Source organism: Adiantum capillus-veneris, chromosome 26 (genome assembly GCF_014529385.1).
Source record: "Adiantum capillus-veneris isolate H3 chromosome 26, ASM1452938v2, whole genome shotgun sequence".
NCBI classification, from domain to species: domain Eukaryota; kingdom Viridiplantae; phylum Streptophyta; class Polypodiopsida; order Polypodiales; family Pteridaceae; genus Adiantum; species Adiantum capillus-veneris.
This window is the reverse complement of record NC_140956.1, coordinates 136,497,595-136,785,952: the sequence shown is the minus strand read 5'-3', so window position 1 is coordinate 136,785,952 and position 288,358 is coordinate 136,497,595. Positions and strand designations below refer to the sequence as shown.

Genomic DNA, 288,358 nt, shown 5'->3' with positions numbered 1-288,358 from the left:
GAGGACGTGTGCCAAATTAGGAAGGGGGGAGTGTTAGCAGTGGCTAACAGTTGCACCAATTATGCACCAAGTTGTGGATGTGCTATAGTGCACAATATTTTCTATTCACATTGTATAAGGTCTTGGGCTCATTTGGGAGTTCGAAAGTTGTATATGCTAGCCAGAAAGCTCAACTTAATCCCATAGTAGGAGGGTTTGTGGTGCATGCCTTTATAGGGAACCCTTTTATGCAAAGAGGTCATTCTGGAGTGGTCCTTTTGAGAACTCTCTCCCTAGAGTAGGTCTTGATGGTCTAGTCTTTGAGCTTAATGCCCATGCTTAGAAGGCTAGTGCTAATCACATGTAATTAGTGTAATACTCTCTTAAGTAATCTAGTTTTCATTATGTTATCAATCATGTTTCTCTACTTTCCGTCGTTTTGAAGTGTTGATCTTTCCTAATCTAACTCTTACTTATGCTAAGCTACTTCGATTAGTGGAGTCTTTATCTAACTCTCTCGATTAAGTGGAGTGGGCATACTCGTGATTGAGAGATTAGAGTTTTCCTCTAATGGTGTGCTTGTGTGTGTGTAGGTTTAAGAAGCCTTGAGCTTAATTTGATTATGTGTGACTTGATTTGGACACCATGATTGGCATGGTTGGGGTGGTCGACTTGAATGCGATCTTGTGTGCTTAATCGTCAATGCATGTAATTATATTTGTGCTTGAGAGACTCCAAGATTAGTGTGTTTCACTTCGTTGCTTGATGTGTGTAGATGATTGCTTGTATTGATGCTTGATGTGTGATTAGCATTAGTTGATTTGGGATGATTTCTATTTACATTGGAGGATGCACGCTCTTGAATCCTCTCAATCTTTGCATTCGATGACGCTCTCGCACATTCTTTGTGTGATGCCTCCAAGCCCTAGCCAGGTCATGCTCTCTCTCTCCGGATTGATAGATTTTCTGGGAGATTGCCTATGCTATGGCGAGCCTCCAACACCTGTATATCCTATAATATAAATTTTTTTTGCATATCTTCTATACAAAAAGCCCTTGAATGTCTCTTATGTACGAGTATTTTCTATGGTGATATGCACACCATCTTGTACATAGTCCATCCTTTTCAAGCCAGCAAAGATTGAGAATACCAAGATGGTGCATGTTTGTGTGTGTGTGTGTGTGTGTGTGTGTGTGTGTGTGTGTGTGTGTGTGTGTGTGAGAGAGAGAGAGAGAGAGAGAGAGAGAGAGAGAGAGAGAGAGAGAGAGAGAGAGATACTAACTTAGGGTGGATTCAGACCAGGCGGCGGAAGAAAATTGCAAAGAGGTGTCAATGCTCCATGGCGAAAGTTGATTGGTTGAAGTTGAGGCACTCTTCCGTCGGGCCCTCCATTTTTCTTCCGATCCCCCCCCCCCCCCCCCCCCCCGGAAGAGTTGATGGCCTCCCTCAGACCCCTTTGATCTTTCGTTGTTCCGCCTCCACATTGTTCACACTAGCTGGCGACAGATTTGCGAAGACTTCTTTCTTTCGCCGGCTCAGTCTGAACCCAGCCTAAGTGTTACAAAAGAAAAAACATGAAAGTGATTTAGGTAATATGAGTGTAAGGAAAAAGCGAGAGAGGCTAAGGGCTATTGAGAGGCAGTGAAGCGTGCAGCAAGCTACAGACCCCCAAGGATTCATCAACTTTTGATAGTGGGGTAATGGTTAGTTTCCTGCAAAAGAGAAGAGCCAACACCAGAGACACGAATGAATGCATTAGCAACCTAGACTACTGTGGTGTGATTTCAAATATCTTGAAAGTCAGCTTCAGGTGGTTTGAGATTTTTTTGTTGGATGTGAAGTGGTTCATGGTGATTATGGCCGGTTGCAATGTAATGGTATGTAGAGACATCAACGTGCTTGTGCAGGTAGACTCCACAAAGGTTTGGATCGATGTGAGCAACATGTTTGTGCTTTTGAACATTGCGAGCAAGTTGTCTTTGTACCGAACCCTCAAGAGCCACAATGGTGGTTTGTGGTTCAGGTTGCTCCAAGAAACATGCAAGTATTTGAAGGGCAAGAACTCCTCTCAGCTCAAAGGATGCGGATGAAGATTTGGATGATGTGGATATGAGGATTTGGATGATGCGGAGATGAGGATGATGTGGCGGTCGAGGAAGATTTGGTAGTTGTGGATGAAGATGACCTTGACATGGAAGAAGACAATTCGCCACAATGAGTCCGGATAGAGTTATGCCTTTAGCCTGGAGATAGACAATAATACAGTGCAAGAATATCTTACGATGATGCATCAGTAGTCGATACTTGTATGTGTTAATCTCAATATGTTGATTTTTATCTAGCATATGTAATTAAATGTGTTCTAATGCTTTCTTTCGATTTCTTTGTGCAGGACTTCAGTATGGGTGACTCTTCACCAGATCCTACTTCTATGAGCACGGATGCATTTATGGGCTTTGTCACACGGATGACCCCCGATCACCCCCGGTCAGATGGCAGCAGCTTCGTAGTATTGAATAGCACGCGGTACTAGCACAACACCACCAGGTTGGACACGAGAGGGTTCGATGCCTGTGGGTACATCTCCAGCCACGGTTTCTTTGACACCTGTGGATGCTAGTCATCCACTCATGGCCGCTTTGACACCCAAGTTGACTGGCTCAACGGGTCCGTCAACAATGCCCCTTTCTACTCCAGGCGCATATCCAGTTTTACACGCTCTTGACATTCTCGGAGATCGTCAAGTGGAGGTGGGGGTTGTTGTGGGGGAGGGTCTATAGATGCTTCGATCCCTCCTTGCTCACGGACCACTTTTGACGTAGACACGCCGCTAAGCACATCTCAGACACCTTGGGGGGCACACGAGCACACTGCCTCCAAGGTCTATCATGTACGGGAGGATGGGCAGCCCGACATGGTTGCAATCGGGACTGAGATGAGACAACGGATTTACTAGCTCATAGAACTATGGTTCACTAACACCGTCATGGATCCTTGGCCATAGTAGGACCACGACAAGATCAATTACATAGTGGAAAGAATTCTTTGAGAGTATCAACTTGCTCCGCATTCACAGGAGGTGGATCACGGGTGTTGCACGGGACACCGTGGAACACCGTCGAGATCACACTTGTCTATGTTTCAGGCTAGTCCAAGAGAAGCCTAGTGGCATCCCACACAAGGCGTTGCAGCAGACCAGAGAGGAGGAGGAGTCGACAAACACAAGGTTCAGGTAGCAGAGAGATGCTGTGCAGAGTCACCTCACTTCCAAGGGACGTACATCTCAGGCGAATTTGACACCTTTCGTTATGATTTTCTGAGTATCCTATGACGTTTTCACTGCTGCATATTGGAAAGGATTGATCTTGAGGCCAGGGAAGAGACAGTCCACTGGCAAGACTTAAACCTTCGTCGATAATTCAGGTGAGACAATTGAGAAAATTTCTTTGCTCAATACGAGCATGTAAGATGAGCTACTATGGGCCAGATCTTCACTTGCTCATGGACTACCCAGCTATAAAAGGAATCGCAGGGAAAGTATGCAAGTGGGTCCAGAGAACATGGAAAATTAGATTTTTCAAGACTGACCTATGCTTTGGAGGTAAAAACTCAAGTAATCCTGCACTCCTCGTCAGCACTCAGATTGTCAGATACTTCTTCTTTCATAATGTATGGCAAACAAGGAACTGCCGTGTGTTTGAAGGAGGATTTGAGGTGGCAAGCTTCGCAAAAATTATACAGGAAAGCAAAGTGCTAATATGGGCACTCAGGTGCAAGCATCACTCGGAGGACTGGTCTAGGACTACTTATGCCTTGTTGTAAGCAGACGGAATACCGGGGGCAAACCTTGGCCATCGGTGGGAGTGGCTGCCCTTATAGCCGTTGTAATTATGATTCCTGAATGTTGTCATGGCTTAACATGAGCATGACAAAACCTTGTAATTTTTTCGGCTACTCAATATAATTCACTCACAATTGTGAGTTTTGCTATTAAAAAAATATTGATTTGTCCCTCTGTTTGCAGGTGTTTGCAGGTGTTGATTCTCATCGCGGCAACACGTACAATATCTTTTTCCTGTATTCAGCTAGTATGACATTGTACTTTTCACACGTTTATGGTTATGGTGCGGTTATGATTGTGGTTATGGACATACACTTGCTACATGGTTATTGTGATTGTTTGTTATGATTGTTATGGTGGACAGCTAGGCTAGTGATTGTTTTAGACAAGTGATTACCATGTTAAGGTTATGGTTATGGTCAGGTGCCCAACCGATTATGGTTATGGTTATGGTAAAGTGTTTATGGCTATGATTATCATCAAGTGTTTATGGTTATGGTTATCTTCAAGTGTTTATGGTTATGGTTATGTATATGGTTGTAGTGATGGACATGCATGGTTATGTTTTTGTACAAGTTGTTGCAATCTCTCTTGATGGTGTCAAAGTTTTTGCTTTCTATTACAATATCTCATCTTAAATCTCCTGCAAGATCCTACATGGTTGTCTTGTAGTTTTTTTTATAAATGGTAACGGTAAAGCAAAGGAGACTATGCCGAAATTTTGCGGGAGAATAGCTTTTGGTGATGCTCGCTTTCTTGGGCAGAGGGCATGCAACTTGACACATGCATGTATCCCCTCTTTGACAGGGCACAACCATGCGCTAGGTTGCATGCCCTTTGCCCAAGAAAAAAGAAATTTGTACAGAGTCAAAATGTGCATCTCTATAGATGTCAAAATAAACGTCGATAAGCTACAATTGGTATCGCGACGCGCCTTTTGACGAATATATCGATGGTTTTATAGCGACGCCCACTTAGACGGATATATCGACGTAGTGCATCACAATATACATCAAAGTGACCCTGTTTTCTTGTAGTGATAATTTTTTATAAATAGCCCAGAACTTTTGGTACACAAATTTTCCATGGTTAAATAAGCATCAAAACACCTCTAGAACTACCAAGGCCAACAATGTAGCACCCTAGATCTCCCCAAGATGGTTGTTCAGGTGGTCTAATGCTATTCTTTTGAAAATTAGCCAAAAATAACACTCATTTTTTGGAACCACTTAGCTTGAAAAATGCTTTTCAAACACAACTTTACAAGTGGAATTAATCCCGCAAAAATTTTCCTTTTTTTTGTCAAGTCACAATATAGCTTTGTGGATATCAAGTCCTTTACAACCTAGTTCGCATCTCTTGTAATAATTCTAGGAAGTTGCTTGGTTAAGAGGACATAAAAGTTTCCAAGGACATAAAAGTGTCATGTTACTAATGATCAATATAAAGTAGCTGCCAAGCTTGGACTAATGATTTTTTTAAGTACTAATTCTTCCAACATCGAGTCATACATGATAGCATTCTCCTTCACCATGAGCAATGTTTAAACTCATTGCTCCTTCACCATAAGAAATGTTTAAAGTCATTGCTACCCCACAAATTATGGTTTCATGCTAAGTGTTAAGGGAGTCAATATCTCCTACACTTGTTTGCGATGTCTCATACACCACCCAAATATGAAATGTTCACAAACCCTTCATCGAGTGTGGCTATGACATGGAAGGTGACAATGTGTTATTTTTTTACCACACATCATGGTGAATGTTGCACAAAGTCTCTGTGTTCTTCCCTACACATTCTCTACAACTCTCTACCTTAGATTTTTCAAATGGGTAGCCACAATAAAGGGCAAGGCCAAGGGGCTATCAAGGCATTGTTGATTCATCTATGGTATAGGGAGAGGTTTAAAGCTTATGCAAATCATGTTGCACTTTGCCAAAAACTTGGGCCCAACTACCCCAATAATGACTTAGAGGATTTTCTCCAAAAGACAACCTTACCGTCTTAGAAGTCGAATTAATGATGCTCATGGTGGTAAAAGAGCTAGAGGTGAAGCTGACAAAGGAAGAGGGAGACACAACTCTCCTAATGCTTGATTCCTCACCAAACCACCAACTTGCCCAACCCTCTTGGACCACAATAACTTCCCAAGTTGAATCATTTCCCAACTCCTCTGTAGTTAGCAAAACCCCACGTGATTCTCACATGTCTAGGACTCCCCCCCAAGATATAGATTGGTTTTCAACACAACTTGCAAGAGTAGTGCTAAGAAGGTCCTCTACAACTAGCCTGTGGAAGGAGAAGATTATGAAAGGTGAAGCTTGTCGATCTGTGACGCAACCCAAACCTTGGCAAAAAGGAATCTGCTACTACCCTATTGAGTAACACAACCAACTTATGGACATCCTTGTTAAAAACATCATAATTATATTCCCTTTTATGTTATAGAATGTACAGCTCACTTTTTTGTCTAAGTGCCTTTTTGATTCAAGCTTTCACCACCCTTTGAATTTGATCCTCTGTATTGCAAGAGCAAATTTTACATCATTGGAAACTATAAGTTGTATATGTAATGCTTCTATGCTAGGCTTTAACAATGATCATGGTCTTTAAAGACCATTCATTAAAGGCTAACAAAAGGAAGGGTCTCAATTACATCATGCCTCAACTTGTTGACATGGAACAAGATGCAATTGAACCTAAGAAAGTAGGACCTATGGTGATGGTGATAGCCGTTTTTCGGCTCTCCATAATTGCCATAGTAAGTTACTCCACCCTACCAAATTCACCCAAACTCTATGGCTATCCCTACCATTTCACTGTAAATAGGCGTGTGTGAGTTAGGGGACTTTTCCCATATTTTCTTAAAAACCCTAAATTAGCTAGTCACTGGGCTAGTTGAGTAAAAAAATAAATAAAATCAAAAAAATAAAATATATTATGGCCCATTTATGTGTAAATATTGCATTATATATATAGCCTAAATATAGGAATTTTTATAATTATTCTGGTATTTTATTTAAATAGCTATACTTAGGTGTGTGTTTTATTAAACCTGTGTATGCCTTCTTTCATCCTCTTACACCATAAGTATATTTTGCCAATGTGTACATACTCTAACCTCATATTTTTCTTTTATACGAATCACCCCCACATTTTCACCCTCACCCTCGTGAAAACAAAAAAATTGATTTCTACTCATTGGTCACGTTTATTATATTATTTACCTGCATACCTTTTCCTCTTTCACCCAAAATAATACAAAGAGGGACCATATCATATGATTCCAATATCTTTCCATATCCATAATTCCTCCATATTTTTATTATTATTTTTACTCATTATTCTAACACCATGTGCTCATTGAGCTAAAGTCCATGAATAGTCCATACACTAGTCCCACCATGTATATATTTCTTTATTCACCAATAATCCTCCTCCATGCATGGGTCAAGGGCAACTTGGATGCTTTGTATTATGATATGACAAAGGAGGGACTCACTCTTGGATGCATTGTACAAATTCAACAAAGGAGGGGGCCACTAAAAGACTTTTGCAGGCATAAAAAACAGACTTTTTGGTGAGATTTTTGGCACCTATCTCCACTCCGAATTTGGAGCGGTGGTCAAAAGAGAAAATGTAGCCCACTCTCTAAATAATCACCTCAAATGTTTTCATGATTTTTGGAGCAACCACCGGTGAGCTATGATTTTTTGAGTGGACCCCAGTAGCCCATAGTCTTCTCTCACCTCTTTCCACACTTCTACACACACACACACACATTCCTCTCAATTCCTCACTCAAACCTGCACCTACAATGGTTTCTCTCACCTTCTTCACCATTAACCTCCCCACTTACTTCCATAGCTCTCATATGAGCTCTCCATGTACATACACCATCTCTATGCCTCTCTCTATTATCTTCAAAGTACAATTCCATCTTAACCCTTATATATATACATAAATTCAGCATGTGTACCATGCTTAACCTCTGCAAATCAAGAGATCTCATCAATGGAATTACCATTTTCATCGTGATAATCAACCTTGGCGGCGGTGGCGTAAAGAAGAGAAGACGAAGAAGAAGATCGATAGTCATTTTGATAACCTACACAAGTAAGTTAAAAACTTCTTCAAGCTTCACCATCACAAGGATTGCCTCACTTCATTCAACCATCTTACTTCAACCATCCACCTCATTCTACCCATTGTAAATTCATCATTAACTTTCTAGTGATTACTAACACTAACCACCACTAACATACTAACACAAAATAGTCATTGACCTAACCATAAAAGACACCTCACCTCAAGACATGTGCATAGTAACTCTCTCTCTCTCTCTCTCTCTCTCTCTCTCTCTCTCTCTCTCTCTCTCTCTCTCTCTCTCTCTCTCTCGCCCTAAGACCCGCACAACCTGTGTCCCTCCCAGGATCAAGGGCGGCCTGTGGAGGGGCGTTAAGCCTCCAAGCTCGCCTGCAACAAAATCAAAGCCTTCTCAGAGTCTCAGAACTGTAGCGCCCTCGCTCTTTTGACCTAGAGCAGCTACGACCTGCTCGGAGCTCAGAGTTTCGATCTGCTCTCCCGCTCTCCCAACCTGCAGCTCCCCGACCTGGAGCTCTCCTGCCCTCCCAACTTGCTTCGAGCTACGGGTCCCTCTCTCTCTCTCTCTCTCTCTCTCTCTCTCTCTCTCTCTCTCTCTCGCCCTCCCAACCTGCTTCGACCTGCGAGCCTAAACTAAGCAGGGACTGCCACAAAACTTCAGTTTGGTGGGTGCACTCAATAACAAGAAGATTAGCATCGTAAGAATGACGACCAAAACCAACACTCCGAAGAGCTTTGCGAAAACACGACCAAGCTTTGCTGCTGTCCTAGCAACGCCAAGCAAATTTGACCGAATCGAACGCCTTCAAGCAGATCTCGATCGCGTCATGGAAGAAAATCGCGACCTCAAAGCTCGCCTTTGCAAGCTTGAGGCGCGATTTGATTCCATGGTCGATCTCGCCACCAATAAAGTGAAAGAAGTCGAAGCCAAGGCCATCGAAACCCACTCAGCAACCGTTGCGAACGTGAAGACATGTGTGTGTTGGAATTAGGGTTGCAGAGAAACACACACAGCTTGGAGAAGACGAAGGGATCACAAGGCACACAATAGAAAGTGTGTTACTTAGTGTGCAATGTAAAGATAGTTAGCCCTAGAGTGATGGGCGTATATACAATGCACGGGGGAAAAAACCTCCTAAAGAGGGAAAAAATGCCCCGGCGGTCCTAGTGTGTTCACACACATCACTACCACATGTATATGGTAACAAATCCCCCCTGGAGTGATGCGGTGAACGAGAGCTGGCACATGAGTAAAGGGAAGTGCCATGCCCTGAGGACAGGATTAGTCCACAAAGGGGAGTAAGCCCAAAGCTTTGCGGAAAGCTTCAAGCTTCTCACGAGACAATGCCTTTGTGAAAAGATCTGCAAGGTTGTCCTGTGTTGGCACATAAGCCAAGCTGATCTCTCCTGCTGAGAGCCTCTCCCTGACATAGTGGTAATGCACCTCAATGTGCTTTGTGCGAGCATGAAAAACTGGGTTCCTCGCAACTGCCAATGCGCTCTGACTGTCAGTGTAGATAGTGTTGGCAGTGTCCTCTCCAACACCCAAGTCAGCCATAAGGCGTCTGAGCCATACACACTCAATCGTAGCTGTGAAGACTGCCCTGTACTCAGCCTCACAACTCAAAGTGGCCACAGTAGGTTGCTTCTTGCTCAACCATGATATACATGAACTGCCAAGCATGAAACAAAAACCACTTGTGGACACTCGCGTGTCAAAACAACCAGCCCAATCTGAGTCCGAAAAAGCATGTAAGTCTGGCGGCAATGATCCCCCCTTGGGATAAAACAATCCAAGATGTAAAGAGCCACTAAGGTAGCGGAAAATCCTCTTGACAGCCTGCCAATGCTTAGACCCTGGCCTATGCATAAATCTGCTGACCTGCGAGACTGCAAACTGAATATCTGGCCTCGTGTTGCATACATAAATGAGGCAGCCAACAGCAGTTTGGTAAAGAGTGACATCAGCAGGATCGCCAGCATCATGTAGACTCAACTTCAAACCTGTTTCCATGGGAGTGGCAATAGGTTTGCAATCCACAAGTCCAAACTTACATAGCAATGTCTCTATGTAACTTTTCTGACACAAGGCAATACCACCATCACACTGCTTAAACTGTATACCCAAGTAATGATGCAACAACCCCAAATCTTTCATCTTGAAAGTAGCATTCAAATCAGCCTTAAATTCAGCAATATGTCTCTCATTTGGTCCAATGATCAGCAAATCATCAACATAAAGAACCACAATGAGAAATACATCATCCTCACGCTTTACATACAATGTGCTTTCTGTTGGACTGTTACGAAAGCCTCGTTTAACCAAATGAGTGTCAGCTTTCTCATACCAAGCACGAGGAGATTGCTTCAACCCATACAAAGCCTTCTTACATTTGCACACTTTGTCCTCTTGTCCTTTTATGACAAAACCGCGAGGCTGCGTTACATAAACTTCCTCAAATATGTCACCATTCAAGAAAGCAGTAACAATGCCTGATTGATGTACATCCCAACCAAAATGAGCTGCCAATGCACATAGAAAACGCACAGTAGTCATACGACAAGTGGGAGAAAAAGTCTCTTCATAATCTATGCCTTTTTGTTGTGCATAACCCTTTGCAACAAGTCGAGCCTTATGGCGATCGATCTCACCATCCGGCTTGCGTTTCAACTTGTAAACCCACTTCGTACCAATGGCCTTTTTGCCAGGAGGCAAATCACATAAAGTCCATGTGTCATTCTCTATAAGTGCATCATATTCTAATTTCATGGCAGCAATCCAATTTTCTGAATTCTGTGCTTCATCAAAAGACACAGGCTCCTCAACATCATGTAAACTAGACACAGCCAAAGCATAACAATCTGATGCATAAGATGCATGGCGAGAGCCTGAACGAGTACGACTAGATAAAGGTGCATCCAATTTACTGTCACGCAAAGTGTGCACCAGCCATTTTGGCATACCTCTAGCCTGCTCATTTTCAGCCCTTTCCTCATCAAGTACATCATGTACATCTACATCAGTAATAGGCTGTTCTAAAACATTTTCAGAAACCCCCATAGGCTGTACATTTGCCTCATTGGAACTTACATTCTTATTTCCACCACTGAAAAGAGGCAACAAAGTGTCATAAATGTCATGTGAGCTTACATTACTGTCTCTAGTACATGACAGCAAGGGCTGAACAGAATCTTCCACAAACACTACATCCCGTGAAACCAGAATACGTTTTGTTTGCGGATGATACAACCTGTAACCTTTGCTTTCATCACTATAACCAACAAAAATACATTTGACAGCCTTATCATCCAATTTTCTGCGCTGCACTTGTGGCACCAAAGCATATGCCAAACAGCCAAAAACACGCATGTGCTCAATAGAAGGTTTTCTATCATGCCATGCTTCATATGGAGTAATAGACTGCAAAGCTTTCGTAGGACACCTGTTAAGTACATAAGTGGCACACATGATGGCCTCAAGCCAAAAAGAATGCGGCAAAGCTTGACTTTTGACCATACATCGTGCCATTTCCGTTAGTGACCTGTTTTTCCTCTCATCAACACCATTTTGCTGAGGTGTATAAGGCACTGTACATTGGTTTTTTATCCCATGACTAGCCAGAAATGCATTAAATTCATGAGACATATACTCCCCCCCTCGATCGGAACGGAGGGTGCCCATAGTACATTTTGAGACATTTTCAGCCATGGCCAAAAATTGTTTGAAGCACATAAAAACTTCGGACTTCGCTTTAAGCGGAAATACCCATGCATGCCTTGAGTAATCATCAATGAAAGTCACGAAGTACAGGTAATTGCCCAAGGACGGAATTTGCATGGGCCCACAAACATCACTATGCACAAGCTGCAACCTGCATGTGGCCCTAACTGAACCATCCTTTGGAAACTTAGAACGCTGCATTTTACCTAGAATACAGCCTTCACAAACATGTTTGACAGGTGCTTCAAGAGGCGGCAAAGAAGCAACCATATCAGATTTCTGCAAACGCAGCAAACTGGCAAAATTCAGATGACCAAAACGTGCATGCCAAAGTTTTGCATCTGAAATAGCCCTTGAATCTGCAACAGCATTTGCAAAATTTTGTCCACACTTGTCATATAAAGTGAGCTTATACAGCCCACGGCACAAAAGCCCAGATGCAACAATTTCATCACCAAAACTGAGATCATGAACTGTACATCTGTCATCCACAAATTTGACTACAAGTCCAAGTCTAGCAAGTGCGGATACAGACAAGAGATTCTTCTTGATCCCAGGTACATAAAGTGCATCAACAAGTGTGAAGGAACTGCCATTAGCAGCAGTGAGCACAATCTTTCCAACTCCCTGAACTGGATAAGAGGCGTTGTTGGCACAAGTGACTGAATTCCCATGAGGGACAGACTCGAGAGAGGTAAACAATTCACGATGTGAGGTAATGTGCTTTGTAGCACCACTGTCAAAATACCACACATGTGAATCTGCAGCAACTGACAAGCATGCATCATGGACAGCAGGATTGTAAGTGCACTCTGCGCTAAAAGCCCATTCTGCATCAACATCAGCATCACAATCTCCTTTCACAGAAGACTCAACAATGGCTGCATTTGTAGTGGAACCAGCATTTGCAGTGGAACCACCCTCTTTCTTCTTAGCCTCTTTGGCCTTCAACTTAGGACACGACTTGATCAAGTGATCATTGGCTTTACAATAATGGCAACGCATCTTCTTTTTGCCCTTATCAGCAGAATTGCCAGACGAAGTGCTGCCAGCAGAAGCATTAGGAACAGAATTTTTGCCACTCGCAGCAGAACCATAAGAAGTGGCTGCATTACTGTTACCACCCTTTCTTTGAGAAGCAATAAAAGCCTGTTCAACTGCACGCTGCCTAGTCCTATTTTTTCTAGAAAGTGACTCTTGCAACAGCAATGTGCATAATGCATCAAACTTGACAACTTCATGATTTCCTTGGGTCATGAGTCTCCAAGTACTAGCAAAAGTCTGGTAGGAATCTGGTAAGGCATCAAGAACAGTCTGCACAAGGGAACTGTCCGAAATGACTTCACCTGCAGAAATGAGTTGCTCATTGATATCCTTGACACTAGCAAGGAAAGTGTCCATATCATCTTCCTCATGCATAATCTTCGACTCTAGCTCTTTACGCAGCAAAGCAATTTTAGCCTCATTGCGGCTTGCATAAAGACCTGCTAAAATACCCAAGCCTGTTTTGCAGATTTTGTTGAACGGATGTGAGGAATAATGGTGCGCTTCACAGACAACGCAATCAATGCGTGAGCCTGTGCATCCTTAACATCCCAACGAGCTTGTTCTGCCGTAGGCAAACAACTCTAACAGCTGCAATGCTTGCAGCAAGACCTGCAACATCCTCAACATCGCCTACATCTTCAGAACCAGGACGTATATCAATGCCCTGCACAATGTTCCAGACACCTTTTGACACAAGAACATGTTGCATCATATAAGCCCACATAGGGTAGTTGTCCCCATCCAACCTGTCCTCAGCAGCAAACATCTTGAACACATCTGTGTTGTTGTTGTCAGCCATGGTAAATGTTGCACCTGATGTGAAAACTGCCCGAAAATAGGAGAAATGGAGCGGGAACAACTTGTGCTATATAGCACAAACCGTAGAAGACTATAAGGCACCTGTTATGCAGAGAACGGCACTGACAGAAAATCTGCACAAAATGACGAAATAGCCTGTGCAGTACTGCCCGTAGTGGAAACGGAGGCCGAAATGAGCCGAAATCAAAATATTTGTCGACCTGCGAATGCTCGCCAAAGCTCACTGAAATCGGAGAAAGTGAGCAGGCGTGTGCTGGAGCAGCTGGCGACTAAGCCCGGGAGGACGTGACCTGCTCTGATACCAATTGTTGGAATTAGGGTTGCAGAGAAACACACATAGCTTGGAGAAGACGAAGGGAGCTCAAGGCACACAATAGAGAGTGTGTTACTTAGTGTGCAATGTAAAGATAGTTAGCCCTAGAGTGATGGGTGTATATACAATGCACGGGGGAAAAAACCTCCTAAAGAGGGAAAAAATGCCCCGGCGGTCCTAGTGTGTTCACACACATCACTACCACATGTATATGGTAACAGTGTGACAGTAGAGCTTCGAGAACAACGACTCCAAGCAGAAAATACCCTCAAGATCCGCATCGGTGGGCTACCTCAAGCATGGGAAACAACCGAGCTCGACTTCTCGGAACGCATCAACTTCCTCAACGAAACTCTCAAGCCGATCAAGGTCGACCACAATGCAATAAGTCGTATCACTTGGAGAGGCCCTGACCTACCTATACCAAGTGGACATGCCATCCTTGAATTCGAAAGTAGGGAATTTTGGCTCAAGCTTCTCCAACAATCACGTCTTCTCAAGGACACGAAGTTTTGGATCGCAGAAGAACTCACCCCGCTACAACTCAAACGCAAAAGTGAAGAGCTCAAGAAGGTACATGAAGCCCGCAAACAAGGCAAATGGGCAGTCTACCGAGGTGGTAAAGCCATCATCCAGGAGTTTCGAAAACCCAAATCAGCTCTCCCCACAGCTGATCCCTCTTAGGTTTTTGTCCTTTTCATTTTTCATCTTTCCAATGGACCCTCAGTCCTTAACTGATATGTATTCAGTGCGATCTGCTACAAACGTCACCGTTGTAATGTTTGTTTTTGGTCCCATGGGTCATATCTATCTATCTATCTATCTCTCTCTCCCCTTCCTAAAAACTTACTTTCACCTTATCTACCATCAATAATGCTCTCTTTTGAGCCCACACCCATGACTCAAGCAGACAAACAAGGCCCGCAATGTTTTGATATTCAAAAAAATCATAATCCTGATTTGTTAGCTTGTAAATTAGGATTTCCAATAATCTTAATGAGGGGTCTCCAACCTATAAATAGGCCCCTCTCCTTCTTGTAAAACAACCTCCAACATCTCACATAGCACCCCAACACTCTATGCGTGAGCAGAGACTTAGGTGTAGCAACCACTTGTGAGCTTCACTCTAAGTGTGAGAGAAGCCTTCAAGCTACACATTGCAAGTGAGAGAGCGTGAGTTCCACAAATCTCAAAACCACTATTGTATATGCTCCTTCATCATCAATAAATTGAAGTTTGGTGCATCAAAGGCGTGATTCGACGTTCAAATCTTCGTCCTTCCATTTGTGAAATACAGTTTGGTGAATTCAAGGTGACTTGTGTATTTTGAGTTCTATCGTTTGATCTTGCTTTGGAAAGTGTTTTAAGTGTGTTTTAATTGCAAATTTTGTGTCCATTGTAAGAGGATATTGTGGTGAGAGGTCTCCCACACCCTAAGACAGTGTGTGTGTGTGTGTTGGCAATATTTACCAATCACTAAGCATAGAGTGATTTTTTGTACAAGTTCTACTGAGTAGCGTTAAATGGTAACCTTGCATTTGCACTACATTTCTACTTAAATGTATATCTTTTTTATCAAAGTTTTAACCTAGTATTCATTCTCTCTTTCCGTAATAGCCTTTTTCCATACAAACACCTTACCCTTCTTAGATCTTTATGCATTTACATCATATTTCTCTCTTCATGCTAAATGTAAATAGTAAACTTAATTCTACTCTCCTAGTTTTTTACTGTATATTCTTTTAACTAATTAACTTTACTAATTTAAATAGCTATCTACATCCCATAATTTGTAAATAAATAATTTATGGGCACTTATCTTACCCATCTTCTCTCAAGGGTAGGGTTAACCTTGTAGGCCTTCCCTTCCCCACCACAATGTGACCTAAGTCTTGGATCATTTACTTGTGTTGGTCAAAAAATCTTAAATATAATGTATATCCCCAGTAAATCAAACTCTATTGGAGCCTACCTCATTTGTTTAAGGTGGATTCCCTTTTGAAAAAAGCATGCTACACCTTGGATGCATGCTAAAGGGCCCCCTACAAGGAGACTTGGTTCAAAAGGTGTTTTGGATGCATCTTGAACGCCTTAGCTCATGGGTATACTTGAGGAACACTCCAAAATCAGCTTAAACACTTTGAGGAAGTCAACTTTGCCTTTTACAGCACCCAATTCTGAGTTACAGGCTGAAAGTTATGGTGAAAACAAAGTGCTGCGGACACTGTTACTGCAGGTCAAAGTTACAATCAGGTAAACCACAAAGGTGAAAAGTTTTCTTGACTTCTCCAACATTCTAAAATACCAATGGGGAGTTAGAAACCACTTGCATGTGGAGGGGTCGGCTCAAGATGCTTCCAGAGACACAACAAACAGGATGGGGACACTCTGTAGGAGCCATTGGAGGGACATCATGGTGGGGCCCACATACATTATCAACCCTTATGGAGCCTCCACGACCTAAAAGGCTATTTTTAATGAAAAATAAGTCCCTTATTTTCATAATTGAAGTAATGGTCAAAAGGGAACCTAACTATGGTTAATTACCTACCCTAGTCAAGTTTAACCTAACCCAAGGTCTTGTACAGCTATAAAAAGGCCCTTTGGTAAGCACAAAAATACACACACCTACTCCATTGCTGTAAATAATCTCCTCTAAGGTTAGGGAAGCCCTAATCTCTCTCTCCTCTTGTCTCCCTATCCATTTCCTAAGCTCGCTATCATAAGCGGCACCATAGAGAGAGCATCAATATGCTATTGCTACCATTCTCTTGCAAATATTTCTCTTACCATACTCATCCCTAAATAAGGATTGTAGATTCTATATGAGAGCAAGGATATCAAGTTCAATGATCTATCTCATGGTTTGATCAACAAATCGTTGCAATTGGGGTGTCGTCGTTACACTTTTGCTCTAAACGCATGCAAAATTGGTAAGCATATCTTGGCAGCTTCTCATATTTTGTGCTCATTGGGTTGCTTGTTTGTTGAGAAAGTTTTTTATGCACCATGGTGTCTATTTGCTTGGCTTCTCTCCTTATGTTGTGTGTAAGTAAGTTTTGGGGCTGCATAGATGGAGAAGAGCTCTCTATGCATGCCGCCTTATGTGTGTAAGTAGTCTCTTCTTTTGGGAAAGGAAAGGAGTTGTCAAGTATTTGTGCATTATGGTGTTTTGAGTTTTGAGGTTTTGTGCTTGCTTTTCTTAGAAGTATATGAGCACTAATATGGTGAAGGTCAATCTTTGCATGTGAGTTTGTGCAGTATTCAAAGGGATTGCTTAAGGAGTGTGTGTTGAATGGTTGAAGGGCATTTTGTGTTGAAGCACATAAGGAAGGTGTTAGTGTGTGTGTGTGTGTGTGTGTGTGTTGTATATGGTTTGTTTTGGTTTCCTTCTTTCTCCATAAAAGAGGGTGGTGCCCCTAAGAAATATGCGTGTGTAGGATCTCACGGAGTGGTTGTCTGGTGGGAGCCTTGAGTTGAGCCCCATCTCAAAAACTCCGCTCTCATAAAAGTGGTGCCCCCACTGAGGAACTTTCGTAATTGCCTTCTATTCTCCTCATGAACAATAGAGTTTCACCATATGCTTTCATTTTTCACAACACATCAGAATTAACATTTGTGTAGATCGCAAATTTTTTACTAACAACGCATTGTTTTTATGTTTGGAGCAGAAAGACTTGGTGAAATCTTGGCATCTCCAAATCCCATCATTCTTCCATTCATTAATTATGATGATTCATTTGATGTCCATGTTTTTATTTTGTTTTGAGGCAGGGACAAGAGGCGCTTAGATAGCGATCCACTCAAAGGAAACTTTCTTCAAGAGAAAGAAAAGGAGAACACATTGTCACATGAACCAACCTGGAGCTGCTTCTCCTTTTACACCCATAGCTCGTCAATCTGTGCACTTCATAATTGCTACAAAATTTAGATTTCAAGCAACCATTAGGAGAATTTTTGGACCCACTCACCTTAATGAAATTAATGCCTCAATCAACCCTTTTATTTTGCCTATGATAAATTATGAACTAACACTTGATGTATATATTTTCATTTTGATGTGATCACTCATCGTAGTCAAAACTTTGTGGTACACAAGTCTCCTTGTATGGTAAAAATGTCAAGCACTTTTCCTACCTTTCATTCTAAAAATGGTGAGGATGCACAAGAATTTTTGGATAATTTGGAGATGGCACACCTCATCTCTGGGAGAGATCCAGAAGAGGTAAAGCTGCGTGTTTTTCCACTCGTTCTCAAAGGGAAGGCTAAGGCATGGTACGAGGCCTTGCAACCTCAAAACAAAACCAATTGGGAGAGGCTACGTGCAATTTTTCTTGCCAAATTTGGGCAAGGAGATACTCCAGAGGGTCTTTGGAAGTGTCTACTTCAACATAAACAGGCATTCCTTGAAGACTACCCATCTTATGAGGCCGTTTTCCTTAACCTATGGGATAGATGGGAGGCTACCTTACAAAACCAAGGTGGTGCACCAAACTTTCTAAAGAAAGATAGGTTCATGGCTGGCTTGTATCCAATTTTGAAGACCAAGGTAGAGTTAAAATTCCCATCAACATTTGAGGAAGCACGTGAGGTGGCCATGGTCAAATTCAAGAAGTTAAATTTTCAAGCACATAGAACAAGGGACCTAAATGAAGTCATTGAGAGGGATTCTTCACCAAGCATGGGAGCACAAGTTAGGGGCTCTCTTGCCCAAACTTCACAAATAGGGGAAGGATCACAACAAGAGATCTTGCAAAGATTAACTCAACAACTAGAGAGTCTCACCTTGAATCTAGTGCAGGGCCTATCCCAACAACGACAACCAAGAGAAGGGAATCGCAATCAACGACGTCAAGCACAAGAGTTGAGATGTTGGAATTGCAATGAAGTTGGTCATGGCATGTATAATTACCCTCACCCTCGAAGGCTTCCAGGGGACATATACCCTCCTAGACCCCCTCCGCTCATGGTGCAGCAAGAGCATGCTCAAGCCCCGCAAATTCTTCGTCGACCACCACCACCTCCAGTGGCAAACATCCCTCCTGTCCCACCAGTGAAGGAAGAGAGGGGAGTAAATGTCATAAAGCTGGAAGAGGAGATAGAGGTGAGCCCTATACATTTTGATGTTATGCTAGCAGAAAAGCGCACAAGAGCACACAACAAGGATGAGACACAAGGAATGAAGAGTTAGAACCTGCAAGGAAGGAGAGGAAGAAAAGGTCAAAGAAGGAGGAAGGAGGCAAGAAGCAGAGGTCAAGGCGAAGGGAGATCGGCATCAACGATTTTCCATTAGGAAAGAATATGGAACCCTACAACATCTTAGAAGATTTGCAAACTCAAAAGCCCAATATTTCTTGGCCTCAACTCCTACATCTATCACCCAAGGTGAGAAAGCACCAATCCAAACTTGTAAGCACAAGACTCCCAAGAAAGAAAGAAAAGGTGACAGTAAAGGCATTGACTTCAAAGCCACAACAAGATGTGGAACCTATTGTAGATGCTTATGTAAGGGGTAGGAAGGTATCCAATGTGTATGTTGATGGTGGAGCACAAATGTGTGTGATAACGGAAAGAGCCATGAATAGACTAGGGCTTGAAATCACTAAATCCTCTAATTGTCAAGCTAGGCTATCCAACAATGCAAGTGTGAAGTGCCTAGGGATCATCGAGAATGTAAAAGTTTCTGTATGTAATATAGATGCACGTGTGGACATGTATGTTATGCCAGCCAAGGGGGAGGGCTATCCCATCATCCTAGGGAGGCCTTGGCTCATTGCTGTGAATGCAGATCAAAAATGGGGATGAGGACAATTGATTCTCAAAAAGGGGCAACATGTAGTATACGATTGGCATGAAGGAAAGCAGCTCGACATCAACTATGAGACCACAGCTGATGAAGAAAGTGAAGAGAGTTTTGGCTCAAGCGACGAGGAAAGTTCAACCACTACATCCAATAGCGAAGAAGAATCATCTTTGGAGGTAATGGGAATCATCTTCAGCACATCAAAAACTCCATCAATAGAGGTTCACCCAACAAAGGAGCAAACAAAGGATGACAAAGGTGACCACAAGCACTTTGAAGACTTTGAGAGGATGCTTGCAAAAGATCTTACCCCTGAGGAGAAGCGGTCCTACATCGATATGCTCAAGAGGTATCCCAATTTGTTTATCACTGATTACTCACAAATTAGAGGTGTGGATGTTATAGCGCATGGCATAGAATTAAAACCAGGTACTAAACCTGTGGCTCAAAAGCTAAGGCGCCTAGGAAAAATACAACAAGAGGCACTTTTGACAGAGGTTAACCCACTCCTCAAAGCTGGTTTCATTTACCCTGTGTCTAACTCTGAGTGGGTGTCCCCAATTGTAGTAACCCCTAAAAAGAACGGAAAATGGAGGGTCTGTGTTGACTACAAACCGCTCAATGCTGCAACAAAGAGGGATCATTTTCCTCTTCCTTTCCAAGATGAAATCTTAAACGAAGTAGCCGGCTATGAATGTTACACAGTGTGTGATGGGTATTCATGGTATTTTCAAATCAGAATAGCAGAAGAAGATCAGTTAAAAACAACTTTCATCACACCTTGGGGTTGCTTTGCCTATAGAGTGATGCCATTTGGGCTCACAAATGCTCCTAGTACCTTTATAAGGTTTACAACTCTTGTCTTTCAGCCCTTCTTTGGAAAGTCAATTAGGGTTTTTATGGATGACTTCTGTATCTATAGTAGCCAAAGACTTCATTGCCAAAAAGTTGAGGAGGGGCTTAGGAGACTTCATCAATTTGGGGGACAGCTTAACCCTGAGAAGTGTCACATTGCAGAGTCACAAGTGGTATTGCTAGGTCATGTGGTTTCTTTGCAAGGAATTCAAGTGGATCCATCAAAAGTAAATGCTCTCTTGTCACTACAACCACCAACGAAAACCAACGAGCTCATGACTTTCAACCACAAAGTAAGGTACATGTCTCGTTTCATTCACCTTCTAGCGGAAGCTATTGCACCTTTGCACAAGCTAGCAAACAAACCCACATTTGAATGGAGAGAGGAACACGAATTATGCTTTACTGAAGTAAAGGGTATTCTCAACTCTCTTCCAACAATAATGCCACCAAATCCAAGGGATATGGAAGTGCAAGAACCCTACTCTAGTGTAGTGGCTTAGACAGGTGAAGTCTTTGATAAAGAACTTTGAAGCTACACAGGTACAGCATGTTGTGAGAACCCTCAACAAGGAAGCAGATTATCTCGCCAATGAGAAACTTCAGATCATGGTGGGAGGTGTGAAGCTTTACGAACCAAAGTACCAAGGCCAAGAGGAATTGAAGGACATCATATTTTTCCTCCAAACTGGTGAGTGCCCTAAACACTTGGATAAAGTGCAAAGGCATAGGTTGGTAAAAAAGGCAACTCCTTACCAACTCATAGGAGATGATCTGTATCATAAAGGGAAAGATTTGGTGCTAAGAAGGGTGCCCTCTGTTCAAGAAATAGAGAGAATCCTCTTTTCATGCCATGATGATGTCTGTGGGGGTCATTTTTCTCATGATATTACAAACAGGAAGATTTTACAAGCAGGGTTTGTTTGGCCAAGTCTACACCGTGATGTCCAGCATTGGTGTAAGTCATGCAAAGGTTGTCAGATTGCTGGAAATCGACGACTCACTTACGAACCTCGAGTTCCAATAATTTCATATGGTCCTTTTGAGAAGTGGGGTGTGGATGCAATAGGCCCCTTACCTCGCACATCTACAGGGAAGGTCTTCATCATTGTGGGAGTAGATTACATGACACGATGGGCGGAGGCAACAAGTACAACACGAATTACAGCCGAGGAGGTATCAAAATTTATCTTTGATCACATATGCAGTAGATTCGGCACACCATTAGAGATTTTGTCAGATCGTGGTCCAGGGTTTAGAGCAGAGCTCCTAGATAATCTTTTGGCAAAGTTAAAAGTCAAACATTTGCATTCTACACCTTACTACCCTCAGTGCAATGGGTTGGTTGAAAAGGTGAATGGAATGATATGTAAGATCATTTCTAATCAGGTTGCAGATCGACCAAACGACTGGGATCGTCATTTGACCGCAGCTCTATGGGCATACAGAACATCTTTCAAGGTATCCACTCAATTCACTCCTTTTCATTTGGTATATGGACAGGAGGCACTCCTTCCTATTGAGGTGGAGATTGCAAGCCTACGCATTCTCTCACGAGGAGCAAAGAGGCCAAAAGAAGCTTTGCAGGAAAGAATTTTAGATCTTCAACGACTTGATCTTGATAGAGAAGAGTCCATCAACTATTACATTGCTCAAGCCACAAGCCAAAGGGACAAAATCAACAAGAAGCTCAAGGGGAAAGGATTGAAGGAAGGTATGTTGGTTCTTCGCTATGATAACCGACTTGATACTCGCCTTGACAAAAAGTTTTTGCAAAGATGGGAGGGACCTTTCATGATAAAGACAAAGTTTGGGAATGGTAGTTACAGATTAGCAGATTTATCAGGAAAACTCCACAAGACCAGAGTCAATGGATGGAGATTAAAGCCCTACTTTCAACGTGACCCAACACAATGTGACCCAAGTCTTGGATCATTTACTTGTGTTGGTCAACAAATTTTAAATATAATGTATATCCCCAATAAATCAAACTCTATTGGAGCCTACCTCATTTGTTTAAGGTGGATTCCCTTTTGAAAAAAGCATGCTACACCTTGGATGCATGCTAAAGGGCCCCCTACAAGGAGACTTGGTTCAAAAGGTGTTTTGGATGCATCTTGAACGCCTTAGCTCGTGGGTATACTTGAGGAACACTCCAAAATCAGCTTAAACACTTTGAGGAGGTCAGCTTTGCCTTTTACAGCACCCAATTCTGAGTTACAGGCTGAAAGTTATGGTGAAAACAAAGTGCTGCGGACACTGTTACTGCAGGTCAAAGTTACAATCAGGTAAACCACAAAGGTGAAAAGTTTTCTTGACTTCTCCAACATTCTAAAATACCAATGGGGAGTTAGAAACCACTTGCATGTGGAGGGGTCGGCTCAAGATGCTTCCAGAGACACAACAAACAGGATGGGGACACTCTGCAGGAGCCACTGGAGGGACATCATGGTGGGGCCCACATACATTATCAACCCTTATGGAGCCTCCACGACCTAAAAAGCTATTTTTAATGAAAAATAAGTCCCTTATTTTCATAATTGAAAGAATGGTCAAAAGGGAACCTAACTATGGTTAATTACCTACCCTAGTCAAGTTTAACCTAACCCAAGGTCTTGTACAGCTATAAAAAGGCCCTTTGGTAAGCACAAAAATACACACACCTACTCCATTGCTGCAAATAATCTCCTCTAAGGTTAGGGAAGCCCTAATCTCTCTCTCCTCTTGTCTCCCTATCCATTTCCTAAGCTCGCTATCATAAGCGGCACCATAGAGAGAGCATCAATATGCTATTGCTACCATTCTCTTGCAAATATTTCTCTTACCATACTCATCCCTAAATAAGGATTGTAGATTCTATATGAGAGCAAGGATATCAAGTTCAATGATCTATCTCATGGTTTGATCAACAAATCGTTGCAATTGGGGTGTCGTCGTTACACTTTTGCTCTAAACGCATGCAAAATTGGTAAGCATATCTTGGCAGCTTCTCATATTTTGTGCTCATTGGGTTGCTTGTTTGTTGAGAAAGTTTTTTGTGCACCATGGTGTCTATTTGCTTGGCTTCTCTCCTTATGTTGTGTGTAAGTAAGTTTTGGGGCTGCATAGATGGAGAAGAGCTCTCTATGCATGCCGCCTTATGTGTGTAAGTAGTCTCTTCTTTTGGGAAAGGAAAGGAGTTGTCAAGTATTTGTGCATTATGGTGTTTTGAGTTTTGAGGTTTTGTGCTTGCTTTTCTTAGAAGTATATGAGCACTAATATGGTGAAGGTCAATCTTTGCATGTGAGTTTGTGCAGTATTCAAAGGGATTGCTTAAGGAGTGTGTGTTGAATGGTTGAAGGGCATTTTGTGTTGAAGCACATAAGGAAGGTGTTAGTGTGTGTGTGTGTGTGTGTGTGTGTGTGTGTGTGTGTTGTATATGGTTTGTTTTGGTTTCCTTCTTTCTCCATAAAAGAGGGTGGTGCCCCTAAGAAATATGCGTGTGTAGGGTCTCACGGAGTGGTTGTCTGGTGGGAGCCTTTAGTTGAGCCCCATCTCAAAAAATCCGCTCTCACTATGATAGCATCATAACGAACCATCTCCATTTGCAAGTCACAAATAAGGTATTACGCAAGATCCTTTTCTCTCTCTCTTCCCTTTGGTCTAGCTCTCTCTGGTCCATTTTGTGTGTGTCTTGGTGTGAGGTTGCTTGTGTGTGTTGTGTGGTGCATCTTCTTGGTTGTACCAAAATCTCTCTTGCGTCCTAGTTCGCATACCATAACTAGGTGGTGCCCCTATCTTGTTTGGGTTTGGCTGTGGGTTTGTTGTTTTGTTGTGCTTGTGGTTGCCCCAGCCCCAATTGAGCAGCACGGGAGCCTTGAGGGGTGTTTAGAGGTCGCCTTTCTTGTTTCCCGCCCCAGACCGCCTCAATGGCTTACAAAATGGTCACACCACCACCAAAGGAAGTAACATTAGACAGTGTAAAAGAGCACTTTTTTCAGTATTGCATTCTGCACCTCCCCAAAAATAAGCTTATAAAGGAGGTAGATCAAGTGGAGGTAGACATACAAACCTTAAAAGACATGTACTATGAGTCTAGCATAGACAAAGAAGCAATTAATCTAGTATTACTATAGGGCTTGAGTGTCTTAGGAAGCAACCAAAAGGGTTAATGGACATGCTTTTTAAATAACCCATGACCCACATGTCACAACCAACCTAGAGATTGCTTTGATTGCCTTTGGTTGTTGTAATTCCTCCCCCTACCATACCTAATAGAAACTGATAAGGCTCACAAAAAATTGATGCATCACGTGTGGGTCAACTTTTGTTTCTCCAAAGCTTCAACAATTATGGATTGTACCTAAACAACGTGCCTACCTCTAATAAGAAAGAGAGCTCACATAGGTAAGCACAAGGACTTACAATGTCAACACGTAAAATACCAGTGCTAGTGGATAGTAGATTCACTATATACAAAGTCATTCTTTAAACACTAGGTTGGTAATGGGACACTTTTATGTCCTATCTAGTGACCAGCTTCCTTGAATTATTTGAGGAGTTTCAACATATAATTTTTAGTGCTATATATAAAAAAGTTGGATTATGAGCTAAAAGAATCTTGACATTTTTGTGGGATACCAATTTCACCTTTTACCTTATCTCTACACATCATTTCTCAACCTCAACCATGCCAAACAATGTGTGTTGTTTTTGGCCATTCTTCAGAGTTTTCCAAGCACACACTCTAGAGGATTAGCCTTAGTAGCTCTCAACATTCTGTATTGCTTCTATTGAGAATCAAATGCTCAAATTGAAAGTTATGATCAAATTACAAAAAAATTCTTAATCTTGTTTTTTTCCAAAATTTACACATTTTTATTTTTTTGGTCAATTCACTAAAATCCTAAGGCAATTTCTATTGTGTAGGTGGATTCCATAACATCAATATACTCTTCCTTGAGTTTTGGGGCACCTAATACCCCCCCCTCTAGGTAAGTATAGAATGGGGGTTGAGTTTTTCAAATCAACAAGAATTAGATCCCTTCTAGAAGCTAGTGACTATAGTCTTCTGAAGAATTTTTATTTCAAAGGCCAAGTACGTAACTTTGTAGCTTATAATACTACATAGTCATAAACTTTAAAGTTTCCTATATATTAAGCATTTTCTAAGAGATTTTAAAGGCCATGATGCAAAACCTTGTTTTTTTGTTGCATACTATTCGCGTACTGCATTATCGTGCCCAACATTGTTCTAAGTGGGAGCTTTATGATGCTATGGACATGCTCCTTAGCTACTTATTAATGTAAAGGCCCAAGAGGGACCTAAGAAACACATAATTAGTGGTGTGCAGTAATGAGTATGGCTCTCTAAATTTTTATGATAGGTCAGCATATTGAAGAAAACATGACTTTTTTATACCTAAGTCGGAAAAATATAATTGTGAGGCTAAAACAACCACATGGTGTGACTGCTAGCCCACAAAAGTTTGTGGGAAAAGTTGTCTCATAATCTCCCTAGCCTTCTTAGTGTGCAATCAACCGCAAGAAATTGTTGTTTTGAGAAATATGCAGTAGTACATCAACTTTGGAGGCTTAACATGACCAAATGGTGAGAAATTTTTAGGGTCACTCATTTTTCCCATAAATAAAGCTTTTGAACTTTAACCTCTAAAAAAGATTCTCCAAAAATAATTGGTCTCTTACAAGATTGGAGGTTTATTTCAAATCCTTAAAGGACACTTCTATGTCCAGTTAGGTTACCAACCTAGTGTTAACCTTCCCAATAAGTTGGAATCCTTATACACGGTAGATAGCAAAACATGCTATGAAAACATTCTTCATCAAGAGAACCAAGGGTTAGTTGGCCTCACCAATAATCTCATCTCCTTTGCCTATAAACAAATGAAGGAACCCTAGATGTTCTTCAAAACCCCACCCAGATCTTGTAGCACAGGGTGATGGTCAACAGATGTGTACAAAAATGGGCTTTCATCTTGGTTGATGTTTATACAACTCTAGGACAAATGTTATAAACATATCAATCGTATACATATGGGTCTATCATGTTTACCAATGTTTGCAACCTATACTTTCATGCACTTAAGTACAAGTTTTGTGTTGACAATATAGCTAAGCCTAATATAAGGCCATGGTTGGATAATTTCAAACATGTATCTAGGTAATTTAATGACATTCTATGGTTTGAGGCACCACACCCACAATACATCATCAAGAATCACTTATCATCAATTCCTCATCATTGATAATAGTGGCATTACCTATAATTCTAGTTTGATACCAAAACAAGACCCTAAGTGTTCTTTTTTGATGTTTTTTAAAAAATATTTTGTGCATTAGAAAATTCATCTTAGAAAACATTATTGATAATTTTAATAATGTAAATAAGTTTGGAAATGTAAATTAAAGTGTCTTTAAACAATATAAGCTTGCAAATTTGATGCAATATAGAATCACACTCAGAGGGAGCTCCCATGCAAAACTATAGTTGATGATTTCAAAAACCTAGCCTCATGAACATGGAAAAAAAATGACTTAGACCTTATAAAAAATTTCAAGCCAAAAGGAAACAAGAGGTGTCGTTTAGAGCTGTGCTACTTTTGCTGCCTTGTCTCTTTTGCCTCTACAACTGAAACCCATACCCTCTTCCAATTTGCACAAATGAGTGATGCCCAATGCCCACCAACAAACGATAGTTCATCACCACTCCTTGGCAGTCTTTACCTTGCCTCAACATCGTTTTGATGGATTGCAAATTGGAGCACTCCTTGCTGCTCCCCGTTTATTTATCTCGTGATGCAATGGAATATCAATATTAGTATCTATGTTATTTATAATTACGATTGTCATTTTAGAATATAATGATCTTTTAGAGATACCTTAAAAGGTTTCATATGCAACTAACATATTTTACTACTTGAGAGTGAACATATATGGAAAAATATGCCTATATGTCTAAATCTATAGTGGTTTTGCAGTGGTATAACCAACCCAATAACAATCTTACTCGACATATGATACTAGCACCTGGAGAGATGTACCATGTCTTGTCATGGATATTTGTGCTATTCAAATTTGTCTTGTCTTCATCATCATGGATACCAATTTACACACCAACCTTGGCAGCCACCACTCAAAATAGTTTGTAAGTTATGCTAGCCCTCCATGAACCTATGCTCCCTATACCTCCTCTTTGTTTCTGTGCAGATAAACACGATGAAGTATAGACAAGGATAAGTCCTTTCCTTTTAAATTTTTTGAACAACAAACAGTTTATTCTTGATAACAAATCTTGAAAAGTAGTATTTATAATTTTATAATAGTAACACTGACCCTATGAAACAAGAAAATTTTGATGGTATGACACCTTGAAGGCAATGATAAGTATCTCGCTTTAGATTACATGAATTCCAAGTGTTTTTTATTTCTATATTTCAAGAATATTGTTCTATTTCTAACATGAGTCTACAAGGATGCTAGTTTCTATTTTATTTGGACTAGCAAGATGCCTCTAGACATAGCCTTATGGTGCAATCTATACTATATATAATGCAGCTTAAAAATTTCAAGGAAGGAGAGGCTATCCACATGTCACTCAGTGGCACTTGACAGAAAGCCTATAAAACATATGCTCTAAAATGCAAACGTAAAGGGTAAGATTGAAAATGCAAAAGTGCAGGGTAACATTGTAAAAAATGACAAGCTTTAGCTTTTCAGAGGGGAAAGTCAAATGACTTTGTACCCTACATAGAATAAATGTTTTAGTTTAAATGCACATAACAAAAAAGGAATACTTTTAGTAGAGATTTTGTTATTTAATGAGAATTTAAATTTGAAAGATATATTTGGCATTTATTTTTCAAAGTTTGTTTTTCAAGATCAATATTGATTATTTTATTTAAATTTTTTTGAAAGGCTGTATTTTTTTAAATAGTTTGAGAAAAAGAAAGCAACACCGCCTGAGTCGCAACAACACAATGATATTAATGATAAGTATATGCTAGTCATCATGGAATTTTGTTTATGAAAGCTTATATGTTTGTAAAATACAATAAAGTTTTGTGTTACTTTGATAACATCCATGAGATTCAGAAGGCTTAATTTTCTATTTGTTTATACAAACACAATAGTTTGGATCGCTTTATGTTTTAAAACACATAAACTACAGTTATCACCTCAATATGTGATGCAAGTATATGTGATCTATTGATGTGTAAAGATGCATCTTGTGCTTCCTTGTGATGAGCATAATAGTATACTTATTTTGCATGTCAAATTATTTTCTTATGCCTTGTTTCATCCATTGGTCACATGTACATAGATTCGCCATTTGACGCAATCTATGGCTAAGGTTTTAGCGTAGATCAATGACATAGGAAACATGGTTATTCCTTTTGTGCAGATCGCCCCAATAGGCAACATGATTATTTTATTTAGATCACCGATGTAGGCAACATGGTTATATCTTTATAGCTGATCGTCAATGTAGGCAGCTTGGTTATATGTTTAAGGTGGATCGCCAATGTAGGTAGCATGCTTAATTACTTTTGTGTAGTCTACCGACATTTTGTAGATCACCGATAAGGCAACACAGGCTTTTAGATATGCACATGTGGAATAATCACCCAACATAATTTTTCATTTGTTTATTATTTGAGAACGAGTGCTTCTCAGTCCCGGAAATGGTTTGAAAGTTGGCCATGATTGGGATAATGATTGATGGAGGCATGGTTTGGAAGCTGGACATGTTTGGAATGATAGTGGGTAGATATCAAAAACATGAAGGCATTGTTGTCACCAATAAGACCCTTTTCTTTCATACATACATGATGCATCTGTAATATAGAATACAAGGCATCCACATACTATTTCTTATTGTGTTATTACCCTAAACTCTAAACCATGTCATAATACTACAAGATTCTAATATTTTTTCTTTTTAGTCTTTTGTTTACATCTTTGTATCTTGTAAACTGAGGACAATTGATTTCTAAGACAAGGAGTATATTATGGATAGCGAGATGATTCTCACATGCTATGATCTATGTGATTTGATCATGGTTCACAGGTGGAAGACTAAGGCTTGAGGAGGAATCAATCTCCACCATCAGATCATTTTATAGATCGGATGACTCACCTTTGATGCACAATAGATTAGGGTTTAGTTATTTTAAGAGAGACACTCTCTCTAGCTCTCTATTGTAAGAGAGGGCTCTCTATTTTTGTAACTCTCTGTAAATCTATCCAATCCCACCCAATAGATCTTGGCAGTTGATTCCCCTAAAGCCCTCTTCCCAATAATCCCCCAAAAAATGGCCAAGAGAAAAAGAACCCTTTCATCTTGATAAAAAAACTCCTCTTATAAGAGGTGCCAATCCAATAAAAGAGAAAAACATTCCTTCTCCTGCCCGTGCCATTCTCTATGAGTTTTCTTTTTCTAAGCATTTCCATGGACTACACACATTTGGCACCTCAATTTGGATATTGCCTTGCATGGTGGACACCTCCTCTCACTCCTCTGCCCTTGTATGCATAGTGCCGCAAGACGGCATGATATTGCTAGTGGTGGCTTCCCCTTTCTCTTCAACAAGCTTGGGCGCCTGTAAGGGCCGTGAGACAGGCCGCCTGCCATGTCATTACGAGAGCACCGCCAAGGACATCTCCAACGTACAAAAACCATCATAGATGACGGCATCAACCCCACGCAATAGGTCACGGTGCCGTCAAATAGTAGAGCCATTCCCCAATAGAACCAAGAGATGCCCGCCATCGCTGAGCTCGAGAGCTCTTTCTCTTGCTCGTGTTGACAAAGAAGAGTGTGTGCTCCAAGAAATATAGCCCATGCATGGCTTTGTTTACAGCGCATGTGGGACTTTGATGGTCCATGTGGCAGTTGCTCCTTCTACCTTCCTCCACAAGCCTTCAAAACTTCAAAAAAAATCACTTGAAAACCAAGTTTCTACCCCAACTTCAGGACTTCACCATCTGATGCTTAAAGGTTGGGACACCGAGCCGCAACTTTCCCTCAAAAATCTCCATTCCCAACTTCAAGCCGACCACTCCCCACTGCACATTAACTCCCTCATGGCCTTGAACCGAGTGCCCCAAAATGGAAAAAAACACCGGGACGCTCTTTCCCGACACCGACTGTCATGTTTGACCCGCTCTATCTTGATGCCCTAGAGTCGGATTGACAAGCCGTCACTTCCTACCAGCTCCATACCATGCATACCACCTCTGTAAATCCTATCAAGCTTCAAAAATGTTGGAATTAGGGTTGCAAGGAAACACACACATCTTGGAGAAGACGAAGGAAGCTCAAGGCACACAATAGAGAGTGTATTACTTACTATGAAATGGAAAGATAGATATCCCTAGAATGATGGGCGTATATACAATGCACGGGTGCAAAACCTCCTAGTGAAGTAAAAAATGCCCCGGCGGTCTTAAGTGTGTTCACACACATCACTACCACATGTATATGGTAAAAAATCCTCCCTAGAGTGATGCGGTGAACGAGAGCTAGCACATATAGTAAAGGGAAGTGCCATGCCCTGAGGACATGATCAGTCCACAAAGGGGAGTAAGCCCAAAGCTTTTTGAAAAGCTTCAAACTTCTCACAAGACAATGCCTTTGTGAAAAGATATGCAAGGTTGTCCTGTGTTGGCACATAAGCCAAGCTGAGCTCTCCTGTTGAGAGCCTCTCCTTGACATAGTGGCAGTGCACCTCAATGTGCTTTGTGTGAGCATGAAAAAATGGGTTCCTCGCAACTGCCAATGCGCTCTGACTTTTAGTGTACATAGTGTTGGTAGTGTCCTCTCCAACACCAAAATTAGCCATAAGGTGTCTGAGCCATACACATGCCAGATGTGAAGACTATCCTGTACTCAACCTCACAACTAGAAGTGGCCACAATAGATTGCTTCTTGCTCAACCATGATATACATGAACTACCAAGCATGAAACAAAAACCAGTTATGGACACTTGTGTGTTAAAACAACCAGCCCAATGTGAGTCCGAAAAAGCATGTAAGTCAGGCGGCAATGATCCCCCCTTGGGATAAAACAAGCCAAGATGTAAAGTTCCACTCAAGTAGCAGAAAATCCTCTTGAAAGCCTGTCAATGCTTAGACCCTAGTCTATGCATAAATCTGCTAACCTGTGAGACTGCAAACTAAATATCTGGTCTTGTGTTGCATACATAAATGAGGCAAAGAACAACAATTTGGTAAAGAGTGACATCAACAGGATCACCAGCATCATGAAGACTCTGCTTCAAACATGTTTCCATGGGAGTTGCAATAGGTTTGAAATCCTCAAGTCCAAACTTACATAGCAATGTCTCTATGTAACTTTTCTAATAGAGGGCAATACCACCATCACGTTGCTTAAACTGTATATCCAAGTTATGATGCAACAGTCCCAAATCTTTCATCTTGAAAATAGCATTCAAATCAGCCTTACATCCAGCAATATGTCTTTCATTTGGTCCAATGATTAACAAATCATCCACATAAAGAACCACAATGAGAAGTATATCACCCTCACACTTTACATACAATGTGCTTTCTGTTGGACTGTTATGAAAGCCTCGTTCGACCAAATGAGTGTCAACCTTCTCATACCAAGCACGAGGAGATTGTTTCAACCCATACAAAGCTTTCTTACATATGCACACTTTATCCTCTAGTCCTTTCTTGACAAAACCGCGAGGTTGCGTTACATAAACGTCCTCAAATATGTCACCATTCAAGAAAGCAGTAACAATGTCGGATTGATGTACATCCCAACCAAAATGAGCTGCCAATGCACATAGAACTGTCACCATTCAAGAAAGCAATAACAATGTCGGATTGATGTACATCCCAACCAAAATAAGCTGCCAATGCACATAGAAAATGCATAGTAGTCATACAACAGGTGGGAGCAAAAGTCTCTTCATAATCTATGCCTTTTTTTGTGCATAATCGTTAACCCTCAGGCACATTCCTATCATCTAAGATAGACGCCGTATTATTTATTTGGTAGACTCAGGTACCGGGCTTGTCGGTCCAATAGAAAAAGGGTAAGAGTGATCTCCGATGAGAGGTAAACTCTAACAGGAACATTCAAGGGTTAGTTGGCTAAGTATGGGCGCCCAAGTGTGAATGGGGCGAGTTCATATAAAAGTCACCTAAAACTAAAAATCTCTTATTCTCTCATTTGTACAATTGAAGAGTGCTCTTGCTCCATCTTCTTCTTCTTCATCTCCTTGTGTGTGTGTGTGTGTGTGTGTGTGTGTGTGTGTGTGTGTGTGTGTGTGTGTGTGTGTGTGAGAGAGAGAGAGAGAGAGAGAGTGTATGCGATCAAGCATTGCGAGGACAGCACGGTGGCGGTGAAGCGGTTGAGCGTGGCGCAACGGCGGCTCCTTCTTCTTCGTGGCGAGGAATCCTCCACAAAGGCGAGGGTAGGGCGGTGAGTGACACACCCTTGTCTCTGGAGCTTGCTAGATTAGTCTAGTTGTGTGCTTGAAACCATTTGTGGCTCGCACACAGTGTATCGGCAATTCCCTTGCATTGACACGTGCGACAGACGTGCACATTTTGGCGCCGTTGCCGGGGAATGCCTTGCATTAAGCTCGAGTAGCACTCTATGCTACTTTGTGGTGCATTTTGAAATATAGGAAAGGTAGAGAAGGAAGGTGTGTGTGTTGAGAAGGAGTTTGTTTTGCTATTGTGTATTTTTTTGTTAATAAGGTATTGAAAGGTATTGTGTTTTTTCTATTCATAAGGTGTATTCTCTATGATAAGGTGTTAGGATTAAGGTAGTAGATCCATAATGTTAGTTCTGTGTAAAGTACAGTAAGTAGTTCTGCTAGCTAATGAGTTGTTGTAGTAGTGTGTAAGTGTGTAACAGTAGCTGTATTAGTGGTAAGTAGGTAGGTTAGGTGTGTGTGTGTGCTCGCGTGCACAGCGCAACCGCGGCGACCTTATCCAAAAAAAAGGCTCGGACCAAAATAAAAAATACTTCCGAGACCCAAGCCCAAGCTCATGCTCACGCTCAAGCCTGAGTCCCCCTTTAAAATTACGTATTTTAGTCGCACGCGTAGGTAAAAATTGACCTTTTTGAGGAACAATGGATCTTCGAGTAACTGAACACTGTGCTGTAAAGCACACCACGACCCTTTGAGCGATACGCTCATTTTGAACTATCACACGCTCTAATCCAAAACCCGATCATTAAAAAACATTACAAAACATCAAAAAACGAGTGAAAACGGACGCCTAAAAAAGTAAGTGGTCAATCTTCGAGGTTATTCGCTGACGCTTGTAGGGTGCCAAAGGCACATGCATCTGCGCTTTGGTCATGTGCTAGAGACCGAGCAACTAGCGAGCATTTTGACTTATGTGAGTTCTCAATAACCACCTACTTTAGGTTCCGAGCCCTCGGCGGGGACCGAAGGTAGTACAAACCAAGACCCAAACATAGCGGCTAGTGACTCTTCCTCTGACTACAATGTCATGGAGAGTTTCCCAATGCCTAATCCCGATAGCTCAAGCCAAGACATGCATGCCATGGGTCCACGATCCGGGTTGAGCATGCTTCGCCGCTTGAAGGAAACCTTTAGTAGAGCCACTTGCTCCGAACATGGAGCTAACGATGTAAATGAGGGAGGTGGGGAAGTAAATTCGCCATTCATGACCAATGTAGACCCTATTCTCTTAGAGAGTTTGCACGTGAATACTCCATTCACTGCACCCCCTGACGCTTCATAGCTATTTTCCTCCGAGGTTATATTACCTGATGGTAGAAGCCTTGCCGAAGTGCAAGAGGTTGAGCGATATATCATTGCGGCTGGGGAAAAGGAAATTGAGAGCTTACGCAAGGTGGAGCAACGAAGAGAGTTAAAAACGAAAGCTTACTCAAAGGACATCCCTAGCACCTCAATCCTAGATGGAGTGTTCTTAAATGAGAACTGGCAGTACGAAGTACAAACTCAACCTCTAACCAAACTATATACATGTCACACCTATCACGTGGGTTGGTTAGATGTCCTACAATCCACAATGGGTGCTACTAGTGTGAAGGATCAACAACAAAGAGTTTGTGAGATCATCCATAGGGTTATTGAGCTAGAGAGATAGAACAAGGGGATCCACATGCCTTCAACGGGTCTCATGATATTCTTGGATACAAGGAAGGCTAAACAACCAACCTTATCGCAAATGGAGACTCACTTGGTAAGTCCGATGGATCCCCTATATGTTGTTTCTCCAGCGGTCTCGGTGCAATCTGAGCCTACAAGTGATAGCTTTGCTTTTCCAAGTCTAGCTCATCTTTCCCTTGATGACACCACGGCTACCATGCCTACCCCAATGATGGGAATACGCCATGGACCTCATTTGTTAGTAAAGCACCACTACATGGTAGCTCAATACCGACAACGGCCCCTACAAGTGTGTACCAATCGTATGCACCCATGGGTCCTCATACTCATGTAGTCCCTGTTGATATATATATAGAGATACTATATATAGTATCTCTATATATAGATCAACAGTCCTTACCCCTCCCATTGTTTCAACAACCTATGCTCCACAACCACAACACCCAAGCTCTTATTTCCATGGGACCATACTGGCTAGAATTAGCATGTCACATCCGACGTTTGCTATGCCTAGGACCACACATATGAATTTTGGACTGCCACATGGCACAACCACCGTACCAAACGTGGAATCCAAGGGCTTCCTATGCACCAAGCCCAATTCCAATACCTACTCCATATGTAGTCTCAGGAGCACCTCCACCCACGGTTCGTGCTCACTTAGGTGACTTGGCAACATTTGCTCAAGCTATCGGTCAAAATTTAGTAGAGACGGGGATGTGAGAAAGCATATCGAAGTGTTTGAACAAATATGCGATTCTCTAGGAGAACACAATGACTTGCATAAGAGTAATGATTTAAGACTAATCTTAAGTGGAAAGGCTGGGGATTGGTATAGAACCCTAAAGGTGGAAGAAAAATAAAATTACCCTACTCTTAGGAGACTGTTCTTAAAAGAATACATACGAGAGGGAGTGCTTTGGGGTGTAGCCTCTCAGCTCTAGAAAGCCCAACGAGAGGAAGGAGAGTCGGTGAGAGACTTTATTAGCTGCTTGAAGCATTTGAATTCTCGCTGTAATCCAAATGAGTGCTTCAATAATAATCAATTGCTTGATAGATTCATTAGGGGATTACGACATGAGGATATCTACAATGGCCTAGTCATTAGAGGTATCACCACTTGGGAAGTAGTCACCACCAATGCGATCCAATTGGAGGATAATTTAATGATTCAAGGAGAAAGAGTGTCTCTTGAGCCTAAATCTATTAGCTTGCAAGCATTGGGGCATCAACCAATGACCCTAAAGCCTATTGCTAAGGAGCCAAAGATATCTCAGATGACTTTAGCAGATCTCACCAAGGCCATTCAAGAGAGTCTTAGAGACAATCGTGCTCCGCAAAACAATCATATGTATCTAAGAAGGGAGCAACAATGGTGCTCAGTATGCTATGGACCGCATAATTTCAGTGAATGCCCTACTTTTAGAGTAAAACTCAATGGGAACTACAATGCATGTGGGAGGTATGGTCATCAAGCTAAGGATTGCATAGTATTTAAGCGGGAGATGGCCAATAGACCAACCTTAGCATGGACAGACACACCTCAAGTGCCTGCATTGATGCCGATCCCACCTCTTGAAGAAACGTCACAACACATGGTCCCTAGGGCCCAAAATTTTGTTCAAACAACACCCTTACCACCTCCAGTGCTAGGATTGCAACCACCACATCCAAGAATCACTTCTGTGAATCAAGTGGGTTGTGAATCATCCATTACTTGTTTGGAAGGCTGTGAGGAAGATATAGACCCTAATAATTCCTATGGGATGGATGCGCTTGAAGAAAGTCCACAATACTACATGGAGGACTATTGGGGACAAGTCAAACCCGACTATCAAGTAGCTGCTCTTGCTGCAAGAGGCCAAAATATCAATTGCACTGCTAAGAGGCCACCTCTTCAATGCTATGAGTGTGGAGGTCCACATCGTGTGGCTGAGTGTCCTATTAGGCTACAAAAGAACACCACACTAATGCAAACTAATCTAGAGAGCACGTCTACAATGCCGATACTCATGTGTAATCGATGTGGCATAGATCATTTGATTGCCGAATGTCCAAATAATCCAAATGCACCGAAGATCATGCCATTAAACTTGATTGAGGTTACCGAGGATCCACCACAAAGTACACTTGTGGTACTAGTAAACGTACTCACATGATCGATGCTTCAAAAACAAAAATATATTCTTGAGAAAAGAGACACGACATCAATTGCCCAATCTCAAAAAAAGAAGAAAACACGAAGGAAGAGATCAAAAAGCAGCAAAGTCAGACCCAGTTAAAAGACCAACATAGGGACTGGTGACGACCTCGTATATATGAACAACGTTGAAGAGGGTTCTGATTCAGGTGAAACCATGGAGACCAAAATGACCACTAAGATAGAAACCAACAAGGAAGATCTTCATGAGCCACAATGGCCAAGATCCAAGAAGAAGATAGGAACTTATCCAAACCCTACAGAGGAGATCGAGCGAGTCAAGCAATTAAAGAGTTTGGTAGAAGGTACCCAAAGGGATCTAGAACCAGCACCTAGGTAGATCCAGATGACAGACACCGTGTTCCCTACGCAACAACAACCTCACCAAGTCCATAGACCCTTAGACATACCTAGTGTCATCCAAGGAGAAAGTGACTTAAAGTCATAGGAAAGTGGGCGTACTCACTTCTTGATGGAAAGAATGTTTACAGAGGGACCACTTGATCCTATCGAAGAAATGGACATCCCATCTTCCCCACGTCAAGGTACTGAAGCCCAAAAGGTGCTGTTAAAAATTACCAAATTGATGGATTTCATGTCTTCAGAAGTTAGAACCACCATCATGTCCAAACTATATAAAGACCCTGAGCTAGTCTCAGCTCTTTGAGCCTTCCTCAATGGATAACTGAAGTTTGGGCTACCACAATTTGCACAGATGTATGGAGCTGGGGAGATGCCAATAGAGGAAGAAAACTTAGATCCACAACCGAACCTAGATGAGAACCTTGTTATAGAAAGACCTATTAACAAGTTAAGAAAATACTTTGAGGGTGATGAGTCCAATGCAACCATACCAATCACTACTAAGGGATTATCTGTGAAGGGAATCCTTGATGGTGGCGCTAGCTAGGGTTAGCATTGTGACTAGAAATTGCTGGGAAACTATGGGAAGACCTTACCTTGCGACCACAACCATAGTATGAAGATGGTCAATGGGTCTATTGTTAAACCTATTGGGATGCTAGGAGATCTCAAGATCAAGGTCTTTGGACATAAAATAAGAGTTACCTTCATTGTTATGGATTTCTCCAAGCACACTATGGCATCTGAGATGATCTTATGACGTCCTTTCATGAGGGAAGCAAAAATGGTGCATGACTGGTCTAAAAACCATGTCTACCTGCAGTTCCAAGATTCTATCATTTGAGTGGATCTTGTAACTGGTCGAGCATATCCCCTAGGAAACAGGTTTATAATTGATCGTAGATCTGACACCACAGTTCACTCGGCAGTATTGTTACACGTGTAAAGCGGACACTGATGTTGGGGAAGATTCTCCTTATATGGATGTACTACCTGGAATGACTAAGTCGGATAATGTGGATTGGGTCCACCTGGCAGCAACCATAGACACTTGGGGAAATAGGGAGACGACCTGGGTAACACCTGAGGGGGATGAAATGCATGTACTTAAATATGCTACAAGCAATGCATATAGCTTATGACAAGACTCATCCTAATATAGCAAAGAAAACATGCAAGTGGGTCCCTAAAGATTCTTTAGAGACCATAGCTAGTGCCAAAAAATAGAAGCCTTTTAAGAAACGTCCCACTGGCCCCAAAAAAGTAAGGAAACGTGGCGGTGGATTCCTAAACGACTATTGGAAGCCCAATGCTACTATCAAGGAAATGATCAAATCTGGGTGCCAAAACGTAGATTGTGTTCTTTCCTGTCACATGACCCATGTGCGCCCAATCCTGTAAACAAATTGACGATCGTGGAAAGAAAAAACTCATAGAATGCTACACGCCCGCTCTAGAGCTAGTTTGGGTACCGAAGAAAGAACGATTTGTTCCACCTAGCTCAGGAAGGGGGAGTCCCATGAAGCTTCTAGCTCCTCATGTAATGCATCCATAGAGTTAAAAGCTTCTCTACAGCCTCCACCTACAATAGTGGACCTCCAGAAAGCTACAAAGGAATCCACACCTCCCAGTGTTCAAGAATCACCTGATGAACCACTTCAATTTTGATCCTGGGAGAGTACCTTACCACCCTTGCAACTCAATGAGGCCCCTAAGGTAATAGAAAACTACTGACAATAATCATCACCTATTACCAACTGGAACAATTGGTTTCAAAAGGTGACGAGCACATTTCAAACAGTATGACCTACCCAAGGAAGGGGGGAAGTCTTCATTCACGTCAGCCTATTGAATTATTTCCCTCTTACCCTTCTTTCCCTGACCTCTCAATCACCAATCTTAGGGAATGTATATATAAAGCCTTATACTCACAAAAAACAAAAATAGTAAAGATCAAGAGCAATTAGCGAACGAGTATGCACAATAAAAGTCAAAACATTGACCCAGACCTACACATTCACATCTGGTACACTGAAACAGAAACCTATGTCATCAAACACCTTTGATTCTTATCACTCGAGTGATGGAGGGTAGGTAGGATTAGTAGTAAGTACGATAGGAGTGTTTCTGTTTTAGAGTTTAGTGATTAGCAAAGTTCTTTCTTCCCACTGATGTGCCTCCTAGAGGTATTGTTTGTGTTTCATAGTGTGTACAAGAACAATTGCTGTTGTTAGGATTTGTACCTTCATGGAATCTTTCTCTCATTCACACTTCAAATTAAGCGCGATCATCAACACAAACAGGTGTTTCTTGTCCATTTACCATTGCTTCTTATCTCTTTTACAACCATGTTTGTCTGCTTTAATCGTGATTGGTAATATGCAACGCATTTGCTTAGTATTAAACATTAAATTCAATGTAATTTTTTGTCATAATCACTTGTTTAGGTTTAAAAATCAAGCAGTTCGACTAAGCTAGTTTAACCAAGCTAGGTGTTAGAGTTCTTCTATTAATACCATGGGGAATGCTTTCCTAATATTCTATGGTTACTTAGGTTCTTAATCCGATTTAGGCACAATTGTGTGCAATGTACTAGGGCTTTCTAGTGGGCTTAGTCCCTATTGACCTTTAGCTTAAGTATTATAAAGGGAGTTTACTAGTGTGATGAGCCTGGGGAGGGTAACAATGTTATATGACCCCCCAAAGTTACAAAATTAAAATGCTGAAAACGAACAAACAAAAAAATCAAAGTGCCACAATGTAAAATCTTAAGCTGAAAGAGAAATCTCAGCCTGATTTGGTACTCCACTCGCATGTATCGCCTATGGTAATAGAGCGCTAGAGGTTCCCAGTGTGGGCGCTTTTCCTTGAAAAGCAAAAAACCCAAGGCATACAAAATAAGCACGCACATTAAAATTGAATCACTGTGAAAAGACTTTGAGGGGGTCAAAGAAAAGTAAATAAGTCAGGCGATGATTTTATTAGAATTCCTTTTATTGTAGCTTAACTACGAGGTCTTCTAGGTATAGCCTCTAATCAGCCTTCGAACATGAAATACTTGGCTCTCGCGATTAAACAACTTAATTGACTAGAGAAAATTGAGAAGCTTACCCATGGTATTGATAGTCAATCTTTAGTGCCTTTCGACCATTAAATTAGCGACCCCGAACTTGTTTAGTTTTTTATCTTTACAACTATTTATGCGTTTGATTATATTACAATTTAATGTTTATTTGCTGACAAATGATTTAAAATTCTGTTACCAATCAATTTGTCTGACTACAACTGCATATGCTTTTTAATTGTATATGAGAATGCAATTACTGTGCCAATGTTGTTTGATTTTGTAGTGATTGAACAATGCTAAGGACATTCATCTCAAATGCTCTTCCACCTCGACGAACGAGCTTCAACTCAATAGCTTCTGAGGACGGAATCTACATCAGGAAGGGGGGCATGTTAATCCTCACACACATTTCTATCACCTACAATGGACGCTGTATTATTTATTTGGTATATTCAAGTACCGGGCTTGTTGGTCCAATAGGAAAAGGGTAAGAGTGATCGCCGACGAGAGGCGCACTCTAACAGGAACATTCAAGGGTTAGTTGGCTCAGTATGGACATCCAAGTGGGAATGAGGCGAGTTCATATAAAAATCACCTAAACCTAAAATCTCTTATTCTCTCATTTGTGCAATTGAAGAGTGCTCTTGCTCCATCTCCATCTTCTTCTTCTTCATCTCCTTATGTGTGTGTGTATGCGTGAGAGAGAGAGAGAGAGAGAGAGAGAGAGAGAGAGAGAGAGAGAGAGAGAGAGAGAGAGAGAGAGAGAGAGAGAGCATTGCGACAATGGCGGTGAAGCGGTTGAGCGCGGTGCAACGACGTCTCCTTCTTCTTCTCGGCGAGGAATCCTCCACAAAGGCAAGTGTAAGGAGGTGAGTGACACACCCTTGCTCTCTTGAGCTTGCTAGATTAGTCTAGTTGTGTGCTTGGAGCCATTTGTGGCTCGCACACAGTGTATCGGCAAGTCCCTTGTATTGACACGTGCGACGGACGTGCACAATAACCTTTTGCAACAAGTCGAGCTTTGTGGGGATCAATCTCACCATCTAGCTTGTGTTTCAACTTGTAAACCCACTTAGTACGGCCTTTTTGCCAGAAGGAAAATCACATAAAGTCCATGTGTCATTTTCTATAAGTGCATCATATTTTGATTGCATGGCAGCCATCCAATTTTTTTATTTCTGTTTCATCAAAAGATAGAGGTTCCTCAACATCATGTAAGTTAGACACAGCCAAGCATAACAATCTGATGCATGACAAAAGAACCTAAACAAGTACGACTAGTCAAAGGTGAATCCAATTTACTGTCATGCAAAGTATGCACCAGCCATTTAGGCATACGTATAGCCTGCTCATTCTCAGCCCTTTCCTCGTCAAGTAGATCAGGTACATCTACATCAGTAATAGGTTGATATGTAACATTTTAAGAAACCCACATAGGTTGTACATTTGCCTCATTGGAATTTACATTTGAACTTCCACTACTAAAAAGAGGCAACAAACTATCATAAATGTCCTATGAGCTGACATTATTGTCTCTAGTACATGAAATCAAGGGCTGATTAGAATCTTCCACAAACACAACATCCCGTGAGTCCAAGATACACTTTGTTTGCAGACGATACAACCTGTAACCTTTGCTTTCAGCACTATAACAAAAAAAAATACACTTGATAGCCTTATCATCCAATTTTTTGCGATGTGTTTGTGACACCAAAGCATATACCAAAAAACTAAAAACACGCATGTGCTCCATAGGAGGCTTTCTATCATGCCATGCTTCATATGGAGTAATAGACTGCAAAGATTTTGTAGGACACCTGTTAAGGACATAAGTGGCACACATGATGGCCTCAAGCCAAAACGAATGGCAAAGCTTGATAGTTGACCATACATCATGCCATTTCCATAATTGACCAGTTTTTCCTCTCAGCAACACCATTTTGTTGAGGCGTATAAGGAAGTGTACATTGGTGTTTTATCCCACAACTAGCTAGAAATGCATTAAATTCATGAGATATATACTCCCCCCCTCGATCGAAACGGAGGGTGCCCAAAGTACATTTCGAGACATTTTCAACCATAGCAAGAAATTTTTTGAAGCACAAAAATACTTCGGACTTAACTTTAAGCGGAAATACGATGCATGTGTGGAGTAATCATCACTAAAAGTAGGAAAGTGAAGGTAATTGCCCAAGGACAGAGTATGGGTCCACAAACATCACAATGCACAAGTTGCAACCTGCATGTGGCCCTAACTGAACCATCCTTTGAAAACTTTGAACGCTGCATCTTACCCAAAATAAAGCCTTCCCAAACATGTTTGATAGGTGCTTCAAGAGGCGAAAAAGAAGAAACCACATCAAATGTCCAAAATGTGCATGCCAAAGTTTTGCATGTGAAATAGCCTTAGAATCCACAATTTCATTTGCAAAATTCTTCCCACACTTGTCATACAAAGTGAGCTTATATGGCCCACAATATAAAATGCCAGATGCAATAATTTCATCACCGAAACTGAGATCATGTATTGTAGATTTTTCATCCACAAATTTGACTACAAGACCAAATCTAGCAAGTGCAAATACAGACAAAAAATTCTTCTTGATCCTCGGTAGATTAAGTGCATCAACAAGTGTGAAAGAACTACCATTTGCAGCAATAAGCACAATCTCTCTAACTCCCTAAACCGGATAAGAGGCATTGTTGGCACAAGTATTTGAATTCACATGAGGGACAGATTCAAGCGAGGTGAACAAATAACGATGTGACATAATGTGCTTTGTAACACCATTGTCAAAATACCACACATGTGAATCTGCAGCAATTGACATGCATGCATCATGGACAACAAGATTATAAGTGCACTTTGCACTAAAAGCCTATTCTGCATCAACATCAGCATCACAGTCTCCTTTTACAAAAGACTCAACAATGGATGCATTTGTAGTGGAACCAGCCTCTTTGGCCTTCAACTTAGGACACTGCTTGATCAAGTGATCATTAGCTTTACAATAATGGCAACGCATCTTCTTTTTTTCCTTACCACTAGAATTTCCAGACAAATTGCTGCTAGCAAAAGCACGTGATTTTCCACTTGCTGAAGAACCATAAGAAGTGGCTGCATTGTTGTTACCACCTTTTCTTTGAGCAGCAATAAAGCCATGTTCAGCTGCACGCTTTCTAGTCCTGTTTTTTTTAGAAAGTGACTCTTGCAACAACAATATGCATAATGCATCAAACTTGACAACTTCAGGATTTCCATAGGGTCTCCAAGTACTAGCAAAAGTCTGGTAAGAATTTGGCAAGGCATTAAGAACAATCTGCACAAGGGAACTGTCTGAAATGACTTCTCCTACCAAAATAAGTTGCTCATTGATATCTTTGACACCATCAAGGAAAGTGTCCATGTCATCTTCCTTATGCATAATCTTTGACTCCAGCTCTTTACGCAACAATGCAATTGTTGCCTCATTACAACTTGCATAAAGACCAACCAGAATATCCCAAGCTTGTTTTCAGATTTCGTTGAACGAATGTCAGAAGTACTAGTGCGCTTCACAGAAAACACAATCAATGCATGAGCTTGCGCATCTTTTACATCCCAACGAGCTTGTTCTATCGTAGGGAAAACAACTCTAACAACAACAATCCTTACACCAAGACCAACAACATCCTCAACATCGTCTGTATTCTCAGAACTAGGACGTACATCAATGCCCTACATAATATTCCAAATGTCCTTCAACACAAGAACATGTTGCATCATATAAGCCCACATAGGGTAATTGTCCCTATCCAATCTTTCCTCAATAGCAAACATCTTGAACACACCTGTGTTGTTGTTAGCCATGGTAAATGTTGCACTTGATGTGAAAACTGCTCGAAAAGAGGAGAAGGAAAGCGGGAACATCACGTGCTATATAGCACAAACCCTAGAAGATCGTAAGGGACCTGTTATGCAGAAAACGACACTGACACAATTTCGGCACAAGATGACAAAAGAGCTTGCACAGTACTGCTTGTAGTGGAAATGGAGACCACAAAATATCTTCTAGATGGCACGCCTACCAACAAACTCCCACTTAAAGGCGATGTGCCAAGTGAGACCTACTAGCTAAACTACTGGTATGTACAAGAAATTGAGTGAGAGACTCTCTCAACCTATGCCCACTTGCTCACTCTGGCGATCTACATGCAGTTGAATCGGCTTTGGTGGAAGATGAGCGTGTGTAACCACACTAGAGCTTGCATGTAAATCTCGCAGATGACTCTGTATGGTCTGCAAAGCTCCACGAAGCGTCATGCTAGTGTCAGTCATCATACGATTGACAATCCCTGTTGCAAATGCTCCCACTACAGCTGCTAGATCAGGCCTTGACACTACTAAGTCGAACATGAGACACCCAACTGGCGAAATCTACGCAAACCTGGCTGTACTTGCCTCCCATGGACTATGTGTACTCTTCATCATCAAGACTAGCTATCACAAATGGATGTGTCGACTCTGACAACTAGAGGACCACCTCCCCCTCATCCATAGGGACTTTGATGCATGTGTCTTGACATCACCACATCAGTCTTTAGCATGAGCATATAAAAAAACTCTATATCTGTCATCCCTACTTGTGTCTCTAGGGAGCAAACCTACTCTACCTCTACTTGCACAAACTCTGAGAATACCTGTTGTGTCTCATTAGAGCACTGTCGCTCTACCTTTGTTTCTATAGAGTCTACTCGCACGCCCTGCACATCTAAATGCTTTGACTCGTGAGCATGGTGGAGCTCAATCGTGAAGGAGACACGTCTCGTTTCTTGCTCAAAGCATGACAACAACATAACCAAGACCACGCCATCTCGAACCTCAAACACATGCATATGATATACCAAACCACTATGGACTCCTTGGACAATCACTAATGAACCGCAAATGCATCTGGAAAGACTCCCCTCTAAGAAGTGTCTGGCAACATTTGCTAATTGTCTCACTGAGACCAAGCTCTGTCTCAGCTGAGGAACGTAGCCTACATGTTGTAGCGTGTATGACACACCATTGGGAAATGACAAACAAACATCTCTTACACCCTCTATGTCACACGCCGCACACATCCAAAGCTCCCAATAGAAAAGGTGCTAAACCAGTCACGATGCAGTGTGACGTGGAAAGCAACATTGCTATCTAGTAACCACTGTGGAGAAAATGTGCTATCCACAAACATATCTGAAGAGGTACACTCGAGGCAAGCATGACATCCCATCACTGGCATAGACTCCCACTGGAACTGCCTCTCTAACATGTGTCAAAGTCGTATCCGCATCTCGCATACATCTCCGTTGCTGTCTCATACGTCCGAACAACGACGCCTAATGTGTCCTGTGCGACCACAATGCAAAAAACGCAAGTATCGGAAAGAACGAGACCACCGTCTATCACTGTCACACATGTCTGTTGCCATAAGTGAATGCAAAAATGGCAGCAAAAGTGGGAGATCACTCGACCACTACACAATCATGAAAACCATGACCAATCACATCAAAATCGATTCTCCGCATATGCATAAAACAACTCCATAATGTGCTACCTGCAAGCATAAACTAAGACAAATAGCTCAATCGAGCGTAAAGCGCATAACCATATACGCAAGTAGAGAGAAAACTAACTCAAAACGCATCCCACAAGAGAAACTACCTGCAAAAAACTCCAAAACCCTGTGAAACGTGTGACTGTCTATCTGTAGCCACACAAGCATATGCAATCACTTCTCCGAGAGTGGGTAGAAGAACGAACTGTGTCCAAGCTGTCAAAACCGGTCAAAGTGGGAGTCCAACTCGACCACTAAAGTCTCCGAAAGAGGACTCTAAACCATAAACCATAACACTACTCAATGCCAATGATTAGAAATACCAAAATGGCTCCACAATCTTACATACAATGGCAATCCACACATAACGTACATCCACGGAGTAACTGTGCATAAACAAGCATCAAAAGAGTTGCACTCCGGAAACTTGATCAATGCAAAAACAATTCTCTCAAGAGAGCTCACCGACACTTGAAAGTGCTCACCAAAATGCATGTATAATGGGCATCAACCATGTGCCATCACCATATGCAAATCCATCCACAAAGACCATGAATCCAAGCACAACATCACCGCCAAAGTATCCTGTGAAAACTTGTGAAAGAAGCTCCACATGTGTGCTCGAAAAACCATGTCTCTCAATAGACCGCTTCGATGGTGAGTAAACGCCTCCGTACTTCGTTGCCCAAATCTACCAAAAATCCTCAAACCACTCAAGCTCTGCACAAGCTGAAATTGCATCTTCAACTCAAAATTTATGCACCTAACTTTGAGCACCTGTCGTGCTTCCAAAAGTACATCAAACTCGCACACTATGCGAAAACAGAAAACCTGCAATTTTTGTATATAATTAGTTTAAGCTAAATATTAGCAAAACGGTGAAGAATTTGTAAACAGTTTCTTGTACAAAGTTGTAGACCACATCTACAAGGAGAAAAACGAAATCTGAAAACAATGCTATTGTGCACACAGTTTTAAAGGAAGCGCCTTCACTTAAAAACAAACTTTCACACTCTCTTCTGAGCTTCCACAAGAGTATACATCACTCTCAGCTGAAGAGCTCACAAGCTCCCATTGCATTCTCACAAAGCTTTCAATCTTTCTTGATCTCTGCACTGCCGCCAAGCTCAAGCCGCCATAGCCGAACTCCGTCGCTTCCATCTCGTCGTCAGGAAGCCGTCGCGCATGCCGTTCGTCGTCGTAGCTCTGATACCATTTGTGAGTGCGCGTGGACGAATGCGTGCGTGCGTGCGGGAAAGAGGAGGAGCACGAGATGGTGTGGGTGGAGCAACCCCTGGAAGTAATGTGAGGAGCTCCTTATTCATATGTATATAATGAATAAGGGGATGTACACGTGGGCGGACAGCCAGACACCGGACGTCCGGCCCGAGACAGAGACGCAACGCCTTTACCCCAACACAGAGGTGTAGGAGGGCGCACACAATTCACTTGCCGCTCTACAAATCATGTTCTCTCTCTCTCTCTCTCTCTCTCTCTCTCGGCCTTTCCCACCGTAATAGCCTCAGAGCTCTCTCTGTGTTGCCAGAGAATGTGTCTAGGGGGTGGTGGAGGGGGCATGACAAGGGTGTGAGCTGCAGGAGGGCACTTTAGCAGTAGTGCACAACAAGCTACAAAGCGTAGAGGGCAGAGCACGTAGCAAGGAGGAAGGGGGCGAGGGGCGAGGGTGTGGTGCCATGCTTTGGTAGGGAGAGGAACAAGGGTGTGGTGCCATGCTTTGTTAGGGAGAGGAACGAGGCCATAAAAATTATGGAGGCCGGCCCAGTGTGGGAACTACTGGATTTTGACTGACCAATGCGTGGCGTATTAGAACCAAGCCACGTACTCGTACATTCGCGATTTTGGTACACTATCTGCATGGGCGGTGGCCACCTTACTCCCCTGTTCGGATGTTTGCTGATCATTACAAGCAGGCTTCTTGCTTATTGCTGCTTCTTCACGCTTGCTGGCGCTGACAATATCAAGCCATTACTCTGAGCTGCTCTTTTGGAATTGGAGTAGGCCGTGTCATCACTTCGAAGAGGCTGTCGTAAGGTACGTTGTCCCTGTTGATCTAACTCTACAACCCACATTGCCTGTTTGATTCTTGATGTTGGGGTTGTGGGCAGGCATGAATTCCTCTATAGCAGGAAGTTGTATCCCTCCCCTTGTAGAAGCCGATTATAGACATACGAAGAAGAGGAGTTGTTGCAAGTGCATCATCAGCAGCTTCCAAATCACTAATCTCTCTAGAAGGGCTTTGTTTCGGCTGTATTCTAGCACAGGGAGCTCATTTGCATACGGAAAGAGGGGATTTCTTGGTGTTAAAGCTATCTCTAACACTGCAGAGACCATCCAACAGACGGAGCTGTTGACAAAGAAGGATTTGGTCGATTACCTTGCTTCTGGTTGTGTACCTAAGGAAAAGTGGAGGTTTGAGCTTTTTTTCTCTAGCATCTCGCGTTGCAGATTGTATGTGGGGCGCTCTAGTGGGTGCTTATGAATCTCAAAGCAGAAAAGACTGTGAAAATATCGTGTAGGCATTATTCAATGCATGAAAGAAACTTCAAAAATCTGCAAATTCCTTGGGGGAGGGGACAGTAGACTATGCACATTCCTGGTGTAAGGATGTTTTCTAGACTGGCACAGGCTCCTCTTAAGTATAGCAGACATACGAGGAGCTTTATTGAGACAAAGTAAATCAGCCAAGTCGCAAGATGTTAAGAGTTGGTCTTCTCTGCCTGATGAAACAGGGAAAGCAGTTGCATGTGCTCGTCTTGTTCATGAAACATCATGTTACGGTCATGTTTGTGGATGTGCCTATCTTTTTCTATAAATGTGAGCTCAGCTTCAAGCTCCATCTCATTATTTCTTTCAATGAATTGCTTTCAGGATAGGAACAGAGCATGAAAAGTTCGGCTTTGACCTAAAAACTTTGAGACCAATAAGTTATGGACAGATTAAAAACCTACTTGAGGGCGTTGCAGGGCGCTACAATTGGGATAAAATTATCGAGGATGGCCACATATTTGGATTGAAAAAGGTAAATGAAGCTGCTCCTTTTGACATTTATTTAAATGCGCTTTAGTTTTCCTTTTCTTTTAAAAGACATTGGCTTCTCTCAAGAGAACAGGATGGCAAGAGTGTTACTTTGGAGGGTGGTGGACAGGTGGAACTTAGTGGTGCTCCCCTTGAAAATATATATGAGACAAGTGCAGAAATCAGTTCACATCTTTCTGAGGTATATGAAGATCATTATCATGTTCTTGATACCAAGTAACTAAGTGACACTGATAACATCAAAGAGGCTTGTATGTAGGTACGTGATGTAGCAAAAGAATTGGGAATTGGATTTTTAGGGTGTGGTTTTCAACCAAAATGGCAGTGTGGTGATATGCCGATGATGCCTCAGGTCCATGCTCTTAACAACACCTTGATTCTTGGCCCTCAGTCTTAGAAACTAGAGTAGGAAGGTACTCATTCAACTTAGCTCATCCACGGTTTTACAGAACAAAATCAAAGTCATGCGGAACTGCTTTGATATATCAGGTGAAACTGGTTATAATGTGATGGTGCGGACATGCACGGTCCAGGTACCTGCTCGCGATAAGAGTTTTTCTTGTGTTTTTGAATGACATTTTACGTGTCATCAGTTTTGTTACAGGAAATAGTTATCCAGCTGAAAGCTCATGATTTTGATTTCAGAAAATATCACATTTGAGAATGCTACGAGACGGTAGCTATTCTGTCGGTTAGGCCTTTAGAAAACTGTGAATTTTCAATTACAGGTGAACTTGGATTTCGAATCTGAGGAAGATATGATAAACAAGTACCGAGTTGGCCTAGCTCTGCAGCCTGTGCGTCATATTTGCTCCTGCCTCTGCAAAAAGCTTTACAAAATATGCAAGTACATTTACACACCAGTCTCTTTTCTTGTACTTTTTGACAGATTTCAACAGCTCTCTTCTCAAACTCCCCTTTCACAGAAGGGAAGCCTAATGGTTTCTTAAGCTACAGAAGGTTAGTTGCAGTGTTTTATGTGTTAAGGAGGGTTGATAATGTGTGAAAACTGGATTATTCAGGAATTGTCAAGCATTTTTGTTGCAAGATACATAATCTATGCGGTAAGGAGGGTTGATAATGTGTGAAAACTGGATTATCCAGGAATTGTCAAGCATTTTTTTTGCATGATACAGAAGGGAAGCCTAATGGTTTCTCAAGCTACAGAAGGTTAGTTGCAGTGTTTTATGTCTTAAGGAGGTTGGTAATGTGTGGAAACTGGATTTTCCAGGAATTGTCGAGAATTTTTGTTGCATGATACAATACCATTAGGATTGAGAAGAATGGGTAAAGGAAACTTTTGGTTTTAGGGAGTAAGAAAGTCACATCTGTCGTATCACCAAGGGTCCCCCTTTGCCATTTGGTTAAATTTCGAGTCCTCGGTGCCATGTGGCACAAGTGAATACCCTCCGATTCCTCTGATCCAAAACTTTGAAGGGTGTTTGCTAGCACCACGTGGGCACTAGCGCTCGAAATCTATCGTTGCCTGCCTCTTTGTGTTATGCTTTTCAATTTTGTAGAAAAAAGAGGCAGTATTTTGAGAGAGAGAATTGGAAATATATATGTGATGCTCCTGCACGAGAAAATCCGTGGCCTTGAATTGGGACTTCTTGGTGTTATCTCTGCCTCATAGGAGAGGGGCATTGGTTGAATAGGTATTGAGTGAGTGGATGTCGTCATGGCCAGCCACCTGTAAAATGAGGTAAAAAGTCTCATTTGTGACGACCACCAACACTAATAGAGCGTTTGTGGAGAGCTTGTGAGACTAGGCCTGTACAAGGTCGCCCGATTGAGTGAGGCCATGTAATATGGGATGCATGGTGTTACAAGTGCATGCATATATTCTCGAATGCGGCCCCCCGGGGGCCTGGGGGTTTCACAAGAAATCACTCGTAACACGTGTGTTCAAAGGGTATTATAAAAACTCCTATACTTACGTCCTTTGAGATGAAAAAGTTGATCGGTGTTGCATGAATGCCCCTATGCCGAACAAAGGAGGAGTGTAACACTCTGTCAACACCTTTTGCGTAACAAAGTGTCACATACAACATGGTCTTATCACTTTTTTTTTTTTGAGAAAAAGATCCTTCTATTAGTTACTGAAACTGCCCATAGGGCTACAACCACCTCTACAAGAGAGGGCTACAACAATCATGACGGGGAGTCTCTCCCAATGGAAAACCAGCATATGTACAATGAGACTAAATCAAGAGATGGGAGGAGGGAAAAGCCACACAGGTGGTCGATAGTGCCATTTGAGCACACCCTGGAACATGGTGAAGAAAGGCCCAGGGCGCCAGAGTCGAAGGAAAGCCTCTCTGCACTCCCGCATGCGGTCGGAGCTGCCCTAGAGTCTCTCGAACTCTCCTCTAAGAGTATGGATCAGCTCTAGCCAAAGATCCCGAGGAGTCTCTGCCGGTGGTACAGGGCGAGTCTCGAAGATGTGGAAGCAGCTGTCACGGGGACATGGCAACTGTTAACTATGTCACGAGGACGTGGCAACTGCTAACTTTAGTTGTTGGTTTCTTTCCAATGGGGTTTGTTTTATTTTTGAGACCCTCTTCTTGAAGTAGTAAACGGTCGGACATTGTATGGCTAATGTGAACGGTAGTTTCACCCGTAGATGGGAAGTGGTCGGCACTGGAATTCGTATAGTAAGAGGATGTCTAGGCTTAGAGCAAGATCATATAGGTCCCCCCATCGCACTTAGCAAGTTGGTGGATACTAGGGAGTGACCTCAATAAAGGCCTAAAGTCAAGGTGTGACTACCAACCAAAAGTATCCGACAGTTGGGCCACGTTGCACTTTTGGATGTGGTCCCAATGAGGATAGATGGTCAGATGACCAGTGGGAGCCCAACGGAATCATCTCCTTAAATTTGGAACTGCTATTTTGGGCCGTGAAATGTGTTCGCGTCATTACCTCCGGTATGACTAGGGGAACATTTTACATCTCTGCCGAGATCACAGGTTATATTCCCTTTCTTAAAGAATAAAGAAATACCGAAAGGGGCGCCAATTTTGGGGCCTACAGATTGTCGGCGTCTGCTCGGAGCATTCTAGCTTCCGAGCCATGTGTACTTAGGTGTTAATCCCTGTTACAGGTTACCTTTGCAAAGTACTCTGTGTGTCTAAAGTAAAGAATTTCAGGTGAAAGCCAACGCCTACCGCCCTAAGGGCCGGTTTCATGGTTCCGTTGCCGGGACATCAATCACTTTTTCCTCAAAGAGTGAGCCTCGGTTGTTTTGGGCAGGAACGTGGGATTACACTATGGCCGACAAGGGGAAGGGCATTATGGAAGAGGGTTGCTCTTCAAAGAACAGGCAAGAGATACCTATGGTTTTCGAGATTGGTGAGAGCTCACGGCCACGTTAGTCTGTACCTCCTGTCAATGTGAATGTCCCTCCAGTAGTACAGGGCTTTATGACTGGGCAACTTGAGGATGATGCGTTCAAGACTCAGTTAGTTGCCGTAGTGAATGTCTTTTCGCAGCTGGTGCAGAATCCAAGGTTTATGGAGTTCTTGCAAGCGCCACCAGTGCAACAACAAAATAGGCAACCTACGCCGCGTACGGGGCTTGCTGAGGCTCAAGCCCAGGTACTTCATGCGGCTCAAGAGGATAGGGAACACTCGCATGTTGCGGAGTCAGGGGCTCCAAAACAGGTTCCTCCCGTCCTTGGACAGGTGGCTAGAACGCCTATTCCACAGGTTATGCTAGTTTAGCCCGCCACCTTTCAGAGCCAGCATGCTGTCTTGAATGGACAGGGAACTGGATACCAGGCTATGCACCCAGTTTTTCCACCACCCACGATACATCCTGGGTATTTCGGGGGTGGATCAATGTTCCAAAGTATGGCTGGTTATGCGCCTGGAAGTCAGCCGTACATGCCAGGAACAGTGTTCGGGGGTATGCAAGGCATCATGCCAAACCCCATGTATGGTAGTATTGGCATGCAGCAAGGTTTTCACTGCAACTAGGGCCAGTTTGGGGTGCCACAGGGTCATTTTGGCCTGGCTAGTTTTTCTAGAAAACAGCTAGATATCGCACCTCTGACGCAAAATGTCAATGGCCAAGATGTGCCGATCATGCCTACTACAGTGCCCATGTTGCAAACCATACCTTATGACAACTTGGGTGCACTAGAGAAGCCGAAGGCTTACAAAGAAGGTGGTGCAACTGTAAAGTTCAGTACCTTCAGTGGTTTCGAGGATAAGACAAAGGCTCTTACCTTCCTCGAGCAGTTTGATACAGCATGTGCAGGAGGAAACTTTACAGAGGCCTCGAAAGTCACGAAAGCTGCCACTTTCTTAAATGACAATGCGCTCACATGGTGGATGACATTGTTAATGCAAGGACAAACACCCGCCACTTGGGTTTACTTACAGCAAATGTTTGCATCTTCTTGGCTGTCAAATGAATTTGAAGCCGACGTCATGACAGATTGGCACCAGCTTATTTTAGCTTCGTGCAAGAGCTTGTTGGAGTACAATAGGAGGTTTTGTGAAGCGTTACTCTCAGTGACCTCCTACAGATTTGTGCCATTGACAGAGCAGATAGAGAAGTACTGTTGTGGGTTGCCTAAAGGGCTTCGAGATTACTGTACAAAGAACATTAGCTTATGGAAGTTGCGAACACTGGTCTTGCCCTGTTGAAAGGAGAGGACAATGGATTTCCGAGCAACGACAAAGGAGGGCAGCAAAAGAAAGATTCAACGAAGAAACCCTTTGTGAAAACGGCTCCTGATGCGTCACAGCGGTCAGAAAAGGCCACCAAAGACAAGGATTCAGCCAGGACTTCTGGAGCGCAGGCAAAGAAACAGAAAAGGAAGCCTTTTGTGCGCAAGTCGCTCGAGAAAAAGAAGGTCCTAATGGCTGAGAACAAATGCTTTATATGCGAGCAGCCTGGTCACTTTGCTATCAATTGTTCACAAAGGAAAAGACCAGCTGACTCAGAGGATAAAGAAGACCAGAAAGGCAAGAAGCCTAAACCCACGACAGGTTTAGTGCCAGACATGGTGGGTGATAGCCACAACACAGATGCCAGTGAGTTATGCAGGGCATGGCGTAAAGCTAGGGATCAGACGGCACTCATCTTCTTTGATCCAGGTGCCAAAGCCAACTTTATCTCACCAGAGTTAGCTATGAAGCTGGGCATCAGAGCTGAAGAGATGGGGTACACAGCAGAGGCAAGGTCGGCATGTCCTGGCCACTCAGAGTGTGTTACTCCCATCATTGGAAAACTGCGTCTGCATATTCAGTCGTATGTGGACACAAAAGAGTTCTACATCATGCCGCTGGAAGGTTGTGACGCATTGTTGGGGATCCCGTGGATGTTCTGAGTGCATGGAGTCTTGGATGCCTACAACAAAAAGATCACTGTACAGCATAGGGGCAAAACTCACATCTTGGATGTAAAGCTTAAAGGAGAGTCAGTCCCTATTGTATCTGCTTCTGCTATCACTTCTGTAATAAAGAACCATCTTTTTGTGTACTTGATTTTTGCACGTGATGTCTCAGATAGTGATAGTCAAATTTATCTGTGTTAAATAAAGAAAGGTCAGCATTTTTGCAAAGTTTAGTGACTGTATTTTTGATTCATTACCACCGCAATTGCCGCCAGAGAGACCTGAGGACCATTGGATAGATTTGGTGCTAGGGTGTAGCCCACCAAATAAACCTCCCTACAAGGTTAGTACGGCGCAGCAGAAAGAGATTATGGGCCAGGTTGAGGAGTTATTAGAGTAGGGGCTGATTCAGCCTAGGTCTTCACCCTTTTGCTCCCCAGTGCTCCTAGTGCAGAAGAAGGATGGCTCATGGCACATGTGTATTGATTACCGTGCGTTGAATAAAAATACCATCAAGAATAGGTTTCCTATTTTTAGAATTGATGATATTCTCGATTGTTTAGAGGGTGCTACAATTTTCAGCAGTATAGACCTTAAGAGTGGGTACCATCAGATTTGTATAAGGCCAGAAGATGTGCACAAGATTACGTTTAGAACGACATTTGGTCTTTATGAGTTTCTAGTGATGCCGTTTGGGCTAACAAATGCTCCTGCCACGTTCAACAGAATGATGGACCGGATTTTCTGCTCGCATCAATAGTTTGTTGGGACGTTCTTTGATGACATGATAGTGTATTCGAAGAATGAAGAGGAGCATAGGCGTCACTTGACCATTGTGTTCGAAGAGCTGCGCAGTCACAGGTTACTTGTCAATCTTGAGAAAAGTGAATTCTTCCTCGAAGAGATCCACTTTCTTGGCCACATAGTCTCAAAGGATAGTGTTAGAATGGATCCTACAAAGGTCGAAGCTATCAAGACATGGCCAGACTTGAAGACTGTGCATGATGTCAGAAGCTTTTTGGGATTGTGTTCCTACTATAGAAGGTTTATCAGAAATTTTGCAGAGATAGCATCGCCTCTTCACGCTTTGCAAAAGAAAGAGGTTACTTTCAGATGGACCCAAAAAGAGATCAGCTTTTAGTCTCTTAAAAGGAAAAGTTGACTTCAGATCTAGTTATTGTTTTGCCAGATCTCAGGAAGTCATTTGTGGTCCGGTGTGACGCGTGTGGCAGTAGCATCGTAGCAGTGCTAATGCAAGATGGACGGGTAGTAGCTTATGAAAGCCGAATTTTGCAAGGGCTAGAGAGGACTATGCAAGTCTATGAAAAAGAGCTCTTGGCTGTGATTCATGCGCTTTCTAGCTGGAAGCACTACCTCTTAGGTGCTGATTTTGTTGTCCAAACAGATCATCAGACCTTGCGATACTTCAAAGTTATCCGAAAAGCATATGCGATGGGCAAACATTCTTTCTATGGTCCACTTTCAGATTATGCATGTGGAAGGCAAGAAGAATGTTGTGGCTGATGCGTATCAAGAAAGCCACAAATTTCAGCTGTGTCAATTCCTTATCATCATGAGCTAGATGACATGAAGGAAGAGTATACTGCTAATGAAGATTTTGCAAGGATCTTTGAACAGTTACAAGGGGGCAACATCACGAGCACTACCTCCTTAGAGATGGTTTTATGATGATGCATGGCAGACTTTCTGTCACTAGGCCACTGCGACATAAGGTCATGCAAGAGACTCATGTCGCACCGTATGCAGGGCATCGTGGCATTGATGCAACAGTTAAAGCGGTAGAGACATTCTTCTATTGGCCTACCTTGAGGAGAGATGTAGATGCCTTTGTGCGAGCATGCATAGTTTGCCAAAAGGTCAAGTTTGACAGGCAAAAGGCACCAGGGTTGTTACAACCACTACCGATTCCGGATAAGCCATGGGAAAGCATTGCTATGGACTTTATCTTTAATCTTCCAAGAACGCCAACAGGGAATGATGGTATATGAACCATTATCTGCGGGTTCAGCAAGCAGGCCCATTTTATCCCTGTCAGGAAGAAGATAAAATCTGATCAGATGGCACGCTTGTTCATGTACAATGTGTTTAAGTACCATGGTATTCCACAATCGATTATCAGTGATCGTGATCCTCGCATGACCAATTTGTTTTGGAGAGGATTGTTTGAGAATATAGGCACTACGCTCATGTTCTCGTCTTCATTTCATCCACAAACTGATGGACAGCTAGAAGAGGCTAATTCTACTGTCTTAGATCTATTGAAATGTTATGTGTCAGATAATAAGGGCAAGTGGGAACAGTATTTGCCTATGCTTGAGTATGCGTACAACAATATGATACATTTGTCCACAGGCAAGGCACCTTTTGAGATTGTTGAGGCGGCAAAAAGGTTCCTCCCATTTTGCATACAAAGGACAAGATCTTTGAGGCAGATCGATATGTTGAGAACATGGATGAGATGTGTAAGAAAATTAAAGTTGCCTTAAAGAAGACTCAGGCAAAGCAGAAAAAGGCTGCTGATTGTCACCGTCGTGAATTGCTGTTATCACCTAGTGATTGGGTTCTGTTAAGGTTCGAAAAGGCAAGGTTAAAGAAGATAAAGGGTAAGGAACGGCTGTTTCCTAAGCTCAACATGCGTTACTATGGGCCTTTCCAAGTGCTTGACAAGATCAGCGATGTGGCTTATAGGCTGAAATTGCCTGATGCATGGAAGATTCATAATGCGTTTCACGTGAGTCTTCTAAGACCCTTCGTGGGTGATATGCCAGATGAGGATCAGCCAGAAGTTGAGGAACTTGATGAGATCCTGCTCCCTGAGCAAGTTTTGGCACATAAGGAAAGAAAAATTAAAGGACAAGTTGCAAGACGCTATTTGGTGAAGTTCAAGAACTATCCGCCTATGGATGCAAAGTGGATGGAAGAGCATGAGCTGTCAGAGTCACCAAATGTATTGCAGCTTTACCTTGAAGCCTTTGGGTTACAGCCTACTTATGCCCCAACCCAACGTGTGCAAAGGAGGGGTAATGATAGAGCTAGTACATCAAATGTACATATGAATTCAGTGTAATAGATGGAAATGGCAAAATTATGAAGGTCTCATTAAGTCATTTGTATCTATGTGTTATGACCTTTCTTGCGGATACATGCGATGATAAAAGAGTCTTCATAGCACAAGATCATCAGTGGGGTGTATTTATGGTATGCAATCGAGGACGTTTGGGATTTCAAGAGGGGGGTATGTCACGGGGACGTGGCAGCTGTTAATTATGTCACGAGGACGTGGCAACTGCTAACTTTAGTTGTTGGTTTCTTTCCAATGGGTTTTGTTTTATTTTTGAGACCCTCTTCTTGAAGTAGCAAATGGTCGGACATTGTATGGCCAATGTGAACGGTAGTTTCACCCGCAGATGGGAAGTGGTCGGCACTGGAATTCGTATAGTAAGAGGATGTCTAGGTTCATAGCAAGATCATATAGGTCCCCCCGTCGCACTTAGCAAGTTGGTGGATGCTAGGGAGTGAACTCAATAAAGGCCTAAAGTCAAGGTGTGACTATCAACGGAAAGTATCCGACAGTTGGGCCACATTGTACTTTTGGATGTGGTCCCAATGAGGATAGATGGTCAGATGACCAGTGGGAGCCCAACGGAATCATTTCCTAAAATTTAGGGAACTGCTATTTTGGGCCGTGAAATGTGTTTGCGTCATACCTCCGGTATGACTAGGGGAACATTTTACAACTCTGCCGCGAAGTCAACTGAGCAACCAGTCGGGGGATTTTTAAGCGGCAGACCCGAAACGGGAAACGGGAAACGATCTGTAAAGGCACATTCCTGTGCACTTTCCTCATGCAAGAAGAAGTGGCGCTGAATTTTATGCTGGGAGAGACCTCATTTGCAAACGGTCACAGGTTAAGAGCTATGGAGTGCTTCCTTTCCCCCTTATGTACAGTGCGGTGCAAGGAGTGATGCCCTGCACGCTACGCACTGCTCTCTCTCTCCCCTATGAGCAGTATGTTATGCCCCTCTAGTGGGCTTTTCATTTGACCAATGTACAGTTATGTGGGTTCATGCGCGATTGCCGAGGCAAGAGCCTCTTGCACAGGTACTGGATTAGCTAGCGGCTAATCTCCCGCAGATACAGGTGAATTCGGAGAGCTTTCATGTGAGAAATCTCGTCCGATTCAAAGGGCAAGTAGCTCTACAGGTGCGGGATCTCGAGGTCTTGGTACAGATGCGACCGGCACGCGAAACGGAGCCCAAAACAGGGAATTACAGCCTGCTGTGTATTTTTGCAGGTTTAGGGTTTCGGCTCTAAACCGACCCTAATACCCCCAGGAGGTTCGGGGACGCGAGGGGACCACTAGACAGGTGATCTGACGTGTTTTCGGGGCAGAAACAAGAGAATTCAGCGTTCTGCAGATTCTCGCCAGGTTTTGCAAAGTGTCCGTATGCGTCGGGATATTCATCTATTGCGTGGGGATACTGACTGTGAAGCATCCTAGTACAATTATGTTGCCGAAATCGGGCCAGAACAGGTGTTTCTTAGCGTAGATTGTGCGGAGCATCTTGTAGGAGATGAGAGGTTTTATTCCCTCTGTTAAAGAATAAAGAAATACTGAAAGGGGCGCCAATTTTGGGGCCTACAGGTTGTCGGCGTCTGCTCGGAGCATTCTAGCTTCCGAGCCGTGTACGTAGTTAGCTGTTAATCCCCGTTACAGGTTACCTTTGCAAAGTACTCTGTGTGTGTCTAAAGTAAAGAATTTCGGGTGAAAGCCAACGCCTACCGCCCTATGGGCCGGTTTCAGCAGCAAGCCCGCCAGATGAACTAGAGTGTCAGGACGCAGAAGATGACCTCCCAACACTCCTCTCTCACTGCACCACTCTTGTGGCGTAAGCTCTGTAGCAGGCTGGAGTGTAGGTCACCCTCCCTGCATCACTATCGTCCTGTTGGTGGAGGATAGCTCAAACTGAAGTGCCTGGCCCGTTAGAGTGGACCAAGCAGCTGCCCCCCAAGTGTACTGCCGAGTAGTAAAAAGAGCTGGCATCAACCGAAGAACACGAAAGCCAAACTTGCTGAAACCCGGCCTGTACTTTCAAAAAGGGCGGTAGACCTTAGACTTAATCCTTATTTGCTTTCACCCATTTAATTTGTCGCCCACTTTACCTGTACTTTCAAGACACAACAAAAGGGGAAAGGGATACAGGCTGCTAGATTGCACCTGTATGAGAAGATCGACACTAGACTGGCCCCTAAATGAGGCGCCCCTTTCGGTATTTCTTTATTCTTTAACAGAGGGAATAAAAGCTGTGGTTCCCTACAAGCTGCCCCGCACAATCTTGGCTGAATTTCAACTGTTCTGGCACGATTTCGGCAGCATAACTGTACTAGGACCCTTCACAGTCAGTATTCCCACGCATTAGATGACTTTCCCGACGCATACAGACACTTTACAAAACCTGGCGAGAATCTGCAGCACGCTGAATTCTCTGTTTTCAGCCCCGAAAATGCGCCAGATCACTTGTACAGCGGTCCCCTCGTGTCCCCGAACCTCCTGGGGGTATTAGGGTCCGTTTAGGGCCAAAACCCTAAACCTGCAAAAATACACAGCAGGCTGTAATTCACTGTTTCGGGCTCCGTTTTGCGTGCCGGTCGCATCCGTAGCAAGTCCTCGAGCTCCCGCACCTGTAGGGCTACTTGCCCTTTGAATCGGACGAGATTTCTGACGTGAAACCTCTCCGAATTCACCTGTACCTGCGGGGGATTAGCCGCTAGCTAATCCAGTACCTGTGCAAGAGGCTCTTGCCTCGGCAATCGCGCATGAACCCACATAACTGTACATTGGTCAATTGAAAAGCCCACTAGAGGGGCATAACATACTGCCATAGGGGAGAGAGAGGGCAGTGTGTAGCGTGCAGGGCATCACTCCTGGCACCGCACTGTACATAAGAGGGAAAGGAAGCACTCCATAGCGCTCAACCTGTGACAGAAGCTGCAAATGAGCCCTCCCTTCTTCAAATTCAGCGTCACTTCTTCTTGCATGAGGAAAGTGCACAGAAATGTGCCACTTGGCACATTTACAGGCTATTTCCCGTGTCGGGATTGCCGCCTAAAAATCTCCCGACTGGTTGCCCAGTTGACTTGACGGCAGAGTAATAAAATGTTCCCCTTGTCATTCCGGAGATAATGACGCGAACACATTTTCAGGTGCCACAATAGCAGTTCCCTAAATTTTAGGAGATGCTGCCATTGTATCTTTCTAGGTTATCTGACCCCCTTTGTACACTGCAGCCACACCCAAAACTGAAATGTAGCCTCTATAGCAAAGGATTCCACTTTGGCTAGTCAATGATCCCACTTTTGGCTAACCATAGTCCTCGTCCAACCTTAGTGCTCTCTTGCCCTCAGGCCTGGACTCTCTGAACAGTTCCACACTAGCTATGCAATGCAGGGCAGTTAGATTTCCCGAGGGGTGTTTCCAAAAAGTGAAAATGAATAAGTAATAAGAAAGAAATCAACAAAAAGGATAGATAGTAGTCACACGCTGGTGACATACCCCCCTCTTGAAATCTCAAATGTCCTTGTTTGCATCTATGTCGTAGATGCTCACAGTCAACACTGATGTATTCAACACTTGTCGACACATGTACGACACATACATGCTCATTGTCAACCTGGTGTATTCAACACCTTGTCGACACATGTATTGCCTACGTGTGAACCCTGTCCCAATGACATAGTGGTCGCTTCGCACTGTGCCATTGCTTTGAGTCATTAACTTTGCAATGACAAAATGGTAGCTACGCATTTTGCCACTGTCTTTTAGTACATGTTGGATCTAGTAACACTTTCGAGCATACGCAGACCGACAGTTTAAGAATGCAGTTACACATGTACCCTTTAATAGAAGCAATTACTGTATCCTTGACAAACTGACAAGAAATACTCACTTCTATAGCACTAACCAAACTTTTGGACATTCCATAAGAGCAATTGCCAAATTGACAATCTGTACAACTCTTAACATTCATGTACCATGTACATCATTTCTTTCAGAAGCCATTGTAACACTGACAATCCATGTAGCTTTGAAACTCAAGGGGTCAAGGTAGGTTGCAAATCGAAGGCTTCAAGGTAAAGTGATAACACAGTTAGTGACTCCTTCTTCCATCCACTTAGCATCCATTGGTGGATAGTTTCTGAACTTCACCAAGTAACGCCTAGCAACCTTGCCTTTCATTTTTCTTTCTTTATGTGCCAAAATCTGTTCCGGGACCAAGATCTCGTCAAGTTCCTCGACTTCCGGCTGATCTTTAGCTGGTATATCTTCTGGCACATCACCCACATAGGGTCTGAGAAGACTCACATGAAACGCATTGTGAATCTTCCAACTCTCAGGCAATTTCAGCCTATATGCAACATCATTGATTATGTCGCATACTTGAAAAGGCCCATAGTAACGCATGCTGAGCTTTGGAAACAGTCTTTCCTTGCCCTTCATCTTCTTTAACCTTGCCTTTTCAAAGCGTAGAAGCACCCAATCACCAAGTGAAAATACCACTTCACGATGGTGACGAGCAGGTGCTTTCTTTTGCTTTGCTCGAGTCTTTTCTAAGGCCACTTTGACCTTCTTGTACATTTCATCCATGTCCTGAACATACTTATCTGCTTCAAATATCTTGTCCTTTGTATGCAGTATGGGAGGAACTTTCTTGCCACCTTCAACTATCTCAAAAGGTGCCTTGCCAGTTGATGAATGCACTGTATTATTGTATGCATACTCCACCAATGGCAAATACTGCTCCCACTTTCCTTTATGCTCTGACACGTAGCACTTCAGCAGATCTAGGATAGTAGAATTTGCTTCTTCTGACTGCCCATCTGTTTGAGGATGAAATGACGAAGAGAATTTGAGCATTGTGCCCATATTCTCAAACAAGCCTCTCCAGAATAAACTTGTCATGCGTGGATCACGGTTGCTAACAATAGACTGTGGCATGCCATGATACTTGAAAATATTTCTCATAAACAAGCGTGCCATCTGATATGGCTTTATCTTCTTCCTGACAGGAATAAAATGAGCCTGCTTGCTGAATCTGCAAATGATGGTCCAAATACCATCGTTTCCTGTTTGCGTTCTCGGAAGATCAAAGATAAAATCCATAGCAATACTTTCCCATGGTTTATCTGGAATAGGTAGTGGTTGCAATAACCCTGGTGCCTTTTGCCTGTCAAACTTGACCTTCTAGCATATTAGGCATTCTCGCACAAAGGCATCCACATCTCTTCTCAATGTAGGCCAGTAGAAGAATGTCTCAACCGCTTTAACTGTAGCATCGATACCACGATGCCCGCATACGGTGGGACATGACTCTCTTCCATAACTTTGCGTCGCAATGGCTTTGTGACACACAATCTGCCATGCATCATCATGAACCCGTCTTTAAGAAGATAGTGTTCATGACGTTGTCCTTGCATTAGTTGCTCGAAGACCCTTGCAAAATCTTCATCATTTTCATACTGTTCTCTCATATCATCAAGTTCATGATGATAAGGAATCGACACAGCTAAAATTTGTGGCTTCCTTGACAAGGCATCAGCCACAACTTTCTTCTTGACTTCCACATGCACAATCTGAAAATGGAACATGGAAAAGATATTTGCCCATTGCATATGCTTCTCAGATAAATTTGCCTGTGTTAAGAAGTATCGCAAGGTCTGATGATCCGTTTGGACAACGAAACTTGCACCTAGCAGGTAGTGTTTCCAACTTAAGAGCGCATGAATGACGGCCTGTAGTTCTTTTTCATAGACTTGCATAGTCTTTTCTGCCCTTGCAAGATTCTACTCTCATAGGCTACTACCCTGCCATCTTGCATTAGCACAGCACCAATGCTACTACCGCAGGTGTCACACTGGACCACAAATGACTTCCTAAGATCTGGCAACACAATGACTGGATCTGAAGTCATCTTTTCCTTTAAGAGATTAAAAGCTGAAATCTCTTTCTGTGTCCATCTGAAGGTGACTGCCTTCTTTTGAAGAGCATGTAAAGGTGAAGCAATCTCAGCGAAATTTCGGATGAACCTTCTGTAATAGGAGCATAGTCCCAAGAAGCTTCGGACATCATGCACCGTCTTCAAATCTGGCCACGACTTGATCGCTTCAACTTTAGCAAGATCCATTCTGACACCATCCTTTGAGACAATGTGTCCGAGAAAATGAATCTCTTCCAGAAAAAATTCACTTTTCTTTGCATTGATGAGTAACCTATGGATGCGTAGCTCTTTGAACACAATGTCCAAGTGATGCCTATGCTCCTCTTCATTCTTTGAGTAGACTATCATGTCGTCAAAAGAATGTACCAACAAACTGTTGGTGTGGACGGAAAATTCTGTTCATCATCCTGTGAAACGTAGCAGGAGCATTTGTGAGACCAAAGGGCATCACTAAAAATTCGTAAAGGCCAAACGTCGTTCTAAAAGCAGTTTCGTGCACATCCTCTGATCTAATGCGGATATGATGGTAGCCACTCTTTACATCTATCCTGCTAAACATAGCTGCTCCTTCTAATTTGTCTAGAATATCATCAATTCTAGGTATAGGGAACCTATTCTTGATGGTATTCTTGTTCAGTGCACGGTAGTCGATGCACATACGCTATGAGCCATCCTTTTTCTACACCAACAACACTGGAGAACAGAATGGGGATGAACTGGGCTGAATCAGTCTCTTTTCTAACAACTCCTATACTTGGCTCATTATCTCTTTCTGCTGAGCCGCACTAACCCTGTACGGAGGCTTATTTGGTGGGCTACTGCCTGGCACCAAATCTATCGCATGGTCCTCGGGTCTCTCTGGCGGTATTTGAGACGGTAATGACTCGGAAAAACAGTCACTATACTGCTGTAAAAACATTGACCTTTCTTTATTTAGCATAGATAAATTTGATTCATCACAATGTGACACTTCACGTGCAAAAACCAAGTACGCAGAAAGATACTTTTTCATTACAGAATTAATAGCAGAAGCTGATACAGTGGGAATAGACTCCCCTTTAAGCTTTACATCCAGAATGTGAGTCTTTCCCCTGCTCTGTACAGTGATCTTTTTGTTGTAGGCATCCATGATTCCCTATACACAAAACAACCAAGGAATACCTAGCAACACATCACATCCGTCCAGTGGCATGATGTAAAATTCTTCAGCATCTACATAGGCTTGGATATGTAAGCGCAACTTTCCGATGATGGGTGTCACAGCCTCTGTATGGCCAGGACATGCCAAACCTGCCTCTGCTGTATACCCCATCTCTTCAAGTCTGATTCCCAACTTTGAAGCCAATTCTGGGGAAATGAAGTTGGCTTTGGCACCTGGATCAAAGAAGATAAGCATTGTTTGATCCCTGACCTTTCCCCATGCTCTGCAGAACTCACTTGCATCTGAATTTGGCTCGTCGCCCACCATATCTGGCACTAGACCAGCCATGGGCTTCTTTCCTTTCTTGTCTTCCTTGTCTTCAGAATCAGCTGGCCTTTTCTTTTGAGGACAATTGTAAGCAATGTGGCCAGGCTGCTCACAGATAAAGCATTTGTTCTCTGACCTCAGGACCTTTTTTTGCTCTTCCGACTTGCGGGGGAAAGGTCTTTTCCATTTCTTTGCTGGTCCCTTTTCTGATTTAGCCGTAGCTTTGCCTTTCTTTGCGTTGGCTGGCTCCTGAGTCCCTTTAGGAATCTCATTGGGAACGTGCTTCTTCGCTGAATTTTTCTTGGTTGATCCTTCCTTGACGCCAGTATTAAATTCACAATCTTCTTCCTTGAGCAAACCATTGCCAGTGTTTGCTACCTCGATGAGCTACGTCAAAGTAGTGACTTTGGTCTTCGTGCAGTACTTTTTCAATCCTTTGGGTAGCCCACAACAGTATTTTTCAATCTGTTCTGTCAATGGCACAAACCTATAGGAAGTTACTGGAAGTAGAGCTTTCCAAAACTTCCGATTGTAGTCATCCAGATTCTTGCAAGTAGCAGCATTAAGTCGGTGCCATTTTGTCATGACATCAGCTTCAAAGTCATCAGATAACTGTGCTGTTGCAAAAATCTGCTTGAAGTAAATCCATGTGGACGGAGCTTGCCCTTGCAGCAATAAGGTTGTCCACCATTGTCCCGCATTCCCTATCAAGAAAGTGGCTGCCTTGCGAACCTTTGAAGCCTCTGTAAAGTTTCCCTCTGCATAGGCCTTGTCAAACTGCTGGAGGAATGAGAGAGCCTTCTTCTTGTCATCAAACCCTGTAAAGGTTGTGAACGTCACACCTTTACGACCTTCTTTGTACGGAGTTGGCCTCTCTAGCGGCGTTAAGTTGTCATATGGAAGTGACTGAAACATGGGAACACTGTTAGGGTTCATCTGTGTTCCTTGACCGCAATTAAGTTTAACTTGGAAATGCCATATTTGACTGTTGATTTGTAATTGCAGCCATATCAAATTTTGCCTGTAGCATCCCAAATTGGCCCTGAGTGCTTTGAAACCCTGGTAGCATGCCCGTGACACCATACATGGGGTTAGGCATCATTGTTTGAGCACCCCCGAATACTGTTCCTGTCGTGTAAAACTGATTTCCAGGTGCATGACCAGCCATGGTGTGGAATACCAATCCACCTCCAAAATAGCCAAGGTGTACTGAAGGTGGTGGGAAGACTTGTTGCATAGCCTGTAGGTTGCTTCCTTGCCCATTAGAACTAGCTATAGGCTACTGAAAAGTGGCTGGCTGAACTGGTACGGCTTGAAAGACTGTGATCTAAGCCACCTATTCTTGCACCTTAGGCACAGGTTGTGGAGACTGCATGTTCTCCGTCAATTGTATAGGTGTTTCCATTGACTCTGCAGTATGAATCAACTGTGCTCGAGGCTTAACAGGCTTTTGAATATGATCCAGTGACCCAACTTGCTGAGATGGAAGAGAAGGTTGCAGAAAGGCTAAAAACCTCGGGTTCTACATTACTTGTGTGAACATAGCCACAACAGTAGCCAACTGGGTCCTGAATATATCATCATCCGTCTGTGGTGGTCTTGAAGACTCACCCACTTCATGTGTCTCTTGACCCTACGAAGAAGAAACCTCTTCAGTCACTCATCTGGTCTGTCAACCATAATTGCAGTTCCCTGTGTCTCGTCTATGATCCCCTGTGTCTTCAAGCCCAAATTGACCAAGGCTCACTTCTATGGGAAAAAGTGATTTAATCCCGGGGATGGAACCATGAAACCGGCCTGTACTTTCAAAAAGGGCGGTAGACCTTAGACTTAATCCTTATTTGCTTTCACCCATTTAATTTGTCGCCCACTTACCTGTACTTTCAAGACACAACGAAAGGGGAAAGGGATACAGGCTGCTAGATTGCACCTGTATGAGAAGACCGACACCAGAGTGGCCCCTAAATTAGGCGTCCCTTTCGGTATTTCTTTATTCTTTAACAGAGGGAATAAAAGCTGTGGTTCCCTACAAGCTGCCCCGCACAATCTTGGCTGAATTTCAACTGTTCTGGCTCGATATCGGCAGCATAACTGTACTAGGACCCTTCACAGTCAATATTCCCACGCATTAGATGACTTTTCCGACGCATACGGACACTTTAAAAAACTTGGCGAGAATCTGTAGCACGTTGAATTCTCTGTTTTCAGCCCTGAAAATACGCCAGATCACCTATAGAGCGGTCCCCTCGCGTCCCCGAACCTCCTGGGGGTATTAGGTCCGTTTAGGGTCAAAACCCTAAACCTGCAAAAATACACAGCAGGTTGTAATTAATTGTTTCAGGCTCCGTTTTGCATGCCGGTCGCATCCGTAGCAAGTCCTCGAGCTCCCTAGGGCACCTGCAGGGCTACTTGCCCTCATGATTGTGCCCAAAGTTTCTCAGGACCCTCCCATTGATGATTCTCTCATTAAATGTTATGGTCGTATGTTGGGGCACCGTTTTGTCATATTGTTTGACCCAGGTAGTATGCATGATGTGATCAGTTCCTCTCTTGTTGAGAGAGCCCGCCTCGAAGTTAGTCCGAGATCTCCTATCGAGGTCTCTGGCTTTCGTCCCGGTATGGACGCTCTCATCACGGAGGAGTGCCTTGATGTGTTGTTTGCAATTCAACGGACTGCCTTCACTAAAGATTTGTTGTTTCTTCTCTCTCTGGATGTGATATGATTTTAGGCATTAAGTGGTTTCGTGAAACTGATGCTTTTATAAATTTTTCGGCTAACACTATAACTCTCAATGCCGACAATGATTCTCCTAGTGTCTTTCATGGAGTGGACACTGCTCCTCCATCTCTCATTGCTAATATGCAGGACAAGGTTGAAAGGATTCGAGACAAGGAGAGTCTCTCAGTCTCTTTTTCTCCACAGCATGACACACAGAACTTGCATGATTATGAGAAGCATAATGATTTGAATGATAATGATTTACATGATGATTTGGATGACAAAGACAACCATGATGACTTGCATGAAGAAGATGTGATTGTTCACCAGGATGAGGTGTTAGTAGATGCTTTTCCTAGCGAAGCTAACCTCATTGTAGATTTGATCAATCACGAAGATCCGATCTTGGCTTTCGAGTCGAGGTCCAAAGAACCCCCACAGGGCGATTCGATCATTCAGGACGAACCGATCTTGGCTCTCGAGCCTTGGTCCAAAGAACCATCACAGGAAGTATTGTGTGTTCGCATGATTGATACGCACGCATTGTTCGAGTGTTTCATTCGTGAAGGTTTCCTATATTTTAGTCATCATCGTTATGTGATCCCTTTTCCTAGGCATGACATATTGTATGTTGAGCACATTTCTATCATGGATGAGCACGAATGTATGTGGATTGTTCATGAAAAGCTGAAAAGTTTGTATGTCAGGAAATCACATTCCATGTCTCTTCCTTGGCATGACACAGTACCCAAAAGAGCACATGATAGTATGAGCACCAAGCATGGGCATTTCCATTGTGATTTGCCACAGTTGATTGATTTCGATCAAACAGAAAAGATTCGACCTCATTATTTGCATATGTTTGATGAATGGTTTGTCATTCTGTCTATATGTTCATCTACATTGCATACACAATCTTTAGAGAAGACAAGATTTTTTTCCTTCACTTTACATGGAATGGGTATGTTCATGGTTTTGCATTGGAGATGGTTTCATGAATTTTTAGCCATGGAGATTCTTGAAGACGAAAGAAGCAGATCTCTAGACAAAGTTGACGCAAGAAAGGAGATTTAAACGACTTTGTGTCGCTTTCGGCGTGGCCCAAAGAAGCAAGCGTTGCAGACCTTTATGAAGTTCAAGTACCGCTCGACCCACACAGCAGAGTGGGCCGGCGAAGAGTCCCTTCCAGGATTCCGGATGCTGTTTCTCCCTCGACGCCATACAGTTCGGTACCAGTACCTCACTTTGAAAAGGAGGGGATGTCACGTGACACATCCCAACCCTATGTGTCTGTGGATAAGCTACACCACAGCAGGGTTCAGTCAGTTCAGTCAAGTCTAGATTAGCAATGATCTGGCACTTTTGTGAGTCTATTCGTAGACCGTGCATGCCCAGTCACTTAGCATAGATGCATATCCTCCGGTTGCACACAGCATGATCATCGAAATTCCCATCAGAATCCATTAGCATCAGTTAGGGGAATTTTCCAGTGCATTTAGCCTATTTTCCTATTTTTGGTTATTTTCACTTATTATTTTTAAGTGCCTTTCCAACAAAAGTAGGTAGGGCAATTTTGCTAAGTTAATATATAAGCAAACCCAAGTTAGCACTTTTTGGCAGAAGAGGCAGCAGGAGCTTCCCGCTCAACAGGCAACTTCTCAGCAGTACCCCCCCCCTCATGACATCTTAGCGTTTCCAAGCAGATTCCCATCCTCTCCTAGCACTTGGCGTTTCAGCAAATGCTTCTTCGCCATCAACACAGCAGCCCTGGCGTTTCACCTATGCATCATCGCCATGCACTCCAGACCAACAGTAACCACTAACGCTAGGAAGAGGTATTAGCGTTTTTGATTTTCAGCTTTACCGTATCAGAACCACCGTGTTTTCAGCCCCTCTGTAGCAGAAGCATCAGCGTTTTGGTATTCAGCCACCAATAGCAGAAGATCAGCAGTAGCGTTTTTGCTAAGCAACAGGCACATCAGCGTTTTTGATATTCAGCCCAAATCTGCAGCAGATTCTCGCAGTTTTCAGCCTATGACACAGTAGCAGATCAGCCCCAGATTGGTTGCTGATGTTCCCCCATTTTCAGTCATAAAAACGCAGCCAAAACAGTCATTTTCATCCACCGAACAGTCCCGAAATTCAGCGATTAGAAGATCTCAGATTTCAGCCATCCAGTCGTCGTTGTCACCACTGTCGTCGTCATCGGCATAGTCCAAGTTGCATCAATCCATTGCATTCGCATTGTACACCTTTGTGCAATCAAAGTAGACCACTCTTGCCGACGAGAGTGGGGCCTTCGGAGGAGGATTTTACAACCTTTCGGGTGTCGTATCTACTCTCTCTCCTTCTCTCAGTCTCATTCACTTGCACGCACAATATCCCATAAGATGCAAAACTCTCTCTTTCCCTAAGAACTAAAAGGAACCTTGAGCAATAAAGATCACTAATCTTGAGAAAAAACAACATTCATTCCGCTGCACCTTACAAGTGGGGCGAGCCTCTCTTGTCGGCGGCGGCCAGGCACCTGCTGCCAACCGTCAGCTGTCTGATCACTGGTCTCTGTCGATGTACCAGCGTGCGCGTCTTGTGTATCTGGCTGCTTGGTATGTTGAGCCTTAGGAGGTTGCGCATGCGCTGTGGGTCGATGTCTCCTGCGAGGACAGGTCTTTGCAAATTGCCCATCTGTTTGCAAATGAAACATTGGTTCGGGAGACCCCTATACTTTACACTCTGTCTGATCCATCCCCCACTCACCCTAGGTAGCAGTACCACCTCGAGGAGGGAGTTCGTGTCACGAACGAGAACCTGCACAGTAGGTAAACCTACGGCCTTGGCCACAACTGAAGCTGCAGTGCGTGGAGACTTTAGAACTGTCCCTAACATGGAACCAATGTTGGATAGGAGGGGGAGGTACTCTCGCCTCAAGCTTGGGAGAGACCGAAATCGGCAAGTCTGTCTCCTCCTCGAGCACATCTGTAGTAGGGTCAAAACCGTGATGCCAACGTCGGAAGTAAGCTCGAGCTGCTCGGATACCGAGTGGGCTCATCGAAATCACCTTGGCAGTATATCTGCAGACTCGAACTCTACCTGGTAGTACCCTCTCCCGAGGATCTGGACATCGGTGATCTTGCCCACATCGGAGAGAAGATGGGCCTGTAGCAAATCCCGAACCTCGCCCCGACTTTCGGAGACACCATTTTGGGATTCGCACATTAAGCACCCTTCCTTGAGAGAAGCTTAAAATGGTGTCTCCGCTCTGTACTCTGTCGAAGATCTGACCAAAGTAGCATAGTGTTCTCTTATCTCATCAAAGTATTGATGATGCACTGAGTAGTAGATATTTACGGCTTGCGAGACAAGGCGACTGCAAGTAATTCGTCTTTCCCTCAAGTGCACTATTTGAAAGTGAAACTGAGATAGGATGTTTGCCCATCTCGTCTCTTTTTTTGACAACTTTTTTTGGGACAAAAAATATCTCAAAACTCTGATGATCACTGTACACTATAAAGTTTGCACCTATTAAGTAATGCTTCTTTTGACTGAAAAGCATGTATTACTACTAAGAGCTCTTTTTTATGAATCTGTGGCGTTCTCTTTGTGTCACGTGCACATCTAACCCTATGTGTACGTGGACAAGTTACTTCATGACATGTGTTTAGTTCAGTCATCTTAGGAAGTGATCTGGCACTTTTATGAGTCTGTTCGCAGATCGTGCATGTCCACACTCAGAGTAGATGCATGTCCTCTGGTTGCACACAGCATGACCATTAGATTTCCATTAGAACCCATCAGGAGCGTTTTTATAGTGCATAGACATATTTTCCCCATTTTGACATTTTTCACTTATTATTTTTAAGTGACTTTTGTTGGAAACTAGGTAGGACAATTTTGCAAGGAAGCATAAAAGAACACTTGGCACTAGCACTTTCTGGCAGAAGAGGCAGCAAGAGCACTTGTTCAACAAGGACCTTCTCAGCAAGACCCCCAACAGATGAACCCTAGCGTTTTGCAACAAGCAAGGCCTAGCGTTTTTGCATGACAAACCAACCCTGGCATTTTTGCACAACAAATCAGCCCTGGCGACAGCAACACAGCAGTTTCCCTAGCGTTAGTAGATTTCCACCGCAGCCGACAATTTTCAGCCCTTGCGTTTTGCATTATCATAACACTTAAGCGTTTTGCAGATTCACAGCGTCAAGACCTCAAGAACGACCAGCGTTTTCAGTTTTCAGCAGTCAGACTCCGCAGTAGAACCCCCGAACCTCGCACATCTCACCTTCCCGCAATAGTTCCTCGCCGCCCAGTCAGATCCAGCGTAGTTTGCAGATTCAGCCCGGAAAATGCTGATTTCAACATCTGTTCGGTTGGGGAGTTGACTCCATTGATAGAGAACTATGATTCACCACCAGATCCATTCCCCCTTCAAGGCGGATAGGTTTCATTGGATAGCTTGGGCTATGTATCCACATTGAATCAGTTCCCCAATCATGTAATGCCTTTGTGTGTCAGAGCCATGGTCTTCCAATGAGTAATGGAAATTCGCCCTCTATCTGAGGGAGGCGAACTACAACAAAATCTAGGTTGAATGTGAAGTCCTATACCTGCAGAGGAACCTTGTCTACTATTCCCACAGGGTAGACAGTTCTCTGGTCTGCCAAAGTCCCTGTAAAGGTAGCGGGCAGGGTAGACTGGAGACCCAATGCCATCATAGTGAATTCGAGCATCAAGTTGATACCCGACCCACCATCCACTATGACACCGGAGAAGTCGCTCCCTAGAATAGATGCGGTAAGACGAGTACTCCTGTAATCAGTGAGCAGAGCAGCGGGGAATGAAATCATGTAGGACTCTAAGGGCTGCACTGGTAGGTGCCTAGACCCTGCATCAGGATATAGAGATTGAATGATGGAAAGGGTGTTACTTCAAAAATTTGCATCAAGTCGAAGCATGTCGTACAATAACACTTGCTGAAGGGTGTTTTTCAAGATAGTCTCTGCTGTAGGCTTCTCTCTTTTGATCAGTGCTTGCTCTGGTATCTTGAGCTTCTGCAAGTCTTCTATTGCTTCCATGAAGGCACCATCAATATTTGAGAGAAGAGACGTAGGTTGGCTCTTGGCACTACCTGCTGGTTTGTCAGCTACTAGGGGAGTTTGACTCAGTTGTGTGACTAGAGATGAAAAATTTGGACCGTTAGGGAGGCTGAAACCAAGAGAAGCTCTCTGTGCCTGTGTGAGCACACCAGCAGGCTCTTCTACCTGTTTCAACCCATTTTGAGAGGCAACTATAAGAGTGGAAGGCGGGGCATATGGAATGGTGCTTACTGTGATTAGGTTAATCTTTGGGAATGTAAACAACTCCTGCTAGTTATGGCTTGTGCTTGCAGATGTGGATGCGTGTTGTTCTGGGCAGTCCTTACTATAGTGATCCTTAGTTTAAGGGCAGTGTCGGCAAGGAGGGAACCCTTCTGGCAATGGACATTTGCTCTGATAATGTCCATACTCCCCGCACCTGTAGCACAAAATTGACCTATTGGAGGGGCAGGTGGTCTTGGCCCTTGCAGCATGGGGACGGATGCTGATGTGTAGAAGCTTTGGGGAACAGAAGGAGCATTAGCATGATAAAATCTGGGAGATGCAAAGTTGTTGTCCATACCTTCCATAGGAGGTGTTGTCAGCGGCATAGGGTTTTGATGGCCATAGGGTGAAACAAAGCTGGATGCACGTGTTAACCCTTGTTGAAGGTTTGGGGCGAGGCTCTATTTTAGTTGCCGTATTCCCTTCAAATAATAGCACTCTTTGTCATCATGGACAAGTTCCTCGCAGAAATGGCAGTAAGCTCGAAGTGGGTAGTCCTGAGGAGGATGCCCTGGAGAGCGACAAGAGGAACACCACACCATCGGCGGCTTAGTGTCTTGCTGTGCCTGTAGCTCTTCTAGCTCCCGCTTGATTTTTTCTAAAGCCTCTTGCTGTGGAGATTGTGGAGATTTTTCCGGTCTAAGAGAGAAGGACCTCTCCTCTTGAAGAGCTCTTTGTAACTTCAGTGCTTCTAACTCCGTGCGTAAAGAAAGCAAGGGGTCAGAGGGATTGTCTGTGAGTGCTAAGGCAGTCTCCACCTGAAGGGGGTCCTTGAATAGCCTCCTTGCTCCTTCTATCCTGGCAGCGGCCGCTATAAACTCCTCCAGAGATGCTTTAGGTCGAAAACTTTTGCGTAGTTTCTCCTGAGACGTCTTTGGAAGAGCTTTATCTACCCACTTCTTGACCATAAATTTCCTTGGTTGCTGAGCAAGCTTGGCAACCAGAGACTTGGTTTTAGTAATGAGTTTTGCAAAAGTCTCCTCTGGCTGGAGCACCATGTTGGCCAACTCATCCAAAACCTTTTCCTGGAAGTCACCTGGCTTGAATGCTGCACAAAACTGTTGTCTTAAAGCTGCCCAAGTTGGAAAGTGATTCTCTGGAGACTAACTGTACCACTTGTCTGCTAAACCATCTAAGGTTGATGGAAACATCACCAAATAAGAATCTTCTCTATTAAGACCATGATCTTTACAGAGAGATACAAACCTCCTTGCATGGTCGTCTGCATCTTTTGAGGAGAGTCCCTTGAAAGTAGGAAACTTGATGTTTACCTTGGGCAAAACATTGGTCAACTCCTCCATGGCCTCTTGCTGAGGAGCCTGTGGCTCAATAGCTTGCTGTAACAAAATGGGAGAGGGCTTAACTGGGGAAGGTGACTTGGAAGATGTAGAACCGGATGGAGGAATGCATGATGCCGTATGTGGAGGTATGGGTGATGGGGTTGGTGGACTTCTACTAGTTACCAAGGGTTGAGGTCTTCTGTGGTAGTACTTCAGAGGACTTAGTAGTGCGCTTTGACGCTCTAATGACCGCCTTATATGTGTCATGCAGTAACCACAAACCCAACCAAGCTTTGGACAAGAAGACCTTTAACTGGCTGAACGTTGGTCTAGAATCTACTAGACCAGGGCGAGTGACCAGATCACCTGGTTGGACCAGGGACGAGGAAGGACTAGACCAAGACGAGAGCTTGGTTCGACCAGGGTGAGAGAGGACCAGACCAGCAGGGCGAGAGACTAGGTGAACTAGACTAAGCTGACTAGGGTGAAACTCGAATAGACCAGCAGGCTACACTAGGCAAGGCGAAGTAGGCGAGGCTAGGTAAACCAGCTAGCTCCTCGATTTGTATCTCAACAGAGAGTGAGACTTTAGTTGAGGTCCCACCGGGCGTGCCAAAAATGAGCACCTATAGCGCGGATAGTGTGTCGTGCTCTCTACAGTGGGTGCTCCTCAGTGCAATGTGCGTGACATCTCACTCAAAACAGAATGAAAACATAGGAAACAATAGATAACAACAAATCAACACAGACACAGCAGCAGACCAGAACATATAGACTCGCCTATCTCAAAGGAACGGATACAGACTCTGGCGTGGCAGCACACTCAGCTCTAGCCCAGAACTCACCGGTACAATGGGGATGTTGAGGCTCATATGTGCCGGGATGGTGCAGACGTGCTATGTATATACTCACTACTCTAGATGACGACGCTAGACCATATATGAAGAAGATGATTGTGATAACCCAACAACTACTACTCATACGTACAACCATAAAGAGCCACCAATGGCTCATAAATGTCAGCCATCTAAGTCTATCTTCAAATTGAGTGGTGGTGGTGACCTGGCCACGATGTTCACTAAACCACCATCTGCATCCTTGCCACGTGTCCTACCCAGCCCAGAGAGTCCGTCCAGTGTCTGTAGCAGGGCTACAATGTCACTTTCACAGGACACAGTTAGTACAGTGGGTCTGGTCTACACTGTCACTTTCAAAGGACACACAGTTAGTACAGTTGGACGGACTCTCTCCGTTGGCAGTGACACGTGGCAGGGATACAGACGATGGTCTAGTGGACATCGTGGCCAGGTCACCACCACCACACAGTTTGGAGAAAGACTTAAGATAGACTTAGATGGCTGACATTTATGAGCCGTTGGTGGCTCTTTATGATGGGACATATGAGTAGTAGCTGTTGGTTCATCACTATCATCTTCTTCATCTATGGTCCAGCGTCGTCGTCTAGAGTGAAGAGTCTATATACACAGCACGTCTGCACCATCCTTGCACATGTGAGCCTCGACACCCCCATTGTACCCGTGAGTTCTGGGATGGAGCTAAGTGGGCTGCCATGCCAGAGTCTGTATCGGTTCCTTTGAGATAGTCGAGTCCATATGTTCTGGTCTGCTGCTGTGTCTTCGTGTTGATTTGTTGTTATCTATTGTTTTCTGTGTTTTCATTTTGTTTTTAGTTAGATGTCACGCACATTGCATTGAGGAGCACCCACTGTAGAGAGCACGACACACTATCCGCGCTATAGGTGCTCATTTTTGGCACGCCCGGTGGGACCTCAACTGAAAGTCTCACTCTCTGTTGAGATACAAATCGAGGAGCTAGCTGGTTTACCTAGCCTCGCCTACTTGGCCTTGCCCAGTGCAGCCTGCTGGTCTGGTCCAATTTCACCCTAGACAACTTAGTCTAGCTGACCTAGTCTCTCGCCTTGCTGATCTGGTCCTCTCTCGCCCTGGTTCAACCAAGCTCTCGTCCTGGTCTAGTCCTTTCTCGTCCCTGGTCCAGCCAAGTGGTCTAGTCACTCACCCTGGTCTAGATTGGTGTTCAGCGAGTTAAAGGTCTTCTTGCCCAAAGCTTGGTTGGGTTTGTGGTTACTGCATGACACATACAAGGCGGTCATTAGAGCGTCAAAGCGCACTACTGAGTCCTCTGAAGTACTACCACAAAAGGCCTCAAACGTTGGTACATAGTAGAAGTCCACCAACCCCATCACCCATACCTCCACATACGGCATCATCCATTCCTCCATCCAGTTCTACATCTTCCAGGTCACCTTCCCCAGTAAAGCTCTCGCCCATTTTGTTACAGCAAGCTATTGAGCAATAGGCTCCTGAGCTAGAGGCCATGGAGGTGTTGACCAGTGTTTTGGCCAAGGTAAACATCAAGTTTCCTACTTTCAAGGGACTCTTCTCAGAAGATGCAGACGACCATGCAAGGAGGTTTGTATCTTTCTATAGAGGTCGTGGTCTTAATAGAGAAGATGCTTATTTGGTGACGTTTCCATTAACCTTGGATGCTTTAGCAGACAAGTGGTACAGTCAGTTTGCAGAGAACCACTTTGCAACTCGGGCCACTTTACGACAACAGTTTTGTGAAGCTTTCAGACCAGGAGACTTTCAGGAGAAGGTTCTGGATGAGTTGGCAAACCCGATGCTCCAACCAAATGAGACTCTTGCAGAGTTCATGACCAGAACAAAGTCTCTGGTGGCCAAGATTTCTTAGCAACCGGGTGAATTTATGGCTAAGAAGTGGGTGGAGAAGGCTCTTCCCAAAACTTCCCAGCAAAAACTCCGAAAGAGTCTGCGACCCGACGCTACTCTAGAGAAGTTTGTTCCGGCTCCTACTAGGATAGAGGGAGCTAGGAAGCTGTTCACTAACTCCCCTCAGGTAGAGATCTCCTCAGTGTTTTCACAAAGTCCTTCTGATACGTTAACTTCTTTACGCAGGGAACTGGAAGCCCTAAGGTTATAGGGAGCTCTTCAAGAGGAGAGGTCCTTCTCTCTTAAACAGTAGAAGCCTCCACATCGCGAGGCATTGGAACAAATCAAGCCCGAGGTAGAAGAGCTCAAGTCTTAGCAGGAGACTAAGGCTATGGTTTGGTGTAGCTCATGCCGCTCTCCAAGGCACCCTCGACAGGAATGCTCCCTTCGGGTTTACTGCCACTTCTATGAAAAGTCTGGGCATGAGGACAAGGACTACTGCTACCTCAAGGGATTGCGACAAATACAACAAAGTTTTGGTCCTACTCTTCAATAAGGGCCAGCACTTGCATCCAACATGGTTTCTCCCTGTGGCCATCCACACCATATGCTACCTTTGCTGACAGCCCCTCCTATGCAAGGTATGGAGAGCACTTTTCCCTCTCAGAGCTTTTATTATACCCATGCTCCCTCATCACCTCAAAGCTTCTATGACTCCACCTCGAACTCCGTGCACTAGGAGCAAGGACCGCCTCGCCCTTCGACTCGCCCATTGAATCCGTCCATTTTGTGCTACAGATGCGGGGAATATGGTTATTACCAAAGCAAATGCCCCCTGCCCGAAGGGTCCCCTCCCTGGCGTCATTGCCCTGAAATGAAGGATCACTATAGTAAGGATTGCTCTAAACTTCGTGCATCAACGACTTCGGTCCTAAGTCAAAGCTAGAATGAGTTTACCTTTTCCAAGCTCAATCTGATAGCAGTTAGCACCATTCCTCAGCCTCCTTCTTCTACCCACGTGGTTACCCCTCAAAATAAGCCGCTGCAGTTGGTAGAGGAGCCATCGGGTGTCCTCACTCGGGCCCAGAGAGCTGCTCTCGGTCTTAGCATTCCATCAAGTTCAACTCCCCACACATTCTCACAACCGTGGATATCGTGCCTTCAACTGTTGACAAGCCAATCCCCCAGTGCCAAGAAAGAGTCCAAATCTTTGCTCTCCAATATTGATGAAGCTTTCTTGGAAGTAGTTTTTGATCTACAGAAGATAAAGGAACCAGAGAAACCACTCGTAGAATAAGAAAAGCTTACAGCAGAGACAGTGTTGAAGAACACCTGCCAACAAGTGTTCCTCTATGACATGCTGCGGCTAGATGCGAGTTTCAGAAGTGACACCCTTGCAGTTATTCAATCCCTTTACCCCGGAGCAGGTCCTAGTGGCGGGCACCTCCCAATGCGACCATCAGAGTCCTATATGATATCCAATCTCGCTACTCCCCTCACTAATTATAGAAGCCCTCTATTGACAGTGTCCGTTTTTGGTCGGCAATTCTTAGGAGTGATAGTGGATGGTGGATCTGACATCAACCTGATGCCCGAGTCACTATGTTAGCGGTAGGTCTACAGCCTACTCGCTCTGCTCCCTTCACAGTTACATTGGCCGATCGGCGGACAGTCTACCCAGCGGGCATAGTGGACAATGTGTCTCCGCAGGTACAAGACTTTACTTTTAACTTGGATTTTGTTGTGGTTCGTCTTCCCAGGTTGAGGGTGGATGTCCTTTGCTCATCGGCAGACCATGGCTGCGACACACTAAAGCACTTCATGATTGGGGAAACAATGCCATGTGGATACATACTTCTGGCTCCCCGATGCAACCCATTCGCCTAGGAGGAGGCATGGATCCCGTCGTGCAACATAGTTCTTTGTCCCTAGCAACCAGCCTTGAATTGGAACAACCTACTCTACCTGACGGGTCGGACGAGGATCTGTTGGAGTGGTTGGATGCTACCAAATCTATGCCATGTTATGGAGTCTCTATTCACTCTTTGCTTGAAGGTACATCCTCTTCCAATTTTTCTTCAGTAAATAAAACTAATGAGCCACCTGAGCCAGCTCAAAGGTTGAAGGTCATAAAAGCTACTCCTGATGCGCCCTTGGTGGAAGCCTTTGAATTTGGTGAGCCTATGAAGAATCATAGAAGCGGGAAGAAATCTCCTCTACAGGAGTTCACCCCCCCCTCAAACATCAGCCCCATTGGTGTCTGCTTCTCGGACTAGAACAAAGCTATCCTCTGTGTCTAGCGAACTCACTTCAGAGAGCCCGTCCTGCTTGATGAATTCCCTGCTCATGATAGCTGTCTGCTACCTCCTCGTCCCTATCTACCCCTATCCCCTCGTCCCTACTTTCCTCACACTCGCCCTAGCCACTCACCTTCGTTCCCCTACCCTCGCCTCGCCCCCTGCCTACTCACCCTCGCCTCTCTGCCTATACAACTCTCGCCCCCCTACTCAACCCTCGCCCCCCCTACTTCCTCTCTACTCACCCCTACCCACCCCTCGTCCCCCCTACTCACCCTCGCCCCCCACTCTCTCCCTCCTCCCCCTACCCACTTGGCCTCGCCCCCCCCCCCCCCCCCCCCCCTTATCCACCCAGCGTGCCATGAAGCCGCAAGCTGCTTGTAACTATGTCAGACTTTGTAAATAATTAATGTATTTACGAGAAAAGAGTTATCTAATTAGTTGTGTGTACATCAGAACAGATCTAGCAGTTCTGGGGCCTTAGGTGCACCCAAGTTTGGGCTAGAGCCCCTCAAGGAGACCCTAGCAGAAAATACCCTGAAGTCCTGTTGGGGTATAAAGCCCAATGTGGTCGCCCAGGTAAGTGGGCGGGCCGCCAGGTATGTACACATATTCTTTTGTAAAAACCTAATAATAACTCACTATGCTCTACACATTACAGTAGAGGGAGTTCACCATATCGTTGTGCTCTTCTCGCACTCTCTCTCGCGTCGCACTTCCGCTCGTACTCCTTCAACTGGTATCAGAGCTCAGATCGAGGCTCAGGGGCAGCATTTGCAGGTAGCGAGAGTCACCTGCTCAGATTCGAGTGATATTCGACAGGCGAAGATACGGCCCCAAATGCTGTGGGTGAGCCTGAAGGGCTCGGTGTTCTCAGAATTTCATTCTGAGGTCATCTCGGCCACCGTTCGGCTTTGAAAAGGTTCTGCGCAGGCCATTTTCGACTACGTGGTCTCGGCGGGTGCAGATCCGACTCTACAAATTTGGGGTTTCGGCCTACGACTGCAGGTGCTGAGGATATCGGCACTCCCAGAGTGCTGATTTGTGGCTATCTACACATCGAAGGACGGCTCACAGTTCTTGGAGGCGTGTCACATACAACACGGGCGCATCTACACACAGATTGTAGGCGACATCCACTAGTTCATCAGGTAGCTTGTGTTTGCTGCTTGATATTCTAGATTTCATCCTGACATTGCAGGTACTTCCACATGGGATGTATTGTCAGAGATGATGTATGTCTGTTGAGGGTTTGCTGGCTGTGAGTCAAGCAGCAAACAACCGCCGCAGCGGTTACAGCATACAGTGGAAAATTTGTGGATGTATGACTTTTTGGGAAGTCTATGTATTGTCAGATTTACTGTAGCCTTTGTTGAGGGTCGAGTGAGGTTTTATTGAGCTGGGGGATTTTCGAATGTTGAGATCCTTTCGGTGATACAGGTCTTGGAGCGATCCCTCGAGCACCCTTAGATAGGCAGCTAGGATGTATTGACTGTGAGTTAGACAGTTGGGATTGCATCTTTGCTTTACTGCCGTTGAGGCATTGTCGCAGTCTATGCTTACAGGACAGTCAGAGACAGTATAGGTGCAGGACAGATTTACCCACTGCTTACAGTGTTAGAGAGACAGTGGTTTTTTGAGCTGTTTTTGGTCTGTTTTTTAGTACACCAGAGCTATTTTACAAAGGAGACTTTGCCGAAATTTATGCAGAATTTAAAGCTTTCTTGGTTCATTTGACAGGTTGATATTGGTTCAGAGGTCAGTCTACAGGGGAAACTTTGCCGAATTTTTCCCAAGAAGGTAAACTACTGTGAAGCGTAGCTATGGCTGGATCACAGGACACTGCTCTTTACAATATCAAGAAGCTGGATGGAACCAATTTCCCATTGCGGAAGAAACTGATAAAACCTATAAAGCTCAAGGGGATAAAACCAGAAGATATGGACGAAGATGAATGGAGCGAAATGGATGAATTGGCACTTTCTACCATTATGTTGACTTTGACAGAAAGCGTTTACTTCAATGTAGCAGACGAGATGTTGGCTTATCAAGCATGGTTAAAGCTGAGTGATCTTTATGAGAAGCAGAGTGTAGCTTCACAGGTATATTGGCTTAAGAAGCTTGTTGACTTGAAGATGAAAGAAGGGACACCTATGTCCAATCATCTGAATGAATTCAACACCATCTACAGTCAGTTGTCAGCTCAAGGTGTCAAGTTTGATGAACCTGTTAGAGCTATGTTCCTGTTGATCACATTGCCGGAAAGTTGGGACACTTTTCGCACAGCTTTGAGTAACTCTGCACCTCCAGATGGTTTGACCATAGCAGGTGTAGAAGGTAGTCTGCTTACTGAAGAAACCAATAGAAAGACAATGGACAAAGGCAAAGGAACAACCTTAGTGGTCAGGGGAAGGACCAAAGAAAAGTACAAAGGTGGAAAGAGGAATCAGTCTCGTAGCAAATCTCGCAGTGCTAAAGGCAAGAGTGACATAGAATGCTACCATTGTGGCAAGAAGGGTCACATGAAAAGAGACTGCAGAGAATGGAAAGCAGAAAAAGGCAAAGAGAAAGCTGAAGACCATGGTGAGAAGAACAAGTCCCCAATGAAGATTCAAGAAATAAATGTGACAAACACTGTTGCAGAGGATGACAGTCTAGTGTCAGGAGATATCTACTTCTTGAAGAATACAATGGACTCAGCTCTTCTTACAGCATCTGATGGAAATGCACTGAGTGATTGGATTATAGACTCAGGGGCATCACTTTATGTGTCTCCAAACAAGGAGTGGTTTACCTCTTATGTGACCACTAAAGATCATGTTCGGCTAGGCAATGGGCAGACATGTGAGATCTTAGGTGTTGGAGATGTTCAATTGAAGTTTCAGAATGGCTCTTCTTTCACGCTGAAGAATGTGAGACATGTTCTCGCAATTACAAAGAGCTTGATCAGCACAGGTGCTGGCTACGTCACCACTTTTGGACAGAACATGTGGAAGATATCCAAGGGTTCTATGACAGTAGCACATGGAGTAAAGTCTGGAGGACTTTACATGATTTATGTATCAAATGTCTCGAAAAATGTAATCAATGTAACCGAGCAGCCGAACGTTTCTTTGTGGCATAGCCAGTTAGGACATATGTCCAAGAAGGGAATGGAAATCTTGTCTCGTTCTGGTTATTTGCCTGGCTTGTCATTTAATGATTTTGAATTCTGTGAACATTGTCTGTATGGTAAGCAAACACAGCAGCCACATAAGCATAGAAACAGTAGAAGAGATACACAGTTGGCACTTGTTCATAGCGATTTGTGTAGACCTATGCCTAACCTATCTCTAGGGGGAGCTTCTTACTTTATGACATTTATAGATGATTACTCGAGGAAAGTGTGGGTTTACTTTCTCAAGCATAAGGATGAAGCGTTTAGTGTTTTCAAAACGTTTGTGACACTTGTGGAGAATCAGAGTGGCAAGAAGCTTAAATGCTTACGTACTGACAATGGTGGAGAGTATGTTTCAAAGGCCTTTCAGGACTTTTGTGAGTCAAAAGGTATAAAACGTGAACTTACTGCTCCTTACAATCCTCCTCAAACTGGTGTTGCTGAGAGGATGAATAGGACCATACAAGAGAAGGTCAGAAGTATGTTGTCTAATGCACAGTTGCCAAATGGGTTTTGGGTTGAAGCTGTATCAACAGCTGTTCATCTTATAAATAGATCTCCTAGCAAGGTTTTGCAGAAGGATTTAGTGGCAGAGATGGTGTGGTCAGGCAAGGTGCCCTCATACAAGCATCTCAGAGTCTTTGGCTGTGAGGCATATACTCACGTTGCAAAGGAATTTAGGAACAAACTTGAGCCAAAGAGTAGAAAGTGCATCTTTCTAGGCTATGGTAATTCTGGTGAGATGGGGTACAGACTTTGGGATCCCGAATCCAGAAAGGTTATCCGCAGCAATGATGTTCACTTTAATGAAGCCAAATATCATTCTAAACCAGAGAGGGTTGAGGAGATTAGAAGAGTTGTCTTCCAAGAAGATGGACCTGCATGTGCAAGACAAAATGTTAGGGCTCAAGAGGAGCAAGGACAGGATAGAGTGGAACCACAAGTTGTGGCTGAGCCTGAGCCACCTATTGTGCGTAGATCTGGACGTATCACGCGACCTCCTGATAGATTTGTTCCATCTATGAACTATGTCATGTTGACTGATTGCAATGAGCCTTCATGTTACAAGGAAGCAGTGCAAATGAAGGACTCCGGGAATTGGCAATTGGCCATGCAGTCAGAGATGACAGCTCTGCATAAAAACCAGACATGGAAGCTAGTTAAATTACCACAGGGAAAAAAGGCTCTACCTTGTAAATGGGTTTACAGGTATAAGATCACCGCTCATGATAGTCAGCCAAAGTACAAAGCAAGGCTTGTTGCCAAGGGCTTTAAGCAAGAACAAGGAATTGACTTTGATGAAGTCTTCTCTCCGGTGGTCAAGATGACTACATTGAGATGCTTTCTTGCATTGGTTGCCATATTAGATTCGGTGTTTCACGAAATGGATGTGAAGACAGCGTTCTTGCATGGTGATTTAGATGTGGAAATTTACATGCAGCAGCCAGAAGGGTTTGTTGAGAAAGGCAAGGAAGATTTGGTATGCCAGTTGTTAAAGAGTCTTTATGGCTTAAAACAATCACCGAGGGCATGGTACCATAAATTCCACAAGTTTATGCTTTCTCAAGGCTACAAACGTAGTGAGTTCGATCACTGTCTATATACAAAGAAGACTAAGGATGGTAGTTGGCTGATCCTTATTTTGTATGTGGATGACATGTTGATTGTTGGCAAGCACTTGGAAGAAATTTCAGCTTTGAAGTCAAAGATGGCAAAATCGTTTGACATGAAAGACATGGGTGAAGCAAGTCATATACTTGGTATGCGCATTGAGAGGGACAGATCAAAGAAGTTGATTTGGTTATCTCAAACAGAGTATATTGACAAGGTTTTGCAACGTTTCAATATGGAGAAGGGAAAGGCATTGATTGTTTCATTGCCACCATATGTGAAACTTAGCAAACAAGATTGTCCTGTGTCTGAGGAAGAACAGGCTGAAATGGATGAGATTCCATATGCTTCTGCAGTGGGTAGTTTGATGTATGCAATGATTGCTACTCGCCCAGACATTGCATTTGCAGTGGGAGTAGTAAGTCGATACATGTCAAACCCAGCCAAGAAACATTGGGAGGCAATGAAAGGAATATTGAGATACCTGAAAGCTACAAAGAGTGTGCGTATATGCTATGGGAGTTAGGTAAAGGGTTTCACAGACTCAGATTATGCACGTGACTTAGACAACCGAAGGTCTACGTCAGGGTATGTCTTTACATTGGCTGGTGGAGCAGTATCATGGCGTTCTAGATTACAAGATTGTGTTACTCGGTCTACTACAGAGGCTGAATATGTTGCAGCATCAGAGGCATGCAAAGAATCAATTTGGCTTAATCGACTAGTAACAGATTTGGGAATCAAAGAAGAGATGCCTGTGTTATATTGTGATAGTCAAAGTGCTATACAATTGGCTCGCAATCCAATTTATCACTCAAAGACAAAGCATGTGGATGTGAAGTATCATTTCATCAGGAAAATGCTCGAGGATAAGAAACTTTAGCTTGTCAAAGTTCACACCATAGAAAATCCTGCTGATCTACTTACAAAAGGACTTCCCTCAGAGAGCTTTGCGCATTTTCGCAAGCAGTTAGGTGTAGGGTAGTACATCACTTCTCTACATCTCTTGTATATTAGCTTGTATAGTAGCTTCTCTCACACTTAAAGTACCACATTGGACTTTAAGTGGGAGGTTGTTGGGGTATAAAGCCCAATGTGGTCGCCCAGGTAAGTGGGCGGGCGGCTAGGTATGTACACATATTCTTTGTAAAAACCTAATAAGAACTCACTATGCTCTACACATTATAGTAGAGCGAGTTCACCATATCGTCGTGCTCTTCTTCTCGCACTCTCTCTCGCGTCGCACTTCCGCTCGTACTCCTTCAAGCCCTAGTGATTGGGAAATCGGGTCTTCAATGAAGGAGTAAATAGTGGCCTCAGTTTTCATGCTCAGAAAATTACGCGCGCTAGTGCAAGCACAGGAATGAGATGGGGTCCTTAAAACAACAGTAATCCTAAGGCCTGGATTATTTTAACGGCCTTAGGATAAGTCAATTAAATTATTGTAAATTGTCTATGCTGGACCAAATGGCCATACAAGTGCGAACAAGTAATGCCAAAGCAATGCTGGTATGGCATTGCGCTGCAGCTAACATTTTCATTGGTTGCATCTATGTGTGCAGTTGTGCACTTAATTGCACATTTCATTAAGTAGCATAGGACTTTTAAATTCAAAAGTTGAATGGTTTTAAATTATTAAGTGTGCCACTTTGCACACTTACCCATACAATCTCTGAAACCGGCCTGTTCAATCCAAAAAGGGCGGTAGACTTTACTTTAAACCTTGATTTAGCTTTCACCCATTATTAGTCGTCTATTTTACCTGTATTTTCAAGACACATCAAAGGGGAGAGGGATACAGGCTGCTAGATTGCACCTGTATGAGTAGACGGACACCAGATTGGCCCCTAACTTAGGCGCCCCTTTCGGTATTTCTTTTATTGTTCAAAAGAGGGAATAAACGCTGTGGTTCCTACAAGCTGCCCCGCACAAACTCGGCTGAATTTCCACTGTTCCGCCCGATTTCGGCAGCATAACTGTACTAGAACCCTTCACGGTCAGTATTCCCACGCATTGACTGACTTTCCCGACGCATACGGGCACTTTGCAAAACCTGGCGAGAATCTGCAGCACGCTGAATTCTCTGTTTTCAGCCCTGAAAATGCGCCAGATCGCCTGTACAGCGGTCCCCTTGCGTCCCCGAACCTCCTGGGGGTATTAGGGTCCGTTTAGGGCCAAAACCCTAAACCTGCAAAAATACACAGCAGGCTGTAATTCACTGTTTCGGGCTCCGTTTCGCGTGCCGGTCGCATCCGTAGCAAGTCCTCGAGCTCCCGCACCTGTAGGGCTACTTGCCCTTTGAATCGGACGAGATTTCTGGCGTGAAACCTCTCCGAATTCACCTGTACCTGCGGGGGGATTAGCCGCTAGCTAATCCAGTACCTGTGCAAGAGGCTCTTGCCTCGGCAATCGCGCATGAACCCACACAACTGTACATTGGTCAAATGAAGAGCCCACTAGAGGGGCATAACATACTGCCAAAGGGGGGAGAGAGGGCAGTGCGTAGCGTGCAGGGCATCACTCCTGGCACCGCACTGTGCATAAGAGGGAAAGCAAGCACTCCATAGCTCTTAACCTGTGACAAAATCAGCAAATGAGCCTTCTTCCCTTCAAATTCAGCGCCAACTCCTTCTTGCATTGGAAACTGCACCAGAATGTGCCACTTGGCACATTTACAAGCATTTTCCCGTTTCGGGGTTGCCGCCTAAAAATATCCCAACCGGTTGCCCAGTTGACTTCACGGCAGAGTAAGAAAATGTTTCCTTTGTCATTCCGGAGGTAATGACGCCAACACATTTTCAGGTCCCAAAATAGCAGTTCCCTAAATTTTAGGAGATGCTGCCATTATATCTTTCTAGGTCATCCGACCCTCTTTGTACACTGCGGCCACATCCAAAACTGAAATGTAGCCTCTGTAGCAAAGGATTCCACTTTGGCTAGTCAATGACCCCACTTGGCTAACCATAGTCCTTGTCCAACCTTAGTGCTCTCTTGCCCTCAGGCCTGGACTCCCTTTGGACAGTTCCACACTAGCTATGCAATGCAGGGCAGTTAGATTTCCCGAGGGGTGTTTCCAAAAAATGAAAGTAAATAGATAATAAGAAAGAAATCAACAAAAAGGATAGATAGTAGTCACACGCTGGTGACATACCCCCCTCTTGAAATCTCAAACGTCCTCATTTGCATCTATGTCGTCCATGCTTACTGTCAACACTGATGTATTCAACACCTGTCGACACATATACGACACATACATGCTCATTGTCAACCCTGGTGTATTCAACACCTCGTCGACTCATGTATTGCCTGCGTGTGAACCCTGTCCCAATGACATAGTGGTAGCTTCGCACTCTGCCATTGTTTTGAGTCACTAACTTTCCAATGACAAAATGGTAGCTGCACATTTTGCCACTGTCTTATAGTACACGTTGGATCCCGTAACACTTTCGAGCATACCCAAACCGACAGTTTAAGAATGCAGTTACACATGTACTCTTTAATAGAAGCAATCACTGTATCCTTGACAAACTGACAAGAAATACTCACTTCTATAGCACTAACCAAACTTTTGGACATTCCATAAGAGCAATTGCCAAACTGACAATCTGTACAGCTCTAACATTCATGTAACAGGTATTTGATTTGAGCTCACTTTAAATACCATGTACATCATTTGTTTCAAAAGCCATTGTCACACTGACAATCCATGTAGCTTTGAAACTCAAGGGGTCAAGGTAGGTTGCAAATCGAAGGCTTCCAGGTAAAGTGATAACACAGTTGGTGACTCTGCAAGTTCACCTTCTTCCATCCACTTAGCATCCATTGGTGGATAGTTTCTGAACTTTACCAAGTAACGCCTAGCAACCTTGCCTTTCACTTTCCTTTCTGTGTGTGCCAAAATCTGTTCAGGGAGCAAGATCTCGTCAAGTTCCTCGACTTCCGGCTGATCTTCAGCTGGCATATCTTCTGGCACATCACCCACATAGGGTCTGAGAAGACTCACATGAAACGCATTGTGAATCTTCCAACTGTCAGGCAATTTCAGCCTATATGCAACATCACTGATTATGTCGCACACTTGAAAAGGCCCATAGTAACGCATGCTGAGCTTTGGAAATAGTCTTTCCTTGCCCTTTATCTTCTTTAACCTTGCCTTTTCAAAGCGTAAAAGCACCCAATCACCAAGTGAATATACCACTTCACGACGGTGACGATCAGCTGCTTTCTTTTGCTTTGCCTGAGTCCTTTCTAAGGCCACTTTGACCTTCTTGTACATTTCATCCATGTCTTGAACATACTTATCTGCTTCAAATATCTTGTCCTTTGTATGCAGTATGGGAGGAACTTTCTTGCCACCTTCAACTATCTCAAAAGGTGCCTTGCCAGTTGATGAATGCACTGTATTATTGTATGCATACTCCACCAATGGCAAATACTGCTCCCACTTTCCTTTATGCTCTGACACATAGCACTTCAGCAGATCTAGGACAGTAGAATTTGCCTCTTCTGACTGCCCATCTGTTTGAGGATGAAATGACGAAGAGAATTTGAGCGTGGTACCCATATTCTCAAACAAGCCTTTCCAGAACAAACTAGTCATGCGTGGATCACGGTCGCTAATAATCGACTGTGGCATGCCATGATACTTGAAAATATTGCTCATAAACAAGCGTGCCATCTGATCTGGCTTTATCTTCTTCCTGACAGGAATAAAATGAGCCTGTTTGCTGAATCTGCAAATAATGGTCCAAATACCATCATTTCCTGTCTGCGTTCTTGGAAGATGAAAGATAAAATCCATAGCAATACTTTCCCATGGTTTATCTGGAATAGGTAGTGGTTGCAATAACCCTGGTGCCTTTTGCCTGTCAAACTTGACCTTTTGGCATATTAGGCATTCTCGCACAAAGGCATCCACATCCCTTCTCAATGTAGGCCAGTAGAAGAATGTCTCAACCGCTTTAACTGTAGCATCGATACCACGATGCCCTGCATACGGTGGGACATGACTCTCTTCCATAACTTTGCGTCGCAATGGCTTTGTGACACACAATCTGCCATGCATCATCATGAACCCGTCTTTAAGAAGATAGTGTTCATGACGTTGTCCATCCATTAGTTGCTCGAAGACCCTTGCAAAATCTTCATCATTTGCATACTGTTCTCTCATATCATCAAGTTCATGATGATAAGGAATCGACACAGCTGAAATTTGTGGCTTTCTTGACAAGGCATCAGCCACAACGTTCTTCTTGCCTTCCACATGCACAATCTGAAAATGGAACATGGACATGATATTTGCCCATCGCATATGCTTCTCAGATAACTTTGTCTGTGTCAAGAAGTATCGCAAGGTCTGATGATCTGTTTGGACAACGAAATCTGCACCTAGCAGGTAGTGTTTCCAACTTAAGAGCGCATGAATCACAGCCAGTAACTCTTTCTCATAGACCTGCATGGTCATCTCTGGCCCTTGCAAAATTCTGCTCTCATAGGCTACTACCCTGCCATCTTGCATTAGCACAGCACCAATGCTACTACCGCAGGCGTCACACTGGACCACAAATGACTTCCTAAGATCTGGCAACACAATGACTGGATCTGAAGTCATCTTTTCCTTTAAGAGATTAAAAGCTGAAATCTCTTTTTGTGTCCATCTAAAGGTGACTGCCTTCTTTTGAAGAGCATGTAAAGGTGAAGCAATCTCAGCGAAATTTCGGATAAACCTTCTGTAATAGGAGCATAGTCCCAAGAAGCTTCGGACATCATGCACCGTCTTCAAATTTGGCCATGTCTTGATCGCTTCAACTTTTGCAGGATCCATTCTGACACCATCCTTTGAGACAATGTGTCCCAGAAAGTGAATCTCTTCCAGAAAAAACTCACTTTTCTTTGCATTGATGAGCAACCTATGACTGCGTAGCTCTTTGAACACAATGGCCAAGTGATGCCTATGCTCCTCTTCATTCTTTGAGTAGACTATCATGTCATCAAAGAATGTACCAACAAACTGCTGGTGTGGATGGAAAATTCTGTCCATCATCCTATTGAACGTAGCAGGAGCATTTGTGAGACCAAAGGGCATCACTAAAAATTCGTAAAGGCCAAACGTCGTTCTAAAAGCAGTCTTGTGCACATCCTCTGATCTAATGCGGATCTGATGGTACCCACTCTTTAGATCTATCCTGCTAAACATAGCTGCTCCTTCTAATTTGTCCATAATATCATCAATTCTAGGTATAGGGAACCTATTCTTGATGGTATTCTTGTTCAGTGCACGGTAGTCGATGCACATACGCCACGAGCCATCCTTTTTCTGCACCAACAACACTGGAGAACAGAATGGAGATGAACTAGGCTGAATCAGCCCCTTTTCTAACAACTCCTGTACTTGGCCCATTATCTCTTTCTGCTGAGCCGCACTAACCCTGTACGGAGGCTTATTTGGTGGGCTACTGCCTGGCACCAAATCTATCGCATGGTCCTCGGGTCTCTCTGGCGGTAATTGAGACGGTAATGAATCGGAAAAACAGTCACTATACTGTTGTAAAAACATTGACCTTTCTTTATCTAGCACAGATAAATTTGATTCATCACAATCTGACACTTCACGTGCAAAAACCAAGTACGCAGAAAGATGCTTTTTCATTACAAAAGTAATAGCAGAAGCTGATACAGTAGGAATAGACTCCCCTTTAAGCTTTACATCCAGAATGTGAGTCTTTCCCCTGCTCTGTACAGTGATCTTTTTGTTGTAGGCATCCATGATTCCCTGTACACGAAATAACCAAGGAATACCTAACAACACATCACATCCGTCCAGTGGCACGATGTAAAATTCTTCAGCATCTACATAGGACTGGATATGTAGACGCAACTTTCCAATGATGGGTGTCACAGCCTCTGTATGGCCAGGACATGCCAAACCTGCCTCTGCTGTATACCCCATCTCTTCAGGTCTGATTCCCAACTTTGAAGCCAATTCTGGAGAAATAAAGTTGGCTTTGGCACCTGGATCAAAGAAGATAAGCACTGTTTGATCCCTAACCTTTCCCCATGCTCTGCAAAGCTCACTTGCATCTGAATTTGGCTTGTCGCCCACCATATCTGGCACTAGACCAGCCATGGGCTTCTTTCCCTTCCTGTCCTCCTTGTCTTCAGAATCAGCTGGCCTTTTCTTTGTAGGACAGTTGTAAGCAATGTGGCCAGGCTGCTCACATATAAAGCATTTGTTCTCTGTCCTCAGGACCTTCTTTTGCTCTTCTGACTTGTGAGGAAAACGTCTTTTCCATTTCTTTGCGGGTCCTTTTTCTGATTCAGCCGTAGCTTTGTCTTTCCCTGCGTTGGCCGACTCCTGAGTCCCTTTAGGAGCCTCATTGGGAACGTGCTTGTTGGCTGAATTTTTCTTGCCTGATCCTGCCTTGACGCCAGTGTTAAATTCACAATCTTCTCCCTTGAGCAAACCATTGCCAGTGTTTGCTACCTCGATGAGCTGCGTCAAAGTAGTGACTTTGGTCTTTGTGCAGTATTTTCTCAATCCTTTAGGTAGGCCACAACAGTATTTTTCAATCTGTTCTGTCAATGGCACAAACCTATAGGAAGTTACTGGAAGTAGAGCTTTCCAAAACTTCCGATCGTAATCATCCAGATTTCTGCAAGTGGCAGCATTAAGCTGGTGCCATTCTGTCATGACATCTGCTTCGAAATCATCAGATAACCATGCTGCTGCAAAAATCTGCTTGAAGTAAATCCATGTGGACGGAGCTTGCCCTTGAAGCAATAAAGTTGTCCACCATTGTCCTGCATTCCCTGTCAAGAAAGTGGCTGCCTTGCGGACCTTTGAAGCCTCTGTAAAGTTTCCCCCTGCATAGGCCTTGTCAAACTGCTGGAGGAATGAAAGAGCCTTCTTCCTGTCATCAAACCCTGTAAAGGTCGTGAATGACACTCCTTTGCCACCTTCTTTGTACGGAGTTGGCCTCTCCGGCGGCGTTAAATTGTCATATGGAAGTGACTGAAACATGGGAACACTATTAAGGTTCATCTGTGTTCCTTGGCCGCTATTAACTTGACCTGGAAATGCCATATTTGGCTGCTGATTTGTAATTCCAGCCATACCAAAATTTGCTTGTGGCATCCCAAATTGTCCCTGAGTGCTTTGAAACCCTGGTTGCATACCCATGACACTGTACATGGGGTTAGGCATCATCGTTTGAGCACCCCCAAACACTGTTCCTGGCGTATAAAATTGATTTCCAGGTGCATGACCAGCCATGCTCTGGAATACGGATCCACCTCCAAAATAGCCAGGGTGTACTGAAGGTGGTGGGAAGACCTGTTGCATAGCCTGTAGGTTGCTTCCCTGCCCATTAGAACCAGCTATAGGCTGCTGAAAGGTGGCGGGCTGAATTGGTACAGCTTGAAAAACTGGCATCTCAGCCACCTCTTCTTGCACCTTAGGCACACGTTGTGGAGACTGCATGTTCTCCGTCAAGTGTACAGGTGTTTCCATTGACTGTGCGGTATGAATCACCTGTGCTCGAGCCTTAACAGGCTTTTGAATATGATCCAGTGACCCAACTTGCTGAGACGGAACCGGAGGTTGCAGAAAGGCTAAAAACCTCGGATTCTGCATTACTTGTGTGAACATAGCCACAGCAGTAGCCAACTGGGTCCTGAATATATCATCATCAGTCTGTGGTGGTCTTGAGGACTCACCCACTTCATGTGTCTGTTGACCCTGTGAAGAGGAAACCTCTTCAGTCACATCATCTGGTCTGTCAGCCATAATTACAATTCCCTGTGTCTCGTCTATGATCCCCTGTGTCTTCAAGCCCAAAACTGACCAAGGCTCACTTCTATGGGAAAAAGTGATTTAATCCCGGCAATGGAACCATGAAACCGGCCTGTTCAATCCAAAAAGGGCGGTAGACTTTACTTTAAACCTTGATTTAGCTTTCACCCATTATTAGTCGTCTATTTTACCTGTATTTTCAAGACACATCAAAGGGGAGAGGGATACAGGCTGCTAGATTGCACCTGTATGAGTAGACGGACACCAGATTGGCCCCTAACTTAGGCGCCCCTTTCGGTATTTCTTTTATTGTTCAAAAGAGGGAATAAACGCTGTGGTTCCTACAAGCTGCCCCGCACAAACTCGGCTGAATTTCCACTGTTCCAGCCCGATTTCGGCAGCATAACTGTACTAGAACCCTTCACGGTCAGTATTCCCACGCATTGACTGACTTTCCCGACGCATACGGGCACTTTGCAAAACCTGGCGAGAATCTGCAGCACGCTGAATTCTCTGTTTTCAGCCCTGAAAATGCGCCAGATCGCCTGTACAGCGGTCCCCTTGCGTCCCCGAACCTCCTGGGGGTATTAGGGTCCGTTTAGGGCCAAAACCCTAAACCTGCAAAAATACACAGCAGGCTGTAATTCACTGTTTCGGGCTCCGTTTCGCGTGCCGGTCGCATCCGTAGCAAGTCCTCGAGCTCCCGCACCTGTAGGGCTACTTGCCCTTTGAATCGGACGAGATTTCTGGCGTGAAACCTCTCCGAATTCACCTGTACCTGCGGGGGGATTAGCCGCTAGCTAATCCAGTACCTGTGCAAGAGGCTCTTGCCTCGGCAATCGCGCATGAACCCACACAACTGTACATTGGTCAAATGAAGAGCCCACTAGAGGGGCATAACATACTGCCAAAGGGGGGAGAGAGGGCAGTGCGTAGCGTGCAGGGCATCACTCCTGGCACCGCACTGTGCATAAGAGGGAAAGCAAGCACTCCATAGCTCTTAACCTGTGACAAAATCAGCAAATGAGCCCTTCTTCCCTTCAAATTCAGCGCCAACTCCTTCTTGCATTGGAAACTGCACCAGAATGTGCCACTTGGCACATTTACAAGCATTTTCCCGTTTCGGGGTTGCCGCCTAAAAATATCCCAACCGGTTGCCCAGTTGACTTCACGGCAGAGTAAGAAAATGTTTCCTTTGTCATTCCGGAGGTAATGACGCCAACACATTTTCAGGTCCCAAAATAGCAGTTCCCTAAATTTTAGGAGATGCTGCCATTATATCTTTCTAGGTCATCCGACCCTCTTTGTACACTGCGGCCACATCCAAAACTGAAATGTAGCCTCTGTAGCAAAGGATTCCACTTTGGCTAGTCAATGACCCCACTTGGCTAACCATAGTCCTTGTCCAACCTTAGTGCTCTCTTGCCCTCAGGCCTGGACTCCCTTTGGACAGTTCCACACTAGCTATGCAATGCAGGGCAGTTAGATTTCCCGAGGGGTGTTTCCAAAAAGTGAAAGTAAATAGATAATAAGAAAGAAATCAACAAAAAGGATAGATAGTAGTCACACGCTGGTGACAATCTCTCTCTCTCTCTCTCTCTCTCTCTCTCTCTCTCTCTCTCTCTCTCTCTTCATGCTAGCGTCCCCTCTTCTGGCTAGCTATATGAGAGCAGCCCCTCCCCCCCTCTTGCTGGGGTGGCAGTGCACTACCCCCCTAAGTTGAACGTCCTCTACGCAGTGAACCTCTCCGTTGAAGCTTGAGAGCAGCCTCTGAGCACCCATCACTTAGAACAAGGCCTCTCATGGTTGTAGGCAGCTGTGGGAGAAGTTTCATCGCGTAAAGTAGTGGAAAAGTCTCTTTTTCCCTCGTCTAGCTGCTGCAAATTCTCTGTTTTTAGCCCCTAATCACCTGTATTAGGGTGAATTTCAGCAAAGCCTTAATAGAATCTTATTCCTCTCTACCTACTCTACACATATACAAAGTTTGGGGTGTTTCCATCGTGAAAAGGACCTCCATTTCGGCATTGGAACGCGCTCAGGTAACAATTTCTGGTTATGTGCAGAAAATTACAGCAAGCGTGTGTGCGTGCGTTTTGCATGTTTCTTTTGTGGGTTGACTGCAAGAATGAATATGTCCGAAGAGCGACAGTTAGCTGAAGATACTCTTGTTTATGAGAGCTTCCGATGAGTTTTGTGGAAGGTAGAATCTCGCCTACGAGAGCTTCCCAAAATCTCAGAGAAGAGGAAAAATCCTCTCAGCAGTCAGAGAGTAGTTATTCTACTCTCTCAGTCAGAAGAAGAAAAAGGACAAGAAAGAATAGAGGACGGGCATTTGCCCCGTTCCTGTGCTTGTAAAGATTCTCCCTTAGTAATAAAGATATTCTCTTTATGGGGGGGACCAGCCCATCTTCTGGTCCCCAATGATGTGTCAAGCTTTCTCTCTTTCTCTCCAAAGACTCTTGAGTATATAAATTGCATTTAACAGTCAGTTTTCGCTTCCGTGTTTTTGTGACATTGGTATCAGAGCAAGGTCATCTCTCTCTTCCTTAAGGGATTGACGACTCTTGGCAGATTGCAGAAATGGAAGGACGCGAGATAGAGTTCTCTCTCCTTCAACAGCAGGTGGTAGAGGTGCGAAAAGCTCTCTCCCATCCAGTAGTCCAAATGATTCTCCATACTCTTGAGAAAGGGAAGGAGAAAGTGCCGATGGTGTCAAGCGAAATCCCGCAGAACGCAAAGGCGCCAGAACCAAGGAAAGATCCTTTAATTGAAACCTCCCGCATGCACGAGAGGCAGAGGAAACCTCCAGAACATCATGTGTGGTTTAATCCAAAGGTTTAAGAGCAGGATCCTTATGATTCTCCTCAGTTTTCTTTCATGAAGGATCTGAATGACATAGTCACTCCAGAAGACAAAAGAACTCCTGTCCACAAGGAGTCTAAGCATAGAAAGGAGGAGCACCATAAGAGGAAGCACCACAGGTAGAAAACATTCAAGTCCGGAGACAAAGATGTCAAATTTTATACCTACAATGGACGGCGTGATAATGATGAAGCTTTGGCTTTCATCCGCCAATTTGAAGTTGCATTTGCAGAAGGGAACTTTAAAGAAAGATCCAAGCTTCGCCATGTCAGTATGTACCTGAAAGGCACCGCAAGCAGTTGGTGGTTGACCTTGATCTTAGAAAATCGCAAACCCCAAGATTGGACTGTTTTCAAGGAGTTCTGCACAGAGTTCCTTCCTCCAGACTCTGAGGAGGAGGTAAAGAAAGAATGGGATCGACTCTCACAATCAGAGAACGAAACTGTTTCACGCTATGTGGATAGGTTTTGGGACATTCTCTTGAAAGTCACTCCATTCAAGAAAATTGACGATTCGGAGAAGATGCGCAAGTTTGAAGCAGGATTGCATGAAGCCTTGCAAAAGGCTATGAAGCTTTACCCTCAAGGTGACTTGCAGATACTTATAAAATCAGCTCGCATAGCTAATGGAATACATGACAAGGGTACTCCCAAGAAGATGGAGCAAAGCACCTATCATGCCAAGCAGAAGGCTCTCCATGAGCAGTCTACCTTTACTTCTTCTTCTCAAGAGAAGAAAAGTACCGCCTCCGAAGCAGAAGCAAAGCCAAATCAGCCCAAGAAAGGGAAATATCTCTCTCCTACTGAATTGAGAACCTACATCAGCGAAGGAAGATGTGGACAAATCGGAATTAGGAAGGGTGATTGCCCTACTAAACCCCCGCAATCACCCTCTTCCAATGCAGTCCCAGATGTACAGGGGAATACAACCAAGGATGGAAAAGAAAGAGCTCTTCTCAAAGCATGGGGTAGTATCAACAACCAATGGGCTCTTATTCTGTTTGATCATGGCAGTACAAACAACTTCATCTCTACAAAGCTAGCCGACGACCTGAATTTACAGCCCAACCGGTTTGGAGTTTCTATTCAAGCACAATGTGCTTTCAAAGGGTAGAACTCTAGCTCTACTCCAATCATAGGGAAGCTGAATTTAAAGGTTGACAACTACAAAGATCAAGAGTCTTTCTTACTAGCTTCATTTGAAGGGTGTGATGCTATCTTGGGAATGCCTTGGCACTACAAGATGCATCCTATTCCTGACTATGTTCAGAAAACTTTATCCTTTGATCATAAAGGAAAGAATATCTTGTACTTGCGGATGCAGGTGATTGGCCAGTAGAAGAATGTCTCAACCGCTTTAACTGTAGCATCGATACCACGATGCCCTGCATACGGTGGGACATGACTCTCTTCCATAACTTTGCATCGCAATGGCTTTGTGACACACAATCTGCCATGCATCATCATGAACCCGTCTTTAAGAAGATAGTGTTCATGACGTTGTCCTTGCATTAGTTGCTCGAAGACCCTTGCAAAATCTTCATCATTTTCATACTGTTCTCTCATATCATCAAGTTCATGATGATAAGGAATCGACATAGCTGAAATTTGTGGCTTCCTTGACAAGGCATCAGCCACAACGTTCTTCTTGCCTTCCACATGCACAATCTGAAAATGAAACATGGACAAGATATTTGCCCATCGCATATGCTTCTCAGATAACTTTGTCTGTGTCAAGAAGTATCGCAAGGTCTGATGATCCGTTTGGACAACGAAATCTGTACCTAGCAGGTAGTGTTTCCAACTTAAGAGCGCATGAATCACAGCCAGTAACTCTTTCTCATAGACCTGCATGGTCATCTCTGGCCCTTGCAAAATTCTGCTCTCATAGGCTACTACCCTGCCATCTTGCATTAGCACTGCACCAATGCTACTTCCGCAGGCATCACACTCGACCACAAATGACTTCCTAAGATCTGGCAACACAATGACTGGATCTGAAGTCATCTTTTCCTTTAAGAGATTAAAAGCTGAAATCTCTTTTTGTGTCCATCTAAAGGTGACTGCCTTCTTTTGAAGAGCATGTAAAGGTGAAGCAATCTCAGCGAAATTTCAGATGAACCTTCTGTAATAGGAGCATAGTCCCAAAAAGCTTCGGACATCATGCACCGTCTTCAAATTTGGCCATGACTTGATCACTTCAACTTTTGCAGGATCCATTCTGACACCATCCTTTGAGACAATGTGTCCTAGAAAGTGAATCTCTTTCAGAAAAAACTCACTTTTCTTTGCATTGATGAGCAACCTATGACTGCGTAGCTCTTTGAACACAATGGCCAAGTGATGCCTATGCTCCTCTTCATTCTTTGAGTAGACTATCATGTCATCAAAGAATGTACCAACAAACTGCTGGTGTGGACGGAAAATTCTGTCCATCATCCTATTGAACGTAGCAGGAGCATTTGTGAGACCAAAGGGCATCACTAAAAATTCGTAAAGGCCAAACGTTGTTCTAAAAGCAGTCTTGTGCACATCCTCTGATCTAATGCGGATCTGATGGTACCCACTCTTTACATCTATCCTGCTAAACATAGCTGCTCCTTCTAATTTGTCCATAATATCATCAATTCTAGGTATAGGAAACCTATTCTTGATGGTATTCTTGTTCAGTGCACGGTAGTCGATGCACATACGCTATGAGCCATCCTTTTTCTGCACCAACAACACTGGAGAACAGAATGGGGATGAACTGGGCTGAATCAGTCTCTTTTCTAACAACTCCTGTACTTGGCTCATTATCTCTTTCTGCTGAGCCGCACTAACCCTGTACGGAGGCTTATTTGGTGGGCTACTGCCTGGCACCAAATCTATCGCATGGTCCTCGGGTCTCTCTGGCGGTAATTGAGACGGTAATGAATCGGAAAAGCAGTCACTATACTGTTGTAAAAACATTGACCTTCTTTATCTAGCACAGATAAATTTGATTCATCACAATCTGACACTTCACGTGCAAAAACCAAGTACGCAGAAAGATGCTTTTTCATTACAGAAGTAATAGCAGAAGCTGATACAGTAGGAATAGACTCCCCCTTAAGCTTTACATCTAGAATGTGAGTCTTTCCCCTGCTCTGTACAGTGATCTTTTTGTTGTAGGCATCCATGATTCCCTGTACACGAAACAACCAAGGAATACCTAACAACACATCACATCCGTCCAGTGGCATGATGTAAAATTCTTCAGCATCTACATAGGACTGGATATGTAGACGCAACTTTCCAATGATGGGTGTCACAGCCTTTGTATGGCCAGGACATGCCAAACCTGCCTCTGCTGTATACCCCATCTCTTCAGGTCTGATTCCCAACTTTGAAGCCAATTCTGGGGAAATGAAGTTGGCTTTGGCACCTGGATCAAAGAAGATAAGCACTGTTTGATCCCTGACCTTTCCCCATGCTCTGCAAAGCTCAGTTGCATCTGAATTTGGCTTGTCGCTCACCATATCTGGCACTAGACCAGCCATGGGCTTCTTTCCTTTCTTGTCTTCCTTGTCATCAGAATCAGCTGGCCTTTTCTTTGTAGGACAATTGTAAGCAATGTGGCCAGACTGCTCACATATAAAGCATTTGTTCTCTGTCCTCAGGACCTTCTTTTGCTCTTCTGACTTGCGAGGAAAACGTCTTTTCCATTTCTTTGCTGGTCCTTTTTCTGATTCAGCCGTAGCTTTATCTTTCCCTGCGTTGGCTGACTCCTGAGTCCCTTTAGGAGCCTCATTGGGAACGTGCTTCTTGGCTGAATTTTTCTTGCCTGATCCTGCCTTGACGCCAGAGTTAAATTCACAATCTTCTCCCTTGAGCAAACCATTCCCAGTGTTTGCTACCTCGATGAGCTGCGTCAAAGTAGTGACTTTTGTCCTTTGGGTAGGCCACAACAGTATTTTTCAATCTGTTCTGTCAATGGCACAAACCTATAGGAAGTTACTGGAAGTAGAGCTTTCCAAAACATCCGATTGTAATCATCCAGATTTCTGCAAGTGGCAGCATTTAGCTGGTGCCATTCTGTCATGACATCTGCTTCAAAGTCATCAAATAACCATGCTGCTGCAAAAATCTGCTTGAAGTAAATCCATGTGGACGGAGCTTGCCCTTGAAGCAATAAAGTTGTCCACCATTGTCCCGCATTCCCTGTCAAGAAAGTGGCTGCCTTGCGGACCTTTGAAGCCTCTGTAAAGTTTCCCCCTGCATAGGCCTTGTCAAACTGCTGGAGGAATGAGAGAGCCTTCTTCCTGTCATCAAACCCTGTAAAGGTCGTGAATGTCACACCTTTGTCACCTTCTTTGTACGGAGTTGGCCTCTCCAGCGGCGTTAAATTGTCATATGGAAGTGACTGAAACATGGGAACACTATTAGGGTTCATCTGTGTTCCTTGGCCGCTATTAACTTGACCTGGAAATTCCATATTTGGCTGCTGATTTGTAATTCCAGCCATACCAAAATTTGCCTGTGGCATCCCAAATTGGCCGTGAGTGCTCTGAAATCCTGGTAGCATGCCCGTGACACCATACATGGGGTTAGGCATCATCGTTTGAGCACCCCCGAACAGTGTTCCTGGCGTGTAAAAATGATTTCCAGGTGCATGACCAGCCATGCTCTGGAATACCGATCCACCTTCAAAATAGCCAGGGTGTACTGAAGGTGGTGGGAAGACCTGTTGCATAGCCTGTAGGTTGCTTCCCTGCCCATTAGAACCAGTTATAGGCTGCTGAAAGGTGGCGGGCTGAACTGGTACAGCTTGAAAGACTGGCATCTCAGCCACCTGTTCTTGCACCTGAGGCATAGGTTGTGGAGACTGCATGTTCTCCGTCAAGTGTACAGGTGTTTCCATTGACTGTGCGGTATGATTCACCTGTGCTCGAGCCTTAACAGACTTTTGAATATGATCCAGTGACCCAACTTGCTGAGACAGAATAGGAGGTTGCAGAAAAGCTAAAAACCTTGGATTCTGCATTACTTGTGTGAACATAGCCACAACAGTAGCCAATTGGGTCCTGAATATATCGTCATCTGTTTGTGGTGGTCTTGAGGACTCACCCACTTCATGTGTCTGTTGACCCTGTGAAGAGGAAACCTCTTCAGTCACATCATCTGGTCTGTCAGCCATAATTGCAATTCCCTGTGTCTGGTCTATGATCCCCTGTGTCTTCAAGCCCAAACTGACCAAGGCTCACTTCTATGGGAAAAAGTGATTTAATCCCGTCGATGGAACCATGAAACCGGCCTGTTCAATCCAAAAAGGGCGGTAGACTTTACTTCAAACCTTGATTTAGCTTTCACCCATTATTAGTCGTCTATTTTACCTGTACTTTCAAGACACAAGAGAGGGGAATGGGATACAGATGCTAGAATGCACCTGTATGAGAAGACATACACCAGATTGGCCCCTAACTTAGGCGCCCCTTCCGGTATTTCTTTATTGTTCAGAAGAGGGAATAAATGCTGTGGATCCCTACAAGCTGCCCCGCACAAACTTGGCTGAATTTCAACTGTTCCGGCCTGATTTCGGCAGCATAACTGTACTAGGACCCTTCACAGTCAGTATTCCCACGCATTGAATGACTTTCCCGACGCATACGGGCACTTTGCAAAACCTGGCGAGAATCTGCAGCACGCTGAATTCTCTGTTTCGGCTTGATTTCGGCAGCATAACTGTACTAGGACCCTTCACAGTCAGTATTCCCACGCATTGAATGACTTTCCCGACGCATACGGGCACTTTGCAAAACCTGGCAAGAATCTGCAGCACGCTGAATTCTCTGTTTTCAGCCCTGAAAATGCGCCAGATCACCTGTACAGCGGTCCCCTTGCGTCCCCGAACCTCCTGGGGGTATTAGGGTCCGTTTAGGGCCAAAACCCTAAACCTGCAAAAATACACAGCAGGCTGTAATTCACTGTTTCGGGCTCCGTTTCGCGTGCCGGTCGCATCCGTAGCAAGTCCTCGAGCTCCCGCACCTGTAGGGCTACTTGCCCTTTGAATCGGACGAGATTTCTGGCGTGAAACCTCTCCGAATTCACCTGTACTTGCGGGGGGATTAGCCGCTAGCTAATCGAGTACCTGTGCAAGAGGCTCTTGCCTCGGCAATCGCGCATGAAACCACACAACTGTACATTGGTCAAATGAAAAGCCCACTAGAGGGGCATAACATACTTCCAAAGGGGAGAGAGAGGGCAGTGCGTAGCGTGCAGGGCATCACTCCTGGCACCGCACTGTGCATAAGAGGGAAAGCAAGCACTCCATAGCTCTTAACCTGTGACAAATATGAAAATGAGGCTCTCCCCTCTTCAAATTCAGCGCCACTTCTTGTTTCATGAGGCAAGTGCACCAGAATGTGCCACTTGGCACATTTACAAGCATTTTCCCGTTTCGGGGTTGCCGCCTAAAAATCTCCCAACCGGTTGCCCAGTTGACTTCACGGCAGAGTAAGAAAATGTTCCCCTTGTCATTTCGAAGGTAATGACATCAACACATTTTCAGGTCCCAAAATAGCAGTTCCCTAAATTTTAGGAGATGCTGCCATTGTATCTATCTAGGTCATCCGACCCTCTTTGTACACTGTGGCCACATCCAGAACTGAAATGTAGCCTCTGTAGCAAAGGATTCCACTTTGGCTAGTCAATGACCCCACTTGGCTAACCATAGTCCTTGTCCAACCTTAGTGCTCTCTTGCCCTCAGGCCTGGACTCCCTCTGAACAGTTCCACACTAGCTATGCAATGCAGGGCAGTTAGATTTCCCGAGTGGTGTTTCCAAAAAGTGAAAGTAAATAGATAATAAGAAAGAAATCAACAAAAAGGATAGATAGTAGTCACACGCTGGTGACAAACGTACTTGATTTTTGCAAGAGAGAGAGAGGTGTCTGCTTCACAACTTTCTTCCTCTTTAGAGCAAAAAAGACTTATTAAGAAGTTAGAAAATTTTAAAGATTGTTTTGCAGATGAACTTCTAAATGAACTCCCATCTCCTCGACCTTAGGATCATACAATTGATTTGATCCCAGGAAGTTCTCTCCAAATCAGCCCCCTTATCGCGTTAGTCTAATGCAGCAAGAGGAAATCCTCAAGTAGGTTAACGAACTTTTGGAGAAGGGCTTAATAAGGCCTAGTACTTCTCCATATTGTTCACCTGTCTTGCTAGTACAGAAAAAGGATGGTACATTCCGCATGTGCATAGACTATAGATCTTTAAACAAGATCACAATCAAGAATTGATTTCCAATCCCTCGGATTGATGACATTCTTGATAAGTTACAAGGAGCAAGTGTCTTTAATTGTATAGACTTGAAGAGCGGGTATCATCAAATCCGCATAGCTCCTCAGGATGTGCATAAGACTTCATTTAGAATAACCTTCGGGTTGTATGAATTCTTAGTGATGCCTTTTGGACTCACTAATGCACCAGCCACATTCAACAGAATGCTGGATAGAATCTTCCACTCATATAGAGGCTTTACACGCGTTTTCTTCGATGACATCTTAATCTTCTCAGAGACGGAAGACGAACACTATAAGCATCTCGCATTACTGTTTGAAGAATTACGCAAACACAAATTATTTGTGAATGCTAAGAAGAATGAGTTATTTCTAAAAGAAATCCACTATTTGGGCCATATAGTATCTCACAACTAGGTGAGAATGGACTTTGATAAGATTCAAGTAGTTGTAGAATGGCCACGCCAACTACAGTACATGATAAACAAAGTTTCCGCGGCCTCTGTTCCTATTATCGGCGTTTCATTCGAGCCTTTGCCGCTATAGCAGGTCCCCTCCATGACGTGACAAAGAAGCAGATTCCATTCCATTGGGGGTTTGGACAAAAACAAGCTTTTGAAAAGCTTAAGTATCTACTCAGTCACGGACCTGTTCTCACCGTCCCTGATCTTCGCAAACCTTTCGAGGTATACTCCGCTGCATCTGGAGATTGTGTAGGAGCAGTTTTGAACCAAGAGGGTCATGCCATAGCCTACGGAAGTCGGCGCCTTAAAGATGCAGAGTTGCATGCTTCCATATATGAGAAAGAGCTAATGGTAGTAATTCATGCTCTTTCCATTTGGAAACATTATTTGTTAAGCGCTGATTTTATTATCAAGACAGATCATTAGAGTCTTCGCTACTTTCTCACACAGAGAAAGTTATTAGAAAAGCTGAGGAGATGGGCCAACTTTCTTTCAATGTTCCATTTTCAGATTTTACACACTTCTGGAACAAAGAATGCAGTTGCAGATGCTCTCTCCAGGCGTCCAAAGATCAATGCACTAACAACAATTTATCATGAGGAACTAGAATCTCTCAGTGAGATGTATCCTCAAGATCCAGGCTTCGCTACAATTTAGGCAGATTTTCAAGCTGGTCACTCAAGGCCCCTTTATTATCCATTAGGGATAATACGCTCTATCATCAACAAGCAATATGCATAGCTTAACCCTTACGACAGAAGGTGATGGATGAAGCAGATAGTTCTCCATATGCAGGGCATTGGGGAATTGCTGCTACCACTAGTGCCCTTGAAAGATATTTCTTTTGGCCAACACTCCATGCGGACATTGAAAAACATGGACGTGAGTGGTTAGTCTGTCAAAAAGTAAAATATGACAGACATAAAGTTTATGGCAAGCTTCAGTCACTCCTGGTGCCTAACACGCCATGGGAAAGTATTGCCATGGATTTTATTACAGATCTTCTTAGATCCAAGAATGGAAATGATGCAATTTGGACTATAGTAGACAGATTCAGTAAGCAAGCACATTTCCTTCCAGTAAAGAAGACGATCAAAGCTGATCACATGGCTAGAATATTTCTAGCTCAGATTTTTAAACACCATGGATTGCCAAAGACTATTGTCAGGGATAGAGATCCTCGCATGACTAGTCTATTTTGGCAAGCATTGTTCGAAAACTTGGGAGCTAAGTTTGATTTTTCAGCAGCTTATCATCCTCAAACAGATGGTCAAAGCGAAATCACTAACGCCACTATTTTAGACCTCCCCAAGTGCTATGTTTCGGAACGACAATCAGAATGGGAACAGTACTTACCGATAGTTGAGTTTGCGTATAATAATACCATCCATTCCTCAATTGGTAAAGCTCTTTTCAAAATTATTTAGGGGAAGCCACTCTTACTTCCTATTATGATTACCAAAGAAAACATCTTCGTTGCAAATGAATTTGTGCGCAATATTGATATTGTTGATGTAAAGTAAGCGATTCTACGTACTCAAGAGCAACAGAAGAGAAAAGCAGACAAGCACAAAAGGAATCTCAATCTTGAAAAAAAACAATATGTCCTGCTTCGGTTTGAAAAAGCTAGATTGAAAAAGCGGATCGGAAAAGGGAGAGTTGTCAAACTTTCTCATAGATTTTACGGCCCTTTCGAAATTACAGATAAAGTCAATGACGTGACTTTTAGATTGGAATTGCCTTCTCACTGGCGTATCCATAATGCTTTTCATGTAAGTCTCCTCCGACCATATGTTGGACCTCCTCTAGTGGCGCCAGTACAAGAAAATCCTCCAAAAGTCGAAGAGACTGAGAAAATCCTTTAACCTGAACAGATAATACACCACTCTGAGAAACAACTAAAGTCTGGGAGCCTACATCGAAAGTATTTAGTCAAGTTTAAGAATTACACCCCTTTAGATGCAACGTGGATGACTGAGTCCGATCTTAAGGACTACCCAAACATGTTGCACAGTTATGTTGACACTCTACAGTTGAGGTCAACTGTTTAGAACCAAGAGGGATGTAACTATGCCAGACTTTGTAAATAATTAATGTATTTACGAGAAAAGAATTATCTAATTAGTTATGTGCACATCAGAATAGATCTAGCAGTTCTGGGGCCTCAGGTGCTCCCAAGTTTAGGCTAGAGCATCTCAAGGAGACCCTAGCATAAAATACCTTGAAGCCCTAGTGATTGGGAAATCGGCTCTTCAATAAAGGGGTAAATAGGAGCCTTAGATTTCAGGCTTAGAAAATTACGCGCGCTAGTGCAAGCATAGGAATGAGAAGGGGTCCTTAGAACAACAGTAATCCTAAGGCCTGAATTATTTTTACGGCCTTAGGATAAGTCAATTAAATTATTTTAAATTGTCTATGCTGGTACGGCATTGCGCTGGGGAGTAGCTAACATTTTCATTGGTTGCATCTATGCATGCAGTTGTGTAGTTAATTGCACATTTCATTAATTAGCATAGGACTTTTAAAGTCAAAAGTTGAAATGGTTTTTAAATTATTAAGTAAGTGTGCCACTTTGCACACTTACCCATGCAATCTCTCTCTCTCTCTCTCTCTCTCTCTCTCTCTCTCTCTCTCTCTCTTCATGCTAGCGCCCCCTCTTCTGGCTGGCATATGAGAGCAACCCCTCCCCCTCTTGCCGGGTTGGCAATGCACTACCCCCCCCCCCCTAAGTTGAACGTCCTTTACGCAGTGAAGCTCTCCATTGAAGCTTGAGAGCAGCACCGAGCCTCTGAGCACCCATCACCTAGAACAAGGCCTCTCATGGTTGTAGGCAGCTGTGGGAGAAGTTTCATCGCGTAAAGTAGTGGAAAACTCTCTTTCTCCCTCGTCTAGCTGCTGCAAATTCTCTGTTTTCAGCCCCTAATCACCTGTATTAGGGTGAATAGCAAAGCCTTAACAGAATCTTATTCCTCTCTATCTACTCTACACATATACAAAGTTTGGAGCGTTTCCATCGCGAAAAGGATCTCCATTTCGGCATTGGAACGTGCTCAGGTAACAATTTTTGGTTATGTGCAGAAAATTACAGCAAGCGTGTGTGCGTGCGTTTTGCATGTTTCTTTCGTGGGTTGATTGCAGGAATGATTATGTCCAAAGAGACACAATTAGCAGAAGGTAAGACTCTTGTTTATAAGAGCTTCCGATGAGTTTTGTGGAAGGTAGAATCTTGCCTACAAGAGCTTCCCAAAATCTCATAGAAGAGGAAAAATCCTCTCAGTAGTCAGAGAGCAGTTCTTCTACTCTCTCAGTCAGAAGAAGAAAAAGGACAAGAAAGAATAGAGGACGGGCGTTTGCCCCGTTCCTGTGCTTGTAAAGATTCTCCCTTAGTCATAAAGATATTCTCTTTATGGGGGGGGGGGACCATTCCATCTTCTGGTCCCTAATGATGTGTCAAGCTTTCTCTCTTTCTCTCCAAAGACTCTTGAGTATATAAATTGCATTTAACAGTCAGTTTTCACTTCCGTATTTTTGTGACACTACTTCATGTCTATGCTGCACGGCTCACTCGTCACTCTCCTTACTGCCTGGGATGTCGTTCTCCACTTCCACTAGCAATCCTTGCAATCCAAGCCATGGAAGCAGTTGCTGCAACCCTTCCAAGACGCCGTTGTCGAGTTCATCGTGGCCTACTTTCCTGTTGATTTTCTGCATTATGCGCTCTTCATCCCAGAGGATGCCCTCTTCATTCTCCACCATGTCACCAGTGCCAGCTACATGCTCTCCTGCCGCTACCATACAAAGCACGATAAATCTCCATCATGCTCCTCTTCGGTCTAGAAGTCTAGTTGAGTTTCATGCAGAATTTCTGGACCCTTGCTTCCTTTCCTTCCTTTCTTTACTTTTGTTAGAGGCTTCCTTGGGTCTCTACTAACATGGCACATCTCTGTGTATTACTTCTTCAGGAAATCAAATTCGGTTATCCCTAGGTGGCTTTCCTTCTATTGGATGCTTGTTGTAAGTCTTAGCTATTGTTGGGAGCATCTTTTGGGTGGCCAGATGTAGGCAAGGCTTTTTGCTGCTCGTAGAGTGCAAATGCTAAATCAAAGACGTTTAGATTGATTCTAAATCTGCATTACATTGATCATGTACACGTTGAGCTCTTCTGGATCAGTAGAATCGCGGGCCTATCCCCTCTCCCCTCCCCTACCTACTCCTTTCCGTCCAGTCAATTGCAACTAACTGCAAATTCCTCCACTTCGGGTGCTTTGTGGGCTTTGTTAATCTTGGCAGTCTTCAGTCTTCTGTTTCTACTTTCTGGTCAGCTTATCTCATTGCGCCGGGGTCATTACTTCTTCAGTATATCTTGCAAATATCGACAATGCTTCATTGGTGCTTCTTCCTGGGAACTCAAATCTTCTCCAAACATCACCTTCTTTAGTCAAAGTGTACTACGTTTTTTCCCGTCGTTCCTGTGTGTCAAATGTTCTCTCTAGTATCACTCTTTTGTCTCACCGAGACGGTGAGTGGTTTTGCGGCGGGAAAGCTGTAGCAGGGCTACAGTGTCACTTTCACAGGACACACAGTTAGTACAGTTGGTCTGGTCTGGTTCACATTGGACAGACTCTCTAGACTGGCAATTACACTTGGCAGGGATACAGACGGTGGTCTAGTGGGCATCATGGCCAGGTCACCACCACCACTCAGTTTGGAGATAGACTTAGATGGCTAACATTTATGAGCCGTTGGTGGCTCTATATGATGGGACATATGAGTTGTAGCTGTTGGGTCATCATTATCATCTTCTTCATATATGGTCAGCGTCATCGTCTAGAGTGAATCGTCGTCTAGAGTGAAGAGTCTATATACACAGCACGTCTACACCATCCCTGCACATGTGAGCCTCGACACCCCTATTGTGCCCATGAGTTCTGGGCTGGAGCTGAGTGCTGCCACGCGAGAGTCTGTATCGGTTTCTTTGAGATAGCCGAGTCCATATGTTTGGTCTGCAGCTATGTCCCTGTGTCGATTTGCTGTTATCTATTGTTTTCTGTGTTTTCATTTTGTTTTAAGTGAGATGTATCATGTCACGCACATTGCACTAGGAGTATCCACTGTAGAGAACACAACACACTGTCCGCGCTACAGTGTGAGCAAGACCTGACCAACTGTACTAACTGTGTGTCCTGTGAAAGTGACTGTAGCGTGCTACAGTGCCCACTCTTTGTCTTCGGGAGATCAAAAATGAAATCCATAGCAATACTTTCCTAGGGGCGGGTGGGAATGGGTAAAGGTTGTAACAATCCCTTTGCTTTATGCTGGTCAAACTTGACCTTCTGACATACCAAGCATCTGCATACAAAATCGTCCACGTCCTTCTTGAGTCCTTAAGTCAATGCTACGGTGACCCGTGAATGGTGGACAGTGGCCATCGGTTAGAACCTTTTCCCTCAACGGCTGTGTAACGCACAACATCATTTTCTTCATAAAGTAGCCATCCCGAATGGAATATCCCGCTACTACCTCCCCATTCTATATTCGATTGAATACATTTGCAAAATTTGGATCTGTGGCATACTGATCTACCATGTCCTCGGAGCTTCTATTGTGATGTATCGTGGAAATAGCCAAGACCAACGACTTCCGGGACAAAGCATCTGCCACCAAGTTCTTTTGTCCCTGCACATGGACAATCAGAAAGTGAAACTGTGAGGAGATGTTCGCCCACCGCATTTGCTTTTCCGATAGCTGCTCTGTGACAAGAAGTAGCGTAAACTTTGGTGATCTGTGAAGACCGTAAAATCGGCTCCGAGTAGGTAATGTTGCCACCGAGTAAGAGCATGGATAACCGCCAAAAGCTCTTTCTCATATATATGTATTGTTAATTCCGGCCTTGAAAACAATCGGCTCTCATAGGCAATGACATGGCCTTCTTGCATTAAGACCGCACCTAGACTACAACCACAAGCATCACAATATACTTCGAATGACTTTTGTGAGTCCGGCAAAGTCAAGACTAGTCCCGTAGTCAATTTCTCTTTCAAAGTCTGAAAGACAGTCACCTTTGTGGGTCCCCACGAGAAACGGATTCCGTTCTGTGTCAAGATTTGCAAAGGGGAAGAAATCTTTGCAAACTTTCTAATGAACCTCTGGTAGTAAGAACATGAGCCCAAGAAGCTTCTAACTTTATGGACATTCTTCAAATCGGGCCAATCACGTATAGTCTTAATCTTGGCCGGGTCCGTCTGCACTCCTGCTGAGACGATGTGTCCCAAAAATTATATCTTTGATAAGAGAAATTCACTCTTCTTTGCATTGATCACCAACATGTGATCTCGCAATGCCTCAAAAGACCTATAACAGATGTTCTCTATGTTCTGCCTCATCCTTGGAGAAGACAATAATGTCATCAAAGAAAAGATTTGTACTCTCTGAAAAGATATGTACTCTTTGAAAATCATGTCCATCATTCGGTTAAAGGTTGCTGGAGCATTGGTAAGGCCAAAAGGCATCACCAAAAATTCAAATAAACCTAAGGTCGTCCGAAAAGCTGTCTTATAGACATCTCCCGACGCGATTGAATCCGATGATATCCACTCTTCAAATCGATCCTGCTGAAACAAGAGGACCCCTGTAGTCGGTCAAGAATATCATCAATCCTTGGAATCAGAAATCTATTCTTGATGGTGATTTTATTGAGAGTTCTATAATCAATGCACATTCTCCAAGATCCGTCTTTCTTTAAAACCAACAACACCGGAGAGCTGTAAGGTGAAGTACTCTGCTGGATAAGACCCTTTTACAAGAGGTTTTTCACTTGGTTCATAATCTCTTCATTCTGGGCTCGGCTCACACGGTAAGGTGGCTGGTTCGGTGGTGTGCTTCCAGGTATAAGATCAATGGTATGATCCTCAAGACGAGCTGGTGGCAACTCGCTTGGCAGGCCCTCAGAAAAGCAATCGGCATGAGTGTGGAGAAAATCTTGGCGTTCTTTATCAAGTTCAGACATATTTGTCTTATGTTCATCATTTAACTCTTTCAAAAGATCGAGTAAACAAACAAACTGGATTTCATTAATTTCGAAACGGCCGAAGCCCATACAATAGGGACAGACTCGCCCTTTAATTTCACATCAAGTAAAATGTTTCGGTTCTTTTCAATAGTCAATGTCGCTTTCTTCGCCGGATAATTGACCACGGCGTTGTTCTCATGGTACCAAGGGACTCCCAGGAGGACATCACAGCCTTCCAAGGGTATTATGTAGAAGTCCTCGAGCCCCAAATATCCCTGACAATGCAACTGAAGTTTGCCAATGACAGGTGTAATGGCCACGTCCCTGCCGGGTGCCGCTAGAACTGCCTCTGCTTGTGGTCCCATCCAATCGGATGCAATCTCGAGCTGCATCGCCAATGCAGGTGAAATGAAGTTGGCCTTGGCTCCTCCATCAAAGAAAATCAAGGCTTCTTGATCTTTCACTTTGCCCCAAGCTTGGCAGAGTTCTGTACTTTCATCAATCGTGCTTGGGTCAGTACCCATGCAATTTGGAACCAGTCATGCTTTCATCTTGCCTTTTCCTTCACGTTCCTCAGTTGCTTTCAAACTCTCTGGCCTGTCTTCATTCTGTTCTTGCTGTGCCATTTTAGGGCACTTCACAGAGATGTGCCCATGTCCCCCGGATTCAAAACACTTCCCCTCTTTGATGTAGTTGGCCCTCTCTCGAAGAGTGAGGCGGGGTCGTGAATCCTTATCTTTCTTTTCTTGGGGGCTCTTTTTCTTTCTACTTTCATTATTAGAAGTCTGTTCCGTTCTCTGAGTCAAAGTCTAATCTGTGGGGTAAGTCAGATTGCCTGAGTATGGAAAACCCCGTTTCGCATGACTAATCAATTCTTGAATAGAATCTGACTTTTGTTCTAAGTGGTGATCTCGGATCTCTATACGGCAACAAAACCGCTCAATCTGTTCGTTAAACGAGATCTTCTTAAAAAAGAAGGCGGTAGAAAAGAGCTCCAAAATCTCTCACAATACGCGTCCAGAGAATCTCTCTTGGTCATCCGAAGATGATTCCAAGCAGTTCGTATTTCTTGTTCGTACTCTTGAGTAAGCCAAGAAGAAATAAAAAGCCTTTTGAATTTCAACCATTTTACCGGAGATTCCCTCTTCAGTAGAAGGGTGGACTGTAAGAGACCCATACAACTAAGAGTGCTTAATGCATAAAGAACTTGACAAAATATTAATCACAACACTTCAAAGAGACAAGAGACAGAATGAGGGTTGAAGATGGGCAACCTTCCCCGAAGGAAATAGATTTCTATTCAACCCAAGTACCTTAGCATTGAGCTCAGTTACAATCAACCCGAGAGTGAGTTTAAGTAGACTCACACTCGTAGATAATGCAAGATGCCATGTGCACATGCATTAAAGTAAATATAAGTAGACTTCTCAAACATATGTACAAAGACAAAATTTAGCTGATGCGTATGCTAGAGAAGAGATCTAGTGTCTTGGTTGCTTGTAGAATGAATAGAAGAGCGCAAAACTGAAGGAAAACAACAAAATTTTCATATTTATAGGTGTGCTGCCCTGAAAAACAGTAAGCTAGAGAGAGATATAGCTTTTTGAGGATGAAGGAATAGTAAGTATAGAGAGAGATGGTGATGGTAATGAAGGGGGTTTCTTGCGATGATGGTAGAGGAAAATTCAGCAACTACGAGATGGGGAAATGAGAGGAAAAGAGGCTTTATTTATAGAGAGGTTGCCTCGAGAAAAGGGAAAAGTTGAAGAGGATTGTGACAAGTGTTTAGTAAAAAATACATTTGGTATGACAAGTGTCCACACACTTGTCACTTCCTTTAAAAGCTCTTTGACAAGTATCCACACAGTTGTCTCTTCCTTTGAAAGCTTTTTGACAAGTGTCATCTTTTGGAAAGTTTGTGACAAGTGTCCCGCCCCGTGTCCTCCTTTTGGAACCTTCCTTCTAGAATCTCTCTTCTAGAATCTTCTAGAAGCTTCCATCTTGAATTGCTAAAAACACACATTAATATGGGTATCCATTGAAAGATGTTTCTGAGTACAATACGGTTTTTGCTTCAAAACATGGATTTAACATCTCTATGAGGAGATAAAACATTCAATGCATTCAGCCACATGAAAAGCATTGTGAATCTTCCGAGTGTCTGGCAACTTGAGTTTGAAGGATATATCATTTATCTTTTCTTGATGTGAAAAGGGCCATAATACCTCATGCTAAGCTTTGTAAAAAGCCGCTCCTTTCTCTTTCGTTTCCTTAGGGGTGCCTTCTCAAAACGTAAGAGCACCCAAACATCTTCCTTCAACTTCAATTCACGTTTATGTCTATCCATTGCCTTCTTGTGCCATGTTTGAGACTTCTCTAGAGCCTCGGGAACCTTGGCAAAAGCATTGTCTAAATCCCTCGTGTACTGATCAGCTTCAAAAATCTTGTCGTTGGTGCTTAGAAATGGAGGAACCTTCTTAGCACCTTCCATTACTTCAAATGGCGTCTTCTCTGGGAAGAGTGAATTGTGTTATTGTAGGCAAATTTCACCCAAGGCAAATATTTTTCCCATTGAGTCTTTTGATCGGAGATGTAAGACTTCAATAAATCCAAAACCACTGAATTGGCTATCTCAGATTTCCCATCTGTCTGCGGGTGGAATGATGATGAGAACTGCAACCGTGTGCCAATGTTCTCTCAAATTGCCTTTCAAAACAAACTCGTGAATCGGGGATCTCTATTCGGCACTATTGTCTTAGGCATGCCATGTAACCAAGAATTCTGAGCAATTAACAGTCTCGCTAAATGATCAGGCTCGACGGTCTTCTTTATTGGAATAAAGTGAGCTTGCTTGCTAAATCTGTCAATGACTGTCCAAATTCCATCGTGCCCACTTTGAGTCTTTGGGAGATCAAAGATGAAATCCATAGCAATGCTTTCCTAGGGATGGGTGGGAATGGGTAAAGGTAGTAGAAGTCCCTGTGCCTTATGCTTGTCAAACTTGAACTTTTGGCATACTAAACAACTGCAGACAAAGTCATCCACATCCTTTTTCAGCCTCAGCCAATAGAAGTAATGCTCCACACGCTTCAAGGTAATATCTATTCCGCGGTGGCATGTAAAAGGTTGACAATGACACTCTGTGAAGACCTTTTCCCTCAAAGGCTGCGTAACACACAACATTGTTTTCTGCATCAAATAGCGGTCCCTAATGAAATAGCTTGAAACTGTCTCCCCATTCTGTATCCGGGTAACAATGTCAGCAAAGTCGGGATCGGTAATTTACTCGTTAACCATATCCTTGAAGCTTTGGTGATGAATCGTAGAAATAGCCAGAACCAAGGGGTTCCGAGACAATGCATTTGCCACTAAGTTCTTTTGTCCCTGAACATGGACAATCTGGAAGTGAAAATGTAACAGGCTGTTAGCCTATCGTATTTGCTTTTCCTAAAGCTTCTTCTGTGACAAGAAGTAGCGTAATCTCTGATGATCCGTAAAGACTATAAAATCAGCCCCGAGTAAATATAGCGTCACCACTGTGTAAGAGCATGGATCACTATCAATAGCTCTTTCTTATATATCTGTGCTACCAACTTTGGCCGTGAAAACATCCTGCTTTCGTAAGCAATGACATGGACTTCTTGCATCAAAACTGCTCCCAGACTACGACCACAAGCATCACAATAAGCTTTCAATTGTTTGTTGCAAGTTTGGCAAAGCCAACATTGGTCCCGTAGTCAATTTCTCTTTGAGCGTCTGAAAAGCGGTCACCTTTGTTGATCCCAACGTGAAAGGGACTCCTTTTGAGTCAATAAATGCAAAGGTGAATCTATCTCTGCACACTTCCGAATGAACCACCGATAATAAGAGCACAAGCCCAAAAAGCTTCGAACTTCATGAACATTGTTTAGGTCAGGCCAATCGCGAATAGTCTCAATTTTGGCCGGGTCCATTTTGCACTCGTTCTGCTCAGACGATGTGCCCCAAGAAATGTATCTGCAAGAAGAAAAACTCACTCTTTTTGGCATTGATAACCAATCTATGCTTCTGCAATGCGTGAAAGACCTGCAGCAGATGATGTCTGTTGCTTCATTCTTGGAGAAAACTATAATGTCGTCAAGGAAAGTGTTCACAAAAGATCACCTTTGTTGATCCCCACATGAAAGGGACTCCTTTTTGAGTCAGTAAATGCAAAGGTGAATCTATCTCTATACACTTCCGAATGAACCGCGGCGATAATAAGAGCACAAGCCCAAAAAGCTTCGAACTTCATGAACATTCTTTAGGTCAGGCCAATCGCGAATAGTCTCAATTTTTGCCGCGGCCATTTTGCACTCCTCATGAGACGATGTGCCCCAAGAAATGTATTTCCGGCAAGAAAAACTCCCTCTTTTTGGCATTGATAAACAATCTATGCTTTTGTAATGCTTGAAAGACCTGTAGCAGATGATTTCTGTGCTCTACTTCATTCTTGGAGAAAACTATAATGTCGTCAAAGAAAGTGTCCACAAAAGATTGATACTCTCGGAAAATACTATCCATCATTCGATTAAATGTTGTTGGAGCATTCGTAAGTCCAAAAGGCATTGCCAAATATTCGTATAAACCAAAATTTGTCCAAAAAGCTGTCTTGTAGACATTCCCCGGAGCAATTCGGATATGATGATATCCACTTTTCAAATCAATTTTGCTAAAGCAAGAGTATCCCTAAAGTCTGTCAAGAATATCATCGATCCTTGGGATAGGGAATCGGTTCTTGATGGTGATTTTATTGAGAGCTCTACAATTAATGCACATTCTCCAAGATCTGTCTTTCTTTAGTACTAGCAAAACCGGAGAACAGAAAGGTGACGTGCTAGGTTGGATGAGACCCCTTTCTGGAATTTTTTTACTTTGTTCATTATTTCTTAATTTTGGGCTCGGCTAACTCGAGAAGGTGGCCTGTTCGGTGGTGTACACTTCCAGGAATCAAACCAATCGTATCGTTCCTGGGACGAGCTGGGGGTAACTCGCCTGGTAAGCCTTCAGAGAAGCAATCAGCTTGTATATGTAGAAATTCTTGTCGTTCCTTATCCAATTGCGACATATTGATTAGTTGTTCATCATTCAGTTCTTTCAAGTAGATAGAGTAAATGAAAAGACTGGATTTCATTAATTTGGAAATGGCCGTAGCCGATACAATAGGGACGGACTTGCAAACAATTTTACATCAAGCACAATTTTCTACCCTTCTCATTCATCAAAGTAGCTTTCTTGGCCCGATAATCAACCACAACGTTGTTCTTGTGGTACCAAGGGATTCCTAGGAGGACCTCACATCCTTACGAAGGCATGATGTAAAAGTCTTTGTTCCCTAAATACCCTTGACAAACCTTCTTAAAAGAAGAGGCAAGTAGAAAAGAATCCCAAAATCTTTCACAATAAGCCATCCAAAGTCCCAGCCTTGGTCATCCGAAGATGGTTCCAAGCGGTAATCACGTCTCGTTTGTACTCCCAAGTCAGCCAAGAGGAAATAAAAAGCCCTTTGAATTTTAACCACTTGGTAGGGGCTTCTTTCCTTAAAAGAAGAGTGGACCACCACGTTCGTGCATTTTCTTTTAAGAATGATGTTGTCCTCCTGATTTTGGAGTGCTCTGAGTAGCGCGCCCTCCAGAGAATGCTATGTCAAATTGCTAAATAAAGGCTAAAGCCTTGGGAGCATCTCAAAACCCTGAAAAGGATTCAAACTTTACTCCTGTCCACCTTCCTTAAATTACTTGGTCTTTTTGCCCTTGTCCTCAAGAAAATCATATTGGTTGGCTCTGTAAAAGTGTTTCTTCTTTGAATAGAACATGTGGTCAGCGGAATCCGAACTCTTAGAGGAGGATGAATCCTCATCAAAACTGTTGGAAATATGTCAAGATGTACGGTATGATTTGCTCTTCTTTGCCTTCTTCTTGTTCTTTACGAATCTTTGTTTCTTTCTTCGTTTTTTGCCCTTTCCGTCCTTTTCACTCGAATTGGAAGAGGAAGAGCTATCCAAACTGTCAGAAGAGGACGAACTGGAAAATCCTTGGAAGCATACATCCTTCTTCTGTTTTCTTACACTTGCAAAAGAAAATTGACGACCCAAATAATCGGGGTCAGTCCCCTTGTTGCGTTTCTTTGATTGATTCTTCGCCTTTGCCCCCAAAAGTTGGTTGACTCGTCTTTCGACAATGTCATCAAGCTCTTCTTCAGTAAACATCCTTAGGGTAGGAGGGTTCTTGAGGGCCGATTTTATTGGGGTGTCTGCCGATGCATATCCTTTGCAAACTAGAGCATCTTCTTTACGCAATCATTAACCTGCTGCTAACGTTGCATCTCCATTAGTTGTAATTCCGTAGGCCCAGGTGGTCCGTATTCTTGATCTGCTGATCCATTCGAATTTCCTGTGCCGCCTCCTGTTCCCGAAGAGGCAGGAGAAGTCTTACGATTCTTGCCAGAATCCATGTGTGTCACGGAAAAAGGGACCGGATTTCCCGGTAGAAGAGAAATTGTCTGAGCTATGATACCACTGTGGCAGACTTGGACACCCAAGTCACGACAAGAGAGAATCACTTTAAAATACTTCACACTTAATTCACAGTCCAATTGAGTCAACACGGCCCGGCGTACTTCCGTGCCCAAAGAGATTGCCCAAAGACTGGCGTCTCTTGTGGTATTTCTTTTTGTATTAATGCTTGAGCAAAGTACAGTTACCCGCGGGTCTTCTCTGCTCATTGGCTCGTCAATAGTTGTGAGCCAGAGAGAGCCCAAGGGACTTATTTAAAGGCCCTTGCCCATGGGAAAAGCAATACATGAAAAGATTCCAAAGTCAAAAGCACTTGGCTCCCCAAAAGCAGCCTGTAAGGTGCAGCGGAAGTGAATGTTGATAATGCTCAGGATGAGTGCTCCGAACTGTGCTCAAGGGTTCCTTCTACTTATGCAAGGGAGAGCCTTTCGTTCCTTTAGAGAGAGAATGTAATGATCACAAACAAAGTGAATGCTACTGTGAATGAAGGTGCTGAGAGAGAGAGAGAGAGAGAGAGAGAGAGAGAGAGAGAGAGAGAGAGAGAGAGAGAGAGAGAGAGAGAGAGAGAGAGAGAGACCAGACGGTTCTCAAATGCTCCTCCAAGGGCCCCCTTCTCTATGACGAGAAGGTCTATGCTATAGATTGCACAAATCTTGTACAATGGTCTAGATGCAATGGACTTGTCGACGATGTTGACGAGGACGAAGACGGGCTGAAAATTGAAAACAGTAGGGCTGAAATGCTCAAATTTGCAAAAACGCTGACTTCTTGCTGAATACCGACACTGTGTTGGCGAGGATGGCGATGGCGACTCGACGACGATGCGCTGAAAATGCAGATGCTGAAATCTGAAAACAGCGGGCTGAAACTGTAAACGTTGGCTGACTTGACGGTACGACGAGGATTTGCTGCAGGTAGGTGAGATCTGCGAGGCTAGGGGCTAAATTTGCAATGGCTAAGTGCTGAAAACTGAAACTGCTGATGTGCTTGGCTGATCTGGCGTCGTGGAACTGCGAACGCTAGGTCTGATTTGCTACAGGAAACGCCAGAATGTTGGGGCTCATTTGCTACAAAAAACGCTAGGTGGATCTTGTTGGCTGAAAATGCTAGGACTCTCTCCCAGTCTTGCTGAGAAGGTGCATTGCAAGTTGCTAGAACTTCTTCTGCTAAAACAGGGTGTCCCATGTCTGCTTATATAGCTGTGAGGGTCGAGCAGTCTCCTACAGCCGACGACCTTTGGAAATTGGTATTTTAATTAATAAAAATGCCAAAATGCTTGGAAAATGTATTGTCCCAAAATTGGCCGGGCATTGAACCTTCTGCGTGGACAATGCATATGCTGGGTGGTACTGGGTGTACAATCAGAGGATATGCAACTACTCTTAAGTGCGTGGACATGCACGGCCTGCTCACAGGCTCACAAAGGTGCCAGAAGACTTCCTAAGCTGACTTGAACCCTAGACCTGAGATAGCTTGTCCACATGCACATAGGGCTAGATGTGTACGTGATTCCAACGCATAATGTGGAATTCCATACGGTATGCCTGTCAGCATAGTTGTCACAAGACGGGCACCACGTGCCAATAGAAAAGAACAGACTAAACAAACTTTTAGCACTTCAATAACAACTGAACTGAGAGAGAGAGAGAGAGAGAGAGAGAGAGAGAGAGAGAGAGAGAGAGAGGTGACACGCCCCAGAGAGTATTGGCCCCAAACCTTGGCGCTCCTTTCGGTATTTCTTTACATTGCATCAACACAGTACAAGCTGGTACTCCAGACACTGCACCTTCTCATGCTAAAGAATGAGCCCTAGCCTCATATTTAAAGGCCCTAGGCCCCAAAAGCAGTTTTTCATGAAAAGCCTTTTAACTCAAAAGCTCCTGGTTCAAAAGCAATGCCAAAAAGCTGCCAGTGTAATACAGAAATCCGTATAGCCTGCCACGTCATCATGCCAGTGCAAAACGCGGAATTCCGTACAGTTTGCCACGTCATCATGCCAGTGCAATTTCAAAAATCTGTCGTGGAGCTGCCACGTCATCAGCTTTGCCTGAGTGTGTGTGAGTCCTGTTTTATTTTAAGCCCGGGTTGGAGGGCGAAGATACCTCGAATAAAATTGTCTGCTCTTTTGTGGGACCGGTATGCTTTCAGTAAAGCACACGCTTGATGCTCTGATACCACTGTCCGAACGCGGGTACCACGTGCCAATAGAAAAGAACAGATTGAACAGACTTTTAGCACTTCAATAACAACTGAACTGAGAGACAGAGAGAGAGACGACACGCGACACAGAGTGGCGTAATTCCATCCCGAGAGTATTGGCCCTAAACCTTGGCGCCCCTTTCGGTATTTCTTTATATTGCATCAACACAGTATAAGCTGGTACTTCAGACTCTGCACCTTCTACAATAAGCATGCTAAAAAATGAGCCCTAGCCTCATGTTTACAGGCCCTATTCCCCAAAAGCAGCTTTTCATGAAAAGCCTTTTAACTCAAAAGCTCGTGGTTCAAAAGCAATGCCAAAAAGTTGCTAGCGTAATTTACGAAAATCGGTATAGCCTGCCATGTCATCATGCCAACGCAAAACGCGGAATTCCGTATAGCTTGCCACGTCATCATGCCAGTGCAATTTTTGGAAATCTGCCATACAGCTGGCACGTCATCAACTTTGTGTGTGTGTGTGTGTGAGTCCTGCTTTATTTTAATCCCTTTATGCTGGGGCCCCATCGGACGGGGTCCCCATAAGTTGGTAGGACTTCTTCTGTTACTTGTTCTTTTTAGGGTTTAGGCCCCTCGGCCGGCATCTGTAAGTTGGCTCCATTTTTCAGTGCTTTGACACGTTAGCAATTTGTGACAATAGCCAGCGCGTTTTGCAGAAATCTGTACGGCCAGCCATGTTAGCATTCCTGTGCCATTTGCGGGTTTCTGTACAGCTAGCCTTCTGTCTTTTTAAGTGCTCTAGTGTCCCTAGGGCCCTATCGGAAGGTGCCCTATAAGTTGGAACAACCTATGGGCATCCCACGCCATTAGTTTGTGACACATAGCAAGCGCTCGAACAGTTCAGAAAAGAAGGATTCCAATGACAAATCGTCGGAAAGCTAAAGATGACAGATCCTCAACTTATGGTTCTACCTGCGGTTGAAAACGGAGCCATCTACTTAGACAAACCAACTATGACCTAGACAGGGCAAAAGGAAAATCAAGAATGGTGTGTAGAGTGTCGATTTTGATACCTTCTCAAGTCTTAGGGATCCTAACAAAGCATTATCCTACATTCAGCAATTCGACACTACTTTCTTGGGAGGCAATTTTACAGAGGCTTCCAAGAATCGAAAAGCAACATCTCACTTAAAAGGGAATGCACATACGTGGTGGCCAACACTTTTATTGCATGGCAAAGCACCTGGAAAATGTGTGGGGTTTAAGAGATTGTTTCATTTCTATGGTTGACACCGCAATATGAAGCAGAGGTTATGACAGCATGGAACCATCTCCGGATGAGAGAAGAAGCTACTCTTTCCAAGTACGGTCAGAGATTTACGGATACTTTTCTCCCCATAGTTTCTTTCAAGAATGTTTCTCGCAAGAACTTCAAAAATTCTGTTTGAATTAAAATTCTTCCAACATTCAGCAACTTATGAATCATGCTTTAGACGGTTATTCACTGTTGAAAGGTTCCTTGACTTATGCAACCGATACTCCACTATTTAGAGAGTTAGAAACTCAGAAAGGGAAGAAGAAAGGAAAAAAGCTAGTACAGAAAAAGAAATCCATAGCCCCTCGAATGTCTGCCACAAGCAAAGGGCGAAATACTACAAGCAACGCAAGTGCTACGGGTGTGGTAAAGTAGGGCATTTTTTGATACAATTCCCTAAGAAACAAGACAAGCCAGGGGTTAAACCCAAAAATTTTAAACCGGCAAAGGAACTGCAAGCTTCAAAGAAGGTAACGACTAAGGCCGGCACCAAATTTCATGGGGACGCCCAGAGATCACAAGGATGAGAGTACCAAGCTCTGTAGAGTGTGGGGCAAAGTACATCATCAAGAGGCCCTCAGTTTCTTCGACAACGGAGCCAAGGTCAACTTTATTTCGACAGAGATGAAGGCTCGTATGGATATAGGTATTAATAAAGCTATGTTGTACTATATTAGGCAAGGATAGTAGCTCTATCTTTAGTGTACTGTACCAGCTAGAGATGGTGCACAGGCTGCTGCTTTTATTGAAGTTTGGACGTAGAATCTCTTTACACTTGTGCTTGTAGTATTTTCTTCAAAATGTGCTGTCTGCGTGCTCATTTTAATTTTAGGCTTTTCTTTATCAAGGATTATCATAACAACACTTTTTTTTGGGCCTCTGCAGTCACCTGTACATGGGCACAGATGATAATCGAACTGGCATGTTACCATTCGTCTTTGACGATGACTTTGGGTAAGTTTTGTTCTTTCAGCTTCCATGATGGGTTGGTTCTTGTGCTGTAGTTATTAGACAAATGTATTCGAGATGATACTTAGCGTTCTAGAGACAATATTACTCTATCCATTGTTTTTCTTTAGTATTTGGTCCTGCTTTCTCCAAAAGTTTTTGGACTTTGCACTCTTTAAGTCTATATGGTTGCTTTACTTGTGGGGAAAGTGCTAAGGAAAAATTCTAATGCTCTTGGGATTTTTGTATATTGGTTTTAATAACAATTATGACTTGTCAGAACATTTATCATTTTGCAGGTTTGAGAAATATGTAGATTATGCTTTGGATGTTCCGATGTATTATGCACGCCGTAATGATCGACTGGTCAATTGTTGTGGCATGTCCTTCAGAGTAATGCTTCGTAAATGTACCTGCATGCTTTCTACAAGCACTTAATAATTCATTGTTTGGTGGATACTTGCTATCTTTTAGTTATGATGATGATTGTGTGACTGGCAGGACTACATTGCGGGCAAGCTGCCAATTTTACCTGGTGAGAAGGCTACACTCAAAGATTGGGGAAATCACCTCACTCAATTGTATGGAGAGGTCTCTTTTTTTGCCTTCTTTCTTTTCTGGTTGACTTGTGCTATGTAGATCAATCTATGACATCATAGATATTGGTTGCGTACTTTCTCAGGTGAGGCTTAAAAAGATTTTGGAAATGAGAGGATCAGATGTGGGGCCAGTAAGACAATTATGTGCATTGCCAGGGTTTTGGGTATTTCCTCCCACACATGTATAAAAGTAATATCTGGTCAATTTATGCTTGTCAGATTCTAAAGGACTTTTGTACAATGTAGGTGGGCTTGCTGTATGATGAGACTTCCCTTCAAGCAGCGTTGAAGTTGATAGAAGACTGGACACCAGAGGAACGTCAGATGCTAAGAGAAAAGGTAATTAATGACTGGAAATTTTACAAAATTGAATGTAGATCTCAGACCTGTCATCCATTCTACTTTAGCATATAGTAGTATTACGTGGCCATCAATGTCTTGATAGCCAGTGATGTTTACAGGTTTGGGGCTTTTTAACTAGGTATCTTATGACGGGGAGAGTGCATGAACGGTTATTAGGGCTCTATCCATCAATATTCGCTTTTTTAACCTGCATCTTTTGGGATTTTGCTAATAGGAAGCAACCCCTTCTCTAGTTTTTGTCTCTGCCAATGGTCCTTAAGAAGATTTTGCCTCTTGGAAGGACTAGTCAGCCCTAGCAGCTTAGCCTTAACAAGTGTTTGACTACCCATAGATGCCCTAGAAGATAAAGAAAAAGTAAATATGAAAGTGAGTACCAATATAAACAAGTGATAAAATCATGAGGCCTGCCTCTGCTGGGATAAAGGAGAAAGAAAAAAGTGACTATTTTTGTAACTAAGCAAAAGTGCACTCTCTATCTGGCCTTGCTGACTATTTTTGCTAGTTGGCACACATATCAGCTTTGCTCGTAGTAACATTCTTCAAATCTCGAGGAGAGGTGTCTAAACAAATGAAGAAAATAGCTCAAATCAAGATTTTAGATTATATACTGGATCAATCAAGAAGAGTAAGATGCCTAGACAATTGTTCTCTAACGAAGCATTTCAAAATCTATAATAAAATGAAGGCGAGTAGATGTAGTTGTTCCATGGGAAGCTTAATTCACTGATCCGCAAAAAAGGATAGTGGTGTATGGTGTTATGTTTACAAGTGCAAAGAGAGGAGAGAAGAGATGGACAAATTACGAAAACTTGTTGCAACAATGGGAAGAGCTTTGTTAATGAACCATGAAGAGCTCTTTCTTATCTACTGTAGGGAGGTGAATCCATCATTGGTAGACACATGCAAGTGGAATCAATATCAAAATGCAATAGCTATAAGCCCACACTGCCTTGTATCAATAAGCTTGCACCCCATATCAATTAGACTAGCTAATTCCCTCTCGAGGAGAGCACCATTATCACGTTATTTCAAGAGTAAGGACACACGACATTATCACATCATTCCAAGAGTAAGGACTCAAGGGAAAAAAATTATCTTGTTCATTGTGAGCAAGGAAATTTAGTAAACCAACCAAACACCTGCGCTTGTAAACTACATGAAACATCAAAACTTGCACAGATGTATTTTGTCTACAAATGACAAAACCCTTGTCAATGGGCTTGTAAGACGGTAGCTTGGTCATATTGGTCTATTGAAACAATGCGCCATAGAAATCATCAATGGAAAGGACACGAATTGCCAACCTCTAAAACTGTAACCAAGTAGTCTTTTGCACTATGTAGCCCTGGTCGTGGCCCAAGACCGCATACATATGAGCTTTTGTATCTCTCATCTACCTGTCTGTACACACAATCCCCGTGGCTTGTTTGGAATCTCGAACCCATGATATTAGTGTCGCCTACCTATGCACACAATGATCACACCTCCTGTGTATGCCTATGCACATGCCGCATACATTCTTTGACAGGTTTTAGGTCCAGCATCACCACAAACTACAACCTTGTACTGAAATGTAATTGATATGGGTGGTTTCACAAATTGCTGACATGTCAAGCCACTGACGAACGGAGCCACCCTGTCTAAACCCAAAGAAGCAGAAGCAGCAACAGAAGAAGAAGCAGAATATGTTCCCACCAACTTATGGGACCCCGCCCGATGGGGCCCAAGTGACATAAAGGCATTAAAATAAATCAAGCCCCCCCCCCACACACACGCAGAAAGCATGATGATGTGGCAACTGTACGGATTTCCACAATTCGCACTGACTTGTTGACGTCGCAATGTACGGATTTATGCAAAACGTGCTGGCAGCTTTTGGGCCCAAGTGCTTTTGAAGACCAGATGCTTTTGAGTTTAATGTTTTTCATGTAATTGCTTTTCAAGGCCAAGGCCCTCTAAATATGGGCAGAGGGCTTATTCTCTGACACACTTCTGGGTCAAGGTGCAGAGCAGCATTGTATGGAGTTCAAGTAATGTAAAGAAATACCGAAAGGGGCGCCAAGGTTTGGGGCCAATACTCTCTGGGGTGGAATCCCGCCATTCTCTCTGTGTCTCTCTCTATCTCTTTCTCTCTCTCTCTACAAAGGCCTGAGGCCAGTATGCATCATCTCTGTACACTGTTCCTGAGCAGCCCCCCCCTTCCTGACCCCCCCGATCCATGCCCACACACATGTGCTTTTTTCACCGTTGAGATGGTGAGGAAGGCCATTGACAGGATGAGGACTGGGAGAGCATATGATCATGATGGCTTAGTGGCTGAGCATTTCAGGCATGCCAGAGATTTACTAGTAGAGCTTCTAGCAGTTACGTTTAACCGTGCCATGTGTGAGGGCTTGCCTGATACTTGGGGCCTATCTACTATTGTACCTATCTTCAAGTCTGGAGACCCTATGGATCCTGGGAACTATCGCACTATCATGATTGGACAGACATTTGCACGGTTGTACACATCTATTCTTGAGCAGCAGCTGAGTAGATGGGCAGAGAGGGAGGGGATACGCGCAGCCGGGCAGGCAGGTTTCAGGAGGGGTTCTTCTACTCTTGACCATATCTTGACACTCAGAGCCATCATTGAGGAGGGCAGATCGCGTGGGAGACGGATCTATTGTAGCTTGGTGGATTTCGGCAAAGCATTTGACACAATGCCTAGAGCTAGATTGATGCGCAGATTACAACAGATGGGAGTACCCTCAGAGCTCATTTGGGGGGTCATGGCATTATACAGCAGGTCAGTAGTGGTGCATGTACGCACCCCAGAGGGTCTATCCACACCAGTTTACTCCACTATTGGGGTGAAGCATGGCTGCCCGCTCTCTCCTACTCTATTTGGTATGTATGTAGATGAGGTTTCTGGCTACATTGAGAGAGATGGTGATAGAGGTACACAGCTGGCAGGGACATGGATTCCACTATTGTTATATACTGTTGATATTGTGTTGATCTCCGACTCTCCGGAGGGGATGCAACGTCACTTGGATGCTTTGCATAGGTTTGCCCAGGAAAGTGATTTGTCCGTCAACCTTGGTAAAACCAAGGTCGTGGTATTTAATACCACCGCACACTGGATCAGGAGGTCAGCGCCCGCCTTCACATAGGGCCAGGAAAGGTGGAGTATACGAATGCTTACACTTAGTGGTTTTTAGTGGGCCAACATTTTCATTGAGGAGGGCAACAGAGATTAGATTGACCAGGGCCCATGCAGCATTGAGTAGATTGGAAAGGATGTGTTCACAAGTTCAGTTTCAGGAGCCTCGGACGAAGCTTTGGCTCTTTGACACTTTGGTGGCTTCTGCATTGCTTTATGGAGCTGAGATTTGGGGACCTTCACTAGATCATCCCGGGAGGACAGGCCGCAGTGATGGATGGGGAGACATGGAGAAGCCTCTAATCTCTATGATCTCGCGACTCATTGGAGCCAAGGCTTTAGTACCACGTGCTATTGTACGAGCAGAGCTAGTTGCCCCCCACTGGTGGTTGAGGCGCTCACCAGATCTGTCTCCTTCATACACCGCATGTGTGAACTTCCTAGAGACAGATATGCACGCCTTGCACTTGAGTCCTCTCGACAGTTAGCCATGCAGGGAGATACAACATGCTGGTATGGGGAGATGACATCATGGTTTCAGGCGCATGGGTTTAGCATAGACAGATTGCCTCCCTTCCAGTACTCACTGGATGCACCCTCTTTGACTCTTACACAGTCCGAGATCACCAGGCTCATTCGCCAGGACTTGACTCAGCTAGACACCAAGAGGACATGGATATAGCAAGCACCGGAGCTGGGCATGAAGATGGATTTCTACAGAGAGCATCTCCTCCAGCTTACAGAGGATGGTTTTGTGACGAGGCCCAGATACATGGACACCCACTTGTCTTGGGATATGATGTGCTATTGGCCAGATACGCACATCTTCACACCGGCTGCAGATTGAGACTAGGAGGCACAGCGGAGTAGCAGCAGAGGCCAGGACATGCCCCCTGTGTGACATCAAGCCTGAGACAGAGTTGCACTACACATGCCACTGCCCCGTCTACTACGAGATACGAGGCCGCTTCCATTGCTTGTTTAGAGAGGGCTTTGGACCATTCTCTAGAGTCATGCGGTACGAGGATCAGAGATGTCTGGGTTTGTTCTTGCTCGAGCTGCGCAGACACACAGAGAGCCTGATGAGAGAAGAGAGTAGCCGGTCTCAGAGACAGACCACAGACTTCTTTAGAGCTGCCACGGGACATGCGTAGGAGTTACTACCACAGCAGAGCTCGTCGCTTTACACCAGAGGCATATTGATCGACCGAGCGACTGAGCTGGGGAGATCCAGGCGCCCATGACTGCGGAGGACCACACAACATCGACGGAGGCTGCATCAGAGGATTCGGGTCACTTACGTCGCACGACGCCCGGTCAGACTACTGACCATGGAGGAGATTGATGAGACCCGCCAGCAACTAATGCTAGATCTCATGTGATCTAGCTATCCTAGCTAGTTGTTTAGCTGCTTAGTCCACACCTAGCAGTTTAGGATTCCATAGTATTTTATTTTGTCATTTTGTTATTCTGTCATCTTGTCATCTTGTTACTCTGACTTTGTATCAAATCCATCACATTGTAACTTTCTAGTCTCATAGGTCACTTTGGTCTTTTGAAGACGTTAATATAACATTTCATTTCATCTCTCTCTCTCTCTCTCTCTCTCTCTCTCTCTCTCTCTCTCTCTCTCTCAGTTTAGTTGTTATTGGAGTGCTAAAAATCTGTTCAGTCTGTTCTTTTCCACTGGCACGTGGTGCCTGTCTCGTGACATGGCCACACCACAATAAGGTAATGGTCACACAAGGCATAGTCATCAATAAATTTTTGAATAAGTATGCCTAAATCATGGTCATGTGATGGAAAATCAATAGGCTCAGTACTATGCACACAGAATTGCTACTATGTCCAATTCGGCATAGTCGTATTTGTACTCGCACATGGTTTTTATGAAGTATCATTGGCACCCACAAACAAATACATCCTATAACGCAGCTTCGTGCAATTTCAGGCGCTTTTTTTTGACAAAGGCTTTGGGGCCAGACAACCACCTCTCTCTCTCTCTCTCTCTCTCTCTCTCTCTCTCTCTCTCTCTCTCTCTCTCTCTCTCTCTCTCTCTCTCTCTCGTGCCAGCTTGCAACGTGAGGCAACAAAAGCAGTAGCAGAGCTGAAGCCTCACACGAGGTGCCGGAGGATGGACCAACCAGCTACCTCGAAGATGATGATATCTATGAAACCCTGGGACATTTAGGCGGAGGATTCGAGATAGCACATTATCGCCAGGTTGTTAGAGCAGAGAAACTTTCTAGATTCAAGGATGTCTTAATGTTTGATAAGGTACAGATGATTATTAAGCCGGAGCTAAGCCTTTTGAGGGGTGACATTGAAATAGAGATGTATGATAATGTGGAGGCTTACAAAAAAGCTATGTATGCAATATGAGGAAAGAATTGGATAAAGAGAAGCCTGGTAAGCGCGACAAGATGTAATCATCATTGAAGGCTGAAATGCAGACGATTGTGAGGGCAGAAGTGAATATAATGGAATGTATGATGCAAAAAAGATTAGAGGATGCATTTGTTGCATTTGAATCTTGGAAATAAAAAATGGAAGAATGCATGAGTGAGAAGGATGCATTGATCGAAGCACTTAAGGGAGACCTTGCAGCTTGCAAAAATACCCCCGCAAAAGAGGGAAAAAACCAACCCTCAGTGATAAAGGAGATCGAAAGCATTATGGAGCAAGTGAAAACTTTACGGGAAGAGGAAGAGCAAAAGGCACAACCACCTCATCATGGGCGGAGCACCTCTTCAAAACAAAAGAGACGATGGATAAAATTGAAAAGTGGATCAAGGATGCAAAGAAAGGAAAAGATAAGATGACTGAAGCCACACGACATCCACTATCATCAATATGACAGTTGAGGAGGAGTAAAAGAGAAAGACTAGAGCCCTTCATGTGCGTGTTACAGGTCTCAAAGGCACTGGAAAAGTAGAAGAAGAGGTGCAAGAGCTCTTGAAGCGCATGGGTATTTCTAAACCTACGCACAGAGGGGCTTGGAGAGTTGACAAGAAGGGAAGTGATGAGAAAAGAAGACCCAAGGAAAGAGCACTCATTATATGTTTCCCTGCGTTGGAAGCTAGGAAGGAATTTCTGAAGAAGAGACCAACACTCAAGAAAGCTGGGATATTTTTGGGTGATGACCTTACACAGACAGCACACATGCAAGAGTTGATGCTAGAGATCAAGGCGGCGAGGGAAAAAGGAAAAATTGCTTTCTACACGGGAAAGGAGAGTAGTGGTGCTAGAGAAACGCACTACATGACGGTGCGAGACCTCTGGGACCAACCTTAAAATGGCAGCATGGAACTGTAATGGATCAATAAAGCTAGTTGTAGGCGCATTTGAGGACAGCTTTAAAGGAATGGATATTATTTTTGAGTCGGGAATGCATCAGTCCTGGTGGCACATTACCTAGAGTAACAGGATACCATTGGGGGACTACTTGTAGGCAGGATGTGAGATCCATGCATAGAGGACGGGGGTCAGGAAGTGTGGTAGTCCTATTCAGGGAGGGAGCTTCAACCCCTCATTCGTATCGAGAGTGGAGACAGGGAGGCCACTCTATATCACAATATGCTATTTTGCCCCCATCACATCTCATTATGCATTGCCCAAGGGGAAATCACCCTACATGATATTGGACATATGGGAGTTCTCTAGGGACACCCGTCCTGGCTTTGAGAGTGGCCCGTCCTGGCTTTAATGCCTGGACGGGCCACTCTCAAACAACTTTCTACGATACCTCATAGGAAATGTTGAAAGAATTGGATGTCAGTGATATGGGATTGGCCAGGTGTTAGCCGGATGAAGAGCACACTGGATATGGGGGATATCTGACAGATTTGGGGACTGCACATGGACTATCCATCTTGAACGGCCTCCAGAGATTTCCAGCATCAAGTGGGTTTACTTGTTTTCCTCATAGACATGGGGCCAACAGAGTGGATTATGTTTTGGCTCTGCCCAGTTTCATACCCTCTATTCAGGAATTTACAATCGGGCCCAGACCTATTGCGGTAGCAGTAGATCATGCCCTCCTCACATTTACCGTCTCATTCCGGTTTAGCACAGCTCGACTAGCACTGATATGTACTCATACCCAATACACTTTTACTTGGGAACCAGATCCATGCCCACACACATGTGCTTTCTTTACCACCGAGATGGTAAAGAAAGCCATTGACAGGATGAAGACTAGGAGAGCATATGATCACGATGGCTTGGTAGCAAAGCATTTTATATATACCAAAGGTCTGCTTGCAGAGCTTCTAGCAGTGATGTTCAACCGTGCCATGTGCGACGGCCTACCTGATACTTGCAGTTTGTTCATTATTGTACCTATCTTCAAGTCAGGGGATTCTATGGAGCCTGTGAATTACCGCACTATCATGATTGGACACACGTTGGCACAGTTGTACGCATCCATCCTTGAGCAGCAGTTGAGTAGATGGGCAGAGAGAGAGGGTGTACGGAGAGTTGGACAGGTGGGTTTCAAGAGAGGTTTCTCTACTCTTGACCATATTCTGATACTCAGAGCCATTATTGAGGAAGGGAGATCACGTGGGAGACGACTCTATTGTTGCTTTGTGAATTCCGCAAAGCATTCAATACAGTGCCTAGAGGTAGATTGATGCACAAGCTGCAGGAGATGGGGGTACCCAAAGAATTGATCTGGGGGATCAATGCTCTACACAAGTCGGTAGAGGGGCATGTACGCACTCCAGAGGGGATTCTTGATTTGGTTCACTCCACTATTGGGGTGAAACAAGGTTGCCTGCTATCTCCTATGTCACAAGACGGGCACCACGTGCCAATAGAGAAGAACAGTCTGAACAGACTTTTAGCACTTCAATACAACTGAATTGAAAAAGAGAGACGATACGCGAAATGGAGTGGCGGAATTCCACCCCAGAGAGTATTGGCCCCAAACCTTGGCGTCCCCTTCGGTATTTCTTTATATTGCATCAACACAGTACAAGCCGGTACTCCAGACTTTGCACCTTCACCAGGAAGCATGCCTGAGAATGATCCCATGGCCTCATATTTTAAAGACCCTAGGCCCAAAAGAAGTTTACATGAAAAGCCTTCAAACTCAAAAGCATCTGGTCCAAAAGCAATGCCCAAAACTCTGCCGGCGCATTTTGCGGAAATCCGTTCAACTGTCACGTCAGCACGTATTGAAAATCTGCCACGTTAGCACCGTCAGCACGTTTTGTGGAAATCCGTATAGTTCTGCCACGTCAGCAATCAACGGAAAATCCGGGCTGTGTGTGTTTGGGTCCTGCTTATTTATATGCCTTTATGTCAGTTGGGCCCCATCGAACGCGGTCCCATAAGTTGGTAAGACTTCTTCGTCTGTTGCTTGTTCTTCTTAGGGTGTAGGCCCCTCAGCCGTGATCTGAAGGTTGGCTCTGTTCTTCAATGACTTGACACGTTAGCAGTTTGTGACATCCCCCCTTCTTGAAAGAAAGTAATCGTCCGCGATTATACCATATCTGCAAAACAACTCAAGTTAGCTCAAATGTTTCCGATGGTGATTCCGAGGGAAGATGAGTTTGCTCTTTTTGTTAAGGAGTTGGTTTCTCCTTTCGGCTCGTTTGATTAAGGAGTTGGTTTCTCCTTTCGTCTAGATCGGAACTCCTGATATTCCGGTGTAGTAAAATTAGCCATCACACCCAGACCGCACTGATCTGTCATGGGTGTCTTGATGCACTAAAATTACATACCCAGGCAATCTCATCCTATTAGGAATATTCAGTGGTGGCACATCACAATGCAATACAACTACTCACATATGCATGTTACAAGACATAGAAACATAAAGTTGCCAATGAACACTCCTCTCCACAAGCATTTTCAAGTTGCCCCTCTGTGCCAAAATCCAGACTTCAAACATAGAAGTCATGTAACTACCTACAAAAACTGTCTTGAAAGCTTGCTAGGTCCTTGGAGCATGCGGTTGTGTCACGATTGAACTCCACCAATGCATAGCATTATCTTTAAGAAATCCCGTTGCTCGAGAAATCTTGAATTCTTCTGTATAGTTCCCCAAAGCATAGATGTTATCGAATTGCATTATCTTTAAGAAATCCCGTTGCTCGAGAAATCTTGAATTCTTCTGTATAGTTCCCAAAGCATAGATGTTATCGAATTGATGTAGGAATTGCAATGCTTTCTTCCAATTTTTCACCCCAGGAAAAGTGAAAAATTTGACTGTCGTACGGCCATCTTTGAAATCTTTGGGTTGGTTAGGCGCGTATCCCGGGTATAGATAATAAGGGTATCCATATGGGCTCCAACCATTGTAGCTAGGTGGCGGCGGCGGCGGCAGCGGTGGTGGTGGCAACGGCGGTGGCAAAGGCAATTGCACTGGATCAAGGTCAGATGGCTACACCATATTCCTGAAGATTCCCTCGATTGGAGCAGATGACTGTGAAGGTTGCCGGTTGGAAGCCCTCGTACTTTCTGGTGCCGGAGGAGGTACCACTTGAGGCATCAAAGGGGGTAACATGTAATTCAAAAATTGTTGAAAACTTTGCAGCATTAGAAGATTTTGCTGAGAATGCCACGAAAGAATGTCGTCAAGCTCGTCGAGAAGAAACTGCAAATATTCTGCCGAATCCATGAATGCCATGTCTTGGGTTCTTGATGGCTTATGACCTGTAAGACAGAGTGATGAAGACGGGAGCGTGCCCGATGCGTGATGAAGTAAGGGTGGGAGTGGCTAGTAAATCCGGGTCGCGGACCACGGAGCAAAAATTTCCAATGAACTTTGGAAGTGAATTTTGCTCTGTCTCCTCTTTGGTACGACCGGTATGCTTTCAGAAAAGCACACGCATGATGCTTTGATGCCACTGTCACAAGACGAGCACCACATGCCAATAGAAAAGAATAGACTGAACAGACTTTTAGCACTTCGATAACAACTGAATTGAAAGAGAGAGACGACACGTGACACGGAGTGGCGGAATTCCACCCCAGAGAGTATTGGCCCCAAACCTTGGCGCCTCTTTCGGTATTTCTTTATATTGCATCAACACAGTACAAGCCGGTATTCCAGACTCTGCACCTTCTCCAAGAAGCATGCCAGAGAATGAGCCCATGGCCTTATATTTTAAAGGCCCTAGGCCCAAAAGCAGATTACATGAAAAGCGTTCAAACTCAAAAGCATCTGGTCTAAAAGCAATGCCCAAAAATCTGTCAGCGCGTTTTGCAGAAATCTGCCACGTTAGCACTATCAACGCGTTTTGCGGAAATCCGTACAATTTTGCCACGTCAGCAGTCAGCGGAAATTCGGGGTTGTGTGTGTGTGGGTCCTGCTTTATTTATATGCATTTATGTCACTTGGGCCCCATCGGATGGGGTCCCATAAGTTGGTAGGACTTCTTCTTCTTCTGTTGCTTGTTCTTCTTATGGTTTAGGCCCCTCGACCGTCACAAGACGGGCATCCCGTGCCAATAGAAAAGAACAGACCGAATAGACTTTTAGCACTTCAATAACAACTGAACTAACAGAGAGAGAGAGAGACGACATGCGACACGGAGTCACGGAATTCCACCCCAGAGAGTATTGGCCCCGACCCTTGGCGCCCCTTCCGATATTGTTTTATATTGCATCAACACAGTACAAGTCGTTACTCCAGACTCTGGACCTTCTCTAGGAAGCATGCCAGAGAATGAGCCCTAACCTCATATTTAAAGGCCCTTGGCCTGAAAAGCAGTTACAGTGAAAAGCCTTCGAAACTCAAAAGCTTCTGGTCCAAAAAGCAATGCCAAAAGCTACCAACGTAAACCACGGAAATCTGTACAGCTAGCCACGTCATCAGCCAATGCAAAACGTGGAATTCCATACAGATTGGCACGTCATCCTGTCAGCGTAATTTTCAAAAATCTTCCACGTCATCAATTATTTTCTTGTGTGTGTGGATCCTGCTTTATTTTAATCCTTTATGTCACTTGGGGCCCCATCGAATGAGGTCCCCATAAGTTGGTAGGACTTCTTCTTCTGTTACTTGTTCTTCTTAGGGTTTAGTCTCCTCGGACGGCATCTGTAAGTTGGGTCCATTCTTTAGGCTTTGACACGTCTGCAATTTGTTACATCTCCCCTTCTTGAAAGAGAGTAATCGTCCACGATTATAGCATATCTGCAAAACAACTTAGCTCAAAAAAATTTGAGGATCATTGTAGCCCAGATAATGTGTCGTGTTCTCTCCAGTGGGTGCTCTTCAATGCAATGTGCGTGACAATCGCACTCAAAACAAACTGAAAACAAAGGAACTGAAAACAATGGAACAATAGATAACAATTGATCACACAAAGACACAACAGCAAACCAGAACATATGACTTGACTATCTTAAAGAACTGATACAGACTGTGGCGTGGCAGCACACTCAGCTCCAGCCCAGGACTCACGGGTACAATAGGGTGTCGAGGCTCAGATGTGCAGATCCAGATGTAGACGTGCGTGTGTATAGACTCGCTACCTAGACGACAACGTTGGACCATATATGAAGAAGATGATATCGATGACTCAACAACTACTACTCATATGTACCACCAAAAAGAGCCACGAACGGCTCATAAATGTAATCCAACTAAGTCTATCCCCAACTGAGTGGTGGTGACCTGGCCACGATGTCCATTGACCACCGCCCGTATCCATGCCACGTGTCACTGTCCAGCCCAGAGAGTCCGTCCTGCTACAGGTTGCCCGCCACAACACCGTTCACCGTCTCGGTGAGAGGACTGAAAAACTGTGAAAGAAAACCACTAGGTACTGCAGATGTACAATGGTGAGCTCCTAAATCTGGCATCCAATAGATAGAGTTGTGGCCTCTGCTGCACCCGAAGTATCAGCCTCTGGAGGTGGAGCTATCAGATCGATGGGAAAACTCTGGACTCTATAAGTGCTCTCCACAAACCGATAGCGAAAGGAGCAGCCACCTGTTGCTCGGCGGATGGGAGTACCTGGCTTGAAGTGTACTGAGGCCACCGACTCGCACACCCATGTCGATGTGCGCCTGCGAAGCCGTCACAAGGAGCCGTCTGTGAGGATGACGTGTGGTAAGGAGCCAAAGGTGCCTGGTTGCTGAAATCCTTGAGGGAAGTAGTTAAACTGCTGCTATGATGGAGCACCTCCCTCAAAATGTCGATGACTGTACTCTCCATATTCCATGGCGTCTGTATTGATCTAGTTGGACGAACCCACCCATATCCCATGGTAGCCTGAGGTTGCTGCTAAAACCCCATGTCCCCTTGGACTAGCATGTCTCGAAATCCTTGCATTTGAGCTTTGAGGCCATCAATTATCTGGGACTTTACATGCAGAGCTTGACGCAAGGTGAAAATGGTAGCATCTCGATCAGCAATGGCAGTCTTTGCAACTCGCAAGCAGCCTTCCATGGCCGCATATGTGAGCGAGTGCTTCTCGTAGGTAGCTGCTAATTTCTCGGCACCAAGCTAATCATTGCAATAGCATTTCTCGACTCCTGCAGGTTCTCTTCAGAGATTTTGAACAATGAAGTAGAGTCGCTTACACTGGAAGAAGCAGTATTAGCGCCTGGAGGTGTAGAGTGCCCAAGAGGCACTGTAGTCGATGTCGGGGTGACAATAGTAGTAGGGTGCCCAAGAGGCACTACAGTAGTAGTTGGGGTGGCAGTGGTAGCAGGTTCAATGGGTGAGCTGGAGATGGGAGAGAATGACGAGGGTACCACAGGTTGTCAGAAAGGTGTGGTAACAGTGGTATGAGTATAGACGGGAGCAGTTGGGAGAGGTACCTGAGGGAGAGAAACCGCCTTAGTAACAGGAGTGGGCATATCAAGAATAGCAAAGCTCCGGACGGCCTCCGGCACTGTAGAGACGAGGACAGAGGTAGAAGAAGGACGTCGTGGAGGATGCGTCACCCGAGTCTGGCTCTTTGAAAATGGCAGAGGTCGTAGTGTCTCTGTCATATCTTTGACCACTTTGACTCTTTTCTTTTGTTTCTTCTTCTGATCATCTGTGCCAAGAGACTTCCTTTTTGCCTGCAGTGGCAATGCTGTATCCTCATCCACTTCCAAAGGGTTGATACGGATGTTGATCACCCAAGCCAACAATGGCGTGGCAAAACATTGGAAGCTAGATTGAGGTGAATACACTTGTGCTCTAAACCTTTTCGCCCTTGTCTGCAATGATGTAAAGAGGATCTGATAAAACCCAAAAGGTTTGTTCTTTATTAAGCAGTAAAGACCATCACATAGTGGGAACGTGGTAGGTACTTCTAATTTCCCCTTTGGTCCTTGAGCATCTCTCTAAAAAGTAATATCTGAGTAGTATCTGAATACTGCTAAGAGAGCTTTGTGATGTTGCAAATCCGGATGATCGGGTTCGAACAATGCCTTGCATGCCTATATGGTATCAACTTTGGAGAGCTTTGAGTAAGACCTAGTACTCTCCTGCCAGGAGGGAAAGTTGGTCATCCCCATTGCATGTCCTAGACACATAGCTATCAAGGTGTGTCCTCTGACTTTTGGGAAATTTTTCAACATTTGATGAATCATGCCGGCAGGTATGTGATCAGGAATGATTGCTTTAGCTAGCGATTTGATACACAAATTATCCAATTGGTCCTGTGAGAGAATATCTATAAGAGATGGCTTGGGCTGTTGCATGTGAAAATTTAGTGGAAACTTTGTTTTGTGTTTTGTTTTTTCAGGCCTTGCAACTTCATGACTGATCATATGACTCGTGACTTTCTCTTTTCCTTTTGGATCTTTCTCTTTATTACTTGAGCTACCACTGTCTGGGTCGCTACCACTGTCCGAGCCTGAGCTGGAACCTGCATCTGATGCCGAGGCCTTGTAACTTTCGTCAGATGGAGCACTGGACATCATATTTGTGACTCCATGGTTGCTAGGTTCTGATTCCGCTTTAGTTTCATAATTAGCCTCCCTGTGTGGTTGAGGCCCTTTTCTCGGCAACAATGTTTTGCCTCCTGCATAGCCACTGATTGACTACTATCTGTAAACATTGTAGATGTATGTTTCCAAAAACCCCAAAAGCTTATAGCAGTGAACTTCCTACAGAGTATATTTTGCTAGTCCCACAAGAGCAGACATAGAAATCATTCCTGGATGTATACATCTATCAGCACAATCACTTGTGCCTCTTAACACAATCGCAATTCTATAAATAACATATGCATAATTCCGATCTGTGCTGTTGAAAGGTGGTAGCTTGAAAATCTGAGAGCAGGCCGAGGATGTAATCTCGAGGAAGTCAGAGGACAGTGCACGTAGGCCTGCAGTGACAAAACGTCAAACACACCATCATCCAAAGTCGATAGGGACGCGGAGTACGTAGGCCTGCACTGGCAAGACGACAATGTACGTAGGCCTGCAGAGAGGAAGGTGGTTAGGGGCCGAAGGAAGGCACTGAGTAGACAGGCTAGGGGATGAGGGCAAGAGGTTCGACAGAGGCGGACAGGGTCGAGGGTTGGTCAGGGGGCGAGGGGTAGATAAGGCTGCATAGGTTAGGGCAACGGGTAGATAGTAGGGCCGAGAGGTAGATTTGTTGGGGGGGGGGGGTAGGGACGAGGGTGTGGTAGGGTGAGCGAACAGGGTGGGTAGGAATCCGGGGAGGTGGTTTTTAAAGAGCCGATGGGACACATTAGGGGGCAAGGGGCACAGTGAGAGAGAGAAAGGAAAGGGCAGAGATAGAGAGATAAAAGTTATTTTGTCAGAATAAAAATTTTACCTGTTTCTCATTAACTAGGATGTGGGCGATCTGAAAGGTTAGAGTAAATTCGCACAGTTCTAGAAAACTTGCGTGTATGTGTGAGAGAGAGGGAACAGAGGAATCAAATGAAAGGAGGAAGGCATCAGGGGTGAAGCATATTGAAGGAGTGTTACGAAAGAGATCGCACCAGAAAGGCAAAGAGATAAGATGTGTGTGTGAGAGCGCACCATAGACTCCAAAAACCAACTTACATCAATGAGATGAGAGCAACATGGATGCATGCAGTGAAACAAGGGGAATCTTAAAGATACACTGACTACAACTGAGATGAGAACTGTCATGAGGAAGATTTGAGAAGAGGGAAAAATGGAAAGCCAGAGAGAGTTGAGGAGGGGACAAACATACGGTGGTGGGATGGATAACATCATCAAATTTCTAGATAGTCAGGGCGAGTGATAGCACTTGATTCTTGATCCATTTTCTAGTGGCAAGGGAACACCTTCCAGAGTGACTAACTGGATAACCCCTTGTGGCAAAATCTCATGTACCATGAATCGTCCTTGCTAGGCTGGGACCAGCTTCTTAGCTTTTTCCAGATATTTCACTTGATAGAGTAGCACCAGTGTTCCCTGCGTTATTTTTGGCTTTTTGAGATGGCGATTATGCCACGCTTCACAACGAAGTTGCTGGGCTTGCAGAGCATGTGAAGCTAACATCCTGTTTTCTTCTAACTTTGAGAGATAAGAGGTTTGCGGAAGCAATCCGCGCTGTGACGCAAACGTTACTCATATGGTGCAAGTGCTTCTAGACCGAAAGCTAGCTGGTATGGGGTGTGGTTAGTGGTTGCCTTGAAGGAGGTGCGATAAAGCCCAAATTGTGCCGAGGATAGCTGAGCCCAAGAAGCTGGATACAAGTGACAAGCTTTCCTGAGAAGCGCGATTAGCACGTTGTTAGTGCTCTCAGCTTACCCATTTTCTCTAGGATAGTAAGAGCAAGATTTGCGATGAAAAATCTTGTAGTTCGTGAGGAGTGTGGAGATCAGGTCGTTGACGAAATGACTACCTCGATCACTGGTGACTTCCAGAGGGCACCCAAACCTACAAAAAATATTTTCATACAAAAATTTTCCAATAGTGGCGGCTGTACAGTCCATGGTAGCCACCACTTCGGCCCACTTTGTTGCATAATCCGTCGCTACCAGGAGATACTCACGATTGCCGGGTTGAGCAGGTGGAGTAATTGGACCAACAAAATCCAAGCCCCATCGCTCAAAGGGCAACCATGCCATAGATACCCGCAGAGGGCGATTGGATTGCTTGCTAGGCTTGGGTGCACATGGCTGACATACATCACAAATCTTGACAGGAGTAATAGCATCTTTGAATAGATATGGCCAGCATAAGCTTGTTTGTAAGATTTTTTGCGCCGTGATGTGACCAGGGTAATGGCCACCTGTAGGACCAGTGTGTACATCTTCCAGAATGTGGTCTACTTCATGAGGGGAGACGCACCTGCGCAGCACACCATCTGGCCCAGATTCGTAGAGCTGTCCATCAATCAAAGAGAAGGGTCTAGACTTCAGCAATAGTCTTCTTTTTTGCAAGGGAGAAGCATTCTCAGGATATAGGCCAATAGAGAGTAGATGTAACACATCTCCATATCATTTTGGAGTCATGTCGACCTTAAAGAGATGACTATCCGGAAAGTCATCATCAACCCCAGTATCGGACTCACCTGTATGTATGCAAGAGAGATGGTCGGCCATGACGTGCCGCTTGCTTGGACCAAGGACTACTTCGAAATCGAATTCCTGGAATATCAGTAGCCACCTCCAAACTCTTTTGTAAGTTGGGGATTATTCAGAAGATAGCATAGCGCATGATGATCCGTGATGATAGTGAAGTGAACCCCTAGCAAGTAATGACGAAACTTTTGTAAAGAATACACCATAGCCAAACCTTCCCTTTCTGTGGTGCTGTAGTTGCTCTCTGTATGGTGAGCAGGCGACTTGCATAGTGAACAGGGCGATCAAGGTTGTACTCCTTACTAGGCTGAGTTAGCACAGCACCCACAGCCAGTTGACTGGCATCAGTATGCACATGAAAAGGGAGAGATCAATCTGGAGCCACTAGAATAGGTGTTTCACTGAGGTGTCTTTTGAGGCATGCAAATGCTTCCGCCTCAGGTTTTGACCAGAGTCGGGTCAATGGTTGAGCCACCTCTGTATACATTCGTATAAACCTGTGATGATAGCCTATGTGGCCTACAAAGCTTTGAATACCTTTCGGGTTGATGGGAGGTGGTAACTTCAAGACGGTGTGAGGAGTTTTTTGGAGCAAGAGATTGCGCATATGTACATACACATGCATGGTGCATCAAATAAAGAATTGCCCATTTTCCAGAGCCAGGTGGTTATGTGGGGCCCACATGTGTACAGGTAGGACAGGATATACATAGTGCATCGATTTTCACTATCACCAGTACCAGTATGTTTTTTCTACAATAATGGGGAGTTTATAGCGCGTAAAACTTCTCGAGGAAGCTATCCGCGGGCCGACGACATGAGGTAAGCAGGTGCGTCAGATGGCATCGAGTGGCGTTAGGAGACCGAACGGGGTCAATATTTGCACGTGGATGAATACGGACACAAAGTGGTGTTTTCTTGTGAGAGTTATGCAGAAAGGTCATCATTAGGATCACTTTTTGGGGGCACTTCACGTGGTGGCGAGATGCATTATTGGAAAAAAGCTGAGTGCCAGGTGTGCAAATGATGCAAAAAGGTGACAACTATGCACTGCGAGGTCAGTTTTGGCCTGTTCGAGGTCCGTTTGAGGTCATCTAAAAGGCCAAGGGTGCCCAACTAATAAATCTAAGTGTGGGAACTGAAAAAACAGAGAGAAGACCAGAAAAAAACGTGGAGAAGAGAGGAGGAACAGCCGCAGGTGTGTTTTTGCTCATTTTGGAGCCTGTTTTGGCCATAAACTACTCATCCGAGGTCGGATTTAAGCACTTTGACATAGTAGACTGGGGTTTTGGGCCGTTCCGGACGCGATGGCGCTGTCTATTTTGCTAAATTCCTCACTCTTTTCCTGCTGTTTTTCTGTGTAAGTTTCTCCTATGAGCGAAGTTTCTGCTCTGGTTGTGATTGTATCTGGCTTATTTTACCCATATTGTGTGAGCTATTTGCCCCATTGGTGTTGGCCCAAGCTCAATTGTATCTAAACATCAGAAATTCTCCTCTTTTGAGCTGAGTTTTTTGGGTGTGTGTGTGTGTGTGTGTCTGTGTGGAGTGGGCAAGTGGATAGTCTCTCTCCTCTCACTCCAGAGGTGTGTTCCCTGTCTCGGCCAGGTGTGTTGTCTAAGCCGAGTGGTGCCCCATAGTGTGTGTGTGTATCTTCCCAAGAGTGTGTGTCGGGTCGTTATAGAGGCGCTGTGTGTGTTTTCATCCCGCTCACATTCTTTTGGCGTCCCCACGGAGGATCGTCTTCAAGTACCTTCTGCTTCGAGCTTCAAGCTTCGAGGTTGCAGATTACAGGTTACAAGTTACAGGGATAGGTACAGGTACAGGTGATTTACACAGGTACAGGTAGCTGGAGTACAGTGATATACTAGCAGTAGTGTCACTTGCAGTTGTTGTGGGTATGCATCATTTGGCGCCTGTTTGAGCGCATTGTCTACTGGATTGTACGTTACTTGTGGAAACTGCCATTGTACGCATTTGTGGAGCCATACTTGGTTGTATTTGGCAGTCCCAGCCATTTCTGAGACTTGGTCTGGAAGATAGTCATTTCTGAGACTTGACTATACGCGATTTGCATTAGCCTTCGTGTGAGGGTCGATAGTGTGAGGTTTTTATTGAGCTGGGGGATTCTCAAATGTGGAGATCCTTTCGGTGATACAGGTAGCTGGAGCACCCTTTTCGTGACCTCGCCATAGGCTATGTATTAGTGATTCCTATTTGATGCTCGGGTTCTATTGTTGGCAGTTTATGCATACAGATACAGTCTATATTTTGGGTTCTCATTGCTCTACTTCTGGGGGAACTCTGTCAAAATTTTTCCAAGTTATAATGGCTGGTCTTTTGGTCTTTTGAGCCATTTTATGCTGTTATGTTGCTGAAATTTTGGCAAAATCAGAGGATAAGACAGGTGTGCTTTCTTGGGAGCTTCATGGTTGGCTTTAATGGATGATCAAAATGACCCTCAGTTCACTCCTTTTAATTTAACTCAAAGAATTCAGATTAATTTTCATGTGTCCAGGAAGATCTTTTTCCAGCAGCGCATAGTCTTTATGTTTGGGCCAAGAAGATTGAGAGAGATCCTGGAATGTCCTTTGTCTGTTGTCATTCCGATGATTAACTATGAAAACTCATTTGATGTGCATGTGTTTGTCCTTATCTAAAGTTAAGCTCCATTGAAGTTTCTGGGGATTGGGTAGTGAAAAGTTTTGGGTTCTTGCATGTGTGTTCGAAGGGGTTCTCAAAGCATCATAATTTGGGTAGCCATGGCTTTCTCTTATCCCGAGTTTCATGGAAGAAGTGATGAAGATGTGGAAGAATTTTTGGAAAAGATGGAGGTTGCCTGCATTAGCAACCAGATTCATGACCCTACGCAAATGTTACGCCTTCTCCAAATTTGTTTGAAGAGTGATGCACAAGTTTGGTCTAAAGCATTTGAAGAGGAGTTGCGTGTGGCTGATCCACCTGTAAGGTTGAGTTGGGACAATCTACGACATGGGTTGGAAGTGGAGTTTGTGAAGATAGAAGATCCTTACAAAGTGTGGCAAGAAGTACAGGCTTTGGTGCAAAAGGAAGGTGAGATAGTAGATGCGTACATACGTAAGTTTTCATTGGCATGGGAGCGAATGTGCAAGGCCTTGGCACCACAGGTACCCCCACCTGACATGATGAAGAAGGATAGGTTCTTAGCTGGTCTTTGGGAGAATATACGTTGGAGAGTGGAGCTAAAGAAGCCTAGGACATATGAAGATGCACTAGAGGTAGCAAGGAACAAAGAGTGGAAGCTGAGGAAAATGAGCCAGTTAGGGGTGTAGTTTTTGCCAATGAGGTCTGAATTTCAGCCTATAGAGTCTTTACAAGGGCGCATGTCAGGGGTTCATCATGAACCAGTGGTTCCTGTTACTACTCAGGTTATGCCAGCAGTGGTCACTACAGCAGTGCAAGATGATGGCCTAAGGCAAGACATGAGGCAAGTGGTTGATTTGATGAAGAATCTCAGCCTAAACATGCTAGGTCAAGTGGGAAATAATCGAGGTCGAGGGCGGTATGCAAATCAGCAAGGAGGTGAAGAAAGGCCTAGGAATGGTGTTGGACAAAGCAATGTTAGGTTTTGGAGGCAGACGCCCACATGTTATAATTGTGGAGAGTTGGGTCACATCAGCCCGCAATGTGATAAGCCACCAAGGATGGGGGGAGACATGTATCCATTGCCAAGACAGGTGTTAACTAGGTCAAATGATTATGGCATCGAAATTAAGGGAGACGAAGGAACCAGTGGACTGACCCAGGAGGAAAAAGGAAAGACAAAAGTGCTAAGTGTAGTCACCTTGGAGAAGGCATCAAAGCTAGAGGATACATTAGTGATGCCTATTGGGAAGAGGACCACAGAGGAAAAGGAAGGAAGAAGTGCCCCAGGTCCTAGTAAGAAGAAAGGAAAGAGCCATGAAGGCAAGGATGTCAAGGCCAAGAGGAAAAGGAGAGCTTGTCGAAAGTTTCATGTTTCAGATTTTCCACTAGGGGATGGGCAATTAAGCTATGACTTGAGGGAGGATCTGACGAGCAGGAAGGTACATGTTACTTTTGGGCAGCTTATAGAGATGGTGCCTAAGCTAAAGCAACAGTGGAAGAGGATGGTTAACCCAATGGAGAAAGAGCCAGAGAGAGGTTCAGTAAAGGTGTTGGCAATGGATGAGCTACCAGACATTTGTCCAATAGTAGATGTGTGGCATAAAAGGAAAAATTTGGGACAAGGTTATGTGGATGGCGGAGCCCAAATATGCGTCATAACACACTCATGCGTTGAGAAGATGGGTCTCACAGTGGCTGGGGTGTCAGGGTTTTGGATCAGATTGGCAAACCATCAAAAAGTAAAATGCTTGGGTGTTGTAAAGAGCTTAGAAGTGGAGACATATGATGCAAAGGCAGTGGTTGATTTTCATGTGATGCCAGCAGGCTTGGGAGCATATCCTATTATACTGGGAAGACCATGGTTACGTGCAGTGGGAGCTGTTCAAGATTGGCGACATGGTACGATTAGCCTCTATGGAAAGACAGGTACCAAGAAGCTTTATAATATGGACACAAGGAAACGATTAGAGGAGCTTTATGAAGATGAGGATGAGTCTAGTGATGAAGACTCTTCCACGGTGACAGATGAGGACAGTGATAGCACTACCAGCAGTGATGAGGATGCTGATGTTGCATTTCTTTTGATGGACAAAGAAATCCAGGAGTGTGGTTTAGTCGCATTTGCGAATGAGGTTGAAGATGAAAGTGAAGGGCCTTATGAAGTGATTGAAGGGCTGATGCAAACCAAGGTTGAGTTGTCAAAGAAGCAGGAATTAATGACGCAAATGATCAGTGGAGACCTCTCAGCTATGGAGAAGGATATATATTTGCACATGCTGGCTAGTTTTCCTGATTTGTTCATTACTTCATATGAAGAGATCAGAGGGTTCAAGGGCAAAGAGATGCATATAGAGCTGAAAGAAGGTGCTAAGCCAGTGCGGCAAAGGCTAAGAAGGATGGGTCAAGAGCAAATGGAAGCCTTGCGGGTAGAGGTGGACAAGTTATTGAAGGCAGGGTTCATAGTTCCAGTGGAGACCACAGAATGGGTGAGTCCAGTTGTAGTCAGTCCAAAGAAGGATGGGAAGTGGAGAATTTGTGTGGATTTTAAACCCTTAAACGCAGCCACTAAGAAGAACTCATATCCTCTTCCATTCATCGATCAAATCTTGGATTCAGTGGCAGGTTATGAGAGGTACAGTGTGTGTGATGGTTTTTCAGGCTATTTTCAATTGAAGATTTCTCTTAAAGACCGCACAAAGACCACTTTTATTACGCCATGGGGCTGCTATTGCTACACAGTATTGCCATTTGGGTTGTCAAATGGACCTTCCTTCTATCAAGAGAGAGCAAATTGGGTGTTGGAACCATTCATTGGTAGTTGCGTTAAAGCTTTTATAGATGACTTCTGTGTTTATAGCAGTAGGGCTGAACACCATGAGAAGCTGCAGATGGTATTGGCTCGATATGATGAATGTGGAGGACAACTAAATCCAAAGAAATGTCATCTAGCACAGCCAAGGGTGAAGTTATTGGGCCACATGGTGTCAGAAAATGGCATTGAGGCTGATCCAGACAAGGTTAAGTCTATTATTCTTCTTCCATCACCTACGAGTACAAAGCAATTGGCAACCTTTATACACAAAGTGAAGTACATGGCAAGGTTTATTCCATTGTCTTCGCAGCTTCTTTATCCATTACAACAAGTGGCAAAGCATGATCCATTGCAATGGGATGACAAGTGTGAAGAAGTGTTTCAAGAGGTGAAAGAGGTGTTAGGGGGTTTGTCAGCCATGCAGGCTCCTAATTGGGAGAAAGTTTTTTATGTAAATCCCTCAGTAGGGGATGATGCCATTGGAGCCATGCTATTGCAAAAGGGGAAGGGCAGCCATTATATGAGGCCAGTGTATTGTGCAAGCCGAGTGAAGTTGGTAGCGGAGAGAAAGTTATCGGAAGTAGAGCTAGTGATGGCCAGTGTAATATTTGCTTGTCGACGATTTCGTCATTACTTGCTACCACGGCCTTTTGTTTTCTTGACGAGTTATGCCTTTTTGCCACAGTTAATTAATGGTACTAACATGTCAAATGTGGTGAAGAAATGGGTAATTGAGCTGCAAGAGTTTGAGCTCTCTTTTCTAGTGGAAGATAGTACAAGGGCTACTCTAGCTGATTTGTTGACCTACAAGGAGAATCCCCTTATTGTTAAGGAAGAGGTGGTGAGAAAGGTAGTTGAAGAAGTGCCACAGATCAGCAATGCACATGTGTTGTTCTTTGATGGTTCATACAGAAAGAGCCATGATGCAGCTTCAGGGGGTATAGCACTTTATGATCCATAGGGGAAGCTAGTATGCAAGAGAGGGTTCAAATTGGATGCTCATAGTAACAATGAGGCTGAATATGCTACATTGGAAGCCGGATTACACATTTGTTTGAAGCATGGGGTTCGAAGGTTGAGCATAAAAGGTGATGCCTTGTGAGTGGTGAAGCAAGTGCTGGGTGTGTGGAAGAGCAAGAACACCTCATTGAAGGAAATGTGCTTCAGAATTAAAGGCCTGTTAAAAAAGTTTGAAGCATGGAGCATCAGACACATTGAACGTGCTCTAAATGGAGAGGCACATGAAGCAGCTCAAGGCATGATTGGGGAGCTATTCGTGTTGAGGACCACTTTACCTCTTTATCATGTCCGGGAAAGTTTGGCTCAAGAAGAGGAGTTTTTGCTAACAGGATTCATTCCAAAGGAGATTCAGAAGTCTAAGAAGTATGGCTTTGTGCGTAGAGCATACAGGTACAAATTGATTGGTGATGTCTTATACATGAAAGGGGCTGATCTCGTGTTGAGACGTGTACCTTGGCGGGAGGAGCTTTACAGAGTGTTGGAAGAGAATCATGAAGGCGCATGTGGTGGCCATTTTGCTCTAAAGATCACCTTGCATAAGATTTTGCAAGAGGGGTATGTCTGGCCTAGTTTGCACAAGGATGTTCACCATTTGTGTAGGTCTTGCAATAGGTGTCAAGCATTTGGGAAGAGAGTGTTGAAGCCAGAGCTACGAAAAACCATTATGGCGTTTGATGTGTTTGAAAAGTGGGGGATTGATGCAATAGGCCCGTTACCTATCACAAGCAGGGGCAAAAGCTATATCTTGACGGCAGTGGACTATCTCTCTAGATGGGCAGAGGCTATAGCAGTAAAACAGATCACTGCAAAGGATGTGGCAAAATTTGTGTATGATGAAATATGTTGCAAGTTTGGGGTGCCATTAGAGCTACTTTCAGATAAGGGGCCAGGATTTAGAGCTAAACTGCTAGACTTCTTATGCACAAAGATGAAGATTAGGCACCAGCATACCACTCCTTATTACCCGCAGTGTAATGGCTTAAATGAAAGATTCAATGGTGAGTTGGTACAAATTCTTTCTAAAGTGACAGAGCACCAAGGAAAGAATTGGGATTTGGAATTGCCTAGTGCATTATGGGCTTACCGTACTTCGGTGAAGACAGGTACAGGGTTTACTCCATTTCATTTGGTGTATGGAAAGGAAGCACTATTGCCTGTGGAGGTAGAGTTGCCTGCGGTCAAGATGTTAGAGAAGTTGCTTGGGTCGCCTAGTGATGCATTCAAAGAGAGGCTCTTACAGTTACAAGAGGTCCAGTTGGATAGGATGAGCGCATTGGAGCATTATGGGCAGATGCAGGATAAGGCTTTGGCAAAGATAAATGAAAAGGTCAAAAGTAAGGGTATCAAGAAGCATGATTTGGTTTTGCGCTACAACAGCAAACTGGACAACACCTTCCAAAAGAAGTTTCAAATTAAGTGGGAAGGCCCTTTCAAGGTAGTGGAGTGTTTCCCGAATAGTACATATCAGTTGGCTAACCTGGATGGGATTTTACATACGTCAAGGGTAAATGGATTGCGTCTTAAGTTGTATCATGCCAGGTTGATGATGGTGGAGCAAGATGAGTTTTCTGAAGAGCGAGTGATGTTGGTGAGGGATGAGGAGATCTGTGATGCGGCGAGTCTCATATCTCTTTTTGCTGCTGCTGATCATGAATGATCTAGCAGGCTAGGGGATGGGCAAATTATGTCAGGAGTTTTTTGGAGCAAGGGATTGCACATATGTACATACACATGCATGGTGCATCAAATAAAGAATTGCCCATTTTCCAGAGCCAGGTGGTTATGTGGGGCCCACATGTGTACAGGTAGGATAGGATGTACATAGTGCATCGATTTTCACTATCACTAGTACCAGTATGTTTTTTCTACAATAATGAGGAGTTTATAGCGCGTAAAACTTCTCGAGGAAGCTATCCGCGGGCCGACGACATGAGGTAAGCAGGTGCGTCAGATGGCATCGAGTGGTGTCAGGAGACCGAACGGGGTCAATATTTGCACGTTGATGAATACGGACACAAAGTGGTGTTTTCTTGTGAGAGTTATGCAGAAAGGTCATCATTAGGACCACTTTTTGGGGCCACTTCACGTGGTGGCGAGATGCATTATTGGAAAAAAGATGAGTGCCAGGTGTGCAAATGATGCAAAAAGGTGACAACTATGCACTACGAGGTCAGTTTTGGCCTGTTCGGGGTCCGTTTGAGGTCATCTAAAAGGCCAAGGGTGCCCAACTAATAAATCTAAGTGTGGGAACTGAAAAAACAGAGAGAAGACCAGAAAAAAACGTGGAGAAGAGAGGAGGAACAGCCGCTGGTGTGTTTTTGCTCATTTTGGAGCCTGTTTTGGCCGTAAACTACTCATCCGAGGTCGGATTTGAGCACTTTGACATTGTAGACTGGGGTTTTGGGCCGTTCCGGACGCGATGGCGCTGTCCATTTTGCCAAATTCCTCACTCTTTTCCTGCTTTTTTTCTGTGTAAGTTTCTCCTATGAGCGAAGTTTCTGCTCTAGTTGTGATTGTATCTGGCTTATTTTACCCATATTGTGTGAGCTATTTGCCCCATTGGTGTTGGCCCAAGCTCAATTGTATCTAAACATCAGAAATTCTCCTCTTTTGAGCTGAGTTTTTTGGGTGTGTGTGTGTGTGTGTGTGTGTCTGTGTGAAGTGGGCAAGTGGATAGTCTCTCTCCTCTCACTCCAGAGGTGTGTTCCCTGTCTCGGCCAGGTGTGTTGTCTAAGTCGAGTGGTGCCCCATAGTGTGTGTGTGTATCTTCCCAAGAGTGTGTGTCGGGTCGTTATAGAGGCGCTGTGTGTGTTTTCATCCCGCTCACAACGGCCACGATCTTCTCTGGGTCAGGTGCTAAACCTTTGGCCGAAGTGACCAAAAAATGACATTTGTTAGGATTGAGCTTTAGGCGTGCCTCTCTGCACTTGAGGAAGATAGCAGAGAGTTGAGCGAGGTGCTCCTCTAGATTTTCCAATGGGGTTGAACATTGAGCACCTGAGAAGGTCGAAAAATCGTCCATGAAGATGCGAAGACAATCCGTAAGTAAAGGACAGAATATGAGATATACTGCTCAATTGAAGGAAGATATAGCGTTTTTCAACCCAAACGATATTCTAGTGTAGATAAAAATACCCCCAGCGAGTCACGATGGTCGTTTTAATCTGATCACCTGGATGTGTGTGTGTATCTTCCCAAGAGTGTGTGTTGGGTCGTTATAGAGGCGCTGTGTGTGTTTTCATCCCGCTCACAACGGCCACGATCTTCTCTGGGTCAGGTGCTAAACCTTTGGCCGAAGTGACCAAAAAATGACATTTGTTAGGATTGAGCTTTAGGCGTGCCTCTCTGCACTTGAGGAAGATAGCAGAGAGTTGAGCGAGGTGCTCCTCTAGATTTTCCAATGGGGTTGAACATTGAGCACCTGAGAAGGTCAAAAAATCGTCCATGAAGATGCGAAGACAATCCGTAAGTAAAGGACAGAATATGAGATATACTGCTCAATTGAAGGAAGATGGAGCGTTTTTCAACCCAAACGATATTCTAGTGTAGATAAAAATACCCCCAGGGAGTCACGATGGTCGTTTTAATCTGATCACCTGGATGGATGCCCAATTGATTATATTCACTGAACCCATCCATGAAACTGTACAATACATACCCTGCTACATCTTCTAGCACACGCTCAGTGAAAGGTGTGGGAAAACCATCTAGGATAGCTACCTTGTTCAAAGCGAGGTAATCTATGCACACACGGATTTTATTGAACTGCTTCTTAGGCGCTATCACCATGGGTGATAACCACTCAGAGTGCTCCACAGATACAATGATCCGTGCCTCTTTCATTTTTTCGAGCTCTAACTTGACAACCTCTGCATACTTTGGGTTGAGCTTGTAAGCTCGGCTTCTGACAGGCTTAGCCCCTTCAACCAGAGGGATAGTGTGGACACCCAATCTTGGTGGGATCCCTTCCAAATCCTTGTAGAATCAAGCAAAAACATCTTTAAAAGAGTGTATAAAAGAAGCTACCTGATCAAGTAATGCAGGATGCTCCCATAACCAAGCTGCTAAGAGGACGTGATGAGGGTTGTCAGGGTCGCCCTGGTTGACTTCTTTGACTGGGTCAAGAGGTGTAACTGGGGAGGGTGCTTCGGAAGATGAAAAGTAAGCTGCCTCTTGGAGATTCGAGACATCATGGGCTGGTGTTTGATGATTGGGAACTTTGCATACTCCTTTTGTAACCATCCTGGTGGAAGCTCCTCGAAGGGTAAGTCTTCTGACACAGACATAGTAGAGTGCTTTTGAGTGGGCGGGGCGTCAGACCTGGGAGATGTTAGAGGAAGAGGTGGAACATTGACGAGCTCATGCAGAGGAGATTTCTTCCCCCTTCAGTGACGTGTGATAGGCTCACTAAGGCCGATGGCTTACATCAGAGGAACACTTGAATCATGGTCATCAACGACAACACACTTACTTCTTTGACTGGCACACTTTCTATTGTAGGGCTTATGACACTGGTGTCGGCTTGAGGAGATGGAATAGAGAGTGTTACAGGCACATGTGAGGCTTGAATAGAGACCACATAGCACGGCATCGATGTGGTAGCTTCCAACCACTGTAGCAGGTCTTCGTCAAACCCGTCAGGTGAGATGGTCTGCTCGGGGTCGGGGTTGGGGACTGTACTAACAATGAGTTGTGATGAACCATTGGATCCATACCTCCTTCGAGTCAAATTGGTTGCATGCGGGAGCCAAGAGTATGTATCCACATGGCGTCGTTTCCCCAATCATGAAGTGCCTTAGTATGCCGCAACCATGGTCTACCAATAGCAAAGGAAATCCTCCACTTGGGGAAGACCGACCACCACAAAATCCAAGTTAAATGTGAAGTCTTGTACCTCCAGAGGCACCTTATCTACTATGCCCACTGAATAGACTGTCCTCTGGTCCGCCAATGTAACAGGGATGGAGTTGGTCGGGTAGGCTGCAGACCTAAAGCCAACATAGTAAACTTTGGCATTAGCTTGATCCTAGATCCACCATCCACTACGATGCCTAAGAATTAATGCCCAAGAATAGACAGTGAGACCATGACTTTTGTAGTCGGTGAGGGGAGCAGCTGGATAAGAAATCATGTAGGACTCCAAGGGCTGCACAGGTAGGTGCCCGCCACTAGGCTCTGCACCAGGATACAGACTGGATGATGGAAAGGGTATCACTTCAAAATTTGCATCAAGTCGAAGCATGTCGTATAGTGACACTTGCTGAAAGGTATTTTCAAGATAGTCTCTGATGTAGGCTTCTCTCTTTTGATCAGTGCTTGCTTTGGTATCTTAAGATTTTGCAAGTCCTCTGTTACTTCCATGAAAGCACCATCAATATCTTATTGAAGAGAGGTAGGTTGGCTCTTGGCACTACCTGCTGGTTTGTCAGCTACTAGGGGAGTTTTGACTCATTTGTGTGACTGGGGACGAAAAAATTGGACCGCTAGGGAGGCTGAGACCAAGAGCAGCTATCTCTGCTCGTGTGAGCATACCAGTTGGCTCTTCCACCTGCTTCAACCCATCTCGAGAGGCAACTACAAGAGTGGAAGGCGGGGCGTGTGGAATGGTGCTTACTGTGATGAGGTTAACCTTTGGGAATGTAAACTCCTGCTGGTTCTGGCTTGTGCTTGCAGATGTGGATGCACGTTGTTTTGGGCAGTCCTTACTATAGTGATCCTTAGCTTCAGGGCGATGTCGACAAGGAGGGGATCCTTCTCGCAACGACATTTTCTCTGATAATGTCCATACTCCCCGCACTTGTAGCATAAAATTGGCCTATTGGATGGGCGAGGTGGTCTCGGCCCTGTGGTCTCGGCCCTGTGGTCTCGGCCCTTGCTTCATGGGGACGGATGTTGACGTGTAGAAGCTGTGGGAAACTGAAGGAGCATTAGCATGATAAAAGCTGGGGAATGCAAAGTTGTTGTGTATACCTTGCATAGGAGGTGTTGTCAGCAGAGGTGGCATTCGGTTTTGATGGCCATAGGGTGAAAACCATGTTGGATGCAGGTGCTAGCCCTTGTTGGAGAGGAGGACCTAGATTTTGTTGTATTTGCCGCAATCCCTTGATATAGTAGCAATCCTTGTCTTCATGCAGAGACTTTTCGCACAAGTGGCAATAAGGCCGAAGGGGACAGTCCTGTGGAGGGTGTCCTGGAGAGCGACATGAGTTGCACCATACCATAGCCTTAGTCTGCTGCTGAGACCGAAGCTCTTTTAGCTCTCTCTTGATTTGATCCAAAGCCTCGAGATGTGGGGGTTTCTTCTGTCTAAGAGAGATTGATTTCTCCTCTTGAAGAGCGCGTTGTAGTTTTCGGGCTTCAAGTTCCCTACGTAAAGAAGTCAATGGATCAGAAGGACTTTCCGAAAACACAGAGGGGGTCTCTATCGGAGGGGATTTGGTGAGCAGCTTCCTAGCCCCCTCTATCCTAGTAGCAGCCACAACAAACTCCTCCAGAGTGGCATCGGGTCGGAGACTCTCTCGGAGTTTTTGCTGAGAAGTTTTGGGAAGAGCCTTCTCCACCCACTTCTTAACCATAAATTCACCGGTTAGGGAAGCTTGGCAACCAGAGACTTGGTTTTAGTCATGAGTTCTGCAAAATTCTCCTATGGCTGGAGCACCATGTTGGCCAACTCATCCAAAACCTTTTCCTGGTAGTCATATGGCCTGAATGCTGCACAGAACCGTTGTCTTAAAGCTATCCAAGTTGCAAAATGGTTCTCTGCAAATTGATTGTACCATTCGTCTGCTAAGCCATCCATGGTAGATAGACGAAAAGAGTGCCAAATAATCATCTTCTCTATTAAGACCACGACCCTGCAGAGAGATACAAACCTCCTTGCATGGTCGTGTGCATCTTCTGAGGAGAGTCCCTTGAAGGTACGAAACTTGATGTTTACCTTGGTCAAAACACTAGTCAACGCCTTGGCCTCTTGCTCCGGAGCCCGTTGCTCAATAGCCAACTATAACAAAATCGAAGAGAGCTTTACTGGGGAAGGTGATTTGGAAGATATGGAACCAAATGGAGGAATGGGTGATGCCGTATGTGCAGGTATGGGTGATGAGGTTGATGGACTTCTACTAGGTACCAAGGGTCATCTTCTGTTGTACTTCAAAGGACTCAGTAGTGCGCTTTGACGCTCTAATGACCGCCTTGTATGTGTCATGCAGCGACCACAAATCCAACCAAGCTTTGGGCAACAAGACCTTTAACTGGCTGAACACAGGTCTAGAGTCTACTAGACCAGGGCAAGTGACTAGGCGGGACGAGGAGGGACTAGACTAGGGACGAGGAAGAACTAGACTAGGGACGAGGAAGAACTAGACCATGACGAGAGCTGATTGGACCAGGGCGAGAGAGGACCAGATAGCACGCTGCACAGTGCAAGGCAAAGTAGGCGAAGCTGGGTAAAAACCAGCTAGCTTCTCGATTTGTACCTCAACAGAGAGTGAGACTTCAGCTGAGGTCCCACCGAGCGTGCCAAAAATGAGAGCACGTGTAGCGCGGATAATGTGTCGTGCTCTCTACAGTGGGTGCTCCTTAGTGCAATGTGCGCAAAAATCTCACTCAAAACAGACTGAAAACAAAGATACAATAGATAACAACTGATCGCACAGAGAGACAACAGCAGACCAGAACATATGACTCGACTATCTCAAAGAACCGATAGATTCTGGCATGGCAACTTACTCAACTCCATCCCAGGACTCACGGGTACAATGGGGTGTCGAGGTTCAGATGTGCAGGGATGGTGCAGACGTGCTGTGTATAGACTCACTACCTAGACGACGACGCTTGGCCATATATGAAGAAGATGATATTGATGACCCAACAACTACTACTCATATGTACCATCATAAAGAGCCACCAACGGCTCATAAATGTCATTCATCCAAGTCTATCTCCAAACTGAGTGGTGGTGACCTAGCCATGATGTCCACTAAACCACCGTCCGTATCCCTGCCACGTGTCACTGTTCAGCCCAGAGAGTCTGTCTAGTGTAAACCAGACCAGACCAACTGTACCAACTGTGTGTCTTGTGAAACTGACACTATAGCCTGCTACAGTCATTCCGAGGGACAATCAGTTTGCTCTTTTTGTTAAGGAGTTAGCTTCTCCTTTCGGCTCTTTTGATCAAGGAGTTAAATTCTCCTTTTGGCTCTTTTGATCAAGGAGTTAGCTTCTCCTTTTGGCTCTTTTTATCAAGGAGTTAGCTTCTCCTTTCATTTAGATCGGAACTCTTGATATTCCGTCGTAGTAAAATTAGCCATCACACCCAGACCGTACTGATCTTCCACGGGTTTCTTGATGCACTAAAATTACATACCCAAGAAATCTCATCCAATTAGGAATATTTAGTAGTTGGCACATCACAATGAAACACAAATGCTCACATATGCATGTTACAAGACAGAGAAACATCCGCCGATGAACACTCCTCCTGCATAACCTAACAAGGTCCGGGCCGGGAGATATTCAACGACTCCCACATGACTCCTCCCACATAACCTAAAAATGTCCAGGCCAGGAGATATAGAGGCCTTTTACAACTAAACGCTCCCTAGACCGCAGCGTGCGTCGTTTTTTGGTGCTAAGAGTAACCATTTCTCAGACTTCTTAATACTCCTTCCGCATAACCATCCAGGTCCGGCCCGGGAGTCACAACAACAATACTCCCCCCATAAAAACCACAAGGGTCCGGGCCATGAGTAAAAAAACAACACTTTTCAATCATTCAATACGTCCCCCGCAAATAACCACAAGGGTCCGGACCATGAGTATGAACAAGCATTCTTAAACATAATTTCTCACTACTCGACCCGGGAGTAAAATCACCAATCATTGAAACCAGTATTAAAGCCAGAGTCAAACAATTCAAATCGACACCAAGACAGGTTTAAAACAGATACCATCCATTTCAAACAAATTCCAAACAGGATCACCAAACAAGTTCTCAAACAGAAAGCAATCTCGACATCAGTCAAGCTTGAAAAGTCGATTGACTTTCCATCCTGGAACCTGCACCAAAAATTAGGGTTAGGTTTATTTTGTAAGGTCGTAGTCGAGCACAGCATGGTCTATCAGCACTTGTACAGACAATGTTTCTTTGGCTGCGATGATAGTCCCAAGATAGCAATCGCACCGAACCTCCAATGTTATCAACTCAAGCAGAGACATCTAGTGAGAGATGTCGAGAAATTTCAAGTTATAATGTGCTAGGGTTTCCATGGCAAGCATTTCAGGATACCCCACTCCGCCAGAAGTTGCACTCCGAAGGAAGATGTCGGAAACCATATAAGTTCGGGCAAAAATTTTCTTGAAAGCTTGCCAAGTCCTTGGAGAATGCTTCTTGGTAGCTGTAGACATCAACATCTCATGGCACTGCCTCTGAGATAACAGTGACTCGAAACAAATCTGGATCCTTCTCTTGCAAGTGATCTTAATGGCTTATGCCCTGTAAGACATGAGCGGTGAAGACGGGAGCGCGCCCAATGCGCGATGAAGTAAGGGTTGGAGTGGCTAATAAGTCCGTGCTCGCGGGCGAAGATGCCTCAAATAAAATTCAAATAGCTCTGTCTGCTCTTTTGTAGGACCGGTATGCTTTCAGAAAAGCACATGCATGATGCTCTAATACCACTGTCACAAGACGGGCACCACGTGCTAATAGAAAAAAACAGTCTGAACAGACTTTTAGCACTACAATAACAACTGAATTGAAAGAGAGAGAGACGACACGCCACACAAAGTGGCGGAATTCCACCCCAGAGAGTATTGGCCCCAAACCTTGGCGCCCCTTTCGGTATTTCTTTATATTGCATCAACACAGTACAAGCCGGTACACCGTTGAGCTCTTATAAAATAAATCATTAGAATGATTTATTAATAAGTTTGACTAGGAGACTTTGCACCTTCTCCAGGAGCATGTCAGAGAATGAACCCTAACCTCATATTTAAAGGCCCTTGTCCTAAAAAGCAATTACAGTGAAAAGCCTTCAAAACTCAAAAGCTTTTGGTCCAAAAAGCAATGTCAAAGGCTGCCCGCGTAAATCTCGGAAATCCGTACAGCCTTACACATCATCAGCTAGCGCAAAACGCGGAATTCCGTATAGCTTGCCACGTCATCCTACCAGCGCAATTTTCAAAAATTTGCCACGTCATCAGTTTTTTTTTCCTTTGTGTGGATTCTGCTTTATTTTAATCCTTTATGTCACTTGGGGCCCCATCGGATGGGGTCCCCATAAGTTGGTAGGACTTCTTCTTCTGTTACTTGTTCTTCTTAGGGTTTAGGCCCCTTGGCCGGCATCTGTAAGTTGGCTCCATTCTCTAGGCTTTGACACGTCAGCAGTTTGTTACATCGGCCGTGATCTGAAGGTTGGCTCTATTCTTCAGTGACTTGACACATTAGCAGTTTGTGACATTCTACACTATTTGGCATGTACGTGGATGAGATTGCTGACTACGTTCAAAGGAATGGTGATAGAGGAGCACAGTTGGTAGGAACATGGATCCCACTATTGTTATATTCCGATGATATCGTGTTGATTTCCAACTTCTCGGAGGGAATTCAACGTTATTTAGATGTTTTGTACACATTTGCCCACGATAGTGAGTTGTCTGTTAACCTAGGGAAAACCAAGGTTATGGTGTTTAACACCACCACACCACAATGGGTCAGGAGGTCAGCACCCACATCTACATATGGCCAAGAGACGGTGCAGTATACAGATGCATACACGTATCTTGGGGTAGTCATCAGTGGACCGGTGTTTTCATTGAGGAGAGCAACAGAGACTAGATTGACGAGAGCTTATGTAGCCTTGGGAGGATTGGAGAGATGTACTTGTAGGTTCAGTTTCAGGAACCTCGAACAAAGCCGTGGCCTTTTGACACTCCAGTGGCTTCAGCTATGCTTTATGGGGTTCAAATTTGGGGACTCTCGGTGGATCACCATGTCATATCTGGTAGCATTGATGGATGGAGATGCATGGAGAGGCCTCTAGTCTCTATGATCTCGCGAATGATTCGGGCTAAGGCCTCCGTGCCACATGACATTATTCAAGCCAAGATAGCTGCCCCTCCTCTCGTGTTTGAGGCCCTTATTAGATCAGTATCCTTCATCCAGAGACAGATATGCTCGGCTAGCCCTTGAGTCATCTCAACAGCTAGCGCTACAAGGGGACACAGCATGCTGGTATGTATGGGTAGATGACATCATGGTTTCAGTCACATGGCTTCAACATGGATAGATTGCTCCCATTCCAGTACTCCTTGGATGCACCTTCCCTTTCTCTTACACGAACAGAGATCACTAGACTTACACGTCAGGATTTGATTTAGCTAGATACAAGAAGCACATGGATACAGCCAGTACAAGAGTTGGGCATGAAGATGGCTTTATATATAGAGCATCTTCTCCAACTAACAGAAGATGGATATGTGATCAGACTGGCTTATATGCACGCTCATTTATCCCATGGGATACAATGTGCTATTGGTCAGATGCGCACATCATCACATCAGCTAGAGTCTCAAGCTAGAGATTTGCGACTGACAGATATACGAGAGTACGAGCAAAAGCGAGGATGTGCCAATTGAGTCATATAGAGCCAGAGATAGAGGTACAACGTCATTGTCCGGTATACTATGAGATACGAGGCCACTTTTCCTCGATTTGGACCGTTGGCTAGAGTTATGAGATCACTATGAGAGATACTCGGGTTGTTTTTGCTAGAGCTGCGCAGACACAAGGAGAGTCTCTTAAGAAGACCATGCAGTGTAAGACATTTACAGAGGGAGATCATTAGCTTTTTTAGAGCAGGGACTCAACAGCCATATGAACATGCACAACAGAGTTTAGAGCCCAATTATACCAAAGGTATATTAGTGGACAAATCCATTGATCTCGGGAGAGCTAGGCGCCCACGTCTATGAGAGCGACCATGACATTAACGGAGGCTTCACCAGAGGATCAAGACTATTCTACCACGATATGGGAGACGTCTTGTCACAAACTAGTGACGTGGCAGAGCCACCTGGACACAAACACACACACCGTGCAAGCTGGCGAACAGGTTGCCCGGAAAATGCGCTTACATGCTGACATGGCACTGTATGGATCGCTTTTCGCTATGACTTTCTGATGTGGCAGGGCGTACGGATTTCCATGAATCCCGCTAGCTGTACGTATCTTCGCAAATCGTACAAACTGCTTTTGGGGCCTCCTGCATTAGAGTTTGAAGTTTTTGGGGTTCTGCTTTTCGCATCCCATGTAATGTTAATAAGTGGCCTTTGGGGCTCACTTGTGAGAGCATTTGGACGCAGAGTCTGAGAGCGAGCACCTGTGGGCGCAATTGTACTTTGCTCAAAGATTAATATAAAAATAAATACCGAAAGGGACCCTAGTCTTTTGGGCCAATATCTCTTGGCCCGGAATTACGCCGGGCCGTGTCGTCTCTCTTGTGATCCGTGAATAAATTTGAAGTGAATCTCTGCTGTGTTGTGGAAGAATCTTGACTTGGGGTGTCCAAGTTTGTTACTCTGGTATCAGAGCATGGCCGATTTCTCTTCCACCGAGAAATCTGATCCCTTATTTCGCGACACTTATGGATCCCGAAAAGAATCAGTTGACTTCTTTTGCATCTGTTGATGCGGGAGGAGACCACGCATAAGATTTTAACGAATTAACAGAGGAAGAGTATGGGCCACCTCGGCCTACTCAATATGAACTTCAAGAGATGCAACGTTGACATTAGGTTGACGAGTGCACAAAGCAAATGACTAGCTTTGCGAAAGACCCTCAGTTTGAAAAAATTTTGTCTCAGCAATCCATCGTTGAAGTGCACACTCAGTGGCAGAGGGCCACCAAACCACCAATCAAACCAGCAATCAAGAAATCTCCTTCTCCGAGGATGGTTACAGAACAAGAAGTTCAAGAGGTGGTTCAGACTCAGATCAGTCAGCTTTTGGACACAAAAAATCCATCCAAAAAGTAATTGAAAAAGCGCAAGAAGGGGACTGACTACACTGGTTATTTGGGCCGTCAATCTTCTTTTGCATCTGCAAGAAAGCAGAAGAAGCGTGTATGCTTTGAAGGACTACCTAGTTCTTCTTCTTCTTCTTCGAGTTCTAGTAGCTCTCTTGACTTGAGCGAGGAGGATAGAAAGGGCAAAAAGAGGAGCAAAAAGCAAAGGTTCGAAAAGGGCAAGAAAAAGGCAAAGCAACTTAGATTACACCCAATTTTTGATAGCTCTACGGAGGAGTCAATTCTCTGACAATTCGGACTCCGATGGCCATATGTTTTATGTAAAGAAGAAGCACTTCTACAGAGCCAACCAATATGACTTCCTCGAAGACGAAAGCAAGAAAGAAAAAGAATTTAAAGGTGGAAAGTCGATAAAATTTGAATCCTTTTCTGGATTCCGAGATGCTCCGAGGGCTTTGACCTTCATCCAGCAGTTTGACATAGCCTTCTCTAGAGGGCATTACTCAGAGCACTCCAAGATTAGCAGGGCTGCATTTTTTCTCAAAGGAAATGCTCGAACATGGTGATCCACCCTTCTTCTAAGGAAAGAAGCTCCAGTCAAGTGGTTGAAACTTTAAAGGCTCTTTATTTCTTCTTGGTTGACCTAGGAGTACCAACGAGATATAAGAACCGCTTGGAACCATCTTCGGATGACCAAGGGAGATTCTTTGGACGCTTATTGTGAGAGGTTTTGGGACTCTTTTCTACCAACCTCTTCATTTAAGGAGGTCACTGTAAGGAATAGATTGAGTGGTTTTGCTGCGGACTCCCTATAGAGATCCAAGACTACTGCCTTGAACAAAAGTCGAATTCTATCCAAGAATTAATGGGTCATGCGAAATGCGATTTATCCATACATTCGGAAAATTTGACTTACCCCACTCATGAAATCTTGACTTAGAGAACCAGATAGACCTTCAACAATGAAAGTAGGAAAAAAAAACGAGTTCCCAAGAAAAGAAGAATACATGACCCCGATTGACTCTTCGAGAAAGGGCTAACTATATCAAAGAGGAGAATTGTTTTGGTTGCAGGGAACAAGGGCACATCTCCACAAAGTGCCTAGAAAGGCACAACCAGGACACACTGAAGACAGGCCAGAGAGTTCGAGAGCAGTAGGGCAGAAAAGGCAAGATGAAAGAAGGACTGGTACCAGATTGCATGGGTACTGATCCAAGCCTGATAGATGCAAGCACAAAACTTTCCCGAGCTTGGGGCAAAGTGAAAGATCAAGAAGCCCCGATTTTCTTTGATGGAGGAGCCAAGGCCAACTTCATTTCACCTGAATTGGCGGCGCGGCTCGAGATTACCCCCCACAGGATGGGACCACCAGCAGAGGCAGTTCTAGCGGCACCCGAACGGGACATAACGATTACAACTGTCATTGGCAAACTTCGTTTGCATTGTTAGGGGTATTTAGGGCCCGAGGACTTCTACATCATGACTTTGTAAGGGTGTGACGTCCTTTTAAGAGTCCCTTGGTACCATAAGAATAACGTTGTGGTCGACTATCGAGCAAAGAAAGCAACCTTGACGAATGAAAAGGGCCGAAAAATTGTACTTAATGTAAAACTGAAGGGCGAGTTCGTCCCTATTGTATCGGTGTCGGCCATTTTCCAAATTAATGAAATTCAGTTTCTTTGTTTACTAGATCTATTTGAAAGAGTTGAATGATGAACACAGAACCAACATGTCTAAACTTGACAAAGAATGCCAAGATTTTCTTCACACACATGCTAATTGTTTCTCTGAGGGCCTACCATGCGAGTTACCCCCATCTCGTCTTGAGGATCACACTATTGATCTGATTCCTGGAAGCACACCACCGAACCGGCCACCTTACTGTGTTAGCCGAACCATGAAGAGATCATGAACCAAGTGAAAGAACTTCTTGAAATGGGTCTTATCCAGCCGAGTATTTGACCCTACTGCTCTCCGATGTTGGTGGTATTAAAGAAAGACAGATCTTGGAAAATGTGTATTGATTACAGATCTCTCAATAAATTCATTATTAAAAAGAGATTTCCGATTCCAAGGATCGATGATATTCTTGACCGACTTCAGCGATCCTCTTTTCTTTTTCCCGAGAAAAAGATCCTTCTATTAGTTAACGCAACTACCCAGAGGGCTACAACCACCTCTACAAGAGAGGGCTACAACAATCATGATGGGGAGACTCTCCCAATGAAAAAACAACATATGTACAATGAGGCTAAATCAAGAGATGGGAGGAGGGAAGAGCCACCTAGTGGGAGGTAGTGCCATATGAGCACCTTGGACCATGGTGAAGAAAGGCCCAGGACGCCACAGTCGAAGGAAAGACTTTCTGTGCTCCCGCATGCGGTCAGAGCTGCCCTGGAGTCTGTGGAACGTCCTCTGAGAGTATGGATCAGCTCTAGCCAAATCCCGAACAGACTCTATTGGTGGTACAGGGCAAGCCTCGAAGATGCAGAAGCAACAGGCCCGCCAGATAAACGAGAGTGTCAGGCCGTTGATGAGCTCCCAACACTTCTCTCTCTCACTGCACCACTTTTGTGGAGTAAGCTCTGTAGCAGGCTGGAGTGTAGGTCGGACCCCCTGCATCACTATCATCCTGCTGGTGGAGGATAGCTCAAATTGAAGTGCCGGGCCCGCGAGAGTATCTCCCCATGTGTACTGCCAAGGTGTGGAAAGAGCTAGAATCAGTTGAAGAACACGAAGCCACACTTGTTTTGCCAAAGGACAGTCCCAAAGACGGTGACGCTGACTCTCCACAAGATGGTCACAAGCTACACATGCGGCCGGGCCCGTGAGAGTAGACCAAGTAGCTGCTCCCATGTGTACTTCCAAGCTGTGGAAAGAGCTAGCATCAGTCGAAGTACACAAAGCCACACCTGCTGTGCCAAAGGATAGTCCCAAAGACAATGACACTAACTCTCCGCAAGATGGTTACAAGCTATACATGCGGCCGAGAGACCGCTATGTACAAGCCAGCTCCAACTGCTGTAGCTCGGTGTGCAACCAGCCACTGGAACAAAGTGACTCACCTTGGCTATCTGGAGTCCCACAACCTCTCCCAAAAAGTTGCCAAGAACTCAATTGTGAGACCCTCCTCCTGCCAATGAGGTGCTGCAGCAGGACAAGCCTCTCTCTGCGCTGCCAATATGTGACGTCCCAGTCGAACAGTGTACTGAAAGAAAGGACACCCAGATGGTCTGCTGAGGAGAAAGGGTCTCTCCAAAGCCACTCTCCAGGATCCCACTGTACTCGTGCCAGTGGACAGCTCTCCCAAACCCGCAGTCTCAAGAGCTGCTGGGTCTAGATCTATGACACAAGTCCTCCCACAGATGCCCACCACTTGGATCCTCTGAAAACAGCACTCTGCCACCTCCTGTGGGGCCTCTACTGCAACTCTGTGTAACGTTCCTCACCTCAGAGCTCGAAAAACAGGAAGGCTATAGTCTCTGAGCAAGCCCGAACTGAGATGAGAACCTCCAGTCGCATGAAGGCTCCCATCCATCAGGGCGCTATTGACTCGAGAGGTGTGAGCGACTCAGCTGGTACTACCTCTGAGATGTTTTGACACATGCTCTGCACCCCTCTCATGCTCTGTAGCTGAATGCCCTGAAGCTCCTTTGACAAGCCTAAAAACTGTAACCAGTCACCTAAAGAGCGTGCTAAACCCTTCGCCATGGGACCCCGGGACACCCGAGGCCGACTACCAACCAAGTGGCCTCTCTGAGTGCTAACCATGGGTTTCCAAACAAGGGGCTGTCTCAGGCGCTCCTCCGTGCAAGCAGGCTGACACTACTCCCAGGCCTCTCCGCAGTTGCTCCCAAGATTGGAGCAGACTAACGGCGAAGCGGTCCTTCAGTCTCCTGCTCAAGCCAACTCTGCGCATCTCTGTAGTCGAGGGTTGCGAGGGGCGTCCAGCCTGAGGCACCCTAGCACTATGCCGTTGAAGCAAGAACTCCTTCCATGGCTCCTGACCTGGAAGAAGTTCTCTGACGATAAACTTCCCAAGAAGGGCTTTGCTCTGCTGTGCTGGGTCTATGATCCCCAATCCTCCCTGAGAACAAGGAAGAGTGATGACGTGCCATGCCACTTTAGCCCAGCCTATCTGAGTGTCACACCTTGACCAAAGGAAGTTCCTGATCAGCCTCTCTACCTAGCTGATACAAGAACTCGAAAAGATCCAACAAGAAGTGATGTATCATGTGTAGCCAACAACACCTGGTTGGCCACTACAACTCTGCCTGCCAGAGAAAGTCGTGGGAAGCTCCAATGTAACAACTTCCTCCTGATAGATAGGAGGGGAGCAATTTGCTGCTCGGGAGACAAGTCTAAACCAACCTGACAGCCCAAGTACCAAACTGCAGTCCCTAGGGAACCCACCTGAAACCCTCACCTCACATCCAATCGGGCGTAGGAGCACTACCAATCGAGAAAGCCACTATCTTTCTCCAGTTGATTAGTGGGCATGATGCACAACAAATAGTCTCAAGAGCCTACTCACACCTGTGAAGGTTGGCCTCCTGGCCATCCAAGTACAAGGCTGAGTCGTTTGCGAACTCAGCGTCCAGTAGCTCATCTCCCGAACAGGGAGCGCTGCGCCACGTAAACCAACCTGCTGTGAAACCAAAAACTTGCTCATCGCCTTAGCATCGAATAGAAAGAGGAAGCGGGCAAGAGGGTCTGTACAAAGCTGACACCCCTCTGATTCAAGCATCTGAGAAACCCATCCTGCGTAAAGTGACCTTCAAAAATTCCTAGTCAACTCTGTCGTAGGCCTTCTCAAAATCGAGAGAAGAAGAATCACCAGATCCTCACCACGGAGCCATGCGAGGGCAAAAGCCTCCCAAAAAGTAAAGATGTTGTCAAGGATACTACGCTCTTTGACAAAATTTGTCTGTGTCTCATGTATAATGCTCTCTAGAAGTGGCTGAATCCTCGACCTTAGAGTTAGAGCCTTGGCAAGAATTTTGTAGGTTGAGTTGAGATGGTGATGGGGAGTCACTGTTGAGCCTCATCCAAGGGGCCACCCTCCTTGGGAATGAGGTAAATCAGGCCCTCACTCATGCTATCAGGCATCTATGCAGGATGTACTGAAAAGCACTACAGAGATCTGAGCCAAGCAAGTCCCAGTACTCCACGAAAAAATTGGGAGTCAAGCCATCTTCACCTAGATAGCTACCATGGGGAAGTGCTCTAAGAGCCGTGTATAGCTGCTCTAGCTAAAGAGGTAGCTCAAGCCTCTCGCGCATCTCCTCAGTCAAAAGACAAGGCATTTGTGCCCATACTTGCTCTCTGCATGATGCTCTGACTGCGGCTTTGCAGACAGTAAATCCAGGTAGAAGTCAGTAGCAACTGCACGTATGTTCTCTGGCTCTGAAGCAACTGACCCGTCGGGCCTCCTCAACTGATTGGCCCAGGCATGCGTATGCGGAGGTCTCACTGCCTCAAAGAAAGTGCCTATCACTCTGTCACCCACCTGGGTCCACTAAGATGCCTGTCGATAGAAAGCAAACTCATGGCGCCTCTCCTCTGTGCTGACAAGCTCTTGGCGAGCCTGTTGTAATTGCTCCTCCAACCAAGGACTTTTTGGATGCTAGTCCTGCATCCTCTGCAAGGAAGCAACGCGCCGTCTGAGACGCTGTTGCTCCTCTCTCGCTGCAGAGCAGGCGAGCCGAAGACTCCTGAAGAAAGAGTCGACTAAGCTGAGCAATTCCTGAGGCCACTCTATCAGCAGGAGAATCCTGCATGTCTAAGCTCTCTGTCCAAAGAGGTTCACTCGCTCTCTTAAGTGCTGTGTCGAGCAAGACCCTCTCTGAGATACGAAGCATCGTTCTCTGAAACGGCCCGTAGGGCGGTAGGCTTTGGCTTTCACCCGAAATTCTTCACTTTAGACACACACACAGAGCACTTTGCAAAGGAAACCTGCGACGGGAATTAACACTTGAATACACACACGGCTCGGAAGCTAGAATGCCCCGAGCAGACGCCGACAACCTGTAGGCCCCAAAATTGGCGCCCCTTTCGGTATTTCTTTATAATTTGAGAGGGCAAATTTACAAAGTATAGTCCTGGGAATCCTTTGTCTATATCCAACTAGATACCACTTGATTTGGCCAAATTTCGGCAGCATAACAGCTCCAAAACTTGCGCGAAACCAATTCCCCTGCTGGAACTCACTTCCACTGGCATAACCCTCTGATTCCTGCCCAAAAACAGTAAATTCAGCACGCTGTATTTACTGGTTTTTGCCCTGTTTTCAGCCCCAAACAGTCCCCTAATTGTCCTCTGCCAGTGGGGCACTTTTCCAATGGTTCCGGCGTCTGTATGGCTGAAAAACAGGCAATTTACAGAGCATACACAGCGCTGAAAACGCACCTGCACGGTGAGGTTACGACCCTCACCGGTGCCTGCTTTGGAGTAGCAGTTAGCTACCCTTGTTCCTGCTCAAGGAGGCTCTTGTCTCAGCACAAAAGCATGAAACCACACAGTTGTACATCAACCAAATGAAGAGCCCTCTTGTAGGGCATCACATAACTGCACGTAGGGGAGAAAGAGAGCAGTGTGTAGTGTGCAGGTCATCACTCCTAGCACCACACTGTACATACAGAGGAAAGCAAGCACTCCATAGCTCTTAACCTGTGACAGGTTCTCAATGAAGCATCCCCCCAGCATAAATCAAGCGCCCTCTCTGCTGCCCTTGACCTGTAATGCACCTGTGAACAAATAGATGCAAAAAGGGGAAGATCTTCATGGCTACCAAAACCTGCATATCGCTGAAAACGCAGCAAAATAGCCTTGTAAGCACGCATCTGGTGCCTTCCAATGCTGAAAATGAGTTCCTTGGTCCTAGATAAAGTCATGGGAAGCTCAAAAATGGAGAGAAATGGCTGAAAATCACAGTTAACAGCCTCCAAAACTGCTCCAGAAAGTCAGTTACGAGTTCTGTTGTGGTAAATTGGCCAAAAAGTGCCACTTGGCACTCATGCATGCAATTTTCCGCATTGGGCTTCCCGCTTAAAAATCTCTCAACTAGTGCATCAGTTGACTTTGCAGCAGAGTACTAAAATGTTCCCCTTGTGATAGCGGAGGTAATGACGCGAACACATTTCACAGCCCAAAATAGCAATTCCCTAATTATTATTAGATGTTTCCGTTGGGTTCCCACTAGTCATTTGACTATCTATCCTCATCGGGATCGCATCCAAAAGTGCAATGTGGCCCAACTGTAGGATACTTTTTGTTGGTGATCCCACCTTGACTTTATGCCTTTATTAAGTTCACTTCCTAGTATCCACCAACTTGCTAAGTGCGACGAGGGGATCTACATGATCTTGAACTGAGCCTAGACATCCTTTTACTTTATGAGTTCCAGTGCCGACCAACTTCCCGTCTGTGGGTGAAACTACCGTTCACATTGGCCATACAATGTCCGACCATTTGCAACTTCAAAAAGAGGGTCTCAAAAATTAAACAAAAATCATTGGAAAGAAACCAACAACTAAGGTTAGCAGTTGCTACGTCCTCGTGACATACCCCCCTCTTGAAATCGCAAACGTCCTCGATTGCATACCATAAATACATGCCATAGATGATCTTGTGTTGTTAGCACTCTTTTATCATCGCATGTATCCGCAAGAAAGGTCGTAACACATAGATACAAATGACTTAATGAGACCTTCATACTTTTGTCATTTCCATCTATTACAGTGAATTCATATGTACATATGATGTGCTAGCTCTATCATTATCCCTCCTTTGCACACGTTGGGTTGGGGCATAAGTAGGCTGTAACCCAAAGACCTCAAGGTACAACTGCAATACATTTGGTGACTCAGATAGTTCATGCTCTTCCATACACTTTGCATCCATAGGTGGATAGTTCTTGAACTTCACCACGTAGCATCTTGCAACTTGTCCCTTAACTTTTTACCTGTGCAAGAGGCTCTTGCCTCTGCAAACGAGCATAATTCCACAACACTGACGTACCACCCACGAACAAGCAAGCTCAAATTTCAAGATGACTTACCAATGCGTCATGGAATCCAAGCAATTGCCTCAGAGAATCGGCAAGCAGCGTGTCACCTGGCAAACCCACATCACTCCCGCAGGAGATCTAGTGGCCAATCTACCACCGCGAGACCGCTCCCTATCTCATCTTGGTTCATACTTGCAAACCCTAAAACCACAGTAGAAAATCAGCCCTAATTTGACCACTTTTTGGTAGGGCGTACATGCGGAATTTCCTATCTGTGTTGTGAAGAGGAACCCTCTTACATAATGCCCTTCCCTTTGTCGGCCATAGTGTAATCCCGTGTTCGTGTACTCTCTGTCTTTACCCAAAACAACCAACGCTCACTCTTTGAGGAAGAAGTGATTGATATTCCGGCAATGGAACCTTGAAACTGGCCAGTAGGGCGGTAGGCTTTGCCTTTCACCCGAAATTCTTTACTTTAGACACACACACAGAGCACTTTACAAAGGAAACCTGCGACGGGAATTAACACTTGAATACACACACGGCTTGGAAGCTAGAATGCCCCGAGCAGACGCCGACAACCTATAGGCCCCAAAATTGGCGCCCCTTTCGGTATTTCTTTATACTTTGAGACGGTAAATTTACAAAGTAGAGTCCTGGGAATCCTTTGTCTATATCCAACTAGATACCACTTGATTTGGCCAAATTTCGGCAGCATAACAGCCCCAAAACTTGCGCGAAACCAATTCCCCTGCTGGAACTCACTTCCCTTGGCATAAACCCTCTGATTCCTGCCCAAAAATAGTAAATTCAGCACGCTGTATTTACTAGTTTTAGCCTTGTTTTCAGCCCCTAACTGTCCTCTGCCAGTAGGGCACTTTCCCAATGGTTCCGACGTCTATATAGCTGAAAAACAATCAATTTACAGAGCATACACAGCGATGAAAACGCACCTGTATGGTGAGGTTATGATCCTCACCGGTGCCTGCTTTGGAGTAGCAGTTAGCTACCCGTGTTCCTGCTCAAGGAGGTTCTTTCTCAGCACAAAAGCATGAAACCACACAGTTGTACATCAGTCAAATGAAGAGCCCTCTTGTAGGGCATCACATAATTGCACGTAGGGGAGAAAGAGAGTAGTGTGTAGTGTGCAGGTCATCACTCCTAGCACCACACTGTACATACAGAGGAAAGCAAGCACTCCATAGCTCTTAACCTATGAGACAGGTTCTCAATGAAGCATCCCCCCAGCATAAATCGAGCGTCCCCTCTGCTGCCCTTGACCTGTAATGCATCTGTGAACAAATAGATACAAAAAGGGGAAGATCTTCATGGCTGCCAAAACCTGCGTATCGCTGAAAACGCAGCAAAACAGCCCTGTAAACACGCATCTGATGCCTTCCAATGCTGAAAAAGAGCTCCTTGGTCCTAGATAAAGTCATGGGAAGCTCAAAAATGAAGAGAAATGGCTGAAAATCACAGTTAACAGCCTCCAAAACTGCTCCAAAAAGTGCCACTTGGCACTCATGCATGCAATTTTCCGCATTGGGCTTCCCGCTTAAAAATCTTTCAACCAGTGCATCAATTGACTTTGCAGCAGAGTACTAAAACCGGAGGTAATGACGCGAACACATTAAAATAGCAGTTCCCTAATTTTTAGGAGATGTTTCTGTTGGGCTCTCATTGGTGGCCATGTGACCATCTACCCTCATTGGGACCGCATCCATAAGTGCAATGTGGCCCAACTGTAGGATACTTTCCGTTGGTGATCCCACCTTGACTTTATGCCTTTATTGAGTTCACTTCTTAGTATCCACCAACTTGCTAAGTGCGACGGGGGGACCTACATGATCTTGAACTGAGCCTAGACATCCTTTTACTTTACGAGTTCCAGTGCCGACCAACTTCCCATCTGCAGGTGAAACTATCATTCACATTGGCCATACAATGTCCGACCATTTGCAACTTCAAAAAGAGGGTCGCAAAAATTAAACAAAAATTATTGAAAAGAAACCAACAACTAAGGTTAGTAGTTGCCACGTCCTCGTGACATTCTCCCCCTCCTCTGCCTATCAGTCACTGTAAGGATCATTGGAGCATGACCCGAAAAGGAAGTCCTTGGCAGAATGCCAACTGTCCCACCTAAGTCACAAAAGTGGTCACTAGTGTATAAGAGATCTATCCGAGATAGATTCACGCCTCCCACTTTGCGGTCTGAATGAGAGAAGGCCAGGCTTTCTGGGGGCCTCACAAAGCTGGAATGCTGCCACACATCTAAAACCTGCAGTCATACAAAACCTCTCCCAAGCTGCCAGCTCAACTCCATGCATAGTAGTATGGCTACCACCTATACACCATTGGTCTACCTGTGATAGAGACGACAACAATGTGAGACCAAAACTGTTCACGAGCACTAGCCACATTGGGCGCATAGATGTTCAAGAAGCCCACGAGACAACCCTGAACCTGCATAGTGATCCACTGAGCCTTGCCTAGAACAATAATTCATGTGCCCACAATGGCTTGCTGCAAAGAATCCGCAATAGTCATACATACCTCGCCCTGGATGCCTCCAGGTCTAAATGCAGCTGACCAAAAAGTCTCATATTGTCCACGCAAAAGTTGACCACAACGTCTAATGTGGCTCTCACACAGATGATGCTCCTGTAGCATAAGAAGGTCAATCTCTGCTCACAAGACATCGCTGAATCTCTTGACGCAATCGGCCCCTCTGACGCTGAAACTCGGGCCCACCTAATCCCTGTACGTTCCATGAGTCCTCATGGGGAGCGAGAGAGAACTGATGCTACCGCAGCAGCTAACCGTGCTAGCTTCGAGGCTGGGCTTGGATGGGGAATAATCCGCATCCGAGCGTCCTCAAGATAGGCGTGCCTGCAAAGAGTGTCTAGCCCTAGCCCAAACCCAAGTAGACCGAGCCGTGCGTAAAGCAACCTCCTCTATCTAGGAGTCCTCATGTATGTGTACATAGCATGGTGTGCTTTGCGTGTCAGCAAAAAAGTGAACCACAATGTGTCTACATCCTGCTGCATCTAGAGGTGTGTCATAACAAACTTGGCCAATGGCCAAAGAGTCTGAAGCAAGTGAACCACAATGTGTCTACATCCTACTGCATCTGGAGGTGTGTCATAACAAACTTGGCCAATGGCCAAAGAGTCTGAAGCAAGTCTGTAAACCCTAGGTCGCCTATGTGATGAGAGAACTCTAGGACCTGTGTGTGCAACCACTCCAACCCTGAGTCTATGGTCCACTCAGCCTGGTCCCTGCCACATAGGGGAAAAGAGAAGCCAACCGCTGAGGCCAAGGCCTCTATCGCTAGCTGCAACGAACAGTACATGAACTCTGAAGCAGGCTGTCTCAAGGTCTGGTGAGGGGTTGCTGAGAAACCGTGTAAAGTCATAGGCAAAGAAATCCCAACCGCGATGAATATCGAAGCTCGTCAGACGAGGAACTGCTGCAAAGGGAGACATCTGCACCAGAAGAGGGGGTCACAAGAAAGGTTGTCCCTCTCTCGCTAAGCGACTCGTGGAAAAGGCGCTGTCAAGAGATCTTCTAACAACCGAGGAAGGCCCTACCCCCTAGGACAATTGTGGGACCGGAGCGGGAGGAGGTGAGGGAGCAAAGGGAGAAGGGGGGCGAGGGGGATTGGCAAAGGTAGGAGGGTGAGATGGAGAGACAAAGGGAGAAAAAAGGGGGGGAGGGGGGGAGCTCGGGCGGAGGAGGGGCTGTCGAGGGTGAGGCTGAGGTGGAAGCTGGAGCAAGGGCCTCGTCCTGCTAAAGAGGGTCGAATCGGTTTCTTGTGGGAACCCAATATGCTGGGCAGGAGCTTGAGGACCATTTTGAGTGCTAGGCTGGCGCGGTGGCCCGTGTTGACGTCGACCACAAACGTGTTGTCAGCCCTCCTCCGCTTGAGCCCCAGGCTCGGAGGGTGGCTTTTCCTGCGTACTCTGTGACCTTGCCTTGCTGCTGGCTAGCCAGCCCTTGAGAATTGGGGCTGGGCCTGTGGTGTACGTCGGCGTCTTCTCCATGGTCGCAAGATGGCCCATCTGTCAACAAATGAAACACTGATTTGGGAGGCCCGAATACTCCACGCTCTATCGGAACCAACACCCACTCACCCGAGGAAATAGGATGACCTTCGGGAGAGGGTGTCCCTAACCAGAACACGTATTGAGCGAATGCCGGTGGCCTTGGCAGCTACTGAGGCTGTCGTGCGAGGTGTCTCCAAGACAGTGCCAATCTCTGAGCCTATCCTACACAAAAGTGGTAAGTACTCCCTCCTCAAACCAAGAAAGCAGACGGAGATGGGAAGGTCTGCCTCCTCTACCAGAACATTTGAAGCTGGGTCAAAACCATGTCTTCATTGTCGAAAGTGGGCTTCAATTGCTCGAATGATCAAGGGGCTCATCGCGATGACCTTGGACGCGATCTCAGAGGTCTCAAACTCTCATCTAATAGTCGCCGCGTCCGAGGAGCTGAACGTCCAAGATCTTGCCCACCTCTGCGAGAAGGCGGGCCTGGAGAAGATCACGCAGCTCTCCTCTACTGGGTTTGGTGTCGAGAATCTTGCGGATGACGGAGGTCGCCCGCAGGCGTTCCACCTCTGTAGCTAGGCTCGCTTGCTCTCTCGGTGAGAGAGAGAGTCGAACGGTGGGCTCAGCGGGGTCGGGCGAGGGGACTTCATTGGAGTTTCTCTGTGGCGGAGCTTGAGCCTCCATTTGTGTCTCTTGCTGTGAAGAAAAGACGGAGAAGCGTCGACGAAACTCCTGCTCGACCAAGCACGTCGAGGGTGTTGGCGAGGCCCGACAAGCAGGAGTGGCTAACGGTAAAGAGGGGGGGCGGGGCAGTGGACTAACGGCAATGTGCAGGCAGGCGGGTGGGGCAGCGGGCAGAGGTTGGCGACGGGCAGCGAGTCCCTCTAGCGACGAGCAGCGAGCAGGCGGTGGATAGCCGGCGGGGCTGGACAGCGGGCAGAGCAGAGCACGCAAGGGGGCAGGCAGAAGAACTGCGCGTAGGAGGTAAGGGCGGAGGGGCTACGGGAGGAGAGAGGGGGGGGTTGGGTGTGTGCAGGCAGCCGCAGCGAGCCTCCGTACAAGCAGCTCCTCCTTCAGTCTACTCTGCGATCCTCTTGTTTCAGCAGGATTGATTTGAAAAGCCGATATCATCATATTAGAATCGCTCCAGGAGATGTCTACAAGACAGCCTTTTGGACAAGTTTCGGTCTGTATGAATTTTTGGTGATGCCTTTTGGCCTCACCAATGCTCAACAACTTTCAACCGAATGATAGATGGGATTTTCTGAGACTATCGATCTTTTGTCGGCACTTTCTTTGATGACACTAGTCTTCTCCAAGGATGGAGCAAAACATCGACACCATTTGCTACAGGTCTTTCAGGCATTGCGTGATCACAAATTGGTTATCAATGTCAAAAAGAGTGAATTTTTCTTGCCGGAGACACATTTTTTGGGATACATCGTCTCAGCAGTAGTAGTATAGATGGACCCGGCCAAGATTGAGACTATACGTGACTGGCCAGATTTGAAGAATGTTTATGAAGTTAGAAGCTTCTTGGACTTGTGTTCTTACTATCGGCGGTTCATTTGCAAGTTTGCAGAGGTAGCTTCCCCTTTGCACATATTGACATAGAAAGGAGTCCCTTTCTCGTTGGGACCGACAGAGGTGATAGCCTTTTAGACACTTAAAGAAAAACTGACTATTAGACCAGTGTTGACTTTTCCGGACTTGCAAAAGTCATTTGAAGTGTATTGTGATGCTTTTAGTCGTAGTCTGGGAGCGGTCTTAATGCAAGAAGGCCATGTGATTGCCTATGAAAGCCGATTGTTTTCAAGGCCAAAATTGACAGCACAGATTTATGAGAAAGAGTTTCTGGCAGTGATCAATGCTTTTACTCAGTGGCGACATTACCTACTCGGAGCCGATTTCACGGTCTTCACTGATCATCAGAGTTTACGCTACTTCGTGTCGAAGAAGCAACTTCGGAAAAGCAAATGCGGTGGACTAACATCTTGTCACAATTTCACTTCCAGATTGTCCATGTTCAGGGACAGAAAAACTTGGTGGCAGATGCATTGTCTCGAAAGCCCCTAGTGTTGTCTATTTCCGCGATTCATCATAGAAGCTTCGAGGACATGGTTGATCAATACGCCACAGATCCGGATTTTTTCAATGTTTACTTGAACACAGATTGGGGAGGTAGTAGCCGGATATTCCATACAGGATGGCTACTTTGATGAAGAAAATGATGTTGTGCGTCACACAGCCGTTGAGGGAAAAGGTTTTGACTAAGTGCCATTGTCCACCTTTTACGGATCACTACGGCATCGACACCACCTTGAAAGGTGTGGAGCTTACTCCTTTTGGCTGAGACTCAAGAAAGATGTGGACGAATTTGTTCGCAGTTGTTTAGTATGCCAGAAGGTCAAGAATGTGGACGAATTTGACAGGCATAAGACACAGGGATTACTACAGCCTTTATCCATTCCCACCCGCTTTTGGGAAAGTATTGCAATGGATTTCATTTTTGACCTCCCAAAGACACAGAGTGGGCATGACGGCATTTGGATTGTGATCGATAGATTTAGATAGCAAGCTCGCTTCATTCCAGTGAAGAAAACAGTCAAGCCGGATCATTTAGCGAGATTGCTCATTGCATAGATTTTTCGACTACATGGCATGCCTAACAATTGTCTCCGACAGAGATCCACGTTTCACAAGTTTGTTTTGGAAGGCTATTTGGGAGAACATTGGCTCATGGTTGCAGTTCTCAACATCATTCCACCCGCAAACAGATGGGCAATCTGAGATTGCAAAATTCAATTGTTCTAGATTTATTCAAGTCTTACATCTCCGATCAAAAGACTCAATGGGAATTTTTTTTGCCCTTGGTGGAATTTGCCTACAATAACACAATTCACTCTTTGACGGGGAAGGCGCCATTTGAGATCATTGAAGGTGCTGTGAAGGTTTCACCCTTCCTTAGCACTAAAGGTAAGATTTTTGAAGCCGACTAGTACACGAGGGACTTGAACACTGCTTTTTTCAAGGTCCAGGAGGCTTTAGCAAAATCTCAACAACGACATAAGAAAGCAGCAGATCGACAAGACGATTGGGTGCTCTTACGCTTTGAGAAGGCACGCCTAAGAAAACGAACCGAAAAGGAGCGGCTTTTTTCAAAGCTTAGCATGCGGTATTATGGCCCTTTTCAGATAAAAGAAAAGATAAATGATGTCTCTTTTAGACTCAAGCTGTTGGATACTTGGAAGATTCACGATGCATTTCATGTAAGTCTATTGAAGACTTTTATAGGCGATGTGCCAGTTTTGATGGGGAGCCTGATGAGCAACCCAAAGTGGAGGAAAGCAAGGAGATACTCGTTCCAAAAAAAAAATTGACACAAGGACAAAAAGATAAAAGGTAAAGTGATTAGGCGGTTCTTGGTTAAATTCAAGAACTATCCTGCATCGGATGGAGGAGGAGGACCTAGCAGATACTCCTCAGATTTTGGAACTTTACCTTGAAGCATTCGGTTTAGCATAGTCTACTCCGATAGAACCCCGAATTTAGCGAGGGTGAATCTAGTGCAGCGGGTTTGCATAAGAGGGGGGTCACTCCGCTCCTTTGTCAACGGATTAGCCCGATTTTGAATAAAGTCACTAAAGTCCCCTTTGGGTTTCAAGGATACTAATGAGCTGGCCAGTATTCTGTTGTATAACTTAATGACAGGATTCCCGAAAAAGAATATGATTGATTCGTACTTGACTTGTTTGAGTGCAGGAAATAACTGAAAGACGAAATGACTGCAACATTTTGGCCTCATAAATCTCTATAGACATGATTGCAATAAGGATTAGTTAATCGGGTATCAGTGAGGTCCGGAATGGATCTAGATGTGATACTAAATATGTTGCCCATGGTCATGGTTTGAGGTTTGGAATGAATTTTTCTGTGATTTGTCATGTGATGTCGAACGATGTCCTATGATGTGACTGTCATTTTGTACAAGTGCTAGATGTGTCGTGTCTAGTGCGTCGGTACTAATAGTCAGTGTCTACTAAGACAGTTTATGACCTCTGTCTATTTGCAGGTATAATCGAGGGCAATTACAATTCTTTCAAGAGGGAGGTATGTCACAAATTGGTGACGTGGTAGAGCCACCCGGACACACACACACACACACCCTGCAGGCCAGCGGACAGAGGCTGCTAGGGAAAATGCGCCGACAGTCTGACATAGCACTGTACTGACGGCAGCTTTTCGCACTCACTTGCTGACGTGGCAGGGCGTACGGATTTCAGTGAATCCCGTTGGCTGTACGGATCTCCGCAAATCGCGCTAACTGTACGGATTTTCGCAAATCGCGTTGGTTGCTTTTTTGCTACTCTTCTTATTCTCGTCTACTTTTTTTACTAGACATTTTTTCAAGCTTTTGTCAAGTTTGAGGCAACGACAAGGTAACCAAGCAGCATCGTTAGAGAGAGAGAGAGAGAGAGAGAGAGAGAGAGAGAGAGAGAGAGAGAGAGAGAGAAATGAAATGTTATATTAACGTCTTCAAAAGGCCAGGATGACCTATGAGACCAAACTGATACGAAAGTGGTGAATCTGTTACAATGTCTGGGTACCTTAGTACTAAAGTACTAAGTGTGAAAAGTGTGAAAGTGTGAAAATAAATGTGAAAAATAAATACAAAGTATTAAATAAACTTCTTAGGAGCATTCTGGGTGTCTGACTAGAATGCTTCTAATCCTTTGTTGTAGTCTCCTCCGGTGAAGCGTGCTTCTGCATCTCGGTCGTGGTCTTCTCGATTTCCTAAGCTCAATCGCCCTGTCAATGAGGGTGCCTTTGGTATGAATGTGTGTACTCCTTTGTGCTCGCTGCTGGCCTCTTGCTTCTCCTTCCATTCCTGCTTCTCTCGATCCGAAGAAATCTGTGATCTGCCTCTGAGGCTGTAGTGCTCTTTGTCTTCTCATTAGATTATCCCTGTGCCGATGTAGTTCCAGTAGGTACAGGCCTAAGGATCAAAGGGTACAGGCCTAAGCATCTTTGATCCTGGTATTGCATGACTCTATCTAGAGGTCCAAAGCCTTCTTTAAATAGGCAGTGGAAACGCCCACGTATCTCATAGTATACGGTGCAATGGCATATGTAGTGTAATTCTGTCTCCGGCTCCATTCCGCATAACTTGCAAATTCTGGTCTCAGGTGGGATTCCCCTAAATTTGCCAAATTCAATTTCCAGCTGGTGTGAGGATGTACGAATCTGACCAATAGCACATCTCAAACCATGAGACAGGTGGGTATCCATGTAGCTCGGGCGAATCACAAAACCATCTTCAGATAGCTGTAGGAAGTTTTCTTTGTAGTCGGCCATCTTTGTGCCCAATTCTTGTGTAGGGTCTACCCATGTCCTCTTAGTGTCCAGCTGTATAAGATCCTGGCGGATGATTTTATTAATCTTCGTTCGTGTGATTGCCAGTGATGGAGCCTCAAGAGAGTATTGAAAGGGGGGTAATCTTTCCATACTGAACCCGTGTCTCTGAAACCACGAGGACAGTTGCGCATACCAGCATGATGTATCTCCTTTCATTGCTAATTGTCGAGAGGATTCGAGGGCCAATCTAGTATATCGGCAATTATTTGTATCCCACAAACCATGTATAAAGGACACTGATCTGGTAAGAGCTTCAATTTCTATTGGAGGGGCAGTTAGTTCCGCTCGGGTAATTGCGTGTGGTACGGAGGCCTTGGCTCTAATCATTCGGGAAATCATAGATACCAAAGGTCTCTCCATTGACTTCCAATTATCCTGATCCACAGATGGTCCCCAAATCTGGACCCCATAAAGCATAGCCGAAGCCACCACAGTATCAAGGAGCCAAAGTTTCGTTCGTGGTTCCTGAAACTGCACTTGGTGAACACATCCTCTCCAACCCTCCCAAGGCCGCAGAGGCTCTGGACAATCTAGCATCCGCTGCTTTCTTAAGAGTAAACTTCGGTCCTGTAAATACCACACCAAGGTATGTGTATGCATCTGTGTACTCTACTGTATCTTGGCCATATGCAAATGTAGGTGCCGATCTCCTAACCCACTGCGGTGTGGTATTAAACACCATAACTTTGGTTTTACCCAAATTTACCGACAGTCCGCTGTCCTCCGCAAATTTATGTAATGCATCTAGCTACCTCTGCATTCCATCTGGTGATTCTGCTATCAATACAATATCATCTGCATACAACAACAAAGGGATCCATGACCCTGCAAGTTGAGCGCCTCTGTCACCCTCTATATCAATGTAATCTGATATCTCATTTATATACATACCAAATAAAGTAGGGGACAGTGGGCATCCCTGCTTTACTCCAACGGTGGAATGAACAATGTCGGAATCCCCTTCTGGAGTACGTACATAACCAATTACTGACCCGTATAAGGCCATGATCCCCCAGATAATCTCTTTGGGGACCCCTAACTCTTGCATTCTGCGCATCAATCTGGCCCTTGGTACTGTATCAAAAGCTTTCCGAAAATCCACAAAGCAACAATACATCCTTTTCCCGCTTGCTCTTCCTTCCTCAATAATGGCTCTGAGCGTAAGAATATGATCTAAAGTGGAATAACCCCTCCTGAATCCAGCTTGTCCTGTTGCCCTTATTCCTTCATTCTCTGCCCATCTACTCAATTTCTGTTCCAGAATGGATGCGTACAGTCGGGTCAGTGTGTGACCCACCATAATGGTACGGTAGTTCCCGGGTATCATAGGATCCCCCGACTTGAAAATAGGTACGATAGTAGATAATTTCCAAGATTCAGGTAATCCTTCACACATGACCCGATTAAACAGACGAGCAAGGACTTCTGAAAGTAGATCCCTTGCATGGATCAGATGTTCTGCTACTAAACCCTCATAATCATATGCTCTTCTTGTCAATGGCTTTTTTCACCATTTCCGTAGTAAAGAAAGTACTAGTAGTCGGGCATGGCTCTAGCGGATCTGGTAATGGAGGCGTCCAAATACCATATATAATGATGTTACATATTGACCCCAAATCTCAGGAGAAGTAATTGTCGGAGGCGATGAGTGCTCGTGAAATAAACGCCAGGCCTCATGTGAGTCCTGACTCAAGAAGAGCTGATTAAACATCTTCAAAAGGCCAAAATTGAAAGCGTGAAGCAGAAGATACGGATAGGTGCGCGTCGATGTAGTGCAGGATTGGGGCAAGAAGTAGGAGGCACAGAGCAGCAGAGAGCTAGCGCTAGAGATAGAAGCAGGGAGAGAGAGAGAGCTCCCAGTTTTGGGGAAATTTCAATAAGTGAGTTTTGGGTTTTCCCACTTTTATTATAAGTGACTTTAAAAAAATGTGTTTAGGTTCACATTGAACTTGGACAAAGTATAAAAATGTACAAAAAGGGGTTATTTAGGCCTTTAACCCAACAACCTCCCACTTAAAGGCATAAATGACGCCTTTAAGTTAACCAACTCCCACCAGCTGTATGCAATGCTCATGTTAAGCCTTAGCAAGACTCTTGGTGAGAACATCTGTAGGGTTATCCTATGTATGGATCTTAGTCAAGGTGACTAGACCATCCTCCAATACCTGACGTATGAAGTGGTACCGCACATCTGTGTTTGGTACGCGCATGAAACATTCCATTTTTGGCTAAATAGACAGCACTCTGGCTATCACAACCCAGCACGGGTGTATGAGCAAGCATGCCAAGTTCTTTTGCAAGCCTGCCCAACCAAATGGCCTCTTTTGAAGCTTTTGTGGCTGAAATATATTCAGCCTCAGTAGTACGCAATGCTACAATTTTTGCAACCTAGAACACCAAGAGACTGCACCACCAACAATGGCAAATACATATCCACTGGCAGGTTTCCTGGTATCCATGTCACCTGCCATGTCTGCATCACAATATCCCTGCAGCTTTAAGTCACTTTTTTCATAATAAATACACTTTGATTGTCTTTCAAATATCTCAAAATGCATTTGACAACTTCCCAATGCGCTTTGCCAGGATTCGACATGTATCAACTAACAACTCCCACTGCATAAGCAATGTCGGGATGAGTGGCAACCATAGCATAGATAAGAGAACCACAAGCTGATGCATATGGGATTCCCTTCATTACTTTCAATGCCACTTCATCCTTTGGGCAATCTGCTTTGCTGAGCTTAGTGTATGGAGGTTAAGGTACCTCAAAAGGCTTAGCATCAGCCGTATTAAAACTGTTAAATACTTTTGCAATGTACCTTTCTTGAGATAAAAACAGCAATTTCAACTTTCTATCTCTTTTAATACGCATGCCCAAAATATGCTCTGCATCACCCAAATCCTTCATAGCAAATGCTGAATTTAGCTTACGTTTTAGAGCATCAAGACTAGTATTATGTTTCTCGGCAAGCAGCATATCATTGACATAGAGAACAAGTATGATGGGACTATCATCTTCATCCCTTTTCGTATACAAACAATGATCTGCATGGCTTCTTATACCACAGTCGTGATGATTGTCTCAAACCATACAGAACCCTTTTCAGTTTGCATATAAGTTCCTCACGTGTAGGAACTACAAAACCTTCAGGTTGCTTCAGGTTGTTCATGTATATGTCCTCTTCAATGTCACCATGAAAAAACACTGTCTACATCCACCGTTTGATTCAATTCCAAATCAAGCACCGCAATGAGAGGAAAAAAGGACATGTAAAGTTGTAAGCTTTACAACAAGGAAAAGATTTCTTGAAATTAATTCCTTCTTCTGTGCATATCCTATTGCAACCAATCTTTCCTTGTACTTGGGTTTTTCATCCACAATCTTAATCTTGTACACCCATTTGTTAGGAAGAGCCTTTCTCCCTTTAGGCAATGGCACAAGATCCCAAGTATCATTTGCATACAAGGATTTCATTTCCTCTTGCATTGCAAGCTCCCACTTACTGCTTGACTCACATGATCTGGCCTCTTTATATGTAAGAGGTTTACCCTCATCTGTCAACATTACATGATCCAAAGGGGGATTAAATCTCTGCGGTTGCCTTCTCAAATGAGTTGACCTGCGTACCTAATGATCTACATTCTCAGGCAATGGTTCTACATCATAAGGCAACTCATTTTTAGCTCTTATCATACTGCTGAAAATCATTTTCAGCCAATTCAGGTGGCTGACCATCCTCATTAGGAGCATCAAAACTATGTCCTACCTCTTCTGGCTCAAGGTTTAACCGACTGATTACCAATTTCAGCTTGCGGTAATGCATCATGAGGCTCTTTTTCAACATCAATGGGTGGCACGGAAGGCTGAACTATAACTGTTTTCTTGTCAGCATCAGGTTTTGTAGCATTCTTAAGCAATTATGCCTCATTGAACACTACATCTCGGCTGCGTATTACCTTTCTAAACTGTGGTAGCTACACTCTATAGCCCATTTCACCTTCTTCCCCATAACCTAGGAAGACTCTTTTAATGGACTTCATATCAAGCTTTTGTTCTTAAGTCATTGCGTACACGAACAAAAGCTTCGCAGCCAAATACTCTCAAATGATCAAAAGAGGAAGGTTTGCCAGACCAAACCTCCTTTGGAATGTCATTTTTCAGCATACTATTAGGAGAGCGATTGCAAATATGAACTACAGTTTTCAATGCCTCCCCCCAAAACTCTTAGGGAAAGATTAGCCGTGGACAACACTCAGCCACACCATTAGAAGACGGATTATAAGGGATTGTCAACTCCCTTTTAATCCCATTTTCATCACAAAAACATTGAGATTCAGCAGATACATATTCTCCTCCATTATCAGCTTTGAGACATTTAAGCTTAGTACTCTTTTGCGTAGTGACAAAAGCATGAAACTTCTTAAAAGCGTTAAAAGTCTCACTCTTACTTTTCAACAAATGCACCCATCCGTTCCTAGTACAGTCATCAATGAATGTAACAAAATACAATGCACCATCAAAAGACTTAACAGGCATAGTGCATACATTGGAGTGAATTAGATCAAGAGGATTAGCTTTGCGAGAGACACCAAAGTAATAAGAAGATTTCTTTTGCTTTCCATAAAGACAATCGTTACAAAAATCCAAGTTTTTGCCTTTTACATCAACCCTCTTCAAAGAGGAAAGCATATCACTACCTTTTTGGCTCATATGGCCAAGTCTCTTATGCCACAATTCTGTGTGTGAAGCAACTTCAGCAACAGCAAGAAACTTGGCAGGCAAAGCTTTGCATCGAAAATAATACAAAGTACCTCTTTTAGACCCTTTTGCAACAAGCATAGAGCCCTTAAGCAACTTCCATGAACCCCCAGCAAAGATGGTAGTATAGCCATGTGTATCTAACTGGCCAACAGATAGCAAACTTTTCTTAATGCCTGGTACAAACTTGACATCATTCAACACAAGCTCTTGACCATTATTAAAAGTCAAACGTATGGCACCCATTCCCTCAATGTTGCAAGCAAAATTATCACCAAGGTACACCTTGCCATAATTGCCTGCAGCATATGTAGCAAAACACTCCAAAGATGGAGTCACATGGAATGAAGCACCAGAGTCCACTATCCAAGACTAGGATAGGCCATCATTAGCACTAAGCAATGCATCAATGACATCTTTTTTCGAGATAAGCATGTCTTTTACATTAGCTATCACCAAATTTGAGGGGCATGAAGCTGCAACCAAAATTTCCCCAACGTCTGACAACTCCTCAATGACCATACTAGAGGATACATTTGCATTCTCAACATCCCTGGAGGAATCACCTGTTGATTTTTCCCCTTTCTTCTCATCTTTCTTCTTCTTATCGTGTGTTTCCTTCTTCCTTTCTTGCTCTTTCTTGAAATACCTGCAATCGGTTTGCTTGTGACCCTTTCTGTCACATTGATAACAAGTGACATCCTTATCCTTTGTCTTGCTCTTACTTCTATTTTGAGTCCTGTTGTCCGCATCACGCTTTTGATTTCTACCTCTTGCATTGTAGACAGAACTGCCACCTTCCCCACTAGACTTGCGTTTAATCTCTTCATTGAGAATAGACCCTCTCACACCCTCATACCTGAGGGTGGGACTGTTGCTCAAGGAGACAATCAAGGTTTCCCAAGTATCTGGCAATGTCATAAGCAAGAAAATAGCTTTCAGCTTATCATCGAATTGCTGAAGCCCACTGTCCTGCAATTGACTCAACACACTTGTAAAAGCACTCAAATGCTCAAAAGCTGACTTCGAGTCATCAAGCTGCATATTCACCAACTTCCGCATCAAATGCACCTAGTTCACAGTCGTCGCGTTTTCATAATTGGACTTTAGCTTTTACCATATTGTATAAGCAGAGTCCAAACGCTTGATGTTCATCAAAATGTCATTATTGATAGCCATTTTGATGTAGGCCATAGCCTTCTTATTTAACCTGGCCCACTCTTCGTTAGACAAACCTGGTGGCGTGGCTTATTCTGTTCCAATGCATCTTCACAATCCTTTAAGAAAAGGATACCTTGCATGCGTTCTTGCCAAGATCGAAGCCTTGACCATTGAACCGTTTGATTTCCATCAAACTTTTAGTGTCAGATGCGGAAAGAGAAAGAAGCCATCTTAATTCAACCACATGTGTATACGAGAGAGATACAATAGGCTGAAAATTTCAGCAAAGAGGAGCAAGCACAAGACTTTGCATACGATAGACCACAATTTCTTTACATGAAATTGTCCAAATCTGAAATTTCAGTTGAAATGTGCAACTTCAAGCACCTGTACTCGGCTTTTCACTCTATTTGTCGCGGCAAACATCAATACATGTGATCCCACAACTTTAGTACACCTGTGTATTGCTGTTTTGACCTGTAATAATTTGTAGATCATCTGTTTTGACCTTAAAACAACCTGTTTTGGTAGTTTTAGTGACTTCTTCGACCCTAGAAGCAAGGGACTTCACGATGGAAGAGAAATTGATCGCGGGAGAGCAATTTAACTCGTTGTCTAGCAGACTGCGCAGAGCTGTTTTTAAACCCTTGGGCTTTGATACTAGTTGAAAGCCTGAAGCAGGAGGTACCGGTAGGTGCGCGTCGCGATGTAGTGCAGGATTGAAGCAAGAAGCAAGAGGCATAGAGCAGCAGAGATCGAAGCAGGGAGAGAGAGAGAGAGAGAGAGAGAGAGAGAGAGAGAGAGAGAGAGAGAGCTCACGTTTTTGGGGAAAACTCAATAAGTGAGTTTTGGGTTTTCCCACTTTTATTATAAGTGACTTTAAAAAAAAGTGAACTGGACAAAGTATAAAAATGTACAAAAAGGGGTTATTTAGGCCTTTAACCCAATAAAAATGACCTATGAGACCAAACTGATACAATCCTTGTGGATCTAATCCAATGTCTGGGTACAAAAATAAAATGGAGTGAAGTGAAAGACTAAAGACTAAAACTAAAAAACTAAAATCATCGTCAGACTAAAATCGTCATCATCGTCGTCAATGCCCGAGGATGCCTGGTAGGCGTTGTTCGAGAAAGTATACATCGGTCACTGAAGAGCTTCAGTAATGTCCGCCTCTGTAAATAGTCGTACCGGGCATGGAACAAACTTGGACACCCCAAGTCAAGATTCTACCGCGACACAGCAGAGATTCACTTCAAATTTATTCACAAATCACAAGAGAGACAACACGGCCCGGCGTAATTCCGTGCCAAGAGATATTGGCTCGAAAGACAGGCGCCCCTTTCGATATTTATTTTATATCAATCTTTGAGCAAAGTACAATTGAGCCCGCATGTGCTTGCTCTCAGACTCTTCGCCCAGGTGCTCTCAGAAGAAGCACCAATTTTATGCCATAACTATGCCGTGTGTGACCATTTAGGTTGTTTAGTTCTTCATGCAATTATTAAGGCGAGCTTAGTTGGGCATAGTTATATGAACGGATAACTATGCATGTGTGTCCTCCTTGGTCATCCTTAGATGATTCCAAGCTGTGATCACATCGCACTCGTATTCCTGGGTGAGACATGAGGAAGGAAAAATTCGCTTGAACTGTAGCCACTTCGTTGGTGCTTCCCTCCCTAGAAGTAGGGTGGAGCACCAGGTTTGTGCCTTCCCCTTAAGTTAAGATGTCGCCCTCCGGACCTTGGAAATGCTCTGAGTAGCGTCCTCCAGAGTAGGCTGTGTCAAACTAGTGGATAAAAGCCAGGGCTTTGTGGCTATCTTTAAAGCCGGAAATGTATCGAACTTTATTGCTTGTGTACCCTCCTTGAAACCTTGGGCTTCTTACCCTTATTCTTAGAAAATCATTCTAGTTGGCTCTGTACTTGTACTTTCTATTGGTTGAAAACATTGTCTCATCAGAATTCGAACTTTCAAAGGACAAAGAATCCTCATTCAAACCATCAAAATACTTCCGAGATCTTCTGCGGGATCCGCTCTTCTTTGTCTTCTTCTCGCCTTTGCTATGCCGCTGAGTCTTTCTCCTCTTCTTGCTCTTTCTATCCTTGTCACTAGAATCAGAGGAAGAAGAACTGCCTACGCGTGGCTCTTTCCTGCTGGTATGCGGCCCTCGCCCCACCATGTTTCATGGATAATATTTGGAAGGGATAAGCACCTCTCCCTGCGGGCCCTCTAGTGCATCGAAAAAAAAAGAAGAGAATTGTCTGAACTGTCATAAGAAGATGCGGATGAGCTAGAAACACCCTCGAATCTCACACGTATCTGCTCGACTGTGTTTCCGCGGCAGTCTCTTGGTCTTCATGAGTCTACTGACTCGCCGTTCTACTGCGTCCTCGAACGCTGGTGTTCCTAGTGTAGGCATCTTCTTCAAAGCTGACTTCAAAGGTGAACTGATGGTGGTACGCCATCGAGAATGCATCTCGTCAAGCAGGTGCTTGATACAAAATTTCGCATACTAGAGATCCTTGGAATCCCGAAGCATCTGTTGAGCACTGACGTCGACCTACTGTTGACGCTGCATCTCCATTCTTTCGTATTCGGTAGGTGGAGACGGACTGTACTCGTCCGAATCTTCATATTATGGTTGATGTTTGTTTGAATCTCCATTAATCTCTCCCGAACCTGAGTGGTCGGGTACCACAGTTTCCTCCTGGCGGAATTCGTCGACTGAATCCATGTGTGCAACAAGTAAAGGGATCGGATCCTTCTTAGAAAAAGAATCGTCTAAGCTCGGAGACCACTATAACAGACTTGGACACTCCAAGCCGAAGATCTAATGCAACACACATGAAAAATTGAAAGAACTGAACAATACTGAAAGAGAGATGACACGGCATCCAAAACCGGTTTTTCAATGTGGCCAGTATCTAATAACCATGTGCTTACTTCCTTAATGCAACAACAAAAGTATATCCACATAACCAAGGCCAAGGCCAAAGGAGATAATCTCCCACTATATCCTTGGCGATGGGTTTTATGAGTAGTGTTAAGACTGATTAAGCATCAAAAGCACGTAATCATTTCAAAAGTCAGAAAAAGGAAGCGGCCATGAAGTTCATGTATTAACTTTAGAAATCATAAAAGGCGGTGGCCATGAAGTCAGAGTATACATGGAGTATACGTGTATTCAAGTATGTCTTATTAAATCTAGACCATTTACCCAAGTATCCATCAACATCAAGGAAATAACAACAGCCAGTATTTGTTTAGACCAAGAAGCAGCTAGAATGTTTTCAGCGGGTCTATATTACCCGTATTAATCTGTACTACAAGCTGGGTGTGTGTGTACAACCATGAACCAGTAAATGTGATATATAATCCACTAGCAGGTCGAAGGTCTCAGTACCGTAGGTGTGCATGCCTTTATTTGTGCTATATACTTACTTTCTCCAGCATATAGGAACCAGAAATTGCATCAGACAAACAGTCTTTCAAAAGAAAGATGAGTAGGTGCAGATGCACCTACCCGTATGCTGGATCTGTCTCCTTCATAGAATACGGGCTGGGAACTGGATGTACCCCCTGGAATGTCATCCCAGCAGCGACCAATGGCGACTAACCAAAAACTGAATCTACCACTCACACACACCCCAAACTATGAGTAGTTATTGTCAAAATGCCCAACATAACATGGCGTGAGGTCTTTGAAATGCACTCCTTGGTTCAAAGTTGACCTTATTTGTCTCTAAATGTGTTTCCCATTCCTTTGATGAAACATTGTTGTTGACTTTGAAGACTAGGTCTAAGCATAGCTTAAGTTTGTACATCCCCACTATGCTTGTTTTTCCATTGAGCATTGACAGCAAGTCCGTTAAAATTGAATGTATTATGGAGAAGGAATATGTACACGGGGATAGTGATGAGTGTTTCTAAACTAGGGTTTAAAACCTTGACAACCAAAGGGAAAAACTTGGTGAGGGAAAAAGTGCCTTTGCTTTACACTCTTGTGTGAATTGAGCACTTGGCTTTTAAGTACATGTCCATGCAAGGTGAGTGCCTAGGAGAAATAAAGGAGGAGTGCCTAATGCAAGTTCTAATTATAAACACTATATATGCATAAGAGAAACTTATCAAGGGATACACCAGTAGCCAAATCTGTCCTCGTGTGTGTGTGTGTGTGCGTGCGCGCGCGTGTGTGTGTGTGTGTGTGAATTGTGTTGTGCGTGCGTGTGTGGAGGCGGGCGGGGAACTATGTAAGAGCAACCTGGTCGCGATGGGTTGTCCTCATCACTATATCACACGGGTAGCTTCAAATGGGATCAATGTTGGAGAGGGAAAATGGGGGGCGCGTAAATCGTGGGCCATCAAATCTGGCGGCGCGGAGGCATCCCAAATTTACAAATTTTCCCCCAATATGACATACTCAAATCCCCTATTTCATTGAAGGCAAGCAGGCATAGTAGTTAGTGCACATGGATCGCAGTGGGGGAGGCTGTGAATGGGGAAGGCTGTGAATTCAATGTGGGGGTTGCGGACCACCCCGAATCTACAAGCCTACTCGAATTTACTTTTCGCCCCGGATTTACCTGATGTTTTGAATTTACAAATGTGCATCAGATGGCCCGAATCACCTCAGCCGTAGATTCCAATTGAAGTTGCCCGGGTGAGATAGTGTAGGATGGATGCCTCCATCCCGTATGAAACAATGAGTGTGTATGATTTTGGTTTGTGTGCAAGAGATATAACCAGATGGCTGTTTATAGCGGGTGATATAGATGGAGAAAAATGGGCTGCAAGTCTTTTTAATAGAATGCTATGCACATGGGTCTCATTGAACCTTGTAACTGTAAAAATGACCATGTACATTTGCATCCAGTGGGTGCTTGCCAAATATGGCGAGTGAGCAAAGAATAGCCACCAAACCACCGGCAATTCCAAGATTACAAGCTTTGAGTAGAGGATTATAACCAGCTAAGTGCTAGAAATGGCAGTCTCTTGGCTAGATAAACGTGTGTGCATGTGGAGCATATATGAATAGGGTGCTATACATTTATATAGGTATTGAAATAATGTGTTCTTCAGCTTCATGCAGTTACCGCAGCTCACACGCATTAGGCTGGTGCTTTTTGTGGCTTTTAGGGGATTGAGAAGAGGTAACAAACTTGAGTCCTGGACTTGGAAAGACCAATCAGGGTTGATTTTCACTGCCTAAGTTCTGAGCTTGATTGGTCTGGAAAGACCATTCAGGGTTGATTTTTACTGCCTGACTGACTGCCTCGGACATAGCGGCTAGTGACTCTTCCTCTGACTACGACATCATGGAGGGTTTCCTCTGACTACGACGTCATGGAGGGTTTCCTCTGACTACAACGTCATGGACGGTTTCTCAATGCATATATGAATAGGGCTCTATACATTTATATAGGTATTGAAATAATGTGTTCTTCAGCTTCATGCAGTTACCACAGCTCACACGCATTCGGCTGGTGCTTTTTGTGGCTTTTAGGGGATTGAGAAGAGGTAACAAACCTGAGTCCTGGGCTTGGAAAGACCATTAAGGGTTGATTTTTACTGCCTAAGTTCTGAGCTTGATTGGTCTGCAAAAGTATCTTGTAGTGATTGTTTATAAATTCTTCTTCTGTTCTCTTCTTTCTTGCTGCTGCATTTAGTCTAGGATTCCCTCTTATTGATTTGTTTCTCATTATCCCTGTTTGAAAATTGACATGTGTTAAGGTACCAAAACTGGGATTGAAGGTGCCTTTCAGAGACTCTTTTCTTCAACATGTAGCACAAGATGTTGTGAAGTTGGCAAAGGTTTGACAACAATATAAGGCTGTTCAGTTGGTTTGAGATGGGTCGTATTGGTCTGGATATATTTTAATGCTTTCTGAGTTTTCTGGCTCTTCTGATTTTTACAGGAGGGATTGCAAAGGCGAGGATTCGATGAGGAAGAGTTTCTTGATCAAAGTTGGGAGGTTGCACAAACAGGTGTTGTCATGTTTTATGTGTGCGTGTGTGTGTGTGTGTGTACGGTTCTACTGTTATCTACATTGTTTTTTCCATCATCAACAAATGCCATACAAGTGGTGAGTTTTAGGTTTACCTTACGGCTTCCCAAATTTCATACTTGGAAGGCTTCCCAAACTTCATACTTGAGAGTCGAGCAAACTTCCTTGTGCATGGGGCAAATAGTGGTGTCTTTTGAAGAGGATTGTACATATCTTTGCATTGACTTACAAGGTGACGGAGTAATGGATGTGCTTTTAAATGGGGTGGTTTTGATAGGGATAACACCAGCAGAGAGGCTTTTGGAGCTCTACCACAATGGGTGGAAGGGAAACATTGATCCTATCTTTGGAGAATTGCGTTATTAGCGGCTTGCAGTACAACAAATAATTCTAATGTGCTGTACATATGTCCTATGCCCTTCCCCATCACACAACGTGAAAAGGGTATTTGTAAAAGTCGTGAAAAGCTGGATCAATATACACAAAAATGGCAAATTGCAACATTGGTTTTGCAGTTGAGCAAACAAACCTCTCTCTCTCTCTCTCTCTCTCTCTCTCTCTCTACAATAGAGTCACCCTTTGTAGAAACCGTTCAATCTACTTCCACACGGCGACAATTGTAAGTCACTTCACAATAAACTTCTAAACAACAATTGATTTACCCTTTGTAGAAACCGTTCAATCTAGTTCGATCTACTTGTACACGGCAACAATTTTAAGCTGCTTTTTTGGTCTGCAGAAGACCATAGTGAGGTGTGTGGATTTTGGGTGCAAATTGTGGACCGTTGATGTAAGTCGATTGAATGGAGGACCCGTATACAATTGCTTGTTTTTTATTATTATTTTTTGGTTTTTGTGAAAGGTGTTGATATTTGTGTACCTCTTTCTTTAAAGAGGACCATTGAAAATAGGGTCACACAAAGTCTTTTTTGTCCTCTTCCACTTTTTTTTTGTTATTTTAGTTTGTAAAAAAATCATTTCATTTAAGAGCATGGGCTCCATTTCATTAAAATTTTTATTTTATCTTTGTTTATTTAAACTGCTTTAGAAAACCTTAAAGAACAAAGCATTAGTAGTACATTCATAGAATTTTGATCCTATGATGTGAAATGATGTAATATTTTGATTTGTAGAAAAATCTTTTCATTTAAGGCCTTCTAAATGGACATGATGTGAAATAATGTAATATTTTGATTTGTAAAAGAATCTTTTCATTTAAGATCTCTTAAAAGGACGTTTCATGAAAATATTTTTGTTTTTTTTTTTTTCGACACACCATAGGGCCCACAGGGGAGGTGCTTGTCCCTTCCAAATATTAGCCATGTTACATGGTCGGGCAAGGGCCGCGTACCATCGGGCAAGAGCCACGCGTAGGCATCACCATGGCCACCTAATTGATGCACCACATGCTGGGAACGACGAAGAGAACTCGTAGCAACCAGCTAGGAACCTCCTCCTCGGGTGACCCACCCCAGGAGGAGGATGCACTCGAGTGTCCAAGGGCAAGAGCCCTAGCAACGTGAACACCAGGTGAGCACAAGGTGTCCCTCTAGAGTGTGACCCAACGGGAGATTTGAACCCACAACCCATAGGTTGAGAGGCCAAAGCCTTACCGTTAGACCAACTCTTTGGGGACTATTTTTGTATTTTTTACTCTTATTGAACCTACTTTTCTTAAGAATTTGTTTAATTAGTATCTATGTTTATTAGATCTATTTTTTAGTTTGTAATGGGGTCTCTTTATTTTGTTTTTTGTTTTTAATTATTATTATTTTATTTTTATTTTTTACTTTATTTTATCTTAAAACGTCTATGTGATTTTTTCACCTTGTTTAAGTAGATTCATCGGAACAGACAAGGCATCTCTACTACTTCTATATAGAGTTTGGAAAAAATAAGTGTCATCTTAAGGACGATTCAATTTTTTTCATTTTGAAGGCCATAAAAAAACTTTCCTTTTCTTTCAACATTTACACAAACCTTTACGTCACTATTTGTTGACCATTTCACCTCTATGTAGACGTGTGTGCATTTGTGTGGGGGGACTGGGGACAAAGGGAAAGTGCATTTCCTGTATCCATAATCCGTTGTCGAAGTCAGTGGTGGGGGCCATACAGATCGATAGGTCAGTTTGAAACCGCTAGTTTCTAACGCCCGTGTCACATTGGGACATGTAGACAATGTTTATTCTCTTCCCAACCAATCAACGAATGTGCCGACGGACTCACCTGTCACATTGGGATGATGTCCATGTTTCCCCAACTTAGTTGGCCGTCTAGCTTAGCGAGACTTTTTCCAAAACTGTATCACCCTCCCATGCCCGCCCAACTTCAACTCCAACACTAATCCTACCGTTTGATTGGACGCGTAGCAACTTTTCTAATTTCTCGCACGCGCTGAGTGTGACAGCATTTGTGCTAGCTATTGTAATCCGAACTCTTCTCATGCAAGGGCATGCTGATCAATGGTAGGCTTGGTGCAGTAACATTTCAGAATTGAGTTGCGGTAGCCTAAGATTTTTGATCCATTTTGTCGGGGATGTCTACTGCAACTCATGCGGGCCTTCATCAGTGAAATCCACAATTATGGTGGAAAAATTCCTCAAAGATTGTAGATTTCATTGCCAACACATCATCAACTACAATGGATGCCATGATTATGGCTTGCTTGGTCTCATTGCAAGAGATTGCTAACAAGTAATGTAGAGCAATGAAAAATGGGACCTTGAAAGTTTGTTGTCGTCGAGAATGAGCATCTCAAAAGGTCAAAAGCAAATAATGTCTTGGTGTAACTTAAGCATGAAATGCTAGAATCTAAGTGCTCTTTTGTGGACATGACTGCTTTAAAAGGGTGATCGACTGTTAGCAATGTAGAGCAATGAAAAATGACACCTTGAAAGTTTTTGTTGTCGAGAATGAGCATCTCAAAAGGTGAAAGGCAAATGATGTGCTTGGTGTAACTTGAGCATGAATGCTAGAATCTAAGTGCTCTCTTGTGGACATGATTGCTTTAAAAGAGTGATCGAGTGAAGTTGACAAGCACATATGCATTGAAAGAGTTGGAAACATCATATTTTGCAGCTTTCATTGAAGAGCTTTTCAAAACCCATTTTGGCATGTCTGTAAATCATGATTAATGTTGCACATAGAGTCGGAAAACAAGGAGCTCTTTGTTTAAGAGAATGGCTTATTATGGTTGATGAAACAAAACAGAAGTTTATCCTTGACAATAGTTGGATCTACCTCAAAGGGATGGGTTGTTTTAGCAAACGAAGATCCATCCTTGTGGAACAAAGCGCTCATTGTGAAGCATATGAAGAGACACAAAAATCATAAGGAGCTACCTAATGAAGAAAAGACATTTGAAGAGGAAGCAAGGCTATGTGATAATAGGGACACACGACTAAGGAGACTAACTCGTAGTTGCGAGTGTGCTTTTGAAATTGTGATGGATATCAAAGGAATACTGGAATTCATATAAATGAGAACTAATGAATCAGATAACATCTTTCTTGTTTAAACATGGAAGCATGATGTCCAACAAATTTTTGGATTGGACGAATAAAAATACAAAGGCATCAAAGAGGATAAGGAGGTGTGGCATGCATGATCAAGAACATATTGAAATTTTGTGTATATTGTCAATGAAGACAAAAATAAATTTTACGTATGGCTGAAAAAATTACACCAACGGACATACCTACTTCTGTGATGAGATACATTCTATATTATGATTTTTATGCTTGTTTGGATAAAGATCCCATTTTGTCGATCAAAAGGAAGACGACGTTCACTTCAAGGACAATGGTGAGGTTATTGTTTTTGGAGATATGAACGTACGCAAAAGAACTTTGCAACATGACACATAACAATTTGGCATGCTAGATGTTGCAAGGAGATTAGAGGATGTACACATATATGTTTAAATCTCTAGTAATAAAAAGAGCCGGATCAATGCCAAAACTCACTTTTACATATGAGAAACAACATCGGAATGCTCATTGTAAATGGTGTATCTTTATGAAATAGCATCGAGGGAATTACATCTAAAAAAGGAATGGAGACAGTGTGATTGATTGTATGTCATTTTTGGAAGCTATCTTGGATTGCATACAAAGCTTTACACATGGCCCATGGAATCTAGAATCGGATAGGTGGACTTTATGTAATGCTCTTAAATGTATGGAGAGATCCATTAATGGAAACTACAATCATAGTGTAGTGCAATCATCTTTGTGCATGGGCTTTAAACAAGCATGCATGCATATAATTGACATGGTTGAAAAAATCTTACATAAGATGAAACACCCAAATAATCTAATACTAAAATACAAGTAAAAAATTTTAAAGCAAGTCATTTGTTTTTGTGCAGAGGAATGCTTTGTCATGAAGCATATCTCTCACAAAGGCATCAATGAAGGTAGCTCGAAAAAGAAATGGTTTGATATGGAATGCAAAGAATCACGAAAAGAGTTCAAATGAAAATAAGGGTAAAGAAGACTATTGAAATTGCCTACATGCATACAAAGCACTCCTTCAAAAAAAGAGAAAAAGGTGGAAAGTCAACTGATAAATTTTTTCACGCTCAAGAAAGAACACAAGCATGTGGTAAATTTTAGAGAAATATAAACAAGAAGCTTGTGAGAGTCTCGATGACTTCTCTTATGGATATCTATATGCATTGGAAATAATCTATATGAGCAACCAAATGTAGGAGAGATTACATGTCATGGTTTTCTTATGTATGTATTCTTCTTCACCATTGAAGATGTATATGGACGGTGGTGCAACCAAAAAGTGTCGATACCAAAAAAACATGAAAAGAGTGTCAAGGGTGCTTACAAATGGTTGTTAGAATGTCAAAGCATGTATGAAGACCCAGTGTAGGCAAAAGAGTTCGTAATGTGTATAGCTTATGGGGCTATGTGGACCAAGGTAGAGATGCAATGCTTTAAAGAAGGTTCTTCATGTGAAAAGCCTCTTAGAACATGCAAGGCAAGTTGGGAAGTGAAGGCCATGTGGTGAGTGGTGAAAAAGAAAGTGGGTGAGTGACTTAACTTTCTTGCATGAGGAGGGCCATAAATTCCTATTCCGTAAATTTTTTGAAACACTCATTGGCTAGTGTAGAGAAGGAAAAGGCCGTTCTAAACATTTTTACGTTTCACACACATAAGCTAATTTTTCACTAGTTGAAAGATACTTTAGTTTTTGTAACCTATTATTTTTTCTCAAGCCGCGGGCAAGACAAATAAGGAAACCGAGTTCCGAGATTTCCTTTTTGTATATGCTCCACCATAGCTAATTACTTGGGAAACAAGCAAGCTTTGATTGCATTGTCTCTGGTGTGTCCCCCATATCCCTTCTTCTCTTCTCTTCTCTTGTGCAAAGGTATCGGTGTGCGTAGGCTATGTGTGAGTCTCTTGAGTCAATTGGTGTGTATGAGAAGAGAGAGGTTTAATTTGTGTGGTTGAGAATTAAGAAGCGATTATGATTATTGAGCTACAATAAAATGTGTTTTTGTGTGCAATTGTGGTCTTGGATATGTATAGACAAGTGTTTGCAGTGAATTATGGCTATTCAATGTGGTTTTTCAAGAGGATCAAGATGTTGTGATTCCACTTGAGCTATAGAGAGACATATGTGTGTTGTCAGGTGTGTGCGCTTTGAGGAGCACGCTGATTGCTCCTTGGTTGAAGGAAAAGCAAGTTTTGAGATGCTAGATGGTTAGGTGTTGGAAGATTCCAACGACAATGAGGGTCAAGTGTGTACCAAGATCCATTTTATCTTTGTAATCCCAATCTATTGTAATATATTTGTCAAAATCCGTATCCGCTATCATTTTGTAATTTTGAAGACATGAATGTTATGAGCCTGAGATGTAATTTTTGTTACTATTGCTACAAAATTTAACCTTTGTATCATCAAAACCTGGAGCCACGGTATAAAAGCAACACTTTATAAATTTTGTAAAATTCGCATTATTATAAAGAAAGTGAGGAGATAAAGTGTTCTTCTATACGCAGTGTGCCTTTTCTTTTTACTTTGAACTGGTCTCTTTGCACTACACCGCACAGTTGTCACATCGGATTTTTGAGGAGACCATTGTGTTTGTATCATTGAACTCTACTCACATTGCAAGCACGTCACAAGAATCGAGCAATGACTTTTGCAACTTTTTCGGTGACATATGGCACTATTACTGAGTGTTGTATTGTGATATTGTTAATTACACAAAGTTCCCAACACTTAGGAGAACCTAGTAGACAAGTCTGAAATCTGAGATCCCGACTTGCAACTAGCCTGCTCTAGAAAATTTCCTTTTTTCCATGTGGTATGATGGTGAGTTTGATGACCTAGTTCTATTTCGAATAGCTTAAGGAATTTTTCTAATAAGTTTTGAGTCATGCAGAGTTGATTCGCTGATGGGTTTTCATGTGGATGTGTGAAGGGATGCAAGTTTTTGGTAGATAGAACACATAGTGAACGTCAAAGTGGAGCGTACTATATTCAAATGAGAGATTGAAAACCTCTTGGCGTGCCTCCATGTCCTAATCGAGTCACTTGCTTCTCATGATTAACATTTAAGTATTGGTTCCGTGTCTTTCTAAGATGTGATAGGTGTTGACCGTTGGGTCTCGAGACATTGGCATCGTTGTCGAAGAACGAGTAGCTAGGCTAGTGTGAACATAGTCGAGTCCGACGGATTTTCCTTAGGTAGATTAGTAGATAAGACAGGTTAGAAAAGGAGATCAGGGTCTCCTTGGTCTTTGTTTTGTGTGATTGTGGTCAGTTTCTTGTCGCAAGAGAGAAATTCAGTTAGGTTAAGTGTTTTTCATAGGTTTGGATCTTAGTGCAAGACTTCATTGACTGATAGAGTGGTAAAGCTTGCACTAGGATAGAAAAACGCAAGAAAAAAATAAAAAAATCAAAGTTTTGTTAGAGAATTGTTTGCTGAGATTCTTGAGCCTTTTCTCAGTTGATTTCTTTTGTTTTAGGAGTACGATAAGTAAACAAGTTCGACAAGTTCTCTCATCGTTTTAGATCTACATGTCACTGAACAGATCTTTTGTCAAAAGTAGTGAAAGCTCAAGGGAGGATAGTGCATCTATGAAAGTTTGTGATTTAGGGCATGAAATGCATGTACAACATTGTGTGTGAATGCACAACCACAGTCAGATTTTTCAAGAAGGAACATTCAGCTTCCGTGAGTGAAAAGCGCGATTTTCTCCCTTATATCTGAACTAGATAAAATTTTGTGTTTGGGAATAGGCTAGTGTGTGTAACTTGCTTGCTTAAGCACACGAATGAAGTTTTGTTGCAAGTTGACCTACAAAGGGAGGTGAGAAAGAGCCAGTCGCAAGGAGATGTCAAGAGGACTAACCACTTGCTAACTCCAACCTTCAAGGCTAAAACAAGCTACAAGCTACCAGTTGTGACTAAAAGAGAAGTGTAAAGACCATAGAATTGGAAAAAAGACCAAAAGTGCATTCATGGGTGGATCCTAAAGAAAATTCACGGTTTTTTCCTTTTTTCAGTTTTGGAGCTTAGAAGTCTACAAGATTGAGACCATACATCCACTTTAGTCCAAGAAGGCCATCCATCAAGTCCAAAGTAAATTTAGGCACCAAGAGTGAGTGTAGAGCCAAAAGTTAGACTTAAGACCTAATAAATTATCAAAATTGTGCTTGTGGTCGTATCAGTTATTCAATTGGGGTGAAAATCGATAAATGTACTCTTGAAGAAGGATAGAACACCTTGGGATTGACAAAGTTTGAAAAAGTGGTCAAAAGTAGGATTGAGAGGAAAAACCGCGATTTTTTCTTGAATTTTTGCTAGAGATAATTTTTCCTCTCAGTTTTGTACCAAGGGTCTATTTTAGGGTAAGAATCACATCCATTGTGTCGGAATTGCAATTGGGCATTTTTCCAATCAGAGTAGGAAAAGCTCACAAATTTCTCCTTTCTTCTATCATAACTAGTTTAGGCCAACACTTGCACTAGAGGAAGACCTCAAGGTAAGGAACACACCCATAGAGTCAAATCTGAAATTGGGTTTGTGTGCATAAGACTAAACCAATTTCCACCAAAGAAATAGACCAAAAGTGGGTTGAGTGACTCCTAAGACCATCAGAAGAGTCTAAACCTTGAGATTGTTGGAGGATTCAGTTTTTGGGAGTGTAAGGTATGCTCGTGAAAGAGCTGAAGTGAAAGTTATCTCAAAAACCTTTGGGGAGGAGAAAATTGCGAATTTCTCCCACAGAGTGCAAGTAGTGAACTTTTTTGGCTAACTTTGGTTCCACCTACTAAAATGAGATCTATAGAGCATTAATGGACCTTGACATTAAGAAATATTATGCATGAAGTTTTGTGATTTACTGGAGTTCTGTATACATCAATTGCGAGTTTGTCATAACTCTACCAATCCTCTAGTTTTTGTTGAGTCTTATACAGATTGGTGCACAAGAAGAGTTTAAGTACGAAAAAAGTTCCAAAGGGTCCAAAGAATTCCACGCAACAGGTCAAGTTTGAAATTCCTAAATTGTTTATGTTCTTGAAATTAGGAGCTTGGTACTGCTCGGGTGTCAAACTGCCAGGATATCAAGTGAGTTGAGGGTCTATTGAAGAGAGTGCAAATTAGGTTAACCCATAGCACTTATCAATTGTCCAAGAAAAGGTGGTCTAACACTTATTTTGAACAAGCCTTCATTGTCCTTACTCACTATCAGCTATCAAGTGAGTAAAATGGAGCGGGCACATCACGGAGACCAAAAATTCCACCGACTATACAGCTGTACTACCATTATACTAATGGTAAAGGATCAAGAATCTATGTAGACATACATCATAAGTGCTTGGGAAACCTGAGTTTCAGGAGCAAGTTGAGACTATCAATAATGGAGACCGCTGTATTGATGAGACCGCTGTATTGATGAGAGAAAGGGGTTGCCTATCTGAGGATGGATAATCTTGATCTTGTAGATGCCATGGGAATGATTGGACCAAAGACAAAGTTGACAAGGGTATCAAGAGACCTCCATTGGAGAATGACCCAAGATTTAGATTCATAGCTATTAAAGAGCTAGAAAGAGTGCTTGTAGATGATCCTAAAGTGGGAGTGTACAAGTTAATGACCAAAGAATTTGTGAACCTGACAGAATTTACCGACATCAATCCAATGTACATGTATGTCTACCAATTCAAAATTGGAAAACAACCTATTTTGGTAGATAGCAAGGGGCATGAGTATAGTTATGTGTCTATGGCAGACATGGAAAGGCTTTCCTATTGGGGAGAATCATTTTTTAGTCATCGACTTATATCATATGGCTCGCAAAAAGCCGAGAAAAGAGGTAAGCTTTATGGACAGAGGCACTGAAATTCCACCCCATGTAGAGAGTATCCATAGGACATGATCGGGAATATCAAAAGTTCCAAATCCTTGTATGAGAAGGGAGTCACTTGTAATAACCAAAGCCTATCAAAGGTGACTATACAATTGTTATGAGGTCATCCATGCTACACCATACTAAGTGGGTAAGGCCAGATTTGACTATGAAAGCAGGACCAAGAGCTACATCGAGAATGCCAGCATCTCCATACGAGGAAGCTTTTGCAAGAGCTCTGGGAATGGTGAGATATTTCGTTGAGCCGAAGCCCATGCACCTGTTCTAAGTTTCAAAGTGCATGGCTTTGAAGTACAATGGATCAAGTGATCTCCATGCACATTCAACATCATTCAAATGGGTATTGCAAGCTAAATACATCACAAAATCCTTAGTTTCATCATATTGCAGGAAAGGATAATCAGATAGCTCACATGTTGTCTAGGGCCAGGTTTGAAGACGAAGAGACTATGATTTCTGAAGTTGAAGATGTGGGATTGAGGTTCTTTACCTCTTCAAAACTGCACATAGACTGTAAAAACACGGTTTTTTCATTGTAGTCTTTTGTTGAGGACAAGTATGAAGGTGAATGGTTGTTGATTGGAAAATATTTGAGTACACTGAAGAAGTAAGAGGACCGGACCTAGCAAGAGTTTAAGCATATCTGAAAGAAGGTTTATGGGTATTTCTTATTGGATGGGTTTCTATGGAAGCATCCAAAGAAACAGAGAGGAACTCCTCAGTGATTTTTTTTGTGACAAGGTAACACGACTTCAAGTACTTAGAGAATTCCATGAGTCACTATGGGCAGGACACAAGGGAGTTTGGGCCACTTTTGCTAAAACAAAAGATCGATATCGATGGAAGGGTATGTATAAAGATGTGGAGCACTTTGTTAAAACTTGTGCTGCATGTCAAATGTAAAGCATCGTGATGAGTTACATCCAAAGTATCCATTGTGCATGCATTTCAAATGGGTAGTCAAAAGGATTACAATTCCCACAAGGTTATGGAAAATGAGATACATCGTGCTTTCTAGGGAAGATTTGACGAACCAGGTTGAAGGGAGGGCTTTGAGAACCAAAGCTACAAGTATCGTATGCAAGTTTTGCTAGAATATGTAATATGTAGATATGGTTGTGTTGGAAGAATTATTGCAAATAGAGGAGAGCTGGATGTTGACAAATCCAGAGACTTTTTTGCTCGTATGGGTGTCAAGTTAACGCTCACTACTACATATAATCTAGAAGGAAATGGGAAAAGTGAAAGAGGGCATCCTCCCATTGTCAAGATATTGGCTAAAGCATGTAAAGGTCGTATTGGCGATTGGCCTCGATTACATCCTTATGCTTTATGGGTGGGATGTACTACACACAACAGAGTAACATGTTTCATGCCATTCTAGAGCTTATGGATGGACATAAGCCTATTATGCCTCTTGAAGAGGCAGTGACTACATGGAGTATATTTCCTTGGAATCTAGAAATGAGCAGAGAATATTTTCTTGCTTCAAGGATTCGAGAGCTAGAGAGGAGAAGGGAAGATACAGAAGCTGTGAAGGAGAAATTGAGGAGTGCTCGTTTAAAAAATAAGAAGGCTTTTGATATAAACGACATAGGCTAAGGTCATGTGCTATGCAAGAAGGGGATGGATCTTGTTTATGATAGCAGTTTGGAAAACCAGTATACAATAATGCGGAAGATGGTTAAGCGGTGGTTTGGCCCGTATGTGGCTAAACATGCTTTTCTTAATGCTACCTACAAATTATGCGAGATGGATGGTACGGAGTTGAAACTCACAATTGCAGGTAAGCGTGTCAAGCTATATTAAAGGATAAATGAAGAACTTCAAATTGAAGATACATACTTCAATGTGGATGAAGATAAGGATTTAGATGATGAAGATGTGACTTTTGAAGATGATGTTGCGTTGGACAACCTCTAGAGATTGGCATATACCGAAGGATGTGCAGTTTTAGAGGGGGTGGATGTCATGCCGCTTTGTAGGTACAAGAAGAAAAAGAAAGTTTTGTTGGTATCTTGTGAACTTTGAGAAATCTATGATCTATGTTAGAACTGCTTATGGCATCAAATTAGCAAGAATGTATGCATTATGTGGTTTTTTGTAGACCAAAAGTGCTTCAAAGTGAACCAATTGGGCTGACAGGTGAAGATTGTATGAAAGGCTAGTTTTATGCTTGAAAATGTAGAGCTTAAGATGTTGAGTCAGCTGGTCCAGACCACTCATCAAACGAAGCCCCGATAGGAAAAGTTATTGCAGTTTGAAGTTGGAAGCGGTTGCATATATGAGACAGACAGGATAGATGGGAACATGTGGTCTAAGGTGGTTTGAAGTGACAGAGGAATCATGATTGACTTATGGAGCTGGTTGGTCCTTTCAAATTGACAATCTGAGTCACAGAGATCAAGATACGAGGCTTTGAAGTTTTGTCGGCGGGCGGCCAGGTTTGGGGCCAGTTTAACTGCATCGATAGGTGTGCCATCTGGAAACTTTTTGAAGCTTGACATGATTTGTAGAGGTGGTATGCATGGTATGGAGCTAGTAGGAAGTGAAAACTCATCAATCCGACTCCCGAGCATCAAGAAAGAACGGCAAAACTGACAATCAGTGCGGCAAAAGAGGGTCCATGTGATTTTTCCCCATTTTGGGGCGCTCGGTTCAAGGCCATGTGGGATTTAATGTGCAGTGGGGAGTGGTCATCTTGAAGTCGGGATTGGGGATTTTTGAGTGAAAGTTATGGCTTGGTGTCTCGACCTTTGAGCATGAGATGGTGAAGTCCTGAAGTTGGGGCAAAAAGTTGGTTTTCAAGTGATTTTTTTTTAAGTTTTGAAGGCTTGTGGAGGAAGGTAGAAGGAGCAGCTTCCATGTGGACCATTAAAGCACCACATGTGTTGTAAGTAGAGCCGAGCATGGGCTATATCTCTTGGAGCTCACACTCTTCTTGGTCAACACGAGCGAGAGAAAGATCTCTCAAGCTTAGCATTGGCGGGCATCTCCTGGTTCTATTGGGGAATGGCTCTATCGTTCGAGGGCATTACGACCCGTTGTGTGAGGCTGACACCATTGTCCTTGGTGGTTTCTAGATGTTGGATCCATCCTTGGCGGTGCTCTAGTGATGACCTGGCAGGGGGCCTATCCCATGGCTCTTACAGGAACCCAAGCTTTTTGAAGAGAAAGGGGGACCCCCTACTAGCGATATCACTAGTGCTTGGGGGGGGCCTGTCCCATGGAACTAGGCATACAAGGGAAGAGGAGTGAGAGAACCACCAAATGAGAGTGAAAATCAAAAGTGGAAACCGCTGAGGTGCCCATCATGCAAGGCAATATCCAAATTAAGGTGCCAAATGTGTCGTCCATGGAAAATGCTAAAAAAAAGAAAAAAAGACTCATAGAGAATGGCATGGGCAGGAGAAAGAATTTTTTATTTCTTTTATTGGATTTGCACCTCCTATAAGACGAGTTTTTTTATCAAGTTGAAAGGGTTCTTTTTCTCTTGGCCATTTTTGGGGGATTGTTGGGAAGAGGGATGAAGGAGAATCAACTGCCAAGAGCTATTGGGTGGGATTGGATCTTTGATAAGTTTCTGGGCACTTGAGGGGGGGGGGGGGGGGGGGGGGGGGGGACCGAGAGAATCCCATAGTGGCATTGGAATTCTTTTCTTTGAGCTTTGTTCTTCATAGCAGTAGGAAAGTATCAAAGGAGGTCGGAAATAGCGTCAAGAGCATGGGAGGACTCGATGGCGATGCTACCCGGGGAACTTTTCTGATTCGAGGGTTTCAATTCAAAGGGCATACCAAAGCAGGCGTATGCAATTGGATTATAAAAAGGGGAATTAAAAATATGAAACTGTATCACCTGTCAATTGAATAGATCTCTTGAGTCTTGATTCAATGTTCTACTTAACAGTTTTAATAGAGTTCTTATTGATAGTCTTTTCTCTTAAACTCTCTCTAAACACCAATATTACATTTATTAAACCTTATTTAAGTCTATTTGCACTCGTTTATCCTAGTTTCAACGTATTCTAAGCTCATGTCTACAGCCAGAGGCTTGGTGCTTTCTCGGTCAACCCTAAAGAACCGCGCACTCCGACAACGCACTCACATGTCATGCCCTCCACACACACACACACACACACACACACACACAATGAGTACTTATTTAGCTAACATTTTTCAGTTACCTAACAACTATGTTTTGTTTTCTTTAAAAAAACCCTAGGTTTACTCACATATTACTTGGCATTAAAAAAAACACCCCCATATTGATCCTATTTTTTCTATGGGTACTTACCCATGCTATAACTGGGGTTAGTAACATCCAAAAGACTAGATAAATAGGAACATTTATGGTGCATATTTTCCGCTTGGCTATCCTTGGATAATCCCACCATGGGATGGTACCCCTAATGAGGAACTCTAATAAGCGTAAACGTGGGCATTAAAAGGTCTCGTATAGCGAGGCCAACCTCACACTCTACCTTTTTGCCTCACTCTCTCCTCCCTTCCGTGTTAATGGTACGCAAGCAACTCTATACACCATAAACTAACCCCATCGGAGGCGGCTACATTTGGTTCTTTGATAAAAATGGCACCCTGCAAACTCAAGCTTGGAATGATGGAGTATACTTCTCGCTGCACGGCATGGTTATTCATGATCATCCTGCTTCTATTTAAATAGGTGAGGGTGCATTTTGCCTCTCACTTAGCCTTGTTTGTGTTGGATTGTGTAACAATTTGAAAGAGGGAACCGTGTGCATTATTATTTGTTGTGGTGGTATGTAGCTCATAGTGCAGCCCATGCATGTCAGTAACTGACTCAAAATCACTTTTATATTACACTATGGTAATCTCTCTTTGAAATGGTGGTTCTAAAGTGATGTAAGCACCTTTGGGTGTACAGATTTATGGAACATCTGTGATAATTGCATGACTATTTGGTAAAATGGGCTTGGTAAGGCACACATAATATTGGCTAACAAAAAATTCCGACAGTGAGGTTAATGGCACAAATGGCTATCTTTAGCTCTGCATATATGTAATAAACACTTGGAATGGTTGATTATTAAGATAAATAGGCTGATTTAATAGCACTTGGGATGGTTCCTTTCCTTAGAAGGGTTGTGTTGAAGGAAAAACTATGTAGGGTTGTTCTGTTCCTAACCCGCTTTTTGACATTGCTATGCACTTTGGTCTGAGCCATGCATAATTGAAACCCACTATAGCTTGTTACGTAGCTCTGCATAGATGAAATGTATTGCATATTCTTAGTTTGATTTGGTACCCTTCTTACCCTAATGAAGGAACTACACATGGTGGGGAGTGTTTCATTAGCGACTGATATGTTATGGATGTACTATAGATGTGAACTCTTTGACTCTGACAATACGGTACACAACTTTGATACTGGTTATTCTTAGGACCTCCTGTCTTTTGATACCAAAAAACACTAGTAATGTAATTTCTGTGTGTTTTCTGAACTCTATATCTGACACGTGGAAAACTCTGCATACTGCTACATGGTATAATGAGGTTTTGCTTCCCTTGTGCCATTTTGGGATTGTCATACTTGCTAAAAATCTCGCTTACTATCTTATATAGCATGACATCTGGAATATACGCTGACAGGACTATAAACAAATATGGGTATTTGTAAAAATAAATTGCTAGACAAGTTGTAAAAAGGATTTTTTTAATGCACTAACATCTTAGTTCTGGCTTGTTTCTAACATAGAAGGATGGGGTACTGTGTTGGTTTTTGTTCTTTGGAAGTATTGGCACCTCGTTCAATAGGTTGATACAATAAAATTGGTGGAAAGATTGGTATAAATATACAAAATAACTTAGGACATACAAACTGTTAGGAAATATGACGTAGCTAAGTAGATAACTGAGTAGACTACTTAATGGAGAGAGATAGATTTCATACACAAGAGATTATAGAGTAGAGAGAGAGAGAGAGAGAGAGAGAGAGAGAGAGAGAGAGAGAGAGTACACACGATATACGTGGTTCACCCAATGTGGGCTATGTCCATGGGAAAGCAGCCACTCAATGGCTTTAGTACTTCAAAACAAGAAGTAGTTTACAAAGGGATTATACCCTTAATAGAGCTCCCGCCTTGCTTCGCTCTCACCACCTCACACTCACCTTGTTGCATCAACTTCACACTATAAAATGTGTGAAGAAATGGCCTCCTTTTATAGGCCAAAAGGGCTGCCCTCTCTCATGAGAGGCAGCCATGTGTAGCCTCCCTTGTGTAGATAAGTCCAAATCGGACCCTCCAATCCGCCCATGTGTGGCCGCCCTTGAGAAGACAAGTCCACTTTTGAATTCGGCCATCGGCCATCGGCTGTTGACTTCTGACCCCACCGGCCACCGTCCATTGACTACCGGCCACTAGCCAACCGACCGGTCGTTTTTTGACCACTTTTCGGCCGCTGTTCGGCCATAATATTCCGGTGAAAAGGAATATTCCGGCAAAGGAAAAAAAGTCTCGGGGGCTTCTGTCCCCAAGGCCCCTAAAGTTGCCCCTGAATTTTGGCCATGAAATTTTGGTTTCCAGCGAGTGATTTTCCTTCATGCATGGTGGCTTCTCCTCATAATGGGGGCCTTACAAATGTGTGTTTTTACCACAGAAAATTACAAGGGGTAAATCAGGCTCCATACTTAACAATCTCCCACTTGGAGACTGATCTCCAAACTAAACCTGTGACTGCTTTCCATCCTGACTTCTTTTCCTTGAATGCCGATTGAAGATGAGAAAAAGCTCAACTTCTCCTTGCTGACCAGCTTTATAAACATGTCTGCAGGATTTTCACTTGTATGCACCTTTCCTAGCTTTAGCTATCCCTCTTCCAAAAGAGTGTGTATGAAGTGATATCTCACCTCAATGTGCTTTGTCCTTGAATGAAAAGCTGAGTTCTTCGCAAGATGGATAGCGCTTTGGCTATCACTTTACAAGACACATTTGTCTTGTTTGAATCCAAGCTCTTCTAAGAATCTGTGAAGCCACATAATTTCTTTGCTTGCCTCTGTCATTACTACATACTCTGCTTCCGTGGTAGAAAGTGAGACCACTTTCTGCAGCTTTGAGACCCAGCTTACTACTGTGCCTCCAACCGTGAAGACATAGCCAATAGTGCTCCTTTGAGTATCTTTGTCACCTGCTATATTTGCATCAGCATACCCTTCTAGAAAAATTTCAGTTCCTCCAAAATACAAAGCATTTGTTGTTGTCCCTTTTAGATACCTAAGTATCCACTTCACAGCTTGCCAGCGTTCTTTACCTGGGTTGTCCATGAACCTACTCACAACTCCCACTGCATGTGCAATATCTGGCCTTGTCCAAACCATAGCATACATTAGAGAACCTACCGCTGCAGCATATGGAACTTTAGACATATAGGCTATCTCCTCTTGTGTCTTTGGACACATATCCTTCGTTAGTTTAAAGTGACCAGCCAAAGGTGTAGAAACTGGTTTTGCATTTTGCATTGCAAACCTTTCTAATACCTTCTTGATGTAATCCTCTTGAGATAGCTTTATTGTCTTCTTCGTCCTATCCCTTGATATTTTCATACCAAGTATCCTCTTTGCAGCACCTAAATCTTTCATTGAAAAAGATTTAGATAGCTCTTCTTTTAGGTATTTGATGTCGTGCATGTTAGCACTTGCAATCGGCATGTCATCAACATACAACATTAGGATGATGAACTTCCCATCTCCCAAATTCTTTGTGTAGAATCAATGATCTGAGTTGCATCTTCTGAATCCATGATCCAACATCCATTGATCAAACTTCAAGTACCATTTTCTTGATGCTTGCTTTAAACCATACAAGCTTTTCTTTAATCTACAAACCATTTTCTCCTTACCTTTTACTTCATACCCCTTTGGTTGAAGCATGTAAATTTCCTCCTCTAAGTCACCATGAGGGAATGCCGTATTTATATCCATTTGCTCAAGATTTAGATCATGAGCAGCCACAAGGCTTAAGACAAGCCTAATTGAGTTCATTTTTACAACATGAGAAAATATTTCATTGAAGTCAATACCTTTCTTTTGAGAAAACCCTTTTACCACAAGCCTAGACTTGTACCTTTTCTTCCCACCTTCGTCTTCCTTCAGCTTGTACACCCATTTATTTTGAAGTGTCCGCTTACCTTTAGGCAACTCAACCAGCTCCCATGTTTGGTTGGGATGTAGTGAGTCCATCTCCACTTGCATGCTTTTCGTCTATTCTTCTTTGGATTCGTGTTGCATAGCTTCTTCGTATGATTCCGGCTCTCTAGAATCTGAGATAAAGAGATGGTTGAAGGAAGGAACAAACCTTTTTGGAGGCCTACTTGCTCTTGTAGATCTTCGAGGAATAGGTTGAGGCTCCTCATTTGGTTGACGTTGTTGCACATTGTCACCGTTTGCAGTCCTTGAGTCTTCACCGTCTTCAAGCTCCATGTACTCATCACTTATTTCTTTTGTTTGTTTTCTTTCCAAGTAATCTTTGTACATATTTTGTTTTGTTAAAAATTACATCCCTACTCCTTAAGATTTTACCATCTTCAGGATTCCATAGGCGATACCCAAAGTCACCTTCTCCATAGCCAATGAAGAAACACTTTTTGGACTTTGCATCTAGCTTTGATCTTAGGCTTCTATCTATGTGCATGAAAGCCTCACACCCAGCTTTGAGGAATGCATAATTCACCGGTTTACCTGTCCATGCCTCTTCTGGAACTCCCCCATCCAATGCCATTGAGGGTGACCGGTTGATTAAGTACACAGACGTACTTACAGCTTCCACCCAAAGCTCAAGCGGTAGGCCTGCATGTAGCCGCATGCTTCGTGCTCGCTCCATGATTGTCGTGTTCATATTTTCCGAAATTCCATTTTGTTGAGGTATCCTTGGGGTTGTCCTTTGCCTCCAAATTCCATTGCTAGCACAAAATATTTCAAAAGCTTGGCTGCAATATTCACCTCCATTGTCGGATCTGAGGCATTTAACCTTGGTACCTGTTTCATTCTCCACAAAGGCTTTCCACCTTTGAAATATGGAAAATATATTGGACTTATTCTTCATGACATAAACCCATGTTTTTCTAGTTGCATCGTCTATGAATGTTACATAGTACAATGAGCCACCAAGTGATGGTGTACTTGCAGGACCCCAAACATCAGAATGAACCAACTCAAGTTTTTTATTTTTTCTTTCATTTCTTGAATTTTGAAATTTTACCCTCTTTTGTTTACCATAAACACAATCTCCACAGAACTTTAAATCCACTTCTTTCAAACTTGGTAGAAGCTTCTTTGTTTGAAGGATTTGCATTCCTTTGGCACTCATATGCCCGAGCCGGTAGTGACACGCCACACTGTCAACTTCTGTAGTTGCTGCACAAGCTGAAGGTTGCATGCTAGCAGTACACAAGTAAAGTGTACCAACCTTTTCTCCGTTGGCAACCACCAAAGATTCCTTTGAGATCTTCCACCGTTTGTTTCCGAATGCAATGTTGTGACCTTCATCGTCCAATTGTCCTGTAGAGATTAATTTTTTGCGGAGAGAAGGAACATGCCTAACATCTTTAAGCTTCCATTCATTTCCGTTAACAGTTTTGAAAAAATATGTACCTTTTCCGACAATCTCACAAGCTTCATCATCTCCCAAGTATACATACCCAAAATTACCTTTGGTGTAATCTTGGAAATGTTGCTTGTGTGGTGTTGCATGGAATGAAGCCCCGGAATCTACTATCTAGGAATTAGACACATTCTCTAATGAGAGAATTAGAGCATCTTGCTCTACTTTACCCGCCACATTGGCCTCCGATGTTGGCTTATTATTGTCTTGAGACTCTGTCTCCTTCTTCTTCTTCTTGGACCAGCAGTACTTCTTGACGTGACCCTTCTTGCCGCAGTTCCAACATTCAAGAATTGACTTTGTGCGTGACTTGCTCCGCCTTGAGCGATCACGACCCTTTTGGTTTTTGAACCTCTCCTTAGGCCTTCCTCTTGTTGCCACTGATAGTGCAGCACTTGATGATTCTCCTGTGCTTCTCCTTCGCATTTCTTTGCTTAGGAGAACAACCACAACATCATCAAACTTAAGAGTATTTGTGCTAGAGATAGAATTACTTACAACCATCACAAGGCTGTCCCAACTATCCGGTAGAGATGATAGTATAAGGAGAGCTCGCACTTTGTCATCGAAATTGATTTCACTGATCGACGTTGACTTATGTTTGTGTTAAAGTCATTTAGGTGTTGTGCAACTGAACCATTCTCTGCCATTTTTAGATTGAACAAGCGCTTCATGAGAAATACCTTATTGGATGCCGATGGTTTCTCATAGAAGTCATCAAGTGACATCATCAAGTCCTCCGTGGTCTTCATCTCCGAAACGTTGAAGGCCACCGTTGATGCCAAGCTTAACTAGATTGTTCTGAGTGCCTTTTGATCAAGAACAATCCATGCTTCATCTGCCATCGTTGCGGGCTTCTTTGCAAGACCGCCTAGTGGCAAACAGAGGTCCTTCTGGTAGAGATAGTCTTTAATCTACATCTTCCAATGTTGATAGTTTTTGCCGTTGAACTTCTCATTCTTGATCTTCCCTTCCTCCGCCATAACTCCCACTCAATTCAAGGAATCATTTCCTTGAGATAATTTAGCTACGAGAAAACCTTGCTCTGATACTTATGGTGCCCATTTTCCTCTTGGCTACCCTTGTATAATCCCACCGTGGGATGGTACCCCTAACGAGGAAGTCTAATAAGCCTAACGTGGGCATTAAAAGGTCTCATATAGTGAGGCTAGCCTCACACTCTACCTCTTTGCCTCACTCTCTCCTCCCTTCCATGTTAATGGCACGCAGGCAACTCTGTACACCATAACCTAACCCCATCGGAGGGGATATATTTGCTTCCTTGATAAAAGTGGCACCCTACAAACTCAAGCTTTGAATGATGGAGTATACTTCTCGCTACATGCCTTGGTTATTCATGATCAACCTGCTTCTATTTAAATAGGTGAGGGTGCGTTTTGCCTCTCGCTTAGCCTTGTGTGTGTTGGATTGTGTAATAATTTGAAAGAGGGAATTGTGTACATTATTATTTGTTGTGGTGGTATGTAGCTCACAATGCAGCCCATGCAGGTCGATATCTGACTCAAAATCTCTCTTATATTACAGTATGTTAACGTCTCTTTGAAATGGTGGTTCTAAGGTGATGTAAGCACCTTTGCTCATACGCATTTATGGAGCATCTGTGATAATTGCATGACTATTTGGTAAAATGGGCTTGGTAAGGCACACATAATATTGGCTAACAAAAATTTCCGACAGTGAGGTGAAGGGCACAAATGGCTATCTTTAGCTCTGTATATATGTAATAAACACTTGGAATGGTTGATTATTAAGATCATCAGGCGAATTTAACAGCACTTGGGATGGTTCCTTGCCTTAAAAGTCATTGGGTTGAAGGAAAAACTATGAAGGGTTGTTAGGTTCCTAACCCGCTGTTTGACATTGCTATGAACTTTGTTGGTCTAAGCCATGCATAATTGAAACTCACTATAGCTTGTTACGTAGCCCTGCATAGATGAAACATATTTCATATTCTTAGTTTGATTTGGTACCCTTCTTTCCCTAATGAAGGAACCACACATGGTGGGGGAGTGTTTCATTAGCAATATGTTATGTTTGTACTATAGATGTGAACTCTTCATATTGCTTGGACTTTGACAATACTGTACACAACTTTGATACTGGGTATTTAGTAGGACATTTAACCTTTTGATACTAAAAAACACTGGTGATATACTTTTTGTGTGTTTTCTGAACTCTGTATCTGACACGTGGAAAACTCTGCATACTACTGCGTGGTATAATGAGGTTTTGCTTCCCTTGTGCCATTTTTGGATTGTTGTACTTGCTGAAAATCTCACTTACTGTCTTATATAGCATGACATCTAGAATATTCGTTGACATGACTATGAACAAATATGGTATTTGTAAAAAACAATCGCTAGAGAAGTTGTAAAAAGGTCTTTTTTTAATGCACTAACATCTTAGTTCCGGCTCGTTTCTGACATAGAAGGATGGGGTACTGTGTTGGTTTTTTTTTTGGAAGGATTGATATCTCATTCAATAGGTTGATGCAATAAACTTGGTGGAAAGATTGGTATAAATATACAAAATAACTTGGGACATACAAACTTAAGAGGAATGATTCAGTTAGCCCAAGTGGACTTATACATTTTTTAAGTTAGATAAGCATGGCCGAGTTGGTTACCTTTTACTGCCAACAATTAGAAGTTTGGGTTGATAAGAGGAATTTAAAAGATCATTTTTGGCTACTTTATAGCTTCATAATACTTTAAAAAACTAAAGGAATTAGTGCCTGACAAACTCTGGCAAAATCTGATATTGAATATTGATTTGCTATAGAAAATATGACACTCGGATTGGAAAGGTTGGTGACCTTCTGGTAATATGTTTGGTTTAAGGTACAATTAAAAGATAGGAATCAAAGTTATGATATAGTTTTTGGGTTAAATAAAACTTTTTACAAACAAATACGGAATACTTTGAAAAACTTTGGACATTGGTTTTAAGTTAAAAAAGTTGTAAGCTGGGCATGGATAACAACTGATATAGTCCATTGACACTTGTAAAACACATCTAAGGCTAACGTCTGTGTTGCCTTATTTGGATGGATGCACATGAGGACTCTATCCTTTCTTGGAATTTTTTTGGCTTAAAGAAAATGTATGTTTATGATTACACTTGCTCCTACTTCTTGGGAAGTACTTCTACAATCAGTTTATAATTGAATGAGGCTTCATTCTCATAAGCTATGTACAAAGATAATTCTAAGACTGAGTTGTTTTTGTACTTATCATTGCCTTTTCTCTAAAGCCAGCTGTCTTTTGAATGCTAAAGTTCAGTTATGTCTTATTATTTAAGTAAAAATAGCTACACACACGTCCTATACATAAGGCTTTTTCCATACCTTTTGGATAAACCAGGATGCTTGATTTAGAAACTAGTTTGAATCTTAGTTCTAAGTTGGACCCACAGTCTGTAATTCCTTGATTGGTTGGTTGGTGTTAGGTGGTCCTTCATAGACTAACTTTTTGGTTACCTTCTCACGGCTGTTACAGTCTTTGACTTTGCCGGTTTAAGGATTACAGGACCAAACCACAAGACTAATTGTGTGTATATATATATATATATATTCTTTCAGGTTCACTAACATTTTAAAATGAGAGCTCGCATCAGAGTAAACTATGACCCAAAGAAGCATACAAGGATTTTAGAGTAGATTAGGTTTTACCTAAAAGACGATACTTTAAAAAAAAAAGCCTTAGCTGTTAGAGCTATACTTTTTTTGGCTAAATGGGCCAAATTTTGTGTTACATACTACCATAAGTAGTCAATGTCTTACTAACAATTTTGTATATTGTTGATCCTTGCTCTCTTGCAAGGCCTTGAACTATCTTCTGAGCCCCTCTCTGTGGCAACCTCTCTTGTCCTCAGATGTATTCGCAGTTTGGATGCTTCTCAATTAATATGATTCAGCTCTCACCACAGATAAAAATCTATCTATCTTGCACATGTTGTCTATTAATGATTGGGTCAAGATTCTAGCTACCTTGGGCAAGGACACCAAAGATGAGGTTAATATGATTTCCTAGTATATAGCCGAGTTACCTATACTCTTTGTACAATATCAGCAAGAGCTTACCCTATTCTCTTCTTCTAGGGCTGAATTATCTAACTTTTTGAAAAAATTATGTGGCCTCAATCCTTCTTTCATCAGTACCCCTGCTGCAACAACTATCCCTCAAACCGGTGGTATCTTTTGTAAAGGTAGTGCGGGTCTCAAAGCTATCAAGGAATTTCTAAGTAATCTTTGCTCCCTTAGTGACTCTAACCTTTTAGAAATGGTACCAATATCCAAAGTTTTCTGTTTCCTACCAGTTAGACAAATTGAAATTGAATCCTTTGGTGTGGACCATCAGCTCTAGGTCCTACCTAACAAAGCTTTTCTGGTACCAATTCTTAGTGAAACCTGGGTGTATGTGGCTAATCTTCCTGCCTCCACTATTGAGGATTGTAGACTCAAAATTTTGAAAGGAGGATAGTTCTTAGACAAAGGGGAACTCATTAAATCCCCCTTCAACCTCAACCTTATTGACTACTCCAAATGCTCTTCCAATATAGGTCTTTACATTCAAACAAAAGGGAACATGGACTTTGCCAAAATTAATCCGGATTTATACACAAAATCCATTTGAAATGTTTTTCGACCATGTTAAATGTGCTTGCAAATTTCTTGACCCTAAAGCATCTTGCAAATCCAACATTATGTGGTTTGACCATGCTATTTGGTTTATCCTCAACTATATGGACCTACTGTTCCTCGAAAAGCGATGGACTTCCATCTATCCATTATTTGTTCTTGGCTAGGTGGCCAAGCTAAACAAATAGTGATTGCTCAAACTGCTTTAAACATCTTTCGTGGATATCCTAAAGGAATTGAATTCTTATGAACCTAGAATATATTTGACTACTTATGCTAACTACAAAGGTGTTAAGATTATCACTAGTCTACTCAAGCATTGTATTGAGGATGATGACTCCCCCTCACTAAAAAGACCTAACTCGCTGGCCACCCCCAATTCATTTACTTCGTTTCTTACACCTAGCTCTTCCGCTAATCTTAATAGAGGAAAATCTTGTAGCTACACTAGAGGAAGAGGTAGAAACACCCCTATCCGGCATGACTTATAATCACTTATGAATATGCAACTTGTTGTGGGCCCATGTGGAAGGAGGCATCTTAACAAAAAAACTTCTGGCAAAGATTATATTTACGAACATTGTCTTTTTCAGAATGATCTTTTGGATTGGATACACCCTAAGACACTTTTTTGTGAGTGTTTTGACTTACTATTTGGAAACCATGAATTATTTGATAATGTACTTATTGGTTGGGAATGTCAACAATCTATTGAGAATTTAGTTTACAGTAATTATTTTTTACGACACAACTCCATTCTTGAATGTGCTTGTGACAAATTTATCCCGTTTTGTAAAGATTTTGATACCTATGGCATGCATGCCTTCACTTGTGAGCTTAGTATTATTGAAGATACCACAGTTCAGAAAGTCCTGGCTAAAGGGCTTAATTGCATACCTAACTTTCCCGAAAACCCATATCTTGCTTTATTAGCTTTACTTATCTATTTAACTGACGTTGTCAGTACTCTCCAACTGGAGAAGACATTCCTCTTAGACTTAGAAAAATTGGTGGAGCAATGTTTTTTCCAAAATATCTCACTCATACCTTGTAAATAGTTGTCTACAAAAAGCTCTTGGATCATAGCACAATTGGCTCTTGATTTTCAAAAGCTTTTTTCCCAGGAGTTAGCCTTATAAGGAGAAACAACCTACTGGTATGGACAAATGACTTCTTGGTTCCAAATGCATGGTTTTAGCATGGACAGACTATCTCCCAATACTCTTTGGGGAGCCCCTCTCTCACTGTGACATGGATAGAGATTACTAGACTCATATGCCAGGATTTGATTCATATGGACACCATGAGGACTTGGATAGAGCCTACTTAGGAGTTGGGCACAAAGATGGATTTTTACAAAGAAAAATTTCTCCAACTCACAAAAAATGGCTTTGTAGTCATCCCATTTATGCGGATACATATTCATCATATGGGGTGCGGTGTGCTATTGGCCAGATATGCACATCCTCACACCAGCTTGAGATTGAGACTGGAAAATATAGAGGAGTTCCAGATGAGGCCATTGTATGTCATGTATGCCATAGGGAGCCAGAGACAGAGCTACATTACATATGTCATTGCTCTGCATATTATGACTTTTGCGGGCGATTCCATTGCTTTTTCAAGGAGGGTTTTGGACCACTTTCCAGTTATGGGATACTATGATCAGAGATGCTTGGGTCAGTTCTTGCTTAAGCTGAGGAGACATAGAGATTTCTTATTGAGGTGACGAGAAAGATAGACTCAATGATGGGTTAAATACTATTTTAGGCGAGCCATTACGACTAGATATCTAAACAGACAGATTCTACAACAGAGTTCGGATCCCGCCTCCACTAGAGGTACAATGATTGAATGTGCGATGGACCTAGGGATATCCAAGAGTCCATGATTATAGAGGAGGTCATCCCAGCCTAGAGCACTTTGGTGATCCTACAATTGGTTCAAATTCAATCTTAACCATATGGCACTCAGGAATGCAGCAAGGAACTGATATGTTGGTTGACATAGACCATCTATAGGAATTCTCAAATTGTGTAACCCGTAGGAAGAGTCTGAGGAATATGCAACAAAGTTCTTGGAGGAGTTCTTCTCAAATTTTCCAGGGAAAATCTAAATTTCAATTGCTGACAAGGTAGCTACATCATTTTTCCCTTTTGGTGCCTGCAATTTGCCTTCATGTTATAGTCTGTATGAAAGGAAAGTAATGGTACAATACTTAAGACTGAAGAGAAGAAACAATGGATGAGGTCAGGGCAAGGGTCCAATTTACCACAAAACTCATATGGCACAAGATTTAGACTGAGGAGAGATTTCTCTGCAAGGGGAAGACATGAAGAAGAGTCTGGTAGTGATGATCAAGAAGAACATGTAAGGGGGGTTGCTATAGAAGTAGAAATTGTTGGGCAGGGATTGAACTACAAGAACCTGAACATAGGCTGTAGGAGACCCCACCTACCAACCAAGGAGGCCAAAAAATAACTCTTCCCACAACAGACCCCCTTTTGGGACAATTACTTAATGTATTGCTACCTCAAAAAATCTCAAGGGCAAGAAGACAATTGCAGTTTGTACAAGAGGCCAAAAAACAATTCTTCCTACAATAGACCCACTTTTGGGACAATTGGTTGATGTATTGCTAGCTCAAACAATCTTAAGGACAAGAAGACAATTGCAATTTGTACCATCAGGGATAGGTACTTTACCTTTCAATCCACTCTTGGTAAGAGTGCTCAGAACACTTCTGATACCTCCAATAGTTGCACCAAATCCCAAAGTGGGCACGTCAAAGTGGGAAAAAGTCCCAAGATGTTGACAGTCACATTGGTCAGTTTCAAACAAGGTGGTCTGCAAGTGGATATGAGGCATTACATCTGGATGTAGTGAAGAAAGAGAATTTTGCAACAACATTGAGAATTGCAGTAGCAGGGAGAGACCCATTAGCAAATGCATAGGATTTTACTGATTTGGTTGAAGCAACTGCAAGAGTTGAAAGAAGATATGGAGGTAAGGTAGAACTAAAGAAAAAGAAGAAGAAGAAGACTGAGGATTTAGACTCAGAGTCAGATGAGTCAGAGTCAGAAGATGAAGATTCAAATCAGGCTACGAAGGAGGAAACTGATACTGATGACAAAGATTGGTCATGAAAGAAGAAGAAAAAGAAGAAGAAAGATAAGGGTAAGTAGAAGAATGAAAAGAAGCAGGGAAAGGAAGTAGTAATTGCGGATGCAGTCAACAAAATTATTCAAGAAAAATTACAGACAATTGAATGAGCCACTTTGAAATGTCAAGAAAACCATCTTGTCAATTTTATCAAAGATTTTGTCATGATTATGAAAATTGTTATTATAATCTTGATTTTAGGGGATGAAGACTTGAGTATATTACTCAAAAAATGAGGGAGGCAACTGCAAATGTGATAGCTCCTCAAGGTGTTAACAGGAGATATCAGGGACAAGCACCTTAAATCAGGTTTCAAAACCAAAATAATTGAGGATACCAGAACAAAGGTCAAAATAATATGCAACGGTTGCAATGTAATTACTGTGGAGCAGTAGGACATAGACAAGGTCCTGATTGTGAATTGTGGTGTAGCCACAGAAATGATAGAGGAATTCCTATCATGAAGTACAACAATAACAATAAAAATAATAATAAAAGGCCTCATGAGAAGAATCAACAACCTCTAGCCCAACAACAACAAAGACCTCTAGTGAGGCTAATTTAGTGATGTTGGAGGAATGGATTAAACTAAAGTTTGGGCTACCACAATTTTCACAGATGGATGGAGCTAGGGAGATGCCAACAGAGGAGGAACACTTAGATCCACAACCCAACCTAGATGAGAGACTTGTTATAGAAATACCTGTTAACAAGTTGGGACAATACTTTGAGGGCGATGAATCCAATGCGACCATACCAATCACTACTAAGGGATTAATGTGAAGGGAATCCTTGATGGTGGCACTGGGGTTAGCATTGTGACTAAAAATTGCTGGGAAACTATGGGAAGACCTCACCTTACGACCACAACCATAGTAGTGAAGATGGCCAATGGGTCTATTGTTAAACCTTTTGGGATGCTAGAAGATCTCAAAATCAAGGTCTTTGGACATAAAATAAGAGTTACCTTCATTGTTATGGATTTCTCCAAACACACTATGGCATCGGAGATGATCTTAGGACGTCCTTTCATGAGGGAAGCTAAAATGGTTTATGCTTGGTCTAAAAATCATGTCTACTTGCAATTCCAAGATTTTGTCATTCGAGTGGATCGTGTGAGTGGTCGAGCACATCCTCTAGGTTTATAATTGATCATATATCTGACACCACAGTTCACTCGGCCCCATTGCAGTATTGTTACATGTGTAAAGCGTACACTGATGTTGGGGAAGATTCTTCTTATATGGATGTACTACCTGGGATGCCTGAGTCGGACAATGTGGATTGGGTCCACCTAGCAGTAACCATAGACACTTGGGGAAATAGGGGGACGACCTAGGTAACACCTGAAGGGGATGAAATGTCTGTACCCTTAAATATGCTACAAGCAATGCATATAGCTTCTGATAAGACTCTTCCTAATGTAGCAAAAAGAACATACAAATGGGTCCCTAAAGCTTCTTTAGAGACCATAGCTAGTGCTTAAAAACAGAAGCCTTGTAAGAAACATCCTACTCGCCCCAAGAAATGTAAGGAAACGTGGCATTGGATTCCTAAACGACTATTGGAAGCCCAAGGCTACTATCAAGGAAATGATCAAATCTAGGTGCCAAAATGTAGATTGTGTTCTTACCTGTCACCTGACCCATGTAAGCCTAATCCCGTAGCTCCAAAATGAATCGACAATCGCGGAAAGAAAAAAATCACAGAGCTACACACCCGCTCCAGAGCTAGTTTGTGTACCGAAGAAAGAACGATTTGTTTCACCTAGCTCATGAAGGGGAGAGTCCCATGAAGCTTCTAGCTCCTCATGTAATGCATCCATAGAGGTAAAAGCTTCTCCACAGCCTCCACCTACAATAGTGGACCTCCATGAAGCTACAAAGCAATCCACACCTCCCAATGTTCAAGAATCACCTGATGAACCACTTCAAGTTCGATCCTGGAAGAGTACCTTACGACCCTTGCAACTCGACGAGGCACCTAAGGTAATAGAAAACTACTGGCAAAAATCCCCACCTATTACCAACTGTAACAATTGGTTTCAAAGGGTGACAAGCTCATTTCAAATGGTATGATCTACCCCAAGGAAGGGGGGAGTGTTTGTTGACAGTCATCATTCACTCACTCCCCTCTCAACCTTTCCCCCTGAATTCTTAATCTCCAATCTTAGGGAATGTATATATAAATCCTTATACTCACAAGTACAAGATAAAAAAGTAAAAGAGCAAGAGCCATAGGACAAAATCATAAAAACACATTATGCACAAGAACATGACCCTTGTAATATTTGCACTCTAACCATCATCTATTTGCGTGTATAGATATGGCTAGTACGCTAGAGTCATCCACTCCTGCCTTGGGTGAAAGGTACCCTCGTTACTTTTCACAAATGTTCCACATGGTCTTTCCTGTGCTTGCATGTGAATGGGATTTGGTAGGTACGCTAGCATTTGAGAGGAATTTTGAGGAGTTAGAATGGCTGATACATCTCTTGACCACGACTGACCCATACTTAGTAGAGAGCGTTTCTCCCATTGTACAAGCCTACCATTTTGACCAAGATGACTATAGGCGTCTAGTGACCTTCTTAGTAAACATGGGTACCTATGATGAAGAAGAAGATTTACATGACTACACGGATGGCACATATGGTCTCATGGATGATGACTTTGTTTATCTCGACGATGAGGATAGGGGTTTAGCCTTAGGGTTTCCCCCCAATCTCTACAATATCCTATTCGCTTGACTCTCTAGAGGAAGTGCAAATAATTAGGTTAGGGTTCTTTATGTTTTTTTTTTTTGTGTTCAATAAGTGTTGATACCTTTTCCCACTTATGTGCCTCCTAGAGCTATTCTTTGTTTTCCTAGTGTGTATAGGAGCGTGTTGCTATTGTTAGAATCTGGACATTCATGGAATATTTATCTTGACTCACTCTTCAAATCAAGTGCAATTATCAACGCAAACAGGTGTTTCTTGTCCATTAGCATGGCCCCTTAGCTTTTTTGCATCTATATTTGTCTGCTTTAATTGTGATTGGTAGCATAATATTTAGCACATTTGCTTAGTATCAAACATTTAATTCAATGTAATTTTTGTCATAATCACTTGTCTAGGCTTAAAAATCAAGCAGTCGACTAAGCTAGTTTGACCAAGCTAGGCGTTAAAGATCTTCTCTTAATACCATGGGGAATGCCTTCCTAATAATCAATGGTTACTTAGGTTCTTAATCCGATTTAGGCAGCATTGTGTGAAATGTACTAGGGCTTTCTAGTGGGCTTAGTCCCTATTGACCTTTAGCTTAAGTATTATAAAGGGAGTTTACTAGTTTGATGAGCCTGGGGAGGTGTAACAGTGTTATATGACCACCCAAAGTTACAAAATTAAAATGCTAAAAACGAACAAACAAAAAAATCAAAGTGCCACAATGTAAAATCTTAAGCTGGAAGAGAAATCTTAGCTTGATTTGGTACTTCACTCACATGTATCGCCTATGGTACTACAGCCCTAGAGGTTCCCAGTGTGGGCGCTTTTCCTTGAAAAACAAAAAATCCAAGGCATACAAAATAAGCACACACATCAAAATTAAATCACTGTGAAAGACTTTGGGGGGTCAAAGAAAAAGTAATCAGTCAGGCAATGATTTCATGAGAAATTCCTTTTATCGTAGCTTAACTACAAGGTCTTCTAGGTATAGCCTCTAGTCAGCCCTCGAACTTATGAAATACTTGGCTCTCGCGCGATTAAACAACTTAATTGACCAGAGAAAATTAAGAACCTTACCCATGGTATTAATAGTCGATCTTTAGTGCCTTTCGACCGTTAAATTAGCGATCCCAGACTTGTTTAATTTTTTACCTTTATAGCTGTTTATGCGTTTGATTATATTGCAATTTAATGTTTATTGTTGACAAAAGGTTTAAAATTTTGTTACCAATCAAATTGTCTGCGTACAACTGCATATGCTTTTTATTTGCTTATGAGAATGCAATTACTATGCCAATGTTGTTTGATTTTGCAGTGACTGAAGGAGGCTAAGGACATTCATCTCAGATGCTCTTCCACCTCAATGAACGAGCTTCAACTCAATAGCTTCCGAGGACGGGATCTACATCAGGAAGGGGGGCATGTTAACCCTCACGCACATTCCTATCACCTACAATGGACGTTGTATTATTTACTTTGGTAGAATCAGGTACCGGGCTTGTCGATCCAATAGAAAAAGGGTAAGAGTGATCGCCGATGAGAGGCACACTCTAACTGGAACATTCAAGGGATTAGTTGGCTAAGCATGGGTGCCCAAGTGTGAATGGGGTGAGCTCATATAAAAGTCAACTAAACCTAAAATTCACTCATTCTCTCATTTGTACAATTGAAGAGTGCTCTTGCTCCATCTCCATCTTCTTCTTCTTTATCTCCTTGTGTGTGTGTGTATGCGGGAGAGAGAGAGAGAGAGAGCGCGATCGATCATTGAGGCGGCACGATGGCGGCGAGGCGGTTGAGCGCGGCGTAGCGGCGTCTCCCTCTTCTTCGTGGTGAGGAATCCCCATGAGTAAGCGTAGAGCGGTGAGTGACACACCATCGTCATCTTCGAGATTACTATTTTAGGCTTGTTGTGTTCTTGGAGCCATTTGTGGCTCGCACACGGTGTATCGGAAAGTTCCTTGCATTAACACGTGCGACATACGCGCACAATTTCAACTTTGCTAGGTTGCATCATTGTCAACTATTGGGTGTCCAATCCTACTCACAAAAGTTGCATTGTGCTAGGAATCATGAGTATATAGAGAACTTGGAGTTAATGTTTAGATGGGGATCAAGAGTATCCACAATGAAATGAAAAAGGTTGATTTTTTACTGTAAAGTGAAGGTAGCTTTTGTAGGGAAAGCTATGGTGGGTGTCTGCGGAGAAGAGGCATAGCGTGGAGGAGATGCAGCAGAAACGAGAGAGAGAGAGAGAGAGAGAGAGAGAGAGAGAGAGAGAGAGAGAGATCGACATTGCAACCTGAAAAATAAAAAATTCTATTTTTGATTGATTGATTTCTTATTACATGTAAATATAGAACTTAAATCTTCCCATGCAAAACTGAACTGCAACTTCTCTTGTAACTGCATGGCTATAAAAGCCATTTCCCATGGGTGTCGACAATTTAGGCTTCAAACCCAACAATTCCCCCCTCAAGCCCGAACTAGACACACCCTCTCATGATACCTTGAGTTTTTGGTATACTCGGCAACCGTGAGTTTTACGTTCTCTCACAACCAAGGATTTATGGTGTATCCATAATCTGGTGCTATGATAATAACCCCCCCTTGAACAGATAGGATATAGGTCAAAAAATTAGCTACCAAAGATGGAGTTTTTGGTTCACTACCAAAACTTGGGTTTAAGGTGTACCCAGTAACCTCATCAAAGTGCAACAAAAAAATGGGATGAGAACAAATACTCTTAGGAGGTCTTACCACATGATTGTCGTGGCAGTGTCTATAAGTCGTACAAATTTGATATGATGACAATTGACAAGCATGGCAATAACTGACAACAAGGCTTTGACAAAAAAGAGTATGATTGTTTTGACAATAGACTAAAGCTGACAAATCTATGACATTGAACAATTTTGAATTCTTTGTTGATCTACCGAATGATCCAAGCAAATTGTTGAATGAGTCTTTACTTTTCCTTTAGCTTTGATATTCTCTAAAAAATTTGGACTTCCCTTGCTGTAATCGATGCTTAGCAGACCCTGAGAACATCCAAAACCTTGAGAAGATCCTGTTTGCCACCATTTGGAGATCTTGCTAGATACCATTGTTCTCGACTAATGTCATTTCAGCACCGTGTAGCGGCATCTTTGGAAAACTTACCTTGAAGCTTGAACGTGTTTATTGTTTGCCGATTATCACTGCTCGATTATCATTGTTGAGCACCATGGGTGTGAATGGGCTCTTGATTAAAGCCAAGGGCTCAAATGAGGTGGCCACTTTAAACAAGTGTGAAAATCACAATAATACAACAAAAAAAACGAGTTTCTATAGCAGCAAACAGCGCGCGATGGTGTTTTCTTGTGCAAAGCCTGTAGAGGCCAAACTGGAAGGGGCTCAAGAGGCAAAAACCGATAAACAAGCCAGGGCGACCATCTGGATTATGTTTATGCTCGGTGAGTTGCAGGTCAACAGTGTTGTATGTTTCCCTCTGCAGGCCGCAATTCACACGCGCTGAGTCGAGGCCAAGAGCACTGGCTCTGATACCATATGTAGGGAAAGCTATGGTGGGTGCCTGCGGTGAAGAGCCATAGCGTGGAGGAGATGCAGCTAAAATGAGAGAGAGAGAGAGAGAGAGAGAGAGAGAGAGAGAGAGAGAGAGAGAGAGAGAGAGAGAGAGAGAGAGAGAGAGAGAGAGAGAGAGAGAGAGAGACTGCAGCCACAAAAATACAAAACGCTACTTTTTTATTGATTTCTCATTACATGTATGTATAGAACTTAAAGCCAAGGAAAAGATCCAAGAAGGCGATGTCAAAGTATAGAGATATGTTATTTACCTTAACTTGTGTTCACTTTCGGACATACCAAGTCAAGAGCCCATTCTTAGTAAGAAGGCTCTCATGCTAAACCAAAGATACGGCTTCTTTGAGAAGGTCATAATCAGAGTTTGGAAGAATTCAAATGGCGGCAACCCATTCTATTATGTACCCCAGAATTGGTTCAATAGAGTCTATGGACCCATTCTCAAATACAACCCTCACAATGTTACTATTACCTTTGATGACTACGAGAAGCCCAGATGCATTAGTAACTTTGTCCAAGCGCAACCAATGGCAGTGAACTTGAGTAGATATTTCTACAAAGATGATATAAATGAATGACATGCTCATGTAAACTGCTTTAATGGAATACCACCCATGGATGTATCACAAGGAGAGGAATGGTACAAAAAGGAAGACATGAATTTTAGTGCACAAGTTGAAGTTCTAAGCTTTAAAAATCGAGATGTGAACAAATATAGATGAGGATTGGTTAGCATATTTTCAACTATGGATGCTATCAATGTATATGTTAACAGATGTGGAAAAAATGTAGACGGTGCCACTGCTAATGCATGGACATGCAAAGATTTGGTACGATGATTTGAAGGATGATGGTCGAAGTTCATGGCAAGAATTGCAGAGGTAGTTTTTGGAGTGGTTTTAGGAAGTGATCACCCCTATAAAGGCTCGTGCAAAGCTGAAGGCGGTACGTCAAGATGTAAGTAAGGATTTTTCTATTTTTCTTGAGCAGTTGGAAGCCTGTTGGAAGCAGTTAGAGGTTGCCACAGGGGTGAAAGGTAATCAGTTTTTGAAGCTGTCAAAATTTCTTGAGTGCTTGCATCCGAGGATTAGAGATAAGGTGGAAGTCGGTGTTGATATCTATGAAGACATGGTGTATCTGGCCAAGATGAAGAGCAGGAAGGTGAAGCAAAAGCTGGAGTTGGGTTTGTTGAATCCGACAGATTATGTGCCCGTTGTGAAGCTAGCAGAGTAGTGCCATTTGTGCAAGATGGAAAGCGTGTTGAGGTAAGGCCAAAAATTGATTATGTTCCTTGGAGATTTCCAGTTTATGATGTGCATGTGCCAGTGGTGGACGAGCTTGTCAAAGAGGATAAGCCCCTTGTTGAAGTGAGTCAATGTGCCAAAGAGGTAGCAGGTATTGGGTTTCTGGAGCGGATTAAAGAGGTAGATCCTGTTCTTGTGGAAAGCTTATACAAGAAGGCAACAAATTGCAATCAAGTTGCATAAATTGAGGGTTCAGAAGGAGATCAAGAAAGTGTGCAAAGACTAGATGATAGTCAAGCTTTTGGAGAGCAGCAAGTAGTTGAAGATGCTAATACCGAGTCATTGTATGATGTTGATGAAGATGGAGATGCCAGTTCCAATTTTTGGGAGACAAGCAATAAAGATGGATCGGATGAGCACACATCCTATGGCAAGGAGACTGAGTCTGATGAGCCGGTGCTGGTAAAGGTAAACGTACCATCTTGTTTAGCTAATGGTGTGGTCATAGCCAATATGGAAGAAGAACAAGTTGAGGTGCCAAGTCAAATAAGAGAGGATATACTATCAAAGGTGACATGCAGTGCTCCATTGGCGGCCATGCTGATGAAGGTAGCAGTGGAAGTTGCTCTGGTGGTACAATTCGTTCAAAGCTCTGCTAAGGAGGATACATCTGTGTCTACAGATAACCAAGCTGGCCTACCAAGTCAACATGAGGATGATGATGAAGCGGAAGCCGAGGGGGGTGGGCATATTTTTGATGCTCATGATGTGATGGACGTTGACCAAGGTGAAGATCAAACGGAGGTGCCTATGGATTGCCATGATAATAGTATGGACACATTCCTTTTAGATTAGTTATGCTATGAGAGTGAAGCTGACTGGGGCTTTGATGATGCCGAGGATACCATGGGTGAAGAGATGCAAGTGCTTTTGGATAAAACTTTGACTAGGGTACAGGTGATGCAAGGGTTAATCCCTCTACAAGTGGAGAGTCCAGTGTCAAAGTCATGTTCTATGGCAAGGAAAATAGATGTTGAGGATGATTCCAATCCGTCTAAAGAGGTATGCAATACGTGGTTGAAATGTATGCTTGTGAGTGTAGAAGTGAGGTATGTTATCTTCCAGATACGGAGTTCCATGAAGATGAACTCTACTTTACATGGTTGGGAGGAGGGTGAGATTGTTGGTTGGTGCATATGGTGTGATTGCAGGGCCAGATGCATTGCAGAGCCAGATGCATTGGTTGGTTTAGGTGGTATGCTTACAAGGCCCAGTGTGTTGATGAGGCAGGTAAAGGTGCGGAGAAGTGCTAAGTGATTTGGACATATTGTGTGCATGGATGGTTGCGGACATGGGTGAAGCACTATTGGAGGGTGCTACAGATGGATGGAAGGGGTCAGTGCCAGGCTTTTGATTGAGGTAGGAGCTATGTGATGCAGGGGGTGGGGCAACCCACTTGAGGCTTGGCAATAGTGTACATATGGTAGGTTTTTTGTGGTCTGTTCACAATTTTGGATAGTGTTTGCCAGTTTTTGTAATCCATAGGAGAATAAAGATGTTTTTTGGTTGAACATAAATGTTCAACAAGGGGGTTGGGCAAAGGTGGTGCAGTCAAAATGTGTCGACCCTAGCAAAGGGCACAAGAAATGATGTGTATCCTTATACATGCATGGTAGAGGGCTCAAGCAGATGGAAAGAGCCTGGGTAGGCAAGTGACAGTGGAGATGTATGCTTTATGTGGTTTTTTAGGCCAAAAAGGCTCCATATAGGGCCTGCCAAGGCGAAAAGTGAAGAATGTCCGGTGTGCTGGTTTTTGGTCCTAATATGTAGAGCTTGAAGTGTTCAAGGAACAGGTCCAGACGGCTCATCAAACGGAGTTGTAGATTGCAAGATATTTGAGTTTGAAGTTGGAAGTGATTGTAGATCTGAGACGGATAGTCCAAGTGAAGCCAAGTAGTCGAAGCCAGCTTCGAGCTATGGGTGTGTAATGCTTGATTTATGGAGCGTGTTGGTCTTTTCAGATCGGCAATCTGAGTCCTGGATGCCAAGAGACGATCGGTTGAAGTTTTATTGGGAGCCAGGTTTGTGTCAGGTTTGCCACCTCAGTAAATGTGATGTCTAAGATTTTTGGAGCCTCACCAGGGTTTGGATGTCAAGTATGCAGTGTGAGAAGACCACCGGAGAAGGTGACGGTGTTGGGAAACAAGCAAACTGAAACACCTCTATAGCGATGTCACCCAAGAGCGTTGAAAGAGCACTACAAGAACACCAAAAGATTTGGAAAAACCCCTTGAAACACCACAAGTCCAACCAGAGTAGTCCCCTTGGGAATTTACTGGTCGTCGCCCACCCAAGAGACTATGTCACATAGGAGCAAAACCTTGCCAAAGCATGGATTTACAGCACACGCCGACCAATGCATATGAATACAAGGGCCTCCCCTTTCACCATTGAACACCACAAACCCACAACTTCAACATCAATTCCATAATTCATACATACATGCCCTCCCAATATGCCTGTACACAATTTGCCACTAGGCTGCCATAGCCATAACTCTGCAGAGAACTAGTCATAACCTGAAGAGTGCAACTCCAATTGGGGCACTTTAAAGCTTGAGAGAAAGCTTGAAAAATGACTGGCAAGAAAGCTGAAGATGAACAAATTTGAATCTACACGCCGCTACATGAAAAATCGAACAGGGAGCTGTCCCGACACGACTACACGTAGAGTAGGAAAGGCGAGGGCAAAAACTGGAACAGAAACCATCAAGAAGGCATAACGAGCTCAAACCTGCAATTTTCTGGAGTTCGGCTGAACTTTTTTAAGTTTTTACATGAGTTTAAGTTATATACAAGTTTCGCTTCAAAAAACTCACTCACGGGCACTTACAGTAGCCCGACAGCTGTCACTAGACTAGCGACTTGCAGTGCATGTACATGTGCTTGCTAAAGCAAGCTAAAAATCCCACACACACTTTTGACATCGGGCGTCATGTCCGTATGTCCAAAGTTACAAAAAAACAAGGTGTCAAAAATGCGCCCAACATAGTTTGCCACACCCCAGCCTGCTAGATCATTCATGATCAGCAGTACAAAAGAGATCTTGTAAACCAAATGAGGGAGTCTTCACTTCATCTTCATCATTAGCCACATGATCAGAAAATTCTTCAAAAGAAGGCTCATCCTCAATCACAGTCATCAACCTTGCAATATACTTCTTCAACCTGTAGCCATTCACACGTGCTTTACATGGGGTACCATCCAAGTCAGCAAGTGGATAAGTGCCATTTGGAAACCTATTTAAGACCAAGAAAGGACCTTTCCACTTGATTTGAAATTTCTTTTGAAAAGTGCTATCAAGCTTACTATTGTAACAAAGCACCATGTCACCCTTCTTGATGTCCTTGTCCTTCACCTTCTCATTTGCTTTTGCATGATTCTTCTTGAAGACCTGCTCATAATGCTGGAAAGCCAGCAACCTATCCAACTGTACACATTGCAAATATACAAGCCTTGCCTTGAATGAATCATTGGGCCCTTCTTCAAGTGTTAGCATCATCTTCAAAGCTGGTATCTCCACCTCAATAGGAAGTAAAGCCTCTTTGGCAAAAACTAGATGGAAGGGAGAGAAACCAGTACATGATTTGATGGCATTCCTGTAAGCCCATAGAGCACAAGGTAGCTCTAAATCCCAAGTATTCACATTGTTTCTTTTCATCTTTGTAAGCATCCTTATGAGCTCTCCATTAAATCTTTCATTCATGCCATTGCATTGGGGATAATATGGAGTAGTAAACTTGCGATGCACATGAAGCTTCTCACCTAGATAGTCCACCAGCTCTCCCCTAAAACCTGGGCCCTTGTTAGAAATTAACTCCAATGGCATGCCAAATTTGCAGAAAACATCTTCATATATACATAAGGAAACATCTTTACTCATGATGTGCTTAACAGCTTTGGCTTCGGCCCACCTGGAGAGATAGTCAACAGAGCAGTAAATATGTAACATTTGCCTCTAGCTGTCATAGGTAGAGGACCTATTGCATCAATAACCCACTTCTCAAACACATCATACTCCACAATGGTGCCTCTAATTTCTGATTTTAGAACCCTATTTTCCATGCTTTGACACTCTTTACAAGACTTGCACCAATTATGAACATCACGTTGAATACTTGGCCACACATAACCCTCCTGCAAGAGTTTATGCAAAGTGATCTTTGAAGCAAAGTGACTACAACAAGAACCCTCATGATTCTCCTCTAAAATTTTGTAAATTTCCTCTTTCCAAGGAACTTTTCTCATCACAAGATCAACCCCCTTCATATACAAGGCATCACCAAGTAGCACATACCTTTTGGCACGGCGTAGGAAGTCATACGTTTTTGACTTCTCCAACTCTGATGGAAGCATACCTGTTTGTAAAAACTCTTCCTCCCTCTCTAAATATTCCCTTCCCAAATAAAGAGGAGAATCGGCCCTTATCACATACAATTTTCCAATTGAAGCTTGCGCTGCACCATGTGCTTCCTCATTTTGAGACCTGTCCACATGCCTTAAACTCCAAGCTTCAAAATGCTTAAGCAGATTCTTCACTTGAAAACACATATTTTTCAGCCTTGGATTCTTACTTTGCCACACCTCAAGTACTTGCTTAACCACCAAAAGAGCATCACCTCTTACCCTCACATGATGGATGCCAAGCTCAAGGCAAAGGTTGAGACCTTTCTCCAAAGTAGCATACTCAGCTTCAGTGCTGCTTTGTGATGTAAGCTTCAAACTCCTTTTAGTTACTAAAGCACTTTGAGGATCATAAATTACAACACCTCCTAAAGCTTCACCATGTGCTTTCCTCTAAGAGCCATCAAAAAACAATAGATAGGCATTGTCTATGTCAAGAGCTTCCATGTGTTGCTTCTTCACTGCATCCTCCTTAAGAAGAAGAGGGCTTCCTTATAAGTAATCAAATCATCCAATGTAGCCCTTGTACTCTCCTCAACAAGAAAAGAGAATTGGAATTCCTATAGCTCCACAATCCACTTCATGAGCCTCTTTGACAAAGTAGGGCTATTCACCAATTGAGGTAGAAGAGTGTAGCTAGTGAGGAATGTGAATGGTTTATGGATAAGGTAGTGCCTAAACCTTCTACATGCATAAATCACACTTACCATAATGAGTCCACCTCAATATAGCCTCTTTCCACCTCTAGCTTCAACCTGCTAACACAATAGATAGGCTTCATGTAGTGGGAGTTGTTACCTCTTTAAAGAAACATAGCTCCAATGGCATCCTCACCTACTGATGGATTCACATAAAACTCCTTGTCCCAATTAGGAGCTTTCATAGCAGGAAGAGAACCAAGAACCTCTTTGATACCTTGAAAAACCTCTTCACATTCATTTGTCCATTGTAGAGGATCCAACCTTGCTACTTGTTGTAGAGGATAAAGAAGTTGAGAGGACAAAGGAATGAACCTTGCCATATACTTCACCTTTTGAATGAATCTATAAATTTGGTTTGTATCTTTAGGTGATGGGAGGAGCACCAAAGACTTCACTTTGTCAGGATCCTCTTCAATCCCATTCTCTGAGATCATATGCCCTAAAAACTTCACTCTTGGTTGAGCAAGATGACACTTCTTTGGTTTGAGTTGACCTCCACTTTCATCATATTGCTTCAATGTCATCCCAAGCTTTACATAATGATCCTTTCTAGAGCTATAAACACACAATTCATCAATAAGATCCTTCACAAACTTTCCAAGAAAGGGAGAGAACACCTTATTGACGCGCTTTTGATACCACGCACAACCATTCATAAGACCAAAAGGAAGCACACAATAACAAGAGCATCCCCATGGTGTGATAAATGTGGTCTTCTTTTGATCTTCTAAAACCAAGGTGAGCTGAAAATATCTAGAGGATCCATCACATACACTATAACTCTCATGCCCTGCAATAGAATCAAGTATGTCATGTATAAAAGGAAGAGGTATGGATCCCTCTTCATGGCTTCGTTTAGTGGGATTAAAATCAACACATATCCTCCACTTTCCATCCTTCTTGGGTGTGAAAACAACAGGATTCACCCATTCTGCAGTACTCACAGGACATATGAAACCTGCTTCAAGAAGCTTGTTTACCTCTTCCTTTAAATCATTAAGTTGTACATGTCCCGTTCTCCTTAGCTTTTGGCGTACGGGCTGAGCTCCTTCCTTGATTGGAATGTGAATTTCCTCTCCCTTAAAGCCTCTAATTTCCTCACAAGAAGTGATGAATAAATGGGAAAAGTGTTGTATCATATGTAGGTACTCACCCTTCTCATGACTAGTCAAGTCAGGAGACAACATACCTTGTATTAGCTCCTGTTTGACATTAGGTTGAACTTTGGGTTGCATCATCTCTTCAATTTGCTCATAAGGACCACAGATATCTTCATTCCCCATAAGGCCAAGAAATCTTTGTTTCTCATCATGCTCTTCTTCAAGAAACAAGGAGGAAACATCTAGATTGTTATTGCTGCTATCTTCCACTTCACTGCCATCATCTCCATTGTCTTCTTCTTCACTTGATTACTCTTCTTCATCACTTTTCTCATCAAAATCAGCATCCAAAGATTTCTTTCTAGCCATGTCAAACCTCTTCTTATCACCCCTTATATTGTAGAGAGTGATGGTACCATAATCCTCTACAGCTTTGGTTGCCTGTAACCACGGTCTTCCAAGGATGAGAGGGAAAGCACCAATACCTGCGGGCATAACATGGCAATTGACCAGCACTTTAACATCAAATACATCCACCTCCAAGTCCTTTACAACTCCCAAGCACCTCACCCTTGATTGGTTGGCAAGCTTTATGTAAAACCTGAATTCTTCACCATGTTGAGTCCCAACTTTGATACACAAGGTTGAGTAATAACACATACCTGTGCACCTCCATCAATATAAGCCTCTCCAATTCACTTACTCTTATACCATGCATCCATAGTAGGACTCTCACTGACCCCCTTTCAGGCTCCTTCTTCATGGGGTTGACTACGTGCTTCCATTGCCTCTTTAACTTGGGACACATCTCCATGAGTTTCCCAAAGGGAACATCAGCCTTTCTACCCACCAAATCAGCCCTTAAACTATAATTTGGTTGCCCTTCTCCCAAAGGAAAGCTAGATTCATTGTAATGTTTCCTGGGTTTTCTCTTCTTCTTCTCTTTACCTGTACCTGTTTCCCTCTTTTATGATTGGGACTTGCATCACTCATGACATGATCTCTTGTAACCCTCTTACCTATAGGCATGACCATTGCTCCCAAATCATCCTATTTCTTCTCCAAATAGATTAATCTTACCACTTTTGTCTTGCCCTTCTCTTCAGCTGTCAAACCACATGGCCCTGCTTCCCCTTTAATATCAATACCATAATCTTGAGCTCGAGAAGGAATTTGTGGAGGAAGAGGAAACATGTCACTACCCATTCTCTTTGTCTTGTCACATTGAGGGATTCTATGACCCCATTCACCACAATTGTAACATTGAAACATATCCCCTCTTCCAGCCATGCCTCTTCCTCTACCACCTGTAAAGCCCTCATTGCTTCCATAACCACGTCCATATCCATAGCTTTGACCTCTTCCACCTCCCATCATATGCACACTAAGATTCTTCATAAGACCTACAACCTCTTGCATCTCGTTGTGAAAAGCATTCACATCATGAGAAGCTTGTTGATCATAACCTGGCTCCCTGATGAGGACCCTTGGTTGCTCTACCAAATTCCCTTCCACCTTTGGCTCAATATTGATTCTAAGTTGATGAAGACGATCTGCTTTCCACTCTTTATTCTTTGCAATTTTGATTGCCTCCTCAAAGGTCCTTGGCTACTTTCGCTCTACCTTCAAGCGTAGGTTACTCCTCAAACTTGCAAGAAACCTATCCTTCTTCAACATGGCTGGAGGAATTTCAGCCCCTAAAGATGTACACCACTTTGTCCATAATGCATTGAATGCCTTCACAAAGTTTTCTATGGTCTGGCCTTCACCCTGTACCAAGCCTTGAATAGACTGCCATACCTTTTGTGGGTCTTCCACCTGTTGAAAGTGTAAGCATGCCTTACCATTTCATAAGTCATAACCTGAGGAGGTTGGGCTGATTGTAGCTCCTTTTCCTAGCCTTCCAACCATTCCCTTCTCCCTTCAAACAGAAGTAGAAGATTCGTAGCGCCAACGCTGGGTGTTGCTTGTTAGTCAGCCAGAAGGCAAGCAAACTCCATTCTCTCAATGAAACCTTTGGAACTTTCATTTGATTTCCCACTAAACTTTGGAAAATTAAATGCCATGTCTTCCAAAACCTGTAAACTGAAGGTAACTTGAAGCGATTCCTCGGTTGCGGGCACCAAAACACTATTGGGAAACAAGCAAACTGAAACACCTCCATAACAATGTCTGTAACATTTAATGGCCTAAAATCTTATGTGTAGCGGAAATTAGCATGAACATAGTGGGCATTTCATTAGAATAGATTCCTAATGAGAATTACAAGAGTGCTTGGGTTAAGAGAGAGAAACAAAAAGCATAAGTGATAGCCTTCAGACATGTGTCCCCCTTTCCCCTTTTGTGAGAGCTTTAGATAATTAAATAATTAAACAAAACTCTCATTGGACCCCTTTGTCTCCTGGCCAATAGGAATCAGGCAAGCCATGAGGCTTCTGAATGCTCATTGGACCCTTTGGGAGACTGCCCAATAGTCTTCTAGGAGACTTATTTCTCATTGGTTTCTTTTATTAAATGTTTTTAACTTAATTAAACTACATTTACTCTAGCTTAATTCTCATTGGTCCACTTCAAGGGTCTTCCAATAGGAACTGGGCACACCTTGTGGGCATCTGGCCTAGGAAGCTGACATGTGTCCCTCATTCCCTTTGTGTAAAGGGAGCCTGTGTGTGTGTGTGGCTTTCTCTCTCATCCCCTAGATTTGGGGCTCGCCCCCTCCCATGTAGGGATGTGCAAAGACTTTTAGGGCACACACAAAGCATCCAATTTTCCCTAGGGTTGACCTTTGGACTCAACCTTTTAATTTTGGAACCTTAGCATTTTGGAAGTCTTAATGGGCTGAACCTTAGGGTCTTTTTGGCCCATTGTTTCACATGGCTCTTTTGCAGATGGCCCCCCCCTTTGGATCCCTATTTTCCCTCCTTTGGATCCCTACTGTGGCCGGTCTGCTAGCTTAACCAATATTCTAGCTTTTTCTCCCTTGGCACTTCCCCACATTAAATGATCAGTTTAATATGAGAAAATCATTTAGGAGAATTAGATATTGATTATTATGACATTACCTCTCTCTTGAAATCATAGTCGTCCTCGACTATGGTGTAGAGAAGATAAAGCATATGCATGAGTCCTTTTCTTTAGCGGGTAGAGGATCCCTATGTTACCCTACGACATCATTCCATAATGGATGACTAGTCCATTTGGCGCTTGAGAGCCTGAGGCTGCCGCAAGCATGTCTGCACATTAGTCCTATCAGTCTTCCATAGTAGAGTGACAAGCTCTACTTGGTGTTCGGGAGACGTCGTCTCCGCAAACTTGATCTAAGCATGCATAGTACTTCATTTTTGTGCACAAATAAAGAAAAAGAGAGTCTTATAAGACAAAAATTTTGTTCATTTTTAACATTTTGTACATTTGCTTACTCTTGGGAAGCATTGTAAGCATTGACAAGGCTTAGGTTATCCTTTAATTGTATGCCTTGCATCCATCTAGCATCTTCAAAAGGATAATTCTTAAACTTAATAAGATATCGTCGGATAGTCTTACCGCCTCTTAATACCTTGTCTTCATGTCGGAGAATGGACTCGGGCTGTAGCACCTCCTCGTGGTCCTCGATCTCCGGTGGGTCTTCAATAGTTGGTTCTTGAGGTGGCTCTCCTTTGTAAGGCTTTAATAGGCTCACATGAAAAGCATTGTGTATGAGCCAATGATTGGGCAACTTAAGTTGATAGGCCATCTCATTGATTGGCCTAAGAATCTGGAAGGGACCATAATACCTTTTTGCTAGTTTAGCATAGTACTTTTGGTGGCCCGTAGGATTCTTGCCCGTCGTGTGCCTTAATCGAGCCTTGGGAAACTTTAACAAGACCCAATCGTTTTCTTTAAAGGCTTGGGCTCTTCTGTGCTTGTCAGCAGCAGCCTTTTGCCTTTGCTGTGAGATAGAGATAGCATCCTTAATCTTTTGGAAAGATTCTTGTAGGTCTCGGCTATACTCATCTGCAGCGAAGATCTTCCCATGTACCCTTAGTAGCAAGGGACTTTTTGATCTTCCCTCAATTACCTCGAAAGGTGCTTTTCCTGTGGAAGTATGTACAGTGTTATTGTAAGCATACTCTACTAAGGGTAAGTACTTCTCCCATTGGGATCTTTGATCTACTTCCGTTACATAGGCTTTTAGTAGATCAAGAATGGTTAGGTTAGCTATTTCACTTTGGCCATCAGTTTGTGGATGATAGGCCGAAGAGAAGTTTAGCCTTGTTCCTAAATTCTCAAAGAGACCCTTCCAGAAATTACTAGTCATTCTAGGATCTCTATCCGACACTATGGACATTGGCAAGCCATGGTACTTGAAAATTTGTGAAATGAAGAGGGTTGCCATTTGATGGGCTTTGATAGTCTTTTTGACAGGTATAAAATGAGCTTGTTTACTGAACCTGTCTACTATCGTCCATATTCCCGTATTCCCATGGATAGACTTAGGCAATCCAAAGATAAAATCCATGGATATGCTCTCCCAAGGTGAATAAGGGATTGGCAAGGGTTGAAGCAATCCAAGTTGCTTCCCTCTATCAAATTTTGTCTTTTGACATACCACACATTTGGAAACATACTCGTGTATGTTCACTTTCATGCTAGGCCAATAGAAATATGTTTCAATTCCCTTTAGGGTAGACTGAATCCCTCTATGCCCCGCATATGGGGGAGCATGAGATTCATACATTACTTTCTCACGTAGTGAGTTAGTAACGCATAGTCTATTGCCATAGAGAAGATAACCATCTTGTAAAGTAAATGGTTCTTCTTTCTTCCCTAATGCAAGGGCTGAAATCACATCTCTAAAATCGGGATCAATAGCATACTCATCTATCATTGAAGATAGATCATTGTGAGTTGCTATGGAAACCGCATTCACTCTCGGTCGTCTTGAGAGTGCATCGGCTACTTGATTATGCTTGCCAGCAATGTGAGCAATATGAAAATGAAATTGCGAAAGGAAATTTTCCCACCTCATTTGTTTGTCGGAAAGCTTGGTCTGCGTCATGAAGTACTTAAGACTTTGGTGATCCGTTCGCAGAATGAAAGGAGTCCCTAATAAATAGTGCTTCCATGAGTCTAAGGCATGTAGAACTGCAAGGAGTTCTTTTTCGTATATGCCTAGAGCTTGCTCAACAGGGTTGAGCCTTCGACTCTCATAGCCTATGGCGTGCCCTTCTTGGAGCAGAACAGCCCCAAGGCAATCACCACAAGCATCACATTGGACCTCAAATGGTTTTGAAAGATCCGGTAGTGTAATCACAGGTTGAGAGATAAGCTTTTCTTTAAGCTTTTCGAAAGCATTGTTCTCCTTAGCAGACCACGTATACCTAACATTTTTCTTTGTTAGGTCATGTAATGGTCCCGCAATTCGTGAGAACTTTTCTATGAAGCGTCTATAGTATGCACACATACCTATAAAGCTTCTTAGTTCATGAAGATTCCTTGGTTTAGGCCATCCTTTTATTACCTCTAACTTGGATGGATCCATTTGGATTCCATCTTGAGAGATAATGTGACCTAAATATTGAATCTCTTGCAAGAAAAATTCACTTTTCTTTCGATTAACATAAAGTTTATTCTCTCTTAAAACTTGAAATATTACCTAGAGGTGTTGCTTGTGTTCCTCCAATGAATAAGAGTAGATGATAATATCATCAAAGAACACTCCAGTGAAGGTTCGATGAGGCCTGAACAGCTTCTCCATCAAGCGGTTGAATGTGGCTGGTGCATTAGTCAAGCCAAAAGGCATGACAATGTATTCGTAAAGACCAAATGTAGTACGAAATGCGGTCTTTACAATGTCTTGATCAACTATCCTTATTTGATGATAGCCACTTTTTAGGTCAATCCTACTGAAGTAGGTCGATCCTTGTAGCTTATCAAATAGGTCTTCTACCCTTGGAACGGGAAACCTATTCTTGATAGTGATCCTATTTAGTGCTCTATAGTCGACACACATACGATATGTGCCGTCTTTCTTTTGCACTAATAGCACAGGTGAGCAAAATGGAGATGAGCTAGGCCTAACCATGCCCTTCTCAACTAACTCATGCACTTGCCGCATAATCTCCTCTTGTTGAGCTTGAGAAACTCTATAAGGAGGTTTGTTAGGCGGTGAACTTCCTGGAAGAAGTTCAATTGCATGGTCGTCATTACCTCGTTTAGGAGGTAGCTCACAAGGGATGTCGTCAATAAAAACATCTTGAAATCCCTTGAGAAAATTGGATAACTCTAATTCCTTTTGGTTGCTTTTATTTTCTTTTGCTAAAGCATTAGGTTCATTTTGAGAATCTTTAACAGAAATCATGTACACAGAAATAGAGATCTTTATTGACTTGTTGAAAGCTGGTGTATGTACAATGGGGATGGTGTTACCCATCTCCTTAGCATCTATATACATGTCCTTTTCCCTGAACTTAAAGGAGATTCTCCTTTCAGGAAATTTAACATCGGCAGCCAGGCGGTCAAACCATGGTGCCCCTAGGATTACATCCTCATGCTTGAGAGGAGAGATAAAGAAGTCCTCTTTGTCCACATAGCCTTGGACATGAAGCCTCAATTTCCCGATTAAGGGAGTGACTGAAGCTTCTTGCCCCTTGAAGGCACTGTCTGCGGGTAGGATATCTCCCATCTCGTAGGATTGTATGCCTAGCTTGGTGGCTAACTCCATAGATATGAAATTGTGAGTAGAACCAGGGTCAAAGAGAATAAAAGCATCATGTTCTCTTACCTTTCCCCAAGCATGGCATAGAGGAGATCCTTTGTGGTGAGTTTGGTGAATCTCCTCCTCTTGGATTTCAACCAAAGAAGCTCTAGGAGGATCTTGGCGGTTGTTCTTTTGGGGACAAGCGCGGTACGCATGCCCTTGCTCGCCGCACTTGAAACACCGGTTATCTTTACGATAACGCTCAAGCTCTTCAGGAGAGAGTTTATTCTTTCCTTTGTAAACTCCCTTCTCTTTAGCTTTGTTGGAAGTGCCCTTAGGAGACTTTTGGACATTGTCCTTCCCCTTAGGCTCATTGGAACCCTTGTTTTCTGAGGGCTTATTATTTCTTTTACCCCCCGTTTGGAAATTGATTCGCGAGGCCACCATAGTATGGTGTATTACCGCCGATATGGTACGTGGCCTTTGGGAGTTGACATACTCCGCCATTTCTTCGGTTAAGCCCGCACAAAATTGTTGCTTTTGCTCTCCAAAATCCAACTTTTTGAAGACAGTGGCTTTGAGTTGTAGGTCCCAAAACTTGTCTACATATTTGTGGATAGATTCATTGGGAGAGAGCTTTAAGCTTCGCCATTCGGTGAGTACTTTGTCTTTGGCATCGGTGGCCAAAAACTGCTACATAATGGAAGCTCTTAAAGCCTTCCATGTTTGTGGAGCTTCACCGTTGGCTCGTAGGCTAGACCACCATTGTCTGGCGGACTTTTGAAAGTGCATAGCTACATGGCGTAGCTTAGAGGACTCCGTGAAGTCCTCATCTCCAAACGCCGCATCGAATTGCTGGATAAAGGCCAAAACTTTGTCTGTAGCACCGAAGGTGCCATCATAGGTAAGGAAAGAGATGCTCTTCCCTCCCTCTTTGAATTTCTTCAGCTTGGACGACCTCTTCCATGCGGCATAGGATTTCCTATGGCCTCTTCTTTTTGATGGTTCAAAAGTTGCACCATCACTTTCTTTAGAAGATGAAGAATTTGAAGAAGGTGGAGAAGAGGGTGACCTCTTTCTCGCCTTTTTCTTGTCTTGATCTTTGTCGTCTTCACCATAGCTTTCATAAGAGGAAGAGGATGAAGAAGATGGAGAAGAGGGTGTCCTCTTTCTCGCCTTTTTCTTCTCTTGCTTTTTATCATCCCTCTTTGAATTATGGCGTGGAGAAGAGTGTGATGGTCTTCTCCGCTTTGGTGGTGATGGAGAGCGTTTAGCCCGCCGTCTTCGTGGAGCCATCTCCGCCGAGGTGGCGGGAGACTCGCTTCTTTCTCGTTCCTTCGGTGGAGGCTCTTGAGTTCTCCTTTGGGAAGGAGATGCATCATCAAGAAGTAAGTTCTTGAGCCCTTCATATGGATTCTCTTCTTCTTCCCGAATCGGAGAGAGACCTCTTTTGGTAGTCTCACAAGGAGGCTTCCTAGGTGTTCTCTCGTCATGGTGATGAGCTTGGAGAATCCCGTGAGCACGGAGCTGCCGTTGCACTTCACTTTGGAGAGATGGATTGCCCATGGCTTGTTGAAGCCTAGAAACAAGATAGTTAACAAGCATTGAAGCATCATTAGTAGCTTGCTCATGAGCAAAATCAAAGTTATCAACATTAATTTCACTCTCTTTACTATTGTCAGCCATTCTAACAACTTTTAGGTGTAAACTTTTTAAGTGTACTTTGGCACCTCAAGCCCTAGTTGCTACTCCTCTTTACCCCTTTAGAAAAAGCACTCAAGCTACTGTACCCGCGGCTCGAATACCATTAATTGCAAGGAATAGAAGAGAGGGTCTTTCGACACCAAAACAGCACCGGCTCCTGTCAAGCTTCTAATAGCTCAATAGTGGTTAAGCCATAGGCAAGCCCCATAGGACTCCACTATTAAGACCATAGCTCTCGACGGTGATGCCCCGTTAACTGCACAAAGGCAGGCGCACTGCAAGGCTGAAAAATCCCTATTCTACTTACTCACAGGCAATTAATAATACCAACCATTTGTAGCTAGCTTGAGGACCTCCCTTCTTGAGCAAGAAAAGAGAAACCTTGAGCTCTGATACCAATGTAACATTTAATGGCCTAAAATCTTATGTGTAGCGGAAATTAGCATGAACATAGTGGGCATTTCATTAGAATAGATTCCTAATGAGAATTACAAGAGTGCTTGGGTTAAGAGAGAGCAACAAAAAGCATAAGTGATAGCCTTCAGACATGTGTCCCCCTTTCCCCTTTTGTGAGAGCTTTAGATAATTAAATAATTAAACAAAACTCTCATTGGACCCCTTTGTCTCCTGGCCAATAGGAATCAGGCAAGCCATGAGGCTTCTGAATGCTCATTGGACCCTTTGGGAGACTGCCCAATAGTCTTCTAGGAGACTTATTTCTCATTGGTTTCTTTTATTAAATGTTTTTAACTTAATTAAACTACATTTACTCTAGCTTAATTCTCATTGGTCCACTTCAAGGGTCTTCCAATAGGAACTGGGCACACCTTGTGGGCATCTGGCCTAGGAAGCTGACATGTGTCCCTCATTCCCTTTGTGTAAAGGGAGCCTGTGTGTGTGTGTGTGGCTTTCTCTCTCATCCCCTAGCTTTGGGGCTCGCCCCCTCCCATGTAGGGATGTGCAAAGACTTTTAGGGCACACACAAAGCATCCAATTTTCCCTAGGGTTGACCTTTGGACTCAACCTTTGAATTTTGGAACCTTAGCATTTTGGAAGTCTTAATGGGCTGAACCTTAGGGTCTTTTTGGCCCATTGTTTCACATGGCTCTTTTGCAGATGGCCCCCCCCTTTGGATCCCTATTTTCCCTCCTTTGGATCCCTACTGTGGCCGGTCTGCTAGCTTAACCAATATTCTAGCTTTTTCTCCCTTGGCACTTCCCCACATTAAATGATCAGTTTAATATGAGAAAATCATTTAGGAGAATTAGATATTGATTATTATGACAATGTCACCCAAGAGCGTTGAAAGAGCACTACAAGAACACAAAAATCTTTGGAAAAACCCCTTGAAACACCACAAGTCCAACCAGAGTAGTCCCCTTGGGAATTTACTGGCCGTCGCCCACCTAAGAGACTATGTCACATAGGAGCAAAATCCTGCCAAAGCATGGATTTACAGCACACGCCGACCAATGCATATGAAGACAAGGGCCTCCCCTTTCACCATTGAACACCACAAACCCACAACTTCAACATCAATTCCACAATTCATACATACATGCCCTCCCAATATGCCTGTACACAATTTTCCACTAGGCTGCCATAGCCATAACTCTACAGAGAACTACTCGTAACCTGAAGAGCGCAACTCCAGTTGGGGCACTTTAAAGCTTGAGATAAATCTTGAAAAATTAATGGCAATAAATCTGAAGATGAAAAAATTTGAATCTACATGCCGCTACATGAAAAATTGATGCGAACAGGGAGCTGTCCCGACACGACTACACGTAGAGTAGGCAAGGCGAGGGCAAAAGCTGGAATAGAAACCATCAAGAAGGCACAGCGAGCTCAAAATTCCAATTTTCTGGATTTTGGTTGAAATATTTTAAGTTTTTACATGAGTTTAAATTATATACAAGTCTCGCTTCAAAAAACTCACTCACGGGCATTTACAGTAGCCCGACAGCTCACTAGACTAGCGACTTGCAGTGCATGTACATGTGCTTGCTAAAGCAAGCTAAAAACCCCACAAAAATAAATCCCACACACACTTTTGACATCGGACGTCATGTCCGTATGTACAAATTTACAAAAAATAGGGTGTCAGAAATGCGCCCAACAACGGCATGTCAAACAAAGTCCAGATCAATCGAATACTGGGGTCTGAAGTTGTCGGCAATTGTTAATAGTGTGGTATCTGGTGTTTCTTTCCAATTTTAATGCGCATCATTTGAGATCATTGGATAGATGAAGTGGGAAAGTGCAAGGAGAATTGGAGCTGGCAAAGAGCTCTCTCGGTTGGAATTTATGGCTCGATGATCGGGGGTCACTGTGCAGTGTTTGGCAGGCAGAGCAAAGAGGTCCAAAAATGGATTTTTTTTATAGGAGAAGAGGCCCGAGAGCCTCTCCTTCTTCTTTGGCTCCTTAGGGAGAGGATCTCGGCCGGAGGGGCAGGACTTGGAGGGGTGTTCCCAACCTCTCAAGGCTGGAAGAATGTGAGCTCTCTTTTGGAGCAGAGGTGTCATCAAAGAGGTTTTCTTTGCCTTGCTCTCAGTGAGGAGAATCTCACAAGCGGTGAGGTCGGGATTGCCAGTGTTCTTGATGCTCGAGGTGTAGTCAAGTTTGTGTGGTGTCAAGCAGGTTGTAGTCAAGTTTGTGTGGTGTTTGTTGAAAGGTTTCATTGCCATAATTGAAGCAAATCATACCAATTTTTTATGTCGTTTCTTCCCTTTCCCCCCTCTTCTCTTTGCTCTGTTCTGAGGAGGATGAGCCAAAAATTCTTACACCCATCAAGGCTTGACCACCTTGAAAACATGAAGTAATCCTAGAGTACACTTTCTTGGATTTCATGTATGATTTAGTGGCAAATGAGGAAAATATTCCATGGTTGAATAAAATAGGGTTAGTAAATTTTGCAAGGTTACCCTGGATGAGTTGGAGTCAGAATCAAATGTCAATGGTATACTTAAAGCATGTGTAGGCAAACGATGGACATATCTTTGCAGAGGTTTATTTTATTAAAGAACTCATTGCACAAGTGTTTGATATACCTATTGCAGAAGACAATGAGGTTAGTAAAGCAATTGAAAAGGACATGACAAAGGCATTTGGACAGTCTCAAGGTGGGAGGCATTACTATCAGCTATCAGGAATGAAGAACCAGGTGAGACTACAGTAGGTGAAATGGTTTCTTGAGAGAATATTTTTGTTGGTCAAGCCAAAGTATATAAGCAAAAAACATTATGGTATATTGTTAGCAGTTGAGACTAGCGGGCAGATTGGATGGGCAAACATCTTATTTCATAGAATCAAGTTTGAAATCTACACCAAGCAAAAGAGAAAGGATAAAACAATAAAAGTGGGACCATATTTGGCAGCAAATTTTTTGTATGTGAACAACAAGAGCATTTTGCAAAGAAACTTTTTCCCAGGTCCATGACAGTTGATTAAAGGCTCAGGATCTGCACCAAGGAAAGGAAAAAGATAAAAATTGTATCAAGAACAAAAGATCCTGTATATGACAAAGAATGTGGAAAATATGGTCTCTGCAAGATATTCAAAAAAGGAGTCTATGGAAGCAGTTAAGGAGAATCTAGATAAGGAATTTGGGGATTTGTTTCTTAAATCTAGAGTGGAACCAAGTGAAAAATTTTCAATACCATCAAGACAGGTTTTAAACTCAGAAAGCTAAAAGGAAAACTTGCAGGAGAGACACATGTTATAACAATTGGGGAATCTGCAGTTGAAAAGCCTAACATACCCAAGGCTAGCTTTTCAAATGTATTTATCAGTGAGGTGCAAAATGCAATTGGTGTAGTTAAAGAATATGCGGAACAACAGATAATGGATTTTACTTTAGTAAAGAGTGAGAATAAGAGACTACACAGTGAAATTGTAGCAGATTAAGGAGGAAGCATTGAAGGAAAAGAAAGTTCAGACTGAAGAAGCAGTTCTGTAGAGGAAAGTTAAAGATTTGACTGAAAGGCAGGAGCTCATGCTGAAGGAGTTAGCCTCATAAAAGCAATTAGTAGTATATAGACAGAAAGGTTAACTAGAATTTCTCAATGGACAGATGAGTGGTTTAATGTCTTGCAAGGACAATTGACTAAAATGACTACTTTGAATGCTACTTTAGAGAGAATCAACATGGTTTTGTTGAAAAAAGTTACATCATGTAGAAAATTGGAAGAGAAGATTAGAGAAATGTCAAAGGAAGAGCTAGATGTGGAGGGCTGGTATCTAGCTTGAGGTGACGTGGAAAAGATGAAGACTGAAATGAGAGACTATATGAAAGGTATTTGGGAGTAAATCAAAGTCAGAATGTATAATGTGGTCAGTAAGCCATATCAAATCTTTGCAAAAGAAAAAGTAAAGGAGAAAACTTGTTTGAGCAGAGGTAGTATGATGAACTGAAGCAACAATATGAGGAATTGCAGAAGCAGCTGGAGCAGCAGAAACTTCATCAACTTGAACAACTACATACTCAGTGTGATATTGTAATGTTGGATAAATATGAAACTGAAGTTCAAGTGCAGTCAACGGAAGATGCAATTATAGTTAAAGTTGCAAGTGAAGAGGCAGGTGATGCAGGTGGACACAAAAAATGTAAAAATCTAGTATTGATTATTGTTGAAGATATACTCAGTTGGGAGAATAATAAGGGTACAAAGGAAGCAATTGAAGCTAAAGTGGATGCAGGACTTGGTGATTATGATAAGGCAGCTACAATTGAAGGAGAAAGTGCAAAATAGACTAAAGTTAAAGATCATGTTGATGTTGATATTTTTTATCAAGGAATGGGTTCTCACAATGTTTGATAAACATTGCCCACCAAGTGTGCCAGGTGTTATTGCATGATGTGTCAAGGTACTTATCTTTTCTAATTGTAACTAAGGTCTTAGATTTAAACCTTAGGGGTATGTTTACACAAGTGCCTAATGCTTAGGTAGTTTAAAAATACCCGAATTGTCTTATGGTGTATGTCAATTTTTGGATGTTACCAACGAGCAGTTTGTAGTTTTCCTATAGTCATACTTCTGTTTTGGGCCTCTAGTTTGATGATGATGATGAATACACAGTGAAGCAGTACCTTCTTTGTCTCAATCATGGTGTTTGTTATTCATATGATTTGTAGTTTTGTGACTTAATGTGCAATCTCGTGCAGTTCTTTTTCTTTATACTGCGTGTTTCTTGTACTAAATACATGTTAGGGCTGAGAGCCCCTACCAATTTTCAGTACATTTTGTTTAGGATGTTAGTCTTTCTTTCAGCACACAGACTTTGTATTGAATTCACCACTTTGTAACTTGTTGGTCTCATAGGTAATTTTGGCCTTTTGTAGACATTAATATATCATTTCATTTCATCTCTCTCTCTCTCTCTCTCTCTCTCTCTCTCTCTCTCTCTCTCTCTCTCTCTCTCTCTCTCACTCTCTCTCTCTCTCTCTCTCTCTCTCTCTCTCTCACTCTCTCTCTCTCTCTCTCTCTCTCTCTCTCTCTCTCTCTCTCTCTCTCTCTCTCTCTCTCTCTCTCTCTCTCTCTCTCTCTCTCTCTCTCTCTAGCCCCTTCCAACCCCTAATTCCTCCGCTCACTCTATCTTCACCAAATTTTCCCATTAATATGACATCACTAGCGGCAAGGTGACAAAAAAAACAACACACACAGACATGTGTGTGTGTGTGTGTAAACATATGTATATATTCTAAAAGCAGTGTCATGACCCAACATAGAGACACATGTGCTCATCTTAGAGCCAAAGACCATCTTAGCTAAGACTTTGGATATAAAGTCCCACTGTACTTTGTCGAATGATTTTGCAAAATCTAATTGTAGAAGCACAATGTTTTTTGTGACTTGATTGCCTCTACTATACTCACTCTCCCCCTCTCCCCCTCATCTCTCTGTGTCCATGGCTAGAGAGAGAGAGAGAGAGAGAGAGAGAGAGAGAGAGAGAGAGAGAGAGAGAGAGAGAGAGAGAGAGAGAGAGAAGAGAGATAGAGTTTATTATCATCCTCAGAGGTTAAATATGACCTATGGGACCAAACATGTGATGTAGTATGTGTATGGCTGATGAGCGACTCTTGATGCTCCAAAATTGTGGTGATGAGAGTCGCAATGGAGAGACCACATTGTGGTTGGAAGAGGAAAGTCTATAGGTCCAAGTCATGGCTAAAAATGTGAGAGAAACAAGTTTGGATGTGACCAAAATCTGAGCACTCAGTAGTGTGTGGTACTCAGATTCTTGAACTTGCAGTGAGCATAATGTGCACAATTGATTTGACTATTCTCCATCACCCCAATGCCCTGTCTCACATCGAAGGGAATGGGAGCTAAGACAAATGGCTACAATAGTGTGTATCATCAACAAGGGGATAGGCTCAAGCATGTAAGGGTGAGTATGGTTTCCTGTTTCAGCGAAGAACATGATTTTGTAGTTGGGGGCAATATGGGTGGTGTATGTATGAAGCGTGAACCACCAAATTTCTCCTGAGCCATAAACTATTGGCGTAGTAAAAAATCTTCATTCACTTGGGAGTCAATTGAAGCATTATGTAGAAAGTGTAATGCATCCCATCTCCCAAACCACTTATTTATGTCTTGCATCCATCCCTTGCTCAAGATCTTGCTTTTATGCATCTTTTGAACTTTTTTCTTGCTTCCCATGTAATCATAGGAAGTCGATGTGAGGGGTTTTGACGCATTGTTATCGTACCCCTTTCCATGCCCATAACCTCAATTGGAAGAGATATGTGACTCAAGAAGTAGGAGCATATCCGGTGTTTATGTCTTAACTTGGAGAAAGTTTTTAAGAAAACACTTTTGGACATTCTCAAACTCTTTCCAAGTAGACTTTGAGATGCTCCCACCCCACACTTCAACTTCATAAAGAAGAACCGGTGTCACCAATGCATCAAAAAGATACTTCTTGAGAACCCAACACTTGATGTTTCCCGCATTACACATGTTCTCAAATGCATAATATGCTCTCTTTCCTGCTTTCAAATGATGCATGGCACATTCATGCCACTTGTGATTGGATGGAACCTCAAGGCCAAGGTACTTAAAGATTTCAACAACTTCAAGTGTCTCATTGTTGTACACAATGTATGGTTTCTCCTTATGGATGGTTTGCACAAGCATAACCTTTGTTTTGGATTCATTCACAATCGGGCCACTATGCAAGCAAAAGTTCTCAAGGACAACCATCATCTTTTTTGCATCTTCTAAAGTGTGTGCTAGACTCAATTTCATCTCCATTATGCATCCAAACAATTTTTCCATAAGAGACCCAATCATTGTAGTTGTTTACATACTTTACATCCCCTCCTTTGTGAAAATTCTTAACCCAAATAGTACTCCAATCATAAGGCATACCATGTTGAAGTGCAAGGTTGAACATATTTCACATCCACTCATGGGTAAAATCTCACATCCATTTGATCATCTCCGACTTGATACCTTGAAGATCTCCCGCTTTGCGAGTAGCCAACTTTTCAAGCCCACTGCATACATCCTCAATAGTTAAAAAACAGGTCATACATGGAATGAACCATAAAACGCATTTTTTCAGCATTTGGTTTCTCATATAATTACCTACAATGTGTGTACATATCCACAAGACTCAAGTTACCAAAATTCTCAACACGCTTGCCCCTCAAGTTCTCCAATCTTCCACATACATATGCCTTTTCTTGGACTTGAAAAAGTTATTGCTTTACTTCCCATCTTGTTTTCTTCTTTTGAATCAATGCCTTGTATGTATGAAAATGACTTTAGTGGTTGTCTTTGTCCATATTTGCATCAAGCTTTATCAAGGACTTTTGAGCATCTTGACATTCTTTATCAAACCACCTTTTGCATAATATATGTTTGTTGATACCATGGAGATGCTTTATGTCAAATCATTCTTCGGCACAAGAACAAATAACTTTCCTGAAATATTTCCATCTAGTTTCTAATGGTGTGTCATAATAATGAATCCTTGTATCCATAATGTTTGCTCAACCATTTCAATGTACATTGGTGCTTGTTTGAAATCCATACATAGTGATAACTTCTCTTACGGTTGAGATTGTCAATACATAATGTCCAATGGTCTGATTCTAGGATCCATTTGCCAAACCTAAAATTCTTTATGCGATACATGATGGCTTTAGAGAGTAGCATATAGTCAATCACACTATCCACTCCACAAAGATACACCCTTGACAATGAGCATACCCGTGCTATTACACATATGTAAAAGTAACTTTCCATAGGGATCTGGCTCTTTCTCATCCATTGAATTACGATCCCTTGAAATGTATGGCATATCAATTTGTTGAGTATCATGTTGCAATGTTTTTGTGGGAGCATTCATATCCCCATGTACAAAAACATCACCTTCGCCTTTGAATAAGCAATGTACTCTTCTAAATCAAAAAATGAATTATCTCTATCCATGCAAGCATAAAAGGGAAAATCATAATGTGGAACGTAGCAACTGGCTACAAAAATGGGTGTTCTTTTTGGTGTCATAATTTTCAGCCATACATAATGTTTGTATTTGTGATCTTTCACAATTGATACAAAATCTTTCAGTCCTTGTTACGGCATAAGCCGCACATTGTGGTCCTACGGATGTTTGGACATTGCAGACTAGGAGTTTATGTGGCTTTGGGATAGTTCTTCATGGGATATCATGAGACAGGATGGGGTTTTGCACCATTCCTAATCTGCACTGGAGCAGCGGGTGTGTTTGGGGCGGCATACCAGTCTTTGCGGATATCTCTCAAGCAATCAATATATCAATCTCATGTAATTTCATGTTTTGTTACATATCAATGAAGAAGACGGTGTTCTGTTCCTGTTTATTGTCTTCTATTCTGTCTTCATATACATTGTTGTTCATGTAATGTAAGGAAGTGTGAGGGTATCCATTCCCGTAGTGCTTATAGCCTGGCAAATTATTTAGCATCACATCATGGTGATGTCATGATCCATATGAATGATCTTTATGCACTAGCAGTGGAAATGCAGCAAGACCTGCACACTTTTTTGGAGGGTCAAATGTAGAGTTGGAGGTTTATGCTATCCAATGAGGCAGTAACACAGCAACCATCTTCACAACTGGTAGTGAGCCAGTTTGAGCCACCAACTAATGACAGATGTAAGAGCATTGTCCAAGCAAATTTTGATATTTCTATTTGGGTGAAAGCTACAGAAGAATGTGCTGAGGCCCAAGCCCATATCTCTCAGCGAGTCATTTTTTGTCTTTGTAGGAGCAGCGCAGAGTTTGTTTTTGGGCAGAGACACTGGCTCGTTCTTTTTCACTCAGTCTCCCGCCATGTCCACCTTTTTGGCTTGCTCTAAACAGATATTTCGCTCAGTATTACCCTATTCATACCCCTCTTGCCCCTTTACCACAGGCCCCTTAGTCTGTTTCCTTGACAACGCAATTCATTCCAAGGGAACCTTGGCCAGAGCATCCTGAGATAGATCCACAGTTGCTGGCAAAGGTTTACAGGGCCCATCGGCAAGATTTTTGGGGATTTGGCTACATCAAAATTTCCTCGTCGCCAGAGCGTAAAGAGCAGCAGTGACCGGAGCCTTCGACACGGAGAGGCTAAAGATGTGGGTTCGCACAATCCATTGTACGTGCTAGTCCTTTCTTAACCATTCATGCTACCCCTCCTTGACCTCTTTGTTGCTTGAGATTCTTTGACCACATCAATGAGTGTACATTGTAATCCTCCAAGCCGTTAATCCTTTGTGTATCAGGCTCCCAAGTTTCAACAAGGAGTACAACATCTGCTTTGCTTGTTAGTTCATCAATTCCAACCCCCGCATTCCATGGGTATCCATTGCAATTCCAAAAGCATATTTTCAATTGTAACATGGCCTCATAGGTAGAAAATACCTATTTTCTCGAGGGGCTTGCCTCCTCCTTGGGTACATTTTCTTCGTGAGAGATCTCCATGTTTTTCTTATTCTTTTCCTCATATGCCTTAGGACGCATATTTTGTTACTTAATAGTGTGACCTTCACATACAAAACATTTTGTATCCCTCAAATAGATCCAATTATTATCAAGGATAATCTTTGATTTGGTCTCATCCGGCATGGTGCATACAATTGGCCGTTCTCCCGAGCAAGGAGCTCCTTACTTACCCACTCTATGTACTCCATATACCATAACTCCAGACATGCCAAAGTGGGTTTTTAGAAAATCTTTGATAACAATGGCAAGATAAGGAGGCATCTCTAACTTCTCTTTGGGAATTCCATGAATAATAATGTTCTTGGAACGTCGCTCCCGTTCCTAAAACTCCTGCATATCCACATTCTCAACATTCTTTGTTTGAGCCATTGCTAGCAGTAAGCTAACCTAGGTATCATTTTTTGGGAGCTTTATTGTAAAAACACTTATTCTTTTGATAAATCGGGAATATTGTAACTCCTATTTTCCAAGTGGATATTGTAATCGATGAGCCAGAGCTATAAGCTTCCAGATTGTATCAATTTATCCTTAGAGCTCCCAGAAGATTAGTTTTTGACAAAAGAAACCTTGGCTAAGATATAAAAGCCAATTTTTGTAAGTTATTGTTACGTTTTGCATGGTGCAATGTTGTCTGTTGAATTGCAAGTATTGGGGCATCATTTCTAAGCATTAGATGCATTCGGGGTAAAAAACGACTAGGTCAAAAACTCACTGCTGTTAATAATCACGATTTTTACTCACTTCAGCCCCAATATTGAAAGCACCAAATTGGAATAAGATATTCCATATACATGTTGATGCTTCCAATTTTTTCATTAAGTGTATATTAGCTCAACCAGGAGACGAAAATTTGATTCTCCCATTTCTTATACTAGTAGACAGCTGAATGTGGCAGAGAAGAATTATACAACCACTGAAAGAGAAGGATCAAGTATGATCTATGCCATAGAAAAGTATAGACATTACCTATTAGCCAACAAATTTGTGTTCTTTGTGGACCACCAAGCTTTATTGTACTTGGTCAACAAGCCTTGCAACACAGGGAGAATAGTGAGACGGTTCATCATTCTTTTGGAATTTGATTTCATTGTACTTGTAAAAAAAGGCATCACTTACCAAAGAGCCGATCATTTATCAAGGATTATTTCAAGAGAACCGCCAAAAGGGGTAGACGATGATCTACCAGATGCATATATATTCTCCGTGGAAATGATACCCTGTTGATCATAAAATATGGTTTCATTGATGACCATAGCTAAAGTGGATCCTCAAATACCACTTCCTATTACACCAAGATTAATTGGGCAATTGGCTATGTATCAATTACTAGCTAGAAGAATATACAAAAGAAATTGAAATGGAATATTGATTTTGTGTATTAATCCTCAAGAGAAAACCCAGTACCTAAGTCCATCACACATTACCATAGTAGGGCTTCATTTTGCAGAATTTAAGCTAGGAAATCACAAAGTAATCATAGGTAGGGTATTGGGGCATCATTGCTAAGCATTAGATGCATTCGGGGTAAAAAACGACTAGGTCAAAACTCACTGCTGTTAATAATCACGATTTTTGCACTTCATCAAAAAACCTCAACATCATGTAAGCTAGAGACAGCCAAAGCATAACAATCTGATGCATAAGATGCATGGAGAGAGCTTGAACGAGTACGACTAGACAAAGGTGCATCCAATTTACTATCATGCAATGTTTGCACCAGCCATTTTGGCATACCTCTACCTTGCTCATTTTCAGCCCTTTCCTCATCAATTACATCAATACATCTGCATCAATAATAGGCTGATATGTAACACTTCAGAAACCCCCATAGGCTGTACATTTTCCTCATTGGAATTTACATTTGAACTTCCACCATTGAATAGAGGCAACAAAGTTTCATAAATGTCATGTGAGCTTACATTATTGTCTCTAGTATATGACAGCAAGGGTTGAACAAAATCTTCCACAAACAGTACATCTCGTGAAACCAGAGTACGCTTTGTTTGCGGATGATACAACCTGTAACCTTCGCTTTCATCTCTATAACCAACAAAAATACATTTGACAACCTTATCATCGAATTTTCTGTGTTGTGTTTGTGGCACCAAAGCATATGCCAAATAGCCAGAAACACGCATGTGCTCAATAGAAGGCTTTCTATCATGCCATACTTCATATGGAGTATCGTACGACACCTGTTAAGTACATAAGTGGCACATATGATGGCCTCAATCCAAAAAGAATGCGGCAAAAACAGGTGCTTCAAGAGGTGGCAAAGAAGTAACCATATCAGATATTTGTAAACACAGTAAACTGGCAAAATTCAGATGACCAAAATGTGCATGCCAAAGTTTTGCATCTAAAATAGCCTTGAATTTGCGACTGCATTTGCAAAATATTGTCCACACTTGTCATACAAAGTGATTTTATACAGCCCACGACACAAAAGACTAGATGCAACAATTTCATCACCAAAACTGAGATCATGAACTATACATCTGTCATCCACAAATTTGACTACAAGTCCAAGTCTTGCAAGTGCAGATACATACAAAATATTCTTCTTGATCCCAGGTACATAAAGTGCATCAACAAGTGTGAAAGAACTGCCATTTGCAGCAATAAGCACAATCTTTCCAAATCCCTAAACCAGATAAGAGGCATTGTTGGCACAAGTGACTGAATTCCATGAGGGACAGAATCAAGAGAGATGAACAATTAATGATGTGAGGTAATGTGCTTTGTAGCATCACTGTTGAAATACCACATATGAATCTGTAGAAACTGAGATACATGCATCATGGACAACAGGATTGTAAGTGCACTCTTCACTAAAAGCCCATTCTACATCAACATCAGCATCACAGTCTCCTTTCACAAAAGACTCAACAATGGCTACATTTGTAGTGGAACCATCATTTGCAGTGGAACCACCCTCTTTCTTCTTACCCTCTTTGGCCTTCAACTTAGGATACTGCTTGATCAAGTGATTACTATCTTTCCAATAATGGCAACGCAGCTTCTTTTTTCCCTTATCACCAGAATTTCTTGACGAATTGCTGCCAACAAAAGCATTAGGAACAGGTGATTTTTCATTCAAAGAAGAATTATAAGAAGTGGCTACATTGCTATTAGCACCCTTTCTTTGAGAAGCAATAAAAGCCTATTCAATTGCACATTGTCTAGTCCTATTTTTTTGGAAAGTGACGCTTGCAGCAGCAACGTGCATAATGCATCAAACTTGAAAACTTTAGGATTTCCTTGGGTCATAAGTCTCCAAGTACTAGCAAAAGTCTGGTAAGAATCTGGTAAGGCATCAAGAACAGGCTGCACGAGGGAACTAATTGAAATGACTTCACCTACAGAAATAAGTTGCTCATTGATATCCTTGACACCAGCAAGGAAAGTGTCCATATCATCTTTCTCATGCATACTCTTTGACTCCAGCTCTTTACACACCAATGCAATTTTTGCGTCATTACGGCTTGCATAAAGAACAACCAAAATATCCCAAGCCTGTTTTGCAGATTTCATTGAACAAATGTGAGGCATAATGGTGTGCTTCATAAACAACACAATCAATGCATGAGCCTACGCATCCTTTACATCCCAACAAGCTTGTTCTGACGTAGGCAAAACAACTCTAATAGCAGCAATCCTTGCAGCAAGACCTGCCACTTCCTCAACATCGCCTACATCCTCATAATCAGGACGTACATCAATGCCCTGCACAATATTCCAGACACCCTTTGACACAAGAACATGTTGCATCATGTAAGCCCACATAGGGTAATTGTCCCCATCTAGTCTGTCCTTGGCAACAAACATCTTGAACACATCTGTGTTGTTGTCAGCCATGGAAAATGCCTGAAGTTGATGTGAAAACTGCCCAAAATGAGGAGAAATTGAGTGAGACCAACACGTGCTATATATCACAACCCGTAGTAGGCTGTATGGGACCTATTATGGAGTATTTGTCACTGACAAAAATTCTGCACAAAATGACCAAATTGCCTGTGCAAACTTGGCTGTAGTAGAAACGGAGGTCGAAATGACCCCAAATCAGAAATGAACTAGTGGGTAAGCTTAAAGATGCAATTGAGGTAAATTTGTAAGAGTTTGCAAAAACTTAGATTATTTACATTTTTTGGAGAATCTTGCCCAAATTAAGTTTTGACTTGACTCAGAGGCTTAAAACATGTCATAAAAAGATTGACCTTTGGAAAAATTGCAAGAATGTTCATTTTAGGCCAAAAGTAAATAATCATGATTATTTACTTTTAGCTCAAAATTGACCAAGGTTGCTACCGGAGACTCTATGTATGATTACAAACATCTTTTGTCAAGGCTCATAGAATTTGGATCACAAAACAGACCAAAAACTTGATAAAAACTGAAATCTATACTGATTGTTGAGAAATTGAGTTTGACTTGCTAAATCTTGTTCAAATTTGGTGAAACTTGACTTAGAGGCTTAGTTTGAAGTGTTGAACATGTGTGAATGCTAAGTGGATAAAACAATATGCAAAAATTTGCAAGAAGTAAATAATCACGAGCGATTATTTACTTTTGTCCTATTTTTCAAATTTTTTTGGCCAACCAAGCATACTACCAGTTCTATCATGTTGTATTGAGCACTTATAGCAAATTTGATAAGATTTGGATCTTTAAAGTGAAAATTATGGCTAGATTTGTACAGTCAATTTGTAGACACAAAAGTGTTGACAAATTGAGTAGAGTTTATCCAAACCATGTGAAACTTAGCTAGGGAGCTTAAGTTGAGTTGCTTAACCTGTTTGTATCAACATTTTGGCAAAAAGTTACAAAAAAATCCCAGAAGTAAATAATCGCAATTATCTACATCTGCTCTAGAATTGAACAATTTTGCACAATTGAGTATACCACAAGGTCAAGCATATCAAGTGGACTCCACAAAAAAAATTTGGTAAATTTTGGATCATGAAAGTGAGACTTAAGCCAGAGTCTCTATAATTTGGGAAAATCTTGTTCAAATTCACTGAAACTTGTCCAGAGACTTCAACAAGGTATTTATATGGCAGAACAATTATAAAAGTGAGAAAAACTGGAAAAAACTAAGAAAAGTAAATAATCAAATTACTTACTTTTGAACCCTAGAGACAAGATTTTGGACTTTCGAGCTTGTACAAGGTTGGAACAACATATTACAAGGCCACCAGTGGTCAAGTTTGGGTTTCATCATATCCAAATTTGTACATGCTAACTCAATTTTCAAATTGCAAATTAGTCCTTTGGCTCTTTGCAGGGCTAGAATCTGAAAGTCTCATTTGTTGACTCACTTAGCTCATGTTGAAGTGATATACACAAACCAATCACAATAGTTAGCAAAAATTGTACAGTCTTTGCAAGAAAATTGCTAACTTGGTTAAAACTGACACAGGAACTAGGTTGCAAGCAAAGAATTGAGGGCTTGATAGGATTTGAATTCAAGTCAAGTGAAAAAATGGATAACAATTCAATCCGATCATAAGTACTCTATCCAGGGCTTAACAAGTCTATATGAACCTTAGATCTGGTTGTATACTAGCAAATCAAGGCATATTTGGAGAGATCGCTAGAGAGTATCCACCGAAGAAAGTGTGAATCAATTTGATCACTTGGGCACTATCTTTGAATAAGCCTTAGACACTTATTCAGACTCAACATCTGAAACGTCTTCCTATTTGACTCAAACAAGAACCGGAACGACAATGCGATATAAGAACATACTCACCTTTTATAAGACTAATGGTCATGGAGCTCATGTTTACCTGGATACTAATGTGGAGTATGCAATGATTCGCATTGATGACCATGACATAAGAGTTTGAAGAGAAAATCAGGGCAAACAAACAAGAAAAAATGTATATGGATAAAACGGGACTCAATATATAAAGGTTGAAAATCTTGATGTGATAGACAAATGGGGGTTAGAAGTGAATACCATAATTCCAAATATGGCAGCAAAAGAAGGTCCACCAACTTTAAAATTTGAGAGATACGATCAAGTTGATTTGAAACCTTTGAAATGACTTAGCATGAATAATCCTAGGATTGGAGTCTATTGTTGGGAGGATAGGCATGTCAAGGATCTTTTATGGACTTCTCATGCCAAATCAAGGAAGTTACGACCCATGAAGATCATCTATATCTCCAAAATCAATGACAAGGGCTCAATATATCTACCAACTTACCTATTTAGGGATTTTTATAGCAATAACTTTGTTATGATGAGTCCTGAGGAGGTAGAACAAACCAAATACCAAGGGTACTCTATAAGAGAGTGGATATTGGGCCAAGGGCCAAAAACTATTCCAAGAGAGGAACTCCGCGAGAAATCTTTTGGGAGCAATGTTAAAAAACGTGAACCTACCTCATCAAAAAAAAAAACCGAGTGACATTAAAGCCAGTCTAGGGCTACATGAGTCACTATTTCCAACAGATTGGTTTGAAGGACTTGAGACAGGACCAACTGCCAGAAGAGTTAGAGTTCAGCCAAATAAACTTGTTAAACTAGCTGATTTTCAAAAATGGGTCAAAAAATACAGTGGATCTGGGGATCCATATGACCACTTAGCAAGCTTCAAGCAAGTGCTAAGAGCAGAATGCATATTTTATTTTCACACTCAATTTGAGGGATTTGGAATGACTTTAGAAGGAAAAGCTTTGACATGGTTCGAAAACATTCCATCAAGGTCAATCATGGATTTGAATACATTAGCTCAAGGATCTGTAGCTGCATGTTCCAAAACTGGGATCAAACATAATACGGTACCACAAATCTATAGCTTCAAATAGAAACAAGGTGAGTCTGTTAGGGATTGTGCAACTAGGATGAAGTAGTACATTGTAAGATGCCCAGAGTTAGAGATACCAACAAAGGAAAGATTATTGTCATCATTTCTAGAGGGATTGCTAAACAAAGAACTTCGTGCTATACTGTATAGAAAAAAGCATATGACCCTAGAAGAGTGTGTATCAGATACTATTGACTTGGGAGACAATTGTGATATTTTCAATGAAGAAGATGTCCCTAAGGATACTCAGAGTGAGAAAATAGCATCCACAAAACCAACACAAGTGGGAACAGCTACTGCAGCACCACTTAAAATCATAGAAGACATGCTCAAAAGGATGAACAAAATGATGAATTACATGCAAAAAACACTTATGAGAGGACCCGGGCAAGGGTTACCTTAACAAGGACAATTGATTAGGCCACAAAAATGGTGTGCTATTGAGGATAAATAGACTAACCATGATACCAATCAGTGTTATTACCAACTAAAGTACAATTGAAATGTTCAGTGTATGCTTATGAGGCCACAAGGACAACCCATGTATAAATATCCGCCTAATATGGCGCCAACAGACCACCGATGGGTATGGAAAGACCACAACCAGTATTGGTTCAACAACTTCCATATCCTGGACATAATGTAGTGCCTATAAAGTACATGCATTTAGAAGGAGTCATAGATGAACAAGCACTAGTGCTTGTTACACCTTATGTTGAGCCTAATCCATCTACAGTAATGGTAGAAGGGGAGTGGTATAATTCACATCCACCTTCAATGGAAGAACCTATGACTTATGCTACACCAGATCTTACATTGATTTACTATGTAGCTAATCAAAGTGTTAGACCTCCAATGGTAAGACCCATAACTAAGCCAAGGACTAGAAACAACCATAATTTGGTGCAAATGATCATTGGAAAAATGAATGCCCAGAACTTGACAAGAACATTAAACCAATTGAAGCTTTTTGTACACAATGTTGCAAAAAGGGAGGACCCTTTCTTGAAGATTGTCCAAAAAATTCTGTTAAACAAAGGAAAAGCAATGGTAAATGTAGTCTAAGTGATACCTAGTATCTCTTCAAAGAGTGAACCTATCCAATCAAGGTGATCACTAGAGCACAGGATAAGAAAAAGAAACATAACTCCTCTGATGAATCAGAGAATACTAAATTTCCTCTCAAAAGTCCAAGAAAGACGAAGTCAAAGGTATGAGATGAGAAAACAGAAAAAAAGGATAAAATTGAAGAAAAAGCCAAGAAACTATTCGAGGAAAAAGTAAAAGATACTGGGAGTGAAATCAAAGAAACCACAATGAAGTCTAGAGGATCAATTTTGGTAGATAAATTTTTTGAGCCAATCAATGAAGCCTTGGAAGCTTTCTAAGCGGGACTTAGAGCAGGCCAAAACATCGAAAACAAATGGAAAAACTATCCTTCTCTAGATATGGAAGCAGCTAAGCATGAAGCTTATTAAAATTTGGTAAGAATTACTCAAGAGATGCTGGAAAAACAAAAACCCAAGCTTGAGAGTATAGCAATACCCGAGGATCTTGTGAGAGAAACCAATAAAGAGAAATCCAAAGTGGTGTTAGAAACTCCACCTTGAAACTCAGGAGCCAAAAGTCATAGTTCCTGACAGTGAAGATGCTTTTAGATGGAATTTCATTCATGGAGAAAGACTAGCCAAGACAGTTATGGGAAAAAGTAAGAGAGATTAATGATGGGAGCATAGCTTTGAATTCTTTTCCTCTAGAGGAAGTTTGGTTAGACAATTTACCTCTTGATATGGACAATGATATACAATCCTTGAATGGGGATTGCGGTTTTGAAGCATTAGGAATGGCTAAACCATTGACTCTAAAAACATCACCCTCCTACTTAGGAAACAACGAAGATGAGTCCATAGTATGTAAAACCACTCAGGCAAAAAGAGTGGAATAGACCCTCGAGGTGGAGAACCATGTCAACACCCATTCAATACACTCTTACTTTGGGTGAACTATTAAAAATCAGACCATATTTATGGAATGATTTATAGAAAACTTTAGAGAAGGTGGGGATAACAAGGCTAATTGCAAAAAAATTGGGTAAATTGAAACATGAAATGGATAACAAAGTGCTTAGATCCGTCCCTATGAACAAAGTGAGAGAATTCTACAAAGGGGAAGAAGGAAACACAACCCTTTCAGTGAGATATAATGATGCGGAAACCATGGCAATACTGGGACAATGGGGCTGGCATAGCCATAGCGACAAAAGCAGTATGGAAATCATGGGGAAAACCAGTCATTAGACAAACTCGAACGAAATTACAATTGACAATGGACATAAAAACCCCTAGGACTATTGGAAAAATTGATAGTTCTTGTGGAATTGATTATCAACATACTTTTGCGGTAGTGGACTTTGGAAAAAAACTTAACTATGAAATCATCTTGGGAAGACCATTCATGTGGCAAGTACAACTCATTCAAGATCGGAAAAACGATTATCTATATTTGAATAAAGTGGGATCAATCACAAGGGTTAATCTCAAAGACCACACTTATAGAGATGTCATGAAAACACCCATTCAAGAATTTGACTCGGTCTCTTCAACTAAATTAAAGCTTACATCTTGGTTAAACAAAGACACACCTATTTGGATGTGTTGAGCCTCAAAAAACAAGAGTTTAAAACAAGAAGAATGTATCTTAGAAAGGGATTGCACTGATGAAGCATATGTACCTGAACCCTTTCCGAAGCATTTGTTTGAGCCATTTGAATGGACTCAAATTTTAGCAACAATGGATGTATGTGTGAATACGTCTATGCCTACTCAATTTTGCAATGAGGATGGTTATGACATAATTCCCATACAAATGATCTCAACCCTTCACATTGAAAATGAAGTTCACGAACCTAAGGACTTATTGAAATCTCAACAAGTCTTTTCAGACCTCTATTATGATGCTAGTGATGAGTTTGAAGAAAATTCAGCTACATCTAATGATTCTCGGTAAGAAAAAGAACATGTGAGAGCCCAACTACTTCTAAAAGGAGGAGAGGAAAAGTTTTTTGACTTTCCAAGCCAAAAAACAAGACGACAAAAATTGGTATAGAAGAAAAAGAGACACCAAAAACTTAAAATCTAGACCTATGCCATTAGTTTCTAGCAGAACACGGTTTTTGACGCAGATAGATGCACGTGATTGTGTGAAATACAAGATCATGGGTATGTTGGAATTAGGGTAGTAGGAAAACACACACAGCTTGGAGAAGACAAAGGAAGCTCAAGGCACACAACAGAGAGTGTATTACTTAGTGTGCCATGAAAAGATAGATAGCCCTAGAGTGATGGGCATATATACAATTCACAGGGGAAAAAACCTCCTACAGAGGGGAAAAATGCACCGGCGGTCCTAGTGTGTTCACACACATCACTACCACATGTATATAACAAATCCCCCCTAGAGTGATGCGGTGAACAAGAGCTGGCACATGAGTAAAGGGAAGTGCCATGCCCAAAGGACATGATCAATCCACAAAGGGAAGTAAGCCCAAATCTTTGCGGAAAGCTTCGAGCTTCTCATGAGCCAATGCCTTTGTGAAAAAAGATCTGTAAGGTTGTCCTGTGTTGGCACATAAGCCAAGCTGATCTCTCCTGCTAAGAGCCTCTCCCTAGCATAGTGGTAATTCACCTCAATGTGCTTTGTGCAAGCATGAAAAACTGCGCTACTTACAATTGCCAATGCACTTTGACTGCCAGTGTAGATAGTGTTGGCAGTGTATTTCCCAACAACCAAATCAGCCATAAGGTGTCGGAGCCATACACACTCAACCGTAGCTGTGAAGATTTGCCCTGTACTCAGCCTCACAACCAGAAGTGGCCACAGGGTGAAAGCATGTTAACCTGTCGCGCTTTTTGTGCTAGTTAGCAGTTTCAAGTTAGCACATCTTCAAAAAGTTGGGCGTGCGGTAATTTTTTTACAAATAATATCAAAATTTGTCAGAGGTTGTACATTTGGATTCCTTGTTTCAAGTGATTTCTATTGATATATCATATGTCATAGATCTTGGAGATGTAGCTCAAGTTATTGTACTAGTTAGCATATGTCAAAATTGTGCTAGTTAGCATTGTCTGGGACATGAAAAAGCATGACAGGTTAACATGCTTTCACCGCACAGTAGGTTGCTTCTTGCTCAACAATGATAAACATGAACTACCAAGCATGAAACAAAAACCAAAAAATCATGTAAGTTTGGTGGCAATGATCCCCCCTTGGGATAAAACAAGCCAAGATGTAAAGTGACACTAAGGTAGCAGAAAATATTCTTGACAGCCTGCCAATGCATGGCTATGCATAAATCTACTAACCTGTGAGACTGCAAACTAAATATCTGGCCTCATGCTACATACATAAATGCGGCATCTAACAACAGTTTGATACAGAGTGACATCACCCGGATCACGAGCATCATGTAGACTCAACTTCAAACATGTTTCCATGGGAGTGGCAATAAATTTGCAATCCTCAAGTCCAAACTTACATAGAAATGTCTCTATGTAGCTTCCTTACACAAGGCAATACCACCATGACATTGCTTAAACTGTATACCCAAGTAATGATGCAACAACCCCAAATATTTCATCTTGAAAGTAGCATTCAAATCAGCCTTAAATTCAGAAATATGTCTCTCATTTGGTTCAGTGATCAACAAATCATCTACATAAAGAGCCACAATAAGAAGTACATCACCCTCACGCTTTACATACAATGTGCTTTTTGTTGGCCTGTTTACGAAAGCCTTGTTTGACCAAATGAGTGTCATCTTTCTCATACCAAGCATGAGGAGATTACTTCAACCCATACAAAGCCTTCTTACATCTGCACACTTTGTCCTCTTGTCCTTTCTTGAAAAACCACGAGGCTGCGTTACATAAACTTCCTCAAAGATGTCACCATTCAAGAAAGCAGTAACAATGTTTGATTGATGTACATCCCAACCAAAATGAGCTGCCAATGCACATAGAAAATTCACAGTAGTCATATGACAAGTGGGAGCAAAAATCTCTTCATAATCTATGCCTTTTTACTGTGCATAACCCTTTGCAACAAGTCGTGCATTATGGCGATTGATCTCATCATCCGGCTTGCATTTCAACTTGTAAACCCACTTCGTACCAATGGCCTTTTTGCGAGGAGGAAAATCACATAAAGTCCATGTGTCATTTTCTATAAGTGCATCATATTTTGACTGCATGGTAGACATTCAATTTTTTGAATTTTGTGCTTCATCAAATGTCAGAGGTTCCTCAACATCATGTAAGCTAGAGACAGCCAAAGCATAACAATCTGATGCATAAGATGCATGGAAAGCTTTTGAACGAGTACGACTAGACAAAGGTGCATCCAATTTACTATCACACAATGTATGCACCGGCCATTTTAGCACACCTCTATCCTGCTCATTTTCAGCCCTTTCCTCATCAAGTACATCATGTACATCTGCATCAGTAATAGTCTGATCTATAACATTTCAAAAACCCCCATAGGCTATACATTTTCCTCATTGGAATTTACATCGAACTTCCACCACCAAAAAGAGGCAACAAAGTGTCATAAATGTCATGTGAGCTTACATTACTGTCTCTAGTACATGACAGCAAGGGCTGAATAGAATCTTCCACAAACACTACATCTCATGAAACCAGAATATGCTTTGTTTGCGGATGATACAGCCTAGAACCTTTGCTTTCAGCACTATAACCAACAAAAATACATTAGAAAGCCTTATCATCCAATTTTCTGCGCTATGTTTGTGGCACCAAACCATATGCCAAACAACCAAAAACACGCATGTGCTCAATAGAAGGCTTTCTATCATGCCATGCTTCATATGGAGTAATAGACTGCAAAGCTTTCGTAGGACACCTATTAAGTACATAAGTGGCACACATGATGGCCTAAAGCCAAAAAGAATGAGGCAAAGCTTGACTTTTGACCATACATCGTGCCATTTTTGTAAGTGACCTATGTTTCCTCTCAGCAACACCATTTTGTTGAGGTGTATACGGCATTGTACATTGGTGTTTTATCCCACGACTAGCCAAAAATGCATTAAATTTCATGGGACATATACTCTCCCCCTCGATTGGAACGGAGGGTGCCCATAATACATTTTGAGACATTTTCAACCATAGCCAGAAATTATTTGAAGCACATAAAAACTTTGGACTTTGCTTTGAGCGGAAATGCCCATGCATGCCTGGAGTAATCATTAATCAAATTCATGAAGTACATGTAATTTCCCAAGGATGGAGCTTTCATGGGCCCACAAACATCATTATGCGCAGGCTGCAACCTGCATGTGGCCCTAACTCAACCATCCTTCGAAAACTAAGAATCTTTCCAACTCCCTAAACCGGATAAGAGTCATTTTTGGCATAAGTGATTGAATTCTCATGAGGGACAGACTCAAGAGAGGTAAACAATTCACGATGTGAGGTAATGTGCTTTGTAGCACCACTATCAAAATACCACACATGTGAATCTGCAGCAATTGAGATGCATGCATCATGGACAACAGGATTGTAAGTGCATTCTACACTAAAAGCCCATTCTGCATCAACATCAACATCACAATCTCCTTTCATAGAAGACTCAACAATGGATGCATTTGTAGTGGAACCAGAATTTGCAGTGGAACCACCCTCTTTCTTCTTAGCCTCTTTGGCCTTCAACTTAGTACATTGCTTGATCAAGTGATCATTAGCTTTACAATAATGGCAGCGCATCTTCTTTTTGCCCTTATCACCAAAATTTCTAGACGAGTTGCTGCCAATAGAAGCATTAGGAACATGTGATTTTCCACTCACAAAAGAACCATAAGAAGTGGTTGCATTGTTATTACCACCCTTTCTTTGAGAAGCAATCAAAGCTTGTTCAACTACATGCTGTCTAGTCCTATTTTTCCTGGAAAGTGAATCTTGCAGGAGCAATGTGCACAATGCATCAAACTTGACAACTTCACGATTTCCTTGGGTCATAAGTCTCCAGGTACTAGCAAAAGTGTGGTAAGGCATCAAGAACAGTCTGCACAAGGGAACTGTCTAAAATGAATTCACCTATAGAAATAAGTTGCTCATTGATATCCTTGACACCAGTAAGGAAAGTGTCCATATCATCTTTCTCATGTATAATCTTTGACTCCAACTCTTTACACAACAACGCAATTTTTGCCTCATTGCGGATTATATAAAGACTAGACATAATATCCCAAGCCTGTTTTACATATTTTGTTGAACAAATGTGAGGAGTAATGATGTGCTTCACAGAGAACACAATCAATGTATGAGCTTACACATCCTTTACATCCCAACAAGCTTGTTCTACCATAGGTAAAACAACTCTAATAGCAGCAATCATTGCAGCAAGACCTGCCACATCCTCAACAGCGCCTACATCCTCAGAATCAGGACGTACATCAATACCCTGCACAATATTCCAGACTCCCTTTGACACAAGAACATGTTGCATCATGTAAGTCCACATAGGGTAATTGTCCCCATCCAATCTATCCTAAGTAGCAAACATCTTGAACACATCTATGTTGTTGTTAGCCATGGAGAATGCATGCACCTGATTTGAAAACTACCCAAAATGAGGAGAAATTGAGTGAAACCAACACATGCTATATAGCACAACCCACCACAGTAGGTTGTATGGGACTTGTTATGGAGTATTTGGCACTGACAAAAATTTTGCACAAAATGACAAAATTGCTTGTGCAAACCTGGCTGTAGTAGAAACGGAGGGAGAAATGAGCTTAAACTAGAAATCTAAGCAAACTACACTCTACGAGCTCAAAAGAACTCTCGCCAAAGCTCACTGAAATCGGAGAAAATGAGCAAGCGTGTGGTGGAGCTGCTGGCGACTAAGCCCGGGAGGATGCAACCTGCTCTAATACCAATTGTTGGAGGGTTGCAGGAAAACACACACAGCTTGGAGAAGAGGAAGGAAGCTCAAGGCACACAACAGAGAGTATATTACTTAGTGTGCAATGAAAGATAGATAGCCCTAGAGTGATGGGTGTATATACAATGCACGAGGGAAAAAACTCCTAAAGAGGGAAAAAATGCCCCGGTGGTCCTAGTGTGTTCACACACATCACTACCACATGTGTATGGTAATAGGGCAGATATCCTTCAAACAACAAACAACAAACATAAAAAACAACAAGGAAATTGAGAAAGAAAACTCAATCACAACCCAAGCATCAAGATGATAAATCATCCATGACATGCGTTGAACGAAATAAAAATATCAAGAGTTGAAGAAAACTCTAAAGGAGATGTATACTACTAAAATGGAAACAACCGAGGAAGAGAGTAAAGATGTAATGAGTGTTCCATCCCATTACAAGAAATATACCCTCCAAGATCGCAAGATCATAGTCGAGCAACCTGTAAAGGAGTTTAAAAAATAGGGTGAGTTATATGAAGGACTCAAAAATGCAAAGAAGATAGATCTAGTTGAACCACGGGAGGAGCCTAGACCTGCCTACATTACTAACGACCGGACTGAAGAAGAAGAAGATTTTTTGCTAAGCTTACTGAAAGAATACTGAGATATCTTTGCTTGGTCATATAAAGATCTCAATGGTGTTGATCCAAAAATTTGTCAACATACCATACCCATGAGAGATGACGCGAAGCCAAGTAGACAACGTCATATACTTATAACAAAACATTTGCCAAAAAGATCAAAGAAGCGATAGAGAAACTCAAGGAATCAAATTCATTTATGAAATTGAACACACAGATTTGGTGTCTCCAATTGTGATGGTACCCAAGCAAAATGGAAAATTAAGAGTGTGTTTCAATCTCAAAACAGTGAATGCAGCCACCATTAGAGATAACTACCCTCTTCCAATCACCAAGCATGTTTTAGAATGAGTTGGAGGAAAAGAAGCTTACACCTTTTTAGATGGATTTTCAGGGTACAATCAACTTTTGGTTGATCCCAAAGATCAGCATAAAATTGCCTTTGCAACTGAGTTGGATATTTTTGCCTATAGGGTTATGCCTTTTGGGCTAACGAATGCTCATGCCACCTTCCAAAGATTGATGAGCTATGCTTTCAAAGAATACCTTAGGAATTTCTTGGAAGTATATATGGATGATTTATGAGTACACTCACCAATCCGAGCTAATCATTTTGAACATCTCAAAAAGGTATTCAAAAAATATAGATTTTATAGGATTTGCTTAAATCCTGAAAAGTGCACATTTATGGCAAACAAGGAAAAATTCTTGGACATATAGTGTCTAAAAATGGCATAGCAACCGATATGGACAAAATTCATGTTATTGTTGAATTGCCTAGATTAACAACAATCAAAGGGGTTCAAGCTTTCATGGTACATTGTGGATATTACAGACGATTCATTTACATGTATGCTATAATCACAAAACCCATATATGGCCTGATTACACTCTTTCTATGGACTGATGAGTGTGAATAATTCTTCATGAATCTTAAACAAGCTCTCACTTCAGCCCCGATATTGAAAGCACCAAATTGGAATAAGATATTCCATATACATGTTGATGCTTCCAATTTTTTCATTAAGTGTATATTAGCTCAAGCAGGAGACGAAAAATTTGATTAACCCATTTCTTGTACTAGTAGACAGCTGAATGTGGACGAGACAATACAACCACCTACTTATAGAACTCAAGCTCAATATATCATTATAGCTACAAACTATTTGACCAAGTGGGTAGAGGTTAAGGCAACCAGGAAGAATGATTCTAGAACCACAACCGCATTCTTGTATGAGAATGTATTCACAAGATGTGGACTTCCAATAGAAATTGTCAGTGATAGGGGAACTCATTTTTTCAATGAGGTAATTGAGTATCTGCCGAATGAATTTATGGTCATCCATAACAAATCCGCTCCATATCATCCACAAGCAAATGGACAAGTTGAGCACACAAATAAAATTCTTAGCTTGATATTGACTAAACTGATTAGTTCAAGACGAACCGATTCGTAAATAAATCTACATGCCGCTTTATGGGCTTATAGAGTTTCATTCAAGATAGCTTTGAATGCTACGCCCTTTAATCTTTTTTATGGTCTTGACGCCATACTACCGATAGAATTTCTATTGCCAACACCAAGGGTAGCTAAAGATCTTGAGTGGAGCGGAAATGAATTGTGAGAGAGGCTTGAAGATTTAGAAAATCTTGATGAGCAAATGTTAACAGCTATAGCTCACATCTATGCACAGACATGGAAGCATTCACATCTAGTCACAAAAATCTTCAAGAAAGGGGACCTAGTTTTAATTTATTCCCTTAAGCAACACATTCCCAAGTTCAAGAAAAAGAAAAAGGGATCATTTATCATTAAATATGTATCTCTAAGTGAAGTAATTAAGTTGTCCACTCTAGATGGTGAACCAACAGCTAATTGGATTAGTGGATGCCGCTTAAACAAGTACCATTTGCGACTAACCAGTTAATTGCTAGAGAAAATGCATGCAGCAAAGCAGAAGAAGATTAAACCACAGCAGGTTACTGATGAAGCTTAAGAGGAAGCTTGACTTTGAGTACTCAAGAGGAAAGCTGCTTTCAAAAATCAACAAACACCTATTCCCATCAACACTTTGGAACTAGATGAAAGACTATGGGAATTACAAAATGATGCAGTGTCAACGGATGAAGAATGGTTGGATGGAATTGACCTTTGCATCAAGGTACAACTAAACAATCATAGCACAAATACATTAATAGATAACGGAGCTCAAATGAATGGAGTCAGTTATTCCACTTACAAGAAAGCTACAAATCAGTCTTTAACATCAGGATTATCTGTTATCAAAGGATGCAACAAAAACTTAACATCGGCATTGGGAGTAGTCAACTTGAATGTGATAGTAGATGGATTTTCATGCCCACATCAATTTGTATGCATACTAAATGAACATATGAATGAAACAATAATTCTTGGAATCTCATGGATGCGAACATACAAGGCAGTACCAGATTGGGACACTAATCAGTTCAAGCTATCACTTAAAGGAGGACACCTCTTAGAGCTTCCAATTGCACTGAGCAGAGAGGAATGTAAAAGAGGTCGGCCACAAAAGAAACTAGGGAGTAATCAATCTACTTCACCCTCTAACAATTAAATGCTACAAGTAGCAAGCCAGGAGTCAAACAAATTTGGGTACCAAAAGGATAAATCGAAGACAATCCGTCTCAAATTTGGGTGCCCAAAAACTCATCTACCATACTGAAAAAGTTTCACATCTGACAACTCACAGAAAAACATCTTTTGAAAGAGAAAGTAACACTAGATGGGTTTGAAACCAAAGAAGCATTTACCTTCTCCACAAATTGTAAATCCAATGAAGCAGTGGAATGTTAAATCTCAAAGACATCAACCACAACAACTCATCATCATTGATACTTATAGCTCAAGAAATCAGTGTGCCAAAGCCTCTAGATGGTAAAATCAGGCAAAGAGCACGCAAATTACAAAATCAGCTATTTAGAAAACAGCAACAAGAAACCTCGACCATAGAAACCCTTGAGTTAACTACTCAAGGACCCAACTCTTGCACCACATACTGGTTTGAATTTGATTTTTTAATAAACAAGTCAAAAAATTATAATAAATAGCAATTGGGCTTAGATGGAGAAATTGAAGATATGTTCATGATCAAAAGAACAAGACGGACATGCACAAAAATTTTCAATCAAAACGATAAACTAAAGCGGGAAGCCTAAATTAGGCTGCCAAGGCCTGTTTTTGCAAATTCTTGTAGAATGCGCTAACGGAGTCCGATCGAGGAAATTTTTGAGTCTAGCATAGATTTCACGGCCTAGTAGGACTAACAGGGGAATCTGTGGAAAACTAGTTTGGGGAGTTTGAGTATAGATATCTAAGGTAGCCCAAAATCACCTCATTTCCACTAGTCACTCTTGGAGAAGGGAGCTCTCTACCTTCTTTGCACACGATTTTCGGAGTCCACAGTCGTCCATTTTTAGTGCCGTTTCACAAGATACGTGAAGGGTAAGTTCTAAACTCATCAAAGAACGTTTCTATAGGGTCGAGTAGCAAGTCTAGGCCCAGGAAAAAACCCTAAAATCCCAGCTGTGTACGAATTCCTACAACACAAAAACGACCCTAGCCGCATGCACCTCAACCAAATTGGACGAGACTTGAACTATAGCATTCCCCTAGATAGTAGAACACTTCCATATCATTAGATAACCATTTGGCAGGGGTCAGGAAGTCCCAAGTAAATAATTTAGGTTTTGGCCACATGCCAAAATTGGTAAATTGGATTCTGACTCCACGAGCAGCTTATAGAAAAGGTCTATACACAATGTACCTAGATGATTTCAAGAAAACAGTCAAGGCAAGCTCTCAAACAATAGGAAACACCTGAAGGACTACAAAGTGTAAAATTTGACATATGAAGTCAAACTGACTCCGAATGAGACCAAACTATATGAGTAGCATCAAGACTATGTAGTGGACAAGTCCATGGCTTCAAAAGTGACCAAACAACTCTGCACACCAGGTAGCAATAAAAACCGTTGATTTAAGATTCGACAAGAGCACGAAGTCATACGACACAACCAAACCTTACCAGATTCGTTTTAGGACTTCTTTTAGATGTATTGAAGATGTGTAGGTCGTAAAATTATCTTTTCAAGCAAAAAACACAGTTGTAGTTAATAATCGCGATTATTTACTTTTGTGCACATTTGGCTTGAAAATCATCATGTCACTTCACGTATCACTTGTACACATCTATCTCATGCCACATGTCAACTTTGAGCCCAAAAGATCAAGAAAATCTTATATTTTGTCAAAACACGCACTAAAGGCTCTTATGTCCAAATCTTGAGTTAATTGTCACATTTTTTGATCCAAATCATCCCATATCTCACACAGAGGCTCTATATCATGTCTAGAACCAACTTGCAACAAAAAATGTCCAATTTGATGAAAAAGTTAAGGATCACGATTATTTACTTTTTTGCCAGAATAAGTCCAAATTTCAACTTTGACCTTATGGAACCAAAGTACATGTGTTGTGGCAAGCCCACCAATCAAGTTTGATCACATTTTGATCACAAATGCCCAAAATCCCTTCATATCTATTGTTTCAGAGTCTGAAGCCTAAATTTGGAACCATTTCCATCCTTTGCACTCAAATGAGTCCACACTTCACTTAGAGTATCTAAATCACATGTTTTTCAAGCCTATGATGTCAAAAATGCAAACAGTTGGAAAACTTTTCCAGTTGTAAATAATTGCGATTATTTACTTTAGTTGCAAATTTTGCCTGGAATTGCATGGTTTTGATCCTTACATGTTTTTATGCATCTATGCATGCTCCAAAATTGATTTGAAGCAAAATGGACATCATTTGCCGGCAATTCAGACACAAGAGATTTCATAGCGAGCATTTGTGGAATTTTCTAACTACGAGTTGTATTCTCCTAATAGGTGCAATGCAAGCGGCTGAGAAAGCAAATAAGAGGATGAATTAGAAAGAAAATCTGCAAGAATTGCCACCATACCAGTTGGAGCTAAGTTAAGTGAAAGCGACCAAGATGACCTGCCTATCAAAGGAACAACTGGAAGAACACAACACTACAGTCTTCACCGACAGATTCAAGAGTGAAGATGAAAACCAGGTAGAGTTGTAGATGCTACCCAAAGAAATTTATGATGTAGCCACGAAGCCAGCCACAAAAGAAGCCAACAGAAGGTTAGGGCTTCAAGAATTCTATGATCAAGAGCCATGTGGAGTAGATTTGTAGCGAGCTTATGAATTGTTTTCCACAATCAAAGATGATTGATCAGCTCAGATCATGGATCAGCAAGGCCAGAAGGTTGAAGTGGTCATTAACAAGGACATAGTGGCCAAACCACTAAAGTTGTCAACTAAAGGAATGACAATGAGGGCCAGAGATAGGAAAAACAAGTAGTACATTTACCAAGGATACAGTTGTTGCCACCTTCTTTGACCTAATTTTGAAGCAAGTAAAGGATCCCGCCCGTACACTTCCATTTCCTCTCAAAGAGACCGCCAAGATACACTACTCCGAATCATGCGGTTGCAACTACTTTCACGCAAGTGTTGAAGTCAACAACAAGGAAAAAATTAGATCACGTGTAGTACGTGCTTACAACACTCAAGAGCACAAATGTTAAGGCGATTACGCCGCTAGCGGAAGCTAAATAGCGAGAACTCAACCAACAACAGAATTTGTCAGACGAGGACGGAGCTTGACCCGCAGGCGCATGGAAACAACTAGGTGGGTGTCAAATCACCTACTCGACCTTCTAATGAAAATCACTACTAAGGAAATCAAATCTAAGTTCTAAAATATGCAAGTGACTGAAATTCGTACTACGAACGAATGCTATACGAAACAGGATCTAGAATCATTGAATCGATCTCAAACTCAAGAGGAAGTCTATACACTAGGTAAGAACAACACCCCAAAGACTTGAACTGCAAAATCAACCTATAACCACTCCGTGCGGTAAACGCGTATGAAGACATGCCAAAAAATACAGGTGATCGAAACTTGACTCCGATGGTACTAATGTGTAGCTCTACTCGTTGTGGTTCTATAGATATGCTGCACGCTCCATTCCGACACACGAGTTGGAAGAAAACTCACACCGAAGCTCGTAGGAACTTACCACACATAGAAGCCAATAGCGCGCACTCTTGGTATCTGTGCGTAGCTCTCGCCGTTGCTAACACAATGGCGGTGTCACTACTCCAATGGCGGCTCTGTAGCTCGCGTAGCAAGTAGATAAGACTCTCTCTCTCTCTCTCTCTCTCTCTCTCTCTCTCTCTCTCTCTCTCTCTCTCTCTCTCTCTCTCTCTCTCTCTCTCTCTCTCTCTCTCTCTCTCTCTCTCTCTCAGACACAGTCACGGCGCTCAAAAACTCACTTTGATTAATGATCTGAATCCCCTTAGGTTACAAAAACTTTGGCTTATATACCTCAGCCTTGGAGGTGAGAACATCTCTAACTAATTACATCAGCAAGTGAAATTACTTCGGGATTACAAGCTGGAAACTCAATTGAGTCCCGTTACTTAATGAATGGCTCAAATCAAAATTAATGTTGGAAAGACATTTATTACAATCAATGGTTACAAAATGATGAGTGTGGGTAAAAATGTGGGTGTGATCCTCTGCTGGCTCAACACTCCCCCCCCTCCACGTTCATGTCGTCCCTGACATGACTTTTATGCTTGGTCAATAAAGTCCTGTCGTCTTGAGCATCTGCAAATGTGATTCGTATTGTAGGTTATCGATGGTCAAGATTGGGCCGAATATTTTGCTTTCGTGGGTGAAAAAGCCGGTGTAGAAAGCTTCTTCGAATGTTTGCATGTGGAAGCTAGGAAAAAACATAATCCTTTGGTATAGGAGGTGTAACACTTTTGGAGAAGGCTGCAATGAAAGATCGTACATCATATCAATCACTGTGTCGGTCGTCGATAGTAGACTCGAGGTCGTGGCTTTATCTAGCGCGAACACTGCAATGCAAGCTAAGAGAGTCCTGCAGATTTTCTTGAGCATCTGACATGAAAGGTCAGGAGAGCTAGTAAAGATCTTGATGGTGCCCGTTAGGGTTTTCACCATGTAGGCTTTACCTATTCTCTCTCCTGCCTTTGGTCCTGGCATCCTGGGATAATTAAGCCAATTTGGATTCTTTTCTGCAATCCTGCCATGCTCTTTCCAGTTTCTGACTCTTGGCACCGGGCAGAAGGTTGCATCCTCCCGAATCTCCTTTGGTGCCTCCACCAAGTAGATGAGGTAGGCTAGGTATTTGTTCAGCCAACCTTTCCTCCATCTAGGTTGCGAATCTACTATGTTCTTTGATTGTTCCTCCTTTGTGATGTCGCCTTCGTAAAGAGTGACATACTGCTCCTCCTCTATTCTCTTTTTCGTCTTTAGCACTTCAATTTCATCAAAGGGAAAGACAGGCTGGGTTGCATCCACTGTTCATGGAGCACTTTTGTGTCTAGTCCCTAAAGTCTAATGGAGATTAGGAGTCTCCTCTCCCATTCCATTTCCGCCTTGGCACTCTCCTCTGCTGACTTTTCTATTTGGTCATGGAGCCTTTGTTCTTCTTCTTCAGAGATTCTTGAAGTCGAGGCCACCTCTTGAGCTGGGGCTGGATCTTCAATTGTGGTTGCCTCTCCAGTTTCTGGTAGCTCTATGGCTGCTCCACCCGATTCTTCTTGTGGTACCTTTGTCTCTCTTCTTTGTTTCTCTTGTAGATCTTGGAGCTGTTTGCGGAGGGCCTCATTCTCTGTCCGTAGTGTTTGATTTTCTAATGTGAGCCTCTCCTCTGCGGCCAATGATCCCTCCGCAATGTGCAACCTTTGCACTTGCTCTAATCTCAGCTCTCTTTGTAAGCTTCGGACCTGGTCTTCCAAAGCTGGTATGATAGCTCCCTCTTGTTCGGTTCCTGCTCTGCTAGCTCTAGGGGTAGACCTGAGTCTAGTGATTGTTCTTTCTTGGAGCTCGACTCTTTCCCTTAGCTCAATGAGCTCATCCTTAGCCGCATCCAACTCATCCTCTATCCGCTCCCTTGCTTCTTGTGCACTTGTTACTTCTCTTGAAGCCTCGGCTAGCTGGAGTACCAAGCCGTCTCTCTCGTTTTCCGCATCATAGAGTGATGCTTTATGACTTTCAGATTTAGTCATAGCATTCTCTAATTTTCTCTGCAACTCCACTTCCCTTTGTTTGGCTGTCTCAATCTCTACTTCCTTTGCCTTGGACCTTTCTTTTATCTTGCTCAGCAGTTCATGCACCATGTGCATGTCTTTTTCATCATCATCTGTCAACTCTAAAGCTCTTTCCGCCACCACCTCCACTGGCTTTGGCTCTTCTAGTACTTTCGGATCGTCCCGTTTCTCTTCACTTTCTTTTTTACTCTTTGTTTTTTCCTCCGTTCATCTTGTTTTTGTAGGGTGATCCCATAAACTGCCTCAAGGGCCTCTTCTTCGGTGTATCCTATCTCTACCAGATCCTCATAATCATTTCTCTTTTGCTGAACTGGATCTATCTTCTTTTCTTTGGTCTCGGCCTCTAGCTTTTCCAAATCATCTGTGTCCACCTCTACTGTGGTCTCCTCCACAATTTTTTCCGTCTTCTTAGGGCTTGGTACATCAGTCATAGAGGGATATCTATCCTCAGCTTCCTTGTCTTTCCCTTTGTCAGCTTGCCCATCTTTCTCTTGAGGCTTAGTAGACTCATCTACTTTCCTTTTCCCCTTGTCGTCTTTTTTCAGCTCAGCTTTTAATTGTTGTACCTCCTCTTCAGTGTATGGCTCGACAAGTTGCTGCTCTAGAATAGCCTCTGACTCCTCATAAGCTTTAATATATTCATCGTATTGATCAATATGTGGCCTGGCTGAGCTAGTTCCGACTTTAGTGGGGTCTAGCACCCACTTTTCTTCAAAGTCACCCTTTAGAGCTCTTTCCGCTCTAAACTGCTCCACTAGTCTTTCCATTCTTGCCGCTTTCTGACTTTTGGTTTGCTTGGGAGCAACCTTCTTCTTTACTTTCTTCTTAAGCCGCTCGTCCACATCCTCTTCAGGTTCGGAAACTACTTCTAGTTTCCGGCGTGCTCTTGTGGATGCCCTCTTGGATACTTCGGGCTGTTCTTCCTCCTCATCGGCTTCTCTAAGCCACTCATTCTGGGAGGGAACCTTTGGCCACTGATCTCTAGCTCCAATAGCTTCATAAGCTATTCTTGTCAAAATTTCCGCTCCTCCTATGTACTTTGGCTTCTCGTTGTGCATGGCAATTACTTGCTCGTGGATGTGTTGAGCGTAATTCACCTCTTTTGGCATATTGCTCTTTAATGCCCATGTGATGGTGGTCGCAATGACATGGGGTGGTGTCGTATACTTTAGCGGTCTTTTACTGCAAACATGAAGAAATTGGTTGTACAGTCGGCAAAGGGTTGCCGCTCTTAGGTCCGCCATATCTCCATAGGTTGCATTCTGCTTCTTGGGCCCATAGACCTCTATGGCCTCTCTTCTTTCCCTGACCGAGCTCCCTTTGTTGTGCAGCTTCAATGCGTCTACAATGAGCTGTGGAGTGATCTGTACTTCTACTTTCTCTCCATCCATGGCTGTCAATGTGGCTTTTCCATCCTTATGAATGGATGTTGCCAACTCGTACACTCTTCTTGTATCCACACTTGATGGTCTCGAGGTGAAGAAACTGTGCAAGTGTGCCCTTTCTAGGTACCTGTTGATGTCTTCTGACCTGCTATATTCTACCAATTCCTGTGGGATCATCGGTACATCCACCGCTTGCCCTTGAGGATCTCTGAAAGTCCCCTGGTAGATCTTTATTCCCTCTTTCTCCAATACTGCTTCCTCCACCCAAGTTTTGGTTGGCTTGAGGGTTTCTGCTGGAATGTCAAAGGGTTCCGCTTCTGCAAGAGCATCTTTGATTGTCGGTCTTTTTCTCTTCGTTGCCGATGACTTGGCGGAATCCATGGATCCTGTAACTCCAATTTCAGAAGTTAGCGTCTTTTTAGTACTGAAAGCCGAAATGAAGCTTTTAACTATTCAAATGACTTGAAAATTGAAACATGAGCTATTCAGGGCCTAAGGATGCAAGGTAGGTGAAAAAATATGCAAAATGGGCTCAAAATCATGTTGGAGACATCATACGCGAGGATCTTCTTCGAGTACCTTCTGCTTCGAGCTTCGGGATTACAGGTTGCAGGTTGCAGATTACAGGTTACAGGTTACAGGTTACAGGTTACAAGTTACAGGTTATAGGGATAGGTACAGGTACAGGTACAGGTACAGGTAGCTGGAGTACAGTGATATACTAGCGGTGATGTCACTTGCAGTTGTTGTGGGAATGCATCACTTGGCGCCTATTTGAGCGCATTGTTTGTTGGATTGTACGTTACTTGTGGAAACTGCCATTGTACACATTTGTGGAGCCATACTTGGTTGTATTTGGCAGTCCCAGCCATTTCTGAGACTTGGTCTGGAAGATAGTCATTTCTGAGACTTGACTATATGCGATTTGCATTAGCCTTCGTGTGAGGGTCGATAGCGTGAGGTTTTTATTGAGCTGGGGGATTCTCAAATGTGGAGATCCTTTCGGTGATACAGGTAGCTGGAGCACCCTTTTTGTGACCTCGTCATAGGCTATGTACTAGTGAGTCCTACTTGATGCTCGGGTTCTATTGCTGACAGTTTATGCATACTAGACAGTCTATATTTTGGGTTCCTACTGCTCTACTTCTGGGAAAACTCTGTCGAAATTTTCCCAAGTTATGATGGCTGGTTTTTTGGTATTTTGAGCCATTTATGCTGTTATGCTGCTGAAATTTTGGCAAAATCAGAGGTTGAGTCAGGTGTGCCTTCTTAGGAGCTTCATGGTTGGCTTTAATGGATGATCAAAATGGCCCTCAGTTCACTCCTTTTCATTTAACTCAAAGAATTCATATTAATGTTCATGTGTCCAGGAAGATCTTTTTCCAGCAGCGCATAGTCTTTATGTTTGGGCCAAGAAGATTGAGAGAGATCCTGGAATGTCCTTTGCCTGTTGTCATTCCGATGATTAACTATGAAAACTCATTTGATGTGCATGTGTTTGTCCTTATCTAAAGTTGAGCTCCATTGAAGTTTCTGGGGATTGGGTAGTGAAAAGTTTTGGGTTCTTGCACGTGTGTTCGAAGGGGTTCTCAAAGCATCATAATTTGGGTAGCCATGGCTTTCTCTTATCCGGAGTTTCATGGAAGAAGTGATGAAGATGTGGAAGAATTTTTGGAAAAGATGGAGGTTGCCTGCATTAGCAACCAGATTCATGACCCTACGCAAATGTTACGCCTTCTCCAAATTTGTTTGAAGAGTGATGCACGAGTTTGGTCTAAAGCATTTGAAGAGGAGTTGCGTGTGGCTGATCCACCTGTAAGGTTGATTTGGGACAATCTACGACATGGGTTGGAAGTGGAGTTTGTGAAGATAGAAGATCCTGACAAAGTGTGGCAAGCAGTACAGGCTTTGGTGCAAAAGGAAGGTGAGCCAGTAGATGCGTACATACGTAAGTTTTCATTGGCATGGGAGCGAATGTGCAAGGCTTTAGCACCACAGGTACCCCCGCCTGACATGATGAAGAAGGACAGGTTCGTGTGTATGCATCGATACCGCACAGTGTGGGTGGGGAGACTCAAAGAGTGAGCAGCCCCCTATACACTTATGCTATGTATAAGGTATACAAGTCAGTGGGCGCCCAGACTCTGGGCGGCCGGGCAAGGCACAGACGCCTATACCCCAACAACCTCCCACTTAAAGGCGACTGTGCCTTTAAGCAAGAGAACATAGTCTAAAGACTACAAAAGGCGAGAGAAAACCGCTCTCAACCGATGCCCACTGGCTGGCTGTGATCGTGTGCATCCGGCTGTCCTGCTCCCGTGTAAGTCCATACACCACCAGACGTACCGCACACGTACTGCAAGTATGTACACAATACCTGCATATCTCCCTCGTGCACTATGCTATCATCAGTCAACAAACGACTGACAACCCCAACTACATATGCTCCCACTGTAGCTGCGATATCCGGTCTCAAGATCAGCATCTCATACATGAGACCACCGAATGCCGATGCAATGCTAGCGGGCCCTGCTAGCTCTACGGAGCATGCATCAACATATATGTCCCTGGCAATAGGCATCTCTGACTGACAAGGCGGATCAACCACATGCATCTCCTGACTGTCCGCAAAAGACGCATCAACCTGTCGTGCAACCTCAGAGCAAACGAGCTGCTCTAGGTGTCTGCTGGAAGACATATCCTGCACAACTATATCCCCATGCTCACTGTCGAGCATAGAAAGGAATGACTGCATAATCGCTGACATCTCAGCCTCCTCTGCAATTATCCACTGCAAACATGACCACTCAATCTGTTGTGACTCACTAGAGCTCTCATGCTCTAACTCCGTATGCATAGACTCTTGCACAACGTCCTCCTGTCGTGACTCACTAGAGCAAGACCGCTCTACCTGTCTATCCTGCATAGAAGTATCTCGCACAACTGACTCTCTGCTTTGCTCAATCACTAGAAAAGCATGCATGTCTGACTCTGTCACCTCTCTGTGTGACTGCTCAAGTCGTGCCTCAACTGTGTGCACAACGAGCTCACTACTTTGCACTCCATGCAAAGCATCCTGCAACCCACAAGCAAAAGAGACTCGCCTGCTCTCTCGCTGTCTACCTGGCTGCGTGATCACAGACACAACACTATCTCTCCCGTGATCCACATGCAATGGGTAACCTGTACCACTCCTGGCACCTCTCGCAATCACTAGCGAACCCAAATGCATCACAAAATCTCGCTCTCGTAGCAAAATCTGACATCCACAATCTCTAAGCTGACCAATCGATATCAAACTCACTGTCAAATCTGGTACATAGCGCACATGTCGTAACAAGTAAGATGCACCACTCGGTAGTGACAGTCTCACATCTCCTGCACCTGCTATCGCATGCACCGATCCATCGGTCAAACGTACACTGCCAAGCATCCCGCTAGAATAGCTACAAAACCATGCACGATGCGGCGTGACATGAAACATAGCATCTGCGTCTAGCAACCACTGCGAAGGGAGTGCACTATCCACATGTATAGCATCTCGTGCATAGCTCGAGGTAAAAGTGACATCCCCGTCACTAGTATACTCCGACACTACATGTGCCTCAACTGTCAAAGCAACTGAGTCCATGGCATCACTACATACATCTCTGAGACTGCCATGTCTCCTACGATGTCGCATACGACGAAAACAGCGCCGTCTAACGTGTCCAGAATGACCACAATACCAACATGTCATCTGTCGGCGTGCTCGTGAATGTACATGTCTCACACGAGTCCGTGATGACTCAGATCTATCATACATATCATGTAATCTGCGCCAAAGTGCTCTCGAAGTAGTCTCATACATAACAAGAGCATATACAGATTCCGCAAGGTGCAAAGAGAGCGTAGATAGTGCCATCTCCTCTAGCTCCTGCCACTGATCGTCAGACATGTTTGAAGCTCTACCTACATCACCACTCAATGGTCGATGCAACCCTCGCTGTGTCAATGCATCAAGCATACACTCTCTCCATGCCGCAAAGTCTGACCCATCAAACACGCGCATCTGTGAGAGGTCACAATCTGATCGATCACCTGTCTCTGCCATGAGCACAATGTAGCAAACTAGAAAGCAAAACCACCTCACCAACAACACCTGGAAACTGTCTACCAATATGGCCAGAAACACAATGTAAAACATGTGAGACACACTCCAAAATAGAGCTCCCGCAATGTCAATACAAGCCTCGCCTGCTCTAGTATCACACTGCAATCTATGAGCTAATCACCAAGCCCACACTGTGCGGTATCGATGCATACACACGCACAAATCTCCCACCTGCAGAGAACACCGCACGCAAATATTGAGTGCAACCCGCAATCTCTACCTAGAGCGCATAAATGATGCGCATAAAACTCCTGGGAAAATTTCGCCAGAGTTTCGTCAGTAAAACGGCCACAAAACCAGTAACCAAACTGACTGCACGCTCAAAACCATGAGCAACCAAAGCGCATCAAACCGCACTCCAAATGCATGCACCAATCTCCACACTTTGCATACATCATTGCAAACACCTGCAAATCTAGTACACAAATATCTGCTCTACCTGTGACTGCCAAAAAACATGCTCGAGGCATACATTGCCGAGCTCAAAATGCAATCACATTAGTCTCCTTGAGCATCAAACCACATAAGGCATACATCGTATCCTCCCACCTGTGAGGAAACTTGCAGCAAATATCACTCTCACATCTGAGAGCAAACCATGTGTGGAATCCTCGACACACAATAAACAACTGCTGCTGCAGAAAATTCAGCATTCAGAATTTTAAAATTCTGATATGACGAGCGCGTTCGGAGCGTGCCAAAACCCCAAGGTAGACTCCTGGATCATATGTATCCGAGTCCGGGTGTGAAAGCTATGCCAAAAACAGTGTTTTTGGGACCCGAGAGTGCACAAATAAACTTGCTGCTGTACCTGCTGTAATTCAAAGCATAATTTCAGCAAATAGACATCACCATCGCGTCCGGAGCGTGCCAAAACCCTGACCTAAACTCCTGGATCATATAGATCTGACTCTGTATGACGGAGCTACGCAAAAAACTGCGTTTTAGAGCCCGAAAATGGCAAAAACGAGCTGCACACAGTTTTGAACCTGCTCCTGCTCCACTCTGCGTGATGCAATGTCCTCTCAATGCAAGCTCCAACACAAGAGCTCTGCCACAACAGCATCCAAGCACTCGAATGTCAAGCTCTCCTCCGCCGAGCACTTCTCTAACGAGCTCCACTGAGCTCAAAAGCTCCTCTCACCAAGGAAGCCGCAACCGCCTCCTCGACCAAGCTTGACCACACCAAACTCCTAAGCTCCAAAGACAATGCTCCTCAAGCTAAAATCGCTCTCCGTGAAACTCCGCGATCGAACTCCACCGTCGAGAGCGAGCGAGCTATCGCCTCGAAGCTCTCAAAGCCGTCATGCTCTCCGCGGTCACCATAGCTCTGATACCAATTGAAGGGGATCGGGGAGCACCACAGACGGAGAGTGAGAGAGAGAGAAGGAGAGACACAACACGATGTGGGTGGGGAGACTCAAAGAGTGAGCAGACCCCTATACACTTATGCTATGTATAAGGTATACAAGTCAGTGGGCGCCCAGACTCTGGGCGGCCGGACAAGGCACAGACGCCTATACCCCAACACTTGGCTGGTCTTTGGGAGAATATATGTTGGAGAGTGGAACTAAAGAAGCCTATGACATATGAGGATGCACTAGAGGTAGCAAGGAACAAAGAGTGGAAGCTAAGGAAAATGAGCCAGTTAGGGGTGGAGACTTTGCCAATGAGGTCTGAATTTCAGCCTATAGAGTCTTTACAAGGGCGCATGTCAGGGGTTCATCATGAACCAGTAGTTACTACTCAGGTTATGCCAGCAGTGGTCACTACAGCAGTGCAAGATGATGGGCTAAGGCAAGACATGAGGCAAATGGTAGATTTGATGAAGAATCTCAGCCTAAACATGCTAGGTCAAGTGGGAAATAATCGAGGTCGAGGGAGGTTTGCAAATCAGCAAGGAGGTGAAGAAAGGCCTAGGAATGGTGTTGAACAAAGCAATGGTAGGTTTTGGAGGCAGACGCCCACATGTTATAATTGTGGAGAGTTGGGTCACATCAGCCCGCAATGTGATAAGCCACCAAGGATGGGGGGAGACATGTATCCATTGCCAAGACAGGTGGTAACTAGGTCAAATGATTATGGCATCGAAATTAAGGGAGACGAAGGAACCAGTGGACTGACCCAGGAGGAAAAAGGGAAGACAAAAGTGCTAAGTGTAGTCACCTTGGAGAAGGCATCAAAGCTAGAGGATACATTAGTGATGCCTATTGGGAAGAGGATCACATAGGAAAAGGAAGGAAGAACCCCAGGTCCTAGTAAGAAGAAAGGAAAGACCCATGAAGGCGAGGATGTCAAGGCCAATAGGAAAAGGAGAGCTCGTCGAAAGTTTCATGTTTCAGATTTTCCACTAGGGGATGGGCAATTAAGCTATGACTTGAGGGAGGATCGGACGAGCAGGAAGGCAGATGTTACTTTTGGGCAGCTTATAGAGATGGTGCCTAAGCTAAAGCGACAGTGGAAGAGGATGGTTAACCCAATGGAGAAAGAGCCAGAGAGAGGTTCAGTGAAGGTGTTGGCAATGGACGAGCTACCAGACATTTGTCCAATAGTAGATGTGTGGCATAAAAGGAAAAATTTGGGACAAGGTTATGTGGATGGCGGAGCCCAAATATGCGTCATAACACACTCATGCGTTGAGAAGATGGGTCTCACAATGGCTGGGGTGTCAGGTTTTTGGATCAGATTGGCAAACCATCAAAAAGTAAAATGCTTGGGTGTTGTAAAGAGCTTAGAAGTGGAGGCATATGATGCAAAGGCAGTGGTTGATTTTCATGTGATGCCAGCAGGGTTGGGAGCATATCCTATTATACTGGGCAGACCATGGTTACGTGCAGTGGGAGCTGTTCAAGATTGGCGACATGGTACGATTAGCCTCTATGGAAAGACAGGTACCAAGAAGCTTTATAATATGGACACAAGGAAACGATTAGAGGAGCTTTATGAAGATGAGGATGAGTCTAGTGATGAAGACTCTTCCACGGTGACAGATGAGGACAGTGATAGCACTACCAGCAGTGATGAGGATGCTGATGTTGCATTTCTTTTGATGGATAAAGAAATCCAGGAGTGTGGTTTAGTCGCATTTGCGAATGAAGTTGAAGATGAAAGTGAAGGGCCTTATGAAGTGATTGAAGGGCTGATGCAAACCAAGGTTGAGTTGTCAAAGAAGCAAGAATTAATGACGCAAATGATTAGTGGAGACCTCTCAGCTATAGAGAAGGATATATTTTTGCATATGCTGGCTAGTTTTCCTGATTTGTTCATTACTTCATATGAAGAGATCAGAGGGTTCAAGGGTGAAGAGATGCATATAGAGCTGAAAGAAGGTGCTAAGCCAGTGCGGCAAAGGCTAAGAAGGATGGGTCAAGAGCAAATGGAAGCCTTGCGGGTAGAGGTGGACAAGTTATTGAAGGCAGGGTTCATAGTTCCAGTGGAGACCACAGAATGGGTGAGTCCAGTTGTAGTCAGTCCAAAGAAGGATGGGAAGTGGAGAATTTGTGTGGATTTTAAACCCTTAAACGCATCCACTAAGAAGAACCCATATCCTCTTCCATTCATCGATCAGATCTTAGATTCAGTGGCAGGTTATGAGAGGTACAGTGTGTGTGATGGTTTTTCAGGCTATTTTCAATTGAAGATTGCTCTTAAAGACCGCACAAAGACAACTTTTATTACGCCATGGGGCTGCTATTGCTACAGAGTATTGCCATTTGGGTTGTCAAATGGACCTTCCTTCTATCAAGAGAGAGCAAATTGGGTGTTGGAACCATTCATTGGTAGTTGTGTTAAAGCTTTTATGGATGACTTCTGTGTTTATAGCAGTAGGGTTGAACACCATGAGAAGCTGCAGATGGTATTGGCTCGATATGATGAATGTGGAGGACAACTAAATCCAAAGAAATGTCATCCAGAACAGCCAAGGGTGAAGTTATTGGGCCACATGGTGTTAGAAAATGGCATTGAGGCTGATCCAGACAAGGTTAAGTCTATTATTCTTCTTCCATCACCTACGAGTACGAAGCAATTGGCAACCTTTATACACAAAGTGAAGTACATGGCACGGTTTATTCCATTGTCTTCGCAGCTTCTTTATCCATTACAGCAAGTGGCAAAGCATGATCCATTGCAATGGGATGACAAGTGTGAAGAGGTGTTTCAAGAGGTGAAAGAGGTGTTAGGGGGGTTGTCAGCCATGCAGGCTCCTGATTGGGAGAAAGTTTTTAATGTAAATCCATCAGTAGGGGATGATGCCATTGGATCCATGCTATTGCAAAAGGGGAAGGGCAGCCATTATATGAGGCCAGTGTATTGTGCAAGCCGAGTGAAGTTGGTAGCGGAGAGAAAATTATCGGAAGTAGAGCTAGTGATGGCCAGTGTAATATTTGCTTGTCGACGATTTCGTCATTACTTGCTACCACGGCCTTTTGTTTTCTTGACGAGTTATGCCTTTTTGCCACAGTTAATTAATGGTACTAACATGTCAAATGTGGTGAAGAAATGGGTAATTGAGCTGCAAGAGTTTGAGTTCTCTTTTCTAGTGGAAGATAGTACAAGGGCTACCCTAGCTGATTTGTTGACCTACAAGGAGAATCCCCTTATTGTTAAGGAAGAGGTGGTGAGAAAGGTAGTTGAAGAAGTGCCACAGATCAGCAATGCACATGTGTTGTTCTTTGATGGTTCATACAGAAAGAGCCATGATGCAGCTTCAGGGGGTATAGCACTTTATGATCCATAGGGGAAGCTAGTATGCAAGAGAGGGTTCAAATTGGATGCTCATAGTAACAATGAGGCTGAATATGCTACATTGGAAGCCGGATTACACATTTGTTTGAAGCATGGGGTTCGAAGGTTGATCATAAAAGGTGATGCCTTGTTAGTGGTGAAGCGAGTGCTGGGTGTGTGGAAGAGCAAGAACACCTCATTGAAGGAAATGTGCTTCAGAATTAAAGGCCTGTTAAAAAAGTTTGAAGCATGGAGCATCAGACACATTGAACGTGCTCTAAATGGAGAGGCACATGAAGCAGCTCAAGGCATGATTGGGGAGTTATTTGTGTTGAGGACCACTTTACCTCTTTATCATGGCCGGGAAAGTTTGGCTCAAGAAGAGGAGTTTTTGCTAACAGGAATCATTCCAAAGGAGATTCAGAAGTCTAAGAAGTATGGCTTTGTGCGTAGAGCATACAGGTACAAATTGATTGGTGATGTCTTATACATGAAAGGGGCTGATCTCGTGTTGAGACGTGTACCTTGGCGGGAGGAGCTTTACAGAGTGTTGGAAGAGAATCATGAAGGCGCATGTGGTGGCCATTTTGCTCTAAAGATCACCTTGCATAAGATTTTGCAAGAGGGGTATGTCTGGCCTAGTTTGCACAAGGATGTTCACCATTGGTGTAGGTCTTGCAATAGGTGTCAAGCATTTGGGAAGAGAGTGTTGAAGCCAGAGCTACGAAAAACCATTATGGCGTTTGATGTGTTTGAAAAGTGGGGGATTGATGCAATAGGCCCGTTACCTATCACAAGCAGGGGCAAAAGCTATATCTTGACGGCAGTGGACTATCTCTCTAGATGGGCAGAGGCTATAGCAGTAAAACAGATCACTGCAAAGGATGTGGCAAAATTTGTGTATGATGAAATATGTTGCAAGTTTGGGGTGCCATTAGAGCTACTTTCAGATAAGGGGCCAGGATTTAGAGCTAAACTGCTAGACTTCTTATGCACAAAGATGAAGATTAGGCACCAGCATACCACTCCTTATTACCCGCAGTGTAATGGCTTAAATGAAAGATTCAATGGTGAGTTGGTACAAATTCTTTCTAAAGTGACAGAGCACCAAGGAAAGAATTGGGATTTGGAATTGCCTAGTGCATTATGGGCTTACCGTACTTCGGTGAAGACAGGTACAGGGTTTACTCCATTTCATTTGGTGTATGGAAAGGAAGCACTATTGCCTGTGGAGGTAGAGTTGCCTACGGTCAAGATGTTAGAGAAGTTGCTTGGGTCGCCTAGTGATGCATTCAAAGAGAGGCTCTTGCAGTTACAAGAGGTCCAGTTGGATAGGATGAGCGCATTGGAGCATTATGGGCAGATGCAGGATAAGGCTTTGGCAAAGATAAATGAAAAGGTCAAAAGTAAGGGTATCAAGAAGCATGATTTGGTTTTGCGCTACAACAGCAAACTGGACAACACCTTCCAAAAGAAGTTTCAAATTAAGTGGGAAGGCCCTTTCAAGGTAGTGGAGTGTTTCCCGAATAGTACATATCAGTTGGCTAACGTGGATGGGATTTTACATACGTCAAGGGTAAATGGATTGCGTCTTAAGTTGTATCATGCCAGGTTGATGATGGTGGAGCAAGATGAGTTTTCTGAAGAGCGAGTGATGTTGGTGAGGGATGAGGAGATCTGTGATGCGGCGAGTCTCATATCTCTTTTTGCTGCTGCTGATCATGAATGATCTAGCAGGCTAGGGGATGGGCAAATTATGTCAGGAGTTTTTTGGAGCAAGGGATTGCACATATGTACATACACATGCATGGTGCATCCAATAAAGAATTGCCCATTTTCCAGAGCCAGGTGGTTATGTGGGGCCCACATGTGTACAGGTAGGATAGGATGTACATAGTGCATCGATTTTCACTATCACTAGTACCAGTATGTTTTTTCTACAATAATGAGGAGTTTATAGCGCGTAAAAATTCTCGAGGAAGCTATCCGCGGGCCGACGACATGAGGTAAGCAGGTGCGTCAGATGGCATCGAGTGGCGTCAGGAGGCCGAACGGGGTCAATATTTGCACGTGGATGAATACGGACACAAAGTGGTGTTTTCTTGTGAGAGTTATGCAGAAAGGTCATCATTAGGACCACTTTTTGGGGCCACTTCACGTGGTGGCGAGATGCATTATTGGAAAAAAGCTGAGTGCCAGGTGTGCGAATGATGCAAAAAGGTGACAACTATGCACTGCGAGGTCAGTTTTTGGCCTGTTCGGGGTCCGTTTGAGGTCATCTAAAAGGCCAAGGGTGCCCAAGTAATAAATCTAAGTGTGGGAACTGAAAAAACTGAGAGAAGACCAGAAAAAAACGTGGAGAAGAGAGGAGGAACAGCCGCAGGTGTGTTTTTGGTGTTTTTGGAGCTTGTTTTGGCCGTAAACTGCTCATCCGAGGTCGGATTTGAGCACTTTGACATTGTAGACTGGGGTTTTGGGCCGTTCCAGACGCGATGGTGCTGTCCATTTTGCCAAATTCCTCACTCTTTTCTTGCTGTTTTTCTGTGTAAGTTTCTCTTATGAGCGAAGTTTCTGCTCCAGTTTGTGATTGTATCTGGTATCTTTTACCCATATTGTGTGAGCTGTTTGCCCCATTGGTGTTGGCCCAAGCTCATTTGTATCTAAAAATCAGAAATTCTCCTCTTTTGAGCTGAGTTTTTTGGGTGTGTGTGTGTGTGTGTGTGTCTGTGTGGAGTGGGCAAGTGGATAGTCTCTCTCCTCTCACTCCAGAGGTGTGTTCCCTGTCTCGGCCAGGTGTGTTGTCTACACCGAGTGGTGCCCCATAGTGTGTGTGTGTGTGTGTATCTTCCCAAGAGTGTGTGTTGGGTCGTTATAGAGGCGCTGTGTGTGTTTTCATCCCGCTCACAGCGTATGATGTCTTTTGTGTCAAAATGGTGCTTTTTGGTTCCAGATAGCTTGTAGATGTGTTAATCAACAAGCCTACAAAGTTTCAATGAGTTTGGAGTTATTTTGACAAAAGGACCAAAAATCAATTTTATGGCCTACTTTGCGTCTTTTTGGTTTTCCTTGGGTTTTCTAACTCCAATTCTCATGATACTTGGTTCATAGGATGTGATTAACATGTGGAATGAGTCTATGCACTCAAATGTTGAAATGGATGTGAAATTCATGCTGTGAGACATCATACGCGTATGATGTCTTTTCTTGAAATGTTGGTCTTTTTGTGCAAAGAATGCTTTGTGCTAGTGCCCTAAGCCCTGCTAACTAGTTTTCAACTTAAAAAGTCATCAGTTTAGCTAAAAAGCCCCCTTATAGGCATTTCAGTCTCCGAAGTCGTTTTTTTGCCTTGGAGTTGAATTTCTTCAACTTTTCTTCTCGAGAGTTGCATTTCCAGCTCATTGGATATGTTGTGAAGCCATCTATTTGGTTGAACTTGACTTTGGCTCCCCGTTCTCCATCTTTCTCCTTTTGGTTGCTCGAAAGCGTCTTTTTCACCATCGGTAAGTGAATCAGCTTTCTTTTGGATTTTGCTTGCAAACATAAGTCATCGATAGTTACTTGAAGCTGCTTGTGAAGTTTCATTTCATTCGGTCGTCAATTTCAGCCGTTATGCCAAAATGACGCTTTGTGTGTCTGTCGTCGAATCAGTTGTTTTGACCCACTTTTGGTGGTCCAAACCTGGAGATACTCCATGGTTGCATTGCCCTCGATGTTGTTAAGCTTCCTGAGAAGTTTTGTGTCGTTTCGACAACTTTTTCCTGTTTGCCTCTTGCAGGCTCTGTTAACCTAGGGTTTTTCCAGTCGTTCTTTCTCGAGCTTTGAGTGTTAGAAACCCATCTTCTATACTAGGGTAACCCACCTATAAGTTCTTGCAAGATTTGGTTAGGCGGTTGTGCCACTACCTAGCATTCTACCGCATTCCCCGTCTGCTCTTGTTTCTTGGTTTTGGTCAGTTTTCGCGACAAAAGTTAATGATAAGCATCAAAAGCTTATGGCAACGAGTCTACCTTTCATGTCTGGTGTCCTCTGAGCTCTCGTAGCAGTCGTAGAAGGCTGTAGAAAGTTGGTTGCTCATGTGTGCTCTTTGCTCTCTCCAAGAAGGTAATAGTGGAAATGAGCTTGAAAGTGATGTGAAAAATACTTAACTTCGGACTTCCCGGATCACTTGTTACCAAATTTGACATGTGCTCCTATCTCGTCGTGAAATGCACTTTAGGATTTGAAATTTCTCAATTTGGACTCCGTTTGACCTGTTTCTGAGAAATCTGTCCACTTTGCCAAAATTCTGTCATTTCGGGCTTTCCGCAACTTTTCCCGAATTGTACTCAATTTTTACCATGGGTTTCCCTTGTCATTAGGATCATCACCATCTATTCTTTTCTTTTTTCTGATCTCGTTTCACCTGTTTTTTTATTTTTCTTTTACTTTTATCAAGAAAATCATAAAAAATAAAGGAAAATAGAAAATTGAAGCCAAAAAATTCCAAACATACACGATAAATAGCTGGTAACCCTGTGTATATGAATATACACTTATTTGTGATTTCTAGACTTGGATTACCACTTTTTTCCACTTTTTAGCTCCAAAAACACTCTTATTTAATGATATTTACACGTCTAGAGACCCAAATTCATTATTTGATCTCTTCTTGTTGCAAAACAAGGTATATAAGGGCATAAATATTATCAATATCTGCAATCAAACATAAAAATTGCAAAATCATGTAAGACACTGCCCTTGTAATATAATTTTTGTTTTTCTTTGTTTTTGTCGCTTGTAGCTGCTTTGTAGCTCCTGTATACCTGAATACCTCCCCCCCTCCTAATCTGAGTCCTCCCGGACGACTATGAAGTGTCTGTGGGCGAAGCATTGTAGTTGTTTTGTCATAAGTTTCCAATGCAATTGTAGAGCGATGATACAACAGTCTTTCCAATAAAGCTGCTCTTTGTTTGATTGAAGGATTGGTGATCGGGTTTTGGGTTGGTTTTGGCACTTCCGTAGTAGAATCAGTAGATGGATTCTTCTTTACCTTGTTGTTCTTTTTCACAATCCAAATCTACTTCCGCTTCGCTTGTGCTTGCCACAAACTCTTTGCGACCCAAACCTGCTTTGTTCTTTGTGTTGATTTCCGCGCCTTGAAATACCTAGGAGTTTCTGTGGATTGTACTGAAGGGAGTTCCTGTTTACAAATCCTTGGGATCCAAATTTGCTTGCTATAGCTTTGTGCCCTCATGAACTTTTTTGGAATCCAGATCTGTTTCACTGTCCTTGATTGTCTGGAATCACTCTGTTGTCTGGTATTGAAGACTCTGTTTTCCACTTTTGTGTTCTCTGGCATAACCTTTGTTGGTCTCCATACCAACTTTGACTCCGTTTTTTCCCAAGGTTGAGCCGTTATATTATTGCTTGTCTTCCTTATCCAATGTTGAGAGTTCCTCGTCGAAGAGCAATCCAGTTGTATAGAAACTTTTGGTTGCCATTGCTTCTTCTTTTTCTCTGGTTGTTGTTTATCTTTGTTCTTGGATTCTTCCTTTGGAGTTGGCTCTACTCCTTTGGTGAACTTAACTGATTGACTTTCACCTTCGTATTTGATAAGCACTGATTTAGAACTCCAGTCAATCATTGCATTGTATTGCTTCTGCCATGGTTGTCCTAGCAATAATGGATGTTGTGTAGCTTGGTCTTCAACCACATAAAACATATGAGGATACACATACTGGTTAATCTGTATATGTAAAACTGTGCATCCGACAGTTTTGATTGAATTCTCAGAGTAACTCTTTAACTCTTGCTTGGCAGTTTGTAATTTAGTGTCATTTGTCAATTATCTATACAAACTGAGTGAAAGTAGGTTAGTTTGAGCTCCTGAATCCAATAGTGCTCTGGCTTTGATTTGGTTGGTTCCTACTTTGCATTCAATGATGGGTTCTTCTTTGTCATTATCCATTTCTGTTATACTGACTGCGTTTATTCGTATTGCTCCTTCATTGCGTTGTTTCTGACGCAGTAGTTTTCTCCATTCTTTCCTTCGCCTCGGCTTGCGCTTCCTCCACAATCTTTTTGTTTTTCTGGACACGCAGCTTTTCTTGATGTATTTTGAGAAGCATGTCTTGGGTTAGCGGCAAAAGATACTTTTTCACTCTGCATCCACTAATCCAATTGGGCATTTCTTCTCCGTCTAATGTAGCAAGCTTGACGGCTCCACTTGGTGATAGATCTTTATTCACCAGAGGTCCCATCCCTCGCTTTTTAAGCTTCTTAGCATGCTGTTTCAGAGTGTAAACTAGGACATAGTCCCCAACCTTAAACTCTTTAGTCCGCACATGCTTATCAAAAAATTCCTTTTGTCGCTTTTTTTGAGTGTAGATAGAAGCTACTGCTTTTAGGCGAAGCTCGTCTAGCTTTTCCAGGTCATCTATTCTATCAGAAAGCTCGTGCCCTGTCCACTCTAGATCCTTAGCCACCCTTAAGGTTGAAATCAAGAATTCTATTGGTAAGATAGCATTTAGCCCAAAAACCATGTTATATGGGGTCGTTCCTATTGATGTTTTATATGCTACCCTATATGCCCATAATGTTGAATGCAACTTCTAGTCCCAGTCAGTTCTCGACTCAGATACAATCTTCGTAAGGACCGTGCATATGGTTTTGTTTGTTGCTTCAGCTTGTCCGTTTGCTTGTGGATGATACGGGGCTGATTTCCTATGGATTACCATGAATTTATCTAGAAGGATCTCTATCACTTCATTTATAAAATGTGTGCCTCGATCACTCACAATTTCTATTGGCAATCCATATCGTACAAAGACGTATTCATATAGAAATTGTGCCGTGGTCCTGGCATCTGCTTTTTGAGTTGCCTTTGCTTCGACCCACTTTGTTAGATAGTCTGTAGCCACAATGATGTATTGTGCATGAGTCTTATATGCAGGAGGTGAAATGGGTCCGACATAATCAATCCCCCATTTTGCAAAAGCTCTTGCCCCCATCATTGGTCTAAGCGGCATATCATCTCTTTTAAGTGGTACTTTGGTCCGCTGACAGTCATCACACCGTTTAACGTATTCCTCAGCGTCCATATGTAATGTTGGCCACCATATTCCTGCGGCTAAGACAAGTTTTGTTGTCTTATCACCTGAGAAATGGCCTCCACCTACTCCTCCATGAGCTTGCTCCAGGATTATCATATACTCAGACTCTGATACGCAAATCCTAAGTTGGTTGTCTTTACCTCTCTTATAGAGTTGATCTCCTATTAAAGCGTAATCTCTAGCTTCTGTCTCTACAGATTTCTGACGAGCTTTTGACGTTCCTTCTGGGAAAGTTCTATTTGTGAGATATTCAACAATATACTGACTCCATTTCGGAGCGATCATTATCTGATATAATGTCGAATACTCTGCTGGCGGTTTTGATGAACATACAATACATACAGTGACATATTCATGTACGCTTTCTTTCATTCTTGGCCAATAGACTCCCAATTGTAACAAATTCCTATATGTGTTCCTTCTTGAACAATGAAATGCACATTCCTGAACATGTGCTTCGCGCAGATATATATTATATTCCTCAGGATTGATGCATAGTCGTAAAACATGATCATTTCCCAATTGATACAACCTTCCTGCAACCAATTGAAGATTCTTGGATTGCTGAATAGCAATATGTTTCTGGTTGTATTCTCTTCTATCAAACTCTCCTCCATAGGTTAATAGGCTAACGACATTTTGAGACCACTTCGGTATCATTTCTATGTTGAACAAGTACGCGTCTGGCATGTCGTCATCCACTCCTATAGGGTCTTCTCCATTCGTCAATCGC

The 288,358-nt window shown here is 43.1% G+C and overlaps 2 protein-coding genes and 1 pseudogene across 2 annotated transcripts; all 3 read left to right on the top strand.

Annotated features, from left to right (window-relative positions):
• Window positions 1–8,752: 8,752 nt before the first annotated feature.
• LOC147424256 (uncharacterized) lies at window positions 8,753–14,509 on the top strand. Its single transcript, XM_086501067.1, has 2 exons — window positions 8,753–8,904; window positions 14,047–14,509. Exons 1-2 carry the CDS (start codon window positions 8,753–8,755, stop codon window positions 14,507–14,509), a joined length of 615 nt encoding a protein of 204 aa, XP_086357193.1.
• Window positions 14,510–47,758: 33,249 nt separating this feature from the next.
• LOC147424254 (glutamate--cysteine ligase, chloroplastic-like) lies at window positions 47,759–188,393 on the top strand (the record flags this gene model as incomplete). Its single annotated transcript, XM_086501562.1, has 15 exons — window positions 47,759–47,892; window positions 48,730–48,880; window positions 48,971–49,078; window positions 49,157–49,249; window positions 49,347–49,430; window positions 49,626–49,694; window positions 49,787–49,857; window positions 121,135–121,203; window positions 121,497–121,590; window positions 121,699–121,788; window positions 121,880–121,960; window positions 122,043–122,135; window positions 187,371–187,451; window positions 187,556–187,625; window positions 187,923–188,393. Coding segments are annotated over 15 exons (1,377 nt in total), but the record flags the coding sequence as incomplete, so codon positions are not given.
• Window positions 106,780–107,335, top strand: LOC147424255 (TLC domain-containing protein At5g14285-like; annotated as a pseudogene).
• Window positions 188,394–288,358: the final 99,965 nt, after the last annotated feature.

Coding starts and splice junctions, on each gene's coding strand:
- LOC147424256 (XM_086501067.1), top strand. CDS start 8,753: ATGGAAGAAAATCGCGACCTCAAAGCTCGCCTTTGCAAGCTTGAGGCG. Junction 8,905..14,046: donor GCGAACGTGAAGACATGTGT/GTGTTGGAATTA, acceptor ATATGGTAACAG/TGTGACAGTAGAGCTTCGAG.